Source organism: Urocitellus parryii, chromosome 10, assembly GCF_045843805.1.
Source record: "Urocitellus parryii isolate mUroPar1 chromosome 10, mUroPar1.hap1, whole genome shotgun sequence".
Lineage (NCBI taxonomy): Eukaryota > Metazoa > Chordata > Mammalia > Rodentia > Sciuridae > Urocitellus > Urocitellus parryii.
Window position 1 is genome coordinate 117422298 of NC_135540.1, and position 288358 is coordinate 117710655.

At 35.2% G+C, this 288358-nt stretch overlaps 1 protein-coding gene and 1 pseudogene across 2 annotated transcripts; both read left to right on the forward strand.

The window, feature by feature from the left end:
- The first annotated feature begins 25900 nt into the window (after positions 1 to 25900).
- On the forward strand, positions 25901 to 195322 carry Arap2 (ArfGAP with RhoGAP domain, ankyrin repeat and PH domain 2). Of its 2 annotated transcripts, XM_026386588.2 has the most exons (33): positions 25901 to 26799; positions 38572 to 38630; positions 39686 to 39762; positions 41014 to 41105; positions 42531 to 42881; positions 54704 to 54773; positions 61613 to 61733; positions 70995 to 71173; positions 82098 to 82213; positions 84367 to 84566; positions 87386 to 87471; positions 88143 to 88325; positions 91666 to 91840; positions 92297 to 92431; positions 111933 to 112077; positions 113996 to 114098; positions 114744 to 114942; positions 115134 to 115197; positions 132132 to 132295; positions 136067 to 136279; positions 139618 to 139723; positions 143606 to 143753; positions 145237 to 145305; positions 147730 to 147804; positions 150772 to 150889; positions 160140 to 160268; positions 166960 to 166978; positions 172274 to 172394; positions 180567 to 180649; positions 182815 to 182850; positions 185083 to 185146; positions 190253 to 190387; positions 194972 to 195322. In XM_026386588.2, exons 1-33 carry the CDS (start codon positions 25901 to 25903, stop codon positions 195320 to 195322), a joined length of 5085 nt encoding a protein of 1694 aa, XP_026242373.2. The 2 variants fall into 2 exon arrangements, with proteins under 2 accessions (XP_026242373.2, XP_026242371.2); XM_026386586.2 differs by lacking the exon at positions 166960 to 166978 and having other exon boundaries at positions 172267 to 172394.
- Positions 167701 to 168435, forward strand: LOC113180542 (synaptosomal-associated protein 29 pseudogene; annotated as a pseudogene).
- Positions 195323 to 288358: the final 93036 nt, after the last annotated feature.

Below are 288358 nucleotides of genomic sequence, written 5' to 3' on the forward strand. Positions count from 1 at the left end.
TAAAGTTTGGTTTTTCTGATAAAATTAATCTAGGAACTACTAAATTAAAAAAAAGAACATTAAACACATTTCTTCCCTGCAGGATTCCCTTGTAGACTTTAATATGGTAGAAGTGTGTCATCAAGCCTCCAGAACAGAGTATTGATTCAAGCATTTTCCAGTTCTTATTTGATCAAGTAGCTTTTAATTTCCTAAAACAGTACATAGACCTAAAATGAAACTTTTATTTGGGAAGGTTAATTTTATGATTATCTTAAACAGGATAATTGGAGAAATGTATGGGTTTCTGCTGACATAACTGTCCCAACAGATTGAACCATTAGTCAAATGCTTTTTTTTTTGACTCTGTCTCTCTCTCTCCCTTAAAGCTCTTTCTTTCTTTATTCCTTTATTTACTGGTACTGGGATTGAATGAACCCTGGGCCTTGTGCATGCTAGGCAAGAGTTTCACCACTAAGACATATCCATAGCCCTTTTAAAATTTTGTTGTATGCTATTTGATTTTGAGACAGTGTCTTACTATGTTGCCCAGGCTAGCCTTGAACTGGAATCTCTTGCCTCAATCTCCTAAATAGCTGGAACTGTAGATACTTGGCATCAGGTCTGGTTTCCTTAAACTTATTTCCACACTATGCATTAAAATAATGACCATTCCCAGAGCCTGTGCTCAGGCCCATTTCTGGCTTATTTCTATATTCTACCTTGTCACTGAGCTCCCTGTAGGTATAAAAGTCAAGAACCTTAAGTTTTTCAAGGTTTTGACATCGTATCTTGCCTATTTAGCAAAGCATTTTCTTTGAATTTACCATTATACTAATGTGGTTTGTGAATGACCTGTTTGATAATTTAATTGACTAACTCCATTTTTTCCCCTTGTGACCTATTATGGGTAATAAAAATATTTTTAATGCTCAAAGATGCCACAAAGAACCTATAAATTGAAATTTGAAATGCATAGCTAGACTCCTAGAAATCATAACTAAATAAACCATAAATTTCATTAACTGGTAACAGAAATTTGAATCAGATATTGTTGACTGTATTATTGATTGAATTTGGGAAAAGATGTGTGAGAGAGTGGATGTAATACTTGGAAACCTAGGCTTTTGTGGTAGTTTCATATTATTCAATGAGATGATTATAATCATGTATAGGCTTGTACCCAGGACACACCTTATTCAGTGGAAGATTTCTATCAGTAACAGAGATGAAAGCCAGTGTTAAAGTCTGTTATCTGGACAAACGTTGGCTATGGATGCAAGTCACCACTTAAGCTAATAACACTCTGTCCTGCAGGGAGATGGGCTGATGCAGTAATTACAGTGAGCTAGACTTCTGAATCCAGCAATGGTATTAGGCTTGAGTTTCAACCTTACTGTTCACAAAGTACATGATCATGGATAAGTTACTTAAACTCTTAGACTTTTAGGAATACTCACTATCAAAAAGGCCAATTATAAAATTTAATATAGTTATAGTGAGATTAAGAGAAAATTTTGCACACTGGGCTTGCATGTGGGGAGTATTTAATAAATATAAACCAATGCTTATGAACATGGGTAGTGTTTTACAAATACAACTACTCACAGGTACATACATGTATGCATACTTGCAATAATGAAAGACTCCCATTCTGTTGGTGTAGCATCCTGTTCTTTTTTCTAATTCATGCCTACAAAATTATGTACTTGGCCAGAGAATCTTGTCTATTATTCTTAGCCATGTCAGATGTAGTGTGGAAAGCAGTTTTGAAATTCAGTTTTGAAGAAGGCAGGACAACAGATCCTCCATCCGAAGTAAATGTTAGCTTGAACTTTGCTAGAGGCCCCAGAAAGTGTGAGTAAAGTTTGACATAGGCCTCTGGAAGCACTTAGTTTATTAAATGAAAAAACTCAAAAGGGACCCAAAAGGGGCGTCAAAACTGCTGCCTGAGAGGGAGTATTAGCAGTATCTCAGGAGCAGCAGTTAGAGTCCCAACCACAATAGGGATTGAGGAGATGAGAACTAGGAGAGAAAGAGCCAGGAAATTACTACCTCATCTACCACTTAAGAGGCCACCCTTCCTTCTCCATCTCCCTTTTTCCTTGACCTGACCCTTGAAAAATCTGATGCAGCAACCAGTGGATGAGGAGGAGCTGAGTACCTGAAAAGAATATGTTTAGCCCTCCCCATCCCACTAAACACCCCGAAGGAGGTTTCAGACCTGAAGCAGGCTTGAGGGATTTGGGGCTGATGGAGCACAGAATGCTTTATACTGAATGGACTGGACTGCATTAGAATTAGTCTTGTATGCTCGATAGCACTGCACTTTTTTTTTTTTTTTTTTTTTTCCTAATGGTGCTGGAAATTGCACCCAGGGCCTTGTGCATGCAAGGCAAGCACTCTACTAACTGAGCTATATCCCCAGCCCTGCACATTTTTATCACATAAATTAGACTGTTTATGTCATTGGCACTGTTCAGAAAAATCTAGGGCGTCTGTTCCATATGTCATTCAGGGTCAGGGGAAGAGTAAGTTCAAAACATAGTTTGGAAAAGAAACTTAAAGAAAGACTAAAAAGACTTTTATATTTAATTGTCCCCACTGAATTCTGCTGTTTGAATATGTACCCATATGATAATTGTTGAAATGTTTTGCTTTATATTAGAAGTGTATTCTGTACTTTATGAAGATAATCTAAGGAATTAAATTGATGTCCTTTTCCAAAAATATTATTACTTCTTTAAAAATTGTCTCCGCCCAGAGCATTAAGACAAGTGACTGATTCCTGTGCTGTTTTATTTTCTTGCTTTGCTGGACATGAATGAAAACCAACAATCTTTTTTTGTTGTTGTTTAGTGCCCTAGAAACTGTATTGAAAAAGCCAAGTATTTGTGGCTGAATGAATGCATGAGCAGTGGTTCCTTTATGAGCGAAAAGAAAGAACAGTTCAGTCAGGCATGACTACCATGGTTTCTTCAAACACTTGCAAAACCTACTGGGCAGAGACTGTGTTTTCTGGTTGCTAAACCAGACTGAATTTGCAGCAGTGTGGGTATGAGAGTTTCCACAGGAAAGAATACAAAACTGTGACACAGGATGCCACGGAAGCCATGTGGAGTAAAGGAAATGCAAACTTGTGAGATAGGTCTTTGAAGGTCTGCACCTGCTGTTCAGCAGAACTGAAATGGCATGTTGTATTTCACACACAGAAAAATGATCAAATGGCAGAAAGGTATCTTTTCCAAAAAAAAAAAAAAATGTATTTTAAAGAAACTGGGAAGATTACCTTTCAGACATAGAAACAAGATACATGGATCTTTGCTGTCTAAAGAATAAAAGACAGAGCTAGCATCCAAGTTACTAGTAGCCAAAGTACAAACTGAACATGAAGCCAATGACCAATGAAATTTTAAGCCACATGTCAACTTCTGGCACTCTCAGGTACAAAGAAAGTAACTGGGTAACTATCTCCACTCTCAAATCTGCCAAATCTTTTTCATGAAGTGCTGAGACCTTCTTATCATTGGTTCCCTTTCCTCCAATCTATTTTTTAACTACTCGGGTTGGGGACAAATACTGAATTTGTTTATATAACATGAAAGAGGCACCTCACATTAAAAAAGAAAAAAATTATGAATCTTCCTTTTAGAATTTTACTGCAGAAACTGGAAGTATGAATTCACTGGATTTTCTACAGTTATTGAAATATAAATACAAACCTAATATACACTTCAAAAAGCTGGTGAACTGTCCATATGTATTATTTTTAAGTTTTTGTCTATAAATGCACATATTTCTGCACATTAGACTGTGAAACTCCTTTCTTCAGATGGAATAGTAGAGTGGTTAACAGGGTGATCCCTGGAATCATATGTTTGCAACCTAATTTCTCTGCATCTCAATTTATTCAGCTGAAATATGGTCATAATAATTATACTTTCAATCAAGGGTTGATTTGAATATTATATAAAATAAGGACATAAGATTATGTTCTTCCCCCTTTAATGCCTTCAATAATGCTCTATTGCTTTTCTGATAACATCCCAAACCCTAGACATAGCCAATAAGGCCCTATATGTGGTAGCAACCTTTCTAGCTAACTTCATCTTGTTCTGCTCTGCTTTTTTTCACTGTGTAACTAAAAACCTTCTTTCAGTTCCTCCGAAGTTCCTGTTTTTTTGCTGCTTCTGAGATTTTATGAACGTTCTTCTTTGCTTGGAACAAATGTCTGCCCTCCCCCATGCGTGCACAGCAACACATAGCTCACTCCTACCCATTTTTTACTTCTCAGTCTAAATGTCACTTGTTTTAAAAAAGACTTTTTTCCTTCACCAATTGAAAAGCATTTCTTTTCCTTACTTATCTTTAGCATAGCATGGTGTTTGTTCCTCGTACCACAAATTCGATACTTGGTTTGAAATGAATGGAAAGATGAAAAGGAAACAGATGAGGACGTAAGTATTACTTTTATTATTTTAGACAACACGTCAGCCTGTGGAAAGATTCACACTTCTCATAGGTCATATAGCTGGGAGAAGCAACTCAGAATTCTAGCTTCCTGACACACAGTGAGAAAGTGGGGATGAAAGAGTAGGGCTTACGTGGCCAGTGCTTCCTTTCAAATGGACCAAATAAATAGGCTCCTCCTCTATCATGGGGCACAATGCATGAGGTGGGGTGTGATGGGGCAAAGAGAGACTGGGAATTAAAACTCCCTCCATGTGAACAAAAGACTGGGAATAGGGAAAAAGCACTTTCTACTTCCCCATTTAAATTTATTAATTTAAAGCATACACAAAGACTATTTTTAAGGTTAGAAACAAATACTAGCAAATTCATGTGATTTAAACATAATCATGCCTGTATATGCTATAAACGTTTCAATATATACATTCACATATGTATGCATAGATATACTATGGAGTATATATATTTATCTATAATATATACTCTATTAATGTGCATATACATAGAACATACACATACACACCTATATATTATGTACACATGTATGTAAGTCAGTGTTATTATTGGGGAGCTATGATAATGTAAGTTCCAAGAAAATAGTGAACTCTATTTACTCTGATGACCTCTGTGTGTGTGTGGTTTATCAAATCTTAAAACACCTATAAAAATTAGTTGAATGAATAACAGCTGGGTAGTGTTTCATGTTATTTGACTTATTTTGAGAACACAGTAGCTATTTAAGAACTTGTGATGACTGTATTGCTACTGCTTCCTCAGATTAAGGTCTTATTTTGTGGGAGGTTTATTATCTGGGTTGTATATTTCTAACATTTCCATTTTAGAATTCCAGAAGCTTGTTCAAGGCAAGCTAGTCTTTAACTGATAAGAGTTTCAGAGAATATCCCATAGTTGCAACTTCCACAGTTTCTGAGTCAAAACCTCAAGGAGAAAGAGGGTGTGAAGGGACTAGAACAAAGCAAAGAGGAAGTGTCCTACCCAAACGTTTTCTAATCTGTTGAGGTTCCTGTGGGTGCTGGTTTAGTGCTGTCAGAACTTCTGGCTTTTTAAAGAAAAGCTAAAAACCCATACTTTAATGTAAGATCTAAGTTTTAAAAACCAATTAAAAATTACTGAACTCTATGTGACCTAAAACATACTATGGACTTCCTGCTTTTTTGTTACCCATAGACTGCTATTTTGTGAACTCCATTTTTGACAATTGTCTTGTGGTACAACTTGTCCTCTGTCCTTTTATTGTATTAAATGTACCTTTTATATAGATAATATTCAGTGCTTTTCAAATGCACTTTTTCACAGTTTAGTTTCACTGGTTCACAAGAAATCTATTTCTAGCTATTGCTTTTGTATCTCTACCTCCCTATCTTTTGCTTCTATTAATTCCTCCTTTTTTTTTTCTTGATGAAGAGCTTTGTAAGTTGATTATTAATCATAAGTGTAGAATTTGCAGAAAAGAGAAAATACGCCTCAGTGTATTTTCAAGCTGCAGCACACAGAAAAAGAATTTTTTATATGTTTTGCAAACTCAACTATATATGTAAGAATAATTGACTGCAGAAGCAGTGATTTTTATACCCAGTAAATGTATTTCATCTGAACAATATTTGTTATGTCTTCTGGGATGTCTCTTACAAATTATTTTTCCTTAAGAATGTTTTTTCCCCCCCAAAGAACAATAAAATTAGAGTTTTATGTAGCAGAAATGACAGGATGTTAATTTCTAAATGCAATTTTTCCTCATTTCCTATAAGGATAATTTTTATTCTACTGAGAGGGAGAAACACTGTGTCCTCAACTTTGCCACAGTGTTTAGCAAGCACTTAGAACTTCTATTATGTTTGTATATGAAAATATTCTTTGAGACTTTCTTGGACATGGAGGTTTGTCAACTATCTGCTCTGCTTCCTTGCTGTTCAAGAGAAACCTAGTGTGATACTTTTGAAGAGACTTATGAGACAATGAGGCTCAATATATGTAGCATTGTCAATGCAAGGACGTGAATGAAGTGATGACAACATAAACCTCTGATGGAGTTCAAGAGAATGTGAACAAGGGCGATCAGAGCAGGATCACTGCCCTTGGCAGTCCACTTTGAGATGAATCCCCATTTCAGAAGTAAAAATTTATATATTGGTATCAATGCAATACTTTCATTTCTTGTGCCTGAGTTTCTGAATGTTAGTTATAAAGGAAAGTGTATGTTTATATTTTTCTTGACTTTGCTTCTGATATTGAAAACTTACATTTTTAAATGATATTTGAAAACTTACATACTTTAAAGTAAATTATTTCCACGATGCCATCACCTGAAGGTCAATTACTGAATTAACTGGCTACTCTACACTGCTCCTACATCTATAGTAACCTGAGAAGACCTATGGAAAACTAGTCACTGGTTTTCTTGTGGTGAGAAAGAGTTAATAAAACTTTCAAAGAAACTCATGTAACTTGTAGCCAAGTCCCACAAGGAGCCAAGCTAGTGAATATAAGTATTTTACTTAATAAAACAAATACTTACCCAAGGCTCTCTGTTGGATACTTGAGGGAATACAAACAGTAATGAAAAGAGCTTCTCTGTAGCAAACATGCCAGGCGGCAGACAAGGGTCCTCAACCAATAGTGAAGACCAAGAGCAAGAGCACAACCCAGGAAAGAGCAACACATAGTTCAGAATGTATGGCACATCATGTCCCCCCTCAAAATTAGGCCTCAGAAAAGAACCTAAGTTCCTTTAGGTCAGAACTTTTAAAGCATTGTCTACAGCATTACAGCTCGATGCTTATGGCGCAGGCTTCGGATCATGTGGGTTTCAGCCCTGTCTCCTTTATTTACTGCTTGTAAGTTCTTAGATAAAGTAATCTTTCCATTCCTTCATTGACTAAAAAGGAGCTAATGATAGTAGTTACTTCTCAGCCCTATTGAGAGGATTAAACATGTCTGTAATGTGCCGTAATGCCTGTTATAAGAATTTACATGTAAGACCATGAAGAATCCAATTGAACTATCTCAATATCTATTTCTCAAAAAAGGACACATAAATGGCCAAGAAGCATATGAAAAAATGCTCAACATGACTAATCATCAGAGAATTGTAGATTAAAAGAATAATGGCTATTATCAAAACGACCTAAGTGTTGGAAAAGGATGTGCAGAAAAGGAACTGATGTACCCTGTGTGTGGAAATGTCAATTGGTAAAGCCATTATAGAAAACAGGATGGAAAGTCCTCAGAAAATTAAAAATGGAACCACAATCTGATCCAGCAATACCACCACTGGATAAATATCCAAAGGAGATGAAGTCAATACATTAAAGAGACATCTATATCCCCATGTTCATTGCAACACTGTTCACTATAGCCAAGATATAGAATCAACTTGTCAATAAATGAATAAAGAAGATGTGCTATATGAACACAAAGGAATACTATTCTACCTTAAAAAAAAAAAAAAAGGAGTAACCTGGAAAACAGTACAGTAAGTGAAATAAGCCAGGCACAGAAAAACTAATACTGCATGGTTTCATGTGTGGAATCTAAAAATGTCCAACTCACAAGTATTGAATAGGAGGGTGGTTACCAGAGATTTTGGGAGATAATAGTCACAGGATACCAGATGCAAATTAAAAAGAGTGAATTCTAAGAATCTGTCATGCAACATAGTGACTACAACTGATACCAATGTGTACTGCATTCTTGAAAATTGCTAATAGAAGTGCTTTCTTCACACAAAGAATGAGGTAATATATATGTTAATTAGCTTGATTAGCCATTCTACAATGTGCACATATTAAAAAATAGCATGCCCTACATGATAAATACATATAGTTTTTGTCAATTAAAAATTAAAAAAGGATTTACCCACTTCTAGGCTAAATAGACAAAAAAGGGACCTGAATCTAATATAGAGAATGAGCTAATGAGCAAATAAATAACAGAAAACATGAAGAAAATATATCTTAGGCAAAGTCTTCAGACAGCACAGCCCGAGATAGAAAACTTATATGTGAAAACTTTACTGGGGAGGTTGATCCCAGGGAATAGGATTGAAGAATATGGATGAGATAGCATATGGGGGAAGAAAACAAACAAAAAAAGCAGATGATGATTCAAAATTTAACCCTAGCGATGAAGTCATTGATGTCAAATTTGTATATTCAAATTTGAATAAAATTATAAAGTATGAGTGGAAAACACATTATTTGTAAATAAACATATACTTTTATTTAAACTGATGAGTTGAAGAGAGATTTGTCTATTTCCTATAAAGCTCTAATATGTTATCTGGCAAAAATACAGCATTTTCTTTTAGAGAAAATAAAGAGTTACTTCAAATTCTACTGTGTGAATGATTCTGGGCATCAAAGATTTGGAAATGTTAAGGAAGGACATGGGATTTGTAGTCTTGAAGAATAGAGAAAAGAGAATAGAACTAATGCAAGGGAGGTTGCTTTTAATTTTTTTTTTTTTTTTTTTTTTTTTTTTGGTAGATGGACACAATACCTTTGTTTTATTTATTTATTTTTATGTGGTGCTGAGGATCCAACCCAGTGCCTCACACATGCTAGGCAAGCACTCACCACTGAGCCACAACCCCAGCCCGGGAGGTTGCTTTTTTACTTAGTGCTTTACATGTATAATCACTTTAAGTTCTCATAGGTATCAGTACTGCCTGATTATGTAGGGTGGGGAGGAACAAAACAAACAAATAAAAAAATGGGGGAAATTCAGCACCAGTTAAATTAACAAGTTTACCCCAAATGCCACAGACTTCTAATGATGAGGCTCCATTCTGAGCACAGGCCTTTCCAAAGCCTAGCACTATTTGCTTTCCCTGAGACAATGTAGTGCAGAGGACACATCCTGGGAGAGACTGGGTTGGACATTCTACCTCCTATGGTCCTGGTCCTAAGAGGTTGACTGATAAGAGTTAACTTCTCTTTCCCTCAAGTTTTCCTATAAGGGGATAGCAACACCATCTCTTCAAGGAGCGGTTGAGATAGTTAAATGAATTCTTATAAGCAAACAGTTTAGAATGGTAGCTGGCACCTAAGTGCCCAATGGTGTCAGCCCCAGGAAGTTAAGGAAAAGGGGAAGGAGAGAAGGAGGGAGAGACAAGAAAGTGGGGAGGCAGGAAGAGTGTATTCTCTGAGAGCCTCTCTCATTGGCAGAGTACCTTCTGGGTACAGGGATCTGAGCACCAAAGTCATAAAAGCAGGCAAGGCAGCTTTATATTATCTCTTACTAAAAGTCTAGGAACCAGGGGTGAGAGCAGCTCAGTTTGGAATAATTCCAGTTTAGATGGAAATTACTGGGAACATTTACCCCAATGGCTTGACAGTGAACATATCTTAATTCTTATATAAAATCTGTTTTCTTGTGTATATTGTATCCTGAATATCTCACTGTGAGGGCTGCTAAATAATTTATATAGCCTAAATGTGTTCCATTTACCCACTATTAACTATCTGACCTCTTTAAATTTCAATTAAGCCTGCATTTATAAAATTAGGAAAAAAATTTCAACTCATACAGTTGTTGCATATATATGGAATTTATATTAGCTATTTGGCTAGAGATTGGTGATTAATAAGCAGTTAGTAAAAGGCAGCCTCTCACCATCTTTTCTCTGACATTTTATTTTTCTTCATATATTGAGATTCATCAACTTATAAACAATATATATATATATATATATATATATATATATATATATATATATATATATATATAAAGGGAGAGTACTGTTTTTCTTTTATGTCCCAGAGCTGTTATTAAATCATTGCTGTGCCTTACAACTCATACCTTCATTTCCCCTTAGAAGAACACTAAATCCAGAGTGTATTTATCTGCTATCCATTGTATCTTCAAATGGTTAGCGATCAGTAACTTTTAAAACAATGAATAATTAAATGCTAATCAAGTAATGAAGATATTATTACAAAGAGGCACAAAGTCCCAATTAGTTTATAAAATCTCCCAAGAAAAGTAGGACCCAGCAGTGTGTGACCTCTGGGACACCATACCTGATGTATTAATTTTTGTTTACTTATAGCCTACCTTGTTCAGAGAGGATTTAAGATGGCTTACCAAAGATAAAAATACAGGAGAAGTACGTGAGAACTCACAGGGAGAAAGAGAAAACAACAACAGAAAAAACAAAAACAAGATGATTAACCTAAGATGAACCCAGGAAGGAGCCACATAAGTGAAATTCCTGTTATAAATGCAATAAGAATCCAAAGAAAAAGGCAATTCTTGAGGTTTAAAAAATGTCAAGAAGTCTTGCCTGGCAGAAATGGGGCTTGCTATGAAGTATTTGGCTCAAAGGAAACAGGAGATTTGGTAGCTCTCTAGCATGCCTTAGCTGCTAGAGTCTCCCCAGGGAAGGACTGCCCGTTTGATGGGCAATAAAAATGCAGATGATGACTTGAAAACTCCCTGGAGCCTGGCCTCCTGGGAAGCCTCCTACACTCTGGACTTCACCAATTATCTCATTTTCATAATAAGGTCTGCACTTTCCCTAATTGCTTCACTTCCATCAACAGGTGGGTGGATGGGGGGAGGTAAGATTTCACCTTTTAAGGGAGAATTTCAGGTACACTCTCTGGAGAGATGTTTACTAAAAACAGAAGAAGAAGAAAAAGAAGAAGAACCAGGGAAAAGAAAAGAAAAACCTAAAAAAAAGGAGTTGTTCTATGAGCGGTTTTGCAAACAATTCGATTTTACAGACTCTTCAATATTTGGAGTCCATAAGGGTTTTCTGAGATTTTTTTTTTTTCTTCCTTCACATTACATCAAAGAACAGAGTATCAATGTCTGACTCAGAGAGGAAAAGTCCTTCCGGGATAGGATCTAATAATCTCTCTCTCCTCCCTTCCAGGGGAAAAATAAAAGAAAGACGAATTTCAAAAAGCAGTGGTGAGCCTGTATTCCTCAGGGAAAAGAATTCAGATCTATATTGAAACTTACTGTTATGTGCTTAAAACTATGGCTACTTGGGCAAGTTGTTCAGTTTCTCAACTAGAAAATGGGAATATCAACTCTTCCCAGTAGGGATGACGTGAGAAAGCATCTTATATAATAGGCTCAGCCTAAATATACCGCGGTCTTCCTAAATAATACTGATTCCTGGGCCAACTAAAGGCAAATTTACCAAGCAGCAGCCTGGGGAAATTAGCCACCAGATGAGTCTTCCGTGTGGGAAATGCTGAGGTGCACGGGAAAGTACTTAGTAAGTAGAGTAATTCTAATAACCAGTCGCCGCGAGGTTCCGCCCATTTGACAATCAATCCCCCATTACTGCGCACAGACAAACCAACTGGCCCGCAGGAGCCGGGAAAGGGTGGCAGCATCTCCCTCCTGGGAGGGTGGTAATGCCCGCGTCGCTCTGGGCTCAGGGACGCACCCTCGCAGCATCGCCAGCCCGGCCGGACGACTCCGGGCCGAGGTGCGCCAGGTGGCGAGGGTGTCAGGCGCGGCCAAGTCGCGGCCGACTGAGTCAGTCGCTCAACTATGCTGCGGAACCAGGGCTGCCGGCTCGGCGGCCCCCGCCACTGAGCTCGGGCTGCCCCCGCGCGGGGCGCCGACTCCCCGCCCCCGCGGGCCAGGAGGAAGCCGTGGAGGCGCGGCGCGGGAGCACCTGGGCAGGGCGCCGGCGGCGGGCGCGGCGCTTCCGGAGCTGCGCGCAGTTCCGCGGGCCGCGCTCGCTGCGCTCTCCGCCTCCAGGTGCGGCGGCCGCGGCTCACGGGCCGGAGTAACAGCGCCGCCCGCGCGGCCGCCGCCCGGCAGCAAACGCGGCTGCGGGCAGCCGGCAGAGACTGCGAAGGAGGAAGCCCCGCGCGGGGGGCAGAGTGAGGAGCGAGCGTCCCGGGCAGGGACAGACGCCCGTGTTGGGGTTCCCCAGCTCCGCCTCGCCTCGTTTTCGGAGCTCGGCGGCCAAGGCGAGTAGCCGGGGACGGTGGTGGGTCGGGCTGGTGTGGCTCGGACCCGGGGTGGGAGGACAGCTTTAGGATGGGCCGGGGCTTTTCGGCACTTCTTTGGGTAAATTTCCAGAGCGCAAAGTGCTCAGCTCTGGTTTCTGATCTTTGGATTTTTGCTCCTGCGCGTGGGAGTCTAAAAGGAAACCAGAAGCCGGTAAGTGATACAAAAACTCCACTCACTTCTGGGATTTGACCCGGTCGGGTGACAATCCAGATAGACAACTAGACTGCCCCTCCATTCCCCCCGCCTTCCTATAAAAGGGAGCTGTAGGGAGTTTCAGGCACCAAGTTATTTTCTCGGTATAGATAATGACTTTGACCGGGTCTCTGTGCTCCCCCACACACGGCTTGTCATACACTTTAAAACAACAGGCCTGTTAATTAATTACAATCATTCAGGCCTCCACCTGCCTGAACCCAACTCCTTTCACGGGGACCTGTAGGGAGTGCTTTACTAGATTGATATTTCTCCTTTACTTTTTGGAGACAGTTCTCTTGGGAGAATTGGTGTCCATCCTATTTATTAAAGTAAGTTTTTATTTTATTTCGCTTTGGCTTGTTTTCTTGGACACTTGACCCACCTCCTTGGGTTGATCTGAAGTTATTTTGATTTGGGGGAAGGCTTAGTGAATTATATTGTGAACTATAGCCTTTGATAATCAGAAAAATACAAGACAATTATGTTAGTGTGGAAGAATGACATCCTAGGGTTGTTGCAGATTTGTATGGTGAGGGCAACTTTTTTTTTTTTTTTTTTTTTTAATTCTTTTGTAAGCTTGCCCTTGAAGTAGGCTGCTCAGTGGAATATATCCTTTGGGGTTTTTTTTTTTTTTTTCTTTTTTAGTGTATTGAAAATAAGCTATTTTTAAAAGTACATTTAATTGGATGTCATTGTTATTACCAATAATAGTATTGTACTTACAAGCTTAGTATTGATTCCCCTGCACTTAAGCACTCTACACCAGCTCAAATCTATGGAACGTTGCCCATAAGTAATTGGAAGGTGAAGTTATGGGTGTTTTAAAAAGGAAGCTAACTTTTTTAAGGAAAAAAAAATACCTCTGAATTCTCACTTATGACTTTCATACACTTGAAAAAGAAATATGGAAGGAAAAATCTCATGACATTCCACTGTTAACAATGTTTTAAAAAGAAAAAAATTGGGTCATGGAAGTAGGTTAGAGCTAAAATGGAAATAATTCTCTGGCTTTTCCCCAAACAGATATTTAATACACGCATTTAAGGTGGGTCTTAACACCAAGAGGATTTTATATAGATTGATTTATCAGTAATCAAAGATTTCTTTAAATTAAAATGTACCCAGAGGGTAAGTCCAGTGGCTTGTTAAAACTTATTTATGTGTATGTGCGTGTGTTTGTATTTTTTCCTTCCTCTGTTATCCTTTCAGATTTTATATGGATTGTCTGAAAGGAGGAGCTGACGGTACATTTAAAAACAAATTCATTTTTTTTTAAAATATCACAAGTACTTACAGTGGTGCTCATAGGTATCCAATGGATACTTTGCAGATTTAACTGCTCTTAGTTACTGCGGTTATATACAGAACAGGATTATAATGAATTGTAGTTTGCTTAGGAATTTTTTACATTAGCATGGCGAAACTCAAGTTTTTGAAACCTACCTCAGACTCAGGGTTGTAGACTTTGTGATATCAAAGAAGGGATTTTTCTCTTTGTTTTTTAACTTTCTAACCCACTTCCTTCCAACTCAAAGTTTGGTGAAAGTGACTATAAAAATGCTGAGTATCAATGATAGTCATTGCTTTAATGCCTTCTTTTAACATGTTTCCCCTATACCCCATTTATTTATTGACTCATTTATTGGACCCAACTTTTCTGTATACTAAACTATAGACATTTTTGGAATTCCTTATAAAGTATTCATTAGGTGCAGAATTACAGTACTTTGACCAAATGGGATAGATGTGAAAATAGAGGCTAAGGGATGCCATCTTAATTTTTTTCTGTCAGATCGTTTATTATTTTAGTCATTTTAAAAAACTGCTGGCCTGTTTATATATGTAATAGTAGTTTTTTTTTTTTTTTAAATTGAAACTTTACTCAATGTTAGTCTCTTCTAATTTTGTTATAGTTTCAGCATAAGCTGATTTGTTTACCCTTGATTGAGAGGGAGCAGAGGTCCTATTCTGGGTTGGAGTAGTCATTTTGTTGAGTAGCTTTGGAATTAAAAAGCACTTGTGGGAGGTAGAGGAATTATTTTTCTCTTATTCATATATATATATATATATATATATATATATATATATATATATATATATATGATATATGTGCGTAGGTGAGAGAATGCCCAGGGACGGGTTGATAATTTGTCAGTTCTGATGGTTGCCACAAAAATAGGATGCAAAAAGGACAGAGCTGGTTCCATTACATAGCTTTAGGATGAGGTTTGATCTTTAGAAGAGTGGAAGGAAATTGTGGTCTCCATTCTGATTGTCAGGTGACCTGGGCTCCTGGGGTATGATTGTGGGAGGGGCTACAGAGATTTTGTCACTACAATCTTCAAGAAGTGTACATTCCTTGTGTTGTTGGTCTGAGCCCTCCACAACTAACAGCAGCCTGCCATTCCAGCTTCACCTTTTATTACTTGTGGAACCCTGAATCCTTCCCAGCCACTCTGCCTCCTTGCTGTTGTCAGTGTTTATCTTCTCCTTGTGTGACTTCTTGATGTCATTGGTTCTACTTTCAGATGTGGCATCTCCTTCTGTAACACTTTTTTGTATGAATACATCTTGAAACCCTCTGCACTTGCTGGTACATCAACTACTCCATTGGCAAAGCTCTGAAATGCCTCAGTGTTTTTCGATATTCGTGGGGTTGATTTGAGAGGTTTCGAGTTCCTAAGTACTCCTGAAACAAGATGCTTCTTCTCTGTGTGCTTAAAAATAGAACACCACTAAAACAAACCAAAAGAAAGGTCACAAAATTTGATTTTTCATGTTACTATGATTTAAGTGCTTTTTTGGGGGGCTCCATCAGATTCTTCCAAAAAATTTTGCTTGGTTTTGTTTTGATATTCTTCCTTCTAGTGCTCAGCAGTCAAGGATGGATTGTTGATTTGCATGTCATTTTCCTTTCCTCCTTGTCATGTCTAATCTACCCCTTTGTTTTAAACTCTTCCAGTGAAGACACTGTATCTTCACTTTCTTTGTAGCCCTTGGCACTATTCTCAAATGAGATAATAGATACTGTTATCTTGAATTGCAAATATTTCCCACTATTATCTTGGAGTGAGTAGTGTTCTTTAAATATTTATTGAATGAATAAATCCTAAATAAATGGACCAACAAGTTAGGAGACATTTGTTGAGGTACTTTCATAAAGAAAAAAGAAACTTTAATAATTATTGAACTAATAGGAAGGCCTCAAATTCAGTTGGAAAAGAGGTCAGGGTGCTATTTATAAATGCAAAGAGAGGAAATGTTCACAGTAGGCTATTTTGAAACATCTGGTTGTTGGTCTAAAAATGTGATTCTTAAAAGTCAGAAAGATTATGAGTTCACATTTGTACTAAAATGTTGAAATTGGAATATAGTGTACATACAAAAATGTTACACAGTATGAATGTACATTTAAAAATGCTTGTACTTAAATATAATATTATGCCTTTTCAGCTGAGTAAATTTAAACATTAAAGCTCTGTCCAAAATATCATGTAGTGGGACAGAATCCTGAAGGACTTGTGCCCATGCTCTGTTCAAGAGGTCAAAGTAATCTGATTCTCCTTTTAGCTATTAGGATACAGATGTGGCATCCAGGAGCAAGTGCCCAGGTATTACGGCACACAGGTGGGAGTTCTCTGCAGTGACACATGCTTAGCTTAACCTAACCTTCCCTTTCATCATTCCTTCTGCCCCTGGAAAAACTCCAGGAGATGAAATCTTCCTTTGGTTCCCAAGAATCATGACTCTACTTTAAAGATCTCTCCATTAGAATTTAAAAGAAGTCCCAAACCTCAGCTAATGAGCTTAAAATCTAGATGGGCACCTTGAAAGGAGAAAGACCTACTGAAGCTAAGAGATTATCAAGCACATAACTATTAAGATATTATCTAAAACACTGAAACCTAGGTATTAACTGTGCTACTAATAACTTCTCATACCAACTAAAGGAATTAGAACTCTTGGCTGTCAAATGGATATTAATTCTAGGTTTTGAGAGTTGTTTTTCAGATGCACAGTAAGAAAAATAATAGAAGCATTACTCAGAATAATCCTTTCTCTTTGATCTAAGCCTAAACTGATGTTCCCTAGAACCTATTTTAAAATCAAACCTCAGTTATTCTAGCAGCTACTAACTAAATATTCATTGTTCTCCAGATATCATTCTAAGATCCTTATGCATATTCACTAGTATCACCCTCAAAACAGCCCTGTTAGGTAGACATTCTCATCCCTGCCTTCAGGAGACAATAGTAAGGTTCAGCAAAGGAAGGAATTTCCCAAGGCTGCATTGGTTGCATGTGGCAGAGCTGCAATCCTTGGTAATCGCTTAAGTTTGTATCTTAGGTCTAAAGTGTTTGGGTATATCCATCAATCTCAAAATGCTAACCACCTCTATATTTTACAAAATTAATAAAACTATGCTTACTGCTATGTTAAGTGCTTTGTGGTTTTATTGAAGAAGAGTTTACAGTGCTCATTTAAAGGAACATTACTGGGCATCTGAAGAATGCCACTCAAACCAAAAGCATTAATATCATATGAAGGTGATCAAGTGTAGGATTGTATATAACAGATGAATTATTTATTGTGCACTTGTTGCTTATGTCAGGTACAGTTATATAGACCCTACATATTTTTCTTGTTTAATCCATGAGAAATTTTACAAGATCTGAGGTATATTATCCTCATTTTACAAATGAGGAACCTGACCTTCAGGAAAGCTTAACTTAATGAAGGTACACAGTTTAAAAAGTAGGGAAGCTTGGATTGGTATCCAGACATTGTGATATCTACATTACTGTGTGGGTGGTATTAATGAAGGATTAAGGAGGAATGGAAAAGGCAGGGGAATGTCTTGGAGTGATGGTACTACACGTTTAAGACTTGGCTCTCAAAAGGAGAGAAAAAATTCCAGGTATGTACAGGGAGTTTATTCTATTTTCCCATCCCCTTTTTGTTGAGGTAAAAAACACAAAATTTGGCATCTTAACCATTTTTCAGTGTACTGTTCAGTAGTGGTAAGTATATTTACACTGTTGTGAAACATTTCCAGAACTTTTTCATCGTGCAAAACTGAAACTATATGCTCTATAAACAACAGTGCCCTACCTCTCTGTCCCTGGTAACCACCATTCTGCTTTCTATTTCTAAGAATTTGACTACTTATGATAACTCACGTGTGTAGAATAATGCAGAATTTATCCTTTTTGTGCCTGGCTAGTTTCACTTAGCATGTTGTCTTCAAGATTCAGACATCTTACAGCAGGATTTCTGTTTGGTTTAATTCTTTGGATTCTGGTGTGTGTATCGACCGTACTTTTGTTTATCTATTCATCTGCCTGTGTGAGATGGATTGCTTCTTTTGCCTTTCATTTAAAGTCAGTTCTTTCGGATTTTGGTCAGGTATGTTTAATATCCAATAACTTCTCTCCTAGTCCAGCAGTTTTTCACCACTCCTGTTGGCTGTTCATGTGGTCGGTGAACACTTATTTTGGTCTTGTTTGATTATTTGATTTTGGCTTTGTGTTGTTGTACTGCATCAGTTGTACTCTGGTCCTGCACCGACTGTCTTTTGCAGTTATAGATGAAAAATACATTTTAATAACCTAAATTCTGTATTGCCATTATCTTATACAGTAACCTTAATAATGTTATCCATTAATTTGTTATAGGCTTTTAAATTGCAGGCAGTTACATGGAATGGATATAGGCTTCCATAGTTAACCACTTACACAGACACACCCACAAACTGAAAGGTATATAAATTTGAATTTGCAAGGTGTGGTATGTTTAAGCAGCATTTCCCTAGGGAAGATAAGTGCTTTTTGCATAGAAGATATAGCCAAGGGAAACTCTGAAGTCTTTGATAATCTCCCTATTGTTAAATCAGTCTTACAAGTATAAGGAGGCATCAGAGTTAACAGCACAGGTTGTGGAATCCAACTCTTAGAATTTGGGCTGCACTTTTTCTCTACTGTGCGACATCAGACTAGACCTGGGAATTTCCTCCTAATGCAGCCATGAGAATACCATGAGATCCTGCACAGATGGCTTGTAAACACTTTCCAAACTGTTGACTATGACAAGCAATACAAGCCTGAGGGAAAAATACAAGCAGATGGATATGCTTTGTTGAGTGTGGGAGGAGTAGTGGTCAAGGTAGAGGACAAGTCAGAGGAGGTCAGAGTCTGTGGGTGACCACATCTAAGAGAGAAGACCCAGATTGATGGAACTTGGCTTCCTGTAAGGGTTTTTAGTTTGCCACATGATAAGTTTGGTGAATGAACACTAGTGGAGAAGGATGTCAAATGACCAATAGCGTGCTTTTCGGGGCTAAGCACTCATGCTATCATAATAAGTAAGTTAGTGAATAAGAAGTTCTGACCTTTATCCTTTACACTATACTCTATATTATGGGATGGAGTTGTATGACAATTACATTATCTCTTAACCACTTTCCCTTTCGCTTGATTGTGGGAAACAAACTTGAATGTTGTCTTTATGAATACTTGGAGTTAATATCTCAATATTAAAAAGTGAGTTTGCTTGATATACTAATACCATTATAACTGTTTATTATGATTATGTTCTAGATTTCTGTAAGACTTTGGCCTCATCTAGTTATTTCAGGAGGTTATCCATATGAAGACCTCTGATTTTCCAAGGAATTAGCTACTTATGCTCTGTTTATTAGTATATGAAGGCAGGGACACTGTTTTCTTTTACCATCTGTAATGCCCAGTGCCATTTAGAAGAGTTGGAGGAATAAAAATTTTACCTGAGGTTTCTATTTGGGGTACCATTGTAGGGTGTCATAAGTTACCTTTTCTATCTAGTGGTGCTACTTAGTCATCATGACCAACATTTTCCCACATCTTCTGGATATCAACTGGGAGGTGGTTCTGCTCCATTGGTAACTAATGTTCTGGAATACAATAAACTTTCATTGTTATAAGACTATGTAAGCCTTGTATTGTAAGACATTGAAAAGTTTCATTATTCATTCAACAGTGTAATTTTTTTTAAGCTCTTTTCTAAGATTCTTTTCAGTTCTATGATTATTTCAGTGTATTATTTCATCATATATTCAGTTTCTGTTCATGCCAAGGTTATGTTTCTGATTTTATGATGCAGTTTTTAAAATGGATTAAACATATAATAGAATTCAATTAGACTTTTGCTTTTTTCTTCTAAAAGGTGTTATAGTCTAGCAGAGGTAATGCATTCATTGAATGCTGAATGACCCTATGGCTTAGTGAAGTGTTTTAATTCAAAGTTAAGGTTTTCAATTGTTTCTTTCCCAGCTTAACCAAAGGGATATGCACAACTCTTCTGGTGAGGGAGGACAGCAGGATAAGAGGTGGGCAGAGGTTCACTGTAGTGATTTTCCTTACTCAAGTCATTAGTGGGAGAAGGCAGTCGCAACTCTTGAGATTTTAAATGCCCCATAATGGTTTTGAATGTGTCTAGCTGACCTCCTGCTATACTTGGCTCCTGCTTTGAGGATCTCTTGTAGTGGTTAAATGGATTGGAGATATCTGCTTGAATTCTGGCTGCTAGCAGACTGCTGACTTTTAAAACTAGGTATACTTTCTACTTCACCTTTTAAATCATCTTCCAAGCTGGGAAGAAGTCATTCAATAAGCGCGTATTGAGCACTTGCTATTTATACTTGACGGTGCTCAACCTTAAGGGCTGGAGCGTTGCACAGTAGACAAGATCTGCCCCCTTGGAACAATGAACTGATGTCAGGTTATAACAAATGCCTTGAAGACCGTTAAAGCAAAGGTAAGGAGCAGTGAGTCACAAGGTATGATTGTATTATTTGGGGGTTTAAGGAAGGACTCTTGGGCACAGTTGAACAGAGATTTACTAAACTGATGGAGTGAGCCATGACCACAGTTTTGTGTTTGGAATGAAGATTGAAGGAGATGGGAGGGCAAGAGGTAGGTCAGTTGCCCTGGTGTATGCCTATAGTTCCTGTAACTTGGGAGGCTGAGGCACGGGGACCTTAAGTTTAAGGCCAGCCTCACCTACTTAATGGGACCCTAAACAACATAGTGAGACCTCGTCTCAAAAAACCAAAAAGGGCTTGGGATGTAGCTCAGTGGTAAAGCATCCTTTTGGGTTAGGTTTCCAGTACCAAAAAGAAACAGGCCTGAGGCTGGTGCGATGGCTATCAGTGGAGAGGGAAAGCCAAGGAAAATAAAGTTGGGATGTTCCAAGGAGTGAGATAATTTGTGTTCTAAAATGAATTTAAATCCTGTATTCAGAATCTGTTGTTGGGGAAGGGGGTCAAGAAAGAATGAGGGGTATCAGTCCATGAGGCTTCTGCAGTAGTCTAAGATGGAGAAGATGATGGCTTAGAGTAGGACGTGAGCAGGGGAGGTGGTAAAATGCCGTCAGATTTAGGGAATAGTTTCTAGGTAGAGCTCGGTAAGATAATTAGGTAATGTTTATTGTGTGGCACCGCAAGCCACACATACAGCAGGTGCTTCTCAGCATTACTTCCTTTTTACTTCTGTGAGGAAATGGGTCAGTGTAGGATGGGCCCATGCAGAACCAGTTCTGTGATGGTGCTTGTGCATTCTCTAAATAGGTGCCTCACTGTGTTTATAAACAAATAATTTGGCATTTATTGGGAAGCTCATGTGGGATGATCATCTTGGCAGGGTGTTTTATGGGATGATAATAAAATAATGGTGGCAAACACTGACTTGGCCTTTGTTATGTGCTGCTTGGTGTCTAAATGCTTTGCATCTATTAATTCTTACAGCCTTTGAGAATAGGCACTATTATTACTCCTTTTTTTTTTTTCCCTGATGAGGAAACTGAAGTGCAGAGAAGTTAAATACTCAAGTGTGCAAAGCTGGTAAATGGAGGAACTAGGATTAGATTTAGGGTGTTGGGTTTCAAAGTCTTGGCTTTTACAGCACACTGCCTTATAGAATGTTCAGAACACGATCAAATCTTTGCTATGGTCAGAATGTATGTGCCCCTCTCAGATTCACATGTGGAAACCAAAGCACTGAGGTCATAGTGTTAAGAGTGGGACCTTTGGGATCTGATGAGGTCACTAGGACAGCACTCTCACAAATTAGATGAGTGACTTTATACAAGGGACTAAGGGAATGTGTTAGCCCTTCCTGCTTTTCTGCCATGTGAGAACCCACAGGAGGTGCCACCTTCACCAGACATCATATCTTCAGGTGCCTTGATCTTGGATTTCCCAGTCTCCAGAACCGTGAGCAATCCATTTCTAAAGTTTATAAAAAAATCATTCAGTCTAAGGTATTTTGTTATAGCAACCTGAAAGGACTAAGAAGACAATAAGAGATAAATGTTATAAGAATATGGAGAAGAGAGTATATATTTATTGTTCTGTAGGGATTTTGGGAAGTAAATAGGGTTTGTGTTAGTTAGATCTCAGAGAATGGAAAAAAAATTCAGCTGTGAGAACATGTAAGTGATAAAAAATAAATATAGTGATGGGAGTGAATATTTACTAAGCAGCACTGTGTGAACAGTTATATGGATTTTCTCATTTAATCTGCACCAATGCTTAGGTGCCTTTGAGTGTTTTTATTTTATTGAAAAGGAAATGGAGGCATCAACTTGGATAGGTTAGAGTTCTCATAATGCCAGAAAATGGAGGAGCTGGGATTTCAACCTATTATGACTCCAAACTTCTGTGCAACGGGCTGTGAAGAACTTTACATTCAGGGAGGAGAGTGATAAGCTTAGTCAGGTGGGCTGATGTAAAGCACGTTTGGGAGTGTAGATTAAGAACAGTAATAACCACATTTTGCTGCAATACCCTCTTTGGAGGGTATTCCAATGACAGATTCCTGGCCCTGCTGTTGCGTAGTTGTTTTCCTGTACAGCAGATCCACAGACCAGTACCTACATGCCTGTGAGCCCACATTGTAGGTCAGAATGTGGAGGCTTAGGAGTTCACATATGGTCAGTACTTTACAGAGTTACATACCTGTCTCTTTGTATCTAATGTGTTCTTAGCAGCTAGGACCTCTAAGGAGAGAGCTGTAAAAACCTTTGAACATTCAGCCCTCAGGGGTTAGATAGTAGGGTAACTGGAGGACAGAGCTGGCACAGAAGATTGTAGGGTCAGTGGGAGGGGAGTCTCTTTCATATCATGAGAAGAAATCAGGTTCATTAGCATGTCAAATGGTAGCAAAGTGATGGTTTTAAGTAAAGGTCTTGGTTTATCTGTCCTTGATTCAGCTACCCAGGAAGTACATGTGTATATACCAAAGAAAGGAAAAGACTGTGTATTAAATCTCAGATGCACACACACCAAAAACCTAATGATGTCGACCTCTTGACTACTTCTACCATCCCTACCAATGTTAGTCCACCTCAAATACTCTCCAAGCACTTTGCATGGTTCTAGGATATTAGATATAGATGTATATAGAAAAAGCAATGGTTCCTTCTGTCTTTAGGGGTCAACATGATGCCTTCACAGAGTCCTGTTCAGAATTTTAAATGTCGCATAGGAAAGCAGATACCACATATATAGAAGGAATGCAGGTATTGAATAGTTAGCCTCTGGGAAATAAAGTGAATGAAGGATGTTGGTAGAACGTTTGACACAGGATGAAGATTAGCTTGGAGTTAGTAGTAGGGAATCCCACCTTGCAGGAAAAAGAGGTAAGGGGCCTGGCCCATGATAGTTGTTTACTGCTATTATTATTATTAGAGACCAGATTATTACATGGCACTGTCAGGAGCTTTATATGGCTTTGAGACTTTACTCTTTTGAGAATGTGGAATGACATGCTGAGTTTGTATTTTTGGTGGGCAATGGTATGTGGAGTGTGGGCAGAGATTTAGTTAGTGACTGTTGCGGTAATTTAATCAAGAGATATAATGAGGGTATGGAACGTGGTAAAGGCAATGAAGATGGAGGAGCATATTGGTCAGATTAAACACCAGAGCAAAATACCACAGACTGAGTGGTTTAAACAACAGAAATTTCTCATAGTTGTGGAGGCTGGAAAACCAACATGAAATTGAGGGCTGGCTGTTTCCTGTGAGGTTGTCTTCCTGGCTTCTTCCTTTGGCCCCACAGTGGGGGTGGGGATTGGGGTGGGGTGGGGAGTGAAAGAGAGCTCTCTGGTGTCTCCTAGAGGAAACTAGTTCTTTCCTATGACTTCATTTAACCTTAATTACTTCATGGGAAGCTCTGTCTCTAGATGCAGTCTTGTTGAAGGTTGGGGCTTCAACATATGGATATTTGGGGGTAGGAAGTGGGGGAGTCACAATTTTGTCCATAGCAAGGAATAAAATTAGTAGCTCACCTACATTCTTGAATGCAGACAAAGGTGAGCATGGGGATCCCTTCTGACCTTTAGATTTGGGTGGGTGACTAGGTGACCACTACTGTAGTAGGGGAGGATCCAGAGGATTTTTGGTGTGTGTTCTTGTTCTAAGATTTTGTGAATCCTCTTTAATTATTGACCAATTCATCATCTTTATAATTTCTAAAGGTGGTGATAAATCATACCACTTATTGTACTGTTTTCAGTTGCTATTTCTATTTTGTGATTTGCCAAGGAAAACATCAGCAACATCTGTATCTACAAAATAAGGTGATTTTGCATTTGATGATGAGGTTTAGCTTTCTCTTATGTATTTATGTATTTACATTTCCTTAGAGGTATGACAAAGCAGTACCTTCATGTCAAAGTCATTTCCTGCCTTCTCTCTTGTTTGTGTTTTTATTTCTCTGCTCCTGAAGGAAGGCCTGGAAAAAAGGTGCTTTCCCTCTGATGCTCTCTGTACTTGTTGGTCAATGTTTGCGGATATTTTAAAATAGTCAAGGCAATACCTTAAGAGGAATCAGTATGTAATATACGCAGAGTCAGAGTAGTGTCTTTCAAAGAGTTATTTCAAGATGTGGTTTCTGGAAATACTGCATCAAAGCTTGCTCAGAGAAATATACCTTGTTGTGCCTTGTTTTATTACTTGGGTATGGCTTTTATGCATATTATGTACTTTTCCCTTTTTATCAAAGCATAGTATACAGAAATTTGCACATATGCATTTTCATAAACTGAACACACCCACATAACAGCAGAGACGTCGGACTTTGTAAAAAACTTGTGTTGTTTGGGAGGAAAATGAATCTCTCTGAATTTGCTGTGTTCCTAGGAGGAAAATGTGACCTTTAAACTTTGATCTTTTAGTTTTGAATTAGCATACTTCCTGCTATCTAATGTATTTAAGAATAGCTGATTATTCACTAGCCTTATCTTGCACGTTAGTATCAGTTGTTTACATATAATGCTGCCTCCTTTTTTGAAATGAAAACTCTTGACCTGAAGTATATATTCTACCTGCTCTTTAAGGTTCTGAAAGAAAGTATAGTGAAACAGAAAGTTGTGTCTATTTAGCTACTGTTAGGAAAAATTATCTAAAACTTGGAAATCAAAAGAATGTTTATCAGTAGCTTTCATTTAACAGTTCCAGCCTGTGGATATTTAATTTTAATTATAATCCCTCACATGGTATTTTTTTTCCTGCCTTATAGAACATTAACCGGTTTTTAAAAAAATCTTACCTAGTTGTTTTATTCTAATATTTTTTGTTTAAAATGCCAGTGTGTGTGTGTGTGTGTGTGTGTGTGTGTGTGTGTGTGTATATAGTATAAGTAAACCTCTTTTACAAATGCTCTTGGAATCAGCCTTACCATCTTACTGATCCCTTATCAATTAATGAGATGAGTAAAACATTTTACACATGTTCCCTTCATATTTGTGAGTCTCTTTTTTTTAATCCTGTTTGAAAATCATAGTTTGACACCATCATAACATTTCTGCTTTCTACCTTCATATAGGATGCAAAAGGCAATGTGCAAAAATTCCAAACTCAGTTGTCTTACTTTCTGTTGTGTTTTCAGGGAAGTTTATAATGTACAATTAGGTTTTACTAGTTAAAGTATCCTGGACTAGTGATGTAGTTCAGCGGCAGTGTGTGTGCTTAGTATGCATGAGGTGCTGGATTTGATCCCCAGCACCACCAACTGTATATTAAGATGATTTAATAAATTATTGTTTTTACCCCCCCCCCCCAGGCTTAAGCACATGAAACGGTCATTGTGGAGAAAACAACATTTAAAGAAACCTTTCTGTCACAAGTTGATAGAAGAAAAACCAATAAGAAGAACACCTTCTTTTGCGAGATCCTGTTGTGCTGTTTTAAGACTCTGCTTAGTAATGAAGTCACCATTATGTCCTCAGTCAGTGAAGTAAATGTTGACATCAAGGATTTCCTAATGAGCATTAATTTGGAGCAGTATCTCTTACATTTCCAAGAGTTTGGTTTTTATACCGTGAAGGACTGTGCAGCAATAAATGATAGTGTGCTACACAAAATTGGAATATCACCTACAGGGCACCGTAGGAGGATACTTAAACAGTTACAGATAATATTGTCAAAAATGCAAGAAATCCCAATATATGCAAATGTTCATAAGACGAAGAATGGAAACAATTCAAAAGATCACCGCCACGCTTCCTCTTCTGATCAGAACACCTGCAAAGAACTTTCCAATTCTGGTTGTATTCAGATACCTAGCTCAACACAGTTGGAGACCTTTACAAAAAATCTTGATCAAAATGATGCTAGTATGGAAAATAACCAGTCCCTTGAATCAGATGATAAGCTATCTCTTTCTAACCAGGACCTCCCCATTCCAGAAGAACAACACCTGGGTTCCTCTCATGAGTCTTTACTTGGTAGCGAAAATATTGAAATAGAATCTTTGACTGCAAAAAAGGCAGTTGATCGTACAGTTGAAGAACAACAAGCAGAAAAAGTTGATTTGATATCAGAAAACTTCAGCAACCTTCCTAATACGAAACCTGAATGTCTCTCTTCCTTCGATTGTTCAACCTCAGAAGCAAATTCTGGAAATGGAGCTAATGGTTTATTAGAAAGCTCGCCACCATCACCATTCTTTGAGTTTCAGGGAGAAATGGTTGTGAATGATTTGTATGTGCCGTCATCTCCAGTCTCAGCGCCCATGAGAAGTCGTAGCAAGTTGGTTTCAAGACCTTCCCGCTCTTTTCTGCTAAGACATCGGCCTGTACCAGAGATCCCAGGGCCAGCAAAAGGAATTTCAGGGAGGTAAGATTTCTTGTCAATAAGCCATAAATATTTAACGAAGGGAAATTTCGTTATTTTAAACAATGATGTTTTCATTGTTCCTTCTGAATTTGACTTAGTTGCATTTACATATTCATACAGCCTTTATTTGGTCATCTTTTCAAATTTTTTCTCTGCGCCACTTGTATTTTCCAGTGTGTGTTTCCAACTTACAACTACCTGGGACTCTTCAGCTTTCTCCTATTTAATTGGGGGAATATTGCATCCCCTAATTCTACCTGGATCTTCCTTCCCCTACCTTCCCTCCATTGTAATGTTCTCTTAGTGAAGTTCTCATATTTGAATTGCTGACTCTTATCTCTCCAGCAGATTATTTGTTCTCTGGCAGGGAATGTGTCTTTTAATGTTTGTATATCTATTGCCTGGCATGGTGCTTGGCACCAATTAATAATTCAATACACATCTATTAAACTTTGTAGGAGTCATTGTGCTAGGTGGAAAGAAAGTTAAGAGAAATGAAAGAGCTTGCAGTCTAGTGTGGAAGATAGATGTAATAAGTTAACAGTACAGTATGAACCCAGGTCCACAGAGGGCACATCTCTGGAACCCCAAAGAGGGGCCTCAGGTCACCAGTATCCATCTTGGGGTAACTGAATAGTTTGAGAGAAGCTGATTTTACAGCAGAGAAAGCTTTCATCTGTTTCTCAGAGTTGCACCTAAAATTGTTGTGGTTTACTCCAGGGTTGGGGTGCTCTTATTTTTTCCACCAAGAGTCAAGGCTTCGACTCTCACTCTGCTGGGAGGTATAAAGCTCAAGTTTGATGGTTACTGCAGTGTTTTACAGACTTCAGGCTTAAGTCCAGGGCTGGCATTCCTGTAAGATTCCCCTTCCCAGCTTGAATCTGTGGCTGCTGCTGATTTTCTTGCCCTGAGGTACCTTTGGCAAGTTGTATTTGCAATAGAAAAGGTAGCAATTTATTATTTGCAAGAGAAAACATGGCAATTTACAACTCTTGTAAATATAAGTATCTCCTATTAGATCACCAACTCTGAGGGCATAGTTCCTAATTAATTTCTCTACCTTGGCATCCCTAATATTAGTAAAGTCTGATGTTTACTAGGAACCAGTAGTTACAGTGCCATTTATTAAACACCTAGGTGCTAGTTTGGGTTGTAATTTTTGACAGGTTAGCCTCATAGCCCTGTAAGGTAGGTAGTGTTCTCTGTGGTCTTCCTGTGAGTAACATGGACCGCCTGAGGTTAATTCTCCTAGGCCTTCCAGGGCATTTAACTGGTGTTTCATTCCACTACATTCTGACTTCTACCTTTTTAATAAATATTTTTTAAAAATTTGACTGCATATATAAGAATTCAATGATTTCTTAGCATTGTAGAAGGTCACTAATTTTTATACAAGCATTTAGCTTTAAAATGTTTTGCTAGTTTTCAGCAATTAAAGGAAACTAAATGAAAAGTCACAAGTTTTTAAATGTCAAAAACTTTCTGTATGAAAAAAATGAGTACACAAAATAAAACTCTATTTTTGTCCCATTAGAATCTTGGTGAGAGCCAGATGGGAAACATCAGTTAGGAAACATTGAGTTTAAGGTTCAGACATTGAGTGCTGCTTTCCATGAATTTCACAAAGAATCTTTTAATGCTCATTTAAGTGGTAGAGGGGAAGCAAACTGCACTTGCATCCTCTGAGGGTCCTAGCCTAGGCTGAGAATTAAATCGACATAAAACAAATTGACGGGGGCGGGGGGGGGGGAGCTTACAGATTGGTTATCACAAGGAAATAAATTATAAGTTTTACCTAGGACAAAGAGATGAAGACATGAAGAAGGTGTTAGTGAAACCCTGAATAGGACAAAGAATACCAAGATGTGAAAAGAAAAGTAGCTGAGTTACCTGGGAGGTTCAAAGGGTAGAAGTTATTTTAACAAGGTCTATACAGGTTTCTTTAGGGCTCCATCATCTCCACTTCTGTCCCTGAGGATAAGAGTTACTCCTTTCCCACGGGAATTTCATCTGCTTTTAAGGAACAATAGCAAGGTCAGAGTGATGTTTTTGCACCTGCTGTTTTTCAACACTTGAATGAAATGACTTTAATTCAAAATAGTGAATATGCTAGAGTGGTGTATCTTTAAGTCCTTCATTTATAAAGGTAGTCTTTGCATCATGTGAAAGGTTATTTATAGCATGACTGTGAGTCTTTAAAAATTAGAATTGAAATAGCATTAAGATTAGTATCGTTAATTTGTACTAACTATATAACAGCACCGTTTTCAGTATGATTTTTAGGGCAGGTATGACCCATTATACCCTTTCTTTTCCTTGATTATGGTAGTAAATAGAAACTATGCTTTGTGCAGCTCAGATGATAACATGAGCAAGAATATTAAAAGGTTTTTAGACTTCACTGTATTTCCTGTCGTTTTCTACTGTATTATAAATAGCACTTGATTAGCACTATTTTAAAGTGTTGTGGCTCTTTAAATAAAAATGGTTGATAATGGAATCTGAGTTTCTTTTTAGTCAGATAATAACATTCACAAATGACATTTAGTGTATCCCTTGGTATACTAAATAAGAATTTTTTTTTTTTGTGGCCAATGTTTTTAACTTAATCACTAATGAAAAACTTCTTGCAACTCTTCAAAGGAATATGATGCTAGACATGTCTTCCCTTCTTTCTCCCTGGTCACTGATCTTTCTTGCCTTCTTCCTCCTGATTTATCTGACATCTTCCCTCCCTTCCTCCTTTCTCCTAACTTATCTGACACAATCTCCTAATTTATCTGACATTCTGGTGTACTGCATTGTATGTACTTGCCTTGACTTGTTGCTGAATTCCTGCCTGCTCTTTTTCTCCCTTGGGTTGGGCCAGGTGGGAACTACTGGGGACAATGAACCTCAGGAAATCTTTTTAACTCACATCTCCTGGGCCAGAACAGAACCATGCCTGAGGGATCAGCTCCTTCATTATCACCTTTACTTGGAAGTCTCTTAGTCCTTAGGAGTCCTCAAGCAAAAAGCAAGTCAAACTTGCATCTTGCTTTTTCTGGGGGAATTTTGGGCTTATCCTGTGATGCTGCTCAGGAAAATCGTGAGTCAGGAAGGAATAGGCATTTTAAGAAAACTAAAAGAGGTAACTTTCTTCTCTTCTTTCCTGGTTTAATGATTTTTATACCTCTTTAATGCAAATATTTTTACTTGGCAAAGGTTGTAAAGCCTTCTCATTTAGATACAGGGCCTCTGACTAGAGAGAAGGGAAATTAACGAGGCAGAAGTCATGGGAAGGGGGTGTTATGCACGCTCGGTGGTGTGTGATGAAGTATATCCCCTGTAAAACAGATGAAACCTAAACTTATATTCTCTAGCCTGCCTGGAATTTCTTTTTCTTTCTTTCTTTCTTTTTTTTTTTTTTTTTAAAGAGAGAGTGAGAGAGGAGAGAGAGAATTTTTAATATTTATTTTTTAGTTCTCGGCGGACACAACATCTTTGTTGGTATGTGGTGCTGAGGATCGAACCCGGGCCGCACGCATGCCAGGCGAGCGCTACCACTTGAGCCACATCCCCAGCCCCAGTAGGCTTGTTTTTGTTGACTGTTTATGTAACCAAACATAATGGGCTCACTCCTTGGTGAGTATAAAGCCAGTAAGCACAACCAGAAGTTAAAATGAGTAAGGAAAGTTATTGCTTGTATGAGCAAGGAGAGCAATAAAAGTAATGCCAAAAGAAGTGTCTCTTTAAGCATAAACAAAGACAGCAAGGTGCATTTATTTGGGAAACTCATGCAAATGCATATTGGAGAGACTTATCCCATGTAGAACCTTGGCACCTTCCTAAGCATGCTCATTTCAAGATCATGCTTCTTCATATATCACGTGTTCAAAATGGTGGAGGGTGTGCCTCCTGGGGACATAATTCAGCATTATAATGAGCAAAGTTCATTCTGGGTTACCTAGAAGAGTGACTCAGCATGACTCCATGATTTTGTCCGATTCCTGGAGGGCCTTATCTTAACAAAAATAACTTGAACCACTGTTAGTCATTCAAAGTGGCAGCAGCCCCCAATAATTTCTGCCTGTCATCTAATATTTACCTTGGATATACACTGTCTTATGCTCTTTAGAAGAATTATCTTATTCATCATCTTTATATTCGTAGGTAGCAGACCTTGTGTTTTCCCCGTTTAATAAATGTGGAAATTAAGTTCATAGCTGTTAGATGACTTTGTAATCATACAAGGTGTGTTTTCCTGTGGCCCAGAGAGTCAGTGAATTTAAAGGCAGGCAGTGTGATGGAGAAAGCAACATCTTTATCAGCATCTTAGAAGATGTTTGGCTCTTGCCTTTTGATTGTTACCTTTCCCCTAAAGGTGAATTTTTTAAAAGATTTTTTTTTTTAAGGGAAAGTACGTGGGTCCTAGATAGGTTGTGCTTCCGTTATCCAGTTTAGCAGTGTCTTCTAGAACTTGGGCTCTGTGCATCTCATCTTGTTCATGTAGTCTGGCAAGAGTTGCAGTCCAGTGGCTGTAAAGATGACCTTAATGATCACGGTTTCTGTGTTGGTTAGAGTGGCTTGTGTCTGGATTTTGTTGTGGTCAGCATTTCTGGCAAGCACCCTTCCAGATGTGACCTTATGTAACACAGAACTGGGGAGTGCTCACCAAGTGGGGGGTTGTGCACATTTTGAGCTAACTTTAGTGTGCAGTTAATCTGCAAGACATAGGACACAAAGATAAACTTTTAAGATTTGGGGTAGGGGGCTTGCTTTTGTGTGTGTTCAACTTGATTAATATCATAAAAGCATAATGTGAGAAGGGATGCTGAGTTTTTAATTTTTGTTATTCAACCATGATTCTTGATTAAATTTAAAAGCTTTTCAGGGTAACTGGTGGGAAAATAGTACAGAAAAAGGCGGTTATAAGATTGAATGCTGGCTTTGGCTCCTGTTAGCTGTGGAACTTGGGCTGGGACAGCGTCTCTTCTCTGCTGGTAGGATCAAGATACCTTGTCCAGCTTGTAGAACTGTTATGAGGAAATAATGTGAGATGTGGGTGTTTAAAGCTACCAACAAAATGCTTTGGGCACAAAGCATTCATAGATGAAAATATATGTTCATAATGAAAATAGAAATTCATCTTAGTGTTTCCAAAACAAATTTTTCCTTTGTAGAGCCAATTTTTCATCTATAGTAGTTCAAATGAACTTGATTGCTAGATTTGGTAGTAGGTACATGTTGAGAGTATATAAAAATCATCACAGTTTTTTAAAAAATATATTTTTCTTATGGCAAGCTAAAATGAAAAAGAAATCCCTATAAATACCAAACATTGTTATATTTAAATAGTTCAAAATGTTTTTTATTTGTGTGGGTGGTGTGTGTATGTGTATACAATTATGAGTGTGCCTCAGTAAAATTCTGAGACTTGTATCTGATATATTGTAAATGCTCAATATATCAGGTACAACATTTATTATTAAATAAGGTACAATATTTATTATAAAGATGTAGGAAATTTAAGTACTGTTCCACTCAAGGGCTCAAATCATTACAAAGTGTTAACACAGTATTACAAAGTATTAACACAGTATTTGTGTTAGTGGTATATAAAAGTATGGAAACAATTAATAGCTGTATAGAAGTATCAAGAATCTGGAGATATTAAATAGTGAATATTTTTAAAACCCTCTGATGAAATTCTGTGCCTTTTCCTTGCCAAAGGCGATTTCTATCCTGATTTTAAGTGGCAATAACATTCTAGCTTTTGAAGAAAGCTGTGTCTCTTAAAACATTTCCAAATGGTACAATTTTGCCTGTTTTCTGAACCTAAATAAGAATGCAGTCATGTGAGTATTTTTTTAATCCAGTTTCTTTTGCTTAACTTTGACATTTATTTATGTTGTTACCTGTGGTTATAGTTTGTTCATTTTTACTGCTGTATAGTATTTTATTGTATCAATATTCCATGATGTCTTTTCCTTATTGTTGGCATATAATTCATATTTTCAACATTATTTAGTATTTAGGTATATTTACATATTTATAGATAACATTTATATATGCCCATATATACAAATCAACTTTATTTTGATGTAATATACATAAAATATATTTAAGTATATAGATGGTTGAATTTTGAACAGTATATATAACCATGTGATCATGACCACAGTCTAGCTATAGAGGACATTCCCATCAGCTACCACTCTAAGTGAATTCTCTTGTGACCATTAGGAAATTCCCCTAATCCTCTGTATCAGGCAGACATTGATCTCAGTGTATATTAGTTTTGCCTGTTCAAGAATTTCATACAAAAGGAATTACACAGCAGGTATTATTTTAATATCAGGTATCTTTACTCCACATGTTTTTTCATTTGAACCCATGTTATTACATATCAGATTGTTCTTTTTATGGTTGAATAGTGTTGGTTTGTGTGGATGTCCACAACTTGTTTATCCATTTGGCTTTTTACATGCATTTTGGTGGTTATTTCTGGAGGGTATCTGCATACTTGTGGAGTATATACCAAGAAGTGGGATTGCTGTGTCCTAGGACATGCATATCTTCTTTGGTAGAAAAGTCAGAGTAGTTCTTTTAAAGTAGTTGTACTAATTTGTATTTCCAACAGCAGTATATACATTCCTCTTGTTTCATATCCTCAACAACATTTTTTTTTAATTTAAAAAATGTTAGTCATGTAAATAAATGTATAATGGTATTTCATTGTGGTTTAAATTTGCATTTTCAAATGACTAACAAGATTGAAAATGTTTTAATATGTCTATTGGCAGTTGGCCATGTTTCCATCTTCTTTGGCATAATGCCTTTGCACATCTTCACCCATTGGGTTCCTTCTTGGTGGTGGTTTTGAATTCCACTTTATCTTTCCCAGTAATTTTAAAGAGTTATTAGTACCCCATGGGTATGAGCTCTTTGTCAAATATATTGTCTCCTGGTCTGCATACTGTTTTTTTTCCCCCCTTGGTGGTGACTTTTTAATGAATAAAGTTCTTATTTAATAATTTAGTCAAAATTGCCAATTCTTTCCTTTTTAGTTAAAACTATTTGTGTCTTCAGACACATGAAAACAGTTAACTTTTATCAGCTGGCTTGTTACACTGGAAATTATAATCCACCTTGAATTGGTTTACACATGGTCTGAGGTAGGAGCAAAATTTCACTTTCTTCTGTATAAAGAAATAATCTACTTACTGCAAAGACTGCTTTTCTCATGGCTTTGTGACATCTTTGTCTTCTAAGTGACCAGGGGTTCTCTTATGGGCTCTTTACTACTTCAGTAGTCTGTTGTTTATCCTTTTTATCAGTAATATAGTGTCTTAATTACTGTAACTTTATAATGAGTCCTAATACCTTAAGAGTATGTCTTAATATTTCCTCATTGTTCTTGGCCCTGTGTTTTCTATGTACGTTTGGAATCCACTTGTTAAATCACTCTCCCCTCCCTCCCTCTTTCTTTCTTTCTTTCTTTCTTTCTTTCTTTCTTTCTTTCTTTCTTTCTTTCTTTCTTTCTTTCTTTCTTTCTTCTTGGGATTGTATCCTATAGATTAATATAGGAGGTTTCATAATATTTAGTCTTTCATATGCTCCTCTAATTAGATTTTTCTATAACCTATTATAGATTATTACATGAATGTTTTACACTTTTCTAGTTGCACTCCTGAAGATCCTTTCTTACATTTATTCCTAGTTTTAATAGTTTTGTTTTGATTTTGTGGTACTGGGTTCTGAGCACAGGAGTACTCTACCTCTGAGCTACATCACCAGCCCTTTGTTCCAGCTGAGTTGCCCCAGCTAATCTTGAACTTGTGACCTTTTACCTCATCCTCCCATGTAGCTGGGATTATTGGATTGTGCTGTTGTGCTCAGAGGGTTTGGTAATTTTTAAATGCTCTTATCTGTGATACACTTAATGTTTCCTTTTGTTTTGTGTGTAGGATTTGTATATATAATTTTACATATCATATATACAAACAATAAATTTGTTAAATCCATTTCTAAACAAGTCATTTGAGGCTTGATATACATACAATAAATTATAACCATTATGCTTGTAATTTGATGAGTTTTGAAAGATAAACTTTTTTCTGTAATCAAGAATCAGAACAGTTGTATTAAACCTGTTTCCTAGTGTCATTTTATTGTCGAATACCTCTTTCAAACATGTCCACGTTGAATTTTGGGATATACTTCTCTGTATGTGACTTCTTTTGTTCAGTATGACAATTTTAAGACTATTTCATATCATTATGTTTATTATTGATTTACTTCTTTTTAGTAATCTTTGTGTTTATTTGTTTTGAAACCTTTGTGGTATTCTCTTGGATCCATTTACATCCATTCATTTGTCATTCATTTCTTGATGATCATTTAGCTTTTCTTAAGTTATTGGTTATTGAGAAAAGAGTTCCTATGTAGATTTGTATACAGGTATTTTTTCTGTGGCTGTATGTCTTTAATTTTTTTTTGTTTGTTTCTAGGGTTGGAATATCTGGGAGTTGGAGTTAGAGTAATCTCTATCTTTATTTGAAACTGCCAAGCAGTTTTCCAAAGTGGATGTACACCTTTGTATTTCTAACAATAGTCTTTAAGTATTCTCATCTTTCTACTTATTTCCTGGCACTTGCTTTAAATAACATTAATTCTAACCATTCTATTCAATGGCTATCACATTCATGCATCTTCTTTTGGGAAGTACACATTTAGGTTTTTGTTCATTATAAAATTGAGTTCTATTTCTCACTACTACATTGTAAGTTTTTTTGTTGTTCTTTTTATTTTGGGCAAGACATGCGTCAGAAATATATGACATTATTAAGTCTTACATTTTAATAAGGTTCAACTTTTCAATTTTTTTCTTTTATGGGTTTTGGTTTTCATATCTTATTGAACAAATCTTTTCCTACTCAGAGAGTTTAATGATTTTCCTCTCTCCTTTATTTTTCAGATTTTTAGTTTTAGCACTAATATTTAGGTCTAAACTCCCATTTTTATATATGGTATGAAGGAAGGTTTGACATTCACTTCTTTTGTTACACTGACATATCCACTTTTAACCACTTTTGTTGAAAGATTTTCTGCACAGAATTTCTTTGGAACATTTTAAAAAATCAACGGGTTTTGGATGTGTGGGATGATAGTTGGACTCCATTTCATCTCATGATTTATATGTCTGCCCTTCATCAAATGAAAACTTATTTTATTTGACTAAATATTGAAATTATATAGTATAAATCTTCTAATTTTGTTTTTCTTTTTAAAAGCGATTTTGGCCATTCTAGGTCATTTGTCTTTTCATGTAAATTTTAGAATCACCTTGTTAATTTCTATTATGAAAACTTACTGAAATATTGTTTGAGAATATAGAATCTATATATCAATATGGGAAGAATTTGAATCTTAGCACTATTGAATCTTTCAATTCTTAATATGGTATATCTGTCCATTTGTTTAGGACTTCTTCAATTTTTTCTCAATAATCATTTCTATTTTTCCAAGATATAGGTTTTGTTCACATTTTGGTAAACTTATCAATTAGTATTTCATACTTTTTTATGCTGTTGTAACAAGAGTTGTATTTTAAATTTTTTTTCTCAGTTCATTGCTAGTATATAGAAGCTGTATCATTCAGTATTTTGTTGCTGTAACAAATACCTGAGAAAAATCAACTTAGTGGAGGGAAGATTTACTGTGGCTCATAATTTCAGATATTTGAGTCCATGGTTGGATAGTTCCATTGCTTTGAGTCTGAGGTGAGGTAGAATATCATGGCAGAAGGGCAGGGTGGAGGAAAGCTGCTGAGCTCATGGCAACCAGGAAGGAGGGTGTTGGGAGGGAGGGAGATGGGTGAAGGGGCCAAGGACAAGAGATACCCTTCTAGGACATACCTCTAGTAACCTATTTACTCTGACTTGGTCCCAGCTCCTAAAATTTGTAATACTTCCCCCTAATGCTATAATGCTACCAGATTATTAATTTATCATTGGATTAATCCACTCATGAAGTCAGAGTCTTTCTGGTCCAGTCATTTTTCAAAAGACCTATCTCAGAACATTGCTACATTGTGAAACAAGTCTTCACATGAGTCTTGGGGGACACTACATACCCAAACCATAACAAGCATACTGAATTTATTTATATTTACCATTATGCTGGGCCCTTGCTAACTTGTTAATTGGAGAAGCTTTTTGGAAGGTTTTTAAATTTTTCTTACTTACAAGATATGCTCTTCTTTCAAGATACCTTTTTTTTCTAATCTGCATGCCTTTTGTTTCTTTTACTTGTTTTGTTGTTTAGGCTGGGAACTCTGAAATAATGTGAACATAAATGGTGAGAGTAGATCTCCTTGCTTTGCTCCAAATCCTTGGGGGAAAACATTTAGTCTTTATTAGTTATAATGTAGGTTTTTCATAAATGCTCTTTATTAGGTTAAGGATGTTTCCTTGTATTCCTTGCTGAGAATCTTCGTCATGAATGGATGTTAAAGTTTCTCAGTTTATTTTTCTGGATCTTGATTTTTCTAGTGTTAAAATAACATTGATTTCTTTTGATAAATCTCACCTGGTCATAATATATTATCTAATTATATATTACTGGGTTTTTTTGCATCCATGTCATGAGGAATATTTATCTGTAGTTACATTTTTGACTGGTTTGGTTATCAGTTATATTGTCTTTGTAGATTCCCAAAAATGTTGCACAGGATTGCTATTGTTTATTCTTCGAGTGTTTTCTTGGATTTTATCAGTGAAGTATCTGGGCTTGGAGTTTTTTGTGACTTGATGATTACTTACTAAATTCAGTTTCTCTGATAGGTCTGGGAATTTTGATTAAACTTTTTCAGATTTGATACTTTAAGTCTCTTAAGGAATTTGTCATTACATCTAGTTTTTTACTTTGTTGACATAGTATTCTTTAATAATCCATAATTAACCCTTTAATCTTCAAAGGCTTTGAAGTGATATCCTGTTTCTTGTGTATGTGTGTGTGTGTGTGTGTGTGTGTGTGTGTATACACATACATTTTTTTTTTTACTGAAGTTTGTCAATTGTGTTGATATATTAAGGAACCCAATTTTGGTTATAGTGAGTTGTAAATTTTATCCTTAGTCTATTTCATTGATTTCTGCTTTTTGTTATTTCTAGGCTTCTAATTACTTGGGCAGATATATATCTAAGAGGAGTTAAGGATGTCCTGATCTTCCCTTTAGATGGAAAAATTAGTAGAACTGTCATATTGTAGCTTCTTTTATCAACAATGTATCTCCATCATTGATGTTACCAAGTCAAATTGTTATTAATTACCATTAATATCTCTTCCGAGACTGTGATGATCTTTGAAAGAGGGGTTTGGGTGTTTTTTTCATATTATATTCATAGAACTAGACACAATTTTGTACTCTGCGGTATAAAGTTAATGACAAAAAAGTATGTAATGAAATATAGTTAACAAACCTATTCTCTCAGAGGTATGGCTGGCAGTTCTGCAGTTATATGTATAATAACATTGAGCAAATACGTTCACTTACTTTTTGTGAATTACAGATATGAAATGTAAATATTCCTCATAAAATCCAATGAAATCTCTTCCTTTAAGACTTTGTAGAAAAACACATTGTTGGAATTTGGTCATTCTGTTTATTTCAAGTCAGACTTATTTTTGAATATTGGTGTCTGTTCCTGTAAGAGTGTATATCTCGATAACACATCCTTTATTCAAGGTATTAAATAGGAGCTCATAACTTTTCTCTTTTGCTTTAAGCTACTTCCGTGAGAGAAGAAGTGCTACTACCTTACCTGGAAAATCTGTGACACTGCAAAGTGAGTCTGTGTGTTTAAATTCTCTATAAATTGATTAGCTCATTTTATACTCTTAAAAAATGTGTTAAAAAATTCTGATTGAGAAGGCAGACCACCTGTGGTAAAGGGGAAATGGGATTAACTATCTGCTGTTCATGTTACTTCAGATACCCTAAAAGGTGAGTGAATAAAAGAAAATAATATACACTTAGACTCCTAGAAATTGCACATGCTTATGTAAATATATATATATATATATATATATATATATATATACTTAAATACCAGTTTCATTTAGCATTTGCCTCAAAGACATTTCACTAAATTAAATAGTTTCTGGAAGATTGAGCTACAGGACAAAGATGTATGAAAAGTGGTTTTGCCATGGTAACTAGAAAGGGCTTGTATTGTTACTCGGGTAAATCAACCTTTGGCAGGGGCTTTTATTTCTTTTTGAAAATTTGGCTTATACAAGTTCAGGAACATTCTTCTTAACGATAAAATGACAAGCGATTGATTACCCTTAAATTTTTTCTTTCTCCTAGCAGAATTACAAGTTCTTAGAATTTTTTCTTGTAAATCTTGTAAATCAAGGATGGTAGAAATCCTTTTGAAATAACTTTTTTACAGGTGTTTTAGTTGCCATGGTACTAGAGGGATTAAGTGGATTCTGATATCTTGAATGATATGTAACTATTAGGTTAGTGAATGTTTATAATGTTTTCTGAACATTATCATAAAGATACTTTTAGAATATATTCTTACTTAGGAATTAGCATTACAATTGGCACAGTGATAATTTCTGTTGAATGTAGGCAGTACTTAGTTATATTAATGTAGATCTTAGAGGTCTGCATTAGCAGGAATGATTTTTGAAATGACGATTTGAGGACAGAGATGACGATTTAAGAATTAGTGTGTGTACAGTGAAGGTTGGCAAGTCTACGGGGATGGCTGACAGGGGTGTAATTTAGCCTCAGTTGTGATATTGCTATTGGGTGATTAAATACATATTTTTTTTGTACTATTCAACATTATTCATCTTTACCATTCTCATCCTGTAATTTCCCAAAAAGATTCAAGTGAGGAGAATTCATCATCCATCTTTCCTTATGGAGAGACTTTTCTCTTCCAGAGACTAGAAAATTCCAAGGTTAGTCCCGTACATTTTATTTTTTTTCGCTATCAGTTCTTTGCTCTACTGCCTATATGTGTCTTTTCATTTTCTTGTAAGCTATTTGAAGAATGCATTGTATTGAAGAATTAAATTTCCAGAGAGCAATATTTCTGTTTAGTAAAATTATGGTAAAACAATAGCATGCAGACACATTTTTATTTTAGGAGTACAGAATAGTGAGTTTTAAATATTTGCCAAAAATAAAGTTACTTTAATTAAACAACAACATCAACAACAACAACAAAAACACAGAAACTCCCCAGAATTTGCATTGCCTTATACCCAAATGCACACTTCCTAAGTATAATATAATTATTTATATATTTTTAATAAATGAGTTCATTATTCAGGTTTTCCTTTCAAAGACTTGTACTCTTTTTGCTATTTTATTTCTTGGTCTTGATAAAGGAGAATTTGAGAAAACATATAGCATAGATTAAAAGTACATGAATTTTGTACATGAATTCTTGGTTGACATCTTTTTTTCTAAGTTGAACTAGTTAGCTAATGATTTAAATAAGATAGTGAAAAAGGCTTCAAAATGTTGTAATGTAGACTCTCTAATGAAATCTTTATTTTGCTGAAAATTAAAGCATTTAGACATTTGTTTAATAATACTAAACTCTGATATTATATGCTTTAAAAAAATTTGGTAATGGTAATTGAATTCAGGGGCACTTTACCTCTGAGCTACATCCCTAGCCCCTGGGTTAGTTTTTTGTTTTGGTTTGCTTTTGAGACAAGGTATTGCTCATTTGCTGAGACTTGTAGTTTCTTGCTTCAGTGTCCTGAGGAACTGGAATTAAAAGTGTGCACCCCTGGGTCTGGCAGATATTATGGATCTTTGTAAAATATTGTTACACTGAAAAACATCCCCAGGTCAGGAGTGGTGGTGCATGCCTATAATCCTAGCTGCTTGGGAGCCTGAGGCAGGAGGATTGTAAGTTTGAGGCCAGTGTGGGCTAAGCAAGACTCTATCTCAAAATTAAAAAGGGCTGAGTATGTATGCAGCACTGTGGTAGAGCACTTGTCTATAGCATGTGCAAGGCCCTGGGTTCAGTTCTAGTACTGAAATAAATAAATAAACAAACAAATAAATAAATAAATGTCTTCAAGCCAAGAAAGCAAAACAATGTGTGTGTGTGTGTGTGTGTGTGTGTGTGTGTTTGTGTGTATATATATGTATATGTATATCTATATATATATATATTTTTTTTCCCCCCACAGAAGAGATGTATAAAGAATGAATTTTGGACTCATGAAGAAACAGTCAAAGGAGAAGCAACTACTGCAAGGAACTCATTTTTTATCAAATCAAGGTCTGAGTTCATGATTGAGGATTAATTCTGTGCTAAAATTCAAACATCTTGCTCATAGTATAATACTGTAGTTTATGATGGAAGTTAAAAGCTTTCCTTTCTAAATGTCTCCATAATAGGACCTGTTTTAATAACAGAATTATAGCTTGTAGATTGAGTGGTGATACTCTGTAGCAGACTATTTTTGTCTGATCCTAACTGCAGCCATTCTCACTGCCTCAAGTAGCAAATTTTTGGTGCCCCTTGATTGCACCTCAACAGTAGGAGATTTTGTTAATATGAAGAATGAAGGGGCAGCACAAATACCATGGAGCTGCAGAGTTCTCAATGATAAAGTGTCCTTTTTATTGAGAGGTTCATTGAAAACAGAGGTGTGATAGTTACTCAGCTATTTGGGTCACGTCACACAAGAAGTTAAACAGAATTTTTATGCACCAAGTTAATTTTTTCTCTCAGTTTTATTGGGACTTGAGATGCTGGATCATTATCTACCATTCATTTTGTTTTTCATTTATCCTTAATTTTCTTAAGCTAACATTGTTGTGGGTTTCCTTAACTTCAAACTAAATGATGAGTATCTTTAATAAGCATTTGATATGAATCTGTTTGATGTGGAAGCGCTCATCTAAATTGTTCTTTAAGAAAGTAATAGTTTTTTATAATATTGTATCCAGAAGGATGTGATTTGACCCCTAGGCATATCCTTTTTATAGATTAGCAAAAATTTTCTTGTAATGAGTTTTGTTTTACATAAATGACTGATTGAATCTATCGTGTCATTTCTTAAAGTTGTAGGAATATGCTTAGTTTTTTATGAATACATTTTAGTAAACATTATATCTAATACAACTTTTACCTTCTGAATATACACTGACCTTTTCTTGTTTTATTGGCTGGCAGTGTGGTACAGTATTTTTCTTTGCAACGTATTCCCAAAGCTCTGAGCAGTCAGATACACTTTCAGTTTTATTACATTATGGTGGAATATGGCGTTCTTGAAGTCGATTAGAGGAATGTAGAAGGGGCAACGAGTTGGGGAAACAAGTTGGAGATAAGATCTCCAAATAGACGAATTAGTAGTTCATGATAGTACCCAGGGAATAGAAATTGGGCTGGTCATCTTATTATATTGTTGTTGATTAAATTGGGATGCAAAGAATATGGTCCATCTCCTTCCTTTTACCTGTTACCAGCCTCCCATAATGAAGGGAATAAGATTAAATTATACATAAGGAAAAAAAAAACCCTTCAGATAGTGTTAAAATATTTCTGTATAATTTTTCTGAGAAGTTTAAAAAATAATGAGATATGGTATAACTGAATTCTTAAGATTTTCCCAGACTTAAATTTCTGTGTTTGGTTGTTTATAAGTTAAAAAAAAAAAAACAGCACTTTGAAGTGTGAATGCCATTTCTTTCTCTTTAGCATATATGATAACAAGCAGGAGAAATTAAGTGAAGACAAAGTAGAAGATATTTGGATACCTCGAGAGGACAAAAACAATCTTCCAAGAGACTCTGCTTCTGAATCAGAATACTCCACAGTAGAAGAGTGCTTTCAGAGTTTAAAAAGAAAAAATTCAAAGGCGTCCAAGTCCAGGACTCAAAAACCATTAAATTCGGACCCTGTTAATAGGCACAGTTATCCTCTAAGCTCAACAAGTGGAAATGCTGATTCAGCTGTCTCCTCGAGTGCCATCTCTCCCTATGCCTGTTTTTACGGATCTTCTGCTGCAAGAGTTAAGTCAGGGTGGCTAGACAAACTCTCTCCTCAAGGGTATGTGTCTATTCATTTGTTTTGGTTTATACCTAGCGTATTTTGAATAATCCAGATTTATCTACTTATAACCCTGCCAGGTTTTTTCAGTTACTGCCCCTGCCCCACCCCTACTCATATTGTAGAGCCTTTCAGTGCAGTTGTACAAGTGGTTTTATTTAGACAAGGGAGTGGGGGAATATGTGCAGTGCAGCACTGCATTATGTTCTGAAAAGCAAAGTAAAATAGAAAGTTATGAGCTCACATTTAGATTTCTTAATGTGAGCTTCCAACTTCACACCAAAATATACTGTCCTGTGTCTCCCTTTGTAGCAAAGAAAAACAACACAGACTGAGTTAGCATTACTCAGCCCACACTGTTTGGATTTTGCTCATATCATAACAGTGTTCTGTTTGAGAATACAAAGCTTATTGTGGATAGGGAAAAGTATATCATTGTTAGATTTAGCTCTTCACTGTTACTGATATATTCTGATATTTCTTTGTTGCTCAGAAATTCAAAGTCTTTTGAATGTTATACTTTTTTTTTTTAAGAGAGAGTGAGAGAGGAGAGATAGAGAGAGAGAGAGAGAATTTTTAATATTTATTTTTTAGTTCTCGGCGGACACAAAATCTTTGTTGGTATATGGTGCTGAGGATCGAACCCGGGCCGCATGCATGCCAGGCGAGCGCGTTACCGCTTGAGCCACATCCCCAGCCCTAAATGTTATACTTTTAAAACAGATTTATCATTTCAAATGTTTACAAAGAAACTTCTGTTCCTTAACACCAGTGCTGAGAAATCTTGGGAGAGGGATTATATTTAATTAGAATTGTTTTATGGCATCTTGATTGTGGGATTTCTCATGAATTATTAGTTTAGGATTGAACCTCTTATGTTGAAGTAGCTGATGTGGTAAGTTTGCACAGTATTGGTTTTCTCTACTATTCACCTGAAAATGTACTTCATTTCTATTGGACTTAGTTTGATCTAAAATAGTTCTACTAACATATAAAAAATGTTAGAAGCAGCTGTTGATAACTAGTAGGAGCAGGATTTATATATCTTAAAATCAGAAAAAAACCACAATCTTTATGGTTAGTAATAATATGGTTAATACTTTGTACAATTGCATCCTTTTAAAAAATAACATTTGAATACACTGTAATAGTATATTTCTTAGAATCAGTTATTATGTACCACTTCTTTCTGATCACATTATGATGATGAAGTAGTCTTGTGTGTGTATTTTCTACTTTTATTAGTTATCAATATAATTGGTAAATGCATATTTAAATGTCAAAAGCATGAGTCAGTTCTAGGGCATACACTGTTTTTAAAACAGTGAGCTTGAACATTGTCAGATCTTCCATTTCTGGATAATTTAAGTGTTGAGAAGATCCTGGTGCTGATCAGGGTATCCAGGGAAGAATCAGCACACTGATTGGCCTGGGCTAAATAATAGCATAAATAGCTCCAGGTACTTTGTGAAAGTTTGAAAATATTTGGCCACTTCTGGGATGAATTAGAACATTTTCCTTTTTATCAGTACTTTGATTTTCTATGCCTTCTATTCTGAACCTGCCTAAGGTTAGATGCTCTGAGTTTTTTTTTTTTTTTTTTTTTTAATTTATGTGTTTCCATTTTATGGGAAATAATTGAGTTTTCTTGCTTAAAAGTATTCTCCTGGATACTGGTGTGAATGCAAATAGGAAAGTAAATGAAGAAAAAATTTTTTTTCACCAAGAACTTTAAAAGCTCTTGTACATGATTATATTGCTGTGACTTGAAAGAAGTATTTGCAGTTTGGCTCCAAGCATGTATTTATTAGGTTCTAAGTAGAATCCAAAATTCGCCCTTTTAAAATTGTCTCAGTGGGCCATTTTGAGGGTGTTTAAGGTCCTCCTTAAAGGGATGATTACCCATTCCTTAGTAGCAGTTTCTGAGTTTTGTTTAACTCGTGACTATGTAATTCTTCATTGCTGGTGACACTGATTGAGATGGCATTCTGAATTGTATAGAGGAGGTGCCACAATCTTTCCTATAAAGGTCCTATAAAGGTCCAAATAGTAAATATTTTAAGCCTTACAACCATAATGTTCTTTGTTGAAACTACTTTAATTGTAGCCTGAAATCAGATATTGATAACACATAAACCAGTAAATAAGGCAGTATTTCAATAACACTTTATTTATTAACATACATGGTAGACAAAATTTGGCTCATGGCTCATAAAAGCATAAGCCAGATTATATGTTTGTCTAAAATCTCATACGATAACCACTATATTTATCTTTCTTGGGATCCAAATAGAAAAATTTAACCTGATGGATCTCAAGATAGGAGAGTCTCTCTCTTTTTTTTTTTTTCCTATTAAGTATAGAAGTAAGGAAGCAGGAGTCTTCCTTGGGGTCCTCTGTGCTTGCTCTTCTTTCTAGCTAAAATGCTGTTACCCCAGAGAGCATCATGGCTTGGACCTCAATGCTCTCAAATTCTTGCATAATGTCTCCTTTGTACTTAAGCAGAAAAGAAGAAGAAGAAAAAAAACCCTCAGCATTATTATAACTCTCCCTTTCCCCCACTGCTTTTTGATTACAATGTTCTTCTGTAGGGCTCATATGCTAGAAGATTTATTTATTTCATATAAGCTCCATAGGGACAGTCATGTACATTACTTTTGTTTACAACTCTATCCTTAGCAGAAAATTACCTAGCACTAGGTAGATGCTTAGTGTTTTTTGTTGAATGAATCATTGAAAAACTTTATAAGATAGTCCTTTAATTTTCTAAAATATGTTTTTATTTTCTAATATAAACTGCTACATTTAACACTATTAGGGGAATCTTTAGGTGCCCGTAAGAGCAATAGTAGGCATCAACACAGCAGGGAACTCTTGGTGGTTCTTTTTTTATTTTAATAATTATGTTTCTCCCTTAAAGACATGTACGTGACTAATCAAACTATAGTTTTTTTTTTTAAATAACCACACTCCAGTTTATACTTTTCTAAATAGTGATTGAAACTGTCTTCAGTCATGAGTGACATTAAACAAAATAATAAAATGCACAACCTGGACTTAACTTTTTACATGGCTGACTGTCTATTTGCTTTTGAAATGGAAGTGCCAGTTCTGAATTAATACACAATATGTGATAACTGCCAACAATTTAGTTAAAAAATAATCGTATAACATCATGCAACAAAAGAAATACTGAAGTGCTTCCAGTTGAGTTTTAACTATGAGAAATTATTTCAGTATTTGAATGACCTAATTACAGTACAGCTTGAGAGTATTGTTTTTAAAAAATTGTACGAAAGAAACTTGGTAAATGTTGAAGTTAGTTTTTTTTTTTTTTTTAACCAGTGTTTCAAACAGGTCAGAAGAGATGAAAAACTTAATAGATGATACTTGTTTTTAAAAATATCTCACTGGGTTTTGGTGCTTACCTGCATCTTCCTGTAATTAATAATCTCAAGCTGTAATTAATAAGCTCAAACCTTTCAGATCTGTATCGATGTACATATGCATGATGCTATATAATTTATTCTAGCATTACTCAAATACCTAACTCAGGGGAGAAATGCCAAGTGTTGCTGTAAAGAAAAGAGAACAAGATTATATAGCACCTCTTCCAGGAGATGTGTAGATTGGAATCTCCAAGAATGTCTGCAGTAGGAAATCTTTTAAAATTTTTACTGAGCAATTCAAGTCTTAAGCCTTTAACTGTAATATACTGTTCAGTCCTGGAAGATTTTTACCACATCATTTATTTATTTTCATAACTTTTCTTTCTTTCTAGAATATTCTGATAGTTTGGTATTGAACATCCTGCACCTGAAACACAGATAATAATCTTGATTTTTCATTTCTACTGGCTGGGATATCTTTTCAGTTGTATTGCCTAACCTTTTTTTGTATTTTATTATCCTGTATTTAATATACAAAGTACTTTCTTTTGACTATTCTTCTTATAGCCTACTATTATCATTTCATGGATATGATATATTCTCTCCATCTCTGAGGGTATTAGTACTTTTTTTGAATTTGTTTTTTTTCCTGTAGAGTCAGCTACCTTCAATTTTTCTGGAAGGATTTCTTTCCCTGTCTTATGTTAGAGACATTTTCCTCCAATCTTTGGTTAATCTTGGGGTGTTCAGTAATAATAAAGTAGAATAATTATAATAATGTACTGTAATAAAAGTTATTTGAAACTTATCAATTGCTTATTTCTGTAATTTTTGATTTAATGTGTTTGAATCATGATTGACTACAGATAACCAGGTATGTGGAAAGTAAAAGCAAGGATAAGTGAGGACTACTGTATTTATTACCTCTATTTCCTGAGATCCTGTGGTTTTCCTCTTAATTTGTCTGCATTTTGGCTTAGCAGTTAGCTCTTTGAAGTTTTCCAAGTCAGTGCTTATTTTTCCTCTGCTTTCCTTACTTCTAAATGGTGTTACAGTCTTCTCTGGTCAATGTTGATTTGAAGGTGTTTTAAAATATTTATTTTTTTAATCCTTTGATGCCTTTTAGAGAGGTTTGGGGAAGAGTAGAAGTAAATGGAAGTTTTAATTGATCATCTTAAGTGGAAGCTGGTTCATGTGGGATTTTTTAGAGGATGACTCCAATAAAATAAGGGCATGTCAATCTTTTAACATAGATTTTCACATAGTATATCAAATAAGCACTAAGTTCTCTGTACGTATTTAAAAAGTTCAATGTGGCACATTAAATTCAGGCTTCTAATGGAATTCAGTCCCTTGCAACAATATAGATGGACTCAGAGGATACTGTGTTAAGTGAAATAAGCCAGGCACAGAAAGACAAACATTGCATGATTTTACTCATATGTGGAATCTAAATAGTTGATTTTATAGATATTGATAGAATACAGGTTACCAATGGCTGGAGAGTGGGGATATGATCAAGGGGCACAGTGTTACAGTTAAATAGGAGGAATAAGCTATGGTGTTCTATGACCCAGAGGGGTGAAGATAATTGATAATAATATATATTTCAAAACAGAAGAGTGGAATTTGAATGCATTCAGTATAAAGAAATCTTATGTCTAAGGGATGGATATGCTCATTGCCCTGAGCTGATACATGAATCAGAACATCATGTTGTATCTCATAAATGTGTACAAATAGTATGTTCAATCAAAAATAAAATTTAAAAATGTAAAAGTTAATAAAATTTAGGGTTTATAACTGACTTCCAAAAGTCCTTTTAGCCCTGGGAATTTTATGTTAAATGCTTTCCTCTGCTGACTTAAAGGATTAGGTCTGCAGAGATGGAAGCTAGAATTGAATACAATATTCCTTTTGTGTTTGTTTTATTCCCCAAATCATTTTATTCATATACCCTTGGAAGCTATTACTTTGTGTTGCTTAATAGTGAAGAAATGCTATTAGAATAGAAAAGTTCGGACATTTAGAGATATTGGAGTGTTTTCTTGCCTCTCTTTAAAATACTTAATCACTCATACTGCATAATTTAAAACCCCTATACTTAAAAGGGTAACTAAGTATCTTTTAAGTGTCTACTTAAAAGAGTAGATAAAATAAATAAAAGAATTAAAAATAAGTAATTAGGTAAGCAAAAATCTGTACTGCAGAGATTGTAGTAGTTCTAAAAAATGTTGGGTCTTGTTATTGTCAGAAGAGAGAATAAGGAAGTTAGAAAATATGCTGTAGTTCTTCAAGGTTATATAAAAAAAGCAGATGAATTTGGAGTGATATGTTCTTATCTCTTTTTTTTTCTTTAGATTATTTAGAATAAGATTGTGCAGTATATTTGTGATGACTTAGATGCCATGATTAATAAAGGCTATAAATTTGACCTTGCCATTGAGGTTCATTGCAGTTGTGGTATTTTTAAAGGTGACAATTTGGTAGCCTCTGACAACTTAATATTCTTCAGCAAGCTGTTAGATTTGAAGGTATTTTGTTAAGTTTAAATATGTAATTAAAAAAATCCTATTGGCATTTAGGTTTGAAATTAAACAGGAGTGCCTTTGTTTGAATACTTCATAAATAGAGATTTAAATTGGGTGTATTATATACACTGTTGTTAAAAACGAATTTTTAAAATACACATTTTGAGAAACAAAAACTGACACCAGGTGGTGAGGCTGTTTTTATGAAAGCAGTTGAAACTTTACACCACCTGCCCTACCAGAGCTCAAGGGAAGAGTTTATAGAAATCCGTTCAATAATACTGCACAAGCCTTATAAATTATTCTTAAAAAAGCTTCTTGAAGAAATGTTTCCCTTCAGAACTCTAAAAACAAAATAAGATAAAACCCAGGCTAATGTGCTCCCTGTCTTATTTTACTTTACCTTTTTTTCCTGAAGGAATTCTGAAGCACTTTTCAAAATTGAGCTCACATATAAAATGTGTAGGGGTCAAATGTTATTACTATCTAAAGGGGTGTTGGGGATACTTTGCCTTAAATGTATTGGAGTCTTTTTTTGTGTAGTGGTTAAAGAGTCTTTGGGAAGAGACTGCCTGGATTTGACTCCCATCACTAGTTGTGTGAGGTGGGCAAATTATTTAACCAACCAGGGGCTCTGTGCCTTCCTGTGTAAAGTGGGGGAAGTCTTATTACTTTTCTCCTGTGACTGTTTGGAGGAATAAGGGAGTTAATATTTGTATGTGACTTGACACAGTGTCTGGAACTGTAAGTGCTCACTATTTTTATTACCAAGTGTAGTTTTTTATTGAGACTTTGAAACCTCTATAATAATGCATCATTATTTCAGATTTAATTTGTATTATGTGGCGTTGTCTTTATACTTTTTCATTTAAAAAATTTAATGAAAAGGTATAATTTCAGAGAAAAGTTAAAATAATTGAACTATACCTCATAGTTTACTTATCAATCAGAGATAATTCCTATGGAATTGATTGACTAATAATGAGTAGACTTTCATAAATTCATGAGAGAAATAGTTAACAGAAATGTTGATTTTAAAAATTTAGACGTCATTATCCAAAGTACATGCATGAAGACATGAATTGATGTGAACATACTTTTTATACAAATAGAGGTATGAAAATTGTTCTATATGTATAATAATAATTGTGATGCAAAAAGAAATCTAGTGTTCACTAATAAATAGTTTTTAAAATAAAAATTTTACTTTGGAATTTAGAAGCACAGAACTTCTCAAACTCTTCTTTTTATTACTTAGTTGAAGTTTTGGTTAATTTATAGGATTTACCAACATTAAATCCAAATTTCTATTTGCTAAAAAGGGGGATAATACTTTGAGAAAGGATGTAAGTATAAGCTCTTATCTTTAATTCACTAATTATTAGAATTCAGTATTGAAGTTCACTTGTAGAAAATAGCTGTTTAAAAGTTGACACATTTAATGAGCAATACAGATTATTCAATGTTTACATAAATTACTTTTAGATAAATCTTAAATGGGTTATAGTGCATTTTAAAATAGGAAAGTATCAATGTATACAGTATGAGTACTAATAATTTTTTTCCCCAGATTTATGGAAGTATGATTGACAAATATTGTGTATATTTGAAAAGTGTAGTGCAAGGATTTGATGCACATATTATACATGGTGAAATGATTACTACACACAAGACAATTAACATGTTTCCCAGAGTTATTCTTCCTTTTTGGGGTGAGACCACTTAAGATCTATTTTCTTCTTCTTCTTCTTCTTCTTTTTTTTTTTTTTTTTGGTACAAGGGATTAAACCCAAGGTTGTTTTACCACTGAGCCACATCCCTAACCCTTTTTTTAAAATGTTTTCTTTTGAGACAGAGTTTAACTAAATTATTAGGGGCTTGCTAAGTTGCTGAGGTTGGTCTCAAAACTTGGAATCTTCCTGCCTTAGCTTTCTGAGTTGCTGTGATTACAAGTGTGTGCCACCACACCTGACTAAGAAGTGTACTGTTAGTAGATTTCAAGTATAAGATGTATCATTATTTATAGTCATCATAATGTACATTAGATACTCAGAACTTATAATTGAAAATTTAAAACCTCTTCTCTGTAATAATGCATCATTATTTCAGATCAAGTTTGTGTTGTGTAATAGTTGTATAATAGTTGTGTTGTGTAATAGTTGTATAATAGTTGTGTAATAGTAGGAACTTAGACTAAGGTGACAATGTCTGTATATATTATCATTTTTTAAAATAGTGAAAAAAATTAAGCCTTTAAATAAAATTTAAAGGAAAGGCATAACCTAGTTCAGAGAATATTCTTAAAACACTTAACGATGAGGAGTAATAGTATGTATTAACCAATATCACTATATTTATATTCTAAAATGTTGAACTTATAAAAACAGAGAGCAGAATATTATCAGGGACTGAGGAATAGATGTATTGGGGAAAGGTTGTTTAAATTTTTTTAAAAAGTCTAAAATGCATTTTAAAATTACTTCAAAACTAATGTCGAAATTCAAGCTTCCTATAGGTTCTCACTTTTTTCATTAATAACAAGATAGGTTTAGAAAATTTTTATTTGGTCATTAAAAAAACCTTGATCTTTAGTATTTAGTAAAAAAACAAATGGTAAAGTGTTCTAGTACCCTTTTTCTCTGTATTTGCAAAGTGCGATTTTGAGTAAGCCTTTTTTCAATGAAAAATGTATTCATCATCTATTTTGTAATCATTATAATAAGTATATTTTATATGCCAGGAAGTATGGTAATCACAGGTTTTACACAGATACACAAAACAAATGGTTTCTGCACTCAATTCAAATTTTAATGGTAAGTGTCATTAAGTAAAGAAATGGAGAAGAAAAAAAGGGGGCCTGAGCAACTGTGTTGGTCCTGGATGATCTTTTGGAGCAAATAACATTTAAACTGAGAACTTGATGGTTGGAAGGTCCCTCCCATGTTCACAGTTGGAAGGGAATTTTGAGCAGAGAAAATGGTTTATGGGAAGTGCATCAGGCAAGAAAGGTCTAGACATAGAGGCCACGTGAGCAGATACCGTCTACAGAGGAAGTGGCAGATTTTGATGGCTGACTGGATGAGTGAATGCAGAAGTAACAGTTTGACGGTAGAATTGCAACATAGCGCCCCCCAACTACAGAATGGTGATTCTTACAACTATTTTCCATATGCTTCTCATTGCATTTCTAGGGGCTGGCATTTGTCTTATTTACCTATCCCACCACAGATTACTAGACGTATTTAATAGCTTGTACAAATATTGAGTTTAAAATGGATAGACATGTCAGATAGTTACCTGGCAGTTGCAAAAATTAAAATGGTTGGAACAGTGTTTTAGGAGCTAAGACTCTTTTAGGTTGAAGTTTTCTTGGGCTTTTCTCAAAGAGCCAAACGTAGCTAGACAAACTGGTGCATGTTTATATTCCCAGCTACTCAGGAGGCTGAGATGGGAGGATCGAGAGTTCAGGTCACCCTGTGCAATATACCAACATCTCATCTCAAAACATACAAACCAAAAGCAGTGTCAAGAGCCAAGGTCAAGTGCGTCCTTTACATTATAGTGCCTGAGAAGGAGATGCAGCTCGTAAATAGTAGCGATTTTGACCCCAAAGCCCAATAAATACTGCGCTGTCTTCCTTTTAACTTTCCTCATTCTTTTGAAGTTAGAGTCTTAGATGATGCCTCAGACCTCAAGCTCACACCGTGGATTCTAAGAAAGCTTTATGAGTCCAATTAAATGACTGCTAAGTAAGACATGTTAAGTTTCTGAACTTCTTTGCTTGGTACTTTTACATATTTAATTTCATTCCGAGTTTTCAGAAGTTTCTCTGTCTTTCCTGAAATGTTGAAAGATGCTAATTATTTATGAGTGCTGGGTGTTTAGGTATTCTTTTCATATCATCCTGCCCATGTTTCTTAAAGGACTATGCTTTGATTGCATTGCTTATTCATTCAGTATATTCTCCTGGAGTGCCATATTTATCTGTGTGTTAGTTGTTGATCATGGAGAAGAAAACATTCTTGAAGTGGATCCTTGCAAGACATAAAGGCGAGTGTTAAGACTGACATTAAGCAAATGAACTAATACAAATGATCGAATTTGTGTTGAGTGCTAGAGGAAAGGTAGAAGGTGCTTTGAGAGAATAGCTTTGAGATCTGCTTTGGATTGGGTTATGAGGGAAGGCATTTCTGTGTGGATAGTTTAGGTGCAATTTAGAAACATGAAAAGTTAGCAAAGGGAAGAGGAAGGGTAATGAAAGACCCCAAGGTCTTATCTCCTCCACAGATTTTGACCATTTTGATGTTCAAATGAAAGATGATATATGCTACTGAGCTCTAACTTAACCACTGTTTGTAAGGTGGGTGGAGGCCCCAATCAAAATCTTGATTTTCCAAGTTACTGTTGGTATTGTATAGGAAGTTGTATAGTTACCTGCCTTTTAAGTATAGCAGAGAGAAACAAGAACTGAGTGCAGAGTGATTAATTATGCAATATATAATTGTGTGTTTGCTTAATATTCTTTACCTTTTAATTTTTAATGCTGGGAATTTGAAGAACTCTTGGGTTGCTAGCAGAAGTAAAACCCAGATGTCTGTAACACAGTTGGATGTTGCAATGTGAAAAAAACACATGACAGGCCAAGAGAAGTTAAGCAGTAAGAAGATGAGGGAATAAGGTAGAAAGTGGGCTGGGTGGACAGTGTGGTTGTCTGATGTTAAGTTCCTTATGTATTCTTACTACTTCAAGGTTCAGTGCTTACATGTGAAACTCATCTGCACTGATGAATTAAGACGTTTTCTCCATTTCATCAGAGTTGGTCTAATTTGATCTGGAGTGGCACATGTCTGCTCACTAAGGAGACTTGCTGTACTTCACTTGAGTAATGAATGTGTAGCAGGGACACAGCCGGAAGACAAACTTTCCAGATGCCCGGAAGTTCTCTTTCTATCTTTAAATCTTCTGAAAGCCACAGGAAATTATATCACCTTGTTGAAATGTGTTAGAAAAGAGCAAAAGGAGAGACAGTATATATGGTTGATGTTTACATATTCACCTAAAAATGACTTTTTTAAAAACAGGAAGTTAGTTTCCATATGTTGTCTGTGTTAAAAGCTGAAAGTATCTGTATGGTATTAGTCCAGACTAAAAGCCTGTAGAGAACAGGATATTCACAGTCTGTGGATTGTCTGACTTAAGGGAAGGGAAATAAGCAAAACAAAAGACAAACCTAAGCAGAAGTAGTTCTTTATACCCCTCATTTAAAGTAAGAAAAATATGTTTTTTTAAACCTAAATAGGAAATGTTATTTATTATTTTGCCTTTGTTTTCTCACATCAAAAACCATTTTAAAATTGCATCTGCCTTTCATATGATCCTCTTTTGAAAAATACAGAAGTTTCACTGAATTCTGAGTGACTGTAAATGATTATTTCTTGACAGGGCTTTCCCCATCTTATTTAGTCAAAATATAATAATTTATGTAAATTCAGGTAAGAAAGCTTTGCTAGTTTTGCAAAATATTATTCATCCACCAAAGCAAAAATCAAGGCAAAATAAGTGTATAAGCTTTGTGAGAGATGAAAGTTTTATGTATTACCTTCATTTAAAGATTATCTCCATTAATGGAAATGGTTTTGATGATAATGTTTGTGACTACACTTGGTTTTGCACTTAATATTATTATTTAAAAAAAAAGCTATGTCAGCTAATTAGAAAGTGTTGTTATACATTTGTTGATTCTATGTTCCATTGCCCAAAACTGTACTATCATAGCCTATTTTTGTATACACTGCTTAACAGTAGAGACGAATTGCACTCAGCATAGCTACACTACAAATGTATTTAAAAATCCAAGTTCATGCCACTTAAATGTAAAATAACAATTTCATGTGTTTTACAGAAAACGCATGTTTCAGAAGAGATGGGTGAAATTTGATGGCCTTAGCATTTCTTACTACAATAATGAAAGGGTAAGTACATTTTACATTTTTTTTCAAAGATTGTTTTATGCATACTGTTTGTCAGTAAACTAAGCAAGTGGTTTGATTTTTAAGAATTGGAAATGGAGTATCTACATGAAAAGATTTGTAATATGATAAAACACAAATCTATTCCATTCGTCTCTTTTTGTTAACATATAAAATTGAGAATTTTTTTATTGATGTATTTAACAGTGATTTATAGAGTATCTTCTACAAACCATGGGAAATGCTATCAGCAATGAAAAGATGGGGAAGAAATCGCCTTTTTTCCTAGACTGCACCAAGGAATGTTTACAAACCACTCTTTTAATTAGCAAATGGAAAGATAAGGAGCAGTTTCTTCATGCTGTGGGAGTGAGAGGGGTTTACAGAAACTAGGGAGAAGGAGATTGATCTGCAGAGAGAATAGTGAGATGCTCAGATGGGAAAGTGTGGACCCTAGCACTGAAGGCATGGTTTTCCCTGATTTGAATATCCATGCCAGACTTATGGGAGAGGAAGCTGGGGTAGTTGTTTGAGGTAGAGTTCATTGAAAGTCTTGAATACTAGGTGAAATGGTTACAGTGTTTTCTTTTGGCAGTTAAGTCTTAATGACATGGCAGATCTCTGAGCATGTCTTCTTAGGTATGGGAATATCCTTAGGAGTTGTTGGGGTTTAGTGTCATTTTATCTACATTTTTCCAAATGTTACCTATTTACATTTGTAAATGTATGCATTTATTCATACATATGTAGTTAAAATATTCTGGAGATGTATAGTCAGCCCTCTATAATGTGGGTTGTACATCAGTGGATTCAATCATCTGTGGATCACAATATTAAAAAAAATTGCATCTGTACTCAACATGTATAGACTTTAAAACAAAATTCCCTTAATTATATAGTTTAACAACTCCTTAGTAGCATTTATACTATATGAGGTATTATAAGTAACCTGGAGATGATTTAAAGTGTACTAGAGGATGTACATAAGTTACATGCAAATTCCATACCATTTTATTTAAGAAACTTAAGCATCTGCAGGGATTTCTGGAACAAGTACCCCTCAGATACTGAGAAACAAATATTGTTAAATCTATTAGAGTAACCATGGTATTTCCCTTTTAGCATCTCTTTGTTTGGAAATTTCCTTAATAAAAAGTTTGGAGCTAATAAGCCATTTTTTTAGTTCATTAAAATTAGATAATTCGTAATCTTAATTATATCCCTACTCTTTAACATTTTATTTTTAAGACTTAGCCACATTCTCTTATTTATAGCTTCTGATGTGTCATTTTTCCTCATGATTTGGTGATTTCCACTGCCCAGCATTGGTGATACTGGTGGCATGAATAGAGACTTCACCTACTACTTCTTTAGTGCTGCAAGCAGATGAGTATATGTTTTTTAACACCAAGTGGCACATACTGAGATGTAGTGCACACTGCTTGATGTAATACTGATACTAAAGGAAGGTTTAGAGAAGCGTCAGTTTTTTGGCTTCACTTTCAGTGATGCAGGTAGAGCATCAGCAGGTTCAGGAACACTTCTGGAGGTTTGTAAGATGGTTGGATTTTTTTTTTTTTTAAACTGGATGTCTGCTTTAGCTACTGTTTCTAGCTTACTAGTACATTGGACAGTTGTCCCAATTTCTGTGCTATAGTGAACACAGTGTAGATTCTACATCTGATGGAGTCTGACTTTTGGTTTTCTTTGGCACCTATGCCCTTTTCTGGTTTACCCATGCCCTTTTCTGGTTTGATTGAAGGAAAACTCTTCAAGAATGAGACAGGCTTCCATGCTGTGAGGTATTCTTATTCTCATTTGAGAGAGAATTTCTAGTAACTGTGTAACTGGACGTTTTTCCTTCTCTGTTTGTCTTTTCAGAGTCAGCTGAAAGGAAGAGGGCTTGTCATATTTTTAGATACTGGTGCAATAAAAATGATACAGTCTTCATTTGAAATTGAGATAAGTTTTTTTAATGGGTTACTGCAAATCTTTGAGCTTAATACTAATTTAAAAAAGAAATCAGGTTGTTGCTTGCTATGGCATTTCACCCATCTACTGTCCAGATGAGGGGTTTCAGTTTGGCAAAATACAGAAACACTGGGGTGAATGTTCCATGAAAGGAGGGACAGTTTGTGCTGTGCCCCTTCTGGCAGAAGGCAAGTATAGGGGTGGCTTAGCTACTTTCCTGGCTTTACAAGTTTAGCTGCTATGTGAATAGACATTTGGGTCTTTTTAAGTCTGTGCACTGGAGGAGCAAGTGGCTGGGTGCTGAGGAGACGGCGTGCAGAGGTGCCTGTTTTCCTGGTTTTCTTTCACTTTCCTCAGTATTGCCCAATCAAGCCTCTGCAAGAACTTGTCCATTTTATTTTAGAACGAAGCATCATCCCCGTGGCTGTCCTATCTTATCCCTGCCAAGTACTCTCACTTACCTTCATTCTTACTGTGGCAAGGGCAGAATTACCCTGTGGTTGTTTCATTGTCTCAATGTGGTAGATAAATGACAGAGTTGACCTAGATAACTGTGCGTTACAGGCTCAAAGGATGCTTTAAAAAAATTTTTTTTTCCTTAAAGAAAAATTTTATACTATGAAAAATGCAGGCATTTTGAGCCTGTTATCCTTTGAGTACTTTTGTTTCTGTGTTATCTTTTTCTTGTGATGTAACAAAAGAAACATAAAAACAACTCTACAGTGTTAAAAATTTAGAAGACTTATCTTGGGATTTCATAGTAGATTATAAATTAGCAGTTAGAGAAACTACAACTTCCTGAGGTTCATTGACATAGAATTTATCTTAAGCATGTTTTGATCACTTCTGGGGAACTTCCCGCCCCCATTTTTCCTATTACTCTATTGGAAGTGCATATATATATTTTTAGAATTTTAATTGTACCCTTTTAAGTAAATAATATATCCTTTATTTATTTGTTTTTATGTGGTGCTGAGGATTGAACCTAGGGCCTCACCTGTGCTAGGCAAGCGCTCTGCCATTGAGCTACAACTCCACCCCCATTACCTATTCAAATTAATACCAATGTGTGAACATGTAGGTTATTTTTTTAAGGAATTATTTTTTTAATCTCTTTGAAGAGATCTGATAGAATCTTTTTTTGTTGCTGTTTCACTCTCTACATTGCTGCTTGATATTTCTTTACTGAAAAGTGGTTTAAAGGTAACATTAAACAGTTAAATTTATTCCATTTGGGACATATGCTATAAACGACTTTAATTCCCTATGCAACCTAAAGTTTGGGAATAGATGATTGAAGGGATAAATTGTAAAGTTTTTGGACATTTTAAGCCTCCCATGGTGTCTGGTATTGACCACTGCAAGTGGAACAGAGCAGCCCTTAAGCTCCATAAAGATGCTCAGTCCCTTCTTAACCTCTTTTGGTTTCTTGACAATGGAGAGACAATCTCCCCCTCTTCTCAGTTTTCAGAGCACTTGGGCTCATATTGCCATCTTAATCTACTTACATTTTTGGAGGTTTCCTTTGGGGAGCCAATCACGGTGTGCAATTCTTTGTAGTGATTTTCCTCTATAAAGTCTGGCTACACTCGGGGAGAACTTCAACATGTCTTCTCCCCTGTTTTCTCCTCCAAGTTTCCCCTCTTCATAGATTCTTTGCTCTTCCATCTGATTCTCCCTAATTATTGCCATCCATCAAAATCTAGTGCAAACTTCACGACCCATCTTGCTCTCATCCTCTAAGAACCCTTTCTTTATTTTCTCTATCTGTATGACTTTTTAACAGAAGTATGCAGGGACATTCAGAAGGAAAAGAAGCTAAAAGTCAAGAGGCAAATGAGGAAGGTGTTGCAGTGAGCCAGGCATTAATTTATCAGGCTGTAGACTAACATATAGGTTCAGTAGGACTGATAAAAAAAAGGAATTTCACAAAATAATAAAGATGACCTGTCAGAGTTGGGTATAATTGTGATTGATTGAACATAGGATTCGATCATTCAAAAATATTTCTATAGCTCTGACTACCAGAAAGGTGGTAAGGAAAAGAGATAAATGACCCAAAGTCTATTTGGAGAAACCTTATTAATCAAAGGATCACATTTGATTACACCAAGTATAGGTGATCACTATTTAAATTATAGTGAATAATTACTATAAAGGAAAAGCACAGGTTGCTGATCCCTTAAATTAGGGTTATCTGCCTGGGTCAGGATGAGAGGCTTGAGAGAAAAGGCTGGTCAAAAAGGAATTCATTGGGGGAGGGTTTTTATACTGATGCATGAAGGAGGACAAGGGCATGGTCTGCAAGGATGGTGAAGAACATTCCTTTCAGAGCAGGCATTGTAGACACAGGTGCTGGTTTGGGGCAAAGATATGTGTTCAGGTAAGCTCAGGAAGGCCACTGTGGCCAGAGTTCAGAGTTAGCAAGTGCTAGGACGCAAGCTGCCACTGGTGTGGGGAAAGTCCAGGTGATGTGGGCGTACAAGATGAGCAGATGTCCAGACTGTCCCTTGTTTGACTCACAGAGTAATTTTTAATGGGCAGCTAGAGAGTGGTGGTAAGTTTTTCGGTGCTGACGACTTTGGGTTTAACATTTGAGGTACTTACAGGACAGGAACATACTTTCGATGACTCAAAATATGAGAGTGAAGCAGGGTGAAATGGATAACAGGAAGAAGGAAGAGGAGTGGACAGAGGGATGAGAGAGGTTCTTTCATATAAGGTTTGTGGGTCAATTAGGGAGAAGGGACTTTTCCTTTCTAGAGAGAGAAGACTTACAAAAAAAAAAAGAAAGAAAAGAAAGAAAGAAAAGGAAAAAGGGGAAATGAGAAGAAATGAGTTATTTTGTAAGTGGTTATTTCCCGACACCCTTCTTCCTTTTCTATATGAGGTTGCCCATTGATCTTCTTGAATCACACTTTAAATATCATGTTCAGATTGGGCTGCATGAAAGGAGATAGGAAAGAAAGCCTACATGGCATTGGTATTTAATAGGATATTAAAGAATGGATGGTCTTTAGTCGTCATTTTCACTTTCATCCTCCTCTCTCTCCAACCTACCTCAATATCCTTTCCCAGCATGTAATTCACTGAAACTGCTTTTGTCAAAGGCACAAATGACTTCCACACTGACAGACCCAATGGTTAAATTATTGTCTTTCTTTTCATTCAGAATATCTCATGCTGTATTTAGATCACAAAAAATACAAATAATTCAGTGATTATGTGTGTACACAATCATCACATTTAAAAAGCAAAATATTACCAATACTATTGAATGTATCCTGTTTCCCTCCCAAATGGCTTCCTCTCCTCCTACTCTTAAAGTAACTAACTAGGATGATGAATTTAGCAGTTTTTTTTTTGTAATTTCCATCTATTTCTTTATATTTTTATTATATAGATTACTCTAACAGAATAAAGATTTATTTTGAGTACTTAAATAAAAATGGATGGGAGTTTGATTGACACATATAGTCTGGGATGGGAGACTGGAGCAGAGTCAATAAAGGAGAAGAAATTGTTAAAGAACTAGAAGAGACTGCCCTGACGGTATAGGGCAAATCCTCAGCTAGCAAAGAACAATCCTTCCAATGGAACACCAGGTGGCTGACAGGTACCCCTTACCTGTCTGCCACGTTTACAGCTGGGAGGAGTATGAGCTTGGTACTTACGTTCTGCATGAAATGGTTTAGTACATTCTTCTCATTAGTTATTTCAGATACTGGGGACATGCTCTAAACAGAGGTTTCCCCAGATAATGCTGTGGAGGAAAATGGAAGACGGGATGTATCCAAACTTTTCTGATATTCAAGACCTTCCTCAGTGTGACCTTGATGTTTGATTTCAGCCTCATCTCTTCTGACTCTGTTGCTTATTTGTTGCATTGCTATTTCATCTTATTTCTCCTTTTCATACCTTCATTATTCAGTGTTTCTGACCAGAATGTTCTCCACCCACTTATCAATTTGGTTAACATTAAGATTTTTTTAAAGTCAACCTCAAATGTCACCATGTTTGTAAAAATACTGCTTGCACCTTTTTAAAAGCAGACTTGAGAATTTCCATCTTTGCACTTGTCTTTTACTTTGTTTTCTGTTTTAAACTTTCTCTTATTACATTAGCTGTTTTTCTTTTGAGACTCCTTGAATGTATAAGGACTCTCTTAATTTTCTTTCTAACTTAAGACTTGTAAATATTAACCATTAGTAAATAGTTGAAATTGCTTGTCATGCCAAATGATTTGGGTGGGTCTAGGAAAATGAAGACTGAGGAAAAAGTTATCCATGTCTTAAAACTTAGTCATGACTTAAAACAAAGTCATGGTATGTATATGCCTATTGCAAGCATCCAAATCCATTTTTTTTCACTCTTTAGTCACTGGGGAACAAAAAGAAAAGTGACCTCATTATCAAAGTATTGAGTAGCATCATTAATTCATAAAACTGAACAGGTTTCTTAGGTACTTTTTGTTCACAGTGTATATATAATAGCAGTTTGAAATGGTTCAGTTACAGTACCTGTTGTGACCAGCAGATGCCTGCAAACACCATAAAATCATTTTGACCGGATTAATTTTAAAGTACATGCTGCTGTGTTTTTAGAATTATATTTTGCTAGCCTAGTAGGTTTATTTGCATTCCAGTCTTTGCCTTTTAATTGCAAATGAAGAGAAAAGTGATAAGACATCTCCCTTAAAAGAAAGGGGCATTAATAGTTTTCTTTCTGGGAAATTAAATCAGTGGAATTGTATGTCATTTTAAAAATTGGATTGAAATCGTAAAAGAAGAGTTGTAAATACTATGTCATTTCTTTTCTGATAAGATCAAGAGAATTTCATTCTACTGTGTCTTTTTCTTCAACCAATACAGGAGATGTATTCAAAAGGAATAATTCCCATTTCTGCTGTGTCTACAGTACGAGTTCAAGGAGACAACAAATTTGAAGTTGTTACAACACAAAGGACTTTTGTGTTTAGAGTAGAAAAAGAAGGTAAGATTATTTCTTTATCCCTTCAAATATGTGGACATTGATTTTTGACCAGATTTAACAAACCAGCTAAAAAAGAAATGTGAAGAAATTTTAAAATGTTACTTTTAAATGATTTGCGTTTTAAAACTATTTTTAAAATGCACAATGTTAAATCCTAAATAAATAGAGAAATTGTCTGTGTGTGGTTGCTCACTCCTTTCTTGGAGCAAAAAATTTAGAGAGGAGCTTTCAAATGCCAGATACAGCAGTCAAAAAAGTAGCAGGAATGTGCTCTCAAGGAAGTCAGTTTAAGCTCTTATTTTGGTAATGCCAAATAGCTATTTAATATGCAAAAACAGTTCTTAACTATTAGGAAGTTGATTTTATAAGGAAGTTTACTTTACATAGGACAGGTTTTTAGCTTCAGCTTAGGACACAGGCACACCAGTCATTCTGTTTCACATTTTGAAGCATCTTTTTCATTTCTTGAATTTTTTTCATGTTCATCATCTATCATGGGTCCCTTGATGGCAAAAATTGATGTAAAGATGGCAAGTGTTTTCTGGATTGTATCTAAACATGTACAGAGGAATCTTTTCTGGATTTTGTTTAGTTGGGGAATAAGAAGCAAGGGGAGTTAAAACTTCTCTGTTTTATATTTTGTTTGACTATCTAAAATGTCATTATTATAAACTTCACCAGTTTGAAGTAACATAGGTAAGGTCATTTCTTTAATTAAAGAAATGAAGTTTTAACTTATATTAAGGATTGCTTTTATTATAGTATAGATACATTATTTATTTGATTTTTTCAAAGTATTTCAAAGCTTTTTTTGAGTAATAATGGTATGGAAAACTAACTAAATACTTGAAGTGTGCCAAAGACAGTCTACCTTTTTATTTTTATAGCACTCTTAAAAGTGTGTACCATTATTATCCCATTTTACAGATGAAAGTATTTACCAGCAGTTGGAAACTACTATGGTGTTATCTAACACAGATTGTTAGAATATATTTCTGTGTATGACACAAAGAGTTCAATAAATATTATATATTACTAGAAAGTTTTTTTATTGCTTGGGATGATCAATAATTAATGCATCCTAGTTAATCTTCACACTGCAGAATTTTTTTTCAAACTAGATTTTTGCTGATTTGTGAGAACAGCTCCATGATCTTTCTTTATGATGGTACCAAAAACTAAAGTACTTTTTTTGGTTTTGTTCAAAACAACAACAACAAAATGATAAAGTGCATTTCTTATAGTAAATATTATATTGTGAAACATAGTTGTATACATTGCATGGATTTAATGTAAAAATGTTTCTTACTTAGTATTAAATATATATATATATATATATATATATATATATATATATATATATATATATACATACATATATATCAGAAGCTGGGGCCCTAAAGCCAAGGTCAGCAAACTGTGTGGCTTGTAGCCTAAATTTGGTCATTGTTTTAACAAAATAGTCTTGTTAGTTTCAGTTGGCTAATCCCTTTCCTGGAGCATTTTATCAAGAATTGCCTATGTGAGGAGCCACTTTTGTGAATCGTTGCCTAAAATTCAGAATTTGCTCACAGTTTTGATGCTCAATATGGGTTTTGCATTTGAAATAATATTTGTTCTCTTCCTATATTTCTTGATAACTCAGTATTGCTCCTCTAGATGGGCCATTGTGACAGTCTTTCCTTATGCTTTGATTTCTACTGCCCTTAGAGGTGACTGCCTGTTTCTTTGAGGTGCTTGTCACCTCCACTTGGCCTCTTGAAGTGAATGTCACATATGCCATACAACCTGCATCTTAAGGTAGACAACTGAAAATCTCTATAGATGTATTTATTTTAAGGTGACACATTTTATTTAAGTAGAATGTATCAATCCACATGAATTTAAAAGTTGCATGTTTATAATTGGCCAATAAATCCTGTGGTATATAGATAATTTTTGTGATATAAACTTAGTGTAAGAATTTAATTATTTTTGGTGTGAATTTTTTGTTAATTTAAAAGTTGCATGTTTATAATTGGCCAATAAATCCTGTTGTATGTAGATAATTTTTGTGATATAAACTTAGTGTAAGAATTTAATTATTTTTAGTGTAAATTTTTTGTTAACTATATCATAGGTCTTTAATTTTTGAAACCATGGAAACACTGCTTCAGTAAATACTGAGACTGTTTCCACGTGGAGTTACTGAATAAGTTATTTTGACTGGAAGGTTTTTCATAGTAACAACTTACATTTTAAAATTTGTATGTACTAGTGTGTATATGTCCTTATGTGTAAGTGATACGTGTGTGTTACCTGTGTGTTCGCATTTTTAGTATGGAGCCTTTAAGAAGATACTCAATTTGTTTTATAAAATATTCATTCCCCCAACGTGTATAAATGGTTGATTATGTTTTATTTTGTGGGAAGTGAGAAATCAACTACAGTGTCTTATGAAAAAAATGGCTTAATGAACTTAATTCTAAATTAAATTTTGCTTCAATCTAATGAAGCAGAATCAAAGTTACGGGCAGAAAGGGGAATGGTTTGAGTTTGATAACATAACAGATGACTTCCTTCATTTTTAGTGAAGAGGTTTTGAATGACTACGTACAACTGCTGCCTTTGTCTTCCCTGAAACCAGTGTCACTCTTTTTGAACTGCTCCCCACCCATTCGCAAGGCTAAGACAGGTTTGCAGTTTGGTGTCTTGTCCATACAAGTCACTTAAGGCTTAAATTCCTTTAGGTTTCCTGCTAAATATGATTATTCTAATAGTGGAAAGTGAATTTTATTGAAATAATAACATTTCTAAAATACTCTTCTTCCTCAAATGCAAAGTTTAGTCTGACTTCTTGTTCTCAAGCAGAACCATTGGGGTGAATGGTGAACATTGGAGCAAAGAGTGTATCAGTTCACGATCTGTTTGGTCAGTCTGTATTCCTGTGGCACTTGTAACAGGTGATATTTTGAGTGGACGCTTGTCATGATTAGAAGAGGGCTGAAGAATTCTGAGTGGATTTTTCTTTCAGGACATTATCTGACTGGCCCTTAGCGGTGGGTCCTGTGTTTCTTCTTTCCACCTTAACATGTTCAAGAACCCTGGGAAATAGGCAAGTGGGTGAGCTCTCAGCCGTTTTTAGGCAACACCATAAACTTTCCAGTGGTGGCTGTGATATTGATACTGGAAAGTAGTCATTTATTTATTTATTTTTAAAATATGCTTGATAAATTAATTCTCCTTAGTTGTTTTGTACAAGCAGTCTCATCCCTCTTTTGAAATCTTCAGTGTTTTTAGAAGCAAGGCATGGAGTACCTATAGTCCTTTACTCTCTTACCCTACTTAATGCTGTTAACAATGGTCAATGAGTATCTGCTTTACAGACTTAATTAATGGTGTTTTGGAATTTTCTGATATAGTTCATGAACTTGCTAGGATTCCCAATTTCTTTTAAAATATCATATTATTGGGCCCCAAATTTGGTTTTGAAGAAGATCTCATGGGTTTAAAGTGCCTGATCTCAAATATGTATGTCCTCTGATCTCTTTCTGTACTCCAGATATGTATATTTAGCTGACCACTCAACATGGGTGTTTAGTGACATCTCAGACTTAAAAATGGCAAATATTTATTTTCACTCTCTCCACTAAACCTTCCCCTGTGACCTTCCTCATCTCTGTAGATGGAGACTCATGTGCCTGGGACTTGAATTGTGGTTTTCATTCTTAAGTCCTTTCCTTCTTTTATATCTCATATCCACTCCATTATCAACTCTTGTCGGTTTGATGTTGGAAATATGCCTGGACACTGACCATTTCTCAACCCTTTCACCATTGCCTCTCTACTGGAAGCCACCACTTCTGCCTGAGTTATGTTAATCACTTTCCTTGATTGATTACAGTCATATTGTCAGTATAACTGTGAGAGCAATCATTCAACGTGAAAGTCAGATCATGTCAGTCCCCTTCAAAGGGACCTTGTGTTTCTATCGTATTGAGAGTAAAGTACTTCTAATGTTCTGAAGCCCCTCCATGGTGGGGCCTTGGTCTCTCTGTCCTTATTTTCTTCCACGCCCCTTCCCCCTCACTGCATTTCAACTACAGGAGTCTCTTGTTGCTTAACATGCACACCTCTTGTTCCATGGGGCCTTGCCAGCTGCTGCCCTCTTATCCTGGCGTGCTCACCTCCAGGCACCCTCCTGGCTGGCTCCATTGCTTCCAAGGCCATTAGGCTTTTGTTTTACCACCCCTATTTTTCTGAGGCTTTTTCTATTACCCTATATAAAATAGCACTTCCTGTACCCCTCATCCTGTGCTTTGTCACTTGTAACATATGGTAGTGAGTATCTAATTTCCTACTGCCATCTTCCTCCGACTAGAGCATAAACTATGGGAGAGTAAGGCCATGATCTGCCTTGTTCACTCTCATTCCTGGTTTTCAGTCTTGGGGATAGTAGGTGCTCAGTAAATATTTGTATGGTGAAGTGATTGTGTATTTGATGAACGATCCTTATGTAGTACTTTCTCCCTAATGTCAATCATGAATGACATTGAGAGATCTTTGTTCAACCAGATTAATCAACAGTAAAGGGCCAAAGAACAAGCCACATCATGTTAGATGATAATAAAGATGATGATGATAATGATATTAATGATTTTTGATACTGGTGATTAAACTCTGGGTCTCACACATGCTAGGCAAGCACTTTATTACTGGGCTACATGCCCAGCCCATTTAAAAATTTTTTGTTTTGAAACAGGGTTTTGCTAAATTGCCCAGGCTAGACATGAACTTGTGCAATCCTCCTGCCTCTTTCGCCTGAGTAGCTGGGATTACAGGCATGTGCCACCATGCCTGGCAAAATTATGTTATTGATGGTTTGCATGTCTGTAATGTAGTTATCTCTGGTATAATCAATCATTTTTTACTGATGACTAGACCTACTGCTAAGTCCGGTAGTCTGAGAACATTGAGTCTTTTCTGTTGATTTTTGTTTAATTTCCTTTTTTGATTCTTATAAATTGACATTTCTAAAAACCTCAAAAAACTAATTTCAGGCTGAAGAAATCACTATTGTCTTTGGTTTACATTCTAGCAAAATCACTTGTTCTTTTTTTTTTTTTTCTGCTACTTTTCTTCCTAACTGGAATACTACACTTAATGCAAAGCCATAATTAAGGCAGGACATATTTTTACAAGGAAATCATGCATATTACAGTGTGAAGATAAAGATAGATAATCAATAGATACATGTTATTGGATGGAATGAAAGAACAGTAGTAATATATACTCTGATCTGCTGGAGGTACATTCCAAGACCCCCAGAATCCACTGAGTCATAGTCAAATTCTGTATATACTGTGTTGTTTCTTATCTGTGCATACCCATGATAAAGTTCATTTCATAAGCTATGCACAGTAACAAATTAATAGCCATAACTAATAATGAAGTAAAAAAGTTATAGTATACTGTAATAAAATTTATGTGAATGTGGTCTCTCAGAATTTCTTATTGTACTTTTACCTTTTTACTTGAAGTACCTCCCAGCTTGTTTGTAGCATATCCAGATGGCCAGTTTTGCTGCTGTTGTGTGTTGGGGCCATTATTTCATAAGACAAGGACTACTTGAACATAAGTACTGCAATACTATGGCAGGTAACATGATTATTGACTGACAGATGAGTATCATATACAGAACAGTATGGATACACTGGACTATGGGATGACTAATGTCTTTGGGTGGGACACTGGGACAGTGCAAAATTTTAACACACTTCTTAGAATAATGTGCAATTTAAAACTCATTAATTGTTTATTTCTGGAACTTTCCATTTAATATTTTTTGACTATAGTTGACCTTAGGTAATTGAAACTGCAAAAGTGAAACCATGGGTAAGGAGGACTGCTGTATTTTAGTGTGAAGAGCAGACAAAAGCTGCTGGCACAGTTTCTAGCTTTGCCCCAGTCATTTTTCCAAGGGGAAATCATAATACGGTTTGGAGTATTGTGGGTTATCAAAGCACATTCACCCATGTCTAAGGAGACACATGTTGCAAAGCCAGATACAAATGATGCTTGCTCTTTTACAGTGTTTGCATTAGTTTTTCACTGTCCTCTCTCAGAATTGATTCCAAAAGCCTGGTGATCTTATCCCTGATGCTAAACCACTAATGGAACAAAAGAAAAAGGAAAAGAAGTTTTATTGCTTTGTTATCGAAGGAGAAAGGCAGTCAACTCATGTCATAGAGGTTGCCATTCTAACTGCTGGGGGAACAAGAACTTTAAAAGGGTGTGTAAGAGCTGTTTCCCAAGTACTATTATGAGTATATATAATTAATATTTAACTTACATCCTTGAAAGAGATATTGTTCCAGGTTTGGGGTTTCTTTATTCTTTTGTACAGTGAGTGGAAGAGCAGATAACTCTGCTTAGTACAGGAGAGTATTAATTTGCTTCCCTCCTGGCTGGGGATGGGAAGAGGGATAAGAGTAAGGGGAAAAAAAAGTCAGGTTTAAAGTAAGTTGTTAGTGGAAGAGCAGCAGAAATTATATTGCATGAAAGAGACCCCTGTTACAACATGGAGAATTAAGACTGAATGCTGCTACTAATTCTTGTTCTTCTTAATCTTCATAATTATTTGCTTCCTATTAGTAATGGAGGTCCCCAGAAGCAAGAGAATGTTAGGGAACCTTTATTGCAATGCTGCCATTATATACATAAGAAGAAAAAAAGCAATTGCCAGTTTCAAATTAATTCCTACAAATTTGAGATATATACTAACAGTGACCTAAAAGGCCACACTATGGCCCAGTTCATTAATTGTAGCCTACATTTCAAACTGATTCATGTCGATTAACACAAACGAGCAAACAAATAAAAGCCATTACATACATTTACTTGGCAGAGACATATTGTGTGAAACTAATGATCATAAGTAATAACCCAGTTAAGTGGAAGCTCTCTAGCTGTTCCTAAAAATGTAGAATATTACCATAGTGCAATCTGGATCTGTTTATGTAGATGTAAAACTGCAGGGAGTCACTGCCTATTAATTCATTTAGCTACCTGAGTACTCTGACGTCTTCACTTTAGGATACATAACATTGCTAGGAACATTTTGGTAAATATTTTATCCTGAGAGCACCAGTTGTTGGGGATTTCATAACCCCTGTAAAAATGTATAGGTTTTTTAATAAATACGTTGGCTTTGAGTCATTGACACTGTTGCCTTTAGTTTTTTTTTTTTTAATAGGTGAGCAGGAATAAAGATAATTTAAAAATTAAGACTCCTTATGAAATGATTTTAGAGTTGAATTTGAGCAAGTCTTAAGATAGAAACTTAGTTTCAGTCCCCAGTGAAGCTGCTGTGGGTAGAACTTTCTTAGAAGGATCTGAGAAACTGTCCTAGTTCTCAAATTTTGGCCCTACTTACTCTTTCCTTGAAAGTCTTTCTTACCTGAGATTCATTCTGCTTGGTTTTGTTCTTGCTTTCGGTATTTTTTTTTTACCCCTTTGACTTGTTAAGCACGTCCTCATTGTTTGGTGGTCCATTTTCTGGTCTCATAGATGCAGTCCTGCCTCAGGATTTGCCCACTTCTCTGTGTCACCACTCCACCCCCGAGGAGTGGCTTCCTTTGCTTGTATGTGACTGTCAGTCTGCCAAGTGTTTGTGCCAGGGCACTGAACACCTGAGGTGTCCTGTGGAACCGCCTGCCTTTGCCTGCCCACTTGTGACATCAAGCTACCTTGTATTCTTTATTTTCTAGAACATCCATCAGATGTACTCAAATCCTCAGCCATGCTTTGCCCTCCACATTCTTCTGCTTCCATCTCCTGGAACTGTACAGGCTCCACTGCCTCACTCTTGGTCTTGGCTTCCAGTTTGGCCCACTCGTCATCTTCTTAATGACACTAATTATGTCCTTCCTTGCTAAGAATCCCAACATGTTTTTTTTGTTTTGTTTTGCTTTTTGCCTCTGTAATAAAAACAAAATTCTTCAAAAAGGCAGCGCAGATTTTCTAGCTGTATATCCCATTATTTCCTTGTGAGTTCAAAATTATAAATCTACTTAAGTTAGTCCCTAACAGATGTTGGTTCTTCCTGCCTGTGTTCTTGTGTTGTCCTTGCTCAAAATTCTGTTCTGCTCTTCCCTCTCCCAAACCCATTTAGAATTGCTCCTCATCCACAAGAGCTAGCACAAATAACCCTTTTTACCTATGGTGCCAAAAACAGTTGTATGAGTGTTAAAACATTTGATTGTCCTAATTTTAATACTAACTTCCTGCATGACCTTCAGCAAATCACTTACCTCAACTGAATTGACTCATATATTATTTGATACCATTTGTATGACATTTATACTATTCTGTGTTCCATTATGTGTTCATATCTAACTTGACTTATAGCTTTGATTGGTCTTTGGGGACCAAATCAAATTCTTGTGCTCCTAACACAGTGTGTGGTGCATAGTTGAAGGTCACTTAACTTTTGTGGAGGGAGTGGGAGGACCAAGTGTTGATTTGCTAGCTGAGCCGCTGCTGTTACTGGAAGTGGAATGGAAGGATGAATTTCAGGGCAGTGTTACGACACTGGGTTTTGGGGCTATTTTGATGATTGAATTGCTATATTCAATTATTAATTGTTGGGTTGCAGTATTACTTTCTTCTACTGAAAGGAAAAATCCAGTCTCATGAATCATCTGAAGGAGTATTCCTCATGCTTTAAAAAGGATATAGGTTGCCTGGAGTTCTTTGTAAAATGTAGGTTCTGATTCATAAGGTCTGTAGTGGGGCCGCAATTTTGTATTTCTATTTTTTTTTTTTTTCAGTACCAGGCATTTAACCCAGGTGCACTTAACCACTGAGTGGCATCCCCGGCCCTTTTATATATTTTATTTAGAGACAGGATCTCAGTGAGTTGCTTAGGGCCTCACTACATTGATGAAGCTAGCTTTGAACTCATGGTCCTCCTGTCTCAGCCTCCTGTGTTGCTGGTATTATAGGTGTGCACCACTGCATCCGCAGAGATTTTGTACTTCTAATAAGCAACCAGAAGCCAGTGGTACTGGTTCTGTAACAACCAAGTAGTAAGTGTTTTTTCTTTTTCCTTAGAGGGCTGGACTCTTGTCCCTGCCCCCAGTAATGTTTAGAATGTGGTTGTGGGGGGAAAAAATTGTGAATAATCTATATCCAAGGAAGCGGATTCCTTGATGACATTTTTTTTTTTGTATCTGTGTGACTTATATATAGACTTATGTATTTTCTCCTGTCTATTTTCAGAGGAGAGAAATGACTGGATCAGCATACTATTAAATGCATTGAAATCACAGTCCTTCACTTCCCAGTCTCAAGCAGCTGTTGCACCTGAGAAGTGTGGATATCTTGAACTGAGAGGATATAAAGCCAAAATTTTTACTGTGTTAAAGGGAAGCAACGTGTGGCTTTGCAAAAATGAACAGGTGAGCAGTGCTATATTAATTGCTGATTGATGTTCTTTGATTATAGTAACAATTGTGAGTTGTCAGCATTATTAGTGTCTTAGTTTTTCTTTTGCAGTGAGTTCTGTACTAATTGTAACAAAGAGAGTTGTTAAATTTTCTGTTTCAGAAATGTGTCTGCATATTTGAGATTGGATATCACCTTTTTAAGGGACTAAGAAAATAGAATTGTTAAATAATTTTTGAAACACATTCCTTAGTTGAAGTAACATAAAACTACAAGAGAGACAATATAGGGGCTGGGGCTATAGCTCAGTGGCAGAGTGCTTTCCTGGCATGCACAAGGCCCTGAGTTCAATCTCCAGCACCATAGAAAAATAAAGAAATAAGTATCTAAAGTGAAGGTGTTGGGGCTGGGGTTGTGGCTCAGCTGTAGAGTGCTTGCCTAGCATGTACAAGGCCCTGGGTTCGATCCTCAGCCCCACATAAAAATAAATAAATAAATAAAATAAAGATATCGTCCAACTACAACTGAGAGAAAAAAAAAAGAAAAAGGAAAAAAAAATGAAAAGAACCAATATAGAGGCTGGGGCTGTAGCTCAGTGGCAAAGTGCTTGCCTAGCCTGAGTGAGGCACTGGGTTCAATCCTCAGCACCACATAAAAATAAACACAATAAAGCATTCTGTTCATACATAACTATATTAAAAAAAAGAACCAATGTAGATGTTGATGAAATAGACCCAGTTCTATACCTGTAATGCCTTTTTTGCTTTTTTGAGGGAAAAATATAAAAACAGGTAACATAGTCAATTGAGTTTAGAAAATTTTATTTTATTTTTTTTAGCAAATTTTTTTATAGGAAAACTAATTAGAGATAAGTGAGATATATGTGTGTATATATAAAATGCATATATATGTGTGTGTATATATGTACAAACATATTTTTCTAACACACATGTGCATAAATAAAACATATTTGAATTGTTGAGTTATTGAATTTGGTTACTATGAGAAGACTGAATAAAGAATTTAAATATTTTTGAGGAGACTGATGATGAAATAAAGTTTTATTGAGCCTTGTTAGCTTTATTTGATTTTGTATATTATATTTTCTGTAGTTATTTCTGGAATTTAATATATAAAAGAAAATTCTTTTTGTTTTTTTGGGGGGATACCTTTTCATTTTTAAATCTTTATCCTAGAATATATTAGGTGCTTTATAATTATTTGTGGAATTAAACATGTGCTTTGGATCTCTGATCTAAGATGAACTCATTTTATGATAAATTATAATGGGTTATGGTAAGGTGAAGTATAAATGTTTTTATAACGAAAATTGAGATAGCCACTCAAAACAAGCAGTAGGGTTTGTTTTTTTTAATTGCTATAGATCTTTATCCAAGGCATCCTCTGAACCTCAGTGTGAACTTATTCATTAAATTTTCTGGATAAGATTTCTTAGCCAATTAACTGTGGAAGGCATCATTGAGCACTGCCGGCATACTAATAACTTGGATAGTTAGCATACTCCTCAAGAAGAACAGTGATGTACAGCTTAATAATGTGTATGAACCAAATAGGAGCATTTTCAGTCTGTGAAGTTGGATGATTAAAACTTTTCTTTTTGGAATCAAGATTTAAATTGCATGATTTGCCTGTATCTGTATGGAAGTTACTCTGCAGAATTGTTCATTTTTTTCACTTTTACGGACCTGATGGACTTCATGTTTTTTGTTTCATTGCTAACATTAGCAAGATTGTCAAGTTTGTTATTTCCTAGATGGCAGATATTTTAAATGTTTTATTAACACTTTCTGATTAGCAAAAAATATATGAAATTATTTCTTTAGTGATTGAGCATGAAAGGCACAATAATGAGTATTGTGTATCAGGTACATTGAGTATCAGGTACTATGCTAATTTAGTTGTATATATTCTCTTTTAATCATACCTACTAAGGTAGGAAGAAGATATTCTCATCTATGTTTTATAGATGAGGAAAACAATGATTAAGTAATTTAGGAATTTACCGTGCAAAGTTTGATTTAAAATCTAGACTTCATAACTCTTGTCTTCTTAACAGTCATACCAAGCTGTAAAGTCTAGGTTGAAAAGAAATTTTTTGACTCTGGGCCTTTTAGAAGTAGCCCAGAGTTTCTTTTTGTCAATCATTTCTTTGCCTAGTTTGGGGGTATTCACTCAATAAATAATGTGTGCCAGGTTGGGCATTCTTCTTACTAAGAAGGAAGAAAAGCTACACAAGACCAATAATGGATGATGAGCTTAGTGCTATATTAGATTGTGCTGTAGTTACAGAGAAATCTGTTAATTAGATACACTTCCATGTACTTAAGTAATGAATGTATTCTCCTTAAAAAAAAAATGAAGCACTGAAATTGGACCCCTCTCCATTTTCGATAAGTAAATACATTTTTGATATGCATACATTTCAAGACTTTTTGTACGCATTGACATGCCTATATATATACCTTTAAAAAGTGCATTGTTGTTTTTGGATGCACTGTGGTTTTTTATTTTTTAATTTTATAATTGTATCTCATCATATGGAGTCAGAACTTAAAGCACATGTGCTTGAGTGAAGTCTTAAGGAATGAGTTGGCTCCAGCCCCAGTGGAGAAGTCAAGGAAGGCCATACAGGTCCTGCCCATGTCATCGCAGTCTCATATATTTTTATGTTCTGATATATGCCTTCTTCTCCAGAGGATGGTGGCTTATTGGTTATCCCACATGTTGAAGGAGTTTATGTGAAGTATAGGGTGCCTGCCAAGAAAGGAAGTTGTCTTTCTCCTGAGTGCAGAGGGCTTTATGCCAGTGTGGGCCTCAATCTGTGTTTTAGGAACAGTGCTAAATGATGTTGAATTTCTTTTCAACCTAAACTTTAAAAAGCTTGACTTAACTGCTGGGAAGCCAAGCTTAGAGTTGTAAAGTCCAGATTTTAAATTAAACCTTGTCTGGTAAACTATAATCCCTAGGCCAGTTACTTTCCTTTCCTGTGACCAAAAGACCTGACAAGAACAGATTTGAGGAGGAAAAGTTCATTTTGGCTTCTAGTTTCAGAGATTGTACTTGGTGGACTCTGTAGTCATGGCGGAAGGGCGTGGTGGAAGAAAGCACTCAGTTCATGAGAGCCAGGAAGGAGAGAAAGAGCTCAGCTTACCAGGGACAAAGTTTAAACCCAAAAGGCACACCTCCAGTGACACAATATGGTAGTCTTGTCAGTTACTAATCCATTGAATAGATTAGCCTGTGGATTATGTATAGCACTTATAATTCAATCATATCACCTTGAACATTTTTGATGTCTCACACATGAACTTTTGGGGGACACCTCATAACCAAACCATAAGAGGTAATGAAATATTTTGATGCATCTCCTAAAAATTTTACACACACACACACACACACACACACACACACACACACACACACAGTAATCTTGTATATTTTTTTAAGCTGATAGAAAAAAATCTATGCATTATAAAAGTACAGAGAGTGTGAGGATTGAAGTTGTGTATCTTCATTTGTGTTGGATCTAATATAGTGCTAGGCAATAAGGTTTAATTATTTTTGTTTTTAAAACTGTGAATTTATTGCCCACATAACTTAATTGCATAGAGAGAATAAAAATAAAGAAATTGACCTGTGACACAGGAATAATTACCTGTTTTATGTCTTTTAATGTATGCATGGTTTTAGTAATTGACTTTGGTGGTCACTTCAAAGAGTGACAGTGAGCAGAGGTGGAGGAGTGGGCCTTTCAGCAGCATGAGCTGAAGAGTCATGAAAGAAGAAGCTTGTGTACCGCAAAGATGGGAGATTGAATCTTTTATACCAAATCGAAAGTGTACATTTTTCCAAGTTAAAATAATTATTAAAACACTTGTAATTAATGACATTACCTTTGAAATTCCCTTTCTCTTCTCCAGAAGTGGCATGAGGGCAATAAGGGGGTTTCACAGTTCACTGGCTGGTCTTAACTCTATAACTAATGTGCGTCAATGTGGATTTAACACATGTTCTGGTTTTCTTAATTACTAAGTACAAAGGTTTACTTTATTTTTTTTAACCCCTTTCACTCCCTTTTATTCATTAGCACATCATAGGAACTGAAATCTGCGGTAGCCCTTGGGCTGCATAGGAGAAGTACCTTAGGAAATGTTTTATTAGGTGTTGCCTCACACCTTTTTATTTTTGTATTTTTTCCAGATAGGCTTTATTTTACAAGAAGTAGGAAAAACCATGAGGAGATATGTAAAAATGTTTGTTGAGAGGAAAATGGATAGTCAAAACTGACACTAAAAATCTTTACCTAATTACCCTGTGGCAAAACCCTGCACTGCCCTTATCACATAAATTAAATGTCATGCCTTACCTGGTTAGCGCCCTGTTTTAATTTTTACACTTTTCTTGTGTTTCTTCTCTCTGCAGTGTTTTATATGCTTGTAGTATGTTATGATTAAGGCAGTTTTTCCACATTATCATATCAACTTTGTATAAAACGGTTTGCTTAGGCTATAGTACAGTGTTGTTTTTCTAGATCCATCTGTCTGTTTAGCAAATGTGGGCACCCCCTCTCATTTCAGAGCACTGCTTTAGGTATTAGGGCAGTGGTAATCCCCAAGATCTCTGCTCCTTGGAACCTTACTTTCTGATTGGGGTAACACAGTGATAAGGATATGAAATTTCTTGTAGCCTTTTATATGCAGCCTTCTGTCTTGTCATATATATATATATATATATATTTTTTTCTTTTGGGGGCCAAGAATTCCTGTGACCTTTTTTTTTTATATTTAAAATGCTGTTAGCTATGTGACTAGGTTATCAGTTACAGTTTAGTCTTAATAGAGAATTATAGTATTTACAATCCCAAATTAATAGCATGAATATTTATGTTATTCATTTTTGTGTGCTCAGGAATTCCAGACCAGCAGCTGTACGCCATAAACATATGTGGATCCTACTTGAATTAATGATCACTTATAGATGTTTTCCAACTGGACAGTTTAAAAAGATTTTTGTTTTCACTTTCAATTACTTTTTTCACTATGAAGTATCTTTTCATTTTATGTCTCTGTTTATTCATTGGGATTTTATTTTCTTATTTTTGTCTTACAGAAGTTCTGTTGGCATAATTAATTTTTGAAAAAAAATATTTGAAAGTTTATAGATCTTCTGTACTGTGGGACAATTATTATTTTCCAAGTTATTTATCTTGATATGGATATACTGAACAAGCCAATGTTTACAAAAATTTCAAACAAGATAATCAAATGTGAACATACTTTGAAATGTATGTATTACATACATGGTATTGTTAGTTGGATGGAATTTCTGCAAATGGACGTGAGCAAATTTAAGACAATTGACTTTGGTTTCCAGTCTTTTTTTTTTTTTTTTTTACTGACAGCCAGTCTCCCATCTTTTCCTGATGAGTTTTTAAAATATCCTGTTAATATTAGGGAATTCATTACAACCAGATGTCTAGCTTGGTGGGTTTGGGTATCCATTTGATGATAATTGTGGCATTGAGGTCTGCACTGCATAAACTCACTTGATTAAGCATTCTCAAATCAGGGTATAACAAGAAATTCATCCCCCTGCTTTCCCCCAACATAATGTCCCCTGGTGTTCTGGCATAGGAAGGAAACTCTAATAGAATTTAAATAGGCCTCATAGGGCTCTGGGTTGTGTGGCAGAGAAAGAAACTGCAGGATGTAGGTGGTGGCCTCACATTTTCTGGGTTCTGTATCTGGCCAAACTCTGCATCTGGTGTTTCCCAGGAAGTCTGGTGCCAATGTCATACAATGCCACATCTGTTTTCAACAAATGTTTAAGCACCGAGTTCTTAAATTCCTGGCAGGGAAACCTAGCATCCAGTATTTCCAAAAATAGATTTCAGATTTCAGCAAATTTGGGGTTAACAAATGCTTCCTAAATTTTTCTGTTTAGTAATCAAACTTTCATTTTTGTCCTTGTAGTATGTAGTTTTAAAGTGTAATTTTAGCCATATTCTGTTGCCACAGATTTATATAAATAACTCATCTGAGTATCTTGATAAATATTTACTATGAATACTATCTGAATATTTAGTATGGAATAATTGCTGTAAATACTTTCAGTCCATTATAAATAAAATGTAAATATTTTTATTGAGGATAAATTCTACATTTAGAACTTTCAAATAAAAGAGTTGTCAAGATATTTTAGTTTTTAAGTTTTTACTTATTCATTTACCTTTTTTTTTTTGCACAGTGCTGGGGATTGAACCCACACCCTCATACAGGTAGACAATTACTTTACCACTGTGCTACATCCCAGCCCTCATTTACTTTTGTAACAATGCTCTGTTAGGTAGATATTACTCCATTTTCATAAATGAGGAAATTGAGGTCAAGATAACCTACATAACTTGTCAATGGTCTTTTGCTCTTAAGTGGATCAGCCAAGATTGTCCCTTAGGTCTCCCCGCCACACCCCATTGCCCACTTGGTTACTGCCACCATTTCAGTGCCCAGATCTGCTAAGCCACATGTGCTTGTCATTTTGCTGGTGGTGGGATCCATGCTTTTTGAGATCCTGCATTCTGTCACAGAAAAGGAAATGTGAACTAATGCTTACTCTACAATATGTTTTTAGTTCTTACTTTCTACAATAATACAGTTTTACCTGCAAAATTTACGTGCTGTTTTTTTCATTCCAGTTCATAGCATTTTAAAGGTTGACTGTTTGGCTCATTCTTGATTTGTGCTTATTTTTCAAAATGAGACTAGAGTTCACAATCTGCTCCTAGTTAATGGGTAATTTATTTTTAATTTTCATGAACATTTAACATTCACATTTCATTCCATTTTTAAAAAAATGCATTTATGTCAGGTAGTTGTCTCTGACCTTGTGTTTTCTTGTAATGAACTTTTTAATAGGTAAGATGTTTGGTTGGTTTTAAATTTAAGATGTAGAAAATAACAGTGATAATAATAAACTAGACATGTGAGATGCACCATGTGCCTTGTATTCTTCTAAGCATTTTTACTGCATTAATATTATCCTCACTGAGGGGATGCTGCAGGTATCATTATCATCCCTAATTTTGAACATGTGAACTGAAATAGAGAGAGAGACACCTGAATATAATCTGGCCTGAGTTTTGTTCTTTTTCCTTTGGAAAGCCTTTTTATGACACAAGTCTCTCTTTTGGATTGGATTCAGTGCTTAGCCTATGACAGACAGTTTTCTTTCATTACATGTATAACAACTCCCTCTTATTCCCTCCCAGACTCTTAAGTTTCCCCAAGGCAAGTACCTTGCTTCTACTTTTGTGCAGATATAGGACTTAGCAAAATATCTGGCGCACTCTAGGTACTTAACAAACACTGCTTTGCCAGAACTAATTTTCCCATTTAAAAAATGGCAGTATCATCTCTCCCTGGTTCATACAATAATTCAGAAAATCAAATGAGAGCTCATGGCTGTTTATAAACTTCAGAGCGCTACCTAAATAGATACTGAGGCAATTATGGAGTGCAATGAAGATGCTTTTAAAACCTCTGAAATATTAGCACTGGATTTGGCACTCGGAACAATTAGGATCCTTATGGGCCAGCATGTCATTGTGTTCTGGCAGGCTTATTCTTAACCAGTGGTCTTAATAATGTCACATGGCTTTTGTATACACTGAAGGCATGGTTTTTTTTCATTCAATACAAAGCTTGAGAGAAATGTTTTATGTCATGATATTGAAGTATTGAAGAATCATAGGGTCTAAATTCTGTAACTAGTTCTGCCATCTAATTCAGTGTTTCTCAGTATTGACCACATATGAGGATCTTGGGTTGTAGTTTTTTTATTTTAATTTTTTAGTTGTAGATGGACACAACATTTTTATTTATTTATTTTTATGTGGTGCTGAGGATCGAACCCAGTGCCTCAGGCTTTTGAGGCAAATGCTCTACCACTGAGCTACGATCCCAGCCCCTGGGATTGTAGTTTTGTTTTTGTAAATTAAAGATTCTTAGGTTCTGCCTTTGGATGCATAGAATAATATCTCAAGTGGGAAGGAGAGATCACCACAGATAATTTTGATGAGCATTTAGTAATGAGAAATATTCTCAATATGTTTGAAATACTGTTTGAGAAAAATGGCTTAATGTTACCAAAAATATTTTTAATGGGAAGTGCAGTTGTTTCTTATTTAATAGCTTTCAGAAGCACTGACATTTATTTTGTTACTCTGGAGTATATTTTACAGTCAATTTGTGCTGGTGAGCTTCGTGGATACTCTAATTACTCAAAACCATATGGCCATGGCAAGTAGCTGATAAATGGGTTACAATTTTCCAAGCTAAAAGAAAATCAACCTTGCCTTGCTTGGGAGAAATTTGGAGCATGGAGCCTGTCCTCTTTTACTTCCACAGAAATCACAGTTTTAGATGCAGAAATTTCATGACTCGTTTGTAGAGGTGCAGGGCCATCTATTCAGGCAGGAGCCTTGATGAGGCTCATCACTTTCCATAAAAGGTTGTCATTCTCACCATCTGCTAGTCTAATGGTCAGATTATTATGTGTTTCTGCCCTTAGCAACATAGAGTACTTGCAGGTCAGGGCCCTATCCGAGAATATAATCTGGAGCTGTCAGATATCCAGCTCATGTCAAAAGCCTCATCATGGAGAATTGTTTGAAGAATGTACAATCCAAGTATACTATTTTATTCTAGGGTTTATCTCTGTACCAAAGTGAGCCATCATAAAGCTACTTTAAAAACTCTGATTTTGGTACTCCTCACTTTCCTCTTTATAAAAAAGGGCTTCAGTTTCCAGGCACAAGCATTGGGAATTTATGCAGCAGTTGTATTATGCAGCAGAAGCTTTAGTATGGGTGATAGGGAACGTGTATGTGTGTGTGTGTTTTCAATTTAATATGTACATAAAACCCTGTGCTGATAATGATGTAGCTTTTTAAATGTGGCTGATTGGAAAAACTTCACTTCTCTTTTCTCCATATACAGTGTATTATGTACTCTTTTTTATTCAGTGGGCTAAATATACAAAGTAGAACTGTTATTCCCATTCTAATTATTTTACAACACTTAGCATTCCTCTGCATCTTTGCTTTTGTATTACTGATTCTGTTTCTGCCTTCTTTTCCTAATAAGATGAGCCATTTGTTCTTTTGTCAAAAAACTTCAATTGATGACTTCTTTTCTAAATAAAATATATTCTTATTCTAACTGAAAATCGGTACTTTTTTTTTTTTTTTTTAAAAAAAAAGCCTTCTACGATTTGTGACTAAAAACTCTGAATTCAATCTTTACATGTAGGGGAAAATTTGATTTAAACTTACTTGATTTTTACTTATCATTCAAGAATGGATTCATATTAAACACAAAATCCTAACAGACAACTTGAAAAGATAAGGATCTGTTTTAACCAATCTTTTTGGGGGGAAATATTGCTGAGGTTTGAATCCTGGGCCTCCGGCATGCCATGCTCTAACACTGAGCTACACCCGCAGCCTGTTAACCAGTCTCTTGAAGCACGCCAGAGAGTTTTATGCTATCTGGGGACTGGACGGGGTCCTCCTGGTTTTTCCACATTCTGACATCTTCCAGTCACAAATATTTGTCCTGAGGCTTCTCCTTTCAAGGAATCTGAAGTTCTAACATGTCTTTATGTTTTCAGGTGTCATTTCCCAAGAGGATGGAAATGTGGGGGGTGAAAGGCTTTCAATTTCTAAGATGTGTCTGCCTGCCCACCCCCACCACCAGTTATTTATATTGTATTGACCAAACCTATGGCCTTTCATAGGTATAAGAGAGATGGGAAAATAGTTTTTTACTTTTCTTTCATGTAACAAGCGTGACAAAGAGAAGAGGTCTTTGAATTGCTTCATTCAATTAATCTTTCTAAATAGTCTTTGCTAAGTGTCCTTACTGAATATGAACCAATATTTTTCAGAGCACATTTAATCTAAATCTGTTCACATAGATAATTCCTCCTTTGAGGCACAGATTATATTTTATAAAGTGTTGAGATTATTTATTTGATAAATCAAATTCCAAAACCCATACGAGCAGATAATATGTTACAAACTTTAGTGCTTTTATAATGCAGTCTCTTTGTAACCTTTTGAATAATTCTGTAATTTTTTGTGAGACTAGCAGAATACAGTAGATGCAGATGTTGAAAAATGGTAATTTTCATACCACAGTAGCATTAGACAAGCTTTTTAAAGAATTTGATTGAAGGAAGAAGAAAACAATAAAATATCGAATGTGAGATAAAACTGTATACTTCGTAAAACAGGTAATGCCTTTGTTTGGGAGTAAATGAGGAGAAAAATAATGTGGCCCGGCAGAGATAATCCAATGTAGTAAAACAAAGGACAGTCAGGCAGCCTGAGCTTCAGTTCCTTTCCACATGTACAATCAGCTGCACTTTCTACCTTCTCTCTTTGAGCCTCAGTTTCTCCATCTTTTCATATAAATAGTACTTGTGCTAATTTCACACTGTCCTTTGGCCCTCCCCCCCTAGAAAAATACTTAAAACATGGTAAGGGTTATTAATTATTAATTTCCTTTACAGAATGGATAAAGGTAAATGTAGTGACTACTTTCAAAAGCAAGGTATATGTTAGTGTCTGTGGCCTACTCTCAACTTACCTTTTATGTGAAAGACACCCATACTTTATCAATAGACCAGATGCCAAGCTTAGAATGGCACAGTGGTGTTATTATATTGAAAGTGACTACCAGAAAAGGAAAAAAAAGGAAAACTCAATCCATTTTCTAATTGGATATATTTAATTCCTTATACATGTAGTAAAATTTGTAGAAGTTATTGAATCTTAGAAAAAAAGATTGTATTTTCAGAATCCAGAGTTTGTGTGTGTGTTTGTCTATAATTTTTTATATTTTTTCTCCACACTAGGATTTTAAGAGTGGACTTGGTATTACTGTAATTCCTATGAATGTAGCGAATGTAAAGCAAGTGGACCGAACTGTGAAACAGTCTTTTGAAATAATTACCCCCTATAGGAGTTTCAGGTAGGGTGTCTTTAAATATTTTTTAATTTTATACTACTACAAGAAAGTTTGGGTGATACATCTTTATAATGCTAGTGGTGATTTCATCTCTTATCGAATATTTAAAATTGTTTTCTAACCTTTCCATATTGCCTGACTTACTAGCCAGCCTACAGTAAACATTTTTTAAAAGTGACCTGAATAATCAGGCAACTTGCAAAGATACTTATTTCATAAAATTTGCATTGTTGGGCTAGGGATGTGGCTCAAGCGGTAGCGCACTCGCCTGGCATGCGTGCGGCCTGGGTTCGATCCTCAACACCACATATAAACAAAGATGTTGTGTCCGCTAAAAAAAACTGAAAAATAAATATTAAAAATTCTCTCTCTCTCTCTCTCTCTCTCTCTCTCTCTCTCTCTCTCTCTTTCTTTTTAAAAAAAATTTGCATTTTTTCTTTTAATGTCTCTTTTTTTCTTGGTAGTAGTGGTGGGTATGTTAAATTTTATCAATAAATATTTCACAAATTTCTTCACATTTTGGATGGAAAAAAACAAAAAAGCATATTACATTGCTTTAAATTGTATTGCTTACCTTCCTTTTGCTTATCAGACACCTCTTTGAAGATTGATTCCTGATTGAAAGCACAGTTGCTCCATGCACTTTTTGTCCAGGGAGAGCTCAAGAGGATACTGATTTTAATGGATCACTTCCACTTATTGATCCAAATATTTTAGCATTTTGATATATATTTATTATATTGTGATAGTCTAGTAATTGCATTATGACAATTAATTTAAATTACTTAATGAGTTTTAATAATATATAAAGACTCCATAGATTTAGTAAATGTAGTAGACTGAAGTTAGTGTCTTTGAGTTCAGCTACATTGATTCATTTGTCTCAAATAATCAACATACTCCAGGGTAATGTGCCGATCAGAAGTAATTGTTCTCTGCTTTTGAAGGACTAAGAATCACTTGACAGTTTCAAAGATGCCACTAACTCTGTTATGCACTTGTCTGTCAGAATTTGACCACTATCTCAACATTGGAGAAAGAAATGATTAAATAAAGAACAGCAAGCTAGGGTTGGTACCCATAGCTCAATGATAGAGCTCTTGCCTATTGTGTGAGAAACCCTGGGTTTTGTCGTCTCTTGACCTTAGCCAAAAGATCAAATAGTGATCTGGGTTTGATACCCCTCCCCACCATAATTCCAGACTCTAGCCTCAAATTAAAATGTACATACTGACTATGACCAGTATCTAGTAGAACTTGTAAGCTAGGAATTTTGTTAATTGTTATGATTGAATCATGGAGTGCTTCAGAAAATATAGCCATGTAGGCCACTGATTATTTTTATAGATTATTTAGAATATGTTAATCATCTATTATTTTCATTGTAATTCAAAGCATTTTAATTTTGAGAGCAAAATTTTAATGTGATGAATTATTTTGTTGCTCATTAGTTGTATATGTAGCACATTCTTTGGCACACTAAAGGGAATCAGTAAATCTTTTTTGAAGGATTGAACTACTATTTAATGTTTCATTCCTCAGTCAGAGGCATAATAAATACCAAGAACCAGAAAAAGTCAGAACATGACTAAATATGAGTTAGAAATTCGTTAGAATAGTACCACTTAAAACTTTCCTGGTTTCTCAATCTCTTTAAGCCATCTGGATATTCTTCTAATTTAAAAAAAAATCTATTTTTTAAATATGAAAAAAATCATAATTTCTGGTGGGTGTTTTTGATAATTTTAGCTCTGAACTGTTATGGCATACTTGCTTGGTAAAATATTTCAGTAGTCCTGAAACTTGGCCAATTTCTCATTGATTATTATATAATCATAGTTTAGGAAATGTGGCCTCTCATTTAAGCTTTTGACCATCACAAAGTAATTTTTTATATTATGGTGAGAAAAATGTGTATGTTAGTTTTGTTTTAAGATATGTAAACAAAGTCATAAACAACATGGAAAATTAAAAAGTAAGAAGCTGATTTGTTAAGTTAGATGATTTTTAACAGAAAAGACAATCCAGAACTGCCTGGCGGGCATAATTTTAAGCTGCTGTTTAATTTGTGACTGAAATTAATATGCAAACTGAGCATACTGCTTCATTGGCCTTTACGAGGGAGATGGATAATGCCGAAATGTTGATTATTTCAGCTTTACAGCCGAGTCCGAAAAAGAGAAACAAGACTGGATTGAAGCTGTGCAGCAGTCGATAGCAGAAACGCTCTCTGATTATGAAGTAGCAGAGAAGATTTGGTTCAATGAGTCCAACAGGAGCTGTGCAGATTGCAAAGCCCCAGACCCTGACTGGGCGTCCATCAACCTGTGTGTTGTCATCTGTAAGAAGTGTGCAGGTAATAAGTGACAAGTCATGCTCATCACTGCTCTGTGGCAGATTGGCACTGACTGCTGTGTAGTCATATGTAATGTGTTCTAGCTAATGGTGGTAAAAGAAAACAGAGAAAGCTTATTGAGTTTTAGTCCAATTCAGAAATATAGAATTTTAACTTTTCTAATGCATGACTCAGACGTAAAAAATTGATTTTTAAGCATGTACTCCTATTTTGTGTCTCCTGGTCCATGTATAGATTTTTAAAAACACAGTGTTGAAATTTTTAGATTTTAGAACATACCCAGAGCAAACTTGCATCTTTGCATGGAAGATTGTTCCTTTTTTTCCATATTTTGTAAGACATTTTTCACATTGAGGTTGTTCTATGCTTTAAGCTTTGTGTGCTGAATCTGGTATCTGTTAAAATAGGATAGTATGTAGAATTCTATGTATAACAGTATAGATACATATGGCATCTCAGTGTATTTGGGAGCTCAGTTATGCAAGTGAGCAGAGAGAAATGGACCCCAATGTGTCAGAGAAACTAGCCATAGTCCAATCTTCACTGCAGTTTTCTGGGACTGTGTCCCACTACTGTCCACTTTACACACACAATTCACCAAGCATAAACAGTACCATGCTGGTGTGGGGAATCAAAAGGATTTTATAGAAGTCCTGACATTTCTGCCAAGAATGTGTGAATAATAACTGTAAAGAGTACAGTAATGCAGGACTAGACCTGAGCGCAGGTTCAATGACAGAATCCAGGAGAGCAGTCCTGACTTAGCTGGAGCAGGGACAGTGAGCAGGGAAAGCCACATCAATTGCCTAGAGTCTTTATTCTTTTCTAGAGCTCTATTCTAGTCCCTTCCTCATCATACCAAGATAACTTTCCTCACCAGTTAATTAGCAGCCTGAATTGCAGCACTGAAAAACATCTAATCAGCCCTGTGCTGTACTTTTCTCCTCTTCAGTCTCATTAGAAGAGATGGCTTTGTGTTCTCCCACACTGCTCTGCTCACACTGCCTTTCTTTCCTCCCTCGTTAGGATCTTCAGCTCTTCCTGATTCAATCTCTTGAATATTTAGCCATGGTTTCTTCTGCTCCATTATGGAAACATGCATAAGTCTGATCGGGTTTTATGAAAACTCTCAGTCTGTCCTATGTGTTCCATTCTGTGTCTTTACTTTTCAAAGATGAGGTACTTTCCAAATCACATGGTAACCTGCACACGTTTTCTTTATTCTTTTAATTTCTTTGCATTCCTTCAGCATCCTATAATTCGCCTTTATTTCCTCCTTTATTCCAATAAATATGTTTTGGCCATATATTCCAATGTATTTTACTTCTCAGTTTCTGTGTTGCCCCACTAACTTCATTGCCTTCTCTGCAGTATTCCAGACCTTTGTCCAACATGCTTTTCTGATCTCCATCCTCCCCCAGCCTCCACAGTACCTTCTGTCTCAGTGTGTGCGTACTGCCTGCTGGTCATCCTTTCTCAGGCTACTTCTCCTCTTCACACCCCTATAGTATATTTATTCTCTTTGGTTACATCCTCAATTCTCTTTCACTTGGGAGCTCCCGTGTGATTTTTTTTTTTTTTGGTTGAATTCATCACTCACCTATAGGCAGATGATTCTCATTCTGTTGGACACCAAACTCATACTTATTTACCTAAGTGAATCTCTACTTAGATTTGCCAAAAACACCTCAGCAACAACACAACAAAATTGGAGCCCATATTGCTGCTCCAGCCCCTTGCCTAAAGCTGCACATTTTCATAAATTGCCTGTATGGGTGTGAAGCAATACTGTCTGCCCTGCACTCAAACCTAAGAAGCCCTCTTGACTCTTCTGCTTTTCTTAAAGCTCACCGTTGCCCACCAGTTTTATCTTCATGGTATCTCTAAATCTGTCCTGTCCATTTTGCTTCTCCTCCTGCTGCCTCAATTTAGATCTTATCCTTTCTTGGCTCAGCTTTTCTAGCAGTCTCTTTTAACTCTGTATTTTCTTTTTTTCAGTACTGCCTTTAGGTAGTTCTTAAAAATGCAAATCAATGCAGATATCTATCTATCATGGGAGTTCTAGGGCTTTGTGCTCTAAAAAGATTTCACCTTCAAGAAAAAAAAAAAAAAAGAAAGGAGGAAAAGAACCTCTCTCTTAACAAGAGAGAGGAATGAACTTTCACTACTCATAAGAAAAAGGGTCCTTAAGATCAAGCTCAAGGTCATGTAACTTTTTTCGTTTTCAGCTTAGCATCTGATATGTATGTGGACACCAGTTAGACTATAAAGCCTAATTGAATTGACGATAATAGAATGCTGGGCTCTTACACTCTTCCAGGTGTAATCGTAGAATGAAGAATCCATATTTCTAAATACTTTATTATTAGAGATGTAGCTTTTAAAAACGTTATTAGGAATAATATCTATATTCACATATATAGGATTCAAACAGCCTCATTTAAACAGGTCTTCAGTGATTTCTAGCTAATTACCAAGTGTGTGTATGTGTGCGTGTGCATGTGTGCGTGTGTGTATATACACAGAGAAACACATACATGCATGCATACATATTCTTTTAATAATATAGTTTTATATTAATGCGGTCAGTGATAAAGATGATTGCCATTATCTTTGTTGTGTCTTCTTCATTGTGTTTGGTTATGATCTGTGTGTAAGTACTACGACTACTCAGTGCTGTTGGCATATAAGAAAGTAAGTGCTGGTTGGTTTTGATATGTACACACACACTTAGGTGTGGAAACTTATACTCATTTTTGGGAAAACAAAATAAAATCATGTGCAAACTAAAGTAGAAATTGAATTGTTGTTGACTTCAGGACAACATAGATCTTTGGGACCAAAAGACTCCAAGGTTAGAAGTCTAAAAATGGATGCCAGCATTTGGAGCAACGAGCTCATTGAGGTAAGTCCTGCATAACTGGTGGTGAGCAGAGACTGGGGAAGACATAGATAGGCAATGCCTGGTGTGAATTACTTTACAGCCTCTTTGATGAAGTTCTTGCTTTATAAAAATGGCTTATGCTTATAGCCTGTTTGAGAGTTGTAAGACTTTCAGAAATCTTCCTAAATGAGATAGTAGGAAGAGCTTTAATGGTAGTGAAAGGGAGAAATCTAAATCAACATGGTAAAATATGAAAAACGTGAATAAAGACATTTGGCAAAATGTCCTCACCTTGGCCGGGCTCTGCCACTGACTGTGGTGCAATCTAACCTGCTGTCCCTTCTGTCCACTTTCTGCTCCTCCTCCACAACTGCTCACAAAGGATGGCATTAGCCCACCTGCTCCGTCCTAGTGTGAGTTTCAAAGAATAAAATGACTTTTGCAGCAGTGTGTGCTGCCTGCAGTTTCTTTTGAAGCTGACGTTTTGCCATTATTCAGAGCAGCAAGGCAGGGTTTAAAAATAGAGTATCTGCTTTCACACTTCATCTTCTTGAAAGAGTTGAGTCTTGCGTGTGTTCCCTTGTATTTCATACTAAGTCATGCTTTAATTTATAATCTGAGTCCAATTTTTTTGCAGATTCAAATACATTTTATGAACTGATATGTTTTATTTATTTATTTTTTGACTTAAGCTTTTTATCATCATTGGAAACAAAAGAGCAAATGACTTTTGGGCTGGTAACCTTCAAAAGGATGAAGAATTGCACATGGACTCACCAGTGGAAAAGAGAAAAAACTTTATTACTCAAAAATACAAAGAAGGGAAATTCAGAAAGACTCTCTTGGCATCTCTAACCAAAGAAGAATTAAATAAGGTATTCAGTAAATCCTAACAATGGATATGGTGTTCATTGCTTTTTTGAACACAGGACAAGCTTCTTGATAAAAAAAAAAAATCTTGTACTATTTGATGCAATTATGGTTTTATTTACGTTTATTTTTTGAGAATGTTTCTCCACTGTTTTACTTGAAGATTCGTTACCAAGAGGGGAGGGACATTTCTTCCATGACTGTTTCCACTTAACTCAAATCTTCCCCAGAATCTTTAAACTTTGACAGCTCTTTCTGTTTTTCAGACAGATATTATGACATACTTTTATGCTGGGGGTACTAGGTTTTGAACCCAGACCACTGTACCATTGAGCTACATTTTTAGCCCATTTTATTTTTTATTTTGAGACAGGATCTCACTTAGTAGCTGTGACTGGCCTTGAACTTTTGATCCTCATGCTTCAGTTTCCCCGGCTGCTGGGTTTAAGAATGTGTGCCTCTGTGCCTAGCTGTGCTATACTTTTTATCTTGCTATTGTATCACTGATCACTTTTTTAAATATTTATTTTTTTTAGTTGTAGTTGGACACAATATCTTTATTTATTTATTTTTATGTGATGCTGAGGATCAAACCCAGGGCCTCGAATTTGCTAGGTGAGCGTACTACTGCTGAGCCACAACCCCAGTCCCCATCACTCAACTTTTAATTTCCAGCTCTGATTTGCTCAGTGCCATTGATTTGGAGTCTTGTTTGCTGTGGCCTAGGGATTCTGTATGCTTTCTTGCTGATTTCATGCTACTCATTTGGTCTTTTGGTGAAAATATGAAGGCAGAGGGCTTTGTTAAGTAGCTCCCACCCCTTCTTAGGTTCTAAATTGCTGCTTCATCTCTTATGTGTTAGGAGACTTTTCTGTGTATAGGCATTTACAGGATATACCTTTATATACCTGGTTTTCATAAGTGTTCAGATGATCATTCCATGGTATTCACTTCTCTACTGTTTTTAATGGTAATGCTTGTTGGGTAAGGATCTTAGGGGTACGTATCATATGCTATACGATTACAAAATAAAGACCATTGTCCACATATAAAAGGTTAGCTATACAATTGACTTATGCTATTATTCTATTGATTCAATATTCCTAAAGCAAGTTGTTTTTTGTGTATCTTTGGTATTAGTAAAGTGAGTTCATGAACTAATTTTAAAGTAAGAGCTCATAAAGAATGAAGGATTTTCCCAGGGTGGTGGTGCACACTACCACCCCGCATACCACTCAGGAGGCTGAAGCAGGAGGATAGCAAGATTGAGACCAATCTTAGAAATTTAGTGAGGCCCTAAGGACTTAGTGAGACCCTTTCTCAATATAAAACATTAAGAAAGGGCTTGGGGGGGAATAAAAGATCTGGGGAGTGCTGGAGTTGTAGCCTAGCACATGTGAGGCACTGGGTTCGATCCTGAGCACCACATAAAAAATGAACAAATAAAATAAAGGTATTGTGTCCATTTATAACTAAAAATGTTTAAAAAGGGGTCGGGTGGGGGCTGGGAGTACAGCTCAGTGGTTATGTGACCCTGAGTTCAATCCCTGGTACCAAAAAAAGAAAAAAAAAGCGAGTAATGAAAGATTCAACATGGATTCCTGAGGTGGGCCCAAACCTGGGAGATTGGACAAGAGGTTTGGAACTGAATAGTTAGATGTAGGTTTTTATGAATATTTGATATTGCTTTGCATAGTGTCTTTATGGGTGCTAATTAGACTATTGCAATAACTGAACATTACACTGGACATTCATGGAATAATAGGGCATCATAAACCTAGTATTGTATTTAATCTAATTCTGTATGCCAGAGTTCTACAACATAAAGTGTAAATTGTGAGTTTTGTAAGGTAATTGGTGAGTTTGGAGAACAAAGACTTTCCTTCCCCCCATTCTTTTCTCTACTTAAATGGTAATGTGAATCTTGTCAGTTATAGTTGACATACTCAAGTGAGCAGTTGCCATGAATTAACACACTAGTATTGGTTTTGAGTGAGGGCTAGCAACTATATTCCTCTTAAATATTTTTAGGGAAGTTTACCTATTGGAACTTATCTCTACAATGGCTTCTTAATGAATGCCATTTTAGTGTGAGTGAATAATTTTAAAACAATTACGTTATTGGTTATTTATTGTGCACTTGCAAATTGGTGAGTACTCTGGTGCTGGGGATATGTTTGTGTCAACAAATAGATGTGTTGCTTTTATTTATGGGAATGGCAGTCAAATAGGGGAAAGTGTCCATAAACAGCTAGATTCTAATAAATACACAGTGTGCTCTGAAGGGAAAGACTGGCAAGAGAGGAAATGTGACTAAGTGGAGGAGGCATAGAGGCTGTCAGAGGAGAAAGGGTGATAGCCATTGTTTCTTTCCTGTGCCTTTTTGCAGGAAAGAAGAAAGTAAGACCCAGAGAGACAGGCCATGCTCAAGGACACCTAGCAAATTAATACAAAATTGAGTGTAAGAGTGCAGGCTTTCTGATCCTAATGGGAGGGGAGTTCTAGAGGTCAACTAGACCAGGTTTGAAAAGATAAGTACTTTTTGAATAGTCAACCCTTTGGGCCAGCAACTGTGAATGCGTCTAGAACTTCTTTTCTGTGCATCTACCCTTCTCACGGAGCAGCCGCTGCAACATTGTTCTGAGCTCACATCATGGAGGACAGATCCACAAGTGATCCCTCCAGATGAGCCCATCAGGGAGGAGGTGAAGCTGTGGTTTGAAGCTGTACATTCAGGTGAAATCAGGGTGCCACAGTATGAATATTTGACTGCATGTATAACATGCACCAATAATGTTTTATTGCCTCTTGGTTACTGTTTACTGTTTTTCCTCCTCCTATCCCTTGCCCTCCCACAAAAAGATACTGAATTTGCTTTGCCCTTATCTTTCAAATTCCCAAAGCACAATAATAATTTAAATATTCTACAGCTTCTAATTAGGCTAGGAAAAATATATTAATAACATCCATATGGTGGAACATTTAGTGGCTACTTCATTATTACATTTGAAAGGTTTTGAATTTTCTTATTGTCAACCACAATAGAATAGGTAGGCATAAAAATGTCTTCCAAAGCAGCTATGATGGATGAGAAGATTTGGAAGGAGAAAATCACAGCAACAGAGGAGCGAACTGAGATGCAGAGGTCTTAGGTTGTAATTTAAATCCATACAAAGCAGGCATTTTGTGCCTATTGCCTAATTCAGAGCTTAGTTATTATTAGCTGCCTCAGGGAACACTGAATAAAATCTTCATCTCATAAATGAATAGTGAGACTTTCATTCATTGTAATAAGTAGCATCATATTTACTTCCCTTAAAAGGTATATTTTCTTTTCATGGCTAGGCTCTGTGTGCTGCTGTAGTGAAACCAGACGTGCTGGAAACGATGGCTTTACTGTTCAGTGGAGCTGATGTCATGTGTGCGACTGGAGACCCCGTACATAGCACCCCCTATCTCCTGGCCAAGAAGGCTGGGCAGAGTCTGCAAATGGAATTTCTCTATCATAACAAATTCTCAGGTTTGTCCCTTACCCTAAATTAACCCACTTTCTTCTGATGTATCCCTTAAAGGATGAAAGCACAAATCTGTTTATTTCTCAACTTAAAAAATAAAAAAAATTAGAAGGAAGAAAAATGTAATTACCAAAATATTCTGTTACCCCATTTCAAGAAAAAGTTGAGGAAATGTATTTTTTTTTAATTTCTTTAATCTCATAAATGTGAGATGAAAATAGTTAATCCCACATAATCATTTTCACCAAAATTAAATCCGATTTTTCATATATGAATAACAAGTATGACTTAAGTGCTTATTTGCAAATTTTATGCAAAGTAAAATAAATTGCTCTGCATTTATTCAGGGGTAAATTTGAAGTCATTTTTCTTCTAGCTCAAAACTCATCTAAATATTCATAAACAAAGGGAAGTTATTTGCATTTTGGATTTCCAAGGTATTGTTTCTTTAATTTTTCTAGATTTCCCTCAACATGACATTCATTCCGAGGGTGGGTTAAATCAAGATGCCACCCAGTCCGTGTTCCTCTGTGACTTCTTGTATCAGGCTCCTGCTGCTGCTTCTAAAGTCTCTTCAGAGAAAAAACTGCTTGAAGGTATCTTTTCTGCTCCTCTTAGATTTTGTTACTGGATAAAACTTTATTCCATTATCAAAACAATTAGGTTTAAATTTTGATTTTTTCCCCTTAAGATGTTAGATTTCATCTTACAGTAGAGAGAGATTTTTAAGGATTTATAAATGCTTCCAGGCACAGATATTATTTCAAGTAATGCAACAGGGACTTACCACTGGTTTGGAAAGCAGAGTGAATTCTCAACAGAATCCACTGGTTTCTACCTCATGAGCCATCGAAATCTGTTTCTGATACTCAAACCTTGCCCTTAGGGATCCCCAATTGGTGAGGTAATATAGATAACTTGCCAGTTCTTCCTATGTGTTTGCATTTTTCATTATGGTTTGAATCTCCCTTATCTGAAATACTTGGGACCAAAAGTGTTTTGGATTAGATTCCAGACTTTTTTGGATTTTGGAATAGATCATATCTATAATGAAATATCTGGGCATGGGCTCTAAGTCTAAACTCCATGCCTGAAGGTAGTTTTATACAATTTATTCAATAATTTTGAGCATGAAACAAAGTTTCATGGAATAGAATTTTCTACGTGAAGCATCATCTCATGCTCAAAAGGTTTTGGACTTTGGATCTTCAGGATAGGCATGCTCAGGTTGGCATACATTCAGTCAGAGTACTGACTGACAGGAGTAGTTAAATTTGTTGTGATTAAAAATATGAGTACGTTTAAGTAAAATAAAACCTAAGCATAGTTTCCAAGAAATTATTGGAATCAATTTGATTTAAAATCATATTCTCAGTTTGGGGAATTTGATGAGCAGAGTCACTGGGCATTCGTTCCTTTATCCAGCAACTCCTTGTGCCAGGCTTATGCTAGCCATTTTGAATATAAAGATGACTAAGACACTGGCCTCATGCTGATGCTACGTACATTGGAACTAATTTGAGAAATAGAGTCATAAAAATATGACAACTGTCTTCCCAGAACAAAGAAAGTGCAAGAAGATTAGGCTAAATAGGCCAATTGAAGGTGGGCTTTGATTGGTTCAGCAGCCTAACCATCCCGAGATGGCATAGTTCAGCTGTTACTCAATTCAAGGAACAACAGGATGAGAAACTCACTTTATAGTGTTAATCCTGATACTTGTGCATTTGAAGTTACTACTGCAGTATAAATTCTTTATTGGTTGAGTATTCCCTTTTGGAAATACTTGGGACCAGAAGTGTTTTAGATTTCAGATTTCAGACTTTCTCAGACTTGGGAATATTTGCATTGACTTTCCTGGTTAAGCATCCTTAGTCCTAATCTTCACAGTCAGAAATGCTCCAGAATTCTAAATTTTTTGAGTATTGCGTAAGTACCCAAAATGTTTCAGATTTTGGAACACTTTTGCATTTCTGATTTTCTACTTTAGGTATGCTTAATTTTATTAAAAAAAATTGGAAGTCATATCCAAAGCAGATTCTGTTAGGATTATCTGTACTCAGATTTTCCTGAAGACAGTACCTGTCCTATGTGAGCATGCATGGTAGCTAAGGCACTGTTGTAGGCACTTTGCATTCATTACAGGTCATCCTCATAGAAAGTGTGGGAGACGGTTGATGTTATGCCAGTCTTCACATGAAAAACCAAGGAGCTCAGCATGAAGCAGAATTATACACCTGAGTGTGTCATAATTATTATTGTAACATTTTAGCCTTAATCACACACAGTGTGACAGCTAGGGGGTAGTCAGATGGAAGAACATTTTTATCATTTGAATTTAGATGTTTTTGGTTCTTTCAGCAATTGATTTTTTTATTGTTTTCCTTTACTCAGCCTAATCGATAATACGTGACAAATTTTACAGAGCCTTTAAAAATCTTCTATTGTTCCTGTTAGTATTTCATCATTAAATAGTCCAGAACCACCCAGAAAGGTTAAAAGTACTTGGATAACCTGTAGACTTGACTATAACAATTGTTAAAAGAATTGAATATGGCAAATAATATACTTGTCAATAAATTCACATTTCCAGAATGTTTCTTCTAAGTACCAGGGGATCTTAGACTCATTCTTCAAATCACTTTATTTATATAAAGATCAAAGAGGGGATTTGAAATACAGTATTTTTTCTTAAAGCTTTGTAACCTATCATAAGCATATAGTATATGCATTATACATGCCAAAGTATATTTATAAGCTTATCAGTCTGTTTTAATATTTTCTCGAAACTTTTTTAATTGACTTGAGTACTACATAGGGTATATTCTCTGTACAGTTGGCCCTCGGTGTCTCTGGGGGATTTGTTCCAGAACCTTCATGAATGCTAGGACTGTTCAAACCCCATATATAAAGAGGCAGAGTATTTGTATGTAACTTATTTACCTCTTCCCATATATTTTAAATCATCTCTAGATTATTTATAATATCTAATACATGGAAGTGGTATGTAAATAAATATTTTACAGTTTAGGGAATAATGGCAAGGAAAATAGTCTGTACATGTTCAGTACAGATACAATGATCTTTTTAAATATTTTTGGTCCATAGTTTGTTGAATATGTGGATTTTGCAAACACGTATATGGATGGCGGACTATGTGTGTAATTTAGTTAGAGATATTTTCCTATTTGGAACATTTTTTTCTAAATGTAATATGAAAATAAGCTCTTATATTTTAGCTATGTAACAGGTCAGAAGTAGGTTTACTTGAAAGTAATTTCCTGGAAAGGTATTCTTTGATTCTCTTCGTTGATCCAATTTATCAGCCAATTCTATATTTTCAAACTCAAAATAGAACCTCCGTTGACATCACTGAAGCTCATCACCATCCTGTCCTGCCTACACTACAGTGCCCTCCATTGTGTCTCCCTCTGTCTGCCCTAGCTTTCTTCCAAACCTTTCCTTGAGAAGCAGATTAGTATCTCCCACAATGGACATTGGATATTGTAATCCAGTTGCTCAAGGACTTTCATTAGTTTCCCATGTCAGACTATAACCTTGTTCCTTGCTATGACCTGGAAGACCTTGTCGTACCCATTTTTTCCATCTTCTGGCATGCAGCTCTGTGCTTCCATGCCTGGCCGTGCTCATTTCCTTTATGTTCCTTCCTGCCGCATCCATTCCTGCCCCAGCTGCCCCTTTACAAATTTCATTTGTTCTGCAAAAACGCCACTTCCCCATGTGGCTCCTTGCCTTTCAAGGATCAACTCATTGCCACCTACGTAGTGAGATCCCTTGTCACCCCCCTGAAGTGTCCTTCCATTGCCAGCCCTTGTCTTTCATGGGTGCCACACATTTCCTCCATGGCTCTTATCACAGGAAGATAATCCTGTCTCCAGCTCTTTATGGTGAAACCTTGGCGAGGCATTGGTGTTTCCTGGCTTGCTCAGAATTAGCAATGTTCTAAAACAAGCCTGACTCATAGGAATAGCCATGTGATAAATATTTGTTGAATGAATGACCATTTCTTTAGCAAGTCACTAGCTGTGTAAAAGGGCAAGCCATATGTTAATGTTTTGTTTTCGATAATACCTGTGGTTTCACAGGGGTATTTCAGTTACCTGAAGACTACTATGGTCCAACAATGTTGAATAGAAAAATCCCAGAAAGAAACACTACATGTTTTCAATTTTTATTTTAGCATATCATTGTAATGGCTCTATTTTATTGCTAGTCATTATTAATTTCTTACAGAACTAACTTATAACTTTGACTTTATCATGGTATGTATTTGTAGAAAAAGACATATACATAGACTTCAGTGCTAGCTGCAGTTTCAGGCAGCCACTGAGAGTCTTGGATTGTATCTCCACTTCCCATGGATAAGGGGCAACAGCTGAATAAAAAGATACACATTTGGTTCAGGAAGATCTTAAAAGTGAAGAAGAAAAAGTTGAACTATCAAGAAATATGAGAGTTTTGAGTTTGGTTTTTTTGCCTCTCAAGATTCTGCAGTAGTATCACTGCTATTGAACACCAGCTTTATGGAAAAAAATGAGTTATTTGGAAAGATTTAGAGATTAAAGTGTGGTTGTCACCCTTGCCTCTGAAAGGCAAGCACCTGGACGACGCCACTCCATCAGTACTTGTCAAAACAGCCGTAAAGCAAAATGATTAGAAATGAAGACAAAGGTCTGGAATAAAACGCATGCGGTCCTTCGGGAACTACAGAGGCTTCAGATTGTCAGTTCAGGTTTGCAGGATTTGAAGTTCTAGCTCCTGGGTATGAAGACAAATCTGTATTTCTTCCTTCTTTGTTTGGCGTTCATGAAAAGAAAGATTGATAGCTCTCGTTAAACTGACGTACAAAGCTGAATAACAGAATCCTGGATTTGTTTTCCATGTTTTTCCTCTCAACCATGTGTTCCCCCCTACCTTGGTAACTTGCCTTGACTTGTTTACAAATTGTTTACTTTTAAAAACAAAATGGTTGGCATTTCTACAAATACAAATAATTTTCATACCATGTGGGAAACATTGAATACAGGATCCTGCATTCAGAATGACCTTAATGAAGTGCAAAATGGTTGCTGTGGCTGCTGCTTCTTTGCCTGGCCCTCCTTGTTCCATGGCTTCTCATCTTTCTTAAGTCCTTATGTTTTTCATCATCACCCTGCCATCTCCTTCTGCAGTTTCTGACTTCCTACAGGTCATTCAGTTAGTACTGAACATATATTCTGTCTCATGTTCCTTCCTCCTCATTCCTCCCTTCTTCTTTCCCCCGAAATGGATAGAATGTGAAGATGTGATTTCTAGCAGGTAAAGCACTTTGTACTTAAGGAGTCTTATGTGGGGCACTTCTTGTTGCCATGGCCAGGTTCTAACCCATGAGATAATTATTGACAAGTTCTTAATCTAAATTTTTTTGTGTGCATTTACAGTATTAATAAGGTTTATTTTATGAACAAATGAATACACATGTATTTTCATTTGAAATAATAATACAATAGTATTCTTATTTTAGTCAACATTGGTTAGTAAATTTCAGTATGAAATGTAGACTCTGCTATTCTCAGCCACTGTAATTACAAACAGTTCCTCAAGTAGGGAATATAAAGATTTTTTAAAAATTGTGATTAAAAAAAAATAAAGTGATCAGTGTGGTTTAACAGAAACTGTATTTTAGCCTGTTTATAGATATAATTTTATAGATTAACATTGAGGAGTTTTGAAGATATTTTATTCTATGAACAGCGTAGGCCATATAGTTTAAAAATGATTTTCCAAACCAAAACATATTTATTTAAATGAAAAGGATTCCTGTTGTGTGTTTTTAATTTCAGTGGGTTCGGCATACCAACATTTTAGGAAATTTTTCATTAGGAGACAACTTCATAGTTTTGTAAAATAATAATTTTGCCCTACTTACCTCAGATTTATTGTGCACATCTGTATTAGAAGGCATGGCTTCTTCCCTACCTTACTACATTTTTAAAATGGACATGTATGGTTCAAACCATATAACAGGCACAGGGAGGCATTTTGGGCAGTGGTTAAGAGTGTAGCTTCCAGGAACCAGCTGCTTGGGTTCTGCCCTGGCTCTGAAGCTAAGTATTCGTGTGACCTTGGGAAGGCAGATTAACTCTTTTAGGTGCCTGTGGAAAGGGTAATAGTAACAGGAGGGACTTTATTAATAGAGTTGTTTTGCAGCTGCAGTGAGTCAGTGTGTGCTGAATGAGTAGAACAGTGCGGGGAACGTGGATGTGTTGGGGGTGATGATAATACGAGAAGGAGCAAGGAAGTCCTACAAGTAAACAGCTGCTTCTGGCTTCCAGTGGCCTTCAGTTTAGACGTACTGTTCTTTGGGCTACAGTTGACAGCCATGGTGCCTGACTAGAACATGTGTCATATCATGTCATAGTAAAACTTAAATAGGTAGCCTCTGGATTCCTTCATCTGTGTTTGGGTAAATCCCACATTAATGTTTTTCATTCATTTCTAATGTAGATATCACCATTGAATGGAAATAATGATCAACACCTCTGACCTGTCCACCTACTTCACTTACACCTCTTCACAACACCTGTCCACCCACCTTCACTTACACCTCAACCTCTAGATGTTTAACAGCTGAGTCCTGAGAGTTACTTATGCTGTGCCCTCCCTTTTATTTTGGTGGTGGTCTTTTTGCAACTGATTATCTTCAAGCTCTGCAGCAAAAGGGTTTACTGCAGGGTATTGACATTGCTCAAAGTCAAGAGTGCCTGTCAAAAAATTGGCCTAAGCAGACCTGTATCATAATTTTGCCAAGGATTTTCATTGCTTCTGAAATCAATAGGAATGTCAAGATTTCCTGTTACAGCTCTGTTATTCTAAGTCCTCAAAGATAATACCTGTGCCTGTCTTGTCTGACCTGAGGCCCATTTCACTTATAAAAATAAAGCTAATAAATGGTTATAAAATGGATGTCACAGGACTAAATCTCCTCATGCCCACATTTCTAACTTAAAATGATTTTACACCTTTTAAAAAGAGACCTGTCATTTGTTTCCCATTAGAGTTTACATAATTAGGTTCTGCATTCACATTTATTTTATGCATCATTCGCTTGGCACTATTTGTTTAAGACCTTTGAATGGCTCCCACTTGTCTACCGAGAGAGCCACAAACTCCCGAACACCTGTCATGGAAGGCTCTCTGGGCCTGGCCTCCATATGAACCTGCGGCCTGCAGTCCCCTTTTCTGTTTCCTATCTTCATGTGTAATCTCTTTCTCTGGCCAAATAGGGTTTCAGCTCTTTCTCCTTTCTGTGACTTTCTTCACAGAATATCTTTTTTTTGCTAGTTTAGAAACATGCAGTCTTCGGTCCTAAAGGACTATTCCAAAGGCTATTTTTTTTTTTTCTGTTTTGTTTTGTTTTCAGTGAAGTTAGTGCTTGTCACTTTAGTCTGAGGTAGGCTTCCTCCTCGAATGTTGTCACCCCATAAAGGGACCACCTGATTGTTGTTATTCTCGGCCCCTTTCTTCTTTCGAGGGACTGAAGACTGCCAGTGAGGTCATGAGGTGGAATTCCTCATCTGAGCCAGTGATTGTGTTGAATTTTGTGTACTTTTTTGTTTTGTTGTTTTTATGAAAATTATTCTAGTCATCAGAGTGTCTTGTTTTAAAATCGTTTCATAACCTCCTTTGATTAGTACATTGGTTTTTGCTTTTTGTACATTTTAGAAATAAACAATGATTATTCATTTTAAAAGTATTGTCTTTCAAGATCTTTTTCATAAAGTGGTACATATTGTGAATCAAGATTGGAGGGCCTTGGAATAATATATCCCCTTCCACCAGAAAGGGTTGGGCCTCTGTAGCTTTCTTTTCCAATAGCCATAAAGGATTTCTGTGTTCATTGTTTCTGCTAGTTAGGATTCTTCTTTTCATGTGAAGATCTTTTTCTTTTCAGAATATGGCAGTCATGCAGTTCTCAGGTTTCCACCTAGTGAGTATTTCTGCACTGTCTTGTTTTATTCTACTTCTCATCACCACTTCTGCCTAAGATGCTAATGATGTGATAAAAGAAAATTCAAGGAGGAATTTAACATACTTTTCTTTTAACTTTTTATTTTTACCTGTTCTGACCTCATTTGAGACTTCCAGAAAAGTTGTGATAATAGTATGAAGAATATTCATGTACTTTTCAGATGCTGAAATAGTAACATTTGACTTTTGCTTATCCTTATTGTTTCTGCCCATGTGTGTATATGGATACACACTCACATACATACACACATCTGCGTTTGTATATGTGTGTGTATATATTTCTCTCATGCTTTATCTGTGTATTTATTTTGAGAATCACTTACAACCTCTAGTACCTTGGTGTGCATTTCTTACAAAAAAGGACAAAATAATGCTCTAAAATAACCATAGTACATTGATCAAATTTGAGGAATTAGCTATAGACTTTATTCATTGTATCTAATCTACGGACTTTCTTAGCCTTAATGTCTGTAGATGTCATGTATATTTTAAATCCAAAATTAACTGTTGCTTAACAATTTCATACTTGGCCGTAATTTACATTTTGAGAAGCTGTGCAAGTTTTAGAGCCTAAAATAAGATGGCAAGGTGATAATTAAAAAATAATTCCTTTTATTTAGGGAAACTAAAAATTTCAAAGAATTTTTACTTATTTGAAAATTTTAAGTTTAATATTTTACCTTACTGTGCAAAGAGTTATTTGGCAAACTATAGACTTCTAATTATATAGTTAAGAGTTATAAAAAAAAAAAAACAAACCAAACAGTTCTCTGAGAATTGAAGTTTTATGTCAGTGTATTTTAATAGGAAATACAAAACATAAGGGCTGATTTGGTATTTTTGTTGCTCAATTAGTAAGTTCCTTGTTTTAGTTTTTCTTTTTTTTTTTTTAAGAGAGAGTGAGAGAGGGGAGAGAGAGAGAGAGAGATAGAGAGAGAGAGAGAGAATTTTTTTTTTAATATTTATTTTTTAGTTCTCGGCGGACACAACATCTTTGTTGGTATGTGGTGCTGAGGATGGAACCGGGCCGCACGCATGCCAGGCCAGCGCGCTACCGCTTGAGCCACATCCCCAGCCCTGTTTTAGTTTTTCAAAAGGGGAAATTAAAAGAAGTAATGGAGATTAGCAAATTTTGATAACAAATTGGCAAATTTGACAGCTTATAAAAAGTCATTCTCTCTTTTGGGTATTCATTGTTTTAAACTCTTCTGCATTTGTATTTTCAATGCCTAGGGTTTAGTCAGGAAACAAAGTAAATGCAAGGAGTAACATGAAAGTAATCTGGTGGGGGAGGGTGTACTTGGGATTGAACCCATAGGCACTTAACCACATAGCCATATCCTCAGCCCTCTTTATTTTGAGATAGGGCCTCACTAAGTTGCTTAGGGCCACAGTGAATTGCTGAGACTGGCTTTGAACTTGGGATCCTCCTGCCTCAGCTTCCAGAACCTCTGGGATGAAAGTCATGCACTTCCATGCCTGGCACAAGGTACTTTTGGAATATAATATAATGTAAAACCCTTTAGATACTTAAATAGCAAATGCACGCTTTATATTTGCATGTAATTTTTAAAATTCGGTACTGGTAAAACAAGCCTGATGTACTCATGTCCAAAATGGCCCCTCTTTCCCATCTTGCTGACTTACCTTAGTTGCTTGTGTAGAATGGAAGCATTGCATCTTTTTAGAAACTAACTGGAATGTTACTTTGATAATTAAATGAGATAAAGATACATAGCCTTTAGGAAATAGTGCTGACTACCATTGTCAAGTCAATTAAATCAACTAAATTATAACACATTGTTGTCCCTTTATTGTTTCTATGGTTGGTAATAATGGTCTTTAGCCTAATCTCCATTTAATTCATCTTTTTTTTTCATGTGCATGGATCATTGTTTATTTTCTTAGTGGCATCTGATCATGGTCATGTAAATGATAATTTAGTGAACTTTTCAAAATGATATTCGTTATAGTTGATGTAGTATACATTTAAGATAATGTCAATCCCTTAATTACATATTTTATGCATGGGCTTTATTATTATATATGATTCTTTCTCCCTTTCTGATATTTTTCTACATCAACCCTGAACCATTTTTAAGTCTAGTGTATCAACTGTCTTCTACCTTTATGTATTCCCACTGTGATTTTAGAAGCCTTCTAAAATTGCTGCCCCCTACCCTCCACTCAGGATTCCTTGTTTATTTTGAAATTTTCTTCAATCTGAGCTTAATGGTAACATTATTGACCACTCTACTTTGTCAATTTTCATAGCTTCTACCTCCAGATCTTTGAGATGGCTAAGAATTGTTAGGGAGGCCACAAAGTCTGGGTGTCTTGTTGCTTGCTTTTTTTTTTTTTTTTCAAACCAAATCTCCATGTAATGCTCCACTTGGTAATTGTTAGGTCCGATGTTTTTTATATTTTCATTTTACCAAGGCAATACCTGCACATCATTTTATGGAAAATGAATTTGTTCTTTTTTATTTTTAGACCTTTTCCATTGTTTTGATAAATTTTCTCTCATCTCTTTTCTTAGCAGTAATGGTAGTTAGATGTTGGATCTTTAAGAATTGATCACCTGATATTATCTTCTTTTTTGTCTCTTGTTTAAATTTTTGGGAAAGCCCTTTTTATAAATTTTTTCTTATTTTAAAAATGTTTTGTGTGTTTTTAGTTATAAGGAATTATTTCTTTGTTATTCTTTTCTTTGAATCATGCTGTTCTTGTGTAGATGAGGTTTCTTCCCTTAGCTATATGATATTAATCATTGTTTAAAAAATCATTTTTTCTGTATTTGGTTTGCCTTTCATGTTGGAAGCTTTCTTGAAAAAAACTTTTTCAATAATAGTGACATTTATTGATTATGAAGTCATCACTATGCTGTGAACTTTATGTAGAAAACCATGAATTCACATATTCACTTTATAATTACCTTCCCAGCCATATTAATTTACTATGGCTGATGTAACAATTTACCACAAACATGGTGATCTAAAACAGCAGAAATGTATTCTCTCAAAGTTCTGGAGTTGGAGGTTCAAAATCGATACCACTGGGTTGAAATCAGCATATTGGCTTGGCTGCACTCCTTCAGGAGGCTCTAGGAGAGAATTCTTTCTGGAAGCTTTCTTTAAGTGGTTGGGTTCAGTTAGAAGACTCCACCATTCTCTTGATGAGAATGTTGATGTAGGAGTCTTGGATAATCCTGGTTCTAACAGTTTATATGTGAGGAGATAATTGGGGTCTCACTGTTTCTTCAGTGTGCAGGACTTCATGTAATCACTGCTTCCTGGCTTGCATCCTACTCTCCCTGCAAGCAGCCTTGGAGCCCCAGTTTAGAATCTGACAGGTCTGGTTTCCCCAGGGGAAGGACTCAAACTTCTCATGAGCATTGCTGGTGGGTGCTTAGTTGCTTAGTACAGTAGAAAAAAAACGTGCCTAACTGCTCATGTTATAAACCTTACCTCAGCCCTTATCCTGCACCTCCTGAGGATGAGCCTTTCTAACCCTTTCTGGAACTTTGTAGAATATTACTTAGTTCTTGTGACTTTTTCCATGTTTGAATGTATCACCTTTTGCCTCTCAGGTCAGAGTGTCTGTCTGTCTGTCTGTCTGTCTGTCTCTCTCTCTCTCTTTTCCTATGAACTGTGGTCTCTGTGGTGCCTCTCTTCTTTTGAGTTTATGCTTGTATACTTTTGGTGTCATTGTCTTGAGGTGGTGGGGGGAATAGAGATGCATACATAGATTTATCTTTCTATATTTGAAAGTAATTGCATTTATAATCCTCTTGTTGATTCTTTAACATATTTCTTATCTTTATACTTCTCTTTCAGTTTGCAGCCTCTTCTGAGCTATTGCCTTAACTAATAGCTTTACTTCCTTACTTATGAAAATAATAATTTTAACAAACTTCCCCTAGGCAAAGCAATATGGTAATTTTTGAGAATAGAAAACACAGTTCTTATTCTCAAGTTGCTTACAGCATTGTTGCATGAACAAATATATCTAAATTTTATTTTGTTCAAAAACTGCAGCCATATATGAAAGTAGCATTTTAAATTATTACATTAAATGAAAATTGTTGCATCATCAGAAAGTGCTACTAGTCACCTGAGCAGCCACATACCAGATTGCTCCCCTGTGTGCCTCACATGCACTGCATCATTTAATAATCACAGTTGTCCTGTAAGTTGGATGCTTTTCACAGAATGGTGAAGTTCTTTTTTGAGGGTTCCTAGTCAGTAACAGAGACCTACCTCTAGCCCAACTGTCTAAGGGTTCACATAGTACTAAGGATGCCACTGAAGATATGCCACTGAAGGGAGACAAATGGAAGGCTGGAGAAAAGTCTCAGCAGAGGTTGAGCCTAAGCCCATTTATGAAGGAGAAATGGTTTATTTGGGTCATGTGCTTTTAGTTTCTTCTACCTCAAGATCTAACTGTACTTTCCAGTTCTCTTTATTTCCTTCTGTTTATGAGAAATAATTGCTCCTCCTTGGTTCAGCCAGGTAAACAACTTTTGATTGTCTTCATTTGTCTTACTGTATCATGCCTTTGTTTGGGTGTGTAATACCTTTTCCTTTATTATGTAGGTTATTGATCTGTCCTGATGCCACTCCTTTTTTTCCATGGAGGCTTCCATACACTGCACAGCTACTTCCACAGCACTCTTCAGCAAATTAGGCAATTTCCTCCCTGTTCTTGAGACCAGCATTTTGTTTTAGTCAGTCCTTGTTCATTGGATTTCCTTGCTGGATATAATGTTGCTATGCCTTCCTTTCTCTCCTCATCTATTTCATTGTTAGGGTGATCTCCTGTCTGTCCACTGTTCTTTATAATTTTAAGTTCCCTAAGATTTTATACTTTATTACTTTATATTTCCAACTGCCACTTGTATGCTAAAGACTTACAGTTACCAAGTGCTTTCCTTACCTGCAAGGTTCAAATACAAGGCTGCTCTGCCTGATAGGTACTTCAGCCTGGATTTTCATATTAGGCATAGCTCCTTCAGTGTTTCTAAAAGGAAATACCCTTACTGTGCACACTGTTTCTTTTTCTTTTTCTTTTTATTTATTTATTTATTTTTTTAGTTTTTTCTTCTACAACCTTGAAGGAATTTTATTGTTCTTTTTTCTTTAATTTATTTTTTTTTATTGTTGGTAGTTCAAAACATTACATCTATTTTGATATATTTCACAGTTTGATTCAAAAGGGTTATGAACTCCCATTTTTACCCCATATACAGATTGCTGAATCACATCAGTTACATCAATTACATTTCCATTGATTTACATATTGCCATTCTAGTGTCTGATGAATTCTGTTCTCTATCCTATTCTCTACTACCCCCCTCCCCTCCCCTCCCTTCCCTTCTTCTCTCTCAACCCCCTTTACTGTTAAACACTTCTTCCACTTGTATTATTCTTTCCTTACCCCTTACTTCCTCTTGTATGTAATTTTGTATAACCCTGAGGATCACCATCCCTTTCCATGCAATTTCCCTTCTCTCTCCCTTTCCCTCCCCCCTCTCATCTCTATTATTGTTGATCTTCTTCTCCTGTTCTTCGTCCCTACTCTGTCCTTAGTTACTTCCCCTATATCAAAGAAGTCATTTGGCATTTGTTTTTTAAGGATTGGCTAGCTTCACTTAGCATAATCTGCTCTAATGCCATCCGTTTCCCTCCGAATTCTATGATTTTGTCGTTTCTTAATGCAGAGTAATACTCCATTGTGTATAAATGTCACATTTTTTTTATCCATTCATCTATTGAAGGGCATCTAGGTTGGTTCCACAATCTTGCTATCGTGAATTGTGCTGCTATGAACATCGAAGTAGCAGTGTCCCTGCAGCATGCTCTTATTAGGTCTTTGGGGAATAGACTGAGAAGGGGAATAGCTGGGTCAAATGGTGGTTCCATTCCCAGCTTTCCAAGAAATCTCCATACTGCTTTCCAAATTGGCTGCACCAATTTGCAGTCCCACCAACAATGAACCAGTGTACCCTTTTCCCCACATCCTCGCCAACACTTGTTGTTATTTGACTTCATAATGGCTGCCATTCTTACTGGAGTGAGATGGTATCTTAGGGTGGTTTTGATTTGCATTTCTCTGACTGCTAGCGATGTTGAGCATTTTTTCATGTACAAGAAATGCTGTTGGGATTTTGATTGGCATTGCATTGAACTTATAGAGAACTTTTGGTAATATCGCCATTTTGATGATGTTAGTTCGGCCTATCCATGAACAGGGTATATTATTCCATCTTCTAAGATCTTCTTCTATATCTTTCTTTAGGGTTCTGTAATTTTCATTGTATAAGTCTTTCACCTCTTTTGTTAGGTTGATTCCCAAGTATTTTATTTTTTTGGAGGATATTGTGAATGGAGTAGTTGTCCTCATTTCCATTTCAGAGGATTTGTCCCTGATATACAGGAATGCATTTGATTTATGCGTGTTGATCTTATATCCTGCCACTTTGCTGAATTCATTTATTAGCTCTAATAGTTTCTTTGTAGACCCTTTTGGGTCTGCTAGGTAAAGGATCATGTCATCTGCAAATAGTGATAATTTAAGTTCTTCTTTTCCTATTTTTATGCCTTTAATTTCTTTCGTCTGTCTAATTGCTCTGGCCAGTGTTTCGAGGACTATGTTGAACAGAAGTGGTGAGAGAGGGCATCCCTGTCTTGTACCAGATCTTAGAGGGAATGCCTTCAATTTTTCTCCATTCAGAATGATGGCCTGTGGCTTATCATAGATTGCTTTTACAATGTTGAGGTATGATCCTGTTATTTTTCTAGAGATTTGAACATAAAGGGATGCTGTACTTTGTCGAATGCTTTTTCTGCATCTATCGAGATGATCATATGGTTCTTATTTTTAAGTCTATTGATGTGGTGAATAACATTTATTGATTTCCGTATATTGAACCAGCCTTGCATCCCAGGGATGAATCCTACTTGATCATGGTGCACAATTTTTTTGATATGTTTTTGAATACGATTCGCCAGAATTTTATTGAGGATTTTTGCGTCTAGATTCATTAGAGATATTGGTCTGTAGTTTTCTTTCTTTGAAGTGTCTTTGTCTGGTTTAGGGATCAGAGTAATATTGGCCTCGTAGAATGAATTTGGAAGTTCTCCCTCTTTTTCTATTTCCTGAAATAGCTTGAAAAGTATTGGTGTTAGTTCCTCTTTAAAGGTTTTGTAAAACTCTGCTGTATACCCATCCGGTCCTGGGCTTTTCTTAGTTGGTAGTCTTTTGATGGTTTCTTCTATTTCCTCTATTGTCATTGGTCTGTTTAGGTTGTCTATATCCTCCTGACTCAATCTGGGCAGATCATAAGACTTAAGAAATTTATCTATGCCTTCACTATCTTCTATTTTATTGGAGTATAAGGATTCAAAATAATTTCTGATTATGTTCTGTATTTCTGAAGTGTCTGTTGTGATATTACCTTTTTCATCCCGTATGCTAGTAATTTGGGTTCTCTCTCTTCTTCTCTTCGTTAGCATGGCTAAGGGTCTGTCGATTTTATTTATTTTTTCAAAGAACCAACTTTTAGTTTTGTCAATTTTTTCAGTTGTTTCTTTTGTTTCGATTTCATTAATTTCAGCTCTGATTTTAATTATTTCTTGCCTTCTACTTCTTTTGCTGTTGTTTTGCTCTTCTTTTTCTAGGATTTTGAGATGAAGAATGAGATCATTTATTTGTTGTTTTTTTTCTTTTTTTAAGGAATGAACTCCAGGCAATGAATTTTCCTCTTAGAACTGCTTTCAATGTGTCCCATAGATTCCGATATGTTGTGTCTGTGTTTTCATTTAACTCTAAGAAGTTTTTAATTTCCTCCTTGATGTCTTCTAAAACCCATTGAACATTTAGTAACCTATTGTTCATTCTCCAAGTGATACTTGATTTTTCCTTCCTTCTTTTATCATTGATTTTCAGTTTCATTCCATTATGATCAGATAAGATGCATGGTATTATCTCTACTCCTTTATATTGTCTAAGAGTTGCCCTGTGACATAGTATATGGTCTATTTTTGAGAAGGTTCCGTGTGCTGCTGAGAAAAAAGTGTAGCTACTTGATGTTGGGTGGTATACTATATAAGTCAATTAAGTCTAGGTTGTTAATTGTGTTATTGAGTTCTATAGTTTCCTTATTTAACTTTTGTTTGGAAGATTTGTCCAGTGGTGAGAGAGGTGTGTTGAAGTCTCCCATGATTATTGTATGGTGGTCTATTAGACTCTTGAACTTGAGAAGAGTTTGCTTGATGAACATAGCTGCACCATTATTTGGAGCATATATATTTATGATTGTTATGTCTTGTTGGTGTATGGTTCCCTTGAGCAGTATGTAGTGTCCCTCTTTATCCCTTTTGATTAACTTTGGCTTGAATCTATTTTATTAGATATGAGTATGGATACTCCTGCTTGTTTCCGCAGTCCATATGAATGGTATGATTTTTCCCAACCTTTCACTTTCAGTCTATGTATATCTTTTTCTATCATATGTGTCTCCTGTAGGCAGCATATTGTTGGGTCTTGTTTTGTGATCCATTCTACTAGCCTGTGTCTCTTAATTGGTGAGTTTAAGCCATTAACATTTAGAGTTATTATTGAGATATGTTTTGATCTTCCAGCCATATTTGTTTGTTAATGTTACTAAACCTGTTTTGTTTTCCTTTTTGATTACTTTCCCCCTTTTACTGCCCTGCCTCCCGCTGTTGGTTTTCAATGTTATTTTCCATTTCCTCTTCCTGTAATGTTTTGCCAAGAATTTTTTGAAGAGATGGTTTTCTAGCTGCGAATTCTTTTAACTTTTGTTTATCGTGGAAGGTTTTAATTTCATCTTCCATCCTGAAGCTTAATTTCACCGGATACACGATTCTTGGTTGGAACCCATTTTCTTTCAGTGTTTGAAATATGTTGTTCCAGGATCTTCTAGCTTTCAGAGTCTGTGTTGAGAGATCAGCTGTTATCCTGATTGGTTGGCCCCTAAATGTAATCTGCTTCCTTTCTCTTGTAGCTTTTAAAATTCTCTCCTTATAATGTATGTTGGACATCTTCATTATAATGTGTCTAGTTGTGGATCTCTTATGATTTTGCACATTCGGCGTCCTGTAGGCTTCTAGGATTTGGGATTCTGTCTCATTCTTCAAGTCTGGGAAGTTTTCTCGTATTATTTCACTGAATACATTGTTTATTCCTTTGGTTTGGAGCTCTGTGCCTTCCTGTATCCCAATGACTCTTAAGTTTGGTCTTTTAACCTTATCCCATAATTCCTGGATGTTCTGCTCATGGTTTCTTTGCAGTCTTGCTGAGCTGTCTATGTTCTTTTCAAGTTGAAATACTTTGTCTTCATTGTCTGATGTTCTATCTTCTAAGTGATCTGCTCTGCTGGTAGTATTCTCAATTGAGTTTTTAAGTTGGTTTATTGCTTCCTGCATTTCTCGGATTTCTATTTGTTTGTTTTTTATTACCTCTATGTCCCTGTGAAATTGATCTTTTACTTCCTGGATTTGTTTGTCAATGTGATCTTTCATTGTCTGATTTTGCTGTCTCATGTCTTCCTTGAGACTCCAGATCATCTGTAGCATGTATATCCTGAACTCTCTCTCTGACATTCCCTCTGTTGCAGCTATTACCTCTTCTGAAGTTGAGTTGACCTGCCTTGCTTGTGGTCCTTTCTTTCCTTGTCTTTTCATGCTGCTCACGTTTCTTTCTGCTTGGTGAAACTGTTGTGTTTATGAGGTTTTCCCCCTAATTATTTATATTGCTCTTGTATAGTTGAAAAATCTCCCTTGCAGGGTGGGCAGTGGCTGTGTTCCTCCTCTAATTGGGGTGATCTGTCTACCGCGCTGGTGGGCCGCTAGGCCTGCTCTGCTGGTTGTTCGAAGGTCTGCCCACCCTGCGGGTGTGGGTGGCGGCTCTGCTCTGCCCCCACTCCAATTGTGGCGATGTAACTACCACCCCCTCGGGTTGTTGGGCCTGATCCGGATGCGGGTGGCTGCTCTGCTCTGCCCCTACTCCAATTGGAGTGACGTGTCTACCATGCTGGCAGGTCTCTCGGCCTGTTCCGCTGGTGGGTCTCAGGTCTGCCTGACTCTGGCAGTAGGGGGAGTTGGGGGTTGAGAGTCCTTTGGTCCTTGCGGTCACGTCCACGAAGAGATTTTGAAGTTTCCCGGTTGTTTGCCAGGTGGGCAGGGCTGTTAGCAGAGCCCGGAGGGCATGGCCATGTGCTGGGCCATGCGGGGAACCTTCTAGCTGAGTCGGGCCACCGGGAGCCGCCTAAAGAGCGGGGCAGCTGTGTCTGCGTGGCTAAGATCCGGGCGGGTGGTTTGGCTGTTCGCAGAGCGAGAGCAGGGCCTCCCGGGAGAGCCGGGATGGCGGGGGCGTCTGCCGGTTTGGGCTGCCACTCCACTCCGGGCAGCCGCCGCTTTCAGAAGCTGCTGGTGGCTGTGGGATTGGACCTCTGCGCCCGCGGGGGGGCCACCTGTAGAGCCGGGTAGCTGTAGCCGTGTGGTTAGGAACCGGGCAGGTGAGGCGGCTGTTCCCAGAGCAAGCGCTAGGCCTCCCAGGGGAGCCCGGATGGCGGAGGCCGACTACCGGTTCGGGCGGGGCGGGTCAAGCCGCTCCGGGTGCCGGCCGCTTGCAAAAGCGGCTGCTGGCTGCAGGACTTGACTTCTGCACCCGCCGCGGGGCCACCTGTAGAGCCGGGTAGCTGTGGCCGCGTCGTTAGGAACCGGGCAGGTGAGGCGGCTGCTCGCAGAGCGAGAGCTAGGCCTCCCGGGGGAGCCGCTTGCCGGAGCGGATGATGGCTGTGGGATTAGACCTCTGTGCCCGCGTGGCCCTCCAAGATCCACTTTTCTGGGACAAACTGTCACTTCCAATAAACCTACCAGTTCACGGCAGTTCTCCTCTTAAGGGAATTATGCTAGAAGTTCCTCCGTAGGTAGGCTGCAGCTGTTCCGTTGGGTCTTTCTTATCCCGTTAAAGTGGAGACGTTGGAATCGCTGCTTCCTCGCTGGCCGCCATCCACTGTTTCTTTTTAAATACAAGTGGGCAATCACAATATTGCTTGTTCACAGCTAAAAATGATAACAGCCCTTAGTAAGTTCTCTACATTTCCTGTATCCAGTCAGGATGTTTTATTTTCTCAAAATCCATGTGTAGGCATTTCTCTCTTTACTGTCCTCTTTACCCCTATGACCATTGACCTCCTTTTGGCTCTCCCCTCACTTAAAACTTCTGTCAGCTGTGTCCTGGGGTTTGGGGGTGTTGGGAGTGCTTACCTAGCATGTGTGGTTCCATCCCCAGCACTTCAATGTCCAGACTGTCTCCTTCCCTCTGGCATCACTTTCTTAATCCAATGTTTCTGAGCAAGCAGAATGTGTTAAATTCAAATCTTTTATTATATTCCACTGCTAAAACCATGTTAGTGGCTCACCATATCTGCACAGTCAAGAATCAACAGACTTTTCTTAAAATGGCCTGAGAGTAAGATTTAGGTTTTGTGGGCCAGACGGTCTCTGCCCCAAGTCAGCTCTGCCCTGGTGGTGGCAAAGTAGCTACAAACCCTCCATAAATGATTGTACCTGTCTGTGTTCTAATAAAACGTGATTAACAAAAGTGGGTGATAGTCTGATCTGGCCTTCGTGCCACAGTGTGCTAACTCTATACAAGATGAATTTTGAATCTCATGAGCAAGACCATAAGGACACTGCAGTTTCTGACCCCTTCTTCCTTTGTGTATCTACCTAATCCATCACTTTCTGTGCCACTTTTCCTCCTTATCTTCTCCACAGACGTGACTTTGTGGTTTCACAGTTGATTTGCAGCAGCCACATCATGGATCTGCCAGCTTCTCTGGTTATCAATATTCATTTTTGTCTGGTACATTCCTTGCTATTAGAGTGTACATTTTTTGAAAGCAGAAAGTGTGACAGCTTTATATTCTCTGCAGCCATATTATGCTCTTACCTAAAAAGGTAAATTAATCTCTTATGAATTTAAAAAAAAATATGGTGTAGCTCAATTTATTTTTATTTTGTTTTATATTATTAGAGACAAATAAAAAGTGGTGTGTTTTGGAAGGTGGCTTCTTGAGTTATTATGAAAATGATAAGTCTACCACACCTAATGGGACCATTAACATCAATGAAGTTATCTGCCTGGCTGTTCACAAGGAAGACTTCTATTTAAATACCGGGTAGGTCTACTATTAAACAGATAGAAGGGAAGAGGTATTTACAGACAATTGTCATGCCAGGTCATAAGGATTTTGTTACTTCTGTTCTTTAGTTGTTTTCTGTAACAGGATTTAAGGGTGTCTTAAAGCCTATCTTCTGTCTTAAAGTTCTTTAGAGAATCCCCTTAAAAGTAGTGAGTTAAAATATACTAGCTAGTATGAAAGACTAATATATTTGGAGATAATCTTAAGTAAATTTATGGCATTCTATTAATGATCATTGTGGTACTTCAACTTTTATGATTTATGCATTACTTTATATAGTGAACTAATGGCAATATTTATGTTATTATTTTAATGAGTATTATGGTTAAATATGAGAAAAATGAATATTTGGCGATTATTTGCTTGCCTTAAACACAATACAAATTGCATTAAATGGCATATTCAAAGCTAAATTTCTTTAAGCTCTACTTTGGCATTTCAAGGTCTGACAAAGTTACAGTTAAAGATTAAGTACTATTTATGTGATATGTTTGAGTCATAATAGTTTAAGTGAATCTTTGAGGACTTTTAGAAATAGACTAAGATCTTTAATTTGAAAGTTTCTGTTTTGTAATGTAATTACTGATAATATATAAATATTAAATCTAAATAAATCAATGTTATAGGAGCATAATACCTTAATAATTTTTTATGAGAAAAAACTTGCAAATGTATGTTATTTACATGAAATTTTCTGGTCTATGTTGTCATTAATATGTAATGATCAATATGTGCTGGTTGAAATGACTAGAGCATTTTTGTAAACCTAAGTTGATTTTGATGTTAGCAAAACTGATTACTGATTTTTTTTTGTTCTGTTGTGCTTATATTCTAAATGAATATTAAATTTAACGTGGCTTACCATGGAATGTTCCAATAAGTGTACTCTACCTTAATAAATAACAAATCAGATACAATTTAAAAGAATTGATATTATGTCCACATATTAAAAACAAGATATTTCTGATAAGATGTTATTGGTACAAGTATTTTATATATATGCAATGATATGGGGTTACAAAATAATTGTTACAGCCAGACTCTGAATTGCCTTAAAGAGTCTGTTGTAGAATTTGAACTCAGTGCTGTAAATAAAGGCATTAGGTAGTTTTGCACATTTGTATTTTAAAAGAGAGCTGATAGAGTGGTAAGAAAAAGACTATAGGAAGAAAGATCATAATTGCCAAGAGTTTAACAAGAAGAGTGAATGGAAGACAGAAATCATCTTACAGTTAAACTGATGGGAATGGGTTGATGTTAAGGGAAAGAATGAGTTAGATTTTAAGGGTTTGAGCTTGCTATTGAGGTCAATGGAGATGGCTTTATGTTGGGACATGGAGACGATACAACAGGTTTGGGGCAAAAGAGGAGAAGAAGGAAGATGACTTCTATATAGGATAGTAAGCCTTTCAGTACATACTTTAGCAAGTTCTAGGAAGGATTTGGAGCTGTCAGTGAAGGACTCAAGAAAGGATTTAGGACATGGAATGTTACTATAATATTATCATCAAAAGATGAATTGTTGGTGTTAGATGAGATGCTGTTGGGCAATGTTTGTTTTGAACATTAGGTTGAAGTAAATTAGGAAAGAGTAGTCTTGGAGGGAAACTGAGACTAAGAAAGGCCTCCATCATGTTTGTCACCTGAACTTAACATAGTCGTGCTGTTGAGTGATTGATCAGAATCATATTCCTTTTGTCTGATCCCATGTGTTGCATTTAGCTCATTTGAATAAAATACATACCATCAACAGAATAATATGATATATAAGCAAGTTGATTTCTCAGCACTATTCCACTTTAAAAAGTTATCTAATTAAAAACTTGACATTTGTGTTATTTATTTTCATAGGAATCGAACATAACTGGTATCTTTTTATCCCTGCTTGTTCTAGGCCTATATTTATCTTTGAGATCTACTTGCCCTCAGAACGTGTGTTTTTATTTGGAGCTGAAACATCTCAAGCTCAAAGAAAATGGACAGAGACCATAGCCAAGGTAATGAAGTATTATATTCCCTCAGAAAACATTCTTCACTTGGAGTCTGTAGTTGAGCTTTAGGGGTCTGTGAAAATTTTATATAAGTTACTGGGAAGAAGGGCCATACCTAGTAAGGTTTTCAAAGATTGTAGTCTAAAGAGGTTAAAAAACTACCTTCTTAGCTCCTGAAACAGGTAACTAATATAGGATCTTGGAGAAATCATTCTTACAAGCTAAGTCCAAGTCCATGATTAAAAAAAAAAAAAAAAGGTAGTTTTAATATTGTAAAGTCATTTTAGTGTGTCTTTTTTATAGGTAGATTTTTATTCATGATGTATGCAAAAGGGAGAGGAACAAATTCAGTAAAAGATAGAAGTGGGGAAAAACATGGAAGGTTGACATTTTAAAAAATGCCACAAATCAACCAAGAGAATGTCTTCCTGTTTCAATAGCAAAAAAAAAAAAAAAAGCTTAAGATGCTTTTTGAAAATGCATTTTAGCTGTTCGTTTTTGAGACTGATAGCAAGTTTAAGTAATTGTTTTGAATTTTTGGTTGCTTATGAATCTTAAAAAGTTAAAATAATTTTCCAACTCCTCTCAACTGTAGATAGGGAATTTCCAATTTTCACTGTCTTTATTACTTTTCTGTATTTGTTTTAACAGCATTTTGTTCCCTTTGTTGCTGAAAACTTAACAGAAGCCGACTATGATTTGATTGGTCAACTCTTCTACAAAGACTGCCATGCCCTGGATCAGTGGAGGAAAGGCTGGTTTGCTATGGACAAATCTAGTTTACGTTTTTGCCTCCAAATGCAAGAAGCTCAGGAAGATAGAATGCACTTAAGAAGACTGCAAGAGCTAAGTAAGATGTGTGTTTCTTCCCCCTTATCTTTCAAACACAATTCTTTATCGCATGCAATGACAGCAGCTTTATATCAAGTTGTAATAGCTTACTCCCAACTTAGAACTAAGTAGTATTAATAATTGTGTCTTTGTGGGTATTTTGTGTAACATTTAAAACAATGTGTGCATGCTTTTCTCTTTTCCCTCCAGCAATCAGCACAATGGTTCAAAATGGGGAAAAATTGGATGTCTTACTCCTGGTAGAAAAAGGGAGGTAAGTGCTCTTTTTGCTTTTTCTCTTAATCTCAAAAATTCTGGGAAGTGGAATATTATAGTTATCCTCTTGGGGAGAGACCATTCTTTTAAAACTTTTTGGGATAGTTTCTGAATCATACATGTAAAATATATATGAAGCTTCTTTATAGAGTACACCTAGGAAGGTTACATATTTTTTCATTTTTTATGACAAACTCATTATGATCAACTATTGTAGTTTTCCATAGACCTAGATTACTCTGGGTCATTTACACTTAAGTATTTGGAAAGTAGTTTGGTAATCATAAATATGTTTTTAGTATAGGTATATGAAAATATAATATCTTGTAGGTCAGGCAAAGGTAAAACATGATTTCTTGAATTTCTGCAGTTATTCATGAACTATTAATTAAGTAACTACTGTGCTTTAGGACTATTATAGATATCGGTGGGAGGGATACAGTGATGAACAAACAGGCAAGTTCCCCACCTTCATAAGACGTGTACATTGGGAGGGAGTAGCAGTGTGAGCAGATTCATCTTCAAAAAATTGTTATTATGTTTATCAGTTGTAAATCTTATGAAGAAAAATAAAGGCTTCTCACTCTCAAGGAAGCCAAATGTATAATCCTTGCTTTGCTAAATAAATCTCTGCTCCCTCTGCTCCAGGTTGTTTTCTTTCTTTCTTTTTTCTTTTTTTTTTTTTTTTTTTGAGGCAAGGTTAAGAGTCTGCTGGAGCCGTAGCTAGGGTGACAAGAGAAGGTGTCTTTGATGAGACACCTGAATAAAGTGAAGAAACAAATCATGCAGCAGTCCAGACACTGTTCCAGGCATAGGGTGAAGAATATTTGAAGATCTTAAGAGAGTGTTGTGCTAGGCATGACCACGGTCTGCCAAGAAGCTGGTCTAACTGGCAAGGTTCAGGTTTAGATATGTGAGAGAATGGGAAGAAACAATTTCAGAGATATCCCCTGGCAAGGTGATACTGGACTGTAAGGTCATGTGTGAAGATTTGAATTTTGTTTTAAGTATATGGGAAGCTGCTTATTCTGAGAGCCAGGAATGGAATGTCTCATTTATGTTTATAAGTACTACTCTATTTGACTCTAGAAGAATGAGACTTTGTGACAAGTTAGGATGTTGCTGCAGAGGCCAGGCAAAGGATGAGGAGCTATTGGATGTATTATTATGAAAGAAGAGGTGTTGGAACCTGGGGCTATGTTAGATCAGTGTAAGAGTCCCAAGTTTTCTGCATGAGCATTTGCATGAATGAAGGTGCTTATTTTTTTGAGATAATGAAGACTTGAAAAATGGAGGTAGGATATTAGTAAGTTTGGGGTAGGTTTTTTTTTTTTTTTTTTTTTAGTTTTGTGTCATTTGCATTAAAATCCTTTAATTATACTGATTTGGAAGGTTTAGCTCTATAATTATGCCAGATAATCTGTAAAATCTTCATAATAATAATAATAATTATTATAATAATATAAGATAGAGCTAAATCAGCTTTCCATCTGTTGATTTTTCTTGCTGGACAAGAATAATGACTTCCAGCAGTTATTGGAGTCTATTTTCCTTCAACTTCATGGCAAGACATCAGTGGCTTTGGGCAGCAGGCTTGTTGTGGTTAGATAGTTATGTCAGAATGAGGATTTTTTTTTATACTTATAGGTATAATTAAGATTTTGCATTTTCTCTTATTTTTTTTCTAAGATTATGGTGGTTAATGACATTTTAGATTCTCCTATTTGGATACCAGATTATGATTTCATGGTACTGTCACAGTACTTTTAATTATATGTTCAGAAATAAAGAAGTCGTATTATGTGCAGGTGGTATTGATGCTTGACTCCTGCTACTTCTGTGGCAAGAAAAAGGAAAAAAAGATCAACAATAAGGACTTGGTATCCAAGCTCACAGAGCTTATGTTCTTAAATAAATAGACAAGTATCAACATGACAGTTGAATTAGTTGTACTTATTATCACTTATTACTTATCAGGTTACATAACCAAGGCACTTTCTACTGTATTTAGTCTGTGAAGAATTTGGCTGGTGGTAAACAGGTTTCTATTAAAATGCTAGCAGATCTGAATCAGAATTATTCAATTTGATACCTTTTGTTTAGTACTTAATGTATGCTGTGCATTCCCTTGGGAATGAAAGATATGTAATCCAGAAGACTTAATATTTTGTTATTTTGTGTATATTGCCCTTTTACTTGGACTGCAGGAGTCAGAGAAGGTGAAATTCATTTGTAAAGGTTAAGTTTTTGAGTTCAAGGAATAGTGGAAAACCAATGGAACTCCCAAATAGTGGTCACAGTTGCTTCATCATGTTTGTGATACTTTAGAAGTTTATTTTATCTACAAGTTATGTTGAAAGCTTTCTTATCAAAAAGAAGAATAAGGAATATTCCAGGATGAGAGCAAAAGAAATATGGGGATAAAGGTATAATCATGCCATTTTCCCTAAATCTCTTTGAATAGCTACCATGTAATACCCAGCATTTAAAAGCAAGTATATTGATCACATGCTTATAACTCAGTTCCAATTTCTTTTTTATTTTCTCTAAATCATAATAATATCATAATAACAGTGATAGAATGGTAATATATTAAACTTACTATGTGCCAGGCAATTTGAAATATTTAAGCAGCCTTCCAGTGCCTACACAGTATTGACAACAACCCATTTTGAAATCAAAATAGATTCAATTTGCAACCTGAAGTTTTTTGTTTGTTGGTGGATTGGTTTATGTTAAACCAAGTATTAGATATTAATTTAATAATACTTTTGTACAGGTCAGTCTCAGGAATCAAATCAACACATGTGTCAAAAGTATGGATATAAAATAATAAGTTATCAGAATTTAAAAATCTCAACTTTATCAGAAAATAGAATGTTTACTATGACACTTAAGCTACTTTATTAGAAAAATTTATTCATACACTTTCAAAAATGTATACATGTACTTTATTTCCATCTACTAAAGATGGAGTAGAGTGAAAAGAGGTCATCAGTGTGAATAAAAGTAACCAAGTTGATAGATGGTGATTGCACTAGGTTATGAATCCCAACAGTATAAAAGCATGTGGCTGGGCCAACATATGGCACCTCGTGTGGTACAGCGTAGGGTTACATGTCTATCTATTTATTTATATGCACATAGACACATGTATTAAGTAATTGTGTATATAGTGGAAAAGGAACAGATTCCAGATATCCTGAGAGATGATGATTTTGATTTTAGACATATTGAACATTAGGTTCTTGCAAGATGTCTAGGGAGAAATTGCTAGGAGGAAGTTATTTTTAATAATTTGAGAAGTAAATGGGGTACAGATACAGATTTTGGAATTACCAGTACATAGAAGGAAGAAGGTGGAGTCCCTTAAGATTCTACATAGAATAACAAGGGAAATAATGTGCAGGAGCATCCATGAATACAGATCATTTGGGGGTGGGAGCTGTTGTCAGGGAAGAGTAGCTAGCCTGGGGGAAGGAATGGCTTGTTTTCTCAGTGAGGCAAGAAACCAAGAGAGGGTGGTATCACAAAGCCCAAGGACAGAGTGCAGCCATGAATCCTTTAACAACTGGCAAGTGTTTTGAAAATGCATCTGTAAGTGATTTCATCCTTGATGAAGATCATAGAGTGTGCTCATCCAAACCGCATACACACATACATATGAATCACTGTGTTATCTATACAGAACATACCTATGTGACACACACACACACACACACACACACACACACACACACACGAAAGCCAGTTGCTCCTAGGTTTATACTAAGCAAAACAACATGAGAGTAAATCAAGCAAAAGAGAAAATAACGCAATCAAGAGATGTAATAAATGCAAAGTATATGAGTCTGCTGCTGGTGTAGCACAGCATACTTTTTGTTTTAAAATAAACTTTTTTCAAATAAGCAAAATGAATACACTCTAAAATAATGATTAGTATAGTAAATACATGAACTAGAGACAAGGTCATATATAAATCATCACGTCTATGACATACAGGCACTTAATTATATGTCTTTCTATAAGTGGCAGCACTGTAGGTTTGTTTGCAGTGGTCTCAGCACAAACTCTTGAGGAATGTGGTGCAATTGGATGTAATGTTGGCTACAACAATTACAAGATGACAGGAATTTTTTCAGTTCCATTATAATATTATGGAACTAATGTCAAATAAGCAGCCTGTTTTTGTCAGATGTTGTGCAATGAATGACCATATTGCAAGAAAAAAAGAACAGTTAAAAGTGTCAAGTGCTGTCCCCGGGCATGCCTGATGAAGTTAGGTACCCCAGGAGTCCACTAAAGAACACATCAGATTACGGTTGGGAACTGACTAAAAACTGAGACAGCTCATGAGGGCTCTTTAAGGTTACCTCAAAGCTCATGTATTAGTGCAGAAGTGTTCAGAAGTGAGATGATTGGATTATCAGAGCTGTGACCTTTTTGGTAGAGTAATCCTTATTTGAATACATTACTGGATGGTAACTGTAGGTAGGTGGGTATGGCTGAGGAAGTTGATCACTGGAGGGGTGGTATTGTCCCTCTCTCCCCCTGCTCTCTCTGCTTCCTGGTGGTCCTGAACTTAGCAGTGTTCCTCCAGCACGTCCCTCTGCCATGATGTTCTGCCTTTCCTGCCACCAAAAGCAATGGAGTCGAGTCAACCGTGGACTGAAACCATAAACCAAAACAAACTTTTCCACCTTTAGGTCATTCTTATCAGGTATTTTGATCATAGTGACAAAAAGCTGACTAACTTAGATGGTTTGTCAAAGATGTCTGGAGGCTTATGGGATTAGTAAGGTAAGAGATTTGACTCCAAAAGGGAATATGTATACAGTCTGTTTTATAATGGTTTGGAGTTGTGCCAGTTTGGGTGGGAAAGAGACATGGAAAGGGAAAGTCTGAAGATATAAGAGATGACAAGTGGGAGACAAGGTCTTTTCAAAAGTAACAGCATGAAAAGGAGAATTGATATAGTACTGGATGTTGCTAGCTTTCTAGATCCAGTAGTGAGATGTTGAGAGATTATTATGGCTTTCAATTGCTTTGTCAACAAGGAAGTTCTTACCATGATCCCTGAGCTTTTGGCCTGGGTGACTGTAGGAAGTATCATTTACCAAAGTAGGGAACATGTGCTACTCACCCAGTATTCAAACACATCTAGTTAATTACAGCTGTGAAGAGCTGTTTCAATACCATGTCACAGTAGGAGAATCTCATAGTTTTGCCCTCTTTCTCATCTCTCCTTTGATCTGTTGGCCCCTTGGGAAATAATGACTGTAAACTCAAGTAGATTGTGGTAAAATTGTCAGTGACAGATAAAACTGGGGCTTTTGAAATAAAATAGTTTCCAATTATTCATGTGATGCCATATAGAGATAGTGTGAATAATTGAAGAAGAAGGAAACCAACCAGCTCTAAATTTTAGATCTTTTAGTTTTTGCTAGTAACAACTTCAACTGGAATCACAACTCATAAATTGATAAATTAAATTCATATCTTTTTCTTCTGTCCTTGACTACCTTCGATTAAAATGTTGAAATACATTAATGCTTTTTTAAAGGTAAAGAGAAAGAATTCCCTGAACTATAGAAGTTCATAAGTTTGGTAATAATGCATTGTATGGAGTCCCTATTTAAATGTATATTTTAGTCTTCATGGTAATTTTCTTTGTAGGTATGGCATGAGTGTCTTTAGACAGAAAAATATTGCAATAATATTTTCCACACACAGAGCATTTTTGCTCTAAAGAGCTCTAAACAGAAGGTGTTCCAGATGGTGTCGCTTTAATGTGTATTCTTTGTATTCTTTAAAAATTATTATTTTGGAAAATAAAGCCTTCTTGATTACACTTAAGGGTTTCTGGCATGCTATTTGATGCTGTTATTGGGATTTAGATTCTGTGCTTTTCCTTTAGGCCTCAGAATTTCTCTGTATGGGGGAAAAAGAAATCCTTGTTTTTGAATGTCTGTTGTAAATTAGTGAATGTTGTGGACCAGTGTGTCAAAGGCTTTTTCCTGGATAGTAGATCATATCTCCAATTACCACCCACTCAGATCATTAATCCATTCAGATCATTAATCCATTACATAATCTTATCATTTTGCTTCTGATTACTCCTGTATTAACACTGGAGGTTTTGGGGAAACCTCATATCCAAATTACAACACTCTTTGTACATCTCTTTTAGTAAATATCCCACTATGTTCACTACCTTCATCTATAGCTGCATAGCCATTTGCCAGAGACACCTATTATTAGGCTTTTTGCTGAAAGGTTCTTGGTTATAATAAACATAATATGTTGTTGGAAACAGAAAAAAAAATTTGTTGTTGTTTCTTTTTGTTTTAGATTCCTTCCTTGACCTGTAGTACAGCACACTACACAGTGTTGGCTCCCAAGGCTGAGTGCATTTCAGTTTTAATTGCAGATTTCAGACATAAAAAGAAGCTAACACTGGGGAATAAGCTCTTTATCAATTTGTTCCACAATTATGGAACAGATTACTTTTCTCAATTTGGGAGATAAACATCCTAAATTCAAGATTCCTTACTTCATATCAACTTATTCTGTATGATCTTTTCTCTCTCCCCATGAATTGTGTTTTATGGGAACTGATATGTTAGCAATCCTCCGGAGGCTGAATTATCTAAAAGTGGTTTCTAAATTGTCCATGTAATTGCAAATTAAACAGTAGCCAATTGCCCACAATATCAGCTTGACTGCTTTTGTAACTTTCTGATGATTTAATTCTCAGAGATGGTTTAACTGAATGTTGCCACAGCAAACAAGAGATTTTCTTCTCTAACAACCCCCATAGGTTTTTTAAAAGGAAAGGGCCTATTCAAACTTACATTACAAAGTGATTTTCTGTTAAAGAGAATTATGATGTAGGGAATGAGTGGCTATTTAACAAAAGCTAGGTTTTAAAGAATGCATTCTTTGCTTCAAAAATATGTTCTGTTTAATTAAAAACATTTTATATACCAAAATATAAGATTATGAAGAAAAAAATATACAAAAGAATCAGAAGATTTCTCCAAGATATTTGTTATCAGGATTTTTTTCTTTTTTTGAAAAAGATATATTTTACTGAGTATGAAATTCTAGGTTCCTGTCAGTAGGAAAAAATGAGGTGACTAGAAGACCAAGTATTCTAAAAGGTAGAAATTGTAAGTTGAAAAATAGGGTAGACTGGAAACAATTGCAGTCCAAGTTGCACTTAACTTTGAGAGATCGAGGATGAAGTCTGAGCCAGTGGGCTGAGAAGATAGGTGGAAAGCATACTGCATTTTCAACTAAATTAACTTACCTTGTTCTGGGAATAATTGCAGATATCTTATAAGGGTGTAGAAGACATTTTTGAAAATACATTTTTAAACTGATTTTTAAATGATTGTGAAAAGTAAGGATTTGGATTTATTTTGTAGTTAGCAGAGTACCAGTAAAGGCTTTGAGCAGACTTGTAGCAGGACTGTCTAATGGTGTGCAGAGATGACAGTGAAAAACCAGAATTCTTCCTTTCTTGAAGAATCAGGTGCCTTAAGATTGTCTACCACACTCCTGGGTTGAATAATAAGCTATTTATAATATTTCCTACTACTTGTCAATTCTTGTGACATAGTCTCTGCTTCTACATATTTTCTTAATAATTGGTGTTTGCCTGTTTCTGACTGAAATCCTATCTCCATGCCCTAATTTCTTATGTGATAAGTAGAAAAAATTTTTTATCTCTCTAAAATGAAGATGATTTGTGAGCATAATGCTAAATACAATGTGCCAGACTCCCATAAAGGAATAATCAGCATGCTACATGCCTTCCTAAAACAATTAGAAATCTGGACAAAACATGTGAAACAACTGTTTCCAGCCTTTTTGATAATAAACATTCCTGGACTGTGGTTATTTTGAGAAGGGAAACAAGGTAAGCTTTAAGAGCACCTTGACTTTCTGTCTGCAGGCACTCATAGGCTATAGCATAGGGAGTTGGGAAGCCCAAGCAAAATGTGGTATTTTTGCAGAAATAGGGGTTCCACGACTCTGAATTTACAGAGTGTCAGAACTCTCCATAAGATTTTCTTTTCATCTTGCCTTAATGTTAATCTGTATATTTGTAGTGTAAAACTCTGAGGCCAGTCAGACACAACTCTGGGGGTGCCATGAGTTGGATAATTTCCAAATCTTAGATAGCAGTGGAATATGTTCAAATTCTATCCAGTCCGGTAGGAAAGACCTCATTAAATACACTGTGCCTTTAGTAAAGGCCACAAGATACCACATCCTATTATAAAGGTCAGCCCAGCCTTAGAGGGAAGGGTACTCTATTTTTTAACTTCACTAAGCTAAAAGCAGACCTCCAAGACATAATCTGTCCCACAAGTAATTGAGTTGTCTGGGGTTAAACTGTCAAATGATGTGAAAACAAAACATCAATACACTATAGGAAGATAATACAATCCTACTCGATAACTTAATGCTTACAATGTTTAGCATTCAGCTAAAATTATTAGTAATGTGAAGAAACCAAGAAGCACTACATAGATATATATCCAGAAATCAAAAAGATAATGGAATTAAAACCTCTAAAAAGTGATCTTAAATACTGTAAATATATTCAGAGGTATAAAGGAAAACATAAACATTGTGATAAAAATGGTTAATGTAACTTCTGAGGCAGAAAAATACACTATTTGAAAAGAAAATTCCATTATGTAGACTTAATGAAAGAATTTTTTCCTACAGAAAAAAAAAGAGATTAATGAGCTTGTGGTATGACAATAGAAACTATCCAAACATAGGTACATAAAGATTTTTTTAAAGAAAAGACTAAATAAAATAAACAGAACTTTAGTAACACATGGGGCAATATCAAGCAGTCCCATTTAAATATAAGTAAAATTCCAAAACAAGAGAAGAGAAAGATAAGGACAGAAAAAATATTTGAAGAAATGTGACTGAACAGCTTCTGAATTTGATCTATAAAGTCACAAATGTACTAAAACAAATTGTGTCAAGTCACGTCATAATCAAATTCCCTTACACCCGTATGAAGAAAAAGGAAAAGGTAAGAGTGCCAGAGGAAAAAGTTTCATGAACCCTATTGGACAAAGTTGAGAATGTTTTGTCCGAAGTTCAAATCCAGAAGATAGCATAATGAAATATTTAAAGTATGAGGAAGAAAAGGCCCTAAACAAACAAACAAATCAAACAAGTAGATTTCAGCCTTAAGTACCTGGTTGAACAGAAATATCTTTTAAAAAATTAGATTCAAATACTTTTTGGGCCAACCTAATATTGATAGAGTTCAGACCTATACCATAAGAAATTTAAAGTTGGGGCTGGAGATGTGGCTCAAGCGGTAGCACGCTCGCCTGGGGTGCTGGGTTTGATCCTCAGCACCACGTACAAATAAAATAAAGATGTTGTGTCCACTGAAAACTAATATTAAAATATTATATATTAAATAAATAATAAATAAATAATATATTAAATAAATAAATATATTAAATAAATAATATAATAAATATATTAAATAATAAATAATAAATAATATAATAATAATATAAATAATGTAATAAATAATATATTAATATATAATATATTATATATATAATATATAATATAATATATTAATATATAATAATATATTAATATATTAAATAAATAATATAATAAATAATATATTTAAAAAATTGTCTCTCTCTCTTTAAAAAAAAAGAAAGAAATTTAAGTTCTTTCACTTCAAAGGAGTAATATCACCTGGAAACTTGGATCTGTGTAAAGAAATGAGGAACAACAGAAAGCATAAATGTTGATAAATGATATTTCTATAATTTTTAATTTTCTTAAAAAATAACTGATTATACCACAAACAACTATATTCTGGGATTTATAACACATAAGTAAATAGAATGTATACCAGTATCACAAAAAATAAGGGGGAGATTAAAAAATGATGGCTCTTATATGTGAATTAGTTTATATTATTTGAAGGTATATTTCAAAAATACATGCTGAAACTCCTAGGAAAACGACAGACAGGAAGAAAAAAGTTATAGCTATTAAACCACTAACAAAGATGAAATCGAATCATAAAAAGTAAGACATGTGAAGCCAGGAAAGAAAAGGAGCAAAGAAAAAATAGGCCAAGAAAAATAATGACCAAGATGATACACTTATTTAAATATTATCAAATTCATAATTATATTAAGTGCTAATGGTCTAAAGCTACAGTTATAAGGCAGAGATTGCCAGAGTAGATTTAAAAAAATATGTCAGAGACTATAACTTCTATAAGAAGCACACTTTAAATGTAAAGATAGATTAGTTACTTCTAAAGAGAGAGTATGTTATACCACGCAAATCATTCACATGCTTGAGTAACCATATTAATATCAAATTAGACTTAAGGACAAAGAATATTATCAGAGAAAAATGAGACTTTTCCTAGTAATAAAGGTGTCAACATATCAAGAAGACATACCAATCTTAAACGTGTTTGTTCATAATAACCAAACTTCAGCATTTATAAATTAAAAAAATTAACAGAAGTAAAGAAGCAATAGACAGTTCCAGTTATAGATGGAGATGTCACGTTTTGGCTTTCATTCACAGATCGACAAGAAGACAAAAAGAAAAAATCAGTAATGATATAGAAGATCCAGTACTACTCATATTAATTAATGTATATGTACATATATTTATAATGTATAAATCATTTACATGCAGACGTACTGCATAACCTTGTAATATTTATTATTTTACAAACATATGTGGAATATTCACCAACTAGATCCTAGACCATAAATCAAGTTTTCATAAATTTAAATTATTGAAATCTCTCAGAGTGTGTTTTCTAACCAGAAAGGAATTTAAATTTAGATCAATAATAAATACTTCAGCAGTTCCTAAGTATGTGGAAATTAAGCACACTTTCATTTAGCCTATACTTCAAAGTAGAAATCACAGGAAAAAATAGGAAATACATTGATCAAATGACAATGAAAACATATCAAAGTTTTGAGGTACAGTTATAAAGCAACACTTAGAAGTGTACAGCTCAAAATGCTTACTTTAAATCAAAAGATCTAACATCTAAACTTCTACATTAAAAATTTAGGAAAATAACAAAGAATTAAATAAACAGAGAGCTGCACAAATCCGTGAAAACCTGGAGGAAAAAAAAAAAGTAGTGAAAATCCATGCATTCAATAGCTGGTCCCTTGAATTGATCAGTTAAGTTTATAAACTTCTTTTGACTTTAAAAATTAATAAAACTAATAAGTGTACAATATAAACATTACCAATGTCAGTATGAAAGAGGAAACTTCACTGTTTATCATCTTAATATTTAAAATTGAATGGAATATTATGACCAACTTTATATAAAGGTTGAATATAGTAAATATAATTGAAAAATCCTTGGAAATACGTAAAATGTTTGAATATGCACTTCTATCCAAGGACCTGTGAACAGTCAACAAACACTTAGAAATAGTATCAGGAAAATGCTAATTAAAACCTCAGTAACAGAACATTCTCGCACTGGAAAAACTAAGACAAATATACCAGTGAAAATATTAGCAGGTATGACTGAATTGTAAATCAATACAGTCATTTTGGACAACAGTTAAAAAGTTTTTTTAAAAAATTGTTAATTTATACTTACTGTGCATCCCAGCGGATAAGCTCCTTGGCACTTACTCAAAATACAGCATAACGTATGTCCATAAAATGACTCTACAATTATTCAAGTCAACTAAACTTAATAATAATTTACTGGAAAGATGCTAAATGTTCTTCAGTGGGTGAATATATGAACAGAGTGTGTGGTATATTCACTCATGGAAAACTAATTAGAATTTTAAAATTATGTGTATTAACATGACGGAATCTTAAAAAAACATTGTGCTAAGTAAAAGAAACCAGATGCAAAATAGTAATATTACATATCCTTTTTATATAGAAGTCTAAAACTGATAAATTAAGACGTATTAACAGAAAACACGAGTTTTGGCCTGAAATCGTGAGTAGAAGGCATTCGCTGCAAAGAGTTATGGGGAAATTTTGTGAGCCATCCAAATGTTTTGTATATCGATTATAGTAATGGTCACACAGGAGTAAACTTTCGTGAAAATATTTTCAGCTATATAATTAAAATGAGTGAATATTCTATAATCACTTGTCAGAGCAATAAAACAATTCATCATTTTCTATAAAATGCAAAACTTCCTCTGACAATTAGTGTGTTTTGCTTTGAGAGCTTGCTTAGGAACTATAAAGAAAAGTACACACTGGACATTTCCACAGTCATCTTCCTTGGATCTGTCCATTACATTTTCAGTGCGTCTAAGATGCTTACCAAGGTAGAATGTATGCTGTCCCTTCTTCAAAAGAGCAATAGATCCCTGTTATGAATGGCTCCAAGAGATCATCTTCTAGTTTTTTCAGTTATATGACTTTGTGATAAGTTGTTTAGGAAACCCTGTTTTGTGAATCTCCCTGTGATAAGAAGACTGAGAAAAAATGATTGATACCAGATTTCTACTTCTAGAATGAGCATTTTGGAGAACTGAAAACCAGGACTTTAAATTATAGACATCTCAGGTAAAGGATAATACATTGGATTCCACTGGGTGGGATAGAAAACCTACCTACTTAGCTGCTTTACTCTTTCTTACTAGCCCTTTGGTCTTAAGCAGATTCTTTCTGGCCCTTAGTTCCTAGTCATAAATGAAGTGATAAGGATTTTTCCAATTCTCTGGCTCAAAAATCCAATGAAAAACTAAGATGGCATACACACACGCACAAATGCACACACATATATAAATAGATGTATATGTATGTGCCTCTTTATGTATGAAAGGAAAATATGAGCTTTCTACCCAGAAACTGTTTACCATTTCAGTAAATATATACTTGCAATTATGTCTTTTTTGTTCATTGTACTAGATATATATATTGATAGATATATCCTAAATCACTTAATGTTTTCCTAGTTGTTGGGATTTAAGTGTATTTCCATTTTTTTAAGTGCTCTGGTAAATGTAGCTCTTGATATGCATATGTGCATGTGCTTGGAAGAGGGACACAAGCAGATGTTGAGCAAAAGTGTATCTTCCTTTCAGGAATGTACTTACAGTAGTGTTCTAAGGTTGGAGTTATGTGTCAGCAGTTATGTATACATATATTAGCTTACTTGATACGTATCTCCACAACTCTTCAGAATATCTACTAAACCTATAAAATTCTGTTTTCATCTTGTTACACTCTTCTTTAGCTATAAGCCGTACGTTTTTTTAATCTTTCATAAATTGCTTATAACATGTTGCTGTTTTCTTATACATATCTTTGATTGTTAGCCTGGTTTGCATTTATTGGCCACTGGCACTTCTGTGGATTATCTTTTCATTGCTGATGTCCATTATGTTGAGGACTGAGCACTTTTATTTTTTCATAAATACTTAGGATATTATCTTTTTTCAGTTATAGTTGCAGTTATTCGTTATTTACTTTTCTGTTTTATTTAAAATGTTCTTTATGAGTAAATTTATTTTTATGCAGTCAAATTTATTGGTCCTATTATTTGTGAAGAGACTTATCAAATATGATTTTTGACACATTGTGGTTACTATGTTGCAATTTTGAGAGAATTGCTTTTATTAGTTCTGGGGCTTGGTTTCTAGATCTTATTGAACTGTCTTCATTCGTTATAACAAATAACAGTCCTTATATGACTTTGAAATACACTTTGAAATTTGTACTCAGGACATTGACAATTAGTATAACTTATTTCCATATAGAGTTCATCAAAATAACTTCAGAATTTCAAGATGTAAATTAATATTTGCTTGGCATTCTTTCCCAGAAATGTGAACTGGCTAGTTGATAACACTTGAAATCACAAAGTTGGTCAGGATTTGTGTTGTCAATGTGTTGTGATATTATTGGATGTGCATAGAGTTTCGCTAAGCATCAAAGGAACATCGTCATGGTGATGCTGCTCAGTGTCAGACATCTGCCCCAGATGGTGTATTTTAGGATACACTCTTTTGACAGGTTGACTCAGGAGTTAACTTGTCATGGCTCCTTCCGCCCCTCACTGGTTCACAAGAAGACAGCTAACCTTGTCATCTCAGGATTTCTTTGGACTAGAAAGAAAATTTGACATTTGAAATGTTCTCAGTGACAGAATTATACCGATATTGTAGGAAGGCTGTTGCATTTTCATTTTCTTTCACAGCTTGCTTGAATACTTACCCAGTGTAGTATTATATAAGCAAACAGTCTCAAAGATTTCATGTCTCATTTAGAGCTTAATTATCAGGTTAAGAAAAATCTATGGAAATAAAATGAGGAAAAAAATAAGTCTTCCTTTGTACCTAAACTCCTAAAAATTAGCCAGACAAAGTTGGAACAAAGTATATATAATATAGGGATTTAATATTTCTCAGGGAAATTACTTGAATGTCATTTAGACAAATATAGCTACTGAAAGAATGTTTTCAAGCTTAAGATGATGTAAGATAAATGAAAAGGCTAAAACATGTCAGAAGTATTAGAATAAATGTCAGAATTCTTCAAAACACAATTACAGAATCTGTAGTTTAGGGTTGATGTGGTCATGTGGAAAATAAAAATAGGTAAAAATGTCAAAAAGCAAGGGATGAGGATTATAGGCACAAGTATAGCAATTGTAGCAATTTCAGATGGTGTTAGAAATGAGTGCACTGAGCAGATGACTTTGTCTTCTTATAGGAGCATTGCAAGAGGGAAAACTAAAGAAAGGACTTTTTTTCTTTTCATTTTAAAATTACAGCTAGTCTCGTTATTCAGAATGTCAAAGACTACCCTGCTCTTCTCTATTCCCTCTGCAGAAGTCCCAGATCTCATGCAGCTCATACTTTGGAGAAGTATTTGAATCTGCTACTATTTTTAATTCATAGTTTAATTAAATGTTATACTGGGCAAAGGAATTTAAAACTATCATGCATCTGCTAAATGTCAGGCTCTGTGCATTGACTAGGAAACTGAAGTCCTCTCCTTGCTCTTCTGTGTAAAGTTTGCTGTCTAGCAGCAGAAACAGACAGACACAATAGAAGGTAGATTAGAAGGCAAAGCGACCATTGGAGGATGGAGAAGGGAAGCCTGTGGCACTGTAGGCACAGGGAGGAGAGCAGGGATCTACTATCTGGGAATTCCACCTGGAGCACGCCTTGGGGGATAAGTGTTGGAATAGCCAGCCAAAGAGCAGGACGTGTTTGTTGTGAAGACACAGGTGCAATTTTTAAATTTTTTTTTCAGTGTGTTTTTCGCATAGAAGGAGGACAGATAAGGTTAGAGGGAAGATATAGGGAGATCAGGACGGCCTTTGAACATTGAAAATGCCAGAGCTGTAGAAGGATGCTAATCCCAAAGTGATGTCATTAGCTGTGCATTTTAGAAAGATGACTCTGGCAGTAGTGATGAGTAAGATTAGGAAGATGGAAAATTGGGAAAGGAATTCTGTTATGGGCTTTAGTGAGCTCAAGGAGCATCATGAAAATCTAAAATATTATAATATTGGAAAGAAGAGACAGAGTGAATATTTTGGGGACTGTAGTCAACAGAATTTTGTGACTGAATTTATGTGGATGTGACTGAATTTATGTGAATGTGACTGGGGGATGAGACAGTTAATTACTCTTAAATGTCTGATGAGATAAATGGAGAACTGTAGTGCCAGGAGCACTTTTGTAGGGGCAGAGAGAAAGGTTTAACAAGATTTTTGAAACATTAAGGTGAGATATTCAAAAATAAGTATTTATTAGTATTATGCTTATTATGTAGTCACTAACATCTGTTGTGTGCTGTGCTAGGTACAGGTATTATCCTCATTTCACCCGATGAAACTGAGGCACAAATCATGTGATAACTTGTCTAAGGTTAACAAGGAAGTATGTGACAGAGTTAAAATTGGTTTGGAAATTATGATTGCAGTTCCACTTTTTTTTTTTTTTTTTTTGCTTTTTCCTTTTTTCCTTTTGAAACAGTGAGTGTTGGGATACAGCCCAGTGCCTGGTGCTTGGGAGGCCATGCTCTACCATTGAGCTGCATCCCCCACCCAGTTCCCACAATAAACCACTACCATGGTCTCACTCCTCAGCAAGATCTGATGTGTGATAGAGTTACAGCCTGGAGAGAGGAATTTGGAGCCACTGATCTGCATAGGGGAGATGAAACTACTGGCCGAAATGACCAGTGTCCCTGGAGATTCTGGGGAGTCTGAGATCACACACAACCTTGTTATTTAGAAAGAGGAAGGGAGCTTGACACCAAGAAGTGATGCGAAAGATGGGAATTCCAGAAAGGGTTTTGCCATAAAAGCCAACAGAGTATTATCATTTTTTAAGAAATGAAACAATCAAAAATATCAATATATTTAAAAAGAAAAGAGGGGCTGCGATTGTGGCTCAGCGGTAGAGCGCTCGCCTAGCATGGGCAGGACTGGGTTCGATCCTCAGCACCACATAAAAATAAAGGCATTGTGTTGTGTCCATCTACACCTAAAAAAAAAATTAAAGAAGAGAGAGAGGCAGAAAAATGTATATTAAAAGTCACTTTGCCATTTAGTCATTAACAGAAATATTCAGAAACAGAATAAAAGAGTTGGGGTAACAAAAGAGGTGAAATCTTAAATTGGGAGAATTTCCTCTATTCAGTGAATAGAGGTGAGTCACCAAGTAGAAGGGGGACTGAGAGGAAGCCATGGTGAGTGGGAGGTGGAAGGTAAAGGAAGGGCTTTTCTAGGCTGGGTGAGGTAGTTCTTGTTTCTGTAGATTTAGGGTTAATGTTTCTTGAAGTAAGAGCTTGCTTTCTAAAAAATTCCATTTATTTATTTATTTATTTTAGTAAAGCAAAATTATAATTTGTCATGCTTTTTAAACTTTACAGAACATTATACATCCATGGGCATACCAAGTTGGATTTCACAGTCTGGTATACTGCAATTGAAAAAGCAGCAGGTACAGATGGTAATGCATTACAAGATCAGCAGCTCAGCAAAAATGACGTGCCCATTATTGTGAACAGCTGTATAGCATTTGTTACACAGTATGGTATGTATCAGAGTTTTTATTCAACTCCTGGAACTCATAGTATCACTCTTATAGTTTCTAAGTGGTGCCTCCATTGGCTGATTAATGCCCCTTACATTCCCAAGTGTGCCCCTAAAAAGTAAAAGCGTGGTCACTGCTCAGCTAGCTGCCATTTCTTCTCCCTGGTAAATTCATCTGAACTATATAATACCTTTTTTTTTTACATTTCTTTGTCCTTTGTACATATGAAAATGTTAAATAGCATGTTGAAAGAATATAAAGAGTATGTAAAATAATAAAAACTATTTTTCAGTGGTTACAAGCCAAGAATTAAGCCTAGAGTAACTTAGAGTGCCTAAGCATGATTTTTAGAAATGGTAAACTATGGAAAAATATGTTAAAGAATTTGTATTGTGTTGGCATGCATACGGAGTGTGCTTCAACAGCATTTGACTGGTTAGTCAGATGTTTATATTAAGCATGGTTATAGATATAACTGGTTTATTTGCAAGATATTTTAATGAGTAGTTAGCAAGTAAAAGCAATTTGATTTATACTTATAGGGTCCACCTTCAGTTAACATGTGTATGATATGGTGGGTATTTTAGATATGCCTTAAAACTAACCTTTATTGTCATTTATTTTCAAGTTATCATGAATCTTTCAAATTCATTCTTAGTTGTGTATATTCTTCGTATTCCAAAAGGTATAAGTTTCTTAACTACATTTTTTAATATAAACATATTTTCCACCTTCTAACCCATAGATAAGTACCATTTATTAGAGCTTAAGTGTGGAAAGGAGTGAAATGCTTGCTTTTAAAGATGTGTTAACCTTTCTGTTTTCCTAATATTAAAGGTGTCTTCTTATCTTAATTTAAAAACAAGACTTAATTAGTGACAGAGCTACATTAAAACATTGTGTTGACAGAAACACAGTGGTAGGAGTTAAACATGAAAGACAGTCCTCGAATGAGCAACTGACCATATGATGATGAGGAGCATGATATCAGAAATAACAAGGACTATAACAAAAATAATCTTCAGAAATTACATTTATGTGTACTTTTAATCTCTTTTCTTCTGAGTAGCATGTCATTTTAAGTATTTTACTTCAAATGTAATTCAAGTAGAGTTTTTAATGTGCAGATTCATTGTGTTTGCTTTATATAGCTACTGAAAATCTATACATGAACACACTCATGGCCTACTGATACAGAAAGTTCCTTGAAATGGTAGTGCATTTGTTTTCCTGATCAGCATTTGTTTAAAGTGGGGGAAATATGTGGTTATCATGCATTGTACACTTGTGTTTCAGCAAGAGCATGACCTCATGGGGAGTTTTCACATATTAGTTACATAATTAATGACATATGGCCTTTCATAAGCTGACAAGTGATTAAAATATCCTGACTCATTCTAGTATAGCCAGTTTTACATTTCTCTAGGGAAATCAGAAGTTTCTTTGCGTTTAAAACCATTTGAATTTAAAACCACTAAGCATCATAGCATTTTCCGCTAAATCTCATGCATTATAACTACTTAACACAAGGTGCATTAACTTGCACATTAAAGCAGTAAAGCCAGTAAACCATTTGTTTCTGGAAGTAGAACATGGGGTAAAAGCTCAATATTAATCCCATGTATAAAAGGAAAGATTTGATGTGAATATAGAAAAACTGCCCAGTGATTGTAGGATGCAGGGAGTTTGTTCAAAGTCTTTATTTAATAATTATTTTGAACTTCTGGGCCTATTGAGTTAAATCTAAAAACCAATTATCTGTGCTCTTCCTGTCAAGGTTTAAACTGTATCAAGTTCATGATATAGTTTTTAGGATTTTAAGTTTTTCTTAATGAAGTACAGCAGTTAGTTCTTGGGGGAAGTTGTTTTTAATTTACATCAACAAAATTATTTTCAAATTTCTGTCCATTTAGCCAAACTTATTTAAGTACCAGCTATTAGAAACTTCCTCAGCAAAGAAGGTAGTGTCTGAGACACCTAGTCAAAATAATATTTTTGTAGAATTTACTTATTCTTGCGTTAAGCAATTGCTTATTGAATGCCTACTGAGTTCTTTAGACACATATCTGCTGGATGTATACAGTGAATAAGATAAAACCCTAGCAGTCTAGGAGTTTGTAGATTTAAGGATGAGAGACAGACAAGTGTGCAGACAGTGTTCAAAATTCTACAGTGGAGAGATGCAAGGACCCCTGCAGGTGTCCTTGGTATTGGATTTCACCCAGAGCAGAGATGGTAAGGGAAGGAAGTCTTCCCCTTTTTAGGGAAGTTTGCATACTTGAAGTTAAATGCGGCCAGTGCTTAGTGTGAGAAGAAGCATGTACAATATACAGGAATTTAAACCAACTCCTGTCAATTTTTACATATTCTAATTCTTTAACTTTGCCCTATAGGTAACGGGAAGGCAGGGTCCAGATTTTTGAGCTTGCTGGTAATATGAACAACACCTGTTTTTAGGTCACACTGTTAGCATTGTGTAGGGAAGCACAGGAATGGGGTCAGGGAGTTGTACAGTGAGGAATCAAGGGAACAAGATAACAGCATATGGGATGGAAAATGGGGACAGTTTTGAGAGTGAGAATTTGATGAAATATCTATGGGACATAGTATTTTTCTTAATGTGATAAGCTAGAAAGAAAGGTTCTTACATGCAAGAACGTAAGAAGGCAATACCATATACTAAGAATGAGGAAGTGTGTGTGTGTGTGTGTGTGTGTGTGTGTGTGTGTGTGTAAACTTTTGGAAATTAAAATACAGGAAAAAATATATATGTAGGTGTTGAAGTGATGAGGTTGAATGGTCTCACCTAGAGAATTTTCTGGGGGCCAAGAAGAGAAGAGAATTGAAGATGGATATCTGGAATCACCAGCAAAGACTGCACAGGCAGAATGAACACTTTCCTCAACCACAGAGGGAAAGGGAAAGGAGGAGATAAGAAATCATCCTGTCATCAAAGCCGTAGGATTAAAAGAGTTTTAAGGAGGATTCCTTTGGCGTATCCAATGTTGAAGCATTTCTCATTAGCTGAAATCAGAACTCCTTCCAGAAGAAAAGAACATTATTGACATTTTTGATGACAGTGTTACCAACAGTGGGACTAGGGACAGAAGCAACACTGTATGGTGAAAGGTTTTACAAGCCTCAGAGATAATAGAAGGGATAAATGTAGGAAACAGCTTAGTTTTGAAAGGAAAAAGAACAAGGACCCTGGGTAGGGGGAGGGTTTCTGTGTTTGTATCATATTCATCACCACTCCTGTACCACCTACTAGTAATTATCACTTTTGTTTATATAGGGTACCTGGTGAATCAGTAGCTTTGCAAAAGGAATGACCCAACTCTTTACTGGGAAGGGGGAGAAGGTAGAAAGAAGAAGAAACTAATGAATGGATATGGGGGTCAAAGTTTAGGAAAATGTATACTCACTTTTGTCAGAATGGAGACTAGAGTGTATTCTGGGAGATAAGTAAAGATATGGCACTTAAGATAAAAATTTTAAAAAAATAATGAAAAAGATCTTAGGAAGTGTACCACAGGGTGTGCTGATCCAAGACTTCCTGAAAGATGAAGGTGGAATAATTTGTTCATTGGGTTTACATTTCAAATACTAAAATTAGAAGAACGAAGTCTTTCACCTCTTGCATAATTTTTTTATTTGTCTTCATCATCATCCCAACACAAAAATTTGTTCCATGTTTAAGATGTCAGAATAGATTTTGAATGGAGACATTTTTTTCACTTAACTTTTTCTTTTAATTTTAAACAAACAAAGGTTTAGGATGCAAATATATCTACCAAAAGAATGGTGATCCTTTGCGCATCAGTGAACTCCTGGAGAGTTTCAAAAAGGATGCAAGAAGCTTTAAATTGAGGGCTGGGAAACATCAGCTTGAAGATGTGACAGGCGTGTTGAAAAGCTTTCTCTCTGACATTGACGATGCACTTCTTACCAAGGAGCTCTACCCATATTGGATCTCTGCATTAGGTAATGTCTGGACTATGGAACATGATGCAGGCTTACCTTCACTGATATTTAGATTTATTTTTAATTTTTGATAATCTTAAAATTATCACATGACACATCATTCCTCTTTTATTTATTCTACCTCTTTATTGTACATAACAGTATATATTTTTTTACTTTCTTCATTTTCCCTAGATCTCAGCTAATGAAATAAAGCTTTGTTACACTGTAAGAGAACTTAAGAAATAGACCTAGAAAAGTAGATTATTTAATCATTTATTGGATCATATTAATTTCATTAAAACCTACTTTAGTATGCATTAATTGAAGACCGATCCATTTGTTGAAACATTAAAGACTTTAAATGTAAAATTATCTTTAATCTCATCTGTTTCATCACTATTCATTTTTACATATTACAATGTTTTTTTTTTCCATACTTGTAGTATGTTTGTACATTTGTATGTGTGATACACATATATTTTTTTTCAAATTTTTCATAGTAAACCATAAGGTCTTCTTATTTATTTTCATTTTCAAAATGATAATTTTCAATCTTTTTTCTAGTTCTTAAAATTTAGCTTTGATTTATACCATAATTATAAATCTGTTTCTTATACAATTAATATTTCAAGATATTTTCATAAAATGGCTTTTGAATTTGGGTAGATGATATTCCTACACTTATAAAACATCATGCTATTGAAAATGTGTTTTCATATATCTTTTTTATGAATATATATATATTTTTATTTTTATTTATTCTAATTTGTTGTATATGACAGCAGAATGCAGTACAATTCATTTTTTATTATATTCATGTGTCTTATAAGAAAAAGATAGATTATATTTTCAAAATAAAGGTAAGCAATTGGAAAACAAAATTCAGGAAAGAGATCAGGTCATATAAAAAATATAATGAGCTATTAAAGTAGTTCAGAATTCAGGCAATTTAATATTGTTCTTAGAAGAACAGATCATATAGCATATGAATAAGTGGTATGTCGCTGCATGGTATTCTTGGCCTAAGTGCCTCGGACACAAGTGTTGAGAGTTGAGAAATAGAATTATTTATTTGAAAGTATTTAGTATACATATGTATATACACACACAAACATTATACACACAAACACACATACAGTTTGAAAATTATCTCATATTATTCCTTATAAGCTTTAGCAAGAAGAGAGTAGTATTGTTACTAACACTTTTCATAATTTAACATGTTCAGAAGGTAGTAGTTTATTTGCTTCCAAATATTTTTTAAATCAAAAGGCTTCACTGAGAATAAGAAAAGTTTTATAGTTTTGTAGGATATTAAAAAATGTAATTAGATAAACATCTCTTTAAGCCCAGCTCCCTTCTACTACTTATTTTTGTTTCAAGGTGATTTTATTATAACTATAAATTTATTTGTAATAACTATTTTATGATGACTTAGAATTTTTCTTTATTTTAAAATCATTTATCAAAAATACATAAGAAATAAGTTTTGCCAACGTTGTCAGATAATAAAGAAGTCTTTAATATTGCCAGTCTACCTGGAGTAGATAGTTGTCGAGGAGTAGCCAAGCGTCAAAAGGGGATGTGTTCACCTTTCACTTGCATGTGAATTCTTTGAGAATCTACTTGGTGAGTGCTTCAAATACCAGGTTGAATGACCTTTAAGTGTTTTTCTTTCAGATCCAATATAGCTCAGTCAGATATTTCATAAGTGCCCAGTGTTTCATCTGACAAGGATAAACTATAACCCTCTGGGGAACCTCACAGGAGAATGTTCGTGTCCTGTGCACCTGAGACCAACAGTGCCTTGCAGTGGCATACCACTTATTCATATGATGCATGATCTGTTCTTCTAAGAACAGTATTAAGTCACCTCAATTCTGAACTAATTTAACTGCTCATTATATATTCTGCATGACCAGAAATCTTTCCCAAATTTTGTTTTCCAATTTCTTGTCTTTATTTTGAAAATATCATTTATCTCATACATGAAAATATCTTTTGCTAGCTTGACTTCTTATGTGTGTAGTAATATTAATTATATTTTATTAATAAATGTAGTTTTCTCTATAATTAAAAACTGGTGACATAAGGACAAATGTTTAGATTAATACTAAATATTATTTAGGGATATAAATAATTCTTAATTCATTTCTGAATTTCCTTTATTTGAGTATTTTCCCTTCTTGCTTTTGCAGAGTTATCTACAGGACACTGAAGTCCATACAACCATGTTTATTTTTATGGAGCTCATGTGCTGGCAAAATTCATACAAAAGAGCTAATACTTGCAGTTTTGTATAGGATTATACTTGAAAAATGTGTCACAGAGTTTCTTATGTCCTCTGAGATCCTAGTGTCCTTATCAATGACTATATACTTTTATCTTCTTTTAATTTGTTTTAATTAGTTACACATGACAGTTAAAGAATAGAATATGTAGGGCTAAGTAGGAAATGTGAACTGGTCTGGTTTCCAAAGGTAGTTGGGAATTGAAAAGAAATAGTTAAGTATGGTTCCCTTGAGTCACAAAGTCAGGGCAAGTTATTTATTTGAAGAATGATCTTCATTTCCTGTGTCAGCTAATCAGTTAGGCTGAACCAAATCCATGCATCCTCGGGAGTCAAGAACTTTGGGGTTCCTGACCATAGTTTGTCCAGGGATTTGACTTCTGGGGCTGGGCAGTATCTTCCTCTTCATGTTTGATTTCTATTTATAACAAAGGCAGAGGCTCATCAACTTCTAAGTCTGGATCACAGTGTAAGGACTTGTGTGTGATTTCTTTGATTATCTTCTCATTTTTTCCCAGACATTTAATGGTACCATGGCTGCTAAAAGGCCATTTGCCTAGATCAGAGAAGATAACAAGTTCATAGCTCTGGGATCGTGCATTCATATTTTTGGGAAGATCTTTGTGCTTTCATAAGGAAAGAGGATCAGAATGTCATTTCCAAATACAAAAAAAAAAAAAAAATAAAACCTCTCCACAGCTAGAGTTAAAATACTTTTGGCTTGGCTTTTCAATTTGTCCTCTAGTTTGAGTAATTAACTGAATGTTTTCCTGTTATGTTGAGGTTCAGTAGTCCATACAGTGGAAGATAAGAAAACAACAACATACCCTTTTCTGTTTTCAAAGTGCTTTATTTTAAAATAAAAATTATAAGAGCTATAGCATAGAATCATGGAAAGTTTATGTGAATAAATGCTTTTCCATAATTATAGGCAATTATTCTAGAAGTTTTAATCTTCTAATCTTCTTATACTTGTAAATAATATTTTGAAATATTGATGAAAGGCAAATTTATAATATAAGTGATTGGCTTAAACCCTAAAATTCCTTTTTTTTTTTGCCTCCAGATACACAAGATGACAAGGAAAGAACTAAGAAGTATGGAGCATTTATACGTACTCTTCCAGGGGTCAACCGAGCAACGCTGGCAGCTATCATCGAACACCTTTATAGGTGAGTGAACTCATGAACATTTCTAGACACTTCAAACATGGTATTCAATAAGTCATTACTTCTTAATTTAAAGTTGTGTGGCCAATATTCTACACAAAGCTGTATATCTTTCACTATATATTTTTTAAATGTTTTATTTGTGCATTATAGTTATGCATAATATTAGAATTCATTTGGACCTAATCATACATGCATGAAATATAATTTGCTTCTTTCCCTCCACTCTTCCCTCCTTCTGTTCCCCTTCCTCTATTCTACTTGTCTTCCATCATGTTTTTTTTTTTAATTGGTGCTTTATGGTTATACTTAAAGGTGAAATTCACTGTGGTATATTCATATATATGCATATATGCATAGCACAATTTGGTCAATTTCATTCCATAATTCCATACTTTCTTGTCCCTCTTCCCTCCTCCTCTATTCCCTTCCTGATCCACCTTCTGTTTTCATGGGACCCACCCCTTCCCTTTTTTTCTCCCTCATTTTAGTCTAGCTTCATCATTGGAACTGATATCAGCCTTCTTTTCTGTAATTTAGTTGCTGTTAAATAGCGCTGGAGAATTTCTTAAATGAATCAGAAATAATAATAATACAGCATCCTGAAATGTGTCACATGTGTTAACAAGAATTTAAAAACTTATTTAGACCGAATTTGGAAGAAGAAGGAATTATTTTTCTTAATGTACTATACAGCCTACATTCTATAGTATTATCACTGCCTCTAAGATGTGGGGACAGATTTTAAATAGGGAATTTGCAGCATGCAGTACTGAAATAGGAGAGATGGAGTGATCCATTGCTGTGTTGAGGGACAAGAGTTCTTAAACAGACACTGTTTCCAGATCTGGGCACAGTGTTTTCTCTTGGTGAATGCTTTATAAACTCTTACTTCTTCTAGTTTATTGCTTCTCTGACTCCAGATATTTTGGATTATTGGTTAATCAGATATCCTTATCCTGATTTTAAAAGTCTAGAACATTTCCTATGCCAGGGCCTGATGGTTCCTCAGCATGTGGAAAGAAATGAGGAATATTTTGGTGATGAGAAATCTGAAGGATGAGGATGTTTGAGAAGTTAAAACTAAAGGTTGGTTTGTGTGTGTTGATCTCAGCAAGTATTAGTATAAAAACTTTAGTAAACATGAATTTAGCTTAAGGAATTATTATATATACAATAATTGAATAAATTTCTTTTTTTAAAATTTTTTTGTAGTTGTTGATGGACAGAATGTCTTTATTTTATTTCTTTATTTTTATGTGGTGCTGAGGATTGAACCCAGTGCCTTACACATACTAGGCAAGTGCTCTGCCACTGAGCTATAGCCCCAGCTCTCCTTTGAATAAATTTCTGTAAAGCTGACTTCTCCTAAAAGTATCTAGATTAAGAAAGCTTCCACAGTGTGTCATCTTTGTTATTTTTTTAATTGCTTTCCAACCACTGGTTCTCATGCGTGTATCTCTATTACAGTAAAACTGATTTTGTTATTGTGGTGGAGGTGGTACATGTACGTGCCGAGAATTGTGTGTGCTAACCAGGTCTTTACCACTGAGCTTCATACCCAGCCTATAAAAATGATTTTCTTATTGTCTAATACAAATATAGTTTATGAGATATTGCGATACATTTTGATGCAGCATGGAATTATAGAGGAGAGAATGAGTGTTTCCTTGTGGGTTGAGTCCACCCTATCCTTTAGATTTAAAGAAACATTTTAACTGGGTATGAAAAAAGATAAATCCATACTGGGGTCAGTGTGTGCACCGTTAGCCCCAGCCACTCAGGAGACTGAGACAGGAGGTTCACTTGATCCCAGGAGTTCAAGACCAACCTGGAGACCTGGCTGGGCAAAATAGCAAGACCCTATCCAAAGCAAAAAAGTAAGAATGAGAAATGAATGAAGGCTATCTCTGGAACAGAGGAGTACTAGGAGACAACACTGTTTATAGTTGGCTGGAAGGAGGTTACAAGAGGTTATGAAGGGCATTAGAAAACAGTTTCCTTGGACTTCTGATAGTGTCACCAAAAGGTGGAGAGGTCAGTTTGGATAAGGTTAGGTTGATGTAGCATTTTCAATCCCTACCCTAGGTAAAAGACCACTTCTGTTACCAGTCACATCCACCTAATACCATTCACCAGATATGTATTATGCAGTATAGTGTGATTAAAGTGAGATTCTCTTGACTGTGAGATTCTGACATGGAGATAAATTTCCTGAATGTTCACAGTCTAGTTTGATATAAGTACAGAGTGGTTTTGAGAGGGGTGTCTGCAGTTGTTACATCCTCCTTTATTAAATTCCAATTCCTTTTGCATCTTGTAAATTGTATATGATGATCATACTTGGTCTGTCTCTGCTATGCAATTTTGCATTTTATTAGGATTTCTTGCATTATCATATATATTACTATATGTTGATTCTTTCTGTACCTACCAGAATCTGTATTCTGTATAGACATAACCTTGCTATATGCCTTTAATGGAGGTGGTTCTCTCTTCTTTAGTGTGTATTTTAACATTTCCAAAAGAAGTTAAACAGGCACTAGAGCAGCTGTATATACAGCTGTATATACATACAGTCAGTGTCCAGTAGAGACCATTAACTACTGTAGTTCCACTCTACTATAGTCTTACTAACTCAACTCTTCATTTCTTGGGATGGTGACTATAGGTTTTATTTTATTTTTTATAACTTTGAAACTTTTATTTGTTAAAACTTTAAATGATATTTGTAAGACCTAAAAGTTGTACCTTACTGATTAGAAGGGTTGATTGATTTATTCATATCTCTTTATTTTTAAAAGGCATTATTAGTTATATCCAAGAAAGGTGTAGTGGTATTTATAAATTGAGAGTTTGAATTTTGAGATGTAATTATATCCTGTTCTGAATACCATACACGTGCTACCAGGTGTTCTCCAAACCTGACATCCACTTTCTAGAAAATGTAGCCTATTTTTTTTTTTTGCAATAATAATATGTCTTTATTTTTTAGGGCTACTTAAGAATAACTATTCTCTTTTGAATGAAAGAGATTTTTAATGATTAGTAATATAAATATCAAAATATATTTATAAACATATGCCCATCTACTCCCCAAATGAATATATTTTTAAAATAGCTATAGTTAACTTACATACTTAACCAACCATTAAATTTATAGTTCAAGACAAACAGAATTATACTGTCCCCCAATTCTAGTGTTTCTCTGATTCTGCCATGTTCTAGTCCTCTTCTTAGCCAAGCTGGACCTGGAATTGTAATGCAAAAAATAAAAATAAGAGCGCTCATTTATAATGGCATAATTTGGCATGAACATACTTTATATACAGAGTTACAAAAAATTATGCTGTGAATAGATAATTATGAATGTAATGCATTCCACTATTGTCATGTATGTAAGAAATTTAAAAAAAAAATGTAGCCTAGACTGGAACCTGGAATTTGGAACACTCCACTGCATGCCTTACAGTCTACCCTCCTGTCTTGCTCCTACCTGCCTCCTGCCCTTTCTTTTTTTCATTTATGCTGTAGCTTCACCGTTCATTTTCTACCATTCTGCATGCCCTTTTTTTGCTTTGGCCTTAGGTCATTTCATTATCTGGAACTATATGGACGTGTTCAATTCGTCCTCTAAGTCAGCATTAAGTGCTGCTCTGTTACTTGTGCTGATCTCTTAACTGTAGTTTTACTTATGTTCTTAACTTGATTGCAAGATACTTGGAAGAAGAACCGTGTGCTTTCCTTTAAACCACCACTGTGCTTTTTGTATTAAACAATTTCAAAATGTACATGTTTAAATATCATAAATGAGGATTTTGACTTGCAGTTCTATGCAGTTTCAAACAGAAGTGTCCCTTAATGAGCTATGCTTTTCTCTCACAGGGTTCAAAAGTGCTCAGAAATCAATCACATGAATGCCCATAATTTGGCCTTGGTCTTTTCATCCTGTTTGTTTCAAACTAAGGGACAAACAAGTGAAGAAGTGAATGTAATTGAGGACCTAATTAATAATTATGTTGAAATATTTGAGGTAAATATTTTATATCCTGCCCTTGTTTAAATGGAGTTGATGTTACTGTTTGCAAAGAATATTGCATGTTTTAGGATGCTATTATTCAGGTCTTTATGGATTTTTAGAAACAGGGAAAATATAGGATAGCTATATTTTCTTTCAGTTTTTATATAAAACTAGCTTTCTAAGCAATAGCATTTCTAAGCAATAGCATTCATTTAAATTTGGCTGCTTTTAAGCCTTTTTTACCATCTGGTGTCTGTTGAACAGAATAGTCCTATTCTAGGGGTTTTTTGTGTGTGTACATGTGTTTTTTTCCTCAGTATGTGTATGCATCAAGTATGTCTACTTAGAGGTGTGAAGTTCTGAATTTAACATTCAGTAATAAACACTGGGCTGTTAAATTCTGCAACTGAAAGCATTTTAGGGTTTCTAAAAAATTGTTGTAATGGTTCCTTCAACATCAACAACAACAACAAAATTCTGATATACTATTATTATTCCACATTTTTTTTTGCTAAGTTATCACTGTTTAATTATTTGTCTCTTCAACTTGGTATTTCATGAAGTTAGTGTTTTCATGTTTGATCAGTCAACTGCTAGAATAGGAAGGTTCAAATAAATAAAAATAAAAGAAAATATGGCCAGGGTTTCAATAGGGTAAGTATGGGTTAAATATCCAGTTCCCTTGTATAATTCTAACATCTCTGTAATCTTTTTGAGCATTTTATCAAATGGTGTTGATAGACTCAGTTGTTTTATGGGGTGTGGATATAGTAGGTGAAACCAAGGTGGGTGGTGTGATAGGTTGTCATTTATGTAGTTGTTATATTTGTATTAAAAATAACTTACCGCAAGATTCCTTAGAAAAGAGAAAGGAACTACTTTAATAAAATAACCCAGTTTCTATATTAATTCATAGAGGAATGGACACCAGAGTTATTTAATTTTCTTTGCTCTTTGATCTCCTCTTTTTTTCTCCCTTTGTGTGTCCACTGTTTTTGATCAATGGCAACTTCTTTGCAAAAGTCTGATGCTGATTGAAAAATTAGAAAAAAAAAATTGTGTGGCTTTACATGCTCTCTTTATTTTCTAGTTTTATACCAATCCATTAATAGAAGCCAAATTGTTATCATTGTAGTTTATGTTAAACTCCACTCATCCTAGAGGTTAAAGATTTAATGGCACTTAATGAACATTTGGATTTGAGAAACAAGTCTTTGTTTCTCAACCTACAAGAATTTTCAGAAAGAAGACATCAGCCTCTTTGCTCTGTAAACCTCCTTAACAATGAGGGCTTCTGTGGGTGGAATCTGAAGCCAGAAGGAATCATCAAAATGTCTTCTGAACTTATGAGACTCTGTTGGCCATGCTGATTAAGATGGCCATTCTCATTTATTTTCAACTTGTTGGTATTTATTCTGAAGAGTTTTGTGAGGATGAGTACCATCGCTCCTTGTACTCTACATTATTAGAATGTCCAAAATTATATTTTAAACAGGTTAAAGAAGACCAAGTCAAACAAATGGACATAGAAAATAGCTTTATTACCAAGTGGAAAGACACTCAAGTGAGTAGTAATAGTTAGATCTTTAAAGAATTAAACAAAAGCAAAAGCTTCTATTGTAAACAAAGAGATTTGTTTTGTGTATTTTCAAATTTCTTTTGGAAACAAAGTAGAAGTAATGGGGATAAAGAATCTTGATAAAACAATGGTGATAGTTTTTCAACCTGATACATAGATGCAAAATATGTGAATATAATTTTTAACATAAAGAGGAAATCAGTTTTATTTATTGATTCTAAAAACACTGTTAAAAATGCCAGTGGATTTCAAAGGAAGCATTTAAAGCCAAAGAAATACCAGAATAAATTGCAAATTCAGAGAGAGTAATGATTCTTTCCATAATGATTTTGAAAATATAAATTATTTCTTTTATGCTTTTGCTCTGCATGCTTTGAGATGACTATATTAATGAGACACTTTCTAATATGTCTGTAACACATTAATTTTGTCTTAAGTCAGCTTTCTAAATCCTGTCTTGCTTTCCTCAGTCATATGATGTTGGATTTATGTGCTCAGGTTGCACTGTGCCTTTCCAAGTTACTCTGTCTTATTTAAGGAGTACTTACTGTACCTTCTTACAGGCAATCCTTAGTCATCCTCTAGTAACTAGGAATCATAGTGGATTCAGAGTTCCAATGTAAATAACAGAAATGGGTCAGATGTGCTCTGTTTATGGTTACACTTGGATAATGAGGCAAATACATCCTCCTGTAAAACCTAAATTTGCCTTGGTCCTGAAGTTTCCATTACTAATTAGAGGAGTTATCCATTGGAAGGAGATGGGGGTGTGTAAATTCTCCACTACTAATGCTGGTATATTAATCACTGAACTAATTATTTTCTCCATTTTGACCCAAAATCATTACTGTAGCTTCCAGTGGTATTAGCTTTAACACTGCTTGGTTCACATCAGTTTTTTTTGTTTGTTTGTTTCTTACTTCCAGGGGGATGTTTAAGTCCTAAAATAAAGGGTTGTGTGAGCCTGAGAGGTAATCATTGGCAGCATTATGTATATAATTATTAGATAAAGGACAAATATCTTTTTGTCTTTTTGTATTTTATATTTATAATAAATAACTGCTTTAAAATTCAGTATAAGTAGAAATAAGAAAATAATTGTGTATAAACTATAGTAGTTGAAAGAGAAAAGGAGGTCAGTTTGAAAAAACTACTTATTTTGCTTGAGTATTTTTTAAATCCATACAAAACTCTCCTGGAGTATTTTTCTGGCAGTCTCTATATTCTACTCTTATTTGAATCCCTATATTCTACTCTTATTTGAATTTCTTAGCTATTTTTCTTTCTGGCTTTACTCTGAGTACTCTGTGTTTGCTTTTCAAATTTTTAAAATGTGTCCTTCCTGGAGACTTGTTTATGCATACATAGTGAAAAGCAAAAAATGTCAACTCTTTTTCTTACTAGAATTTGTGTGTAGCATCAAAAGTGAGAAATAAAATTTGAAAATAATCTTTTCTATGCCTGTGGTGACAGAATAATTATGAATACTTCTTCAAAGTACATTTTTAAATGTTTCCCTCACAAATTTACTCATTAGATTTTATACAGAGACAAATTTGCCTTCAGAATGATTGTTTGTCCTTTGTGATCATTTAAAAAATATTGAGTTATGGATATTATTTTTGAGTGGTTATGGAACTAAAGTGAATTTCTGACAAAAGCTACTGAAAATATTTTTCATGTATTCATTTCATTCTTTGTTAACCTTCTTCATTTTACTTTGTTGATGTACATAGCCGTATCTATGGTTTATATTTTTTGACTTGTATCTTCTTTAGTCAGTCTTCTGGAACATAATGACCCAAATAATTGTTCTTAAATAATTGCCTGAAGATAATTAAAATGAAAACTTACCTTCATTTTCTGCCTAATTCTATCACTTTTACTTTATTCTTCTTACTAAAGTTACTTTTTCTATTTGTAGTTTTACTACTGCTCTGACCTAATTTATCCTCATTCAAATATATCATCTTTTTGAAAACATAGCAAGAACTATTTTATCTTTTAAATATTACTATTATGCACACAATATTGAGAAAAAAATGCATGTGGCTCACTTTCACTCCTCATTTTGTTTATCCTGTTACTGTAGATGATGAGGTTCCTGTATTTCTCTTGTCAAAGGCAGCTTATTTCCAGTGTGGCCAGATTTACCATTTCATTTTAAAAAGAAGGGTGTTTGAGAGATAAATCCCATTGTGATAGTTGCTACTGATTATAAATTTGTATAGACTCCTTATGTTTAATCAACCATACCTTGAAATAAGAACATCATGCTTGTGAACAGGGGATTGAGCTAATTCATTGCTATAACATATTGAGAAATATGAATAGGATTTTACAACTGCCTCACATGTCCTATGTAAATTTTTGTGACATATGTGCTATTTTCACATCTGCCCTTTCTAGGTTTCCCAGGCTGGAGATTTGTTAATTGAAGTGTATGTGGAAAGGAAGGAACCCGACTGTAGTATTATAATTCGGGTGAGTCCTCGAGAGGATGTAGAGCGCCGTTGGAAAGCATGAATGTTGGCAGTACTTTCACATATTTTGAATTTTCCAGTGTTTCTCATTTCCTTTACCTGTCTAGTTCAAATAGTGACTGATGACAAGATTGACTTTTCATAGCAATATCCTCTGGGAATTTTATGTTTTAGTCATTTGGAAAGCACATTTTATGTGCTTTAGGTTAGAGTTAGGATTTTCTGTAGGTTCTAGAAAATGACTTGAGCACAGAGGCTTGCTTTTCTCTTTTTAACTTCCTTACATTAGGCAACTTATCTACTCTGTCTCCGTTTCAGTGTCCTCACTTATAAAATGAGGAAAGATAATATTTACATCATATCATTGCTGTGAAGACTCATTAAGCTAATGCACGTAGGACAGTGTAGCAAATTGTTCATCTCGTGTTTGATAAATAGTTGTGACTACTGGTGCTAGTATCATTGTTATTCCTGATTTCTCACCCTTTAGCATTTCATCTTCCAATGTACTTAAATATTGGGTAACTTTTTTTCCTTGAGGCTATTGATCATTTTTGCTGAATTAAAAATGGATCCCTCTCATGCTACTATATTCAGTAATTAGTCTGCCTTAGGTATAGTAACAGTGATATTTTATGTTCCTACTTGGTAATACTACTTTTTCTGTATATGGAATAGATATTCTGCCATGTAACAAATTTAACTTTACCTTCTTCACGTTTTTGAAGTGCAAAATTAAACCTTCACAGAATTAGATATCTCAAAACTTTAGTTATGTTAAATATGTTGTATTTTTTTTGGGGGGGAGCAGTATTGGGGATTGAACTCAAGGGTACTTGGCTACTGAACCACAACCCCAGCCCTATTTTATATTTTATTTAGAGACAGGGTCTCACTGAGTTGTTTAAGCACCTTGCTTTTGCTGAGGCTGGCTTTGAACTCTCGATCCTTCTGCCTCAGCCTCCTGAACCACTGGGATTACAGGTGTGCACCACCATACCTGTCTTATATTTCTTACTGTAGGTATTTTTAATAATTATGTATTATGACTACATGGAATTACCTTTCTTAAAACATAGAGCTAAATGCTATAGTCATCAGCTATAACATCAAATGCTTTGTGAAACATTTGCCCTGCCAATCCTTAGCTATATCATGATTCTTAGTCTGAGTGTATGATTTTGATCATAAGGGATTTGAGAAACTAGTACAGACCAATCAGCACAAGTCCATTATTAACGATGGAAGAGATATTTAATGAGAACATGATTTAACTCTACCCATACATAGACACTTTCATAGTGTATTTAAATTTTACTTATAAACCCAATTTTTACAATTGAGGAAAGTTGTCACATTATCTTAATTGTTTTTAATTGTATTTATATTTAAGACTTCACAATTTTACCTGTAGAAGATCAGATGCTCTCAAAAAAACATAAAAACTGTACAAAAAAAAATCAATAGCATTTGACTTAGTACTTAAGACTGTAAAATTATTTAGTTACATTTTATCTCTCCTGGTAATTACCTCACCCTATAGAGATAGATGAAACAAGTGATATCTTATTCCTAACAATGGAAACTAGAAATTTAGGCCACAATACAAACTTGGTCATCATAATCTATACCTGATGTTCATTATATTGATAAGTCTAATCCACAGAATAATGCTTTCTGAAGGGTGGAGTTCTAGGTGTTTTTAAAAGGGGCCCTGGGTCTCTCTCCTGGAGTAGGGCCTATGGATGTAGTCCTTCTGCTTCAGACTGAGGCACTCCCTGCTGCCTATTTCTCAGGTTTGGTTTCTCAGTAATCATTATTTAATAAAGGATGATACTTCTTAAAATGGTTAGGTCAATGCAGATCAAAAACATCATGAAGACAATTCAGCTGATATTTTTGTTGCTCGAAACTCTCCACTTTTCCCACTTTTTCATTGAGCTTTAAAATAGAACAGAGTGGATTCCATTGTATAATTAACATATTCCCTAAAGCAAGCTCTAAATTCCATGACGTACAAAAGGTAAACACTGTGAGTTACCTGTGATGTAAGATGTTTTTGTTATTTATGTATGTGTTCTAGGCTTATGAATAGTAAAGCGAAGGAAAAATGGAAATGAACACATTCCTTTCCTAAGAAATATTTAAATAGGGATTTACTTTTATGGAAACATGTAAGCTAAGTTGCAGTTGCAGTATTCTAATGTTTATATATCTTTTATTTGTTTAACTTTACATCAGAAGTCTAACTGAAGAAATCAGCTTGCTTTTTGCCAGTATCTTCTTAAGACTGGCAAAAACAAAAACAAGGAGAAACAAATCAGAAACCCTGAAAGTCCCAGAAGAGGCAGTGTGCTCATCCAATGGCCTCCGGCTTTGGGACTCTTGTGAAGCCGGGGCCCCAGGCTGGCACTGCAGATTCTGCCCTATACCCTGAAATCCTGGCTCTTAAATACTTTGGTGTCCTACCATCTGTCACTTGGCATGGCAGGGTGCACCACAAACTACCAAAACCCTGGGGCTTCTTGGCATGACAAACAGCAGTCAGTCAACTGTGTATAATTTAGGGCCCAGGCTGAATAAACAAATCACTCTATACTCTTGATTAGAGAACTGACAAGTGAAAAGTTTTACTCCTAGGAGATGGTTGGATTTGTCATGTGTTGAAAGCCTGTCTGTGAGTGACTAGGTTATTCCTCCCTTCTGAGTCATCTAATTGCTCAGTAAATGAACAAAATAATTCTTCTTGATGATATCTGTATTGTAATTTCCCTTTGCCTTTACATTGAAATGTATTCTGTTTTATGGAGAAGAGCTGAATGTGCTGTTTTCACTATGCTTGAAGAAGCTAGTTTTATCCACACTGAGAGAAGACTTGAGGTATTGTTAGGTGGAGGTAGTATTGCCCTATCATAAGACTGCTTCTGTATCTGAAAGATCTTTTGAAGAAATGTTGCTCTTCTTACAGATATCTCCTGTGATGGAAGCAGAAGAATTAACTAATGATATATTAGCAATAAAAAATATTATTCCCACAAAAGGTGACATTTGGGCCACATTTGAAGTCATTGAAAATGAAGAGCTAGGTAAGTGATTTTGTTGCTAAAGACTATTGAATTACTTTTAGATGAAGAAATCCTTTCTTTGGCAACAAGTCATTACTAACATTTTATGTTTTTCTAAAGATTAACCTCTCATCATGAATTCCCTCCCGCCTTAGTCATGTCTTGACATACATTGTTACCACTTGAGTTTACCTTCACATGATTTTATTCTTCCATATAATTAGATTATTTTGTTGACTATGAAAATACAGTGTAATGCATTAGTCATCTCTGTTGCTGCCTTATGAAATAGGCCTTTCTTTTTTTAAAAAAAATATATTATTTTTTAGTTGTAGTTGGACACAATACCTTTATTTTATTGATTTATTTTTATGTGGTGCTGAGGATCGAACCCAGGGCCTTGCACATGCTAGGCAAGTGCTCTACTACTGAGCCAGAACTCCAGCCCATGAAATAGGCCCTTCTTTATAAGAACAAGAACTTTGATCCATAACAATGTTGTAAATGTCACTACCACCATCCACTTATTCATATATGCCACTCATTTAACACAAAAAGAGAATGCTAATTTAAAAGATGACTTATTCTAAAAACAGTTTTATTTTAAGCCTAGCAGAAGCTTCTCTTTTGACGTTTTAATTTTGCTCTATCTTTAGTATATCAAATATTTTGTCATCTTTCGTTCCAAAGAAACTGAAGGGTAAAAAGACGTTTTAAAACACCTTGACTGACCCAGTAGTCAAATACTGAATAAGCTTAACATTCTAATGACACCATTTGGTTTTAAAGACCTCTAGGAAAAAATAATATCAGGCAGAATGTCTTTGTACTTTGACCATCTGTCTAGTTGATACCTACTAAGGTCTTGGGACCCTTTCAGCTATAGCTGTCAAACTGCCAAAAGGAAAACCTTGCCACCCACAAACTCAAGGAAAAATTAAAATTCAATGTTGAAATACCCCGTGGTGCATTGTTAGGAGGACTGCAACTAGTGTTAGAATGAAATAGGATTATTAAGTACTTTGTCTTTCATTCGTTTAGTCCATCTTGATATTTTTATTTCTTTATTTCTTTTTACCATGAGCAGTTCTTTAAAATTTGTATTTGTATTATATTGTTATTTTTTTAGTATACATTGCCAAGGTCCAGGAAATGAGTTCTCAGTATCTCCTCTAGTGGGGCTTAGTTCTCCCTCTGGACAGACCTCCTCTGGCAGATGATTCCTGTAACCTCCCAGCTGTCAAGCCCCACTGATTTGCTTCAGGCCTTATGTTACCTGTCCTTTCTGTGGCATTGATTGCTAATGATCTTTCCATTTTCCTTTATCTGATGATCTTCCTTTTCCATGCTATCTAGATTCCCTCCTGGGTTCTCTAGTCATTTTGTCTAATTTTGTATTCTTTCTCTGTCCATCTTTTAAACATCCAGTTTTTCTCTTCTCTAGTTTCCTTTGCTAGCTTTCTCATATTACATCTTCTGAATAGACACCTTGCACTTGACTGACACTTGGGGACTTGGATTTCTCAAGGTCTTCCACCCTGTGGCCCACCCAATTGCCTTTGTTGTCTCCTCTCTTCTTATAGTGCTGAGCACTTGGATTTATACGTATCTGTCTTGACCGGGGCTTCTTGGAAGGAAGTAGGGATTCTGTCTTTTTTTTTTTTTTTTTGGTCTCTCTTGTCCAGCACATGCCTAGTACATAACAACCATATATACTTGTTAAAATCTATTGAATAAATAAACTTGTGGCATATGACTGTGTGATGCAGGAATGGTGGAATCTTTTTTTTTTTTTCTTTTTCTTTACAAAAAAAAAAAGATGTGATGAGGGATGGGATTACTGGTCTTATCTTTTTTTTTGGGGGGGGGGGAGGGGAGAGTATTGAAAGATAACTGTTGGCATTATTTCCAGAATTGTATTTCTAAATCTCCAATTGGATTGTATTCTCCCACTATTTAAAACTCTTTGTCATGATTTTTCTCATTGCCTATCCATCTCTGAAGCTCCAGCTCAAGTGCCCCTTCCTCTGATGATATTCAAATGAACATAGTTTACACTGACTGCTTTCTGATCATTTGCTTGTAGATTTATAGTACTATATGCAGCCTGCCTTATAGAACAGTAATATGTGTGTGTGTGTGAGTGTGTGTGTGTGTGTGTGTGTGTGTGTGTGTGTATATATATATATATATATATATATATATATAGTTCTACCCCAGACCATATGTTTTTTGGGCATTGATCATATGTTTTAGATCTTCATATCTCATATGGCTTCTTGGATTATGCACTGTTGTAGACTAGACCCCATTAAAGTCTCTTTAACTGAGCTGGAATAACAAATAATAAATGATTTGTGTTTTGTGGCTCCTTATTCAGATTTATACAAATATGGAAGTCACATAGAAAGTGATCCCTGCTTGTAGATTGGGAACCACTTAGATTGAGAGTTCTAAGCCCTGGTTAGGGATTGGATAGTTGACCTGCATGCTATTCTATTTCTGTTGTTTTTGAAGATATTTACTGCAGAATGTGGACTGATATATTTTAGGGTAAACATCCACTCCCTACCACACTTAGTCTCTCAAGATTTGAGTCAGATTAAATCATGTCCCTCTGTCATAGCTTAGAGCTCTGTCTTTAGCTCTGACCCAACTGAGTGGAACAGGCAGAATGAATGAGGATAGGAAGGATCTGTAGCTAGAAGTAGAATCACGTTCTACCTGGAAACACAGTTTTTTATATTCCTTTCAGAAAATCAAGGGATTCTCATCCTAAAAATGGCTGATTATCAAATTGCATGTGATAAACAGCACCTCACAAACACTAAAATTGGATTGGTTCTTTAAAAATCATTGCTATTTTTTCTAATTAAAAAAATAGGAAAATGTTATTTTAATTAAGTATAAAAAGACTAGGACACATCAAGTCATTTTGATTTATGAATGTCTAAGCCAAAGAAGAACTATCCATGTGCATCATGAGACAAAATATTTGGTATTAAGAATTTAAATTTGACATGGCCTTAATGTTTGCTTAACAGTACATACAGAAATGGCCAGAAGAAAAAAAACAAATAAATAATTCTTTTCACTGCTTCTAAAGGAGCAGTGGTAGGGAAACAAGAAAAGGCCCTGTGATTGTGTTGGTCGACTGAAGCAGATGGAGCCTGTGTGAATTGTCTGACCTTCTGAAATGTTAAAAATCTTTATTTCAAGTATCATGCAAAGAAGATAAAGTGAAATGTTAAAGGAAGAAAAACATAAAGGACTAGGTAGTCACAAGACTGTTAATTGGTAGGAAGAATGTCATCAGGGAGTTAGTGAGTTTTCCAATGTGAAATAAATCCTCCAAATAATCACATAACCAAAAATGAATAAATTAATTAATGATAATAAACCAGAGTACTACATTTTATTTATTATTTTATTTATTTTCCTATAAATTTTAAAGTAGTAGTTTTCTGTCACGTTACATTGTGCACTAACTATTCCATATTGTTCCTATATTATCCTGAGATAATGTATTATACTTATTTAAAAAATTAGTATAACATCTCATTATAATATAAAAATAAATAAGCAGAAAGTATGCATTATGCCATGTAACTGCCTGTAATGATATGTGTCTTTGGTTAAAGATGATAAAAATAGATCCTTAAACCTATAAATTGAATTCAATTGATGTGAAATTTAAAAATACAGATGATGTAAGTATGTTAATTTGTGACTCAAACAATGTTAGTAGCATTATCATTGTTGAAATGTAAAACAGTTTTTAGAAAAAGCTTTTCCTAAAACAAAGCACAGTCTCTCTGTGGTAATCAGATTCATGGGGAAATAGTTTGTTATAATCATGTAAAATATTTAGGTTAACTTTTACATCTTGATTTTATACATAATACTCAAACATATAACATACAAAATAATATTAGATTCTAGGCTCAATTAATTTATAAATAGGATTTCCCTTTAAATGAATGCCTGGTGTGACATGTGAAATTTGTTCTGGATAGAGCACAGATCTTTCTTGAAGAATGTCAAGCATCTTTGACTCACTTCCACCAATTATTAGAACAAGATCAAACCCTTCGTAGCAAAGCATGTTTGTCAGCTTTCTGTAGCTATGACAGATACCTTAGATAAATCAACTTCTAAGGAAGAAAACTTCATTTTGGCTTACAGTTTCAGAGGTATCTGTCTATGGATGCTTGCCCCTGTCACTCTGGGCCTGTGGTAGCCTTCCTTAGCAGTCGCTACATATTCTGTCATCTGTAACTTCCTGGGGTCTCCATTGTAACTTCACCTTCAGTCTCACAGTTTTGTGCATCATGCTGTCAGGTCGGCTGGCAGGGACTCCAGATACACCACACACTCCCTGGACACTCAGGCTTTCCTTTGAAATCTCAGTGGAAGCCTCCAGGACCCTGTAACTAACTTTTGTTTTCTGCATGTCTGCAAAATCAGAACCAGGTGGACAATGCCAAAGTCTTCCACTGACATGAACTGTATCAATACCTCTGTGAACCAGCTACAGTGGCCTTCTTGGTAGCTTAACATAAGTGATCCTAAGCAAATTACTAGCTGGCAGCCCTGTGTGATCAGAGTAAAAGTTTACCTTTTTGTATGTACCTTTGATCATGCTGTGAGACCTTACCATTCCTCTGATGTCCTCCAAGCATCTTTCTTATTCTCCTGGTACATGGTACTTGGTTTTTATTGATGGCTTTAATCTTCATATCTTCCTTGACTATACCTTTTAACTCACTCCTTTTAGGCCAAACTGCAAGTTTTTTCAGTCTGTTCTCTGCTTTTTGCTTCCAGTTTTCATTGAAAATCTAGCTCAAAGCATCCACCAATTCCCAAGCCACACTGCCTTGGTCCTATGCTGCCTTAAAATTTCTTCCACTAGATTAATTAGTTCGTCACCTTTCAACTCAGCTTCTTGCAAAGTCTCAGCACATGGGCAAAATGTAAAGCTCTTTGTCAGAATGTAACATGAATAGCCTCTAGTCCAGTTACCAATAAATATCTCATTTCCATCTTAAATTTACTCTCTATATTCCTGTCCATCTAGTCTTCTGAGTCTCCATTAGAATCATCCATTAATTTCTGCTTTCAATATTCTAAGCTTTCCCTCTCCAGCTTCTCTAAACTCTTTCCGCAAACCAGTTCCAAAAGCTCCTGAATCACATTGTTAGTTATGGACATACCACTTCTTGGTACCAATGTTCTTTGTTAGTCGCTTTCCATCTCTGAGATAAAATCTTATATAAAGAGGAAAAGGTTGTTTTTGGCTCACAGTTTCAGAGGTATTCAGTCGATGGTCAATTGGCTCCAGTGGTTTGGGGCAGGTGGTGAGGGTGGGGAGCATGTGGTAGAGCAGAGCTGCTAACTTAAAGGTGTCTGGAAAGCAGAAAGGAGGGTCTAGGATCTCAGTATCCTCTTCAGGGGTATGACCCCGTGCCTTAACTTTTTTACATTGGGTCCCAGCCCTTAAAGATTCCACCACCTCCCAATATCATCACAGACTATTGTTCCAAGCTGTCAACACATAGCCTTTGGGAGATGTTCAAGTCCCAAGTGTAGCAGAGATGATAACCCCTCTATCAACAGCTACTCTTCTAAAGTATGCTGTGATTTTAATACTTAATCCTAAAACTGACCTTATTGTCCACTAGTGTAATCTCTGGGCCTTGAGGTCTTTCACGACTTGAAATAGATGAACTGCCTAAGGAGTCTCATTTCAGTGAGCTTTATTGTGAGTTTTGAGTTTATGAAGCAGTTACTTTCTGTGTAGTAAGATCATAGTGAAATGTTTGCTGGTTCCTCCCTCATAGCTGCCATGATACAGATCTCCTTTCTAGCTCTTCTCCTCATTGGTACATAAACCACTGCTCCCCTCTGATGATGTAGATCATTAGAGAAAGGCTTTCACAGTTCTAAGTTTGGCACTAAGAATTTGGTTATTGGGGAAGTAGCAATTGTCTCTGGGAGCCCTGTGTTATTACTACCAGAAACTTAAGGACAACAAATAAAATATTATTTCAGGTGGAAAATGAATGGATTTTTATTTAACAAGAGAGGCCAGGTTCATTCTTTGCGTAGAATTTTAAATAATCAATACTGTTGTGCTTTAACCCAGTTAAATAACTGCCAATGTGACCTCTTTTCTCCAAAGGAGTACACTGAGGGCTTGGCAATTTTCATTCTAGTATCCAAAAGAACTATTTATTTCTCAGTAATGCCCTAATGCCAAGTGACATACACACTATATAATCTCTCATGACAGATGGTTTCAAGTGCAACTATAAATTAAAATTTGTTTATGTCTAATAATTTATATTCCAACAATGCTTGAGGACTCAATCATTTTTCCTACTCCTTATCCCTTTCTAATTAATGCCAGTAATGCATTTGAGAGTCTAATATGTATTTATCTTCCCATCATGTTTTCCAGCTCTGTGTTTAGGACCTAGAGTTTGTAAGGCTTTTTTCCCCCTAATGTATTTCATACTTTGATACTGATGTGAAAAATATACTTAGCTTTTTGTAACTAAATTTAAGTTACATGACCTCTATACCTGCTGTGATATATTTCAGTATAATTAGGAAAACTGTAGGTCTATCACTGTAGTATCTACTTGCAATAGTATGTATTAGTGACCCTTCTTTATAAAAATGTCTGACATTTGGAAGTTGCATTAGCAATTTAATCTTGTAATAAAGGAGAGTGAGTTTTACTTCAAGCCACTTACTCTATTCCAGTTAAGAATATTATTTTTGCATTGTCAAACCAACTGCTCAACCATCAGTTTCCTTACAGGAAGGGTGTTGAAACTCTCTTGTGGTTGTTTCCTTAACATCTTCTTAGGAATGGTAGAAAATTAAAGGAGGATTTTTGAATTCAAGTGCTTTTTACTTTGTTTATGTATTTTTTACCTTGTCCAGTACTCAAAACAATCTTTGTAAGTTCTAATTATGTTTTCCCCAAAATTATATGTGAGAAACCATCATGTGGAGGTTTGTATACTTGATCAAAGTAAAATTCAGGGTAATAGTTAAGATTTGGGGCTTTAAAATCAGATGGGTTTGGGGTTCAAGTCTGTTTCTCACTGAACTGTTAATATGGCTTTGGGGAAAAAGCTGAAATATGTGATAGGTTTCTTATGTGTAAAATATGAATAATAGTAGTAATATGTACCAAAGAGTATTATTGTGAGAATTTAAAGTGGTAGCTAATATAAAATAACTCTCTTTATGTATATATATTATATGCACACACATATACACACAAACACACACACACACACACATATACTATTGAAATGGGTATTATTCCAGAAATGACAATTGTTAATGGGATAATAGTGTCCTAGAATAAAGAATTATGTATTGCCAAATATAAAGGGAGTGCTTATTCTATAATAAGTTTTACGTTTGAATACCTCTAATTCCAATTATAACCAACTAATGGGTTAATCAGTGATTGAGTTATAATTTGGGCAAATCATGGGCAATTATCATCTTTGCCCACCAAAGCTTTTGGAGAATTATTTGAAGGGACACCAATATTGATATAGCACAAAATGCTTTTGTCTGGTTTTATAAGTAATTATGTGTATTTTTCTGGTCTGGTCTGATAACAAATACTTTCTGTTAAAATATGGCCCATCAAAGAAATTCATAAAGTATTTTATTCCTAAAATATTTACTGAGCATCTTTTGTATACTCAGTTCTATGCTGTATGCAGGGGATATATATCAGTAAATAGAATCCTCAAGGTGTATAGACTAATGACTCTTAGGTGGTTTTTGTTTGTTTGACTTTTGTTTTTCTTTTTAAATTATCATTATAATAATAACTAGGCTTGCTCCAATAGGCACAGAATGAAGCACTGGATATTAGTTTATTGGCTAAGAATCAAAATTCTGGTACTTTATATTGGAAGCAGAACACATGTTCTCTTACAAAACTGAGATTATTGATGATTTCTCAAAATCACGTATTAGCAGCAATGCAGACAGGCATTAGGGAAGATGTGATATATTTAGTCCATTTTACTTTTAAATTTTGTTACCAATTACAATATCATGTTTCACATACGATTACAATGCCTTTTCTATGCTCTTTCTTGTTCGTCATTAGCAGTACTACTTTAAAAAAATACTTAAGTGCTATATGCTGTATGTTTAGGAGGATCTGAAAGAGTTGAGTTGACTTATATCTGGCTATGATGTTAGTAAAGCATCATCAACATCATGTCAGAGTTCTGTTCTTCCTATTTCAAATATGCTATTTCTAGTGTACTGAAAGGTTTGAATGTCTTTTTTACAAGCATATGCCTCTGTTGTTACATTTTAATTTCTTAATTGATTGGCATATTTTGATCAAAAAAACTTTCCGTGAAGCTTTGATTGTAATTATAAAACTTTTCTTTAAACTCGATGCTAAGAATGTATGACACATTTTTCTAAAACAAAATATATATAGATAAAGATTCATCAAAGAGAAGTCTTAAAGCTGTCATTTAATTTCTTTTTTATTGGCCTCAATCATTTTCCTTCATCAACATTTAATGTATAATATTGCAACATTTTGTTTCTGATTGATATTTCTACTAATAGTTATAGATTATTAAATATTATATTTATAATTATTTTTACATATTCTCTGTAGTAATATTTATAATTTCATATTAATTGGCTGTGAAACTACCAACTATATGTTGTTCACTTGTATTGATCAGAAATTATAATATTCTAATCTAATGGGATAAACAGGATTAATTCATGCTTATTAGTATTGGATAAAATAAATTTTTCTAGTCCTTTTAAAGTTATTTAATTGCATATGCAAATAGCTCTCCCTAAGCAAACCTGAATATTACCTGAATTAAACAGAAGTTACAATAAGATACATATTCATTCTACTAAAGGTAGTATACTAAGTTTTATCTAAAGCAAGGTAATTATGAAATTTAAAAGATAATTGCATAAAAAACAAGTGTTCCCAGACAGAATAATTTATACAACAAATTTTGTTATGTGCTAATAGTGTTTCAGGTATCAGTGTCTCAAATACAGTTCTGATGCTATTATTATGTAAACATATACATAAAATAAATTATGTATATGTTGTGTACAGATCATTGAAAATTATTTTTTAATTTATGACAAAATAATTTTCTGTTTTAATTTGTTTTAATTAGTTACATATGACAATTTTCATATTTTTATTTTCATTTTGATTTGGGTTTTATGTTTGCAGAGCGTCCTCTTCACTACACAGAAAACGTGTTGGAGCAGGTGCTTCGGTGGAGTTCATTAGCAGAACCTGGCTCAGCTTATCTTGTGGTGAAGAAATTCTTAACCATGGATGTGATTAAACACCACAGAGGTATATGCCATTGCTTCACTTGGCAGTGACAGTTGCTGGTTTAAGTTATTAACGGATAGTTATTATGACACAAGTGGTATTTTAAAATGCAAAAAATTAATAGCTAAACACAGAATCTGATTACATGGTATCATAGAAAAGAAGAGTATATGAATAAGGGTAAATCTTCTAGCACATAGTCTCAAAGTAACAGTTGATAATTTGACGATACCAAGTTTAAAAAGTTTTTGGAAGTAATGGTTTGTGTTTTTAAGGTTTGTTTGCCATTTTTGTGCTGATGGGTTTTCCAAATGTGAGACTGATGATGAGTCCTTTCCTAGAATTATGTTTTTCTTCTTCTTCTTTTTTAAGAATTATGTTTTTCTTTAGGAAAATTTTTTGGCCAAAAAATTGTATACAAAAGATTGGCTCTAAGATCAAGTGCTTAGTATAAGTCTTCACTTTTTCACCATGACATTGGAAAACAAATAAGAACAGAATTAAATACTTTCAGCAAGGATAGTTTCCATTCATCTGGAAGAACACAATGTACGTAAGGTTAAATAAGCAGTTAGCTCATACAAGTGAACTGTATAAGACAATCTCTGAACATATGTAAGGATTAAGTTTTTTAATATGTAATTAACCACAAACTTTATAAGTTATATTTAAAATCACCATTACTGTTTTGTTAATTACATATGATTATTCATGCTCTGTAGACACTGAGGTTTACTGAAACTTTTAAAAATTCCCCTGTTGGTCATCTTGTCATACAGATTTTACAATTAAAGAAAAGAGAAGATCAGAGAACTTGAGTAACTTGCTTCAGATTGCTTACATACCAAACAGTATCTTTGAGAACAGATTGGTCTGCCTTCTAATTATTAAGAGAAACAAATAAACAAACAAAAAAAAGGATGAAGGATGAGGAGTGCTATACAGTTCTAAAATGGTATAAACCTGCTCAGTTCAAAAATTACACATCAAAAGCTATGATTAGTGAACTTTTAACTATGCCAAAGCTAATGTGGTAAATTTCTGATTTGACGATCCTGTTCTTTGTATCTTACACTTATGTGGAAGTATTCTTGCAAAGTGCTTTGTTTTTATGAACATCCAAATAAAACAGATATTATTCTTTTGCCATAGAAATTTAGCCTTTCAGAGGGCTTTGCTATATTTTGAGTTACTACTCTTACCTATAATCTTGATACTTCCTCCCCATTCATTCTTAGGAATTACCATATAATGTCTGTATAATCACGAGAGTGCATCATGGATCCATGCCTTAGAGCAGTGGTGGTTTTCATCGAGGGATGTTTTGACCATCCAGAGACATTTGGCAATTCCTGCAGCCATTTCTGACTGTCACAACTTGAAAGGGGTTGGGAAACTGGAACTTCTATATTTAGTGAATACAGATCAGGGATGCTGCTAAAGATCCTGCCAAACATAGGGCATCTCTGTACAAGGCATTACCTAGAATTCAGATGGCAATTTTAATTGAGATAATCTGTGAAATCTGTTCTAGCTCGAAAAGTATGTTATTCTTCCATTTTAATATCAGGATAAAGAAAAAGCATTAGGAAAAACAAAACAAACAAATGGGCTATGGATATAGCTCTCAGTTATAGAACATTTGCCTATCATATGTAAGGTCTTGGATTCAATCTTTACTTCCACGCCCCTCCCTGCCAAAAAAATGGTAATGAAAAAGTATTGAGCCATATCCTGTCAATATTATGAAACACAAGTGATCACTTCCCATGGTTTATTTTCTCATAGAGGATAACTTAGTTTTCCATCTAATTTTTTTCTTTCTGAAGAAAATTTTCTTTTTTCTTCAAATATTCTTCTAAAATGTCCCTAATTCTCCACATTGCCAAATGTTTGAAATTTACACCTACATATAATAACTGAATGCTAGAGGGCTGGCTGTGTGAATAAAAATCTATAATAAATAAGACCTTAAAATTTAATGATAGAAAGGAAGATTTTGTCATGTAGGACTAAGGGTAACCCAAAGCAAGGATATCATTCTGTGCTGTTAATCCTTGAAAAAAACCAGGATTATACATGAGTTGATTTAAAGCAATTATATGTGAGTAAAACCTCTATGTTGTTTAAAGGCAAAAAGAAACTTTATGTCATGCAGTGACATGTTGTATTTTTGTTGTATTCTCAAACTGAGTATTGGATTGGGTTTTACAGTGATACTGCTATATTCCATTGCATCCTCTACATGTGATACAAATTAGCCCTTCTGTTGGATGAGCATTTGGTCTGTAAGGGCCAGACAAAGCATCTTGCATAAAAACTGGAGAAGTCAAGGAGAGGAGAGAAAGTGACAGACTTACATGATATAATTTCAGACATTTAAATAAAGCATTATCCTAGAGTAAAATGTCAGAAAACTTCTTCATTGGGCTTTTTTTTTTTTTTTTGGTCTCCTTCAATCTTCTAACAGAGTGGGAGCTATAAATGACAAATCCCTGTTCTACACTATCTCTATATAATTTTGCCAATCCAATATGCAGCATCTGGTATTATACTACTGATAGTTCTTTCTATCAGTACATCAAGTCTCTATGCAAGAAAAAGAATGGAATTTTAAAAAATAAATTTGTTAATTGAGCCATTTCCTATTGTCAGCTATTACCAATTTAAAATACTTTTATCCCATAAAATTTTATGAACATTTAAAGTTATTTGACTGATATTCAGATAATCAAAGCAAAATAATCATTTTTATTGTCCTTCTTTTCACATCTGTCTTATTTCAACTAGGATTATCCTAGCTTTCATATTTTTTTAAAAATATCAATATCTTAAGTCATAATTCCCCCCATAATTTTGTGTGTCTCACAGCAACTTGGAGCTTATTAATGGTTGCTATGGGGTATACTTCGTGCTCAATTTTGGGTAAGATAAGTGTTTATTCCACTCTGTCTGTCTTAGTGAATGTCTGCTAATCAATCAATGATCAGCTACTCCTGAATTATTGTTCCATTTATTATATACACTATATATTACAATTGGAATCTAAATGGAATGTAATGAAAGTAAATCAAATGTGATTTCTCTGACACTTTACTAGGAGGAAAACTGAAATGATCTCAGAAATAATTGTTCTTCAAAACAGAAAAGAAAAGATGTTAAAATTTCTGTTTTCCATTTTTAAGATTTTTTTTCTTCCATCTTAGAGTTCAAGTAGAAGTCAGCAGTTTGAATATAAAAGTAGTTGGATGCAACCACATTTTCTCTAAGTAATGAATAGCTAATGTGTTACCTTGTATTAAAACATAGAGTTCAGACTGGGGATATAGCTCAGTGGTAGCTGAGCTTAGCATGTAAGAGGTCCTGGGTTCAAACCCCAATGCCAAAACAACAGCAGTTACAAAGACCAAACCAAACAAAAACCAGATAGACATCAAAACATAAAAGATGCTGCACTATACCTATACGGTAAAAACACACACACACACACACACTCTCTCTCTCTCTCTCTCTCTCTCTCTCTCTCTCTCTCTCTCACTTTCTCTCTGTAAATGTTTTATATACATATATGACACATATATGTATTTCTTTGATTTATTGACAGTTTTCTGATTTTTTTAGGGATAAATTATAAGTTTATACTTCTGTTTGACATAATGCTTGCAACACTTTCTAAATCAAGAACTTGGTGTTCACTGTACTTTAGGGATTTTAAGTTCTTCAATTCTCTCATTTTATATAAACCATTTAAAATGTAGACATCATAAGTAGGAATAGATTTTAGGATCATCTTACATTTGATTTCTACTCATTCAGTTAAGGTAATGAAATAACATACTTTACTTTTATAGAAATATATGAGAATAAAATAATTTTATTTTGTCTCTACTTAAAAAGCAATTTGGTGTTTTTCAAAAGCTGCATTTTATTTCTCAGAAACATTTTGTGCCATTGCCATTATTGTAATGAGGAGTTAATTAACTTGAAAAGAAAGATAATAGACCCCAAATTTCATTTCTACTCCTCAGATTATAAGCTGAGACATTGGGATAGGAATAATAAAACTTCATTTAAATTGCGATTTAGACTTTGTCATAGTCCATCTTTTACTATAATTCTTTTATATTGAGTTTCAAACTTTCAGTCACAAATTATAAACAGCTTTTCTTAAGGTTCCATAATAATTTTACTTTAAGTCTCATTTTAATCACTAAAATTATTTAAATTGTCCAAATAGAATTTCATTCATGAGAATAAAATCTTAATGATTGAAATAGAGAAGAAATAATTTCAACATATATTTGTAACTTAAATATAAGATTCCTACATGTTTGTAAATATAGGATGTTGTATATGACAGATGGTTTTGAATTAAATTTTATATTAGAATAATGAAAAATGCAAAACTGCTTCAGGCAAAATTCAGACCTGGAAAGACTTTCACTGTCAATAGAGTTAAGAAAATAAAATAAAATTCAGACAGAAGTAAAAGCAGCCCATAAAGTATAGTCTACATGAAATTATTTGTTCTCCACTTCCCATTAAATCTTCCTAAATTCAAAATGTGTAAAAGGTTGAAGGTAAGATCCAGCCCACTTAAAGTACTTTCTTGAATATTTATAACAGTCCTTTATATTTACTATAGACTGTGAATGTCTTTTCTCTGATAGTGCGACTCTCTAGTGGAAAAACCAATTGGTGAGTTTTATTAGCTTTCTGTTTCATATAGAATTCCAAGATAGAAAATTTAAAGGTTTGTTAAGCATTATCTTTACCCAGTGGGAACAGAAAATCTAAATATATGAAGCCTATTTAAATACAAGGGTACAAACACAGCATGAGATAAATGAGTATTTCAGGCCAGGATGTTTATGGAGAGGTTCCAAGTGCTGAAACACAATTCAAGTAGATTATCCTTGACATCTCTTTCAACACTGAATGTCTCTTACTCAGGGAAATATGATTCTTTGTTCAGTTCTTCTTGTCTCAGTATAGAAGACAGAATTCAAGAGCCTCTTGCACTTTTCTAATCAATTATGTTTCAGTAGTAACTACACTTATAATTTAACTATTTATGGAAAATTATGTACCAAAAGTTGTCATTAAACCTCTAGCTCTATTAATCTTATCCTCTTCCATAAAATAACAAAAAGGAAAATCAACTGGGAATGTGGTGGTGATGGGGAGTATAGTTGGCTATCCTATGAAATAGATTTATTCCTTGCAGTATCCCAATATTATTGTATCTACTAGTCTTAATTTTTATTATTATCTACTACAGAATTAAGGAAATCTCAACCACTGTGTTCTAACATAAATCTTCGTGTGTCAATAAAACAATGGAAGGGAGAAATAGTTTAGTTTCAAGAAGCTATTATGTCCACGTTGGTGTTCTCTCAGTTGTATATTTAAATTTTTGTGAAATTCATTTTGAATGAATGTAAAACAATGAGTGAAAATGTATTAGTAATTCTGCTTCCTCCAAATTAAAGAAATATATATTTTCTATGGAATAAATACCAAACAAAGGAAATCATACCCAATTTTATATTAGGAAGAACTTTTTAAGATTTATTTTAAAAGCTTTTTCTTTATTTTTTATTGGTGCATTATAGTATACATAATGGTGGGATTTCTGGTATATATGTATATGTGCACATGATATAACAATACACTTTGTCCAATATCATTCCCCAGTATTTCCCCTTATTCTGCCCTGTTCCCTCCTTCTGGAGCCTTCCTCTACTCTACTCATTTCCCTTCGATTTTCATAAGATTTGACTATTGCCTTTCTTTTCCCTTAGAAAAAATATATGACCATTGACTTTTTAAATTTAACTCATTTCATTTAACATAATATTTCCAAGTTCTATCTATTTCCCTGCCAGTGACATAATTTTACTCTTCCTTATTGCTGAAGAAACTCCATTGAGCATATATACTACATTTTTTAATGCATTCATCTGTTGATGGACATATACGCTGGTTCCATAGTTTGACTGTTGTGAATTAGGCTGCTGTATACACGGGCATGCATGTATCACTATAGTATGATGACTTTAATTCTTCAGGATAAATACCAAGGAGTGATATAGCTGCACTGTATGCTGGTTCCATGCCTAGTCTTTTGAGGAACCTCCATACTGATTCCCAGAGTCGCCGTACTAATTTACAGTTCCACTAACACAAACGCACATTTTTCTCATTTCAACAGCATTTATTCATTCTTTGTCTTCTTGATGGCTGCCAGTATAACTAGAGTGAGAAGAAATCTCGTATGGTTTTGATTTGATTTTCGTGATTGCTAGGGATGTTGAACATTTATTTATTTATTTATTAGCCATTTGAATTTCTTTTCTTAAAAAATGTCTTTTTCATCCCATTCATTGTTTTGTGTGTGTGTATTAAGTTTGTTTGTTTGTAGTTCTTTGTGTATTCTAGATATTACTACCCTGTCAGAAAAGCAACTGGCAAAGATTTTGGCTTGATGTCTGTTTTTTTTTTTTTGGACCTAGGAGTAGCTCCTCCTGCTTGTTGTCAGGCTCCATTTTCATGGTATATCAATTTCCATCCTTTCACTTTCAGCCTGTTGCTGTGTTTCCCTGTAAGACACAATAAATCAAAATGTTCAGTTGAAAGTCTAATAGAATAGGCCATCCTGAAGACAAAGTCTTTGAGATGGAAGATGAAATGTTTGGCCTTTAACATTCAGAAAGAGAAACATTAAAGAAGTAACTATGACCAGAATACAAAAGAACCCTGGGTCAATATTAAGAGATGAAATATAAAAATCATCTGAATTGAAGAACATTGTGAGATGCAGGCTAATGGAATGAAAAATCTTTTCTGGGAAATAATAACAGAAAAATTTTCAAAATCTTCAGAAGAGGAGACATCCATAGACAGAAGGCATTTAGAACTCCAAGTAGCCAAGATCAAAACAGAACCTCTTGACAACATATTGTAATTAAAATGCCTAACATACTGAACAAAGAAATTTAAAAGTCTTAAGAAAAAATATCAGGTCACATTTACAGACAAGTCAATCATAATTCCTTCTGACTTCTTCGTACAAATTCTAAAATCCAGAATGGCTTAGAATAATGTCTTCTAATTCCTGAAAGAAAATAACTGTCAACCAAGATGACTATATCTAGCAAAAGTATCCTTCAAAACCAGAAATAAAAACCTTCCAAGATTAGCAAAAACTAGAAGAATTCATGATCATTAAGCTAGTAATGCAGAAAATACCTTTAAAAAGAAACTTCACGAACAAAACCCGCAACTCTCAAATGAACAAATCTCATTTGAAAAGCAGGTAAGGAGATAAGAAAAAGTACCAAGTTAAACATTATAAATAAGTCAGATTGGAGGATTGAAGGACAGGGCACAGTTCTTGGCCACTGCTAGCCACATTTTTCCTTTTTCCCTGACAGAGACTCTCACTGGCACCATGTCTGCCTACCCAAAAAGCTACAGCCCTTTGTATGAGGAAGACAAAGACTCTCATCCAGCCAGTTGGAGGGATGCCTGCAACTTCCCTCATAGACCCAAAGCACCTGCCGATAGGCACCAGTACCTATGGTAGGATGTGCTGTGCAGGGAAGAGGCCAGAGCCACCAACACTAGTAGGTCCCTGTCCCTTATGAACTAGTTTAGCAGCTAGTAGTACCAGAACACACAGAAAAAAAAAATGGTAGACAAAATGGATCAAGATATGAAGACGGGTAAGAAACATATCAGTAGCATTAAGTGTGTTTGGGGGCTCATCAGTTACTTCAAATTCAAATAAACAGAGACCCTACCTGAATAGAGTGGTATGCCCACTCCCCAGGAGAACAGCAGATTAAAAGAAGCCGTAAATACAAGTACAGAACAGGAGACAAAGTACCAACCCAGCCACCCAAACCTCAGAAAGCTAAATAATATAGGCTCTGTCTTTGGAGGGCCTGATTTCTGCTATGAGTACAGATGCTTTTATCCAAAGAGCCTACATCTTCAAGCCTATCAACAGAAAATTGACAGCAACCTAGATGAACTGTCGATGGGACTAGGTGGTCTCAAGCACATAGCCCTAGGGATAAATACAGAAATTGAGCAAGATGACATTCTTGACCAACTCACAACTAAAGTGGACAAGTTAGATATCAACATAAAAAGCACAGAAAGAAAAGTTTGGGAATTCTAAAGATGAAAAGATTGGAAAGATCTCATTTTAAACTCTCAAGAAATTTCGTGTATTATTTAGTATGTAAATTAATGTGTGTTTGCAAATATAACAGAATGGTCTTAAGAGGATTTTTGTTGAGATGGAAAAAAAAAGAAATTAGAATGCCAAGAATTAATAAATACCTCTGTATAATAACATTGAATGTAAATGGTCTCACTTTTCCAAATAAAAGACATAGGTTGGCAAAATGAGTTTTAAAGACAAGACCCAACTATATATTCCTTGCAAGAGACTCACAAGCAAAAAGGGAACACTTCAACAAAAGATACAATGATAGTTACACACTGCTCCGAACGCTATTGCACCTAATTGCTTAAAACATTAGTAGAATTAAAGATTCAGACCCCAGTACAATTTATTTAAGCACACCTATCTCATCAATAGATACACCATGTAGATATAAATGTAGTGAAGACTCTTTGGACCTGAAAAATATTCTAAATCAAATGGACTTAACAGACATCTATAGAATATTTCATCTAACAATAGATGAATCCACTTTCTTCTCAGTATTTGGGAACCTTCTCTGAGCTAGACAATATTTTAAGCCACCAAGCAACTCTCTATCAGATCATGATAGAATAAGCTTAGAAATCAACACCAAAATAATTAAATAACCCTGCAGAAACTATATGAACACTGAGAAACTGAACATTATACTTTTGAATGTTTAATGGAGGACAGAAGAAGCAGAGTAGAAATTTAAAATTCTTAAAATCAAAGCTACAATGTACCTGAAACTAGTGGGCACTATGAAGGGTGTTCTAAGAGGAAAGTTTGTAGCTGTGTGTGCCTATTTAAGAAAATCAGAAAAATCCCAAATAAATAACCTATTGATGCATCTCAAAACCCTTGAGAAAGAAGGACAAACTAATTCCAAAACCTTTAGAAGAAAGGAAATTATTATAGTCAGAGCCAAAATCAATGAAATTGACAATTAAAAAATTACAAAGGGTCAATGCAAAGAAAAGTTTGCTCTTTGACAAAGTTGGTAAGCCCTTAGATAAACTAACCACAAGAAAAACAAAGGAGATCCAAAGTTCAGGATGTTCAAAATGTGAACAAAGCTAATGCATTAGAGATGTAGCAAGGGACGGTTATAAAAGAGGAGGAGAAACAAAATAGGAAAAATAGGACCATATGATTATGTGATACCTGACCTTCTGATTAGATCAGGAGAACATGATGAATATGGAATGACTATATAGTAAGGGGTTTGGCTAGAAATTTTGCTTATATAACATTGGAAATATTAGTACTCTGAAGTGAGGAGTTAGAAAAATATGACTGTTATGGAACAGTCCAGGTATCACAGGATTCCAAAGAGAGTTTCCAAAGGCATAGCACAGAGACACATAGCACAGAGTTCTTACCAGAACTCAAGAATTATGAGGAAGCTGTCATACTATGAAGATCTTAGTGGTACATGCAAGCCAAGAAAATTTCATACCAACAGACTAGAGTTGAACTCAGAGCTGACAGCACCTAGAGAGCAGTCATAGTGGACCCAACTGATATGCACTTTTTGTTTGCTGAGCTAGATTAATCTAGAGCCAGGGAATGTTCTGTTGGGGATAAGATGGAGAGAGTCAAATGTATGAGCAAAATCTCCCCAAGTTTAGGGACCATGCGGTAGCTAACCAGCATGAAAGTGTGAATTACTGGAAATATTGAATCTATAACCTTGACTTTGTTACTTCCAACCATGCACAATGCCCAACAAAGTGTATGTGCACCTTTATTTTCGCCCTTACTAAATAGATATCTTTTAATTTATTATAACATCTTGAAAGCAGACAGAAATTTAGGTGTGAGAACTTTTAGAAAGCTGTTTATATTCTTAACATTTATATTCAGATTTCATATTGCAAATTACTTTGTGTTCTTCCCTCATCCTTAACATATTTTCTTCTCAAAGCTTACCTCTGGTTTCCCTTAGTAATATATAGCTAACATACTGGATTACATACAATTACTATTAAAATAAATTTTTAATGAGTATACACCCAAAGTCAGAAATGGGTATTTTTTTCCCTAAGCCTGCTTTCTCTTTGACCAATGAATGGGTCATTTAGACAATAGGCCTTAGCTTTTTTTCTTATTGGTAAGATTTTAGATGTTTATTAATTTGAACAATAATTAAAATGATGAGTATCATCAGAAGAATTGAGTGGGTTTTGTCTGGCGTAAGCAATATAAAATATATCTCACAATGTAATTTTAGCTTTTAAAATTCTTTGCCTACTTTTAAACTAATAATATTATATGGATTTCTTCACATTCCTATTCTAATTCAGCCAAAGCATTAAGTCCATCCAGTGTTTCCTAAATTGCTTGCTGTATATCTTTCCTTATTTACCTGTAAAATACCCTAACAATATGTTTCTACATAACAGAGTATTAAGAGAATGTACCAGAAGACAAATTTTAGTAGAACATTTTAAGTAATTATTTTATAGTCATAAAATACCTAAAAGGAACCTTTGTTGGCATATGATTTAGTACATGCTGGTATATGTGTCATTAACACCATCTGGTTTTGCTAATTATCTATGTTTGTGTTCTTGTTTATGGTCAGATTTAATCCAGATTTTTTGCTTTCATTTAGTCATGCCATGCTCATATTTTTTAACCTATTTTTAAACTTTATTTTCTGATACAAGTCATAATAAAGGTTTTATCTGAAAAAAAAACACCTAAAGCTTATTAACTTTAAATCTAAGAATTCTTTCTGAAATCTTTCAAGTTATTTTGCAAATTACAGAAACTATGCGTGGATATTTTAAATCCTGATAGCAGCGTTTTGCCCTATGGCTTTTTTTTTTTTTGTGGTATATTTTCCAATGTAAGGGACACAGCAGTCCTGCAGAATAGGTATCTTTACTTCTGGTTTATGGGAAAAGCAGATGCTGACACCAGAATGACCGTGTAATGGTCATTTGACTCAAGATCCTGTTTTTTTTTTTTTTTTCCCCCTACTCTTCTTCAGTTCTTGTCAGTTGAATATCTGGATTTCATGGGAACCTTTTAGACAGGTGATTCATCATCCATATGATACAAATACAAATTTTAGTGTTCTTACCAGAAAGTAGTTGTTAATAGAATTAGTTTAAGCAATTTCTAAGCATGGAACAATGACAGCATTGCTCATGAAATATAATTGTTGTTAAATATTCTACTGCAGCCTTTCTGACTCTGGCCTATCTCATATTTACAGTAATTTTTCTAATCCCTTAGAATCCCTGAGTTAGAATTCCTAGATTCCTGAGTTTGAATTTCTGAAGATGTTTTCTTTTATTTGCATTTTTTATATTAGGGCTGTTCAATAGAAATAGAATTCACACATGTACTTTTAAATTGTGTCGTAGCCACATTTTGAGAAAAGTATTAAAAAAAACGGAGAAATTAATTTTATTATTTTACTAATGTTTTATTTATTTGCATATGCAAAATACCTCCACATGTAATCAACATTTAAAATAGTGACAGGATACTTTTTAATTGAACAAAGTCTTCAAGATCTGGTATATATTTTATACTTTCAGCACACCTCAGTTCAGACTTACCGCCTTTTCTGTGTCCATGCACTTGGATGGACCTGGCGGGCCTGTAGAGCATAAAGAGCAATACCCTTGACGAAAGGTGTTCCCCAGGAACTCACCTTAACTATTTTGTGGTAACAGTTATTGTTTTGTATTGTCAAAACTGAAAGTAAGCAAATGTTTTCTCTTGTACTCTGAATAAAGTGAAAATGTACCCAACTTACAGAAGTAATGCTGTATTTCACAGAGAAAAGTATCAAAGAAGGAGTCTTGAAAATCAAAGAAGAACCATCCAAAATACTGTCTGGAAATAAGTTTCAAGACCGCTATTTTGTCTTACGGGATGGACACCTTTTTCTTTACAAGGATCCAAAGGTAATTGTATGAGTCAGATTTGAGCATGCATACATTTTTATTTGGGTATTGATGCATTCATTACATACCATTCTCAGCCATCTATGGCGAAGTCCCTGCCTGCAGTAAATAAAATGCATGGTAAGCTGATGATTTCCTTCAGCCTCTGGATATGCATTAGTTTACTCAGTAATAACAGGGGAGAATTTTCTATGGCCTATCTAAGCATCTTAAATTTTTTAGGACAGAGAATAACTTAAGCCCTGAAGAAAGCTTTAAAATGTATTGCATAAACTAGCGTATAAATTTGGATCTTAGTCAATAAAATTAAGAGAAAATGTGTCATACCCTAAGGCAAAAGAGGCTTAAGTTTAGCTAATGGAAATTAATGAAAAGTGGCATAGAAGGGCAAAATTCAAACATTATAATAAATCTTAATGTCTTTCCAACAAATTTCAATGAAGTGATTCATGTAATGTCATATTTATTCATTTAATCTTATTTCCTCTAAGTTCGAATTCCCTGAAGAACTTTATTAGATAATTATAGAATGGAGAACTAAAAATAAATACAGGGAGTTAGATAAATGCTGTAGCTATGAGAAAATTGAACTTAGCATTAGAAAATCTTATATCCACTAAGAACTGGTTGTGTGAATAAGGAGCTTCACCTCTCAACCTCAAATTCTGAATCTGTAAAATGACAGTAGTAGTATGTGTCCAGCAGTCCTGGTGGCTTTAATGCTTAAACAAGAAAGTATGTAAAAATACATTTTAAGATGAAATATTTCACAAGTATCTATGATAATTGTAGCATGCTCTTCAAAAGATGCCATTAAGGGCTGGGGTTGTGTGTGTAGAGCACTTGCCTGGCATGTGTGAGGCACTGGGTTCCATCCTCAGCACCACATAAAAATAATAATTTTTTTAAAGATGCCATTAATAATATGAATAGAGAAGTCCCAGGATGAAAAAAATATTCATAGCACATATCCAGGATATGAAGAACTCTTCCAAAGCAACAATAAGAAAAAACAGCCTAATAAACATTAGAGCAAAGGATTGAACAGACACCACTGGAAGGAACATACAGAAAAGTCCAATTAGCCATTGGACTAAAAGTGATTAATATCATTAGTTATTTGGGTATTGAAATTAAAACCATGATAGCTGGGTGCAGTGGTGCACTCCTGTAATCCCAGCAACTCGGGAGGCTGAGGCAGGAGGATTGCAAGTTCAAACCCAGCCTCAGCAACCTAGCGAGGCTCTTCTGAGCAACTCACTGACATCCTGTCTGTAAAAAAAAAAAAAAAGAAGAAGAAGAAAGAAAAAATAATAAATAAATAAAACCCTAAGGTACTACTTTGTACTCATTGATTTAACCTAAATCATGAGTGAAAACCCCAGTGTTAACAAGAATGCAGATTGTCTAGAACTCTCATAAATAAATTGTTGTGGAAGGATAAGATCACACAATTACTGTGTAGAAAGATTTAGCAGGGTTTTTTGTTTTTGTTTTGTTTTGTTCTGATACTGGGAATTGAACAGAGAGGTGCTTTACCACGGAGCTATAATGCCAACCCCACACTTTTTTTTTTTTTTTTGGAGACAGAGTCTTACTAAGTTGATAAGGGTCTCTCTAAGTATCCAAAGCTGGCCTTGAACTTGCAATCCTCCTACCTGGGCCTCCCAGCTTGCTGGGATTACAGGTATGCCTTACTGTACCTGGCAGCAGTTTTTAAAATAAGTTTTTTTTTTCTTTTACCCATGATCCATTAATTCTATTCATAGGTACTACATCCTTATTATTAGTTTTATTTGTAAAAACTAAAGCCTAGAAACATTCCAAATGTCTAACAAAAAAAAAAATGCAACATTTGAAGGATTGAATTCAACTCATCAATAAAAATGATTGGATTCTAATGCATGCAGCAATATTGGTGAATGTTCGAAACCTGTTAAACAAAAGAAGCTTGGTGCAAAATAGTACCATATGCAAAACCATTCTATGGTGACAGAAGTCAGAAAATTTGGGGAGTTGGATAGAAAATTGCTGTGAAATTTTCCAATGGAAAGATCAGTAGGGCAATTTCTCCATCCTGTTGTGGATGTGGGTCACAGGATTGTATACAGTAACATTTCTTCTTGAGATTCATATGGTACCAAGGCCATTGTTTTCAATGTAGAATGGCAGTCATCAGGTGCTGGAGACTGTTTTTATACTAAATATTCACTTTATACTGAATATTTCCTTGTGTAAACATTGCTTGCATTTTTTAAGCGAATGACACTTGACCGTGTTCTGCTGTGGGAATGTACAGACCTAGAACATCTGTTAATATATTATTTAAAAAAAAAACCCACTATGAGGCTGCTTTCCAACTATATAGCCCCATTTTCTTTCTCTCTCTCTCCCCCTCTCTCCCTCCCTTTTTTTGTGTGGCTTCTCTTGAGCTCCTTGAGTCTCCACATGCTATAACTGCTTTCCTTATATATATATATTCTTCCAGTAGGGAGTAGGGCAGCCTCTGTGTGGTCATAAATCAATTTTAGCAGCATTCTTACTTTCTTTGTACATCCTGCATTTGCCTTCTTCCAGGGCAGTGGAATGTACAACCAGGAGGACAACAGAAGATCCTGAAATTCTGCAACTTTTGTTCCTCTACTCAGGAAATTGTATTATATACTGTACTGAAACCTTACTATTCCACTTGACACACCCAGAAAGGAGTCTGCCTTATCACATGGTTGTTAATGTTTATTATCATCCTTTAGTTTTATCAGGAGAAGGATAGTAGAATTTGTAGAAATAAGGCACAAGGATTTGGAGCTATGTGAATAGAGCACACCTGATTTTAAGGTTCATAAATTTTGTGATTGTACAAGTTAAAGCTAGACTTAACAGATCATTATTTTAGTCATATAGAATAGAATCTGATAAAGAAAAATTTTCTGGTTTCTGATAATAGGCCACTCACTTTGATCTTCTGGGCTGATTTTCTTAATAATTGTTCTTTCATATACATAATATGTTAGTCATTAGGTACTTTGAGTTGGGTGTCAGCTTGAAGCATTAAAAAGTCAGCCTGAGCTTTTTAGTCCTACCAAGGAAACTTCTTCCATTGTGCATCAGGGGAAGGTCACTAGAAACAACTAGTTGTCATTAGTGGTAGTGATGGCAGTCACAATGGTAGTGATAGTTCCAGCTAACACCCAGATGGCTACTGTAGGCAAAGCAGGGTTCTGTCCATTTCACTGGGATTATGTCATGCTATCTTTATTAAAAAAAACAACAACATAAAATCAGTACTGTGATTATTCCTACTTTGCATATGAATAAATAGAGCCACAAAGACATTACAAACTTGCCCAAGACCACATAACAAGTAAGTAGTAGAGTCAGAATTCATTCTCAGGTGTCAGATTTGAAAGGCTCTATGAAAGAACTTACTAAAAACCTTAAGAATTCGCATTATTTTAGCTTGCTGTTTTTGTTCACAAGATTTTATTTTAAAAGGATAGCTCTTTTTCATTAAATGGTACTAAATATTTTGAAACATGGTTATGCATACAATTTAATTATTCATAATTATCCTCCAAGCTGATGTAAACTCTGCTATCTGCCTCAAAGAAACTAGTTCATGGAGCAGTGACTCTTAAGAGATGGTTTTTCTGAGATGAAGAATTATATATATCCCTGAACGGAATTTGTTTTAAGAATTTGTATGCCTTTAAAAGGATCATCTTGCTCTAAGATAATTTACACAAACTGCTGTGTGCTAGTACCCTGTCTGAAAGGTAGTGTTCTTTAAGGACACCAAGCACATTTATTCTTTAAATCACAGTGACAACAGATTAAGGGTTTATAGTCTAATTAGTAAATGTTTAAAAATTTCATTTACACATCTGTCAGAATAAATTATTAATGCAACTGATATTTTAATTTGCACAGTGAAGAAAGCAGATGAGAGATTGTTTTTCTTTAAACTAAAGTTACTGTTATTTTCAACACATAGTTTTACTTTGCCAGTGATTTTTTCATATTGAACATAAGTCCCTATTTATATTGATGGTGAAGTCATTGCCAGTATTAACTTTTCAAGAAGTTGCACAAGTAATAATCAATGGTAAAATCCCCCAACTTAAGTAAAGATTTGGCTGTGTTTTGACATTTGCCATTAATATATCTGTACTTGTATGTATTTAAAAAATGATTTCCTGAGAAGGGAGTCGAAATTCCAAATTGAGAAGTGTATTTAAAGCAACTTTGTGTTAATTAGAGATAATTTATGAATGTTCATTAACAACAAATTAGGGTAATACACAGGGGAAGGTATATTTTGTTTTGCAAGTTTTCCCTGCACAGAAAAATGTTAATTAAAATGTTTTCAGACTTGATTTACATAAAAGGTGAGAGGTTTCAAAGAATATTGCCATGATACTGTTAATAGTGTGAAAAAAGCAAGTAAGTAAAGGGGGTCGTTAAAAGTTGCACACACTAATAAGCAAACTCCTTTTAGCTACAGGAATAATTTTTTAAGCATGCTTATTTAATTGGCTTAGTTAAAAGTTTTACTTTGAAATGTGGTGGTTCAAGCAACAGATTACAGACTTTATAACAGTATATAGTGCATTGAACTTTTTGGAGGAATTATCCAGAAATTATATACACCAAAAGAGAGAGTTGTAATATGCCAGTGGTAAATTCATCTTGCCAAGTGATTTTCCTTTTACAAAGACTGTTTTATTAGTATCTTTCCAGTTCCTCTTCATGCATATTCACTTTAAAGATTGCAACAAAAAAAAAATATTTCTTTTCACAATTGTTGATCTCTCTGATGATTTTATTGGTGTTTTTTTTTAGAAAGAATATATTATAAAATAATGAACTTGGGTGCCAGAAGTGGCTCGGGGAATTCACTGTGTTACTTTAGATTATCAACCTCTTAACAAAAGGTCTTCAAAACGTAGGCAAGCCTGAACTCGTCACTGTTTTTTGTATTTCTCCTCCTTACACATGCGTGGCCACCCTCCCTGTTCTATTGGAATTGCTGCCTCTTACCCTACCCCACTGCTGTTTGTTGGTACTGTGTCCAAGGGAATGACTGTCTAAACTATCAGAGAGGACATATTGGCTGTGATCTGATTGACCTCTGACAAAGGTGGCCAGCAGTCACCTCTGCTGCATTTTCCTAAAAGTCAGCTTTCTCTTTGAATATCTCTTACAATGGGATGCTGAGCACCAAAGCAAGCCACCCAACTATTCTGTAATAGATCATCCAAATTTTGGAATGTTCTTTCTGAAAGTTGAGAAAGTTAGCAGGTCGCAAAGTCAGAAATCAGTCCCTGTGGGACGTAAAAGAAAAAAAAAGTGCATAAACTATCAAAAAATGACCTTACCAAGAAGTAGAGACTAATTTGAGGAAAATTATAGAAATTCACTGATAGAAGTAAAATATTAACCTCTCTAATATCGATTGATCATAACTATAATCCTTTTCAAATTTTCAAAGGGAGTTGTGTTTTAATACTTTGCAGTAATGATAATCTACTTCAAATAAGTGAGAATAATTGCAATCGGGGGATAAAAAAATTAAACAATTGTGATCTATTTTCCCAACTATTTTCTATTTTCTGTTTTTCCAACTATTTATAGATATATCAAATGGTGTGAATATACTTTATATACAACCAGAGATATGAAAAATTATGCTCCATATGTGTAATATGAATTGTAATGCATTCTGTTGTCATATATAACAAATTAGAATAAAAAAAAGAAAGTGAATACTAGGTTAGGCCTGTTTATTTCCTAATAAAGTATGTGCTTAAATAATTTTTTAAAATTTTTAAAAAGATATATGTTAAAGCTAAAATAGCTTAAATAATATAATCCTACCATAAAAGTGAACATACCATAGAAGAATGGTACTATAAAGTCACTTAAGAGAATTAGATATTAGGATTTATTTTTTGAATAAATATTCTATGAAAAGTGCATGAGGTGGAATAATTGTCAAAAAAATTTCAATTTAAAGTCTCCACTATCTGGAGAAATAAAAATATATTCTAAATTGATGACTTAAAATTTTAAAGATAGCAACCTTTGAAGGTATAAGAGCATGGAACTGAGTATGAGATGTGTCAGACCACTTCAAACTTAAATAAAAGTTAAGAAACTTTAAAAGAAAAAAATCAATATATTTGACTTAATAAAAATAATGGAAGTAAACAGTGAGCAAAATTATGGCAGATAGCAATTGGAATAGAATATTTCACTTAAGAGACACATAATGTCATGTTTAATATATAAAGAAGTAGTGCAAAAAAATAAATAAAGACATGGATAAATTGTTGACATATCAAAACTACAAATGGCTAGTAAATGCATAACCAAAACTTTATAAGTCAGTCATCCATCTTGGCAAAAATCTAATTCTTAATGATGTTCCTAACCCATTTCCCAGTGTCTGCAGATCTGAAAATCTATCTGTAACAGTAAGGAAAAAAAATCCAAGATACATATTTTTAAAAATATCTTTGGTGATAAAAATAACAAATTTAGTGATACTAACTAATGATTAAAAATAAATTCACCACTGTGGACTTTATGATTCCTGCCACAGAGACTGTTGTTCACCAGAGCATTGCTCTTTATCATATTTCTGATTACCTAGCTATATATTTTTCCTTTGTACTCTCCTAACCTGCTTGCTACATGGAAACCAGTTTTTCGTTTTATAAACATGTTCTTGGGTTGGGGATGTAGCTCAGTTAGTAGAGTGCTTACCTCACATGCACAAGGCCCTGGGTTCAATCCCCAGCACCACCAAAAAAAAAAAAAAAAAGTTCTCTACCCTTTACTTTTCAAATTTAACTGTTGTTACAAAGAAAAGACATAATATAGAACTTAGTACAGTAGAGCTGTACATTTGCTACATTGGCATCTGTGCATTGTCCCAGGATCCTAAAAAATACCCATATTTCAAAATTTTATGAGATTGTGTTCTAAATTTATAACAATGATAGTTATTATTTTCTTTGAGCTCACTTTATGCAATTAGTGGACTATACCCTTTATAGGCATTTTTTGTTTTATTTTTACAGTAACCCTTCACAATAAAACTTTGTACATTTAATCTTCATAATAACCCAATTTATACTGTCAATAATTTTACCATCCTTATTCACAAACAAGAAAATTAAGTCAGAGAAATTTAAGTAAAATTACAAACTAACAAGGTATAACCAGATTTATACCATAGTCTTTCTGAACTCAAATCCATCACTTTTAGTTATAAATGATATCTGCATACCAGTATGAAACAAAAAGATTTCCTTACAAATGTTTGAGATATGGAGAAAGTTGTGTTATAAATTATTCCCATAGTTATCCTCTTTGTAAAATCTTTTATAGAATATCCAAAGGTGAATGATGAGATCTATGTGATTATTATATTAGGCTTTAAGTTAGAATATACTGATTAAAATTTTGCCTATGTCAAATAATTTACCTATGTGAATATATATTCACGCATCTTTTAAAACTTTTTAAATCTTTACTTAAGCACAGATAAATGTGTTAGGAAATTTGTGGAGAAAATACAATTCAGTTAATCTATGGTAAAATGTTTATTTTTTCAGCTAAACTTGAATAAATTATTATTAGAGATGATATTTAAGATAGCTTAAATATGTGTCCATAGGAATACATAGTCTTTGAAATTAAAAATGTCCAGAAAATCATGTATTACCTAGTGCCAAAATTTGACCCAACTAACATGAATATATACAGAGTTGTATTTTGCTCACATTGTATAAAATGTCATGCATTTCATTACAGAATTTTGAATGTATTTTAATACAGTGTACTGCCCTCAGATAATACAGTTGGTGTGATAAAGTTACATAATATATGGCAAATGATTTTGTTATATTTTTAAAATATGAAAAAAATCAGTTCTGATGTACATCTGTCCCCAAGGGACATTTGGATGTGTATATACAAGATTATTTAAAAGCATTTATTTAATTACATTGTAATTAAGACACTTCATTTATTAAAATTTTTATTAAATTTATGAAGCATTGGAGAAACTAAATAATTCTAAACCCAGTTATTAATGTCAAGAAAAATACTTGTTTCATTATAAAAACTGTTCAATTGCCGTTTTGGTTTTTTTTTCCTTTACAGAGCAGTAAATATGACAAAATGTTTCCTCTCAGTGCAATGAAGTTTTATCTTGGTGTGAAGAAGAAAATGAAGCCTCCAACCAGGTAAAGTCTGAAAACAAAGGGTTGTTGAAAGGAAAAAAAGTCAGGAAAGTAAGTGCATTGCAGGATTTAGAGATCAGTGACGTGAGTTTAACTTTCTGTGAAGTAAATTTTAGGCAGATTTCTTGAGTTGTACCTCTGTAGCAGATCAGGGAACTGTGTAGTAGACAAGGAGGGGAGAAGTTCCCACTGAGATTTGTGCCAAGCTCCTTGGTAATCTTCCTCAAGTAAAGCAAGAAATCCTCAGGAGGATGAGGGTTCCTCCTCTTATCTTGATTGAGACCAACACTGCCTGGGGGTGTAAGTACTCTTCCAGGCAAATCTACCCACAAGAAAGCTAACGCTGCCCTCCAGGCTTTTGATACTTGGCTTTTCAAATATTTTGGTCCTAGTCTGTAACCCCCCAACACTTTTTTTTGCCTAAGTCATTTTTTTATTTGTTCTAATTAGTTATACATGACAATGGAATGCATTTTGACACATCATATACAAATGAACTAGAACTTCTCATTCTTCTGATTGTACATGATGTAGAATCACACTGGTTGTGTAATCATATATGCACATAGGGTTGTAATGTCTCAGTCTTTCTACTATCTTTCCTATCCCCATGCCCTCTTCCCTCCCTTCACTCCCTCCTGCCTAATCCAAAGTAGCTCTATTTTTCCCTAGCCCCCACTTTTTGTGAATTAGCATCTACATATCAGAGAAAATGTTCAGCCTTTATGTAACTTGCCCTTTTTGTTATGTTAAATTTGGTATTCCAAACACACAGCAAATATATGGTTCAGAAAATGTGGACTCCTTTTATATTTTATATTTTGTGGGCTTCTATAACACTTGATTCACCCCAGCATTCACTTTACATACAATTTCATATCACAGATCATTTCGGTTAGCTAATTAATGCTCACAGAAATATTTTTCTTAATATCATGAAACAAGATTTTAATGAACTGCATTTGCTGACTTCTCAGATTCTATTACCACAAATTTCCTTATTTTTCTCTCCATACTTATTTTCCAAGGTCAGCACATATACCTGTGTTACAACTATCATATTCATTGATTTCCCCCAAAATATATATAATTCCAGCCATTTGTGCTGACATTTGGTTTTGTTTGTTTGTTTAGTTTTTGGTACCAAGGATTGAACTCAGGGACACTCGACCCCTGAGTCATATCCCCAACCCTGTTTTGCATTTTATTTAGAGACAGGGTCTCACTGAGTTGCTTAAAGCCTCGCTTTTGCTGAGGCTGGCTTTGAACTCATGATCCTCCTGCCTCTCAGTCTCTGGAGCCACTGGGCTTACAGGCATGTGCCATTGTGCCTGCCTGCAGACATTTGTTTTTACTCAATGTGTTAGATATATGGTACAGAAAATGTGGACTCTTTTTATATTTTACATATTTGTGTTACCATAACAAAACACCTAAGGCAAACTACTTAGGGTAACACAAAATTGACTGATTCACTGAGTAAGGACAACTGTCTTTAAGAAAATGGCTGAAATAAGATGAGAGTTTACAGTTTGGGAGGGTCAAAGGAATGGTACCTACATGGGCTGTCTTCTCACCGGATCCTCTCAGCAGTGCCACATCATAGTGGGTGGCACTGGTGGGAATGTGTGGAGATTCTCATGTTCCTATCTCCAAAGAGGAAGCCAGAGAGCTGGTTGGGGCTAGGCTTAGGGTTTTATCACAACCCTCTCCTGAGAACTACTGAGGGATTGCTTGAAAACTACGTTGATCTTTTCCAAGGACATGTGCCTAGTAATCTAAGGACCTTCCAATATTCCCCCACAGCTTAAAGGTTCCATCACCTCCAGACATCACTACACTGAGGACCAAGCCCTCAACACAAGGACCAATGAGAACAAACCACATCTAAACCATAGTATTCACTTAAGAGTATCTTCTCACAGATTTTCCCCTCTGCCCCGTTGCAAGAATCCTTCCTCTCCCTTCCGCCTGTATAAATGTGTAGCAAATCTTTATAAACATTTAGCATTTACCTAGAGGTACATATTGAATCATTACTTGTATAAATCTACTTTATCATGCATTGCCACCATTAAATATTATCTTCTAATATCTAATCCTGTTTTTTAGCCTCATAAAAATTATCATTTTAATGTATTGTATGTGTTTCTTCCCTTGGAACACAGCTGGGGATTGACCGCATTCTCTGAAAAACATCACTGGTAAGTTAATAGTTGAGAACTTTTGATATTTGGGTGACAACTTTAGAAAAAGAATGACTTCATTACTTAGCAGATAGAACTACAGACAGGAAGTGTTTTACCCAGGAGAATTCAAACTCTCTTCTAAATACTTTCAGTTTAAGAAGAGGAAAATATGGGACTGGGGTTGTGGTTCAGCGGTAGTGTGCTCATCTAGCATGCCTGAGGCATGGAGTTCGATCCTCAACACCACATAAGTGTAAAATAAAGATATTGTGTCCACTTAAAATTTAAAAATAAGAATTAAAAAAACGAAGAGGAAAATATATTTGTATTGAGGTTCAGGTCTATTTTAATCCCTGTGTCTTCTTTGACTCTTAATAGAAACTACATACGATTCCTTAGATATTATATGATTGTAGAATCCAGCTTTTAAGAGATACATAAGCAAAATTCAATTTTTCAGAAAGAATAAACTATAGGATTGAAAGGCATACGTATCCTAGTCTCAGACCTGTTCTTTCTATATATGTACTTTCGGAGGTTGCACTAAACACCTTCTCTTCTTCATTTCCCTGTGTCTAATCCTTACCTAAACTGTACCATACCAGCCTTTTCATTATCCCCTCACACACCCATATCTGGTATCCTATGGGCCAGGTCTTTGATCTGCATGGATTATTCTAGAAACCTTGCATTCTCTTTATGTTTCTGACTTGACTTTATTTTCAGTTACATCTTCCACCAACTGCCTGAGAGACATTTCTCCAGTGAGTCATATTTCTCTTCTGCCTTCAAACTCCTCTGTGAATCTTATCACATAGAGGACAAGGACAGGATTGCTGGCATGGCATGCAAGGCCCTCGATGTGACACCATCAGCTTCGTTTCCCATAAGCTTCTCTTTTGTACTTAAGAATAGAATGAGAGTCTGCCTTTAATACTTTATTGTTGCTTCATATCTACATGTACACTATGTGTGGTCTTTTACTGACCTCTCCCATTTTCTCATGGCTTTTATCGTCTTCCTGATGAAATTGTCAACTCAAACTGTCATTCTTTTTTTTGTACCAGGGATTGAACCTAAAGGTGCTTAACCACTGAGCCAAATCCCCAGCTCTTTTTTTTTTTAATTTTTAATTTTGAGATGGAGCCTCGCTAAGTTGCTGAGGCTGGCTTTGAATTTGTGATCCTCCTGCCTCAGCCTCTAAAACCGCTGGGATTACAGGCATGTGCCATCACACCCAAGTCATTCTTCTTTCAGATGATAACTTGGATGCCCCCAAAGGCTTATCAGATGACTCCCATCTGTCATAATTATTTATTATTTCTCTGCATCTGTAGTATTTTATATACAGGGGTACATACATAAGATAATTTTTTTGTTTGGACATGATAATGAGAAGAGACATTTGACTTCCTAAGACTCTGATGAAGGAAGAAAGCATTTTTTTTTGAAATTTCATTTTTATCAGTTTTTCAAGGAAATTAATTTTAATAATATAAGAATAGGAAGAACATAATTACATGGAAATGTTCTCTTATATCATGCTAACATCAGTTATAAAAACTCTTCTTCTTAAAAAAATATGCCACCTCCCTGCTCTTCCCCAGCACCTACAGTTTCTGTGTTGCTATTCAGCTTCACTTTCACTTTTTCATACTGTGCTAAAATTTACTGGTTCACATGCCTAGCTCCCCAAATATACTACAAAAACCTTGAGGGCAAGATCTCTGTTTTATTCAGGATTTCAATATAAGGTAACTGAATCAGTATTACTGGGTATGTAGTGGTTTTTCATGTAGTTTATTTTTTATGAGTCTGTGGATATTAGTGTGTCTAATCATTATGAGACCTGCCTAAGCATTTTTTAAAAAATCTTCCATCGTAAGAATGTGTGTGTGTGTGTGTGTGTGTGTGTGTGTGTGTGTGTGTGTCAGAGTTTCTGGGGAAAAAATTGTTTTACAGTCATGTACCCAAAAAAGCAAAATGATATTGACTTTCTGCCTCTCTAAAAATATTGATTATTTTGCAGCAGTTACCAAAGCCCTTTGCTGTATTTTGTTTAAACCAATATATTTACACTGTTATTTTGATATTGTTTACCTAACAGAAACTACTTGGACTGAAATATTCCACTTTAAATCAAGAGAAAGCCAAAAGGAGTTCTGATAGCTCTATTGCCAAAGGAATTCTGTGGAGACTATCCAGTTGTCGTTTTGAATTATTTATTTTATGAATCTTGTTTTACAGGCACCTGTGTTGTGAAAGTTCACACACTCAGATGGAGTGGATGGCCAGTATCTTTATTGCACAGGTATGATATCTGTTTTAACTACTGAATGGAATATAGCAACTTCATATATAGGAAATGCTGATATGCTTGTGACTTTTTCTTTTAAAAAAAACTTTTATAATAGTTTTAATATTCATACAATTAAAATAAACTTTTATGCTCATTTTTTTAAATATATGAATCTAAATCCATCCATTGCCCTTTGAAAAAGTTGATTCTATCAGACTTCCTCTTTATCAGCCAGCAGCAGTTCCTTGGCTCAGGAGACACGTGCACTTTACCATGGCAGCACAGGGAAGAGGGACTCAGCTATCATCCCACCAGAGTCCCACGTCGTCTTTATTTAGGGACGGATCCTGTTTCCATTTCTGTTCTCCATCCTCCCATCCCAGTGTTTCCAGAAGTTAGGGTAGGAGTGTACATTTCTTTCATAACTGGTGTATGCTAGGTACTTCTGAACAGTCAACTTGTACACTCCTGTTAACAAACCATGTGTCTTTAAGAGTGGATGTGCCATCATTTCCCAGGGCTATTCATTTCGTTAGTGGTTCAGACTCAGGGTTTTCTGAGACAGTGCTTACACTCAGCTTCCCATTTAGTCTCCTCCCTGGAGGAGGACTCACTCTTTCAGAGAAGGGTTAAATAGTCCCATTAATGAGATTGGTTTCTTTCCCAACCTTGTCTGGCTGAATTCCCAGCATTGCTTCACACAGAGTGTTGGCATTCATTGTTAACGATTAAGTTGCCATTCTTCATTACTGAGAGGGTACTTCCCTGTTTCCTTTATAAGGAAGAAGTTGACTTACCCCAAAATCTAGTCCTTACTTGTCTTGAAAAAACGTTTTCTCTGTTCATTTAATTCATTAACCTTTCCAGTGGTTAATAAACGTGACTCCTCCAGCCTGCCCCTTCTGTTACTGCACAGGAATGCATTTGGAAGAAAAGACTAGCTGCTGACTTTTTGAAAATTCAGGCACTCAGACTCTGCTTAAAAAACAAAAATACTAGACTTGAAGGGTTTTAGTCAAGTTGGGACTATGTAGTCAAACGCTGTTATAGTTTTTGTCAGCAATAAATCTAATCCTGTGCTTCTGTTTTTATAATTGAAGTCAGTAGACTCTGAGGTTGAAACAGCATAAGCAGGGCCTACTTCTATGACCAAGTTATTCCTCCGTGCCCCTCATGTCCTTTCTCATCCTCATCCCAAACACTTAGCCCTATTATTTTCTCTTCCTCCTACTTCTGCAGATTATTCAGCTCCCTCATTAAGATAAACACAGAGGCTCTCTTGGATCAAGGATTTATGCCTCATGGTAGGGAAACAGCAAAGTAGCATAGATATACATTAATATGTGTGTGCACACAACACACACATACACACACACACAGCAAATGTTCCTTACAAGGAGTTCTTTCTGGCAACTAGAAAACTTTCTAATATCCATCCCCTCTTCCCTTTACTTCAAAAGCTCTCTAGATGTCACCTTAAATATCATATTCTCAGAGAAAACCTCCCTGGCCTTCAGAACAGTTAGACCCTCAGCACCTTATACTTCTCCATTATATCCATTATAACACGTACTCAGTATTTCTAAAATAGGAAAGAGGAAAAGATGACAAACAAATAATCAGATAAAAATTCAGATGGACATCACTGTGATAAAATAATCTGAATAATCTGCAGAAGTGGGAGGAAGAGAAAATAATAGGGCCAAGTGTTTGGGACAAGGATGAGGAAAGACATGAGGAGCAGGGAGGAAAAGAAGAAGAGAACATGGCTGAGATAAGGAGGGCCCTCGCGGAGAAAAACTCTCAGATATTGGCTTTTTGAGTAGATGACAGGGGGAGCTGAGATCTGTCTGAAATGCGGATGGGTCATCCAGTATTAAAAGGGGTCATTCTAGGTGCCGGGATGTATCTTAGTGGCAAAGCACTTGCCTCAAATACACAGAGCCCTGGGTTCGAGCCCTAATTCCAAAACAGAAGACAGAGGGGTCATTCTAAGGACAGGGGCCAGCACTGTCCTGTTGCAGAGATGTTATCATGTCTCATTTTATTCCATAAAGAGGACGGTGCAATGGAAGATATAAGGTACGCAGAGACAGATCATATTTAGTGTCCCTGTTTTAAGAGTATCAGAGATGTATGGTGAAATTAAGAGTTTGGTTTGGGTCACATGAAATCTGAGATACCTTTAGATACACAAATGGAAATGCAACTTGGGTCAAAAACTCTCAGGCAAAAGTTTGGGGCTGAAATGTAAATTTGTGATTGTAGAGAAAGCTGTAGGATTGGATGAGGTAACAGAGCGGAGGGGCAGAGAGATGGAGAGCACATGGAACATTGTGAACTTCCAAGGTAAAGCAGGCTAGATAAAAACAAAGGAAATAAGGAGGGGTGAGAGGAAGAAAAGCAGGTACCAGATACAAAAAGTCTGACAGGTAATTTGCTGTGGAGATCATGATGCTGTGACCAGGTAGGAAGAAGAGGTCAAGGTAGGATTGGGGGTTTCCCTTTGTCTTTAAGATAGGAGACTATCTATTTGATATATATGCTGATGGAGGAAATCCAGTGATTGAAAAATAAGCTGACAGAGGAAGAAAGAGATTGGAAATCATGAGAGGCCCTGGGCAGACGTGAAGCACTGTGGTCATGTGCACGTTTGTTCATCAGAGCCTAAAAATCATTACTCAACAGTGTGGCACATTTGTTCTCAAATTATTGACTACACATTCTGGTCTACTGAGCAATTATAGATAGGACTGGAACAAGGCTACTCAAAATCAGAGCAAATGAGCAAATGCTAAATTACAAGGAAGAAGTTAATGGATGCAGGGACATCAGTACATTTTGTGGTGGGAATATTATATTCTTAAGTGATTCTAATAACTTTTAAAATGAAATCAGCAAGTACATAATTTGTACGGCAGGCAAAGCTATTAGGAAGGTGGAGAAAAGTGGGGAAATAATTCGTATAGAGTGTGCAGAAGCCAGTTGTCCTGCACCAGAACTCCAAGGTACTTTCTAGCTGCTTTCTGGAAATTTAAGGCTAGATTTAAAGTGAGATGAAGCTACAGAATAATCTTCTGCTTTTCCTCCATCAACTAGCAGACACCCAGAAATTAGAATTATGTTTAGGTTTGGGGCTTTGCAAAATAAAGTATTATAGAATTAAGCATGGGACTTAAAGATGTTTTATAAGGGAAAGAGAGTTTACTAATTCACCATGAAATTTGAGTCAAGCTATGAAGGAAACAGGAAAAAAAAAACATGGAAGAAGAATGTTGGTGAATGGATTAGGAGTCTCAATGAGTCAAAAAAATATTTATATTGAATGAAACAAAGCTGAAAAGTTGGGGAGGTCAAGTTAGAAAGTGAGAGGCAGAAGTGGAGTATGATCAGTATAACAGTGAGAGTATGATCCTCAAGTGTATAATCCTGTTGCATGACTTTTGAAGTCACTTACCAATAGCTATAAATGTTAAATAAGAACATGTCACTCTGACCTAGGGATTTCTGCTTTCCCCAAATCATCATTTAGCATACATGTTATATATCAGCAATTTGAAAAGTCACCTAAATTCCTTCTCTAATAGATTTCTCATAGTTTGACATGTTGAGAACAACCTCATTACATAATATCAAAGTTAATTTTACAATGTTTGGGACCATGACATAAAAACAATCCCAGTGGTAGTCTGAGGCACAAGGATTGCAAGTTCAAAACCAGCCTCAGCAACTTATGCCCTAAGCAACTTAGAAAGGCCCTGTCTCAAAATCAAGAATAAAATTGGGCTGAGGATGTGACTTGGTGGTTACGTGCCCCTAGGTTTAATCCCTGGTACCAAAAATAAATTAAAAAATAATAATTAATAACAACATGAAGTGTATACCTTTTTTTTATTGAAATACCGTACCATCTGCCATTACAGGTTTGCTGAATCAAGGTAATTACTTCACTAATATTCAAAGGTATATATTATACATAAACACTAAGTTTAATAACAATAGAACTTAACACTGTAGAATAATTGAAGATTAGATGAAATGGTACGTGTATATTGATAGGCACAAAAATCTACCAAGTAAGCCCATCAATGTAAATTAGCTACTTTAAAGGGTACACATTATGTATTTGTAGAAATGAATTCTTTGTTATAAAATAATGCATTAAAATACTAACTGCAACATAAGAACAAGAACTTTAACAAATGATGAAAACAAAGAGGAGGCATTTTGCTATATAGTTCACCAAATGTTTTTTATTTCACCAAAGCATCTTAAACTTCTCATTTTGTAGTTGGTGTTCTGTATTTTTTTCCATAGTTGTCTGAAAAATCAATTTGTTTTACCCAATTTTTAAAAAGTTAATCTACCCTGAGGAGTAGAAATATTCTTTAAAGATTTTTCTTTTATATGTATATCTCAAGGATTAATCATTCAAAAGCTTATATTTTTACCTGTGGACAGTTATCCCCTATTGCAAAATTAACTTTTCTTCAGTCATATCTATAACTGTTTAGTGGGCTAGAATGTATAGTCAATAATTTGAAAACAAATGTGCCGTACTCTCTGTTGTACAGCTATTTTCAGTATAAATGTCTGTGTAAACAGGTAACATTTCTTCAAAATTCAATTAGATAAAAAAGTAACATTTTTCAAAAGGTCATAAAATAAGGGTAATTTCTCAGATATCCACGCCTTAGGTTGATTCGGGGATGTAAAATCAAATTGTTTTTACATTAAGATCACCTTTGGTGTTAGGGAGAAAATAAATGTATAGCTACTTTTATTACAGGATCTGGAAATATAGACAAGTGTATTATTTTTCTATTACAAAGAGATTTGCCAGTTTTCTCAAATATTTTCCCCCATTTGGCTTGGTAAGTAGTACGAAGGCATGAATTTGAAACTTAGAAATTGAACTGAGACCTCAAAGCTCAGCTCACTTAAGAGTTTCAGGTCCTCTAGCCATGTCGCTGCCAGAGTCAACATCATAATTACCAGTGGCATTCTTATGGAGGGCAGATCGCTTGACTTGGATGTACAGAATAGGAGCCAAGTCACTAACATGGGGTACTGCATGACAAAACCACACACCAACAGAGTGAACTCATTTTTCCACAGCATGAAGATGACATATGGCCGCCAGCTGGAAAGGAACGGAAACGGTCAATAACCAAAAATCCAAAAATTGGAGGTTTACCTCTGATTCCAATTCAGCAAGAGGCAAATGCAACCCAAGCCCAGAGAAGCTTTGAGGTGGGTCGAGATTTGGGTTGTCTTCTATTAGCCTAATGGATTTGTTTTTCTGTCTTTTAATGTGACTAAGCAGGTTAAATACTTCCTTGACCTCAAAAGCGCAGTAATAATCACTTCAAAAAACAGAATAACACCATATACATGAAGAAACCATCATGAATAACTGCGCTAGTCATGTTTATGTCACTGACCACCCAGTTATGTATGTACAATGCCACTTATTACTTTTATCTCTAAGTAGCCAAGCAATTTAAATATTTGCATAGAAATTCTGATGGTAAAATAACTGTCTGAATTTGGACTTAAAAATTTACATATAAAACCCTTAGAGTGAGACCATGGCAAAAAATGTCCAGAGTTTGGTAACTAGATTTACTAGTGACATAACCAAGTTCCAGTGGTTTGAGAACCCATGGGGTGTCTTCCTAATTTAAGGAACTACAAGATGACCCCCGAGCATCATAAAGAAAGACTTGGCATTTTTCATGAAGGCTGCTATTTGTTTTCTTTTTCATCTGGAGAGATAGGAAAGTGCAAATAATGTCATTCTTGACATGAAGTGTGGTTCTTCAGGGAAGAACATAGGCTCTTCATTTCCAAAATTCGTCAGCCACTTTGGAACTAATGCATGTCTTAGTACCTTAATCGAGTTCTTCAAAGCAAAGAGAAAAACATTTTATCTTTTTGAGCTTAAAGTTGGGATTAAGCTATTTGAATCTCTTGCCCTCCAAACATAAATCATCTTGGAAAGACTCAAGGCACTTGAACCTAATGATCAAGTTTTTTCAAAGTTTTTCCTTGCACAAAAATGAACTTGAACATTTTTCCCACTGTAATACTCCTTCTCTAAAAGACAAAGGCTTGTCCTTGGTTGTATTACTTGGTCCTGCTCCACTGATGGAAAGAATTAAGTCTCCAAAAAATTATGACCTTATTCCTCTAAGTGTATATATATATATATATATATATATATATATATATATATATATATATACACATACACACACACACACACACACATATATATATATATGAAAGAGAGAGAGAGAGAGAAGAAAAGAAAGAATAATAAACCACACTGCAGAGCTAAAGGCTCCTTGAAAAAATCTAGAATCCTAATGTTTTAAGGGTCACATTCCATAGGAATCCAGGACAGAGGACACAGGTTGCACCAGTGGCACTAACATAGGGAGTGCATATACCCTACAGGGACCCTAGCTTCTCCTGGCACTGCCTTAAGATCAGTTATGAAGCAAAGCAAAAAAGAGATTTTTAGGGTAAAAAAATACACTGACATCCAGTGTTGGTGATGATTACCCATGTTAATTTATTACATAATCCCAAATCCAGAATTTTAGAAATAATTTTCTAACATGCTTAAGAGCAGGAAACTGACAAAACTATGAAAAAATTGTTAAAAGTTCATAAAACAGGGGGTGGGTGGCTCAGTGGTAGAGCACTTAACCTAGCATGCATGAGGCACTGGGTTCCATCCTCAGCACCACATAAAAATAAAATAAAAGTATTGTATCCATCTAAAACTAAAAAATATTTTTAAAAGTTCTTAAAACAATTCCATGCAATAGTAATTGCTGGAAAAGTTTCTGAATCATAGTAAACTAAACTTTTTTTGTAAATTTAGTAATTATGGTGTTTTGTTGATTTGACAAATTTAGCAGATATTTTTAAAATTCTCTAGTGTTGGGGAAAGCACTGAAACTCACTTTAAAAGGCATTTAAACAACATTTAAAGAACAAAAATTTTTTTCCTGTGAACCTTAAAAATGCTTATTGTAGAATGAGATTAGATTCATCCAAATATGTAAGAAAATATATTTATAAAATGACTAACCATTTTTGACACTTTGTTAAAAATAGAAAGTGACATAAAAGGACTAATATATTCATCAGAAAAAAAATATATACCAAGGGATATACAGAGGGAGAATTATTTTTCAATACAAGCTGTTGGCAGATCAATACATTAGTTGACTTGGATTGCCTGAGGTTTTTTGGAGAGGTGTATGATAGTACCTCGTTCAGGCCTGGAGGGCTTCCTGGAAGTAGTGATTTCTAAAATTAATTATGTCAGTGAGCAGAGAGCCAGGTGAAAAGTGAGGGTGAGTAAAATTATTGGCAAAGAAATCACCTATAGAGGGGCAAACCATGTCCAAGAGTAAACATTAGAAACTCCCGGTGGCACTATAGGTTTGTGTTCTCTGTTTATTTATCTGGAAGAATTTGAAGATAATTAAAGCCCCTTATTCTCTAAGGTAGCTGTGATGATTAAATAATAGTATGCATGAGAATTTATTAGAATAGCACCTGGCATATGGTTATCATATGTTGATACAAGAAAATAAGAACTTGGAAGACAGTATGGGATAGGTTTCAAAATTGCCATTTATAGCTAGGCACAGGGGTATGGGCTTCTAGTCTTGGTGACTCAAGAGGCTGAGGCAGGAGAAGTGCTTTACTCCAGGAATTATACTGCCCCCTGTCAAAAAGGTCACTCCTTTTTAAAATTATATCAGTAAAACAAAAATAATGAACCAGTGAACATGCTCCAGTGAAACAAAGATAAGTCATCTAGAATTCCATCCATCCCTTTCTCCTCCATTACCTTCCTGGTCTTCCTGGAGGATTTTGATGTGCTAGAAAGAAACACATCAACCAGGCCAGCCAGGGATCACATTCCAAACTCTCACTTATGTGACTTTGGGCCAGTTGTTTCTTCTTTGAATTTCTATTTCTGCATCTTAAAATGTAGATCATATACTTTAAACTGCAAATAGTTATATAAAACTTAAAGCATTGGGAACTTAGTGATATGATTATATGTTTTATAACATGGCTATTAAATATTTATATCATGAATATTATTACTGCAGGTTTAGTAATAAAAGTCATTTAAAAGAGTTTGTACTGGCAATTTGTATATGCTGGCCATATTTCTTTTTGGTATTATAGGACACCCATAACCATGCATCCCTGACTTTAGTGGATTTAATATGTGAGTGCCTCAATTAAAACCCTGTGAATGATTTGCTCTGAGAATCCATTCACTGCCCAGAGCTCTGGCTTTGACAGTAGACACTGCTCTCTGCAGCTGGGGGAGAGAGGCTCCATTTCTCTCAAGGCTGTGTGACATAGTACTGCCTGGAGCAAGCCACCTGGTGTTTACCTACTTGTACATCTTATCTGTCTCTTTTTAAATTATAAATATCTTCTAAGGACAGCGTGCACATAAATACTGCCCTTCATTCCTCAATACCTGTGCCCTTGGTTTTCTGGCCTTACAACATGCACATCCCTCTAGCACAACAGAGTCTGATTCATGTAAAGCACTCATGGTTTTCTCTACTCTCAACTCTCCCATCCTCTGACTCTGAACAGGTCACTTCCACCATATTTCCAGCAAAAGGTCATACATTGTTTAGACTGATACTAAATTTTATAGTATACCTAATTTCAGCATTGTATGTGTTAATATTGCTTGTGCCCTACATTCTACATTTGAGGGAGTACCAGAGTATTTCTGATGGTGGATGAAAGACAATTGGAACTACTAATGTGATACACAAAACCATATCTTATACTTGATTGGCTTGTGGTCTCCTTTGAGAATCCAGAAACGTTCTGTACATTAGGTATTGCATAGCCACAAGGTGCCCTGAATGCTAGTTTTAAAAGTCTACCTTTGTTCCATTGGAGTATACATCTTGTACTTGTATGACCTTGCAGTTTCCCAAATGAATGTGCTCTCTCATGCACTGATATAGGATTTCTAAAAATGTACCTGATGCAGTTGAACATGCCTGTAATCCCAGCGTTCAGGAGGCTGATACAGGAGGATCCCAATTTCAAAGCCAGCCTCAGCAACTTAGTGAGGCCCTAAGCAACTTAAGGAGACCCTATCTCAAAATAAAAAAAAATTTTAAAAGGGGGATCTGCGGATGTGGCTCAGTGATTAAGTATCCCTTGGTTCAATTCTCAGTACTGAAAAATCAATTAATTTATAAAAAACATACCTGGGGTATTCTAATAGTCATTATATGGGGGAAAAGGTTTTACTAGTCAAGTAGAATAAAATAAGGGAAAAAAGCAAATCTAATTTCTCTGCCACAAAATTTCTTAAAATCTTTAATATGCTATTATGTGTTGTGAATCTCGAAGAGGGGGCTGCAGTACAGAGCACCTCTGGCTCACATGACCAAAAAGAACACTTTTCCCCTTAGACCCACAAGTACCATACTCTGTGGACTAAGAATGCATGCACAGGCCATGAGCAGAAATGAGTTGGAAGAGGCCAGTTTGAAATGAGAATCAATTTGGATAGCTAGCCTGTTATCTTTGAGATGGTATGTTAAATGCATGTTAAAATGAATTTCCACACTCTATATTTGATTTTGTAGCTCCAAGATGAGTATATAAATTCAGATACGCCATTTGTGTCAAAGTAAAATTAGACCTACATCCTAGAAATAAGCTCTTATATAGAAAGCATCAACTGCTACGTGGAACATATTTCTTAAACATCAGTCATGCCAAATCTTGCTTTCCTATGGGACATTTTATTTTTAGAGTACAAAAGCAGAACTTGAAAGGCTGCGGCTCAGTGAAAAGCATGACAGAGAGTTCATGGACCCTAGCTTGAAGGACAGAGCCTCCATCGTAGCCCAGTGCCTGGAGCACAAGGAGGACAAACTTCGAAATCGTACCAGAAAACACCGGAGTTTCAACTGCCTGGAGGACACAGAGTCCGAGGTTCCACGTGGGCACCAGAAAGGCCACAAAGGCCTAAAGACATTGGGCAAGGCCGAAGATAGGAATAGCAAAGCTGCTTTGGACACTGATCATAAATTGCCATCAAAGGTCATTGAAGAACTTAGTGTGGTTCTACAGCGGTCAAGAACCCTTCCTAAAGAGTTATAGGGTGAACAGATTTTGCAGAAAGAAATTAAATGAATTGTCTAACAAATTATTTTTTTAAATATTGTATACAGTGTTTGTGTCTAAATCAGAAACCAAATTATAATTCCTGAAAGTTTGTCTATGGTAAGTTTGTCTCTATTTAAGAAATCTGTGTAGGTATACTCGGACATTAGAAGAGTATTTTAAAATATGTATATATGTGATGAAGTGTAAGATTAACCTTACTTTGGTCTAAACAAAGCTTGTAAAGTTCAATTGTATTAACCTGTGTAAGAAGGCGTTGGGTTACTTTAAATGGTCAACCCTTTTAAGTAGTTATCTAAGTGGAATAATTTATGAGCAGAAATCTCAAACTGTACTGTATTGTATAAAATGCTGTGTTTAAATGAAGTCTATGAAACTATCTGTAACATATCTTGCACTTTGAGAAACCTTGTATGTTGTTACCATATGCTTTTAGGTTTACATAGGGTCTGCCTTAAGGTAGCGAATTGAAAAGGGGAAGAATTCATTTTCATGACTGACTAACAAACAGCACTGGGCTTATTTTAAAAAAGAGACAAGAACTTAACAACCCTTCTACCACCCAAAGGGGTAGCCTAAGATTTATACTAGTTCACTAAGGACCAGACCTTGGTAAGGAGAAATTGCTTGTTATGAAGAAAAGCTCAGTGTCTAAATATTTTCCCAGAGCTAATATTCTCAGCCAGCTGAAGTGATTAATGGTGGTGTTATTTATGGTGTTAGTGAACCAGCCACAGCACACATTCACTACACTCGAGTTGTTTGTCAGCGGCTGCTAAGAGGAGACTTAACACTGCAGTGGAGGGAGTACGTTGATAGGCCTGGCAGGGATGTCATTTGCCCTGTTGCTGTAGGCAAGCAATATTTTAGGGTTCCTAACTTTATTTTTGGTACGAACAAAATTCACCCTGACGGGGTCTTTTTGCCGTTATTGTCTGATTTTCTGTTACTTTCTGAGATTGTAATATCTTTCTCTGCGTTGTCAGAATAAACTGGAAATGTACAATACATAGCCACTTTGAGGAAGGGGGAGTAGTTTAACTTGACTACATGTTTGCAGTACTTGACTACCAGTTCACATTCCGTCAGTCTGTCTGTATTGTTTTTCCCCCTTTTAATAAAACAGTGGTCTTCTCCCTGTGCCAGTGAAACGGACAAAGCTCTTGGTTTTTGTTTTCACATAAAGATTAGGCACAAAATAGGGAATTTTCCTAAGATAATGCTATCTTACAGTTCTTACGGGCAGTTCATTAGTTTCTTTCAAGTTATATTAGGATTGATGAGGTTTTATGAAAATTTATTTATAGAGCTATGCTTTATTCTTAGTATTTCTTCTTTTTTTTCTTGTATTTTTTTGGGGGGGAGGTTCCTATCTGAATTTGTGTACAAAGACCCATTTTCAGTTACTCCATGTAGAACAATAATGTGCTCTTAAATGCTGTGACTGTCTTCACTGTAAAATACTGACCACTTATATTTGCTGGGGGTAGAGTAGTTTACCATGGCCAGATGGTATTCTTTAAATCCAAATAAATTGGAATTTTTTTTTAAAAAAAAGTAAATAAAACTGCAGGGCAGTTTATAGATAGGTGGCACTATTGGGGAGCTGTCCTTTAACTAAATCATGTGATTTAGAAAGAGTAATTTTAAATAAACTATTATTTCTAATAAATAATATATTTCATGACATAAAGAGGCATGTGGAAATTAATATATTTGACAGTAATGAGCAATGGGAAAGTGTCTGGAGTATTTACCTGCCTTATATGAATTTTTCTTGAAATTTGAACTTAAAAGTCTAATGACTTCCAGTTTCTCCTCCTTTCCTGAACTGTTGTCTTTGGTTTTTCAAGTGTAAGAGAAAATGGCAACATCTCATTTATTTTGAGTAAAAAATGAAAATTGATTTACAGGTCCCCTTGAATGTGACTAGTCTTTCTCCAGTATTTTTAGAATTTAAAGGTTATTGTGAAATAAATCAAATGGATTATCTATTCTTTTTTCCTTTTTTAAAAAAAATTAATTTATATTTCAAGCTGTTTCTACCATTTTCCCAAACATTCAACATGAATAATGCTTTATTTTAAATTAAGCCTATATAACACAAACAGAAGGCACTCTGTATCCTATAAGTTAATTATTAGCCATGATTTTTAAGTGCTTGATTTCTAAATAGATCTTTATCTGATGATTCATCAGAATGGCATGAAGAACTCAAGCCAAAGGGATTGAAGCAAAAAAAATATATGGCTTATGCAGATTTTCCTGGCTCATATGAAAATTTTTAATTATTAAATACGCATGAAGTATGTATTGCAAAAGGAAATATTTTTGAAAATGCATCAGATTTATTCAGACAGGTTGTAGTGTGCTTTTTCAAGTTGATAATCACTCCATGGAGAAGATTATTGAAACTTGTACTATCTTATCAAAATTTGCATCAAGATTTGTATGTTGTCACTCAAACTTCACTCAACATAAGACATAATTAAGTTTAAAATGTGAACTTTTTTTCTGTTACATTTATATCTAATCATCAGGAACCAACACAAAAAGAATCTTACAGGTTACTAAAGTTCGTCTTTATTTAAAGACTTTTTATTCTAATTTGTTATGTATGACAGCAGAATGCTGTCATATTACACTTATAGAGTGCGAATTTTCATCTCTCTGGTTGTACACAAAGTTAGAGTGTCACAATGTTTGTGTCTTCATACATTAAGGCATAGAATTTTTTTTCTTTCAAGAATTTTTGTTTAAATGGTTCTACGTTATATTGCATATTATCTGCCATGGCTTCTATATGTTGAATATAAAATTTTTAATAATTTAGGTATCTACAAATTTTAAAATTTTCTCAATTATATGAGTAATTCAGAGCCCCAACATTATTTTTAAGTGGAAGTGATTATGCAGTAATGATATTATGCAAGATTATAGGCTGAATTATCTTCCCCCCAAATTCATATATCGAAGCCCTAACTTGCAGTACCTCATAATGCAACTGTATTTCGTGACAGATCCTTTAAAGAGGGACTGAGTTTAAATGAGGTCATTAATGTGTGCCCTAATTCATTTTGACTGGTGTCATAAGAAGAGGATATCAGCACATAACGAGACACAAAGGATGCACACCCAGCTAAGGAAGGATCATGGAGGACACGCAAGAAGGTGGCCAATTGCAAGCCAAGGAGCAAGGAGAGAAGCCTTCGAAGGCACAATTCCTGCTGACACCATAATCTTGGACTTCTCACCTCCAGAACAATGAGAGAATAAATTTCTATTGTTTGATCTTCCCAGTCTGTGATGTTTCATTATGGCAGCCCTAGAAAAACAATACACCATATTTTTGTGTTCATCTGTTGATACTGACATCTGAGGAGCAGAATACTCCCTGCCATCTGAAAGCATTAGTCCTTGTACACTTGTTGTCCCAAGTCTCAGAATACCTTTGTGTGTCAGTTACAGTTATAATGATAAATGGAGGATACAAAACACATGATGACGTGACTGCTTAGAGGTCATGTAGATAGTTAACTTGAACACTTTTAAAATAATATAGCCTGACCAACCCCAAATTGTAATGCAGCAAAAGTTACAGTTGGGAGCTGCTTTCCAAAATTCAAGTTGTCTGATACCAGGAACCCCTATTTCAGCTCAGTAAAGATGTTTAACCCTATATACCATTTGAGAAAGAATATGGTTAATCCATTTAAAGAACAACCAAGGACATGTTTAAACAACTGAGCAATGAAATAGACCAAAGAGGCAAAAAGTCAATTCATTCATCCAGGTGAACCAAAACATGATCCTGCAGTCTATAGCAGACAGGCTATTACCTTCATCAAGTAAAAGTGATAATCACCCTCTCACTGGAGAACATCTCATCCCCCTTTCTGCTTCACTATCTTTTTTCCCCCTCCCATTCTCTCTTGGAACCTCTTCATTAAGCCTTTTCTTTCTTTACCCTAATGGTTCTTGGCAAGGGCAGAACAACCTTATTATCAACCTTAATGGACATTGGGAACATGCCATTGTGTGTGTTAACAGTTCATAGTTAGTCACCCCTCTTTTGTGTGATGTCTCCTAGGATTCCTCTCCTGGACACTATTGTCATGGCTTTCATCCTTCCTCACTAGTCACTCTAATTAGATCTTCTTCTAGAAAGCATAACTCCTTAAGGACTCCATCTGGTCACCTAGCTGTGAATGCAGTGCATCTTCCTACCATCCTGTTTTTCAATCTGTTTGAGAGGTTTCTGTCCATGGTAACTTGTCTTCATTGTTTTGGGACCTGTGATGAGGCAGAACTTTATGTTGGGAAGCACATGGTAGAGCAAGTCTGCTCACTTTATGGCAACTGGGAAGCAAAGAGAAGAAAGGGGTAGGGTCCAGATATCCCCAGTGATCTAGTTTTCCTTCTATGAGGATCCCCCTTCCTGAAGGTGTCACCTTCTCTATATCATCACAGTCTGGGGACTGAGACTTCAACTCTTCACATTGGGAGATGTTCAGGATCCAACCATAGCACAAACCCATTGATCACCAGGCTGATTCACATATCTACCTACGTTTCCCACTGGCATCTCCTGTATGCCATGTCTAAAGCTCTTTATCTGCACCTTAGCCTTTCCATTCCATCCTTTCTTGTTCCTTTTCAAGAGCTTGGACACAGAGAGATTTTTGAGCAATATTTAGTTAATGAGGGGGCAGAGCTGGCACTTGAACCCATGCAGTCTAGAAAAAGTGTTGACTTAAAAGTGTTCTAACGTCAAAGCGTACACATGGTAGAGGTGAATGTGATGATTTGTATTAAATTAAAACAGATCAAGGGTGTGTCTTTTAATTTCTAAAGTACCTGCTAAAAGAACATGTGATGCTTGTCTTTATAGATCTTTATTAGTAATCCAAAAGACCAAGCTAATACCAATGAAGTGATAGATATAAGGCCAAATACATCAGGAACTGCATAACATGCAGAATAAAGAATTTCAAAATTAAAAGCATACAACAAAACCTGTATTCAACTTTCCATAGACTAATGTTAACTGTAAAGAAGGTGTTGAAAATAAGAGCTTGAAGAAAATATGAATATAAAGAAAGCTGGTGTCCCAAAACAGGAAGCACTACTTCAAATAAAGGTCAACATTTCTTATACAAAAGAGGTTTTTCTTCCAGGGAAAAGCTCTTTATATCTCCAACCCAAATTTTAAGCTACAAGGTTGATGCTGTAAGGTTCTAGAAAGCGCTGACGACAGCCTAAATAACTCTGGGTACGCCTCTGCCTGTCTAGTGTCTCACTCCACACATCCTACAAATGATGACCCTGATGGAAGGATTTTTATATTCATATTGAAAATAGGGCAGAACTTATTAGAAGTAACATTCTTAAGTATATTTGTATTAATCATATTTCTTAATCATTTTCTGTACAGTTGCTCAGTTACCTAATAATAATAGTGACAATCCTTCAGTGAAATATAGTTCTTTGACTGATGAACTTAGCCTTTGCTACCAAGTAGTTTATCAGGCTTGTTCTGTCACATGGATATGATTCTAACTATGCACCAACTCATGTCTCTCTCAAATAAAATGGTGAAATTAATTTACAATAGTACCTGAAAGAGAAGGTTTAATCAGTCATTTCCCCACTCAATAGGGTTGCCAAGTTGAATAAGGAAATTAGACTTTTAATATTTTAGAGCAAATTAGAAATCACACATTTAACATGATAAATCATATTCCTAGAAATGTGATGGTTCTTATAAGTAGGATTTTTACAAAACATAATAACTTATTTTACTCCATCTTATGAGCAATGGTGTGTGTTCATATGGCAAGGAACAATGTGTACATGTTCCAGATCAATCAGAACTTTTCCAAGATTTTATAATCATATTGCAAAATTACCAGGACTGAAGTATAAGCATGTAGTTAGGTAGAGATGAGCAGGAATATGAGGCCTTGGCCAGTAATTGACTCAGATGTTCCTGTCTCCTGCCATATTCTGGAAAGAGGTTTGATGCTGTCTCCTGTAGATTCACAAACATATTATGTTCACAAAGTTATGCATGTGACCACAAGCAGCTCTGAGGACCAGTTGACTGTTAAATGACCTTCCACCAATGGCATCGGTCCAGAAAGGGCAAAATAACCCAAGTATGCAGTTGCATGCTTCTGATTCCACACAGAGAAGGATTGTGACTTCTCCCAAAGGTGCAGCAGCTCCACACACCATAGAGCCCAAAGAGGCATGGCTACCTGCCACACCAGGTTTCATACCACGGCAGGTTGCCATCCCCTCTCCTAACAGAACACAGAAAGTTAGTCTTTGGGGCACATTTTGGACCTTAGCAGATCTTCCTGCCGAGCTCACTTTCCCTCCCTTTCTTGCACCTGGCAATAAATGTGCTCTAATTACCATCTCTGCCTTGCCGTCCTTCTGTTTCTGAACCAGAGTAATTGACCTGATCTTAGGCATTACACCCAAAATGCAGGAATTAGCCCAAGGTGGACTATCAACCTCGGCATCAGATCCTTCTTTATGAGGTTTTACTGAAATGACTGAACCTCATTCAGTGACATGTCATAACTATGTCTACAGAGGAATTCAAAAGCTTTAAAGAATCTTAAAAGCTTTCATTCAACCAATAACATTGAAATATTATAAGAGTTTAAATGATTTCCCTAAGTTGACTGTTCAAATGACAATAAACACTGGGTGTAATTGCATATATTAAAAGATATAATCTTCAATCAGTTAAAGTCATTAAAGTTTAATTGTAAATTTCTAGCAATGCACATTTTAAATCTGCAAAATAAACTCCTGCACCAATCATTACAAAAGGTCCTACTAGTAGCCTATAGGCCCTAGGGGATTTCCTGTTATGCCCCAGGACAAAGTGTTTGGCAAATATTGCTTCTGTGACCACATATATGTGACCAGTAATAAACCTGACACCTAGTGAAATTTATTTGCATAATTTTGATAAGTGTTTATGTGGCAATGGAGTAATATTTATTGTTAAATGTTATTTTTTGTATTCTTTTGTTTTTCTCTTTTTTTCTTTTTTTCCCTTTCTTAGTTACATTTAAAAGGAAAAATGGAGAAATTTCATTTATTCTATAAAGCCATCATCTTATACTGGAAATACAAATCTATTATCTTTTAATTTGGATTAATATACATTTTACAGCTTGATTTTTTGAAGATGCACATTTTTATAAGTTTCCCATCTTACTTCCCCTGTGGATTAAAGTATAATTTTCTTTTATAAGCAATACTGAAAACAAGTACAAGCTTACTTTTCAGAAATTCTATAAGTTTTTCTACTTACCAATTATAGTAGAAAGAATTATTCTGAAATAAAATTGCTTACTTTTTCAATTTTAAAATAGTTGAGCAATGACTGATTAGCAAATGCCAATGGTTTACATTCATAAAGTCTTTCTTAAGCTAATCCTTGGATCAGACTAAGAACTTTGGGACAAAAAAGGTTGAGCCAATTGCAGATGAGTAATCCAAATTATGATATGATGTTCTTGAGGATGAAAACCCCCTTGTCAAGTTAGTGTCTTTTACATTTCAATCAATCTAGTTGGCAGTCTCATAATTGAACCTAAATTTGTAAGATTTTCAACTAACTGAAGTCTCCCTTTAAACAAATTTTTACTTTAAAAACTTCTCAATTTTTACACAGTCATTTGAAAGGTACATATATATTTTATGAGAATAATTTGAAACATATTTCTTTTAATGAGGAAGACATCACTGTTAATGTCTTTGGAAATGATATCCCCAGGAATAGAATATACAAATAACTCCTTTTTACTTAGGAGATGTTCCCTTTTAGCAAAGTGCAACATCATGGTGGAAACTATGACAAGAACAGTTCTCTTGGATGGAGGTGGAGATAAACTGAGCAGAAGATGAAGTAACTTTCTGGAATGGATGGTAATGTTCTGTATTTTGATTGAAGTTTATGCTACACAGGAGTATGCATCTATTGAAAGTAAAGGAATATACACTTAAGATAAGTTTATGCTACACAGGAGTATGCATCTACTGAAAGTAAAGGAATATACACTTAAGATATGTGCATTTTGCATTTTATAGAAATTTTATATAAAAACTGTATGCTAAAGTATTCAGGCGAAGTTGTTGAATGTTCGTAAAGTATTCAGGCGAATACTTTAGCATATATTGTTGAATGTTCGTAATGTACTTAAATAAGTAAAAATATGATGAATTTATGGATAGGTAGATAAAGAGAGGGATAGAGGGAAAGAGGTGGATGAACAAGCATACTAAACAATAATCATAGGGTCTAGGTAGTGGATTTTGAGGTGGTCTCTAACATATTCTTCCAGTTTTGCATGCTCAAATGTTTACAGAATAAAATGTTGGGAAGAAAAGAATGTAGCACTAAGTATGCATATAATTTATTCACTAGCATTTTTATGTCAGAAATATTCATGACTGAATTAAATTGTATTTAATTTCAAAGCTGCCTTTTTATATGCACCCAGTGTTCATAATAGTGAAAGCAGTTTCCTGTATGTGTTCTTTTCAGAATTCAATTAACATTGATTTGTCCACTGCTGTAGATTATAGTAATGCTAACAACCTAGAATAAATTAGTATTTGTTCTTTATAGATAAGTTCAATAACTTGCTTCTTTCATTCCTACTTCCTTTCCAATGTGTTCTAATTAAAAGCTATTAATGTTTCCTGGCAATTTTATTTTTATATTCATATTCAAATTACTGCATTACTGATATGTATATTTTTCCTAATAAATGTCAGATTTTATTGTTAGATATTTCTGTTTAAGAGTTTAATGACTCTACTTGGGGGTTCAATGTTTAACTGCAAAAATTTTTTGAAGTTTATAAATTTAACATGCCCTAATTTTCAAATATGAAGTATTCTAATTGCAAGCCCCAGGGCAGTGGTCCAGAAAATGGTTAGAGTCATTGAAGGTGTGAGAAGAGTGTACAAGAAATGTTATCAGAATTTATTTTTCTTTCAAAAAGCTTTATTAGTATTTAATATGTATATTGACCTGGACACTCTCTCTTAGTTTTTGTCAGTCACATATCTCAGAGTTCTTGCATGTCCTGAAGTAAGAATGAAATGTGAAAGTTAGCAATTGAGCTCATTGTGTTATATACACTTGACCAGTTGAGGGTTAAAAATATTTACTAGTTTTAACATTAACTTTTGGAAAAGGATACTTAATTTAGATTGATTGATAACTACTGTGAATCTATAAGAGAACAACAAGAAAATTATAAAACCAATTTACCTTCTGATCACAAAATTGGAAGCTTCACAGACTTGTTATCTAAAAAAATGATGTTCTGAAGTGATCTGATCAAAAGTCTACCTAAAAGTAGTCATCAAGAAACTATTTGAAGTTTTATCAAACATCACCATTAATGATGAACATGGTCCAAAGAAATTTTTCATCTTATGAAATTAACTAATGATAATATGAAGTTTTCAGTCATCAGCAAGAGATATTTTTAAACATGGAGAAATGGAAACAAATCTCTCCTTTAAAAAGGGTTTTAAAAGGTTATTGATAACATTTCACTTTACAAAATTGTAGCCAAATAGTGTTTGGAAATTATTTTTGAGTGAGAGGCATAAAAATGGAAAATAATTGAACAAAGTCTTGTTCTTTCTGAAGCAGAAATAAAACATAAATGGGTTTTTCTGGAAAATAAAAATAAGTTGCTAGATAATATGAACAAATAGGTACTTTGGGGAAGGTGCAGTATTCATTTCAGGGAAAGTTCCTAATTTTGTCCCAATTTATGATATTTTGCAGATGCCACTTTAGTAATATATGAAGAATTATTTTTATTTATGTGATTCTCCAAAAGAAGCATAGGGGAGAAAAAGATATTTTCAATGATTTCTTGAATAAATCAGTATTTTCTTGAAACACTTATTTAAATATAACGATTCATGTAGTAACTTCCTTCACAAGGATGAAGAGAGAATTCCAGGATAAGAGACACCACACAAGAAAGTCATCCTGTCATCTATTAGAGACCCACTTTGCAGTACAATATGCTGTTCTATGGTTGTGTGCTTCATCTGAGAATTTTCAAATTTTGTGAGATAAATCCAAAGAGCCAGTGAAAAAGTTACCCTAAACTAATTTTATACCACTTGCCTAACCTTAAAAGTAAAACATTACCAGGTTTGAGTTTCCACTGATAGAATTTTGACTTCTGATTGAAACATACTACTTACACCCAAGCCTCAGACACTGTAGGCTAGAAATTAATGTGTTCAGAATACAAAACAGCTGGATAATTACATCATTGTGGTTGAAGTCATTAAGTAAGGCACTTTTAAAACAGAGAAACATCTTGTCGATATCTAGAATCAGGAGCTGGGGCTGTGTGTGGCTCAGCACCAGAGCACTTGCCTAGCATGTGCGAGGCACTGGGTTCAAACCTCAGCACCACATAAAACTGAATAAATAAAATAAAAGCATAAAAAATGTTGCATCTATTAGAAAAAAATTTTTAAATTATGTAGAGTCAAAGAATAAAACTCCTTTCTAGGGAAAAAGACAAAATCTCAGATTGTCTCCTGTACAGTTTGCAAAACCTGTCTATAGAATTTTTCATAAGACATACGTAAATTAAGTAAATCTGTGTTAATTAAATGAACAAAATACATACAAATAACTTGGAATATCAAGTAAATCTCAAACTGCTATTAGCTTTTCTCCTTTAAAATTATTTTAGTCTGCCCTATTAACTCTAACCAGAGCAATGTGACTAAAAACGTTTCAAAGATATGCTGTGTAATAAGGCAAGATATGTATTGACATATCAAGCATTACATTCATATTGTCTGGCTTCTTGTAATGTTTTCTTAAGTGGAGTATTTTTCTATTCTTTTCAGCTCTGTTTTTATTTTTTATTTTTATTTTTGAGTTCTAATATACACGAGGTTACGTATTAGTTTCACATATCTCATTTTAATCAGGTGCTAAATACTAAGCAAAAAATGAATCAAAGCCAAAACTTTGGAATTTAAGACTCTATCTGCAAATAAGATATTTAGGAATAGCTGAATGTATGAATCCTGAGGTGCAGGAAGCCATTGTCCATGGGTGACTCCTCCTCATGGAAACCCACATAATGCCATGGTGCAGAAGCAGCCTCTCTCTAGACCCCTGTGGCAGTCATTCCAATAAGACCAGGGACTCAGAATAAGAGGCCAATTTCTGGACTAAGGAGAACACTTTTGCCAGTAGCTTCAGTTTTGTAGAAGGATTTTTCTGCAGAAGACTTGTTTCCTTAGTTAATAATAGAATATATATTTTTGAAAAGCAAACAATTTAATTACACTGATTTTTCACTGAGTTGTGAGAGAATCTTAAATTTACGTTAAGACTTGAGTTGATTAACATATTAACGAATCAAAGTCTTGATTAAATTTAAGATTAATTTATCACCAACAAAACACAATAGATCTCTGTCAAAATCCATTTTTTTCAGAAAGAGAAAAAGCATCTATACCATTATAAGATACTAGAAAACTAGAAAAGACCATGAATTGACAAATCTTCAGAGAGAAGAAGCATCACTCTCCCAGATTTCAAAATGTATTATGAAGATGCAGTAATCAGAACAGTATGGAACTGTCACAAAGACAGACGTGAGACCAACGAGATGGGATAGAGTCGAGATATAAACCTCTGCACACTCAGTCAATTGACAAGTTATTTTAAGCTTTTAATTTTATAAGTAAGATTATCCCTAATGCATTATCCAGAGAATCTGGCACTTGATCACCTTTGCATTTAGAATCATCAGTACCATCTGTACTATAACATATGTTCAGACACACTCTGTATAAAATGCAGAGAGGTGTTGGCAAGAAGATCCTGACTGTACATCAGGAATGGATGCAGCTGTTTGAGTATTGGTGTCTATATTTTTCTAATTATGTGGTTCTGGAAATTCACTTAATCTCTGTGCTTCCATTTTCTTATCTAAAAAATGCTAATAATAATACTGAGATTATATAACATAATATACCTAAAAGGTATTGCTGTGTGTGCTCACTAAATATTATGTTATAGCAGAGAATAAGAGTCAGGAACTATTTTACCTGTAGGCTGCTAGAATGAACAGATGTTGCAACATACACTCAGCTTCCAACTAATCAAGTAATTATTCCCTCCCTGACTCAGGAAGAAACAACATAGAATACAATTTGAGAGAAGAATCTTTAGAGTGATATATCCTGAGGTTTTATTCCAGATCTTCTACTTAATAACAGGAGATCCTGGGTAAAGTTTCTCAGTGCTTTGTGACTTAGTTTCCTCATCTGTAAATTCCTCTGACAATTGTCTTTTTTTCCTTGCCTTATAAACTTTCTTTTTTGTTGTTATTTTCTTCTGTATTTTAATTGTCAATAATTGCATATATTTATGGGGTACAATGTAATGTTATGACCATGTCTATTATACAATGCTTAATCAGGCTGATGAACATATTCATCACATTATATACTCTTCTTTGTAATGAGAATGTTTAAAATCTACAATTGGAGCAATTTGAAATATAAAACATTGTTGTTGAAAATAATCACCATGATTTTCAGTAGGTAACTATAACTTATTCCTCCTAACTGAAATGTTGTACCCTTTGATTGACATTTCACTTTTCCCTTTTTTCTCTTCAGATTCTGGTGACCACTATTCTACTCTGTGTTTCTACACATTCAGCTTTTCTAGATTCTGCAAAAAGTGACATCATGAGGTACTTGTCTTTCTATGCCTCGCATAATTGACTTAACATCTTGTCCTCTAGATTTTTACATGTTGTCATAAGTAACAGAATCGCCTGAAAGGAATATAATTCAGCCTGTATATCAGCTTTGCTTTTTCTATTATCCGTTGATGAGCACTTGTTTCTGTATCTTGGCTATTGTGAATAATGTTACAATGGACATGAGGGTGCAAATTTCTCTTTATCATACTGATTTTAATACCTTTGACTATATATATATAGAAGTGGGATAGCTGGATCAGGTGGTTATTATATTTGTGCTGTTTGAGGGATTTCTATACTGTTTTCCACTACAGTTTTACATAATTTACACAGTGAAAGAGGGTTCCCTTTCTCCACATCTTAGTCAATACTTGTTATACCTTTCATCTTTTTGATAATAGCCATTAGAACAGAAATGTGGTGATATCTCATTATGGTTTTAATGCGTTTTCCTGGTGATTGGTGATGTTGAGCATTTTTTCATGTATCTGTTGGCAATTTGTATGTCTTGAGAGATATCTATTCAGGTCCTTTACCCATTTTTTTAAAATAGGTTATTTTTTTCATATTATTGAGAAATTTGAATTCCCTATATTACCCATTTTCAGATGTATGGTTTGCAAATATTTTCTTCTAATTTTTGGATTGTAAATGTGTTTGTTTATTCTTTTGCTACAAAGAAGATTTGAGTTTGACGAAATCACATTTGTCTGTTTTTGCTTTCATTGTTTATGGGCTTGGAGTCATATCCAAGAAATCATTGCCTAGACAAGTTCCATAAAACTTTCTCCCTATGTTTTCTTTTATTGGTTTTACAGTTTCAGACCTTATGTTCAGTCTTTAACCCATTTTATGTCAGTTTTGGTATACGGGGTGAGATAAAGGTTCAATTTCATTCTTCTGCATCTTGTATATAACTATCCCCAAGATATGAATGTGTTACAATAACTTTCATCTGAACTTCAAAAAAAGTTCAGAAAAAGATACCATATACTCCTGCCACCTCCCAATGTATCAATAGCAAACCATTTCAAAAAATTCTCTTTTCAGTGTCCTGTGTGGTATCACTTTCTCTTTAATTCTCTTTAATTAGATTTCATCAGAACAACTTAACAAGATAATAAATGACCTCCGTGGCCAAATAGATTGTTTAATTCTCACATCCCAGAGAGCTGTTTTAATCAGTGGCCTTTGACACTGTAGCCTCTGACCCTTTCCAAATCCCTGTTCACTTGGTAAATGGGACCCCACATGTCAAATGTAGACACAAACCTAGAAATTTTGATAAGCTTATTCCTAACATTTTCTTTACTAGTGCTCATTTCCTGAGTTATTTCATCTGGTATAATTGCCTTAAATACTGTGTACTGAGTAGTCACTAATTACTACAAATACGTATCTCAGATGATTTCCTTAATCTTCAAATATTGTATGTGTCTAACTTCTGATTGTTTTATATGTATCCTTATTTTAAATCTGTAAAATAGTTTCTGTTACCTGCAACTCCAAAGTCCAAATAGGATTGCTAATTAGCAACATTGTTCCTGATATGTAGGCTAAGCTTCCTCTCTCTATATTGGGACACAGGCAAAGCAAATTTTGGCAAGGGCTGTTCCTGGTTAAAACACATAAATGGAATATGAGAAGAAAACTGAGTCTCTGAGTTTTCCTTTAGTTTTATGAAGAATTATTTGGCTAATTTAGTAATTATTTTTCTGGAATAGAGACCTAAATTTGGGGGAGGTATCAGGGTATCTTTGTCAACAGAGTGGACTGTCTATCCAGGGATATGATTAACTTGCAGAATCATAAAGGGAAGATGTCAATGCAAGGTGTCCATAAAACTTTTCAGAGAAAAGGATGCACTGAAGCTAATGTGCTTACAGATTCAATGAGTCAGTGCATGCCCAGTGGACTGTAGACCAAACTTGGCCATTAGCATGAGATCCACAAAGTGGGCAGGCTGCCTGGGCAGTATATGCAAGTTCAGGGAACCAAATTTCAAAGTCATCTTTGATGATCTTTTCCCAGCACGATAAACAATTCTCATTTCATTTGAAGCACTCTCATCAAACATATAAGGAATAGAAAGAGTACAGGAAGTAGTAAAAAGACAATGGAGAGCATTTGAGAGCCAAGAACGAAGTTAAAATAGTTACAAATACCAATCTTTTGAGAAAATGAATGCAAGAAAATGAAGCAAGGTATCTTTGGAAGAGTCCCATAATTGTGTTAGGTCCCATAAGGTTAATGTCCAGCACATTAAGCATGTTATAATTGAACCATTGAGAAACAAATTAAAATTTTAATGATCTTTCCTCCCTTTGGAAGTAAATGTAGTTCCCTGTTACCAGTGCTACCAGAACTCATAATATGATAGTCTAATCAGCACTTAATGACCCACTCTTAGTGCCTCTGATTTTACATTATTAATGTGCATGTTAAAGAGGCTTGTAAATATTTTATTTTCATATGCTAAATGTTAAAAAATATAAGTAATATACTACTAAATTCTTATTTGGGAATCTTCCAAGATCTTGTTCAGTATTTTTCACCAATATGGGCAGCATACATTTGTACACTATTTTTTTTTCCTGCCTTCCCCACAACAATAGCCTCAGTCTTGGTCACCTCTTTGGATATCATTGGAAGCAGCAATAAAGTCAATGGATTGAAAATCTACTTTATGAGGACAATATCTTTTAACTTGCAAAGGCTAAAAATGTCCAGTTTTGCTAAATAAAAGTGCTATTTTGTTGTTGTTGTTGTTTGTGGGTAATCACAGAAATACACAAGTACATTTTACTTTAACTGCTTTTTCAAAAGAAATTCCTTTGTTTATCAATAAGTTCTGTGCAAATGTTCATATTTTTAAATAACTTTTCCTTGAACTAAAAAAATACTCTTAATTCATACTTTCTTTTCTTCCTTGGCCTTCATCTCTTGGCAATCTAATTTGACTCCTGTGCAAACTTCTCCTGCTGAGTTAACTTTTAGAATCCGATGTTTGTCCTCAGAGCTATTTCACCCTTGTATGCCACCCAATTTTCATGGACTTCTTCAAGACACCTCTTCCAGTCTTGCTGATCGTTTTCACCACAGTAATTTGCCAAGTCAGCTGTTTTGGGAAAGGCTGTGAATAATTTTAAGCCAAAGACCCCAGGCACAGTCATATTATCAAGGAATCTGGTTTAAAGGAAAGGGAAAAAAGTGTCTGGAATTTAAGCAAGAGCAGAGTATGAATAGGGGGCCAGCTTGGAAATATGAGCAGGGTTTTGGGGCTCAGCAGTTAGGCCAGCAATGACTTCCAAAAGTTCAAGCCAACCAAGTGCAGACGCAGAAGTACAGGAGGATTGTCCAGACCCATGTTGCACAGGCTCAAAGAGGTTTACCTACAGCAGCCTGAGCTCAAAGTGAAGGCTGGAGCAGGTACATTGCCAATTTTAAGGCACCTGCCCAGTGTTCAAGCTAGGCCTGAGAAGCAGGCCTGTAGATGAAGCAGATTTTTAAACCAGATGACTAGTCACAGCTGTGCAGAAACTGAAAGGGATGCATGGATTTATAGACAGAGTGTAGGACTGGTATCTCCAGAACAGGGAGTGATTTATCCTTTGGCATTGTTTTTAGTCACTTTTCTTTGTGTGGGACTAAAGGACAACAGGTGCATGGTGCTTCCAGAGAGAGGCAGAGCTCTGCAGGTGCTGCTGCTGGCAGCAGAGGGTGAATTCCTCACAGAGCTGCTTCTTCCTCCTTATCTCCCTGTCCTTGACAAATATCTTGAATGCTCCTTTTACTTCACCACCTGATTTTTCCTTGTCTGTATCTCTGCTGAAAAAGACAGAGTGATAATTATTTAAATAACATGAGTATTTGTCAAAGGCATTTAGGCACAGTATTTTTCCCCTTTAATGTGGTAGGAGTGATATTGGGGAAGTTTTACATTTAGTTGGCATAAATGTTCTCAGAAAATTAAAATAAATGCGAAAGATGACATTTTACAAGATTGCCTTCCATTCTTAACATAATGAACAATTCAGTCACTGTTGAATAGCCCAATCTATTTTATTTCTTTGAACAAATCCATTGTGAGAGCCAACATCATCCATGTACTTCCAAAGCAGAAAGTAATTATCATCACAATTAGCTTTTACAATGATACACATTTTCCTTATGGTGCTGCCTCTCATCTTCACCTTCTTCTCCAATTTGTATTCACATCTTCAAAGTGGTTGTTATCAAAAAGATTACTCCTTCTGCATCTACTTATGTAGTTCTGTTGAGAAACTTTGTAGAGAAATTAAAGTACACATACCTATTGCCTAAGTCAATGAAGCTACATTTTAGCCATTATTTTTTTAAAAAAAAATATTTATTTTTTAGAAGTAGTTGAACACAATATTTTCATTTTTGTTTATTTTTTTATGCGGTGCCGAAGATCGAACCCAGGGCCTTGCACAAGCTAGAGGAGCATTCTACCACTGAGCCACAACCCCAACCCCATTTTAGCCATTATTTAAGGTCAAGATATACTGTCTGGGTCTTTTCAAAATTTTGAAGGAACCCCAGAAATATAGATGTTACCTTACAACAAGGGAAAATATTCAGAAGAATTTCTCTTTGGATGTTTATCAAAAACATGAGGCTTTTAAACTGCTTCTCTGACCTTCTATTCCCTGATTCTTCACAGTTTTGGGAGACAAGTGCTTTTAACTATAACTGAATATGAATTAGAAAAAAAATAGCAAACCAATGGGAAGTTGGACAGATAAGACCTCTTGTCCTATTTGCTGTGTAGGTAGAACCTGTCCAACATGAGATATCAGCAGCCCCTTAAGTTATGCTAGGATATCCAAAGGACTAATGTTATTCACTTGACTCCTATGGTCAAGGTGTTCAGAATCCACCCCGGGCTCCTGCTAAATAGTGACACAGAGAGAAGGTAGAAAGAGCACAGAAAGAATCTAGTCATCTAGTAATTACCGATGTCACATTACTATAATTTTTCTTCTCATTGACTAATTCTTTGGTCCTATAAATTTATGGAGGTAATAATAAGAATCTCTCTAAAATTTTAGAAACAAGACAGATAGGATTATTCTATAAAAGTTAAATTTACATAGTTAAATTAAAGATTCAGTGTGGCCTCCTATTTGGAGGAAGATGAGGGAAGATCTTAGTTCTAAAAAGAATTATTTTTTAGAATCATGGATTGATAGCATAGAATGGAATGAAAAAAAGCAGCAACAGTTTATTAGGCAATCAGTGACAGAAGTCCTTCCCTCTAGTCCTTTTCTGGGGAAAGAGTAACTACATTAACAGAAGGATCCAACCTGCTTAGTCTGGGTGGCAGATATGTGTCTATTCTAATGGGCAATGAATCTATCAGAACATTGGTGCAAAAAAAATAAATATTAAAATGCTGAACTAATTCCTCATTCCCTGATTCCATGCTCACCAATCAGTTTTATAATTATTATTTTATTTTTCAGGAAGTGGTTTTCCTTCAGGGAGATAAGTCTAGCTAAAGTACACGCAAGGCTAATCTTTTCTTCAAGCTTAATTATTGTGATTACATACTTGAAGTATAGGTTCCCACTGTTGCTAAAGTCAAGTCACAAGGTGGACGAAGCTAAGGAACGGTGGTGGTGAATTCCACGAGGTAAATTGCAATTTGGAAAGCTGGTGACTGAATAATGCCTACTTTGGGGGTGACACCACATGCTATGATGTGGTGTCCTATTGATGGATGTAGAGAGAAAACACTCCTAGTCTACTTTGGTTTTTCAGGCCACACCTGAAATAACAGATACCACACAAATGAGTGTGAAGTGCATAGTGAAGACCTGGCATGCATTCAAAGCACAGTGATTCTCAGGCTAAAAACTTAGAAGCCATTTTTAATGAAGACAGGGGAAAGAGACTGACCCCAGGGGCAGGAAGAGGAGGAGAATAAGGATGTGGAGACTATCTCTCTAACCCAAAGAATTTTCATATGGAAGAAGATAAAGACTGATTCTGCATGGATCCCAGAATAAGAAGGTAAGGGTGAGTGTTAGTTACATGGACATTTTTATATCATTAATAATCGTTAACAGGTACAGCTTCCCTGGAGAAAATGGATTGTTGGGTTTTTCAGCCCTTCTGGAAGAAGCTACATAATAGCAACTTGTTAAATGTATTGCAAATAGATGTCTAGAGTAGATACTTTCCCCAATCACTTTAAAGTTACATTTCATACAATCCCATAGTTGATAGTTAATAGCACAACAGTCATAGGCAGATGGGTTTGAATCCTGTCACCTATTATCTACAGATTCATTGATCAAGTCGATGAACTCTGTGTGCCATGGTGTGTACAATACCTTGATAAAAATGCAAGTTATTATGTGACAATGACAGGCATGTGTAAGCAAGTGACATATCAAATAATTAATACGTTGATTATTGATGTTGTGCTAATGAACTCTTCTGGGTTTTTTTTGTTGTTGTTGTTGTTGTTTGTTTATTGATTTATTTCTGTTAAGCCTAGAATCGACAAAAGAGAGGGAATATCAGAGATTGCTTTATAAGGAAATAAATTGTTTTGCTGAATCTTGAAGGCTAAGCCCCACCATGGTCAGCTTTAGGAGGAGTTTAAACATGAGTATAAATAAATCTGAGAATCTCTCCTCACTAGCTGCATGATCTTGGGAAAATCATCTCTATTCTTGTGCCTCAGTTTTCTTCATCTTTAAAACATAGAGATAATTATATATAGAACAGGTTGCATATCCTTTATCAGTAATACTTGGCAATAAAATTTTTTCAGATTTTAGATATTTGGGGATTATTTGAATGTATATAATGAGATCTCTTGGGATGGGACAAAGTCTAAACATGAAACTCATTTATGTTTCATATACACTTTATACACATAGCCCAAGAGTAATTTTATACAATATCTTTAGTGCACCTGCATTTTGACTGCAAGAAGTCACATGAGGTTAAGTGTGGGGTTTTCCACTTGTGATATAATGTCAGTCAGTGCTTCCAGGTTGGAGTATTTGGGAATATCAGATCTTTGGGTAAGAACTGCTCAACCTACAACTGTAACCAAAAGCTTTGTACCTGTCCCCAATGCCAATCAATGCCAATTTAATAATGAGGACATGGTTTTGAGAAAAAGGAAAAAGAAGGTTTATTGCTTTGCTAGCAGGGGAGAAACACAGGGGTCTCCTGTCCCAAAGACTGTGACTCAGGAGGGTCAGGGGGGTTTTATAGAACTTCAAGGGTCACATTCCAGGTGCACTCTGGTAGGGGAGCCCAGGGTGCCCTGGTAGGATTCACTTGTTAATTGGAAGTTATTTACTTCCCAGATCCTCAGCAGGCATCTCCTTCCTGTAGTGGGTGTGTTCAAGGGACATTAGCTAGGGGAAGAAAAGATAACACTGTCTCCCCAATCTTGTGGGAGAAGAGAGGAAAAAAAAAACATTAAAAAAAATAAGCCTTAGAGCAATGAGGTCTACATTCAGAAGGTGAAGGGGGATCACTGTTATACAACTACCTCAGAGTTATCTTGACTATTAAATGAATTTATAGAATATAGTACATAGAAGAGCATTTAGCAAATAGTAAAGGATAAATAGGTGACATGTTATCTACAGAAGTCTGTGTCAGATAAGAGGTTTAAAAGAAGTAGGAAGTGCCAGTTCACAGAAGAATTAACCGGCCGTGCTAAAGCCCTGAATATGATCTTGCAGGCAGTGGAAGACCATCAAAGTATTTAATCAGTATTGTGACATAATCTGACCTGCCTTCTAGAAAATTGCTATGACAGTATTATAGAGACATGAAGAATTGTGAAATAAAAGTTGACTCCCAGTTGCTGTCACCTTCCCTATGGGCATACCTGACAAAGACAATTTCAATTTCTAGTGTAAGCAATAGTCAACCTTGAGCAGAGAGATTCTCACCTGAAGAAAGTGCCCTCTGGCCAGGACATCTGTCCTGGGGAGGCACCCTGAGGAAAGCTAAGCCATAGTTTCCATCACAGGCATGGTTTACACCCTGCCCGCAAGAAGGAATCAGCCTAGGCTCCAAATTGCAGCGCCTCATCATATCTTTTCCAAACCAACTCCAGGCTGGTGGAGCCAGAACTAATCTCTTGCTGCGAGCTTTAACACTTCCAGTCCATTGATGCTCAGTGTGATGTCCTCATTCTTTGCTGGAGCTGCCAGAGGATCCCTGGATACAGGCCTGTCAGACTTATTGTCATTCACAGCAGATGTAATGGCATCCAATCAACAATGTTTATGGAGGACCCACTGTTTCTTGGAGCAAGGAATAGGGCTACAGAAAACTGGCACAGCAAATAAAGCAGTGGGAGAAGGTAGCACCCCTGTGTGGTGTCTGACACCCTTGTCAATAGCATGAGCTTTTCCAGGCCATTAAGGACTACTCAATACAAGTAAAAAATGCTACTCAGTGTGCCTCTGCCAATTTCTAAGGTGTCTGACAGCTAGGGATTCACCAAGCATTGGCCAATTCTAAGAAGAAAAAAAAATTGAATTCTCTTTACAAATCAAAAAATCTGTCAATTTGTCATGCATGATCAATTAATTATCATTGAATTTCCTTTTGATTATTTATCTATTGGAGTCTTTTTAGATCAGAAACAATTACTTGAAATAGTGAGAAATAATTCCTTAAATATTAAATTTCAATACTGTCAATGCTAAAAACACTATTTTTTCCTGCATTTTGGGATATTTTGTTTGTTTTGTAAAGACAAACGATTCTGATATCTTCAACACTGCATACAATAAATTACATTTAGAAGGTTTACTTCTCTATAACTTATCTTGGCACCTGTCTTGCATTATTTAAGATACTTTTATCAAAAAAAGTCATGAACTTTTAAAACTAAGCTTCTTCTTCATAAATAGAAATGTAATTATCGTACTCTGTAATTTTCCCCTACATATATGAAAACTACTTCACATATCATTATCTCACTGTCAGTTACTAAGTAATAGTGATACTGAGCCTTCGTGGGTGGTTACCTTCTGCATTTTGAGTTTTCTTTTTTCTGCAAAATGAAATTCCCAACAGCCATTTCATAATTATATTTATAAAGATAGATGAAGGACTTTGCTACAGATTTCAGCTTTATCCTAAAATTGAGATGAGCAGGATGTCAGATTGTTCAACTCTTGTGAAAGGAAAACATTCTGGAGATCCAGTTTGTGTGACAACAACATGCATTTAACAAAACAAAAAATAATCAGTTGCATGCCAGTGACAGGAGGTGATTCAGCTAGCTGGCTGGCAGTAAAGGTTGTTTAGCAGGTTTCAGATTCCTAATTGGGTGTCTAGTTTGCTAAGTAGCAGCTGGTCTTTAATTAGTTGAAAAATTATTACCTCTAAGAGTTGCTTTAAAAAGAAAAAGAACAAAATAATTAAAATGTTAGAATCCATATGGTGAGTGCTTATCCTCACTTGTCAATAGCTGTTTTCCTTCTTTATCACTATTAAGTTTTAAAATATTCCTATGCCACTTACTTTTTAAAGTGTAACTCATGTAAATGTAAAATCCCCAAGGACTCTCAGAATGCAGTAGGCAAAAAACAAAAAGCTGCTTGCCATTTAATAATTCTTTTTGATTTTGAAATTATCTCCAATTCCTGCCCCTACAGATGGAATATGTGATTATTGATAAGTCAGTCTTACAACAGATCTCATTATGAAAGGATTAGTAAATTCTCTGACTTGGTTTGTTATAAATATAATGACACTGGTGAAAATACCAGTACCTTACAGATGATAGGAAAATTGCTTTTACACATTAATTCCTTTTAAGAATTAGCAAAATTTAATTTTGCCTATAATTACAGGAAACCCACATTTGCCTTTATTCTGATTATAATTATAATTTATTTAAGATAAAGTTTTATAAGTATAATTGTTATTGAGATAAACTGGTATTCACATTCAATAGATCATGCATTTCTATAATTTATATTTTTACATATTGCAGTTAGATACATAGATAAAATATATGTATTACATATACATATATGTGCAGGATATATGTATATATATTAGATCTATAAATATGTACATATTAATATATGAATATACAAATAAATACATGTGTATTGACATAGATATATATCAATACTCTTACATCTGTATTGACTAAAAAGTACTTTTAGGACCCAATATTTTTTTAAAAAAATATTTAAAATATTTTTATTGCTGGCATTAGAAATTAGTACAACCACTCTGGAAAGCAGTAGGGAGATTTCTCAGAAACCAGGAATAAAACCACTGTATGACCCAGCTTTCCCACTATTTGGTACTTATCCAAAAGAAGTAAAATAAGTATACTATAGTGATATGCCACTCAATGCTTATAGGAGTGCAATTCAGAATACACAGGTTGTGGAACCAGCCTAGGTGTCTGTCAATAGATGAATGGATTTTTTTAAATGTGGTATATATACACAATGCAGTTGTTTTGTCTTTGTTACAAAGAATAATGAAATGATGGCATTTTCTGGGAAATGGAGAGCATCATTTTAAATGAAATTAGATTCAGAAAATCAAGGATCAAATGTCTTCTCTCATATGGAAAAGCTACACCAAAATAAGGGGAGAGAGAGGTGGGGTGAGATCTCATAAGGATAGAAGGAAGATCACTGGAGTAGAAGAAAGAGATTGAGGGCGAGGGAAGAAGGCCAGGAAAGGGGGGGAAATGCAGAATTGATTTGACAAAATTATACTATGTACATGTATAGTACATGTACAGTGAGTTCCACCTTTATGTGCATCTCTAAACCACAAATCAAAATAGATACTAGAGGGGCTGGGTTGTAGTTCAGTAGCAGAGCACTTGCCTAGCATGTATGAGGCACTGGGTTTGATTCTCAGCACCACATATAAATAAATAATATAGTCTATTGACCACTAAAAAAAAAAAAAAAAAAAAAAAGTAGATACTAGAAGGAAGACCAATAGAGGAAGAGAATGGAGGAGGGAGGAGGAGATAGAAAGAGGAGGCACCAGGGACAGAAATGAAGTGAATTAAATTCCTTGCATGAGTGATTATGTCAAAATGAAACCAAATAGTATGTATAACTATAATGTACTAATAAAAGCATTTTTTAAAAAGAAACCCCCAAATTAGAACTCACCCTTTTACTAATCTAATGTATCTTAACTCATCTTTGACTCTATGCTTTTTTTTTTTACAACATAAGAATAATAAAATCAAGATTGTAAAGTTATTGTGAATGCTACAAAGTACCTAGCATTGTTTCTGGAATGCATCACTGTGTTAATTAGTCTTTCATTGTTGTGACAAATACCTAAGGAAAACCACTTAAGGGAGGAAAGATTCATTTTGGCTCTTGGTTTCAATGGTTTCAGTCCATGGTCAGCTGACCAACTCCAAAGCCAAACCATAGTCATGCCACAGTCTGTGGTCTTACATATCTTACATGGCTTCTCCAGGACAGCAAGCCTTCTCTCTTCATAGAATCAGAAGCTCATCATTTGTTTTTAACCTTTAAATTTTTCCTTAGACCAGTTATTTTCTTTATTTTAATATTAGTTCTCCAAATTCATTATTAGATAATAAAAGGATTATTTTCTAATTAAGTTCTTAATATCAACTGTTGTCCCACTTTCCTGCTTGCTTTTCAACCCTGTCTAAAGCCTATGCCCATGAAATTTCCCCATCATTATGTTCTGCATGCTGCCAAGTTCACTGTTGATGTTCAGTAAATATCAAATTATCATGATCAGGCAATACCAATTGGGAAAAAAACACTAACATGTGGTACAGTAAGATGCAAATCAGGCAATATTAATAGCAAACATTTGGTTGACATCTCTAATTTCATTTGGGTTGAAACTAAAACTTTATTTCTCTTCTCTGTGGTCTGCCATACTGCCAGCTGCCTTTTCTACAGATGTTCTCAACCTCTAAAAAGCAGTCTGAGCATTAACCCCCTGCTGCATACCAACAAGATGTCAATGATCATGCAATCATTTGATCCTCTTCAAGACCTAACAGTTGATATGACATGATGGAAAACCTCATTGTCATACATTGTTACAAATGTCTGTAATTACCGCTGCTACACGACTAAATGATACAGCTCATCCATTTCATCACACTCAAAGGATACCCAAGTGACATTTTATTTTCCCCTGACCTTGGCTTTTCCCCAATTCATGGCAGCTGGAAAACTCTTTGGCCTAATCACAAATAGCCTAACCAGGACATTTAGTTTTACTATGTTTAGCCCATGGAGTAACAGTGACTGTTTTTGAGCTGATTAAAGACAAAATGTAAACTATACTGGAGGATGCTCTGGAGCTTTCCCTTACTGGGGAGGGCAGGGACTGGAAACACTCTGCCCAGGGCTTTAGGATAAACACAAATCCAAGAAAATCACAGAGAAAGGAGGTGTTACGAGGGGGCAAAATCACGATGTATGCAGTCGAGGGGAGAAATAAAGAATGTCTACGCACTTCTGCCTCTTTCAATGCTTGATTCACTCAAATTACTCAATACAGTTTCACTCTATAGGTTCTTAATTAAGAAAATGACAATCCTTAATGCTAGGACCTGCCATAGACATAATCAATTCACAGCAAACAATTCTAGATTAATTCTAAGCACTGTAAAACACACTTCATCATGGCAGGCTAATGACAGACATTCCCTCTGCATGCTAAGTTCAAAAGTCTTAAGCCCTAGGCTTTATGTCCAGCAGATGTACACTCACTCAGATGGCAGCGATCAGGTCCGGAAACAAGGCAGGCTTTTCCTGGTGTGGAGTAGTCGACTGGTTGAGGAGAGGGTCCTAAGGAGAAGTTTCAGCTCTCACCAAGGTCCAGACCAGGCGTTAGAGTTTGATAGTGGTGAGGATCACACAGAAGCTCAGGAAATGATGACAAGTGATGGGGTGTCAGGCTCTCCAGCTCTAGTGCATCCTTGTTTCAGCTGGCTGAATCCCGGTTCAATTGCCCTATTATTTATACTAAATTTTGGGACTTTGACCCCCCCCCTTTCAATCTTTATCAGCTACCGGTTCAATTGCCCTATTATTTATACTAAATTTTGGGACTTTGACCCCCCCCCTTTCAATCTTTATCAGCTACCAAGGGATTTCTCAGTGATGTCATTTACCCTGGGGTCAGAAACATCTGGTCTGGTGGTCTCCACCCTGATCTTCTTGCCTTCCCCTCTTATCAGGCGAGGACAGCCTGCCAGGGGCTCCCCTGTTTATCAGAGTGAGGGGAAGTAACTTGTTTGAGGCCATACTAGAGGGCTCTGTGGGTGTGCCTGGTGAAACTGCAGGTTTCAAGCTGGAGTTTTTAAAATGGAGTTGCTTAGCCTCAAGCCTAAGGCCATCCTCACAGTAGGCCTGTATTAGAGATTTTAAAAATAAAAATTTCTTTCATTTTCTCCTGTATGGATTCCCTAATCTTGTTTAGAGATACTAATTCTGAAAAGAGCTTCCAATGTTTTTCCTCTTACACACTTGAAGTTTAAAACAATATGCCAAATGGCTGTTATTCTGGCTCACTGATCAAAATGGAGTTCCTTGGGTTTTTCTTTTGCCATATCTTTTTCTGTGTCTGAAAAATAATATTTTACCTTCAATTCCCTCTGTTCCTCTGCAGCACCACCTCTTCCTGGTGTCCTCTGGAACTTGACGGTCCTCTGAGAATAATACTGAAGAGTGCTTTCTTGAGAAAGGATGAACCTCTTATTGTCCATCTTAAGCTGTGCAACTGGTGGCCTTGTTATTTTCATATTGAATCTAATTATGAACACTACACCCTCATGTAAATATACTTGCCATTTTGCTTCTGTCTTAACCCCTCTCCCAGCTTCCTCCACTGATTGGCTTCTCAATTCTCACTCACTGGAAGTGTAGTATGGCCCTCCCAGTCCTCTCTTTTCTAACAAACCCCATTGTCTTTGGGATAAGATTTACCCAACATTGTGGTCGCTTATTCTTCAATCTCTTTATGTTGACTGATTTTATATTCCATTTTATAACAGCCACCTATATGTACTGCTCTAATGCCTAAACATTAATTTACCTGGGATTGCTCCACTCTGATTTTTTTTTTTTAAATTATAAGCCTGGCTGCAGACAATTATGGGGTCTCCTTTGTAATCCTTCTCTCATTTATTTAAAAATACCAATTTGTAAACCTCATTGACAAGTTCACTTGTAAGTTTCTTGTTTATTTCTTTCTTCTAACAAATCACCCATCTCAGTTTCCTTTTCAATATATCATACAGTCTACATTTAAAAACAAAATTATTATTTATATGTTAGTAGCTTTAACACATTTGCCCCATGAACTTTGTTTCATGTGACTGAAAAAACAAAACTTGTGTGTCTTTGATACCACTGGTTCTCGGTGACAAGTCCTGCCTCCCCACATGTTGAAGTATAACTTTAGAGAAGCACACCCAGGCAAGCATTTAAAGCAGCCTTTATTTAAAAAGGGGTAACAGACTTCTCCCGGGAGGGAGAAGGGGGCCATAGCTGGTATCCTGGTATCCCAAGAAGCTAGGTGTTCTGCCCTTTTTATATGTCCTAGGCTTCCTTTATTCTCCTGCCATCCCCCCCCCCACCCTGTGTTGGAGACTAGGCCAAAAGGTGAGTAACTGGTGGGCTGAAGGGCAGGATGGTACAGCTCAGGACACATCAATTAACTTTATAGCTCCCTCTTGGGAGGGGCAATTCCTGGGACAAGTTACCTTAGCAACAGGTTGGAGCAGGGGCGGTTTTTTGATAAGGGTGATGGAAGGGCTCTGAAGAGATTAACATTTAATCCCTCAGGGGACAGTTTCCAACTTGTTGGACTCACTCAGAATTGGCCTCCTTAATCCATCTGACCTGATTTGATTTACCTATCTATACTGACTGCCTGTCTAATTCTGGCTTCATCTTCACCTGAGTGCCTGCTCCTCCTGTGTATCTGGACACTGAATGATTGTTTGAGTCTGTAAACAAGTCAGGATGGCGCCTGGCATTTTGCCAGAGGGAGTAATTTGTGAAGTAAGGCCAGCGAGCCATTAAGTGTGGAGATTCCTTATTGGTTGACTGCTGTATCTAGTTTATGTTAATTAAGATAAGCTGTGTGGAATGTATATATACCCCTCCTGTCCTACAATAAACGGCTCCCACTCCTGCTGTATCAAAGTACACAAGTTGCTCGTCCCCCCCCCCCAGTTATTTTGCTGCAGCCGGACTGCGGCAAATGATGATGAAAAAAAATGATGGAAACTTCATTGTCACCATAATTGCATACGCATCCAACTCCTTTCTGAAAAGTTTGCAAGTACCTATAACTTAGAGTGTCTAAGGGAATTCATCCTTTACCCCCAATTAGTCTTTCTTTTGTTTTTCTTATCTAACTGAATCATACTAAAATTCAGTTTCCCAAGCATATGGTATTCTCCCTTCCCTTCACATTATTCCTGTAATTTGTGTTTATGTCCTATGAATTTTACCTTGTAAATAGTTTTTGAATCACTTTCTCGAACTTAATTGGCATTCCTCGTCTCAAAGTCACCATTACATCTAACTTGAGCTTCACAACTTGGTGTTTCCTTTGATATTGTCTCCGTCTTGTGAGGAACCCAGCCTAATTCCATTTTAAGATTGGGAGCCATCTCGTCACAAATTTCCATTTTACTATAAATTACTGTGATTTCTAAACTTGTTTGGAATTTCTGCCTTGAACTCACCCATGCCTGGCTTTCCCTGACCAGATAATAACCCTCTCTAAATCTTGGCTCTCCCTGACCAGACAACAACCCTCTCTGAAACCCCAGTGGCATCACATAAATTCTGATGTTGGGATCTAAATTTATTCCCTACCTTGAAATGTTAAGCTATGTAGATTATTAAACTACTATCTGCCTTTGTAACTTTTTGTGCTATAAAACTGTGTTCCTAGAGAGCTGGGGGACTGATCTCTAGCCTGGGGTTTTCGGGAGAAACAGTCCTGGCCAGCTCCAGTGTACACAAATACAAGCTTGCTTTAATTCGATTCAAAATTAGAGTCAGTGGTCTTTCCTTTGCATGGCGATTTAACACTTGCCAATATCTACTTTATAGAGCACTTGACCAACATGCTCAAGTCTCTGGGTTTGATCTATAGATGTGCTAAATAAATAAATAAAAATAAAAGAAAGAAAAGAAAAAGAAAATAAATTTTATGGTATGTGGGTTATATTTCAATAGATCTATTTTATAAAATGTTAACAAATGATTAAAAGAATATAATGATAAAAAATATACATTACAGCCTAGTGTGACCCTTAAAGAAAACAATTTACTTCCCTCTCTGTGCCGTCTAATATACTACAGAAGTTTGTAAGTGAACCTAATGAAAAGTCATGACCTTGTCCTGTGGTTTACAACTCACCCTTCTCTCTTTCCACAGCTGATCTCTTACTCCTCCTACCTTCACATTCTTCTTCAGTTCTTCCACTACTATCTCATTTTTAAAAATTTATATATGACAGCAGAATGCATTACAATTCTTTTTACACATATAGAGCACAATTTTTCATATCTCTGGTTATATACATAGTATATTCACACCAATTCGTGTCTTATCTTGAATCTTTTGCTTTGGTTGTATATTTTCTTTCTCTCTTCCTCCACTTATTCACCTCTACCTTCTCCTTTTACTTTATTATTTTGGAAAGGGGAATAGAACCCTGGTCAGTCTCCTGGCATAAGTGTATCAGAATTCCAAAAAATTATTTTTAAATTGTCTTTCTTTTCTGATAAATCAAAAGCCTCTGTGACTTGAATTATTCTCCCTTTGTTTGCCATTGAATCTTTAGATTCTTCTCCATTGCTTGACAAAAAATGAGCATTGTTAAATGAAAATGCTTTTTTCAACAGAATAATAATGTGGAGTTATCTAATTGCTAACAATCAATGATACAACAGTGAAATGAAACTCAGCAGAAGCAGCATCAATTGAGCCATTAGAAGTCTTCACTATAACTCCACTGCATACTCTACTAATGAAGAAAGAGTAACTAAAGAGGAAATCAAGTGAAGAGTGGCATTATTCCAAAGGTAACTTTCTTTTATGACAATTTTAAAATAAAGTTATTTTAAAATTTTCAATATTAGTTAAAATATAAATTCAACAGCTATTATCAAAGATCCCAAAGTAATAGTTGCCTTAAGGACAAGAGTTTATTTCTTTCAGTACCAAATTCCAATTTGACATTCTGTCTTTAGGAGTCTTCTTTCTTTTACTTGGCTGTCCCAAGAATGTTGACCTTATTCACATTGTTATGAAGCTTCCATATTATGTTCATCTTCAAGTCAGGAGAAAGATGGAACGAGAAAAAGAAATCCCACCCATTCTTTTTAAGAGCACTTGCTAGAAGTTGCCCATGTCACATGTTCATGTTGCTTATCATGATCTGACATATTTAATGGTTTGGCCATTGTCTGTCTCTCCCCAGTACTATGTAAGATGCAGGAAGAAAACAAATCTTTTTTTTTTTTTTTCCCCAGTGTTTTCTCCTTAACATCAAGAACAGTGTTTGGCATGTAGGAGGCTCTTTATAGTATCTGGTAAATACAGAAATGAATGAATCTCTCTCTTAAAATACACCAACATTGGTGATTTCATAAGAAATAGTTTTCATTTTAAAGTTGACACTGAATTGAATATATATTCAAAAACAAATTTCATGAAAATTATGGTTTTTTTCCTCTAATTTTTTTTTCAACTGTTACTTCACCCATCCTGGGCTTCAGGCTTTTCAGGCTTATGTGATTTTCAATAGCATATAGTAAAACAAATGAACATGGGTTTGACACATCCTGACCTTTAAATGACAATGAGAGTGAAAGGTCAGAAAGAATGCAGTCTTGTCAGACTCTTAGGAGAATAGAAATTTCTAGCAGCCTCAGAGAAGGTCAAAAAGAGTGTACCATAAATGGAATGAGGAACCAACTAAAAGTTTTTTACCAAATGAGGTGACAGACAGAGGTCTCCCCAAGAATACATAATGAGGATCATCTAAGTTATTCAAACTAACCAAGGGCCAAGAAGTTTGTGGGATTTGTTTGTCTCACATTTTCAAGCAAGACATGATCATTATGGAGAAAATAATATATTTTTAAAGGAAACACATGATCACCTTATAAAAATTCAAAGAGTATGAAAAAGTATAAAGTGAAAAGTCTCCTTTCCTTACATATCCCTTAAGTCTCTGATTCCCTTCTTCAAAGATATCCATTGATACTAATTATTTTTATCAATTCTAAAGATACTCTATGCAAACACAATCTGGATTGTATTACATTAAAAAATTCTTAACTCTGAAAGATTTTAAGTAGACAAGAAAAATAGAGGAAAATAGAACAGGCACCAACACATGCACCAAAAAGATTATATGAATATTAACATTTGTCCAAAATGCTTTACATACATATTTTGTAATGTTACACATATTTATTGAGACCTCTACTACATTGTTACCTTTTTTTTTCCTTTTTTTTTTGTGTGTGTGTGTATGTGAGTGTGGGCCTGAGGGTTAAACCCAGGGCTTTGTGCATGTGAGGCAAGCACTGTATCAACTGAGCTATATCCCCACCCCTACATTGTTATCTTTCTATTCTCAGATGTAACTCTTATTCTAAGATGCATGCACATCATTTCCTAATATTTTTTTACTCAAATTTATATATAATCCATAAAATAAAATTCTTTTTAGATTTATATAGTATATACTATACATATTTTTTAGGAATTGCTTTTTCACTTGAAATTGCAAATTTAAAAATTAATACATATTGAAACATACATCTCTCATTCATTTATTTTAATAACTACTCTATAGTTCCCTGCTTATGAGTGTACTTTAACTTATGTGCTCCATTGTTGGATACTATATTGATATCTAACTGTTCATTTTCAGTCGATATTATTGTGTACATTCCTATATACATGTGTTAGAATTTCCTTAAATTTTATCCACAGGAAAAGGCTTGCTAGTTTGGGAGGTGTGTGCATATTTAAGTGTTATGGATATCTCCAAACTCTTCTTATAATTGATTGAAGTTTTTGCACCACTGCCAGAAATCTCTAAGTATTTGAATACATATTTGCCATAAGTTGAATAGAGACTAAAAACATGGATACATTTGAAAATTCCTCCATTCAAACAGTATAATCTTTTCCCCACTCATTAAATTTGGACTTGCTTTGTAATAGCTTTTATGACCACTTGAATATGTCAAATTACATTAGTTTTAAAGCCTAGACCTTGAGTTACCTTGCAGATTCTGACTTCCCCTAACTGGAACATAACAATATATGAAGATGGATTTAGCTTACTGGAGAAAGACATAAAATATGAAGAAGAAGAAGAAAAGCGATGTTACAGTCAACATCCAGCCACCCACATGAGACTTTGTTGAACCATGTACTCCCACTTTAGCCATCAGATGACTACAACAGCTGAATGAGCCCACAAAATAATGAAGGAACGACTGTGCAGTGGAGCCTAGCCCAAACTGCTTAGCCTCAGTATTGTGGGAAGATAATAGTTGTTTAAAGCACTGAGTTTAGAAGTTTTTATACAGCATAAGGCTACTTAATAAACTTGATGTCGGAAATTCAACTTTGTCAACCTGTTTGTGTTCTATCTATGAACATAGTATTCTATTTTTATTTCAACATTTTTTAATACCAGAAGAGTGACAGCAAACATCAAAAACTAGGATGAAATCAACAGAATTTTCAACTAATCTTGGCTTAAATAAGATGGAATAATTTTTCTTCCCTAACAAGAACTTCTTTAATGGGTAGTTGCTAACATACTGTTTGTGACTAATGATATTGTATCTCTACATTAGAATGTTGTGATTCTGTTAATATTTTTCTCAAGGTCAAAAGTTTAAGAGTTTACATGCATTAAAAGTTGGGAAACTAGCTAGGCACAGTGGTACATGCCTGTAATCCCAGCAGCTCTGGAGGATGAGTGAGACAGGAGGATTTGCAAGTTCAAAGCCGACCTCAGCAAAAGTGAGATACTAAGCAACTCAGTGAGACCCTGTTTCTAAATAAAATACAAAATAGGGCTGGGGATGTGGCTCAGTGGTCAAGTGCCTCTGACATCAATCCCCAATGCCCCCTCCTCCAAAAAAAATTGGGAAAGTGAGAGTGGTATGAAATAGCAATTTTAGTAATGTACCATGTCCTTCCCATTAAAAACTGAAAATGTTTTTAAGAAATCTGCCAGCAAAAATTTCTTATATTCTGTTGGCCAAAATAATCACTCTTGACTAAGGTGTAGTCTACTTTCCTTCAGATCAAGAAAAATCTGAAAAAAAAATTACTGTTAACAAGGAGTAAAGGTGGAATAACTTTAAGTAAACAAAAAGTAACATAAGCCACACTTTAAAAAACATTTTTATAATTTGCTTCTTAAAATTCTCATGTTTATTCAGACATTTTCCCCATATAATGGAAATTTAACTTTGCTATGAGAGAGTGCCTTAATCTTCTTGGGATGCTATAACAAAACACCATGGACTATGTGTCTTAAATAGCATTTATTTTCTCACAATTCTGGAAGCTGGAAGTCTGAGATAAGAGTTCCAGTATAGTCAGGTCCTTAGTGACAGCTCTCTTTGTCTACCAGACTGTTGTACTTCTATTGTATCTTCACACAGTGGTAGTAGAGATGGACAGGAGAGTCTCTGGATTAGTACCTCACTTTTTAAAATAGTATCTTTATGGCATGTTTTAAATCTGGCTGCATGCTGATTTTTTTTCTATGTATTTTTACAAATTTATTTTCCATATTAACTTACAATTAATTTTTCTAGCTCAAAATACCAACAAATATTTGAAGATATTTAGTATTTATATTGAGTGTATCTTAAATTTATGTATTTAATTTAGGGGCAATAACGTTTTTGAATTTAAATTATTATATCCTAGTAAAAGGGTTTTTTTTATGTGTGTGTGTGTGTTTAAGTCTACTTTAGTTGCTTTCAGGAGTTTCAGAATTGCTTCTTAGGAGTTTCAAGTAGTTTTTAAATTAATTTCTAGGTATTTTATCTTCATTGTACTACTGAGTGTAGCTTTTTCTTTTCCATTATTTCTTCTACATTGTTGCTTGAGAAAATGAAGTCTATTGATTTTTGAATATTAATTTTATATTCTGCTAATCTAAATTTTTATTATTAATTCTTGTAAGAATATTAATTTAATCAAATCATCAGCTAATAAAAACCATTTTACCTCTTATTCTTTTTTATTTGCCAGTTCTTATAACCTGATTTCTTTATCTAATTGCATTGGCTAGTAACAGCAACACATCAGTAAATAGCAGTGTAACCAAAAGGCATCTTTGCCTTACTTCAATCAATTATAAGAAGAGTTTGGAGATATCCATAACATAAACCTTTATGTTACTGATATCTAGAAAAAGTCTTTGTGCACAATAGGTGTTCACTAATTGGCTTTGAGTAGATAATTTGTCCAAATATGTTTGAAAATTATATATGTTTTCTTCCTCTTTAAATTGTGATAAATATAAAATTTGCCAGAAAATTTGTGGCAATTCTTTCAAGATCTGTAAACAGGAACTGGGTTCAGTGACATTTCACATTTTGTTCTATAGTGTTAATATCTGCGGCAGATTTCACATTATAAAAATAACCTGTGCTTAAAATAAGTTGATATTAGTAAAAGAGAACTTACATAATGTTTGCTGAAAGACAATTTAATGTCCCTTAAAATCTATTGTTGATAATTCAACAAAAGTATCATTGATAGAGAATAAAGATTCACTAAATTACAAATATATCAAATATGTAGTATACTACAAACATAGACATATTTTGTTGCTTTGTAATACATTACATTTGCCAAAGTCTAGAGTATGATTTTATTTTATTCACTTTTAACACATATTCTTTGCATACATTTTGGTAAAATTGGACATGGCCACACTTAACGTGGTTTAACAAAGCTTGGTATCAAAAGTTTTTGAGAAACCGCTCCATGTCCACCATAACAAAGAACTGAGATCAGAACAAGAAAAACCTTCCAAAGGGAGCTATGACCACCAGTAACACAAGTTACCTGGTGTGCACTCTGTTCTGCAACCTTGGAATTTCTTTTCTACTTAGAGGGGAACCAGATGTAGAGCATGAAGAAGCCTGCCCTTTGGAAATGTCAGTGGGTACTGGTAAGTGCTACAGAGCCCTTTGAAACAGTCCTTCTGATCTCATAGGAGCTGTACTTTTTGAAAAATATGAGCAGATGAGAAACTCAATGTGGACTGCATCGGCTTCTGTATAGATTTTATGAAATTATACAGGGTGGGATCAAGATATGCATGAAAAACCATGCCGAAAATACATCTATCACACCTAACATTAAAATGAACAGCCCTGCTTATATGCATATGGATAGAGCAAGGCTTTCTCAACACCAGAAAAAGATGAAAAATAATCAATATTACAAAGATGTCAACAAAGACAGCTGGGTGGCTGGATTTTAAGATAACATGTTTAGCTACGAAAAAGGACCCATTTTCTACCAAAATAAGTATTTTAGTGATCTAAAAAGCCCAAGTTTCACTTGAAAAAAAAAAGAAATGTCCTGAGATCATGATACTAAAATTTTGCCTTAATAAAATACTAACATTTACAGAAAAAACTTCCAGATGAAAACCACAGCCTTTTCTGAAAAGGATATTTATCACAAAATTGACAATTTCTGAAGAACAGAAATTCTAATTCACTCATTCCAAAATTTACAACTTACACATCCTCTATAAATTACTTAATAATGATAAATAACATGAAAAACTTTCTTGTAGGCCATTTAATGTGTGATACTTGTATTATGCTTTAGATATTTTAGAATGATTGATACATCAAAGTAATTTTACTCTCCTTGGTTTATTAGGAAATATTCTAAACATGATATCCTTGTCCTTTTCCCTGTGAAGAGAGAAGCTCAGCTCTCCTGGGTTTAAGATTACCCCCAATTCCATGAATGCATTGTTTTGCAACTTTTAAACCTGAGAAATATACTACTCATTCTAAAGGGTTGTGTAATTATACATATAGTATAAAGTATAGAATGGACGATGCCTGCACACACAATTCCCAGGGTGAGAAGGACAATAAGAGTACATTTTAAAATCCCAATCATACCACATTCCCTCCCTGCAAGAACTGACTAAAAATACCAGAAATTGATATTCTGCCAATGGTGGGCTCTGTGGATATATCTAAAAGAGTTCCCTGAAAAAAATAGGACTGAAAATCTCAATGTGTAAGCCAACACTTAAAACAGAGTTTGTTTGCCGTGGGAATTTGCAGAGCTCTACTGTGCTAACTGGCAACTGAGTCTTCAAAATTTTATTTTCTGCAATCTTACCACAAAACATATTTTATGACTAGGTATTATATTGAACATTTGTGCAATTTATAATGACCTAAATATCAAATGAATATAAGCACTTGTGTATGGAAACATGAGGGAACTTTGATGGTAGCTGAGCCTGTAAGGTAGATAAGCAAGATCATGCTTCAGAAATAAAACTCAAGATTTCAGTGGCATGAAAGAGAAAATATTTCTTTTTTTTCTTTTTTTTTTATTGTTGGTTAAAAAATATTTATTTTTTACTTGCAATACATGTCCGTCATAGGTTGGCAGGGTGCTGTTCTGATCAGTCTGCTCTCTGAATCACTCTTTCTTGGATATTGCTGATCAAGACACCTACTCACAATTGTCAAATGGCTCCAGCTTAACAAAAGAAATGTCTTATCAAGTATCCTCAAAAGTAGAAAGCAGGGACTACTTGGGGGAAATAAACCATCATTCTCAGAAGCCAAGAGATAAGTCAGTAGTCTATTCAAGAGGTTGAGTTTGAAAGGCAAGAACATTCATTGTGTCACTTGGCTTGAAAAACCTTAGACCTCCTGGGAATCTGACAAGGCAGAACCAGAATGGCAGTAGGCTAAGAGAATTTGGGGCTTTGATATCAATGAATGCTTCCAATGTTTACCAGGTTGGTGCTTGAGTGCGAATCCGAGTGTCATTTCACATATAGATGTAAGACTGGGACAGGGAAATAAAGTTCTTGGAAAAATCCATGAGATGTTTTATACATAAGCAGTTGAAGGCTGATTAAAAGTCATAACAGAACTGGGAGAAACAACTCTGGAAAGTATGCTAATTAACAGTAGGATTATACCACGGTATAGAATGAGTATCCTGATTTCTCTGTCTAGTTTTGCTTTATTGCATATTACGATTACATATAATGTATAATAATGTGTTTGTATATTTATGCATATATACACACATATGTGGATATATTTTATAATATTTCTGGAAAATGCTTACCCATCTCAATTATTATATATGAGTGCATATAGATATATTCACCTAATTATTTAGTATATATTGTTTAGTATATAATATTTAGCATATGTTTAATTTTTTTCTTTGAAAATGCTCCTTTCTTCTTGGCAAAGAAATAAGCTCCTGTCTATCTTTGAGTCAAGGGTAAAAGAAAACTCTTGAACATAGTATACATTCAAGAAAACTCTTGAGAAGTGATGTGTGATAATAGCTGCAAAACCTAGAGAAGGAAAAAAAATTTAAAAAATATAGAAATTTAGGATAGAATATCCTGAACATTTTAGGAATATTTCACCTATGTTTAAAAAAAGAAAAGAAAGTTCTGTATTTTATTTCAACAAGTGGAGATGTTTACATAATCACCTTTTCCATTCCTAAGTATTTCCTTTATTTATTTATTTATTTATTTATTTATTTATTTATTTATTTTACCAGTACATTATTTGATATTCTCAGATAGGTAAAAAGCTACCAACTTTTAAGATGCTGCTTTTCAAATTTGAGTTCTTGTAAATGAACTTCCTGAACTCTATGACATCTTTTAACTTTCATTGTTAAAATTTTACCTAAATAAGAAGGTTAATATTTTTATCAGTATGTGTTATGTATGAACATAAATTATTATTTTTATTCTTATTTCATACTATTATTTTTGCTCATTAAAAATCTTAATATATTTGTGATCTATAACATTTAATTTGATTAAGATTCAACTTCTATTGAAATTACCCTTTTATTAGCACATCAAACTATCTATGTACATAGAATGTTGTTAGCCTACAGTTCCTGCAGCAAATTACTAAGACTCAATTTGTTAAAACAAATTTATGTGCTCACACTTCTAGATGTCAGAAATCCTAAATACAGGTTTGAAAAAGATTTGCTTCCTCCAAAAGTCTGGGAGATATTTTTCTCTGCTCTTTTAGTTTCTGGTGGCTTCAGATGCTCCTTGTCTTGCACTGACAAAACTTTAATTTCAGCTTCCATTTTACGTGAAATTTGTTGTGTCTCTTTCTGTCTTCTCTTCTTAAAAGGACATTTTTCTTTGTTTAAAGGCCCTGGACAATCTAGGATGAACTCATATCAAGCTATTTAAAGTAGTTCTAAATTTGCTTTACATATGAAAAGACAGTTTTCCCAAATAGTGTCATATTTGTAGGTTTCAAGTGGACATGTTCTTTGGGGGCTACAATTCAATCCATGACAGATAACCTAACCTCATTATACTTTGATACAGTACCATTATAATTATATATTTTATTCAAATTTATATCAATAAAATTCTAATTTTAGATTTACATTATTCTCTTTCAAAAATTTTATTACTCTTTGAATTTTAATGATAAATCTTACACACAAATATAGAACTAATCAGTTAATGTATTTTACTTGCATTTGCAATAGGCAAATTCAGTGCCTTATGGGCTTGCAAAAAAAGTTCTGTTTCCTTAGCATGATTGCAAATAATGTTTTATGTATTTTCCTCATCTACTTTCATAGAGAAGTTTTTCTCAACCTTATGAAATAATTCCAACAAATTGTATTTTATTTTGTGTACCAACGCAAACAATTTTTGAAGTTCAAAATAAATGGTTTAAAAATATTCTAATTATTGAAAAGAGCACTCCATTCTAATCCTCTGGGATTCATGACAGCAGTAAAGATCAATGAAGTGTCTAGACTCATGAGCCAGAAATCCTGGCTTTCATTGTTAATTTTGCCATAGACTAATCGTATGAAATTAGGTAAATTTCTTAACCTCGTTTTATATCTGTAAAAGTGCATAATGTTGTCAACCCAGATGTAGGTGCCCCTCAAATGTTCAGGATAGTGCTAACATACTAGCAAGTGTTCACTAAGTGCTCATCATAATGAGCATCCACTTTTAAAGACAGTATTCCTAAATTTTTACGAGTACAAACCTCCTTTTTGATAGTACATTTTCCTGTTTGAGTAGATTCAAAATATTGTGTGAGAAACCACTAGCTCTGCACAAGTTAATAAACTGACTTACTTTTTGGAGGATTCAGACCAGTCTTGTCTTTGGAGCACATCTATGTTGGTCTCCTCAGGTGTGCCACACCTCTAACATCACCTGTTAGTTATGAGTTTGTATTGGGAGCAAGGACTCACACTCTCTAATATGGTTTGTACCTGGAATATTCCCCAAAGTCTCATGTACAGAAAGCTTTGTCCCCAGTTGGGCAATCTTCAGAGATGGGACTTTTGGAAAATGATTGGATCATGAAGACTGATAGTGGATTAATCCATTGGTAGCTGAATGTACTACTGGGAAGCAGTGGAAACTATCAGAGGCAGAAATTTAAAGAAGGAAGTAGGTCACTAGGCACATGCTCTGGAAGAATATTTCTTGTTCCTGAATCCTTTCTCTCTTTCTTCTTTCTACTCCTTGGGTGCCATGAGGTGAGCAGCTTTCCCCCGCTGCACATTTTTGCAATAATGTTCTTTTCCATATCAGGTTCAAATCAATGGAGCCAAATTACCATGGAATGAAACCAAGACCCCAAATGAATCTTCCGGCAGACAAGTTGTTTTTGTCAAGTATTTGTCACAGTGACAATAAGATGACTAATAAGAAAATTGGGATTGAGAACTGGATCATTATTGTACCTAACTGTATGGTTCAGAAGTATATAGGAGGTATTTGGAAAAGTTTGGAGGTACAGACTAGAGAAACCTTAGAATATCATAAGCAAAGCTTAATGAACAGTTCTGGGGTGAGCCTGGTAGAACAGAATGTTGAAAGGAATGTAGACAGTAAAGACTGTGTTCATGAGATTTTAGATATGAATAAGGACAGTATTGTAAATTGGACTACTGGCCATTCATGTTGCATTTTGGCAAATAAATTGTTTATATTATGTCCATGTCCTGATACTTTCCCCGAGGCTGAATTTAAAGGTGATGGACTACTGAATATGGTGGAGGAAATTTTAATGCAGCACAGCATTCAGGCAGTAGTGTAAATATTGCTGGCTACTTTTAGCTAGGTTTAATGTGAGAATATGGGGGAAAGCATAAAGCATAAAGATTTTAAAATTTTCAGTTTATCCAGAAAAACACATATAAAATTATGTAATAGAACTCTTGGTTGCTGGACAGAGTAGTGCTATTAAAAAGAAACCAAATATTTTGCACAGACCCAATAGAAAAGATGTCTTGAAGGCATCTCAGGAACCAGAAAGACTACACCCATTGCAGTTTCACAGGTGAAAAGTAAAAACTCATTTGAAAGACTTTTAAGAAGAGTGCACTGTGTTCCATGCTCCAAAAGGGCTGTTCCTATGCACATACCCTAAAGCTGTGAGAGTGAAGTCAAAGGTACAGTAGAGAGCTGACAGGAATATGGAACATCTGCCAATGAAAGCTTAGGGTAGCAAGCAGAGCCAGCCCAAGAATGAGGCCATGTGGGCTGAAACTGGTAAGATCTTAAGGCTGGGTCTGTTTGGATTTTATCTCATCACATGTGCACTGGAGACAGGGCATGAAGCTACAGTATTTAATGTTTACCTTAATGGGTTTCTTTCTTGTTTTGGTTCCATTCTTTCTTTGCTCATATTCTTCCGTTTTGCAAAAGCAATGTTTACTCTGTGCTGTTTTATGTTGGAAGTATATAACTTGATCATTTTGTTTTGTTTTGTTTTTAATTTTTTGCCTTTAGTCTCAGAGGAGACTTTGGATTTGGACTTTGTAGCAAATCTGCTACTACTAAGACTAAGGGACACTTGTAGATAAACTGAATGCATTTCACATTGTGAGATCAGCATGAGTCTTTGGGGGCCAGCAACAGAATGATATGGTTTGAATCTGAAAAATCCCCCCAAATATTACATTATTGAATGTTTGCTCCTCAAGGCACCAATCTTTAGAGTCCGAGTTTTTGAGATTATGATTAGATCATGAGGGCTCTGATTTCACTGGTGATTTAGTGGACTAATCCTTTGTTTAAAATATATTTTTAAACATTTATTTTTATTTGTTTATATGAGGTGCTGAGAATCAAACCCAGTACCTCACATGTGCTAGGCAAGCACACTACCAATGAGCTACAACCCTGGCCCCTGGACTAATCCTTTGACAGTTAAATCATTACTATTGGGAGGGAGTGGAAAGTACAGGAGGATGTGGGATCTGGTTGAAGGAAGTAGGTCACTGAGATTGTTCCCTGGAAGGTTATTTATTGTCTCTGGCATCCCCCCCCCTCCCCACCTCCCTCCCTCTCTCTCTCTCTCTCTCTCTCTCTCTCTCTCTCTCTCCTGACTCCATGAGGTGAACAAATTTTCTTCCTCATGTCCTTTTACCATGCTGTTTTGCCTCACTTCAGGCCCACAGCAACAGAGTCAGTTGACCATGGACTGGAGCCTCTGAAACTGAGAGCCAAAAATAAATCTTTCTTCCTCTAAGTTGTTTTTCTCAGTTATTTGTCACGGCGATGAAAACTGACAAATCAGTGCCATATTCTACTTCTTAGAAGATCATCAAAGTCAGTATCCTCTTTATATCTTTTTAAAGAAGAATTACACTTATGTCTAATGTCACTGCTCTACTCTCCAAAATCCTCTGAGTGAAAGAGACCAACTCTGAGGATTTGGAGACGTCCTTTATTCCATCCAGTACACAAGGTCTTCATTTCGAGAACCTGAAAATAACACTGAAAATATCTGATTTTCCTATGGCATGATGTTTATCTTACGAGAAATTTTAAATAATAACTTACCTTATTTTTCTTTTGGAGTTGTCGAGTAAACAGTTTTTAGGCAAAATTTTGGTCAGCCCCTGGCAAATATATAGAACCTTATGGCATAAAATTTTGATTAGCCTCATTTGAGGGTTGATTTTTATGTTTTGTTTGTCTTGTATTTGCCTAATTTTTCTTACATTATGAAATACATTCTATTTAACTGAAATACGCATTTCTTTCAAAGCCACTTGAAATTATCTTTGTAACAAAGTAACTTAGGAATTAACAATAATAGCACTATAATGTGTGGTTGACAAAAAAGCTAATGATTAAAAAATTATTTAGTTGATGATGCAGAGAAAGTGAGAAGTATTTTGGGGGAAATAATGTGCTTATAAGTTTTGTCATAAAACAGTAAAAGATACTTTTGTTTATCCCAGTAGTTTAATATGTTTTCAATGCTGAAAATTATTTATAAAACATGTTAAACTACTTTGAAATACAATGATAGAACACATGTTACATATTAATAACATTTTGATTTTTACTTTCATAAAATTTTATTTTTTATAGCATACAAACTATTGCTATCAATTAGAATTTTTTATAGAACTTTGCTTAGAAAAATAATTTTAAATGTCAAATGTAAAAGTATGTAAGGAATAACAAACAATCTGTTAGGGAAATTATTTTCTTTTATGAAGTGTGTCTTTTCAATTAAATTTTATGGTTTAGAATTTTGGTTACTCTCAGGTAAAAGGTTGAAATTTGCATGTTAATAGTAACATTTTATAAAAAAAAAAAAAACCAACAGTGTAAAGGTGTATGTTTTTTCCTTATCCATTTTGACAAGTTGCTAAATTAAGAATCTCAAGGAAATATGCCTCATCAGAACAATGATTACATAAAATGATTACCATCCTCTTCCTCCATAAGTTATGGGTAAGTATTAATTTTTAAAAATACATGACAAGTAAATCATTAGAGAAAAAGGTAGTTTCTTGTGTTGATATAATTTGTCAAAAGAAATTATCTCTCTTTTAGATCTTGCTCTTTGAGCACTCAGAAATGACAAGCATTTGTTACATATGTTCAGCTGACAATGAGGCCATGTCACATGAAAGACAAATGAAAAGAATTGGATTAATTTAGTTATAAAGAGATTTACATTTTGCTGTTTCCAACATGTCTTTTGGAGATTGATGAATATGAAATGAGATAAGAAAGCCCTTCAGAAGCTACTATTGCTGAATATGGTAGAGAAATTGCTCTTGTTGAAAGATGGATCAAGTTGCTGTCAGGTAAAGCCAGGGAAAATTCCCTTGTGTTATCAACTAATCTTACCTGAGGGGGAATATTATGCAAGATGTATGGCACTATGTCTCCCTGTCCTGGAAGTCAGGTGATTGTACACTACACCAGTTTAACAAGATTTCTGCATTTTCATTTCATTTATATGCCAGCTTAACCGTGTGTCTAAAACAAATATTGTCTGATCTTTTCTGTTCACTAAGCTTCTTGTGAAATATTTTCACTATTTAAAATTAAATATTAAATCTTTTATAATAAAACCTAATTTTCTGAAGTCATTTGCTTTGCTTTATTTTTCCTTAAATTTTTGGTTGAAATATCCAGTGAGTAGAAGATAACCCATGTAATGCAAAGAATATGGATTCTGTTATTTTTACCTGCTTATAATCTTTGAGGTGCATACTCTTATGTTAACCAGAATCTTTATTTCTTCTTCTTCATTAGCCTTTGTAGTCAATATTTATGATAGCACAAAATCACAAAACTGTAATTCTGTATAATTCAAATACTCTATGGATTTCACTAGTGTTTTGCCAAGCACAAAAATGGCAATAAAAATCAACTTAGTGTGAAAATTCTTTCCAAGAAAAATATTTAAGTGGCCTAGACATAAGTATTTTAGAATGAACAAGCATGATAAGGAGACTGCCCATTCAAACAGCTAGGATAATTTTCAAGCCCCCGAAGAACTATTTAATTATCTACTTCAGTTTTATGAAATAATGCTCTTTGAGAATACTTGGCAGACTTTGTATATTTGTAATACCTGATGCAATACTGAGACCTGGAGAGGGATTATATGGTTATGATTCAGGTATGTTTTACTATAAAATAGATAAAAATGATTAGCTCACGTCACTCCTTGCTTAAAACCCTAGAATGTCCACTTAGAGTAGAACCCATGTTTCTGGCAGGGCTCTCTACCCTGCCATCTGTCTTCCCTTCACCTTCCAACTTAGTCCTCATTGTAAAGCCCTCTCATGTAGACTATCTCTGTTCATGTCACTTTGAGCCTTTTCATGTGCTTCTCATATGCTTAAGTCTTGCCCGTAGGTATTTGTCCTAGCTATTATTCCAGCCTGGAATGTTCTGCCTTGAGATTCTGTATCTGGCTTGCAAATTCTGATATTCAATTTTTATTTAAGTGTGACAGCTTGAGGAACTTCAGCAAATCCTTCTTTGATCACTCAATCTAAAGTAGTCTTTTAATCACTTTCTATTACTTTCTATTTCTGGCTTGAGTTTTTCAGTGCACATTTGAACTATTGATATGTTCATACTTGCTTATTGCTCATCTCCTTCTGTTATAACACATGCTTTTCCATAACAGAGATCTTGTCTATGTCATTGACTGCAGAGAATATTGTTGGTATTAACTAAAAATATGTTCAAATATTACAAGATCTCTGCTATGGAAAGGTGTATGCTATAACAGGGAAAGATAAGCAACAAACAAATATGAACATATCAATACATCAAATGTGCCCTGTAAAAATTCAACCCAGGCTAATGTCATTGAAAGTGACTGAAAGTCTACTTTAGATTGAGTGATTAAATAAGGATTTGCTGAAGTTGCTCAAGTTGTCACATTTAACTGAGAATTTAATATCAGAATTAGCAATCCAAGTTTAATATATTAATTATCAATGACAGATCTATCTTGCTATTATCTGGTTTATATAGTAAGTCCGTACAGTGATGTTTTATTTATGAATGAAATTATTAAACTTTATGCATATGAAAATGTATCCAAGTGTTTTTGAATTTTTGCATTGAATATTGTTTGACCAGTTTGTTATGATCCAATAGAATCATGATTTACTATTCTTTGATTAAAATTTTGGTACATTTATATAGTATATTCTATATATTTTAGTTTCTATTATTATTATTATTATTATTATTTCTCCTATATGGCAGCTATTACTTTAGATGTGAGTTCAGCTCAGAAGTTAATATCATTCCCATTTTGCAAATGAAAAATTGGAATCTCCGTGCAAGAAGATGAAAGGCAGGTCTTCATGGTTGCAGTAAATTCCTATATTTTTTGGCATCCATTTTGAATATAGGTTTAAGTTTATTATATGAGAAGTAAGCTTTGTCATCCTTGATACCACTTTACGTACTCTACCTTATTCCAGGTCCTCAATGTGTTCAACCTGGATATCTGCCTTATTCAACTATCTCCGGGTGACCACCTTCCTGTGGGACACTTAGGTACAGCCTCCTTGACTCACTTTGCTAATTCTCACACTTGGCATCAGCTATGCAGATATGCTACAGTGACCATCTCTCACACTGTGACCCTCAGAGAGTATCTGCCTTCTCTAAACACACCTATTAAAACTGATGCTTAAGGGGTGCTCTGGACCCCAAAAAGGCCACATCACATAGGTTCATCTCTCTCCAGCTCTGCATCTGTTGGTTGAACTTATTGTCTTTTCAACTTTCACTTTGACTCCTACAAATGTCCCTCTTTACTCATAAAAATGTAATAAACTGACTTTATGTCATGTGGTAGTGTTGCATTGCCTTCTCCGTGTCTCATATAACCAATAACTAACTTTTCTCCCATGTTGGGCTCTTTTACAGAGTGGTTATTTTGACAAAAATAGACTGGATACATGTGAGATAAAAGCCACATAGTCATCTGCCAGTATAAATAAACTTCCTATGAGAGGGACGGCTGGTCACTGGTCAGACACTTAGACATTATTCCATCTACCAGAACAAACAAACAAACAAATCTCATGGCAGGTGCATCATAAACATCCACAATCAAATCACCTGGAGCTTTGTCGGATCAGGGACATAGTTTATAGCTACTCTCCCGAGACAGAACTCAGGACCAAATTAGAAATGAAGTAGAGATCAAGGCTCTTTCCACAGAACCATTTACAGTTTTTAAAAATTAAGGCTTGATAAACAGTACTTTTTTTCTATAAATTCTCATGACAACATGTGCCACAATAGTATTAACATTATTTATATAAATTAAAATGGAAATTAATGCACAAACTTCCTACAGTTGCTTTCAAAGCAAATGTCCAATAAAGAACAAAGTATTTAAATTAAGATTACTAGGAAAATAAAGTTCTGTATCAGGAAACAATAGGGCATATTTGTTAACTGAAAGAGAATTGGGATGAGGGAAAAAGTAAAACAAATTAAAAAAAATCTAAACAACAAAGAAAAAATACATTAGCCTTTTTTTGTTTGATTTTTAAATCAGTGTTGTGATACAAAGATGCGTGATTGTTTTTATGCTGCTTGTTTTCTTCATTGGTGAGATTAAGATCATCCATTTTTTAGTATTCTTTTAGTACAGCTGATAGGAATGATTAAAGCAATGTGCAATTTATTTTGATATAGTAGAAGCATGATTCTGTTAGGATGACAAGTGCAGGGAACTCATGTGACATGTCACACCTGAAGCCTGAGGTCTCTCTTAATAATGAAAGTCAGAGTATACATCTTGGAAACTGAGATTTGCTTCTCCTTTGGGGAAAAAGCTTGGGCTCTCTATTACAAGGAAATTTTTAATCTATTCTTAATTTTGTTTGGGATATGCAAAACCTTAGAATTAGGAATATTTTTATGCTTATGTCTTTCTTTCTCCTAAGTGTTTTGTATATGCTTTCTTATTGTAAAATAATTTAATTCAATATGATACAAGCAGTAAACATTTACTATATATGGGTTGAGGAATAAAAAGAGGAATAGTATGGTGGAGACCTAGTTATAAACCATGAGGATCTCTTCTGTTTCAGGGAAGTAGCTGGTAGGGACACAGATGGTTTTGTTGGAACCTTTTGTGGCCACCACAACTAATAATATGATTTTGCCTGCACTTTCCTTGCATACAACTGTCACCCCTGACTTCTTTTTTACAGATGTGGTTCTAGTTAGTTTTTCTTAATAGAGTGACTTCTCTCTTGAACATGAGAAAAAAATGTTGAAGTCCTCTAAACAAGCTTTTCAGTTTGCAAATACCAAAGCAATTATGTTTGAAGGACCCTGCAAACTATGGCTTAATAGTCTCTCTACAGCTTGCATTGTCCTTATAAAATAGATCACTCTTACCAATGTTCTATGTTTCCAATTGTAGCACTGAATACTTAAAATGTAGAAAATAAAATATGGTCTCCATGGAATTATCATAAAATCTTTAGTTCCATTTTCATACTAACATAATTAAACGTAACTGAATTTAGTAAAATCATAAATCTATAAAGTGATTTGCCTATGGAAATAAGATATATAATTTGTCAATAAATAAACTGAGTATTAGGTTCATCATCTCATTTTATGCTTTAGCATAGAATTTTTATGTACATAAAATTTACAATTTATGTAGCCTAAGAAGTGAAACAGACAAATACAAAAATGATTTTTTTAATTCCACACTGAAACATCACCTTAGATTTATTCTAGTTAGCAGGACCCCTTTTTGCATATAATACATTAAAATTAAATATAAGCTCTCTTTTCAAAGATCTATTTTTGCCTATTTCATACTAGCCTTTAAGTAGTAGTTCTCAAGTTTAAGTGTGCATCAGAATCACCAGGGGAGCTTGCAAAACACTGACTCTGGGTCTTACAAATTTTTAAACTCTCCAGGTCTCAGGTGGGGTCCAAGACTGTGCATTTACAACACGTTCTCAGGAGATGCCAATCCTGGTGATCCAGGTGCCATAGTTTAATAAACTGTGCCCTGGATAAACCATTTTATTTCTTGTTCCTCCTCTATTGCATGTGTGAAATAATGTTAAATTAAATGCTCATCCGATAAATAGGTAAGTGACATATATATTATGTACTTTATTAGGCATGGTTCTTGTTTATGAGAGGATTAAGGAGAAGGAAGTGACTAATTTTCCCTGTGATAGAAGAATCTGGGAACACTTTATGAAGGAGTTTTAAACTCAAAACCAATAAAATTGGTCATAAAAAAGTTAAAAATATAGAAATAGCTAGAGATGTTGTTCAGTGATGGAGTGCTCACTTAGCATTCATAAAATCGTGGATTCGATCCCCAGAACTGCAAAACAAAACAAAATATAGATTGAAAAAAGGCCTCTTGCCCTCTATCTCCATCTCTGCTCCACCTCACAATTCACACTTCATAGACAACAGTTTCAATAGATTAATGTGAAATCTGTCAAAACACCTCCGAGTTCTCCATCCTTCAGGAGTGATTAATTAAATATATAGACAAAATGGCCCAAACTCTATAGCTCACATACTACTGACATTTTTTTTAAATATATATTTTTCAGTTGTAGTCAGACACAATATCTTTATTTATTTATTTATTTATTTTTATGTGGTGCTGAGGATCGAACCCAGTGCCTCTCACATGCTGGGTGAGCACTCTACTGCTGAGCCACAAATCCAGCCCCTACTACTGAAATTTAAACAAATATTTCCTAGTATTCCTAATATGTAAAGGATATTTTACTGTTACCTCTGGCTCCAGATTCTCTCTATTGATTCCGTTCTTGTTCTGCACCTTAGTGTCTTGCTTCTTGGCTGCTGTTCCTTTTTTGTTCTGCATTGTTGGACACAAGGCACCTTTATATCTTCCTCTCCCAAAGTATCATACATCCAAGGCTGTTGTGTATAACAGATTTATGCCAAAGATATTGGGTTCATCGAGGGTAATTATAGCAATGGAAGAGAAACAATTTCAAAATCAAATGTCAAGTATTATAGTTTCTAAAGATATGCCATATGTTTATCTATCTGTTCTTAAAATGCTGTCTACTGCCGGCTTGTAGAAACCCTTTCCTTCCTTTCTGCAAACTCTAACTAATGCCCATGACACTCCCACCCACTAAGGGACAGCCAGCCACAATTCCCAAATTCCTGTTCCTTTATCATGCAAAGCATATTTTTATCATGCTAAATATCAATCTTTTCTCCATTAGACCACTTATGAGCCTTACATTTTATAACTAAAATCTAGTGGTCTCTTAAAGTAATCCTTTATCTTTAGTATTATAAAGCAGACATTTAAAAAAAACTATATATATATATATTCATCAACAAATATTATAATTTTATTTATACATCATAGCTCCAATTCATCTGCAATATTTTGGATCATAAAAATTCCGTAAAATACATTCCTAGAGGTGGAATTGCTGAGCTTCTTACTGCTACTTTTAATTTTATTTTAAAAAATATTATTCAGGAAGCCAAGTGAACGAGACATGAGGCAGCATTCTGGTAAGCATTTAGCAAAAATTATCAGTGGTCTGGAGGAGAAATTATGAATACATAAATGAAGTAGTAAAAGTAAATACAAACTTGAGATTTATGATGTATTTAGGATATAGAATTGATGATGCTTTATCTAAGATCTCACATAAAGGATAGGGGGTGTTGAAAATAAATCTTGATTTTTTTTTTTGTAGTTACTAGATGGATGGTTATGTTAGAAACTTTATTGTCACTATTACTTTATATTTTAGGCTTTGGTCTCATGCCAACTATGCATCTGAGAATTTATATATGTCAAGAATGTGACTATATAAAGAATAACCAGAAATCTGTTTTAGACCCAAATGTTAGGTTGAAGATTGCAAGATTCATATCTGAAATACTGTGGACACATTTATGTATTTATATTTCAGACATGACAGTTATATTATCCTGATTTAATATAGGTAACAGTTGATAATGAAACTTCACTGAGAAAGAAGTAAAACAAACAAACAAACAAACAAAACTTACCACATGAATTCTAGAGACAAAAAAGAGCCAAGTGAAAAAAGATGTTACTCCAGGATGCACGTGAATGGACACACATAAGAAGATTGTATAGAAGAGCTGAGATCTGTAGTTGTACTAGGGAATCCAGTACTTATAGAAATTCACAATAAAGAGTAACTAGGGCTAGCTTCCTCATATTTGTAAATTTTAAAACTTGGGTTTTGTTATTGATTTATAATTTAATTCTACCGTGGTTGCAGAATATGCTTTGCATAACATCAACCCACTTAAATTTACTGAACTTTTTTTTGGTGTGTGTGAACTTAAATATTATCTCTCCATAGATAGTGAATGAAGCAAATATCATAATAGTATCATTTGCAATATTAATAAAATAGTCTAATTAATTTTTAAAAAATTATGTTATTTGGGACATTCTTGGATGAAGTTTTCCATAGATATTGGTTAAGTTTAGTTTACAGTGTTTTCCATATACTCATTTCCTTGTTCATCTTCTTCCTAAGTGCTCTATCAGTGAAATTTAGTGTTTAAGTCTTTATTATTTTTGAATTGTCTATTTCTTCCTTCAATACTTAAAAAAAAAAAAAAAAGAAACTCTTGGGGCTGGGGTTGTGGCTCAGTGGTAGAGTACTTACCTAGCAAGTATGAGGCACTGGGTTAGATCCTCAGCAGCAAATAAATAAACAAACAAATAAACAAACAAAACATACGTATTGTATCTATCTACAACTAAAAAAATATTAAAGAAAAATTATTTTTAGCAGTACTCATGATTGAACTGTACCCAGGGCTCTGTGAATGTTAGGCAAGTACTCTGCCACTGAGCTACTTCTCCAGTGCTTTATATGTACTTTTTTGAGGCAGGACCTTGCCAAGTTGCCCAGGCTGGTCTCTAACTTGCAATTCTCTTGTCTCAATACCGTCAGTTTTTGCTTCATGTATTTTGGTACTCTTTTTTAGGTTTTCATGTCTACAGACCAGTTGTGCCAGGGCAGTGGGAAGGTACTTTCTTTGTCTTTTTACAAACCCAACCCCCTACCCTGGCACAACTGGCAGTGAGACCCCATCTCTAAATAAAATTCAAAATATGGCTGAGGATGTGGCTTAGTGATCAAGTTCCATGAGTTCAATCTCCAGTACCAAAAATTAATACATAAAGGTATTGTGTCCACCTACAACTAAAATAAATATAGAAAAAATAATAATGCCACATACAGCCAAATCAAAACAAGGAATATGTTGCTACCCGACCTGACTTAAAAGAAATGCTAAAGAAATTTCTTCAAGCTGAAAACCAATGACATCAGAAAATAGTTTAAAATCCACATTAAAAATAAAGAGTACTGGTAAAGGTAGTAGGTAATTATAAAAAGCAATATAATTGCATGTTTTTCTAGTCTTCTAATTTTAAAATGAATTTCATAAAGCAGTGTAAATATAATTGTGTATACATATAGAAAAATGAAATGTATTTGGCAATAACAGCAGAAGGAGATGAGAGCGAACACAACTGTGATGGAGTAAGAAAACAGAGCAAGATGGTGACGAGAATCCACAGTAAGAAGGGAAGACAATCAGAAAGGAAAAAAGTGGCCAGTGAAACACCATGTTCCTGAATGCCCTCCTTCCTGATCCCAAAAAACTAACTGAGTTAAGGGAACAAGAGCAATCCTGGGCTAGAAAGTCCAGATGCACATTATCTTGAAGGACACTGGCTTTCTGTCGTGCATACGAGGAGGGAGGGAAGTTGGTGCTATCTATGGAAAGCTCCTTTCTTCCATGTTCACAAGGACAGTTCTCCTGAGGATGCTCATCACACAAGAAATCTAAGCAAGCCAGTGCTTCAGCCTAACATGTAAGATCCTCAGGGTAGAACATGTCACTCACTTCTCCAGCTAGCTGCTGGTGGACAAAGCACCATGAGGGAGAGAAAACACTTCTTGGCAGACCACTGGGAGGGACAGAGATGCTACTGGCTCTGCCTGTCACCACTGAACACTTCCTGGAGCAGTCATTGCTGTTTTGTAAGCTTTCCCTAATAAGCCACATGACCTGCTTAATTGCTTAGCACCTCCCTGTGGCTGAGGCTGGCTTTGAACTCTTGGTTCTCCTGTCTCAGCCTCTGGAGACACTGGGATTACAGTTGGGCACCACCATGCCCGGCTGTATGTGGCATTCTTGGTTAAAGATATTGTACTCTCAGCATTGGAATATGTCAGCCTACCAGCTTCTGCTCTCTATTATTACTAATGAGAAGTCAGCTGTTAAATTTATTTGGGTGCAATTTTAAGCGCTGGATTATCCTTTTCTCTTACAGATTACAATGTTATCTTTTTACATTTTACTTTCAACCTTTCTAGCTATAACATGTCTGGGGTGAGTCTCTGTATTTATCCTACATGTAGTTCACTGGGATTCTCAAATGTGTAGATGAGTGTTTTCGGCCAATAAGGGAGATTTTGAGCCATTCTTCTTCTTCACATGTTTTTCTTTTCCTCTCCTTTCTCTCCTCTCCTTCTGGTATTACTTTCCTTTCAGGTTGGTGTGCTTAATGCTGTGGCACATTCCTCTGCACTCTGTTCATTTTTCTTCCTTCTTTTTAGTGACTGACCTTCACATTGCATCAGCTCCATCCATCTATCTTTGAGTTTGCTGATTCTTTCTTCTGCCATCTCAAATCTACGGATGGTCCCCTCTAGTGAATTTTTAAAACTTCGCCTACTAGACTTTTCAACTGTAGAATTCATGTGTAAAGTGAATGCAGACCAACTGACAACTTGATATTATTTTCATTCAGAAAAATACTCAGTTTTGTTAAGAAATGGCATTTTAATTTACATGCTCATACATTTAGAAAATATTTCCTGTTAAACAGAAATATTCAGAATAATGATACATTTCTATTCTCTGATTTTTATTGTGGTTTGCAATGTGTGTGTATGTGTATATGAAAAATAATATGACTTTAGCTGACGAGAATTCTTTGCTTAATTAATTAATTCTATAAGCCAAAAAATACATTTATATGACTGTTGTTATAAATGTTTACTGTAGCAATTTCTAAATTGGGTAGAATCATTAAGAATGATTTAACATTAGTAGAAGTATTAAGTATTTTATATTATACTTCTTCCTAATATTAATATTATTCAGCAAAGTTATATGTCTTCTGCAATATTAATTTGCCTTAAGGATAAACCCTTCCATTTTAATTTAATTGTGAAATAAAAGGTTTGAACAGAAACTTCATATCACTTTAAATAGAATCAGGATCAAGTAACAAATCAAATGGCAAAAATAACATAGCCATTGCCACCGAATCATACAATTTAATCATGAATTACTTTAATGTTTTAATAACATATAGATACTTTATAACAACTATTTTGAAGACACACTTTACTCTGTACTTAAAAATGTGCTATGTGATTTTCAAGGGAAGTCAGCATTATGTATAGACTAGGTGTCTTATGGTTGAAATGCAGCCACATCAATGTTTATAGCAGCTCAACTCACAATAGCTAAACTATGGAACCAACCTATGTGTCCTTCAACAGATGAATCGATAAAGAAAATGTGGTATATATACACAATGGAATATTATTCAGCCTTAAAGAAGAATGAAACTATGGCATTTTCAGGTAAATAGATGGAACTAGAGAATATCATGCTAAGTGAAATAAACCAATTCCTATAGACCAAAGTCCCATGTTTTCTCCGACAGGTGGATGCTAATTCACAATGGAGGGGTGGTGCATAGAGAATAGAGTTACTTTGCATTAGGTAGAGGAGTAGAGGGGAGTGAAGGGAAGGGAAAGGTCTGGGGGTAGAAAGGGTAGTAAAATGACAGAAATTATTATCCTGTGTACATATATGACTATGTGACTGATGTGCTTCTACATCACAACCAGAAGAATGAAAAATTATACTCCGTTTATGTATGATGTGCCAAAGTGCATTCTATTGTCATGTATAACTAATTAGAACAAATAAAAAATTTTAAAAAAGGAAAATTACATTTCTATAAATTTTCAGTCATATTCAAATCTCTAATGGAAATCCCTTCTGAATTTTTCATTGTTTTTACTAAATGCATAACATAATAGATTATAGAGGGAGAATTAATAAACTAGTTGAATAATGCACAGTTCATTGTAAAAATCAGAGCTACTATATATTTAATTATTCTATTAACATTTTCAGACATTGAAAACAAAACTGTCTGCCATTGAGATTTTCCCCAAGAGCTCACTTAATATATATACCAAACTGACATTTTTTAGTTAGAAAAAGTTCAGTTTTTCACATTTGTTCCTTCCTATACTTCTTTCTTATTCAGTCTATAATAATATTTGAAATAAAATGTCCCAAGTTAAATGTTTATTAGAAACGAACCATACCATGAATGTCACATGATTAGTGTGATCCAATGAGGAAGATTTTTACAGCTTTCCCCCTGGGGCCATGTAATAGGTTGTGAATGGAATTAAGAATGGGCTGTAAGCCAGCCTCAGCCACCCAGAGAGGCTCTAAGCAACTCAGTGAGACTCTGCTTCTAAATAAAATACAGAAAAGGGCTAAAGATGTGACTCAGTGGTTAAGCACATCTGAGTTCAATCCCTGGTACCAAAACAAAAGAGAATGAATTGTTACCAGTTTGATTTTCTGTTTTTAACCATATCAATAGTAGCAGTGTGACCTCAGAATTGACCATCTCTTTAGAATTCTCTCAAGCTTTTCTGCCAAAGAAGGTATAGACTTTGATTTGATAATCTCTATAGTTGCCTCTATTGTCAAATCAGTTTCCTTGACAATCTGTTCTGTGATTGTGGGTGCATATGTGTCTGTCTCTGTGTGGGTGTCGTGTATGTGAGTGTCTACGTTTGCCAGTATAGGAGATGCAATAAAGTTGTAGAGCGATTTACTTGAAAACGTTCCTATTGTCCTCATTTCTATACGAGCACTTCTTATAATTGTATAACAAGGTACTTAAAAGAATGGAAAAGAATATAATGCAGGAGACAGAGATTTATTTTTTTCAATTCCTACACAAAAGACCATCACTAGTTTACTATTTAGCATCACTGAATATCACAGAAACTCCAAGAGAAAAACTTTCCTGATCCCAATTTTACAGGAAAGGAAACTGGCTTTCAAAGAGATCAGGTAAGCTGACCAAGTTCACATAATTAAGTGGTACAGAAACTTGAAGAGAGGAACAAAAGATGATGGATAAGGGCTGGGTTTGTGGCTCAGTGCAGAGCACTTGCCTCGCACAGGTGAGACACTGGGATCCATCCTCAGCACCACATAAAACGAAGTCAACAAAATAAGGATATTGTGTCCATCTATAACTAAAAAAAGAAAAGAAATAGATGATGGATAAGAAAGTCATCGTGAGAAAGTCAAAGAAGGGAAAAGGAAATAGAAGGAAACAAGTCAGGGTGACTTCATCTGGTTCTTTAACTAAAATCTGGTTGGTTGGAAAACCTGATACATCAAAAGGAAAGTGCCCCAGTGGTCTGCAGCTTCCCCTATGCTAATGAAAAATCATTCCATTCTAGCCAGCATATAATATTGGAAATAAAATAGATTTGGAAAGGAAACACAACAAAACAAAAGAGGCTGTTGTTATGGGTGCATTTAAGACCATTAACTAATTCTTAGTAAGTTTTAATATGCCCGAACTGTCTTCTATTTTGCAGGGAGGCACTGGTGTTTGAACCCAGGGTACTTTGCCACTGAGCTATATCCTCATCCGCAGTCCTATTTATTTATTTATTTTAAAACATGGTTTCTCTAAGGGTCTTGTTAAATTGCAAACATTAACATTGAAATTGATATTCTTCTGTCTCAGTTTCTGTAGTACTGGGACTTTAGGCACATTGATCTCTCTATTCTTAAATTCCAACTCATTTGGACACAATAAGAACCAATAATTGAGTAGGAACAATTATTATCATACTTACTTCATCTAGAAGTAAATTAAACATAGAAAATTTTGGTAATTTGCTAATGATGGTACTGCCAATGAGAAATGGTAATGGTAAGAATGGTAATATAAGAATTCTAGTATATTCTCGGTAGATTTGTACTATGCAATATACATGCCTGAGCTCTTAAAATGGAGCTGGTCCAGGTAAAGATATGTTGTAAGTGCCAATAGATGATGAATTTTGAAGACTTCATGTGAATAAAGAAGGTTTAACTTTTGGTTATATAAAAAAGAATCACATTTCATATAAATTGGGTTCATACATTTTAATATTAAAATTAATTGTAACTATGTTTATCTTTTGGAAAACATAGCCACTTTAATTTAAACTAAATCTGTGGCTGGCATTCTATATCTTTTGGAATGTTCTGGTTTAGAGCACAGATAATATGTCTTCACCACCATGCAATTCTCCCTCCTGTTGTCTGTGTGTACTAGGGTACGTCAGTCTACATTTCTGTTATTCCTTTAGTCCATGGAGTAAACTCACAATAATCTAGGTAGAAGTGAGATGGACTAGACATTTAGCTATGCAAATGTGAGACAACTGGGTCCCTTTGACTTTGAGCTTGTATAATATGGAATGATAAAACAAAAGCTACTTGATGGAGATAGAGACAACAACTGGATAGAATTAATACATTTTCAAGACGCTTTCAGGGCACCTGAGGAAGAGGAACCAATATCCTAACTTCAGTACTCCAGAGTCTAAGAGAGTTTGTTGGAAGGAAAACCAAAAGGTTAAGATTGTGACCAGCAGTAGAGACAGTATTTAATCTCAGAAATTAAATGACCTGGAGGATAGGAAATCTAGACCCATAAAAAGGATTAAGATTTGATAGAAGATGATTGTTTTTGGCACAATGTTTTGCTCGAGTTAAAGACCCTTTTAAAAGACAGACAACTTCGAGAGACTTCATTGCAACACATGGGAAGTGAATGTGAGCAAACAGAGCTGTAATCGTGGTTCCCTGTGGAGGCCACCGCAATATCAGTGGGTGAAAGGAGGAAGAAGCCCTCACCATAGGCACCAAACATTTGTCCTTCATTTGTCCCTCACCAGCAGTGGGGCAGGAAGAAGTAGGAGCAGCTGTGAAGTGATCAGACTTGAGTTGTTTGCTCTACTTTTGGACTCAGTCTCTAAGGCTTCCAATGATTTTGTTGGAGTTTTGATCATCCCTTTTTCAGGCTGTTGGTGAAGGAGGAATCCCCTACCCTAGTGGTACAAGATGGCTGAACATGAAATGCATGGCCCTAGGTAGATGATACAGCCTGCAGTTTCTTAGCCACATGCACTCACAGTCCAGGGGAGTAGGAGTCCTCACATCTTGCAAGACCACATTGGCACAATGCGAACAGATAGCTGCTGTGGGAGGCAGGCTGCATAGTACCGAGAGGGTGAAGTGTTCCCTGGTTCTTGCAGGAGGGTGTGATGGGTTTGAGTATTTTCTTGGGCTGTCAGGGAAGGGGCTCTTTATAGATTCAATACTGGGTGGAGTAGAGCTGATCTATTTCCCAAAGGAAATGATCTTTCCTGCTGGGTAGAGCCCTTATCTGGCACGGACTGGATAACTTGCAGTTAGGGTGCAGTGAGACTCAAAGGCGTCAAGGCAGCACATGAAATTTTAGGCTTCACAATACATCTTGAAGATTTTGGATTTCTGATTGGTTGTGTGAGCACCTAAGCAATTAATTGGAAAATTTATGAGGTATGACTGTATTTATACACTTCAGAGCATACATAGAGAAGATAGTTTTGGTTTCTACAGTATGATGTAATTTCCCATTTTGCTCTAGAGTATATGAAAAATCTTCAGAAATCATAATGTGCTGAGCAAATTATATTTTTGTGAAGAAACTTGCTGGAATACCATTTTAGATTATTTTCCTTAGAATTGTTCAAGCTTGAAATGGCATTTCAGAACTCAATTTAAAATAAAAATAATTTCAGATGTTGTGTAAAGAACATATGTTCTTGGGCTGGGGGGGGGGTTGGTAGATTGCTTCTCTAGGATGCACAAAGCCCTAGTTTAAATCCCCAGAACTCAAAACAAAACAAAACAAACAAAAAAACCCATGTTTTATAATACAAAGGCAATTTGAATAAAGTAAATATTATTAATATGCATTGCAAAGTCTACCTCCCTGATTTACTTAGGAAGGATTTGGTTCCTAAAGTATAAACTCACTTAAAGTAGTTTGTATACAAGAGATAATTTTATTGGAAGGAAAGAGGGGTATTATATAAAATTGTTAAGAAATAGTAAGCTGAAGCCTACCTAATGAAGAAATGGAACTAATAATTGATAAGTGAAAACAAAACCTCTGACAAGGTATAATTTAGCAGAAATGTGAAGAAAATGAAAGGGAGAGATTAAGAAGACTCATTTTTTTTATTGTTTACTCCTACAATAATTTGAGATTACCTTTTCTAGCAATAGAATTTAGAGTTATTTAAATTAATGTTTTGAGTTTAAAAATGTCTGCTGCTATTTAGAACTGAAGCTCCATGAGAGCAAGAGTTACTTTTCATTACTATAGCAGTTCTGCCATCTAGTGTGGGACTAGGCATAGGTTGGGTTCACTGAGTAGTTTTATTATTGTTAAGTGTAGCCTTTCTTGCAACTATTAATTTAATAAGTTTCATTTGATTTTGTAAGAAATGAGGTATCATGTTACACTGCCAGTGAATAAATTAATATATTCTAATAGAAAAAAAACATTAAGTTGCTTAAGCAGGATCTCTTTATGTCTTTTGTGATGGCCACTGGCTCAGGCAGGGAGAATACCTGCAGATGCTCTGTTCCAGGATGGTTCTGCAATTCTCAACATGTTGCTCTGCCGCTGTGTCTAAGGTGGCTGTTCACATCATCATGATGTCTCAGCTAATAGGAAAGAAAAAAGAAAATCCTAGTGCAAGGAGATGCTTTTTTGAAGGGATGATGTGGAAGTCACATGCATCTCTTTCCATACTCTTAGCCCAAATTTGATCATGTGGCAACATCCAGCTTCTCAGAGGGCTAGCAAATTTGTCCATCTCTGGAAGTTCAGGTAATATCCCTGGGTAAAGTACAGAAAGGACATATAAAAAAGCTTAGCTATTGTGCTAGTATTGTTAAAGTGAAGCACAAGCTATTCTAACATGTATCTATATAACTATCTATATTAGATATCTATATAGATAGATACAGATAGATATCTATATAGATAGATATAGATAGATACAGACATATATAACTGTCTTCGTTGTCCCTTGTAGGAGGAACAGATAATTATTTGCTTATTCATTTTCCTGTAGTTGAGTATTTCACAAAATTTGCATTCTTTGAACATTTCTCAGTTAATCTGACATTTTTCATGACATAGAAATTGACATGAATTTAGAGGATAATTGAAAATAGAAAAGGAGAAAGAAAAGCTATGAGAACAATTAAAGGATAAGATGTAACATGATTTAGTTACATCTTATCTTCCTATACTATGACACAGTGTTAAAAGCCTTGTCACATATGCTGCTGAAGGGCTGGCTGGGTTTCTCATGCCCAGTACGAGGAAGCTGTGAACAAAGAGAGAAGAGAGGGTGTCTCCTCAAAACAACGAGCCTTTGATTCTACTCACTTCCCAGTAGGGCAGTCAAAACAGACATTTTTTACCACTATTTACAGGTGAAAAAAACTGACAAGTGAATAGCAGGTGGGTCTGCTTAGCACCAGCCCTCCTGACTCCTGGTATAGGAGAGTGGCCTTACATGACCCTGGCTCATAGAGGACTGCAGAAGAGTAGCATCACTTGTAGCCAAGCACATATTTCGCCTCCAGAATTCTTAGGCCAAGACACAATAAAAACTAGTTTATTTGACATGATATGTTGAATTGAGGATATTTCTAAGAAGGCGTTTCCCTATCGCTGGGGTCTGAATATGGCTTCCACAAATTTATATGTTGAAATCTAATTATAAAAATGATTGTATTTGGAGGTGGGACATTGGTTAGGTACTGGCTCATGAAGGCCCCAGAAATGAGACTAGGGCCCATATAAAAGAGGCCCTTTCCACATGTGAAGATGCAGCTAGGAGGTGCCATCTGTGAACCAGGCCACCACCAGACAATGAATCTACTGGTATTTTGGAATAGCAGACATAACTAAGACAGCTACAGAAAATGGTTTGCTCTACTCCATTACTGCCCATCAAATATGACCCCTTGACTACCCCTCTTGTTGGAGTGACTGTTCTAATCTTGATAAAATAATAAGAATGAAAAAGAAACTGACAGTGCTGGGAGCGCCATGCTGAGATGTTTACTGTCATTAATGCTTAAACACAAGGTCCATAATTATTGCTAGCATTAGGTGATGGCTCCCAGGGAGCAAATCTATGTATTTAAATCCTGAAAAACGTTTTTCCATCCTATCAAATTACAGTCACACATTGCTTAACTACAGGGATACATTCTGAGAAATGCATTGTTAGGCAATTTCCTTGTGGTCTGATCATCACAGAGTGTCCTTACACAAGCCTGCATGCCTAGCACATACATAGGATATGTGGCATATATGTATGTTTTATGTATATATAGTATAATCTGTTGCTTCTAGGGACATGATAAACAAAGTGATGAGCTTAAACCAGGCACAACAGAAAGGAGACAAAAGAAACCACACAGTACACACAAGGTGCATGAGTCTGCCGTGGAGAACTCTCATGCTATATTGTTGTAAACATTTCTTTATAAGTAGAAGTACACTCTAAAATAGCAAAAAAAAAAAATATGGCATAGTAAATACATAAAAACCAATTGTTTTAGTCAACTTTTACACCACTGTGACCAAATGACCTGACAAGAACAATTTCAGGAGGAAAAGTTTGTTTGGTCATCTTATCTACAGAGGTCTCAGTCTGTAGATGGCAAACTCCATAGCTCCAGGTCCGAGGTGAGGCAGAACATCATGGTAGAAATGTTTGATAGAGGAAAGCAGCTCAGGACTTGGGACCAAGAAGTTGAGAGCCTTCCTCACCACAGACAAATTATGACCCTAAATGCATGCCCTCAGTGACTCACCTCCTTCAGCCACAGTAGGGTGCCTACAGTTACTACCCAGTGAATCCACATGCACTGATTAGGTTAAGGCTCTTATAACTCAATCATTTCACTTCTGGAAATTCTTGCAATGTCTCACAATGAGCTTTGGGAAATACCTCATGTCTAAACTGTAACACCAGTCATTTATCATCATCGTCAAGTATTGTGTGGTATACACAGTTGCATGTGCTATTTTTTTCATAAAACCGGAGCGTAACAGTATGTTTGTTTATACCAGCATCACATGTGTTGCCATGTGTTGCTCTACAATGTTACAATGAAACATCCCAGCTGGTGTGAGATGGCACATTTTTATATGAATCACTTAAAATTAATATTTTATTCCTATTTCTGCAAATTGTACCCTTACAAGTTGTTCTCATCTTCTGTCTTATCTCATTCACTTCTCTCTTATGTGAATCTCACACTTCCTCCCTGTGGTTGGTTAAGCGGGTATTGCTATTGTACTTTGATCTATTAGTTAAGTGGTTATCACCAAAGTGGAAAAAAAATCAAATAAGTAGCACAATGTAGGAATGGAGAAGGTAATTGAAAACACTGAATCTTTCTCTTCAATCAGTAATCTCTATGCCAGTAAAATTGGGTACATTGCTCTACAAACTCTTGCTGTCCCCTCTAACTCCAAACACTATGGCCATGGGTTTGGGTATTTGAAAATTTATTTTTCTAACAAATGGCCATTTGTTGAACCCTGACTATATGGTAGGCATATGCCAAGTACATTAGAGGCATAACTAATGCTCATAAACTCCCTGTATCGCATGGCTATTTTTAGCTGACCGATTCTGGGATCCACCGATATTCTCTTGGCTCTTCATTGTTTCCATACACACCTTTGTTTTCCTATTACAAAGCTTCTGTTAGTTCTTTCTCTTAAGAATTTCTCCTGCTGCAAGGGCAGACATGTACCTTAGGCAAGGCCAGCTAAGAATACTGAAGAGTTAAGATCTTCCCAAGCAATGAGATTCGAGTCATTGGAAAAATGCCACTGTCTCATTCCTTGGGTGGAGTGACTCTAAGGAATGTGCTGATGTTCCTTTGAGGTCCCAGATGGATGGAGTTGCGACTGCCCAAATTAGATACTGCTCATTTACACACTCTGCTTTGGCTTTCTTTCTTCTCTCAGTCTACCTGTGCCTCCCTAGATCACTTCCCAATAAAGACTCAAATGCAGGACTGACTTCTGGGAAAAAAAAACCCACAAAAGATATCTTTCTTAAACTTTCAAGATAAGCCATATAGAAGTTTGTATATAGTAATAACTAGTTATTAATGAAGATTTATTATGTGTGGGGCTGGGGATGTGGCTCAAGCGGTAGTACGCTCGCCTGGCATGCGTGCGCCCCGAGTTCGATCCTCAGCACCACATACCAACAAAGATGTTGTGTCTGCTGAAAACTAAAAAAAATAAATAAATATTAAAATTCTCTCTCTCTCTCTCTCTCTCTCTCTCTTTAAAAAAATTAAAAAGGAGGGGGGATAGTAGGGGATAGGAAAGGTAGCTGAATACAACAATTACTAATAGGGCATTATGTAAATTTGTGGATGTGTAACCGATGTGATTCTGCAATCTGCATTTGGGGTAAAATTGGGAGTTCATAACCCACTTCAATCTAATGTATGAAATATGATATGTTAAGAGCTTTGTAATGTTGTGAACAACCAATAAAAAATTAATAAAATAAAATAAAATAAATTTAAAAAAGATTTATTATGTGAAGAGCATATGTCTTATATGTCTCTCACTCAGACATTAGTAATTACTGCCATCTTACAGATGAGGATACTGAGGCACAAGTTGATTAAGAAGCTTGCTCAAAATCACAGCTACTGGTGATCAATGTTTCAGCTACAACTTAAGAATGCACTTAGCTTTTCAATGTTAGAGAAAGTCTTATCCTAATCATGATTAAATGTAACTATTTTACCATCAGAATGCTTGCTGAAGATAACACTTTAGAGACTTGATTGCACTCTTAAGAGAATGTGTGTAGTTATTACTCAATATACACGATCATAACATTTATTATAAAATAAACTTGTATGTTGTGATGCTGTCAAATATCTGGCAAACCTGGACTGTAAAAGCTAGTTGGTATAATTTTGGTTTCTAAAAAAGCACAATGGATACATGAGTCCCTCTCTCTTGATTCCCTTTGACACTCAGTTTTATGATTACCTGCTTTTTTTCTTGTTTCTCTTCATATTCCATTCTTCCTGCTCTTCATTCTTCTCTTATTTTCTAATCTCTACTCCTCTGGCCTTCTTCCTTCTCCTTGTTTGCGCTGGGTTTTGTAAGAGCCCCTAAAGGGCTAGCCACCCAGCCAAGCAACCTACCTTCCTTTCTTTCTCCCTTTCCTTTTTCCCCTCTTTTTCTTTATCCCTCTCTTTCTTTCTTAGTAAAGCATTACAATTTTTTAATGGTTAAAATTTTAAAAAATTATAAAACTGAGGAAAGAATTAGGTAGTTATCAATCATAGACTCAGAATGCAGAAAGAACTGCTATATATACCAGGTTTTATTGAATTATGTGCCTGAATTGGTTTTTCTTTTCTTTTGCCACAGTAAACAGAAAAGAAATGCATCATTAACTACAAGAAAATCACATAAGCATAGAATGATAAAGTAGCCAACTGTGGACAAATTCTACACAGTTTAAAATATTACATTTTCGGAACGAGTGAAAGAGATGTATTTGTAAATGCCAAAAGTCAAATGTGAATATAAACCAAAAGAGTATAAAAGTGCAGTATTGAAGTCAGCAGGAGGAGGATGAAAATACTCTTCAAATAGCAAATATATGTTTGTGAAAGCAAAAGTTCTAAAATGGTGTTGTATACACTATGTAATGACAAATTATTACTTGGAAATAAGTAGCTACTTAAATTTAATTAATAATTTTTGGATAAAGAAGTTATTAAGGAATTGATTTCCCCCTAGATTTAGAGTAGGTCTACTTCAGAATTAAAATGTAACCCATCATAAACTTTCAAGAATGCAGAACCAACCCTGGTTGATAATCTAGACCTCCTCTGAGTATGTAAGCATTGTTAAGACTTTCTTCACTTTTAAAAACCCATTTTTAGGTTAACAAGACTGGGAGATATTTTTAATGAAATAAAATGTTATGAGGAATTTGTTATAGCATAAAGTAAAATTATAACATGAAATATAACAGCTTAAGATTAATTTGTAGGTACACATGTATATTTTGGAAGAAGGTGTCTATTCATCTGTCTTTTGTCTCTTTTTATTTTATTTTTTGTAGCTCTCGAATACATCGTCATCAAAATCTTGCTTTCATGTTTCATAATGTACACTCTAATTGATCATATTTTTTAACTTATAAGAGATCTGGTTTCATTCCAATGTCTTTTCAACTTTCTTGTTTTGATTCTTTGGCGATGGAATAAGCAGTTTAAAAGATATATTCTATTTGTAGACAGGGACATAACCTCTTACTACATGATCAAGTGTGTTTGGTATACTAGAAAACCTGACTCTAAGATTCCTAACGTTTGTCTTAGAAAGACATAATGTGTATTCATAATATGTATTATACATGTGTGTTAAGAAACATGATAAGTCTGGAGGAACACAGTGTGTACTTGTTCATTCAGAGGTCTGCTTTATGGAGTCTACTCTGTTTTTTAGTTTGTATCAGCTTTCAAGTTTCCAGAAGATTTCCTCCTCAGTGGCTTCATGCTTCTCAGATTCCTTCTCTTCTTCCTAGAGTAAATTATTCTTAATACCATTTATATATGAAAATGTAACAATTTGTCTCTGAGACATGATTTGTCCTATTGTATTCCACAGTATGACAGAACAATATCTTGAAAATTTTATATACAATGAATGCATGTTGAACTAACAAATAGGCAACAGAATTGATGACTGAGTTATATGATTCAGAGTAGATAGAGGTGGGGGCCTTGTTCTTTCTCTGAGATTCAGTTCCTGTTGACTGATGGCACATCCCCTCATTTCTTCTGGCTAGACTTCCCTCATCTGTAAAATAATGGTTTGGGACTGGTTGCTCTCTAAGTCCCCCTTCAGCCCTGACTTTTTTGAATTTATGAGATAGGGAGAGCCAGAATAATGAAAGTGCAGGAAAGAGAAGAAGTTATAATGGCAAGCATTCTAGTACCCTGATAAACAAGGCCTGCCCCTTGCTGGGTTCCATTGGAACAAACCTTATTTTCATCAAGAGGCTAACCATTACAACATAGAAAATAATTTCCACAGATTTATTGCTTTATTTTATTTGTTTCAAGAACTTCTCTGATTGTAAAATAAAAATATGTATGTATATTCAATATCTTAAATATAAAGACAAAAGGAAGAAAGAAATCAATTACTCATTTTTTTTTCACCAGATACAATAACTGTCAATATCTGGGAGAATTCTCTGTTTTTAGTATGTCTCTATGCAATTCTTTAAAAAGTTGAGGATGTTATCTATCTCATGTACTTTTTAATCAACACATATAAGGAAGTTATTTATAGACATGCACAATATTATAACTTATATATATTCATTTGAATATGTCCCAACTTTGCAATCTCAGTTAAAAGTCTTTGGAGATGTTATTTTAACAGAAATAGTATTAAATTGGAATTGTTAAGGTTTTTATCTGTCCAGAACCCTTTAATTTTCTATCTTCCTTTCTTTTGGAAATACATATCCTCTTTCTTTATGAGGAATCCATTCCAACCATTTCATTCACACTATCATATGTGTGAACACCTGACCAAGCCACTGCCAATCAAAATACTATATTCTTGGCAGCAGTGGTATATAAGGAAAAGCAAATGAACCAAACAACTAGAAAGGGTGAGTATTTTCTGAGTTTTTAAAGGAAGCATTGGAGTAAAGTTACCATTATTTAATTGGAAATAGTAGATTGATGTAAGTCTATTCACTTATAGAAATAAAAGAGATAATAGATGCCATTAAGACAGTGAAGCTTTTGATATTATCTAGCTCTATGTTTCTAACAATGCCTAATACTGTATAACTGTCAATTTCCCACTTGGGTAAGTCAATGGAGTTCCCTATCACCTTTTTCCTTAAGTGAGTTAAGTGTTCACATCTTCTGTTCTGACCAGTTTATTCGATATGTACAACACAGCATGCAGCAATGTTTTCCTATGTGTAATATTAGATTTATCCATATTTTTCTTTAATAAGCCATATAATAATATATTTTTGTAAACTAACTTTTGCCCATATATCTCAAGCAGATAGGATGGTTTCTTAAAAAAGAAATTTAGGGAAAGAAGGGTCTGATTATTTTTAAGACCATGTGTATTACCAAAATGCTGTTCAGAGAACATGAGAGCTTGATGGCATAAAAAATAAATCTTGAGATTTTTTGTGGAAACCCAGGGCTACTGGGCTGCCATGAAAGCCCTGTAGTTTTGTCATCTGTTATTGTGTTAGATGAACTTTGTGAGGTTACCACTTCCTTTGTTGCTGAATTGGCCACTCCAAGATTTTTATGCTCATTGTTTTGTCCTAGAAAGCTTGTATGATATAGACAAGGACGCATCAGAGTCAGGAAGGACACTTGATGCCTTCCAAATTCTTCCCTTCCTCCCACTTTATAAACTAAAGTCCTAAACAGGCCTCTCCTTCTCCCCCATGGTGTAGTAGGAACAAAAAGAAGAAATTTAAAAAGAGGGAAAGAAATATTACTGTTATTTTGTGAATTGGTATTGAGTTCTCTAGGCCTGGGTGTTTCAACATTCCCAATACCATTGCCAAATGTTTCTCCCCTGTAGCTGCAAGGATAATGTCTAATAGTCTCTCTTATTCCTGGTTGCTTGTACCTCCCACAGCGCTTTGTGTTGAGAAGGGCTGTTCTGCTACAAATAATGTTTCTGTAACTCATATCATGTACGGTAAACAGCAGAATGATATCAATATAACAGCAGTCTCAGGGTCATACCTGATTTTGTTTTCCAGCATATTAATGTTTGAAGTCACAAGTAACAGCAAGTGAATGCAAAGCACACTAACAGAGTTTAATTGCAGTCCTGGACACCATGTCCAATCACTTCATACTGTTTCTCTGGTCAATGTTGGCTAGATGCTGTCTGGAAAGATCTTATGAGATTATTATTTCAATTCTGTTTTTATTTTACCTTTTTCTTCATAACTTAGCAGCCTCATGCCTTCCTATGTGCCCTTCCATTGAGCTACCATTAAGACAAAAATCATTTATGACTTTATATTATTCATTCATTCATTCAGAATTTAACATGTCCTTTGACATGTCAGAATTACTCACCTCCTTTGGAATTATGTGTGTTTATGTTCTGACTGTATGTATATATTGAGTGTTGATCAATTCAGGGCAAAGAACATATCTATCATCTTAGTATTACCATTTCTTTATAGTGACTATAGTCAAAATTCTCTCTTCTAAATATTTTGTGCTTTTTTTTGTTGTTGTTGTTGTAGCATACAATTTTAAAACCCTTTAATCCATTCTTGGCCATATACTTTCTAACTTCTCTACTACTTTAAAAATTGCTGATTCTTGTGTCATTCCGGAACTTCCATTTTAAATCCCTGTTACATACATCTCTATATCTATACCCATCCAGAACTATTTTGTACCGCATTGTCAGCAAGCTGGTAAATTATTACATTGAATTTAACTCAAGAAACATTCGAAGCCCGTATTTTCTTTCATTTACAGATTGCTTGTATTTTTAAGATATGGAGTGATTTAATTTAAACATCCAGACTTTTAATTTATTATGAGAAAGCATCATTACTCTGAAAACAAATGGAGATACCTTAAGTGGCTCCATGAGTTATGGACATGTGGCTCAGTGTTGCAGAGTGGTTCTAAAAGGATGCTCACATCCATCAGAGGACACACACTCCTTGATCACTTTGGTCAGAATAAATGTTGCTAGTAATCATGGGCTGTCTTTCTAAATATTGACCACATGATTTTTTCCCCCACATTTTTCTTCTTGCCAGGGCACACTTCTCCTGGAACCCATGGTTTCAGCTTATCATTCTCAGTTTCCAAAGGATTAAATGCTAGAAAACACCATTGATAACACTAGATGAACCCTGTGTGGGTTTTGAATCACTCCCTGAAATGTAAGTAACACCAGAATACAGAGACACTCTCTCTGATTTAAGGTTTCTTTATGCAGCTGTTAAAGGGTAATTCTTTTAAAAAAGGATAAAATCATGACTCTCATACAGATATAAAATGAACACATGTCAAGATTTATTTGTCTCATTAATGAATGAGGAGACCAGTGAGATATGACAACTGCTTTGTAAGATAACTTGAAGAGCCATACATTTATAGTCAGGGAATGCCAAAACAAACTACAAATGGATGCAATCTGTCAAAACTCTTGAATACCTACAGGGTCATAATCAATCGCATTTAATCAGATATTGTTTACATTTATATTGGTAGAAATTATTTATACCAGTATCATGTAATATAAGTTAATTTTTGTATGTAGTGGTTAGTAAAACAGCCTTGTCAGAGAGAAAGATAAAGAGAACCCAGATAAATTACCTAGTTAGGACATCCATCAAATTTCAAAGTATTCTGCAAGTGTCCCTACATATCACAGATCTATCCAGGTCCCATCTAATATTTTTGGTGAGAATGCTAAATGCATTGTATTTTACATATACATCATTAGTTAGAGCTTTGTGGTTAAGTCCCTCCCTCCACAGAGAATCATCTGAACCACTCTCTAGCATGCTTTGTCTCTATAGTTAAGTTCTGATTGTCTTCTTAACTGGTTCAGCTCTGAAGTAAGGGCTCTTGGAGGCTTGTGACTGTGCTTTAGGTAAATCACCTGGACTGATCCCTGGTTCACTTCAGCTGTTTAGATAAAGACAAACGAAGGCATAAATGGTTTTAAAAGGCAATTATTCTAGGTAGACACTGCTAACTTAAAAGATTATTTGTTTTTCTTCTTCCCTAGAAAAATTTAAGTATTCAGATGCAAGGACTGAAAAAAGGACCTCAAAATGTATCATGCTTATTTACAGAATAAGTAAGTCCTCAATTTATTTTTTATTTTCATAAACATTTTTTACTGAGAAAAATACGGAGACAATTGTGCATAGTTTCAGTAATATGTCACATTTCCTTCAGGGTTCAAAGTATTCTTTGTCCTTACTATGGGGCATTTGGCATTTATGCTTCAAGGAGCAGTGTGGTAATGAGAGAATGTGTTTTGTGCACTCCTGGTGCTGTCAGTAATGTTTTCAAACTAAAAATTAAATTTTAAACACTAGATTTCTGTGACCATGACATTGTTATTAAAATCTCTTTTGGCACACTATTCAGCTTTCTTTAGTTATTGTTGATGTTTTTTTTTTATTTTTAAAATGCTATATTTTAAACTACGTTGGTAACTTTTCCACCAAATTAATATTTAATACAGAGAATATTGGAAAATAAAATAGAAAAGCATTAACATTACATAAACCTGAAGTCAGTAAAGTCTTACACTTTTATTTAGCAGGTTAGAACAGGTCACATTTTTTTTTTTTCTGGCAGAAATGGAAAATATGGGAAAGGATTGTTCTAAGAACAGATAGATTAAGACATGCTGCAATATTTGAAAACAAAGGTAAATTAATGCTGGTACTATAAAATCCATACATTTCCATAATTTAAACAAATTGAATGAGCATCTATATTATTTTCATACCTAATTCTAATTTGTGCTTTAAGAATGTTAAGATTTACATGAAAGGATAATATCATAATTTTTTTAACTGTGAATTGAACCCAGGGGTGTTTGCCACTGAGCTACCTCCCCAGCCCTTTTTATTTTTTATTTTGAGACAGGGTTTCACTAAATTGCTTGGGTCTTTGCTAAATTGCTGAGACTAGCCTCGAACTTGCAATCTTCCATGCTCAGCCTCCTGGGTAACTGGGATTCAGGTGTGTGCCAACACATCCAGTTTCAGAATTCTTTTTATGATTTATCTGGGAATTTTTCCTCATTGAAATTCCTTTTCATTTTTTACTTTGGAATATTTGCCTTTTAAAAGCAATAGAAGAAATAGTTATAGATAGTAAATATTTTCAATAATAAAGTGAAATCATCCTAGGCATTCGAGTCTACTTTCTTTGAACTGGAATTTCAGATTCCAAATGGATTTACAACCTTTTGGAAAAACTAGAACCTCCAATCTACACATGGCATTTCCAGAGAAGAACTTCTAACCCACTCAGTTCAAGTAAGTTCATAGTCTATTATGTATCAGACCTTTTTTAATTATCTGGGTACAAAAATTAATGACACTTTCAGATTAAAAGCAGAGATGAGTACAAATATAATTTATGCTAGGAGTCACTTAAAATTCTCATCAGCTTAAGGAAATCTTCCTGGAGTATGAGACCCTGGGGCTGAGGGTTGCATAATAAATAATTAACAGAGCAGAAAGGTGGAAACAGATTTCCAGGTACAGGTACACATTCACACACACACACACACACACACACACACGAGTGATTACAATCTAGGGATTGTTCTTAATTACAAAAGTTAAATGGTGAAGTTAGTATTTTTCCAGCTAAAAGCTTTAGGTCCTGCCTGGTTTCTGCTTCTATGTAACTCCTGTTCTATGGGAAGTATGAATATTCTAAAAATTAACTATTTGAAAAGCGAAGTATAGCATGCTGTCTGAATACATAGAAAGGGTTCTTAACTCAAGTTGGATAGACTTCCTGGGAAAGCATAATAGAAAACATATAGGATGAAGATGCACTAGTCCTAACAAAAGAAGGTGGGAGGAAGGTGTCAGTAGTGGCTGCAGAGAGATGGCACACAAGAGAACATATGATCAGGGAGATAAGTTAGAGGTAGGGAGTTGTGAAGTGTGGTGTGTGCCTAGAGAAACTGGCAACCTAAGAATGGACTGCATGGGAAGTTCACACCCACACAAACATGCACACACATGTGTCAACTTATAATTTTGAAAATAGACTTTTATTTTAGAACAGTTTTATATTTAAAAAATTACTGTCAGGAGAGTACAGAGCCTTTCTATACACTCTGTACACAATTTCCCCTATTATTAATATGCTATATTGATATGGAACTTTTACTATAATGAGCAATTATCAATGCATCATTTCATCATACATTGAATTTTTATTGGAATAATAACTGTACATATTTCTGTGTATCTTAACAGTGCAATAGGTATATACACCACCTCAAACATTTTATATTTATCTTTTTTTGGGAGAGGGAAGAAGAGCATGAGAAGAAGACTACCACTAAATAGGGAAGAGAGGTGGGAGGGAAAAAGAGGGAGAAGGGGAGTTGCAGGGATGATGGAAGGAGAACCTCATTATTATGCAGAATACATATATGATGTTGTAATGAGAAAAAGAAAAAAAAGGGTGTCACATTAGATTGGATAGAGAGAAAGGATGGGAGAGGAGGGGAGGAGTAAGGAGGATAGGAAGGGCAACAGAATAGAATTGACAATATGATTGATGTATGTACATTCCATGTATGTATTATATGTCAAAATTCATTCTGCTGTCATGTATGACTAAAAATAAATAAATAAATAAATAAATAAATAAAGGAAAAAAATGTTCATTGCTTCTCTAGTATGATATTTTGTGCATCTAGTGCAATAATAGCTTTCTTTTTTTAATGAGATTTTTTCCCCTTCTTATAAGGAGAGACATTTTCCTTAGGGTAATTTCTAGAATGTTTAGGTGTTGTGGTTAATTTGATTCTGGGTGGACTGAGTAGAGTGATATCTGTGCAGGGTTCATAAACTATAATCCTCATCATCAATGTCTACCGCTGCATTAGTGGACTAGATCTTCTGGTGGCAGGGCCATTAACTGGCTGGCCATGATGGGTGTAGCCTCTACAGGTGCGGATCATCAGCTGCATGATGAGCTCTCCAGTGGGTTTGGCTGCTATCTCTTATTATTTGTTCCAACTCAGACATAGGTGGATGCTGTGAGCCAACCTGCTGAACAATTAACTAACCAGGGAGATGGGGTTACCAATTAGCTGTCAGGCTGGGTTTCAGTATGCGGGTGCTGTGGTTTGTCTGTGTAAAAAAGGTAGGTTGTCTCCTGAATGCTGTTAGGCCAGGCTAGAGTGCAGGTAGGCACTGAGGTTCTGCCCAATTATGTGGCATCCTTTCCCTCGGGAGCCACTGTCTGTATGACTGCTGAGCTAAGCTCAGGCACACATAGATGTTACAGGTAAGGTCACCTGAGGTGGGGAGCTGTTACATGGATTTTGTTAAGATGGGCTCAGTGCATGTGTGTGGAGTGTGGTTTTCACTAAGCCCTCTGAGCTGAGAGAAAACTGAAAGAAATGTATGTATATTAACCTGAGTATAAACACATATCTATAAATATTTGCATATGTAATTACTTATATTAATAGAAACATGGGTTTATAATGATGTCTCCAATTATAATCCATCAAAAGGATCATGCTGGGCTCCTATCTTGTTTATCTTTATACTTGTATCTCAATAGTGAGAAACCTGGTTTCCACCATTCACTACTATTTACCTCATCTTTCAATTCCAGTATGAATGTACAGTGATTTCAGTTGTTGACTTATGCTTCCATGGGAATCAACTTTACCAACAAGAATACAGTGATCATTGTAACAATTCCTTTTCCTTGTAGACTCCCCTTATTTCCAAAATTATTTAGTTTGGCATCTCCCCTACATCTCCTTCAGTGAGTGTTTCATATCCTTTTAATGCAATTAGTTCCCTTTGTAATTTTCTGTATTATATCTTGAGACCTTCTGACCTGCTAAAACACTAAGTTTTTTTCTGTGGTAAAATTCTGTTGATTTTGTCATATGTTGAATATCTGTCATTAAATTTCCTCTGCTACATTTATCCAGGCTCTTTACCTTTACCCTTTCAACCTGGATCCCTGACAACCGCTAACCAGAATATTACCTGTATAGATTGACTTTTCCAGGGTGTCATCAAATTGGTGGCATATATTTTGTGACTCTTTCAGACTGTCTTCTCTCAGCTAAAACTACACATTTAAGATTCATTTATCTTTTGCTCTGGCTTGATAATACTATTTCTCTCTTTTAAGTTTGTGTATAGTATTCTATTGCAACCGAAGCTTTGATTACCTGTATTTTTTTTTCTTTTATCTTACTGTAGAAAATTTTAGTTGTTTCCAAGTGTTGGAACTAAGAATGGAACTGCTATAAACATTTGTGTTTAGGTTTTGTGTGGATGTACGTTTTGAAATCAGTTGGTTAAATACCATGCTGTGTGATGCATTGTATGCTAAGGCTATACATAGCTTCATACAAAACTGCCAAACTATCTTCTAAAGTGGTTTTACCATTTTGCATTTCCACCAACAATAAATGAGAATTCCTGTTTCTTCTTAACGACCTCAGCTGTCAGTATTGTCAAGTTTTGGATTTTACAGCCATTTTAATAGCCATGTAGTGGTATCAGAGTCTTGTTTTAACTTACAATTTCTGAATGACAAATCACATTGAACATTTTTATATGCTTATTTGCCATCTGTATATCTTCTTTGATTAGTTATTTGAAGTTATCTATTCATATCCTTTGATCACTTTAAATTTCAGTTGTTTTCTTGTTTGTTTGTAAATATGTTTATTTGAATACAAGCCTTTTTATATACATATTTTGAAATATCTTCTTCTGTTATGTGATTTGTCTCTTCATCCTTAATGAGTGTCTTTTGTATGGCAGATGTTTTAATTATAATAAAGCAGAGTTTATCCATTTTTACTTTCATGGATCAGATGTTATATTTTAAAACTCATTATCTGTGAAACAATGATCCACATCATATGTCATCAGGGAGATAAAAATTAAAACAACACACTGATTAAAACTGCCAAAATCCAGAACACTGGCAATACCAAATGACAGTAAGAATATGGAACAACAGGAATTCTAATTAATACTGGTTGGAATTTGGCATAGCCATTTTTGAGGATAGTTTGCCAGAGTTTTGCAGAGCTATATATACTTTTACCACCTCATCCAGAAGTTGGGCTCCTTGTTATTTACCCAAAAGGAGATGAAATCTTAGTTCCACACAAAACCTGCACACAGATATTTATCATAGATTTACATATCATTGCCAAAACTTAGAAGCAGCAAAGATGTCCTTCAATATGTGAATGGATAAACTGTGGTACATTGAAACAATGGAATATTATTTATCACTAAAAAGAAATAAGCTAATTAAGTCATGCAAAGACACTGAGTGAAGTAAGTTAACATGAATAGGCCACATACTGGGGCCCTGTAGCTCACCATGATCATATTACTCTGGTTCATTAAAAGGCTGCTTCCTGTATGATTCCAACCCTAGGACATCTGGGTGCCTAGGCTGGTTCCATAGCTTTTGTCTTCTTAAGGCACAAGCTTAGGTTATAGATTTAACTCTATTTCCCTATAAACCATGTTTTCATTTAATAGTATAAACTTTCCTAGATGTATTTTTATTTTCACATTTAATTTAAAATAGTTTTTAATTGTTCTGGAGGCTTCTTTGATATGTATTCATTTAAAACTTGTTGGGAAATTTTCCAGCTATCTTCCTGTTATTGATTGAAATGGTGATCTGACAACATACTTTGTATGAATTCATAAGTCTCTAAGTGAGAGACCACCTTCAGGGGGAAGTTCCTACATTAATGCCCAAAGACTTCTCTCTTTTGTTTCAGCTAATACTTTTAAGGCAAAACTTATGAAGAACCAGCCATGATCTACAAGATCAGAGAGCCACTCTTAAGTTTTCCGTTTAGGTTCCTAGAGGAAACTTGGCTCATTATAATATGAAATTGAGCATACCCTGAGGTATTCATGTCTGCCATCTTTGTGAGCCTAAACTGAGCATGTCCAGAAGCATTGTGTCTGCCATTTTAAGTGTTCATATCCACCATTTTAATATTTTACCTTGTGTTCTATGATCTTGAGCTTGTGCCCAGGAATGGGTCTGGCATCTCTTCTTCTTGACCTATGACTGTGAACTGACCATGCTCAGAAATGTACATCTTAAACTGAGCATGCTTAAAAATGCATCTGCTCCTAAAATCAATAAGTATAGGCTCCCAGAATAAAATATCATGCTGTCTTTGTTCAGAAAGAAAATCATGTTTCAGATACTCTGATGCTGTCCTTTCTCACTGTGGATGAGAGGATGTGCTCCATTCTTTTTACCTTCTGGCTTTGCTCATTGGCTTTACACTTGCCAAGAAGCGAACCCTTTGCATTCAGTTACAATTTTATTCTTTCAAATTTGCAATGTCATGTTTTATGTTCTGGAATACAGTTTATATTGGTGAACATTCAATGCGGTCATAAGAATAATGTGACTATTATAGGGCCAGGGATTCTGATGCATGCCTATAATCCCAGCTACATGCCTTGCTCAGAAGGGGTTTTGCATCTACTCTGGGGAGAACAGCTCAGAGAGAGTACTTTGCAGACTTCATCTGCATAACAATACACTGTGTGCAAGTAAAATTCTGTTCCTTTTTTTTTTTCTTAAGTTGTGACTACATCATACAGAACTGAGAGGAAATTTGTCTAGGTCTCTGTTATTGTTTAGATGTGATGCCCCCCAAAAGCTCACACGTGAGACAATGCAAGAAGATTTAGAGGAGAAATGATTGGGCTATAGCCTTAGCCTAATCAGTAAATTAGTCTCATCAGAGATTAACTGAATGGTAAGTGGAGGCAGGTGTTGCTGGAAGAAGTGGTTTATTGGGGGTGTGGTTTTGGGGTATATATTTTGTATCTGGAGAGTGGAGTCTCTGCTTCCTGATCATCATGTGAGCTGTTTCTCTCTGACACACTCTGACACACTCTTCTGCCATGATGTCCTGTCTCACCTGTGTCCAGAGGAATGGAGCCTACTGATTATGGATTGAGACTTCTGAAACTGTGAGCTCCTACATAAACTTTTACTCCTCTACCAATTGTGCTGGCTGGGTCCATTAGTCACAGCAGCAAAAAAGCTGACTAAAACAGTCACTATCTGATTTTTTAGGATTATGCATTTATTCTAAAAATCATTTACAACCCCTTGCAATTTCCTACATTCCCCTATTCCATTTGTACCTATATAAGATGGGCAAATGAATTTCTAAATCTCATCAGGTTATTGTGTAATTACTCTCCTGTGATGTCCTAGTACATGTTAATAAATGTGTATACTTTTTTTAAGAGAGAGAGAGAGAGAGAGAGAGAGAGAGAATATTTTTTACAAAAAATGTTGTAGATGGACACAACACAATACCTTTATTTATTTTAATGTAATGATGAGAATCGAATTCCAGTCCCACCTGTGCTAGTCCAGTGCTTAATCACTGAGCCACAATCCCAGCCCAAATGTGTATACTTTTTATCTTGTTAATCTATCATCAGTTAATTCTAGTGAAACTTCAGAGGACAAAAAGGTATTTCCCTTGCCCCTACAGTGACTCCTCTGATATTGAACACTTGATGATACTCGCCATCTTCTATGTTAGCACAGTATAATTCTTTTTAAATGTTTTGATGTTTTTCATGGTTTGTGATATACATTTATAACTAATGTTTAAGTCTATCTTGAAATAACACTATACCATTTCATGTGTAGTGTAAGTATATTATGGCAGAGTCTTCCCAATTCCTCTCCTCCTTTCTGGTATCACTGTAGATTATTTCAATTATCCTTATCACTAAATCACTATTACTATTATTTTTAGAAACAGTTAACCTTTAGAAAAATTAAGAATAAGTAAAAATATTATGTTACATTCATTCCCCCCCCACACCTCTCTTTCTTATTGGGGATTTACCACTGAGTTACACCCCTTGTCCTTTTTATTTTTTTAATTTTAAGACAGGTTCTCACTAAATTGCTGAGGCTGGCCTCAAACTTGAGATCCTCCTGCCTTAGCTTCCGAGTTGCTAGAATTATAGGTGAGAACCACTGCACCTGGTCATCCATTTCTTTCTCATGCTCTTCTCTTCTGTATTTAAATTTGAGTACTGTTTTCCTTCTGTCTGTAAAACTGCTTTTTCTGCTTTTTACATTTCTTACATTGTTGCCCAATGTTGATGTTGATTTTCTTTCTTTCTTTTTCTTTGTTTTACTGGGGAGTGAACTCAGGGGCACTCAACCACTGAGCCACATCCCAGCCCAATTTTGTATTTTTTATTAGAGACAGGCACTCACTGAATTGCTTAGCGCCTGGCTGTTGCTGAAGCTGGCTCTGACCCCGTGGATCTTCCTGTCTCAGCCTCTGGAAACGCTGGGATAACACAATGATGAATTCTTTAATTCTTTTTTTTTTCTTTATGAAAATGTTTTTTTTTTCCTGTCCTTCACTATTGAAAGAAAATTTATTTCAACACTAATTTTTTTCCACTCAGTCTGGTTTTGTGGTTTCTGATGGGAAGTATAATGGAGTTCCTATATTAGTAGGTAATGTTTCCCTTCACATTCAGGGTTCTCTCATGATTTGCTCTTTGGTAGTCTGCAGTTTGAAAATGATATGCCTAAGTATAGTTTTTATTTGCATTTGTGGAGTATGGTTTTCTCTGAATTCTTGAACTGATTTACAAATTTCATTAATTTTGAAAATTGGTGGACCACATATTTAACTTCAAATATTTCTTTTTTATTGGCTCTGTTTTTTTGCTTTGTTTGATTTTTTTTTCTTCTTGAGTTATAACACTGAACTGAGCATGCTCAGAAACATGTATCCTAAATTGGGCATGCTCAAGAATACATCGCCCCTGAAATAAAAAGTATAGGCTCCCAAGATAAAAATCTCATACTTTCTTTGTTCAAGGAGAGCATAGGAGCATAGCTTTTGAGATATTTCTGGTGCTGTCCTTACTCACTGTGGGAAATAAGACATTCTTCATGGTACCATAAATATATTTTGTGAAATTGATCTAGAGTTTTTGACCGACCTTCCTTCCTTCCTTCCTTCCTTCCTTCCTTCCTTCCTTCCTTCCTTCCTTCCTTCCTTCCTTCCTTCCTTCCTTCCTTCTTTTTAGTGTGGCTTTGTTTCTTTACTGTAATTCCACCCCCCACCTTTCCAGGAAGTTTCTATATCTGTTTTAGTAATATTAAGGCTTTAGCCCTCATCAATATTAAGTATATTAAGACTATTGAGGGTATTCTTACCTTCAATATAAGAAGGTAAGAATACCTTCAGTATATCATTAATAAAATGAAAACCAGAAAGAAAAGTGTCTTTCTGAAGAAAGTCTAAATTTCCCCTAAGCTAAATATTGAAATTCAATAGATGTGATATTTTCCAACATAATATGCACCTTATAACCAGTAGCTTTGTGTGCCTACTTGTGACCACATATTGGAAATACATGTATATAAGAGGAGAAGCAGTGAATATGGGGACAATTTATAAAATACTTAACAGTAGTCACTCTTTTTCTCCCCATTACACTTAAACCCAGACTTAAGTGAGGTAAGCCAGACTCAAAAAGTCAAAGATCAAATGTTTTCTCATATATGCAGAAGCTAGTTCAAAATAAGGGAGAAAAGAGAGAAAGCAAAGGAGTGGGAAGTGGAGTTTCATCAAAATAGAAGAAAAATCCCTGGTGTAGATGAAGGGGATTGAGGGGGAGGGAGGAGAGATGGGGCAGGGAAGAACAGTGGAGTGAATCTGACCTAACTTTCCTGTGTACATTTATGAATATACCACAGTGAATCTCACCATCATGTATAGCCATAAGACACTAGTTTTAAAAATTACTATACGTAACTTGTAGAAAGATCAGTAGACTAGAGGAAAGGGAACAGGGAGTGCGAGGAGGGGTGGGAAAGGGAAAGTACTGGGAAATGAATTAGAGCCAATTATATTCTCTGATTTTATCATTTAATCAAAATTAATCCTAATATGCACAACTAAAATGAACCAATAAAAAATAAGAGAAAATAGAAAGTGAACTTTGTTGGTCAGCTTTCTATTACTGTGGCAAAATGCATGAGATGAAATCCTTACAAGGAAGACAAAGCTTATTTTGGCTCATGGGCTTATGAGGTTTCATTCCTTGGTTGACCTGGCTGCTTCTTAGGTGAAACATCACAGTGGTGCATGCATGAGGCGGGGGAAGTCATTTACCTCCTATTGTCTGGGAAGCAAAGGGAGAGAGACAAACGGGAACCCAATATCTCCTTCAAGGGCATGCCTCCAGTGCCCTAGCTTCCATCTACTAGACACAACCTTTCAAAGGCTCCATCAGCTCCCAGATAGTGCCACAGGCTTGTGAACAGCCCTTTAACACATGCGCCTTTGGGAAACACGCCAGGTCCAAAATGTAGCAGAGATTCTCCAGAATCTTCTCTATTTTTGTATTTAAGCACATATGAAACCTCTAATTACTGCAGCCCTGATATTTTCTAGGAACCCAAAGTTCAAATGAGTGTGATATGAAGATTAAAATACCTGAATTTCAATATTTCCCCTTAATACCTGCATGGAATTCAAAAAGGAAACTTTTGCAATGATGTTAAATAATAAATAAATTTGTATGGTTTGGCCTTACCACTGTAATATTAAAATGGTCACAGACATTTTTTTAAAAAATGTGTTCTCTCAAGAGTTCAGTATAGAATCCAGAGTAAATCAAAGAGATTTATTTGTAATTTATGAAGCTTATAAATACTTTATTTATGGAACATAGAGAAAAAAGCTGTAAAGGAATTTGGTAAGAGGTGTATCAAAGAAACACAATTTTGCAGCATGATGGAAAGAAATTGCTGATGCTGGGACTGAACTCTGGCCTTCTGCTTCCAGAAGCAATTCTCTTTTCACAATAACTCTGTTTCCAAATAATTCCCATGACAATTTTATTTGATATATGTGTATTGTAAAGTTGGGAATGAGCAAGTCTGCGTGTATGTGTGCAAACATGCAATTTACCTGCAAACATCTATTAACCACATAATAACATGCTTGGAGTGTTTCTGTGCATTAGATAGATTTAATCATTGCATTTTCACAATTCTGTCACCATCACTGCTATTCTTATTCAATTTTTACAGATTAGACAGTTGAAAGAAGTAATTTGCTCAGTTTACTTAGCAATAAGTAATTCAACCCCAATCAAATCCAGGACCTAAAGCCAGTTAATCTGGCTCCTGAGTCCATGCTCTTAACTTTACTCACCATGCTGGGCTCATCGCACTATTTTATTAACATCTTTGTGAGAAATAACACAAAATGAATACCATAGTTTACTTGTTTCCAGTCCATCAAAGTGTTTCATTATGAAGTAGTGATTTTAAGGAGAATGACAGAGAATTGTTTTGCTTTCTTTCCAAATAGTTTTATATATTTTGCTTCACTTCCAGTTACTTACAGCAATGAAATAGTGATGACGCCAGAAAAGGTCTCAATATAATACTAGTATTCAGTTTGAATATTAATAATATATTTAAAAATAATGTACTAAATTATTATGCTATAAAATAGGCATTTTATATTATAGTTATCCACTGAGGGAGAACATTCAGGGATAAAAAGACTTGTTTTATCACACAGTTGATTGATTTGAGTAACACATTATCAGTGCTTCTTTTGCCTGTACAACCTCGAGATGCCTTTCAATAGTCTCTGCTAATTCATCATTCAAATTGCAATCAGAAAACTGAACTTCAGAGTAGTCAACAATTTTTCACAATGGATGTAATGTGAGAAGAAACCATATTTCTTAACTCCAGGATGTCAGGGTGTCTTCTGGGATGAATGGTATTTTGAATATGTTAGCTATTAACTTCTCCTTCCTGAACACAGTCTGGGCTCCTTATCAGTTATATTGATGGGTTGTCCTCAGACCATGGAAGACTGGGGCTGTGGGCATGATTGAAATCTGTAGGCGGAAGAGACAACTGCCATCCCTGGAGGTGTTAGAAGTCTGCAGTGTTTGGGAGGTCTGGTGCTGCCATTTATATTTCTTTTCCCTGGAACTCTTCCTTCATAACAGATTTTGAACTAAAAATAAAGAAAATCTCCCATGCTCTGTTAGAAGTTTAATTTTTCAAAGAAATCTTGCCACCTCCTTTGAGAAAACTTCTAATGAATTTTACACACTTTCCTCTTATTATTTCTACCAATCTGGCTACATTTTTCTTTTTAAAATAAGAACATTAAGGTCAATATTGCCTTTTATTTTCACCACTATCTTGTTTGTTTTCTTTCTACCAACTTGAGAAACTTTGGACTCTTGAAGTTAATGCTATTCAACAGTATGTTATGATGAATTCCAAGACTTTTATTTGATATATAGTAAGAACTCTTTATTCTCAAAGTTCAGCATATTATTCTGCATGAGTGCACATGTGTGTGTGTGTTGTGTAACAAACACTTAAGCTTTTATATGTGACAATAATAGAAGCCAATGAGGTTCAAATAAGAAATACTTATATTTATTTTGTCACAGTCAAGTTGATCACTTTTGATACACCTATATTTTCTCACTGGAAGTGCATATCAAAATGTCTGCAAAGAATTTTTCAATTATGTTTTCTTTGTCAATATTTGCATAATTTATACCAAAGAAGATTCTCTAAAAGGTGGAATTATAAAAGCTTTTTTTTTTCAATGCAAAGTAGATCTATATTACAATTAAAGCTTTTTCTAGTGAAGTGAAAAAATAATTTAATTTGGAAAAACCCATATTTGTGGGGACTTATTATAATAATATATGAATAATACATATTTTAACACAGTTCAAATATATAGTTTCAGACCCCTAAATAAAAATATTCTATATTTGGAAGCTAGAATAAGCAGGAGACATACATTTTAAAAATATATATTGGGGTTTTAAGTAAATTCTCAATTAATTTGTGAATTTTGAGCATTAATAATAGTTTTAAAATATTTTAATTAATTTTTGGAATAAGAGAAACAACTTTCTATCACAGTTTCTGAAGAGGCTACAGTTGGTCTTTGGACATATTTCCTGGGCAAAAAAAAAAAAAATTTAGAAGTAGAAAATTAAATTACTATCGAGGTGAAATCAGAAATCACAGAGTCTTCGGTTGAAAAACATCTTGGTCCCTGGTCAATATTCACTTTTGTTTTTGGCTGATTACGGGGTGGCTAACTAGCTAGCAGCTTTTTGGACAAATCTAAGAAGGTGTTTGGATCTCTTAAAGTGGTTCCAGTTGTTCCTGAGCTGAAACTTGTTTTTTAGTAATTTCATTAGGTGAAAATTTCACTTTTGAGGTCTATTTTTCCATTTGAATTCAATGCAAAATAATTCTCATTCCTCATTGAATTGACTTAAAGTCTTTCATTTGAGGGCAGCTAGGCTGTGTCCATGATCTTCTCACTTATGACTTAAACTCGGGTTTTTTTAATCAAAAGGAAGAATACTGAAGATGTAATTAGTCTGTACCCTTTGGTGTCCTTTTCCTAACTTGTCTCCTTCTTTGTTTCCTCTCTTCCCTCAGTTCTGTCTATTACAATGTCTACAATGTCTCTTGTCTCATTCCATAAAGTTTTTTTTTTTTTAAACTGAAATCAGCTAAAAGTGGATTTCATAGTTTGGCATTAATGAACTTCATAGTAGAAGAGTTACCATCATCATCATCATTATATTATATAGAGTTTAAAAAATATACTAATTTTGCACTCAATTATTTAATGCATTGACTTTATCTTTTAGAAATATTGTTTTGGGTTTCCCTCTAAACTATATTTGTAGAGAATTATTATAATAATACATGGATAATACATATTTTAACACAATTCAAATATATAGTTTCAGGCCCCTAAATAAAAAATGTACAGTTGGAACTTAGTACTAATAAACAGGAGAAATAAATTTTAAAAATATATATCGGGGTTTAAATAAAAACTCGATTAATTTGTGAATTTTGAGCACTAATGGTAGTCTTCTGAATGTTTGGAATACTTCAGGGCATCACCCTGTTACTCTTTTGAGTGATTATTGATAAGAACACAGCCATGGTTTATTTAGAAAGAGACATAGGAATGGTAGTGTAGGCTTGGGTTTTAAGAAGTAAATAGGATGGTCAGGTGTGGTGGTGCATGCCTGTAATTCCAGCAATTTGGGAGGCTGAGGCAGGAGGATCATAAGTTCAAAGCCAAGCCAGCCTCAGTGACTTAGTGAGGGCCTAAGCAACTTAATGAGATTCAATATCAAAACAAAAATATATATAAAAAGGGCTGGGGATGTGGTTCAGTGGCTAAGTGCCCCAGGGTTTAATTCCTGGCACAGGCAAACACACACACACACACACACACACACACACAAAAAAAAAAAAAAAGTGGGTGGATTTGATTGCATTCTCATTATAAGGAAGATATATGATTTGATAGTAAAAAGTGATATCTTGGATTTCAGCAGTTAAAAACATGGACCTATTTTTGTTTTATTTGTTTTCCTTAACTAGAAGACACACCATTAATTAAGCAGAGTGCTATTGAAGGCATCATCATCAATAAATTTCATTAAGAAACTCATTCTGGCAACATATTTGGCAGCTAACTTAGATGAATGACAGCTTCAGTATTTATTACTATCGCCAGATCATCTCATCTTCAGAAATACCCCATGCTGACTTACACCTGGAGAAAGATGATCTTAATTCTTACACATCAACAATCTTAATATGGTAACCTTTTCAGTATCCACTAAGACACACAAGAAATAGTTAAGCGTGCCTGGCAGGCACATTTAGCCTTGCAAGCCTGACTGAGCTCAGCTGGGTACCAACGGAATGAGTCAAAGTAGGATAAGGAAAGGAGAGAAAGAATGAACACTTAGTTAGAGACGACATGCTCATGAGCATTTAGGCACTGCTAAGAACGGACAATCCTTTTATCAGTTTTGCTCTTTATTTCCTGAAGAAAAGACACCTGAGGCACCTGTCTATCAGCAAATATTTTACTCATCTGGACAGCATTATAAATAACTTTGTCATGATAGCTCTGGTTTTGCTGCTGATTCTTTTTTTTTTTTCTTAACAAACTCATGATATTCATTTTAGTGGCATAGGACTAATTGACTATGCAAACATAGTTTTCAAATACTCTACTTTCTCATTTTAATGTGGGGTATAGATTAGGTAAGAAACATATTTACCATAATTATATGTCTTTTATTTTCTCAGTGATCAAATAACCATCTGCAATTTATTTTATGTTTTTGTTAAATGCTTTCAACTGGCCCCAAAGAGAGGAATTATTCATGCTCTTTAAAGAGGATATTTCTCAGATATTTTTTGTATGTGTCCTCTCTGTTAGTAATATAATATATACAATAATATAGCAGAGAGATGACAAAATTTGGCAAAATATTAATGAATACATCTGTGCAAAAGCTACACAGATCTTTGTATTATTCTTGTAGATTTTCTGAAAATTTCTAAAATCATTTATAATGAAAAGTTAAAAATAAACAATTTTTTCAAAAATATGCAAAACAGGTACCAAATCTTATCCTTAATTCAAGAGTTTCAAAACAATTTATTTGTCATAAAGAGCACATTTTTTTTCCCCTCTGTGCTGACGATCAAACCCAGGGCTGTATATATTCTAGGCAAATGCTCTTCTTCTGGGTCTAACCCTAGGAAAAAAGAACACATTTGAGAGCAGTTTGTACATGCCACAGTTCCTTGTCCCCTAACATTTCAATGTGTATTTCCAAGGAATAATGATATTCTCTTATGTATTGACTTTACTGTTATATAGCTAAATGACATTGGTACTTCATACTATGAGTCCTCTGAGTTTCTCCCAGTAGTGTCTTTCATGATGTTTAGGGATGCACAGTCACACATCATATCTAGTCATTACCATGGTTTGTATGGGCTGTCTCCTCCAAACCATGTGTTAAAAAGAGTTCCATCTCCAAAATGAGGTATTGGGAGGCTGGGAACTTAATCCAACTATGACATTTAGAGATGGGTACTGGGAACCGAATATGGTCAGATATGGTCATCAGGATATGGGCCCCATAATCAAATCCTGGTAGCTTTATTGAGGGAGAAGTGATGGATCTCATAACCTCTCGAAGCCCTCTTCTACCCTTTAACTCTGCCAATAAGAAGGCCATCACCAGAGCCAGGTTCTTGAACTTCCAGAACTGTGAGCTAATGAACCTCTTTTCTTTATAATGTGCTCAGTGTATGGTATTGTGTTATTAGCAACAGAAAACAGGACAATACAGTTGTCACATCTATTTAGTCTCCTTCAGTCTGGGAAAGTTCCTTGGTCTTTCTTTGCCTTTCACGACATTGACATTTTAAAAAATCCAGACCAGTTATTTTATAGTCTGTTCCTCAACTTAGTTTTGTCTGATATTTCCTCATGATTTAATTCATATTATGCATTGCTGGCTAAAAATATAATAAGTCTTTCACAAGATATTAGATCTGATAGAAACACTATCTAATACTTGGTTATATTTTTTGTTGTTGTTTTATATAATTTTTTTCTTTCCAAAACTCCAGAGTATTTTAAAGGGCAAAAGTTAAGAGCTGATGCAGCTGGGACTGGATTTTAGTGTGCATCATAGGCAGTATTTCTTTGGAAAAGATATTATTCGCGTGAAACCTGATTGGGGAATCACTTTTCCTGCAGAGATGATTGAAAACACCTCAACCACTCCCCACTACAATCAAGTGCCTCTTTTTTTTTTTTTTTTTTAAAGCAGCATGGAAACCATATTGATCAAATAATGCAAAATCTCCAACACCCAAGCAACTGACCAATGTGTTCAGAGCAGAGAAAGACCATGAGAGAGGTTCATGCAGTACCTGGGGTGGGCTGTCGGAAAGAAACACCATTGTTGTCAGTCATGTTGTTAGATATAAGCCTTCTGGTTTAAACTCAGAATAGTGAACAATAGTTCACTAAAAAGAAAAACAGGGACACAATTTTTATTTATTACAGATACTGTCTTAACAGGAGACTGGTTGTCTCTGACACTGGTTTTTCCCAGGCTCTGGCATGCGAAAGTGAACAGAAGTAGGAGAGATTTGACCTGGAATTCCAACTAGAATCTAACACGAATTCCAGCTCTGACATGAGTTCTAACATTATCTCTGGCTTAAACTCAAACAGGAATTCGTTCTAATTCAATTTTTTTCTTATTTTTTTCTCTGATGTTTAAAATATTGCAAATCAACCCACAGCTCTTTATTTCTCTCTTTCTCAACAAATTCTGGTTAGCCTATAAGTACCCCCCTTTGCCCCTAGATTTTGTCAGCAATTGTTTGCCTTATTTGCTACATATTACCTCTTGATTTGTCTACAGATACATGCTCCACTATTTTTTTCTGCCATGCAGAGAAAATAGCTCTTTTTATTTAATGAGGTCATAGTTAAAAATACATTTTCAGAAAGCATACTGCTCATAATCTATGGTTTGTGGCAAATAGTTTTGTAGTGTGACAGTCCTTTATGTTATCTTCATTAGGTTCCTGGCTGAAGAACGTAATGGAATAAGACAGATAGAAAACTGAAATGAGAGTGATTCTCCAGTACTTGCAATATGTATAATAAACAGATCCATTTGGATAACATATTAATTTCTTTTGAATTGTGCCACATGTTGCAGTTAAATGTGGATGGTATTGAAACAAAAATTTATATCTGTGGTTCAAGTGCTTAAAATAAACTGGAAAGAAATAAGAGTTATTAAATATATATGAGACCAAATAGTTAAGTGACACTATTTCTCTTCCCTAAGGGTGTCAAGCCTCATTGGGGTTGATGATCACACTTCACTATGGCAATCAATATTTATTCTTCTCAGCCTCTCACTATCAGAGAGGTGCCGTAGGGTGAGACAGAAAACTGAATAATGAAAAAAAAAAGACTTTGTAGAAAAAGATCATAACACTTAGTGTTATGGTTTGGATGTGGGACGTCACCTGAATGTTCAGAGGTGAAATGATCAGATTGTGACAGCTGTGACCTAATCAGTCCATCCTATTTTGAACAGGAGGACTGGATGGTAACTACAGGCAGGTGGACATGGCTGGAGGAGGTGGGTCACTGGTGGCTTGCTGTGGAAAGGTTGTTCTTCCCTAGATCTTTCTCCTTTCTCTCTCTCTGCTTCCTGGCTGCGATGAGCAGAGCAGTCCTCCTTCACCACATCTATCTACTGTGATATTCTGGCCCACCTAGGGCCCAGAGCAATGGAGTCAGCCCACCATGGAATTAACCTCTGAAACCATGAGCCCAGATAAACTTTTCCTCCTCTAAGTTGTTCTTGTCAGTTTATTTTGGTCACAGCAAAGAAAAGCTGACTAATGCACTTGAAAACTCCTTCTGAAGGAAGCTGTCAACACTTCTCATAGTTAGGTTATTAGTTAGTGGGCTACATTAGTCCATTTTCAAGGCAGGCAAACTGTAGAAAGAAAAGATTGATTTAGCTTACAGTTCTGATGATTCAAGGATATGGCACTGGTATCTGCTCAAATCTGAGAGGATCTAATGGTGAATGCAGAAGAATCAGCAGGAGGAAGAGATCAGATTGCCCACCAAGACACCAGCGAGACTGGGATCCCACAGTCTCTTCAAGGTGACACCTCCAAAAACCTAAGGGCCTCTCACTGGGCCCCTCTCTTAGGGGTTCCACTATTTCTCACATTTGCACACCTAGGTCCAAACTTTCAACACATGAACCTTTGGGAGAAAAACCACCTCAAAAACCCTAGCATAAACCCAGTGCTACGATATAGTTTTTAAGTAACAGGCCACAGGAGAAAGTTCAAGTGACTTGGATGGCAGTAAATATGTGGCTTACGTGATGATCTCTTATGTAATGCCTAAACTTGGGAAGTAGTATATGTCCTCTTTTTTGTGGGGGTGGTACCACGGATTGAACTCAGGGGCACTTAACCACTGAGACACTTCCCCAGCCCAATTTTTTTTTTTTTTTAATTAGAGACAGACTCACTGAGTTGCTTAGTGCCTCACTGTTGCTGAGGCTGGCTTTGAATTCACAATCCTCCTGTCTCAGCCTCCTGAGCTGCTGGGATTGTAGGTGTGCACTATGGTGCATGGCCAAGTATATGTCCTCTTAAGATGAAATAAGAAAATGTCCTAAATTCTAATCTTTCTTTAATGGCTTCAACATTTTCACATTAATGACTTGAGAGGGAACAGAAGAGTAACACCATCATTATGGGCAGCATATTTGGCTGTGATGATCAGGCACTAGACTAGAACCAGAAAATCGGTATTCTTACTTTGCTGACTCCTTGGGCAAACTTAAAAGATTTAAGAACCCCCCCCCCCAAATCTGGGAATTTCCTCATCTGAAAGAAAAGGAAGTTGCACCAAGGGCATAAGCTCTAATATAATATGATTCAGGAAAACACTTTGCAAAATTAATGGCACTTGTCCTCTTCTTCATATCTTCTGAGAAACTAATTATAGTAAAGTAAAAGTGTAAGTATAATTTTTCTTACTTAAGATCATCATTTAGGTCACCCAACTTCTTTAGTTCTTCCATTATTGTCATAAATTCTGTCACAAACATCTCCTGAGGGGGGAAAATTGCAACTATGGTAAACTACCGACTGAAAATGGAGCGCTGGCTCCTAATAGACACCTTCTGGGGCTGGGGCTGGGGCTCAGTGTCAGAGTGCTTGCCGTGTGTGAGGCACCAGATTTGATCCTTAGCAATGCATAAAAACTAAACAAATCATGGCAGGCTGTCAGTCTACAACTATAAAGAAAAAAATTAAAAAATGACACATTCTGTTTGATTCCACAATTCTGAGGCAATTGTTCTTCTTTCTTCCTATTATATCCTAACAGTCTAGCATATTCAAAAAAGTTCACTGCCTGATAATATTAAGTAATATTTATATCAGCTCTGAGCACTTTCCTGCCATTTGGACGACATCATTGTACACATTACATAAGCACTGACAGTGACAAAATGTAAGCCCATTTCAAAATGTTGTGCAAAGACCCATTTCGGTTCTTTATGAAACCATATTTCTTATGTTGAACTCTTCCGTTAGGTTGAAATAATTGTACACAGTATGGACTCACTTTGTCTTCTGCAGATTGGTCTTAAATGGAACCTGAGGTTTTATTGAGTTGAGAACAATGGCCCCGCTGTAGAGAGAAGGAGGACACACAGAGTGAAAAGAGTATAAATGATGAGCACACGAGCCTGGGTGGCTTTAAACCACTCTTTGTTCCTACATCTTGATCTTCCATCCCAATACTTCCTGCACTTTCTCTGCCTCTCTTTTGTTTGAATTCTTTGGAATTCACAAAGTCAGCTTAGGATACAAATTGTATTCATCAAGTAAATAAATAAAATGAACCCAAGTCATTAGTACAAGTCATGATTATTATGTGAGGTTTCTAGGGCAGCTGTAACTAAGTACCATGAACAAAATAGTTTAAACCTCAGAAATTTGTTTCCATTTTCTCATGAATTTTGAGGCTAAAAGTTCAAGATTAAGATGTTTGTGGGAACTTGCTCCCTTTATAGCAGCTAGGGAAAGATCTATTCCATGTCCTGCTTGTGGGGTTTGATGGCCACTTTGACATTCTTTGGCTTTTGTCGCATGACTCAATCCCAGCTCTACCTTGTCTCCACATGGAGTTTTCCCTGTGTACATTTCTGCACCCAAATTTTCCTATATAAGGACACCCAAGATATTTCCTATAGAAGTCCATCCTACTCCAGTACAGTCTCATCCTAATTTAAGTAATTATATCTGCAGTGACCGTTTCACATGAGGATAGAAACTAAAAACTGTGATTTAGGACTTTAATATATGAATTTTGGGGAGTCACAACTGAGCTCATAATAATTGTATACTAGAAAATGATCCCAAATTTGACTACTTGCTTTGCTGTGATTTGTCTTCAAGATGAAATAATACACATTACTAACTGTACTGGTCACATCTGCAGTCCATGTTTTCCTTTCTCTCTTTAAGTATTATTACAATAGTATCATTGTTGGTGCATAGTATTTCTATGAAAGTAAAATAAAATAATTACTGAAATACATCTTTCTTCCTATTTCCCCTCTATTTCAAATATCATACTGTGTTTTCTCTGCTCCATCAATTCTTTGCCTCTCCTTGATTAGTCTTACTTATATTCTGGTAAATGAAAAGCCTACATTATGAACAGAACCAGTATGTACATATTAGTAGTCTGGGAAATTTCTTTAAAAACACATGTAGTCCTTCTCATTTGGTGATATGATTCTCATTTCCCTAAAAAATTATAAATCAAGCCTAAAAATTCCTCATGATGTGAATAAGTTCATGAACACATTGATCCTAGCAAATAGACTTACTTTCTTTTAAAGCATTTGAAGTCTGCAATAGATTTTTTTTTCAATCTTGTGGTTTATAACAAAAAAAATTGTAGACTATTTGTTTTAAATGGATTCTTATTGTCAGTCTTCATTTGGTATGAAATAGCATAGAATTAATTGCAACCCTTATCTGGTCATGAGGACCAATATTTTATATGCCATAAGAATTTGAAATCAATATAGTATATTATCCTTCAGCTTACTTGTGAGAGTAACAGTATGTAGTGCTATTTTTAATTTCTGCATCAGCTTTTGTCTAAGAAATCTCTAAATGATAAGGGCTTCAAAGAACCCACTAAAAAAGCAAATGCTGCTGTTCCTGCTCTTAGAAAGAAGATGTAAGCAGTCGTGGATTGTCTCTGATTTCTGGTGATGATTTTACATTTCCGTATGTGTTATGCTCATAAGACTTCTCTGTGGTTAAAAGATAGATGCTATAACTCTTTACTGATAGCTCAGAGATGAAACAGATGCTTGATAGATGTTAGTTCAGTGCAGATCAGACTATAGGTTGTGAAATCAATGCTATCCCTCACAACCAGGACATTAGAATGTAATGAGATGGATCCGAGTACAACATACCTAATAAGGATGAGATCTTTCTAATATGTGCTACTTCATCTAATTTTCCCAGGACTTGTAATATAGGAACTGTTTCATCTTTTTAGTAGGTAAATAGCCAAGTTAATACTGAAGACAACCTGCCATAGAATCAAGATTCAGGCCAGCATATCTGTCTGTGAAGTTTCTGCTCTAGTGGAAAGCAGGAAGATTCACAAAGACTGACAAAGGGCCAGCAAGACATGAGAATTGAAGAACAAGGATGGCCTGTATGTTCAGCACTCAGGTCCCTTGAGACACATTAACTCATTTGCTCTCCTGGAAGTCTATCTTGTTCTTACCCCTTCTGTAGACTTCGTTTTTCCTTAATAGAGATTTTCAAATCCTAAACCTAACACTTATAAATTTTGTGGCCTTGGCCATATGTTTCAATGTTTGTGAACATTAATTTTCTTAGTTATAAACACACCAACATTGATATTGTTCTCAGAAATTAAAATCAGAACATAAATATCTGGCACATAGTGAACACTTGTGGCATGATAATTGCTCTTCCTGAGACTGCTCATGGGGAGCGGTTCTGTCCACGGTACTGAAGTCAGCAGTCTCCTGGAATGTCCTGGCACCTCACTGGAAAGTTATTCATCAGGGAGGCACGCTTCTTTCTTTGGATCCACTTGTTCTTGGGGTTGTACCAGTGAACAAAAGCTTTAATTTCAAGTTCTGCTGACAAAACACCATTTGATCGCAAATTCCATGAGAAGCAAAATTGTGTCAACCTTTAAGAACCTGCTAGAGGTAGAGTTCTGTTGTTTTTTAGAATGAATGGAGGAATGCTTCCAATTACTTTCTCACTGAGGTCCTCATTGCCTAAAGCTCAGAACAAACCTCCTTCATTAACAATAACTAACATTTTGTCTGGACTCATTCTGGTCCATTTGTTCTTCAACACACCCATGTTATGCAACAGCTTTCATCATTTACATTTCACACATAAAGAAATTAGGTGTGTCAAGTAACTTGCCTTTGATCACCTAGCTATGGTTTGCTCAAGCTTAGTATTTATCCAGAGCAGTCTGGTTTTAGGCACTGTGCCTTCAATAGCTCAACTGTACTTTGTATTTGCCTATGTGGAAAAACAAATTATCTTTGGGGAGATTCAGTGAATATTATGAGTTCTATCAAAGGGAAGTATATAACACCCTAGGACTTCATGCAACTGTATTCTCATCCCTTTATCTGGAGCTCAAAATACAGCATAGAACTAGACCCTGGCACAGGGAGAAGTACATTACAGTGGAATGTGCTTCCACATTGAAGGGGGAGTAGTTTTTAACATCATTTGTGATTTTGTCCGGGTTTACATTAAAGAGAATGACATCAATGGAAGCAAATGCCACATGGCAGCTCATCCTTCAGGAGTTCCTGTGAAAGGAATTGATTGACTCTTATCTAATTAACTGGAAAAAATAAATTTTAAAAGGGTAGCCATTTAGATGGTGAAAATGCAAATGTAAAGAATAAAAGAGAAAGAGCTCTCAAAAAATCAGAGAGAGTGATCTTTTAATGTGCCATTTGGATATTTTAATAGTTGACAGTGAAAAAACAAATACCACAATCTATAGTATCCAAAAATATGTTTTGAAAAGGAGATCTTAGTTCCATCAGTCATTCCTTGCAGGCTCACCACAGACTGGGTAGTTAGGAAGCACTGTCTGATACATTATTGATTTTTCATAATCATCCCTTGGAATATGTATTATTGCCCATATTAAAAACAAAGATTTATTGTGTAAAGTCAATTTGTCTAGTGAAATCCATTTAGTTATGCATGGAGTTAGTATTTCAATTCATGGGTTAAGCTTTATAAAACTCAATATTTCACAAATTTTGGTTTATGGAAACAAACAAATACCATATACTATAATTCCACCTTGCAAATATTTGC

Bases quoted from the DNA above. Each gene is read 5' to 3' on its own strand.
- Arap2 (XM_026386588.2), top strand. From the start codon at position 25,901: ATGTCCTCAGTCAGTGAAGTAAATGTTGACATCAAGGATTTCCTAATG. The intron at 115,198-132,131 runs GTAAGTGCTCTT...TAAACTTTACAG, and splicing joins CTCCTGGTAGAAAAAGGGAG to AACATTATACATCCATGGGC. The intron at 182,851-185,082 runs GTAAGTTAATAG...CTTGTTTTACAG, and splicing joins TTCTCTGAAAAACATCACTG to GCACCTGTGTTGTGAAAGTT.